General features: G+C 42.9%; 1 protein-coding gene and 3 long non-coding RNA genes across 6 annotated transcripts; 1 reads left to right on the top strand and 3 right to left on the bottom strand.

Moving 5' to 3' along the window:
* Positions 1-2,820: 2,820 nt before the first annotated feature.
* On the bottom strand, positions 2,821-3,842 carry LOC132882399 (uncharacterized). Its single transcript, XR_009654209.1, has 3 exons — positions 3,667-3,842; positions 3,308-3,406; positions 2,821-3,042 (listed from the first exon to the last, which is right to left on the bottom strand). It is a non-coding gene; the product is annotated as an uncharacterized LOC132882399 (long non-coding RNA).
* A 76,268-nt stretch (positions 3,843-80,110) lies between these two features.
* Positions 80,111-243,753, bottom strand: LOC132885959 (B-cell receptor CD22-like). Its single transcript, XM_060920490.1, has 13 exons — positions 243,734-243,753; positions 239,221-239,285; positions 136,462-136,743; positions 112,351-112,623; positions 111,892-112,227; positions 104,177-104,434; positions 98,312-98,560; positions 97,966-98,082; positions 86,088-86,360; positions 85,630-85,965; positions 82,223-82,471; positions 81,883-81,999; positions 80,111-80,145 (listed from the first exon to the last, which is right to left on the bottom strand). Exons 1-13 carry the CDS (start codon positions 243,751-243,753, stop codon positions 80,111-80,113), a joined length of 2,610 nt encoding a protein of 869 aa, XP_060776473.1.
* On the bottom strand, positions 197,586-199,874 carry LOC132882366 (uncharacterized). The gene is made up of 3 exons (XR_009654206.1): positions 199,789-199,874; positions 198,097-198,152; positions 197,586-197,658 (listed from the first exon to the last, which is right to left on the bottom strand). It is a non-coding gene; the product is annotated as an uncharacterized LOC132882366 (long non-coding RNA).
* Positions 243,754-248,287: 4,534 nt separating the features above from the next.
* On the top strand, positions 248,288-259,922 carry LOC132882296 (uncharacterized). 3 transcript variants are annotated; one of them, XR_009654181.1, is made up of 4 exons: positions 248,288-248,355; positions 257,584-257,727; positions 257,975-258,443; positions 258,616-259,922. It is a non-coding gene; the product is annotated as an uncharacterized LOC132882296 (long non-coding RNA). The 3 variants fall into 3 exon arrangements; XR_009654175.1 differs by adding an exon at positions 253,027-253,153 and having other exon boundaries at positions 257,975-259,922; XR_009654169.1 differs by having other exon boundaries at positions 257,975-259,922.
* The last annotated feature ends 19,714 nt before the right edge of the window (positions 259,923-279,636 follow it).

Genomic DNA, 279,636 nt, shown 5'->3' with positions numbered 1-279,636 from the left:
GTGAAAGATATTTATTTCTGTATGTAGTTTCTCAGAAGCCCAATTAATGTGTGTATTATTATTGTTGTTCTGTGTTGGTTTATAAATAGAGTAGTAAATATCAAAACAGTTCAGCTGAAAGAAAAAGTGGAAATAAAGTAAGAGTTTCTGTTTAAGCATAAACATTTAAGACAGATCACTTGTGAGAGGGAGGTAATACATAAACTCACAGAACACTTTACAGACATCCCAACCTGCCAAAATTCATTTCAGGGACACCCCCCGCCCAGAAAATTTTGGATTTGGTTGATGTGATTTCCTGCATTCTGGTGGATTTTGGGGTGGCCTTTTGGAGATGACCAAGACCTGAATTCACTCAATTCACTCAGATTCATAGCTGACACCCTGACTTGGGGACTTACAGTAGCTGCCCCCAACCCATAAACTATGATAATTACAATGTGCCATATATTAAGCTCCTTACTGATGCCCCTTTTCCACCAAATCAGTTCTAGGGCTGGTTCGGGGCCAGTGCTGCTGCTGGTTCACAACTCGTTCAACTTGCGAGCCAGCTGAGAACCAGTTTGCTTTTCCATAGCTCGGGGTGCTAAGGGGAGCCACGTCATTACGTCACTGTATACATCATATACGTCGCTGCGTTTGCATAAACCTTGGCGCGAACATTGAAGCAACAACACCATGGAGAAGAAGAAGCAGCAACAACAACAACAACAATGGATGACTTCGCGTTTGTACAGCTGCTGCTTCTGGCTTTACAGTGCTTCATTGGGATCAGAAAACGGCAGATCCAATATGTTTGTGTTGATCGACAGGTTTTGATTGGACGGTGATTACGTTCTAGGAGACAGGTAATAACCTAATAACGTTTTGACTCTTACTTACACTGAATGTGAGATGGTTATGTTAGCCTTTGTTATGAGCTAACATTAGCCGGTGTTATGTCCCTGCTGGAATCGTCACAAATTCACAAACATATTACTGGCGATTTTTAAGTCGCCGCTCATATCTACCACAGCGGTAGATATGAGGATGCTTAGCTCTGTAATGAACTTAACTGACTGAAGTGAATGTAAACAAACTGCATGGAAATATGAGTGAATGATTTATGTTTAACCTCGTTTCTTTAACCCTTATGCCTCACTAAGGACATTTTTGGCTTGTCAGTTGTTAATTTTCTTTATTATTTTGACTGTGTTCATACATATAGAAATATAATAAGGTCAATAGAATATAAAGTATGGCAAATGTGCTGTACATTAACTCCACAAGTAAATGTAACACTTATGTTTCCAACACTCACACATGCACATTTATTTCTCAATACACATCCCACTCTAATCTAAGGGGAAAAAGAGGCACAAGGGTTAAGTACCATGATGAATATTTGTTTGAGTATTGATGACTCTCCACACAACATGTTTATTTACCTATACATTTTTCTCTTTACAGGTAATCTTGCGACTGATGGCAAGGCGGAGATCACATGTTGTCTGGGCACACCCAAGATCTTGCTACTGGTGGGACACAATTGTTCCTGATTTCACCTCTCACCAGTTCGTGCAGAATTTCCGTGTGTCCCGAGAGTCATTTGAGTATGTCTGCAGTCGGGTGAGGCATGTCTTGGGGAGAAGGAACACAAATTACCATTTGTGTGTCCCAAACCAGAAGCGGGTGGCTATTGCCATCTGGAAGCTGGCCACTGGCGGTGAATACGGGACCATCCTTTTTGTAGTAGGCATGAGCACCGTCTTTAATTGCGTTCAGAATTTCTGTAACACAGTCATCAAGGTGCTGCTCCCTGCCCACATTACATGCTCTGATGCTGAGAGGTTAGTGGAAATGGCTGCTCTCTTTCAGAGTCATTGGAGAGTGCCACAGTGTGTTGGTGCAATAGATGGAAGCCACATTCCCATTATAGCACCAGAACAGTATCCCCAAGACTACTACAACCGGAAGGGATGGCATTCAGTTGTTCTGCAAGCAGTTGTAGATGGCAGAGGTTTTTTCTGGGATGTGTGTGTTGGCTTTCCAGGGAGTGTGCATGATGCAAGAGTCCAAAAACAGTCACATTTGTGGGAAGTCCTAAGTGACGGGGAATTTCTAGGTCAAAGCAAAGTGTGGCTCTGGCTGTGAGGTTGGACATTACCTGATAGGTGATCCAGCCTACCCCATGCAGAACTGGCTGATGAAACCCTTTTCAGACAGTGGCAGATTGGCCCCTGAACAACACACCTATGATTACAGACTCAGCAGTGCACGATCGGTTGTGGAAATGGCATTTGGGAGACTGAAAGGACAGTGGAGGTGCCTACTAAAAGAAATGACTGCAAGCTGGAACTGTGCAAGAAAATGGCGCTGACCTGCTGTGTCCTTCATAACATCTGTGAGGAACATGGCGACAATTTCACTGAGGAGCACCAAGACAGACATGCCAACATCCAGCCTCCTCTTCAGGCATTACCTGAACATGGCAGTCAAGAAGGGGCTGACATTAGAGCCGCTTTAATGGCCTACTTTAACAGAGGGAACGAGTAATTTGTTTGGTTATTTTGCTATTTACTTCATGTCAATGTTGTTTAATTGTTCAGTTCGAGAAGTTCATAGAAATGAGTCATTTATTTGTAAATAAAGTGAGTGAAAAAGGTAGCTTGTTGAGTTCTTTCATTAATTGTTTTCACAAGCTCTAACCAGCTTTACTTGTACTTATTACACAGTTAAAATAATTTTACATCACTAGTGAAAACATATACAAGCAGACATGTCTCTTTAGAAAAAACATTTATTTACATAGTGCATAGAAACACAACATAAAGTGACGTGAACAGTGCAAAGGTGCAAAACAAGAAAAGTGGTGTGATTATTTTCTGGCTTGCGCCTCCATTACAGACACCATGCGCCCCATCATACTGAGGAACGCACTGTTGTCTGCTTCCAGCTTGTGCAGCAAGGCATCGTTCATTTCCTTGCTGTGCTGCAGGAACCTCTCGTCCACCCGCTCAAGGTATTCCAGGAGCTCAGTGTTGCTGTCTCACTTCCTCTTAGCTGTGTACAAGAACAGAATAATGAGTTTAAAAGTTTTTATTCATAAGTAGATTAACACAGGTCCAGCAATACAATATAAGAAAAATGTCAGCTCAGCAATAAGAGCATTAGTTAATTGTTTACGGTTGGTAGGGGATTTTATATGAATGACTGGTCACTTATTACAGCATGTATTTATATTATAAAGTCACACTATTAGGTATATATCCATGTTTGCATAGTATCCAGTGAGACAGACTACTGGATACTCAGCACAACAACTTACCAGGTCTGGTCTGCGGCGATTGTCCTGAGCTGCTGGATGATGCAGGAGAGCTGCAGTGGCGTGGAGACATCAGGTCCTCGTCCCCGATGGTGAACAACTCTATAAACCACATAAAAACAGCCAGTGTTGGGAAAGTTCACTTTCTACATGAACTATTTCAAAGTTCAGTTCACAAATTTTAAAATGAGCTAGTTCAGTTCATAGTTCATAATGAAAAATTTTGAACTAAGTTCACAGTTACAAAAATGAACTAGTGAATGAAAGTATGCGTCAGATTTCATTATAACATTATACAAACAAACATTAACTGAAGTAACTAAAACTTTATGCAAGGCGAAAATGTTTGAAAAGAAACTTACCAGGCTCTGATTGCGGCGCCATCGCCTCCAGCATCGCCGTCGCTGAATTTAAGGCTCCGGTGGCGTTATTTGCCGGTCTATCGCTGAGGACTGAGTCCAGAATATCGAAGGGGTTCTTCCTTGGCCTCCCGTTGCAGCTTCGACCGAGGTCCTTTTTTTGGTTCCTGAAGTCTTTCTTCAGCTTCTTTAATTTGTTGCTGATCTGCTCAAGAGTATGTTCGTACCCCGCCGCAGCCATCTCTTTTTGTCTCATCTCATCTCATCTCATCTCATCTCATCTCATTATCTCTAGCCACTTTATCCTTCTACAGGGTTGCAGGCAAGCTGGAGCCTATCCCAGGTGACTACGGGCGAAAGGTGGGGTACACCCTGGACAAGTCGCCAGGTCATCACAGGGCTGACACATAGACACAGACAACCATTCACACTCACATTCACACCTACGGTCAATTTAGAGTCACCAGTTAACCTAACCTGCATGTCTTTGGACTGTGGGGGAAACTGGAGCACCCGGAGGAAACCCACACGGACACGGGGAGAACATGCAAACTCTGCACAGAAAGGCCCTCGCCGACCACAGGGCTCGAACCTGGACCTTCTTGCTGTGAGGCAACAGCGCTAACCACTACACCACCGCGCCGCCCCCCATCTCTTCTTGTATTTGGTGTAATATGGGCTTGGTCCAGGTAGCACCCTCCAGTTTCGTCTGAACTTCATCTGTGGACCATATTGCTCGGAGACAGGTTGTCTCCTCCACAGACCACTGCTGCTTTACTGCATCCATGATATCTCATTGGTTAAAAATGGCCACCTTTCGTGGTCTTGTTATTGTTGTTGGTCTTAACAACTCCGGCCCGCCGCTGACGTAAGCGGTTCTTTCCTCTGGCCCAGCAAAGAGTTGGTGCTAGCCTGGAACCGGTTTTTCTGGCCCCAGAGCCAGTTCTTTGTCAGTGGAAACAGAAAACCCAGTTCCAAATTAAGCACTGGCCCCGAACCAGCCCTGGAACTGATTTGGTGGAAAAGGGTGAATCTGGACACCCCGCCCTCCATAAATAAGGAAGGATGACCAGGATAGATAGATATTTCACCACAGAACATTCCTTTACTTAGATACCAAAACACAGATGAATATAACAGAGCAATGAATGAATTCCATGAATGCCAATGAATCTAATTGTACATGTAGGCCTAGGCCTAAAGGGCTCTTTCCTTTCCTCTGTTCTATGCCTGTTCCTTTTGCAAGCTTTCATTGTATTTAGAGGCTGCTTGCTTTGCAGATTTGAGCAATTTTCCAGACACCTCCACCTTGTAGCACTCTGTGTCAATAAACTTGTGAATCTGATGTCTTGCAAGATTAATAAGTGTTTGGTGAGACATCTGACCCCTAAATTCTGTCTTGATGTGACGCACCATGCTGAATGCCCTTTCCCCATCACAGTTAGAATTTGGCAGCACCAATAGCAGCTTCATCAGCTGATAGAGCTCCCTGAATCTCAACTGCCCTGAGCTCACAGATGTTACTTTGGACAGCTTCCCCCAGCACTCATCAACTGGTAAATTCTTATAATTTGGTACCAGTGCTTCCAGGTTAGAGGACACATAATCCAGGACTTCTAAATGGAGCTGTTCTCTGGCATCTGCCTTCATTACATTTGGAAATCTTTCTTCCAAAGTCAAAATCTGCTCTGGTTTCATATTATCATAGTTCTTAGGATTGACCACTGACAGATTCATCAAGATCTGATCTCTCACAGGGAATTTTTCCTTTATTTTTTGAAAGATTCTGACAAAGAATGCTCTCGCATCTGTAGAATTGCTTTGTCTTGTGACTGGAGAGTGCTGATTTTCACATCGGAAAATCACATATTTGATGGAAGATGGATATGATGTGTTAACAGTACCTGAAGATACAGTATTAATTGAACAGCGGACATTTTGCTCATGTTGTGAGAGAATCTCTTTCAGAGCCTATAAACACAGAAAAACCTGATGAGTTAGTTGAGAGAGATAACAGGATGTCATGTCCATTCATTTGGACTGTAGATGGCTCTGGGAAAACCAGAGGTGGAGGTTTGTGCATTTATATAAATAGAGCTTGGTGTACAAACTCTGTTGTTGCCGAGAGACACTGCTCACCTAACGCGGAGTTTCTCATGGTTAAATGTAGACCTTTTTATCTCCCAAGAGAACTCACATCAGTTATAGTTACTGCTGTATATACACACCACCAGACGCTAATGCTAAGCTTGCAATGGGAGAATTGCATGCAGCCATTAGCAAACAGCAGGAAATGCAGCCAGGGGCTGCCTTTATTTTTGCAGGTGACTTTAATCACTCCAACTTGAAGTACTTCCCAGACTGCATCAACATGTTACTTGCCACACAAAAGGAAATAAGACACTGGACCATGTTTTTTCAGTGGACAAAAAGGCAACGACAAGATTCAGAAACATACAGGGAAGTTGATAACAGAGTGATAAATTATAAATTAATCTTGTAATGGCTTTTTCCTTCGCGCTAATTCCGTGATTATTGTAGGGACTTTACCTTAAAATTTCAACCAGGTTCAATTCACCTGAAAATCAGCTCCCTGTAAAGGGACACCACAAGATCATAGGTTTTGGAATTTTGAAAAATATATATTTTATGGTTGCAGAGATACGATGATTTTAGTAAAAAATAAATAAATAAATAAATAAATAAATAATGGTAATTTCGCACTGACCCTCAACACACACACACACACACACACACACACACACACACACACACACCTCTACTTAACGTCGTAGCACAAAATAGAAAGGGTGTATATGGTCCTAATTGGTTCTGTTAGAACCAGAAAAGGTTGTAGTTTTATGAGCGACTTAGTTTTGGAGGTGAATCCGAACAAATTCCTGCCTGTTGCGCGACACCTGCTCCTGCCGCTCCAGCACTGTAAAATGAAAGTAATTTATTGCCATTATTTAGCCTTGTGCCTAGCAAGTGCGCTTACAAAGATGACAATTACAAAGAGACACTGCTTTATCATAACTGTGAAAGTTGAACACACAAAAAAAACCCAACAATAGCGATGATTTGTACCATGTATTAATTTCCTGAAGTGGCACGGTGGTGTAGTGGTTAGTGCTGTCGCCTCACAGCAAGAAGGTCCGGGTTCAAGCTCCGTGGCTGGCGAGGGCCTTTCTGTGTGGAGTTTGCATGTTCTCCCTGTGTCCACATGAGTTTCCTCCGGGTGCTCCGGTTTCCCCCACAGTCCAAAGACATGCAGGTTAGGTTAACTGGTGACTCTAAATTGACTGTAGGTGTGAATGTGAGTGTGAATGGTTGTCTGTGTCTGTGTGTCAGCCCTGTGATGACCTGGCGACTTGTCCAGGGTGTACTCCGCCTTTTGCCCGTAGTCAGCTGGGATAGGCTCCAGCTTGCCTGCGACCCTGTAGAACAAGATAAAGCAGCTAGAGATAATGAGATGAGATTAATTTCCTGGGTTCCAGAAAATGGCTGGAGCAGCTGTTACTCTTCTTCATGCTCTATGCACTGACTGACTGGTCGAAAGGTTTGGGATGAAGCTTGCTCGCTTGGTCTAGATTCTGTGGGATTGTATGTAATGTGCGGGCATCAGGGAGCCGCTATCAATATGTGGGAGACTCCTGGAACTTCCGGGAGACTTAGGATGTCTGAGTTTATGAGGAAAACCTGCTTATTCATGCAATTATCCATCATCCAATCAAGTGACAGTAGCACAGTCACTTGTCAATCATGCAGATACAGGTGGGGTCACAGCTAGGAATTCTGGGCTCCTCTGGAACAATAGTGCCGTCAGACTAATGAACAAATATACAGGGAAGTTCAATAGGGGAAAATGTGTTCTTAGAGATTTTAAAGTCATTTCCTCATTAACACTGTGTGCTCTCAGTTCACAGTTCATACTTGAAACTACTAATAGTACCTACTATTATTTGCATAATCATGCCCAGTACATAAGACGAGCCAGCTAACCTCATTGGCTTGCTATTTAAAGCTAGGGTAGGTCATTTTTAAGAAACCAGATTTTGAAAGTATCCAACTGAAAAATCCCACCCCATCCCTTTAGCCCTTCCTCCAAAAACACATGAACGTGCACTGTAATTAGATCAGACTCCAGCTCAGAATGAAACATGGACTGTGGAACACATTTTGAATTGGTCAGGCCCATCAGTTCCCCAACCAATAAAATTAAATATTTTTAGTGAATTTGATTGGTTTATAGAGCAGTCACATGAATTCAAATGTTTCTTTGTTTGTTTCTTTATTTCTAACTACATTTTCCTTTGCAACTTATTTGAAGACATACTGGCGAAATGGTGGATTTCTCAGGTATGTTTATAACTTATAATTTCTCCTTTTCTACCTTTATCATTTGCTTAATGTGTGAAGATTCTTGAAAATAAATACAGATATATAAATACAGATATATTCGCCATTTTGCACGTGATTTTTTTTCGGCGACAACCAACTTGAGTTGAAAAAACGCTCTTTTATGGCCAATGATTCACTTTAACTTACGACAGAAGTTAAAACCACCAACTTTTTCCAAGTACACACAAAAATGCGGAAATAGAAATGGATTGCTTCACATCACCAGTCAAACTATTATGTTTGTCAAGGAATGTCAAGTTAGCTTGCCCACCACAGGCTTGTTGCCATGGGGAAAATTGACAATTCCTGCAAATGGCCTATTGGATCAGACTCCAGCTCAGAATGAAACATGGACTGTGGAACACATTTTGAATTGGTCAGGCCCAACAGTTCCCCAACCAATAAATTTTTTTTTTTTTTTGTGGTCTGGTTTCCATCAAATCATGTGCTCTGATTGGCCCGCGAGCGGTCCAGAATCCTCTGATATGGACCCTGGTTATAGACCTTTGGAGACTCGCTCGTTCACAACAACAAACATAGTAGCAATTTTTGGCAACATTTATTTTCGCATTTCTCAGTATAATCGGATTAATTTTACAGCATGGATTGCGATAACAACAGTGTTCACAGCGAAAGCGAGTTTTACTACCCTGATGAAGACGAAATAAAAGAAAACATTTCAGGAGAAAGCTGAAAACCTGTAGTTGTTGCTAACGCCGAACAAAAACATGGCTGAATCCTGAATGACTCAATTTTGCATAAATAGAGGACTACATAGGCAGCAAAATATATATATATATTTTTTTCCTGCCATGGAAGTGCACTTGTATACCCAGGAGGAAGCCATTTGCATTACAGCCGTGAATGAGGATTCAAAATGTCGGCTCGCCTTGGCTTTGTTTTCCCTTTCGGGCACTCTCATTTTCTGTGAGAATTTGGGAAAGAAAAAAATAAATATATTATTTACCAGCTTAAGGTCGGTCTGTATGGTGAAATACCATGACCTTGGCCTTGAAAATACTGACCTCGGCCCAGAGGGATTCGGTCAGTATTATCAAGACCTCGGTCACGGTATTTCACGATATGTACCTCCCAGCTGGTAAATAATATATATATGGGTCCGTCTCAGAAACTGGTCTCTCATTTGGGACATTATGAAAAATAAATAAATTTTCTAATTTTACACTTTTTTTTGCATTTACCTAACACTCAATGTTTCTTTTATGTTGAATAAGAACAAAGATAGCATATGCTTTATCTGGCCTCCACTATGGAAATTTTTTTTATTACAATTCAAATGCTTTTGTAAAATTGATTTCCATATAAAATAACTACATTATGAAGAATTAAAGCCCCTCCTTCACAGATGAGTGAAAATATTGAATAAATTTTCTCTTTTTGATTGCTTGGGTTAAAAATGCCAAGTTATGATGACGGAATTGATTATTCACTTCAATATGAATAATATGATACATTTTGGGTATTTGATATGGTGAAATAGGACAATAGGACACAATGGAAAAATCAAGAACACACCGGAAAGATGAGAATAACGGCGGTGGTAAAAGAACAGCGACTGGACTGGCTGAAGGTCGCGCGGGTCTCTGGTGCGCCGCACGAGCAACGGGACATCACCACCGCACCGGGTGGAGCGCGAGGCGGGGGCGGGGCAAAATGACTGGCCGTAGATTCTATCAAAAGTTCGATCTAAATTGGCCATGGTTGCAAAATATTGGCCAAAAATACGCAAACACTACGAAATATGAAAGGGAGAAGAAAAAGAAACATTCTATTGCCTTATACTGCAAGAGTAAAACAAAATAAAACTGTCAAAACTCACCTTTTCAGTGATAACGTCTGAACAGATCACTCGCGTAACAGAAAGACTGCAAATGGAAGCACGATCAATTTCTAACTGTTAGAGTGGAAAATTCCATTCTACACATGCAAATTGTTAATGTTTGTCCTTCCCCGCACACAAATAACATGCTACAGTAAAAAATAGACCACAACTCATTTTATAGCTCAGAAATTCGTACAGGGCGGCACGGTGGTGTAGTGGTTAGCGCTGTCGCCTCACAGCAAGAAGGTCCGGGTTCGAGCCCCGTGGCCAGCGAGGGCCTTTCTGTGCAGAGTTTGCATGTTCTCCCTGTGTCCACGTGGGTTTCCTCCGGGTGCTCCGGTTTCCCCCACAGTCCAAAGACATGCAGGTTAGGTTAACTGGTGACACTAAATTGACCGTAGGTGTGAATGTGAGTGTGAATGGTTGTCTGTGTCTATGTGTCAGCCCTGTGATGACCTGGCGACTTGTCCAGGGTGTACCCTGCCTTTCGCCCATAGTCAGCTGGGATAGGCTCCAGCTTGCCTGCGACCCTGTAGAAGGATAAAGCGGCTAGAGATAATGAGATGAGATGAGAAATTCGTACAAGACCAGCTACCATTGTAACATATTCTGTAAGAAACATATTCTATACCTAACTTTCAGCTTTCATTTAAAAAAAACAAAATCACAGATGTATAACTAAATTTTTATATGGCGTAATGATTTTAAGTTACTACTTTCGGTGAGGTAGTGACCTTGACCCTGAGGCTTTCCTATCACGAATTGTATTTAAAGTTGTAACTTTATACACCTAAAGATTGGTGCGCTCACAGAATAATCATAACCATAATAAAACATCATGCAAAATATTTGATCACCGTTGTAACTCCATTTTCCGCATACGCAATACGATCGTGTGTTTTGATCTAAACGGAAGACTTTTCAGTGGACTACAACCTTTTTAAGGGAATGTGATGTAGTCAACCATTTATCATGTCCCAGATCAAGCCGCCATTTTTCCACAAATTTGCAGAATTTTTGCCAAATTCTGAATAGAGTATTCACATCAAAGATTTAGTTTTATCTATATTATTTCTTTCATCATTTTATTTCAAATTAAAACCAACATCACCATTCAAAACTGTATAGTTTATTGACTGAGTATATTTAATGGGGTACCCCCACAGTACCCAGTTTCTGAGACACACCCATATATATATATATATATATATATATATATATATATATATATATATATATATATATATATAAATGAACTTTGATTGGCTTATAGAGCAGTCACATGAATTCAAATGTATGTTTGTTTCTTTATTTCTTTGTTTCAAATCACATTTTCCTTCGCAACTGATTCGAAGACGCATTGCCCATGAGAGGAAAGGACAGTGAGAAGGGAGAGCAGTCGCTATTAAAAATATTCATTCCCCTAAGTCGAGCCCTACCGTTTCCATAGTCCATGATATGAAAAGTCATCTACCACACTATCTATTCAGTAAAAGAACTAACACACACTTATTTCACTGCTTAGATGTTTGTTTGAGAACCAAAACTGTTGCGAAAAGTCCTAAATAAGCAGTAAACTGTTTCTGAGAACATTTAGCTGTGAAAGCACAGGCACACACAAATATCAGGACAAACACCAAACCGATACGACTGCCTGGGCACTTCACAAAGATATTTCCAGCAATGTTCAAATAAAATAACGCTAACCAGTCACCTTTGCCAGAGATGTTCCTCTCAGAAAATCTCTGCCCTAACGTCAGAAACAAGATAAAAGTAGCCCGACTTTAGCAGGTTTGGAAATTGTAATTTGTTTCATCAAAGCTGATGGTCTTGCTGAAACTCTGTTTCAATTAGTGTGATTTACTGAATCATGCACACAACAATTCAGTGATAACAAGGAGCCTGTGAACTACTGGAATGCTGAGGGTCCTGATAATTGTCACCACCATTCACTTCACCAGCAGCAGCCCAGGATACAGGTCAAGATCTTCAGTTAATGTTCACATCAAACATCATAATGAGAGAAACTGATCTCAGTCACTTTGACTGTGATATGGTTGCAGGCAGTGTCTAGACTTTACACAGAAATGGGGGGAGGGAGGGACCCACACAACCCAACAGGTGGAAATGCCTTGTTGATGAGAGAGGTCAGAGAAGAATGGCCTGAAAGTAAAGTTACAGGAATTCTACATTCGACTGACCTCAGAAAAGTTAAATGAGAGATCGGAATGACATCATTTTAACCTCCACTGATTCAAAGTACAAAGGGGGGAAACATGGGTGCCTCCATCTTCATCTTTTGTTAGCCTTCCTTCTCAATACAACAAACTGTATGATCAGTGTTATAGACTTCACTAAAGCAAATCCTTTTTATATACAGCATAACTCACTGAAAAGTAAAGGTGATGATACACGGGGCAACTTTTCAGGCAATGTTGCTGGGCAACTGCACTTCAACACTTTCCCACTGAGATTGGGCAACATAATTTCTATCTGAACAATTTTGATCATTTTGGGCAACTTTTTAAGATCATCCAATCAGAGTGCTAGCAGCGAATCACACAACTACCTGAGAGCTTCTGAAATTTTCAACAAAGATGGCAGCGCCTCAACGGCAGTGGAGCAAAGAAAAAGGGAGACAAGACCTAAGTGTAAACTGGGGTTACCTAAGAACCGCTCCATAGAAACTGAATGGGATGTAGCTAACTAGCAGTGGTTTTTGCGAGGATACTTAGCTGAAAGTTATCGCTAGCTATGTAGGAATAATGTTAGCTCTCTTGCATCAAGGGAAAAGTGGTGGGCAGCTCATTTTTAAAAAAGATTTGAGATAGAGATTGTCTAACTTATTGTTTGATCTAATTCACATACAGAGCACGAATGCTTCTGGAACCTGAGGGTGAAACTTTGGGATGTAAAAAAGAAAGAAAGCCTTTCAGGAGCTCTGTCACCCCTTTTCCTCCTCAGCAGCATCTCCTGGTCCCGGTCCTTTTTTTTTTTGCCGAGATGAGAATTACATGATTTTGTTTTTGCCATTATGTTTTTGTGATGTATGTGTCAGTTATTCATTATAGCATATGTGATTGAGACGAGTAGCATTTTTAAAGAGATTTAAGAAATGTTTGCTTTTAACATAATATTTTGACTTATAAATGTAAAAATAATGACAAATTATCTTTTGACCAGAGTATCTATTCACTTTTGTTCCAGAAATCATACGGACTTGAGTGAAATAAAGGCTGAAGCCGAGACAAAAGCGACAGCTGCAAATGTTTCAGTGTCCATCTTTGCATGTCTGTCTCCCTGGCAACAGATTTGTTCTTATCTGATTGGTTGTTACCAACTGTCTGTTGCCCTAATTAGTTGCCCAGTGTCTCACCTGGTTGCCTGTTGCTGGGAACACTGCCCAGCAACATTGCCCAAAAAGTTGCCCCATGTATCATCACCTGAAGAGATGCTCCTTTGTGTACGGTAAGTCTGATTGCCATGTTGAACTTGGAGGAACTCGTAGTTGAGAGTTCACAAGTAGGAATTTTAAGTTGAGGGGGCGTTTTATGACCTGTAGACAAATGCAGCAGATCTGAAATAGCCACTCTGAACAGAAACACATCTCACAACACACACACACACACACACACACACACACACACACACACACACACACACAAAACAAACAAACAAACAAAAAAAAACGTGAAATCTTTTGGCAGATGGGCCACAACAGCAGAAGATCAGTCCTGTCAGCCAAGAAAAGGAATCTGACCCGAGAGTGGGCACAGGCCCACCCAAACTGGGTGTTTGAAAATTGGACACCTGGTCTAATACACCTTGATTTTTGCTGCATGATGCAGGTGGGAGGTTCAGAATTTGGCCTCAACAACATGAATCTATGCAACATGCAAAATTTTCAGTTTGGACAACCTTTGGCTTTAAAACAACAATAAGTGTCAGTGGGGTTACAATTGAAAAGTTATGTCAGTTATTGCTTTAGCACATCCATCTTCACACCTCCCCCCCTTCTTCACTGCTGAACTGACATCACTGAATTAAAAAAAAGAAAAAGAAGAAGCAAAACCACAACTGCCAACTTGTGTCTGTTTTCTGAAATGGTCACTGCCTTGTGTGTGTGTGTGTGTGTGTGTGTGTGTGTGTGTGTGTGTGTGTGTGTGTGTGTGTGTGTGAGTGAACAAGGCTAATGAGACGTTTATTTCTGCATAACTGCTTTTGTTGTTGTTGTTTTACACGAATAAGTAAAGAATGATTATTATTCCAACACACACACACACACACACACACACACACACACACACACACACACACACACACAACTTGCTGTAGTAAGGTATTTCCCAGCACAGGAACACAAATGGAAATGGAAATTAGGTATTGAGTTATAAGTCATTTTCTCAGTAAGTCCAGTAAATGCAAACATGATTTTGTTAAAGCTTCTCTGTTCACAGTAAAGTCCACCAGTTACAAAGTTAAAAGTTAGTTCTTGCTTTCACACGTCCACTTTCACACCTCCCTCCTTCTTCACTACTGAATTTGCACCTTGATATTAAAATAGAAAATAAACCACATCCTTGAACTGGTCTCTGCTCTCAGGCCTCTCATACGGTCACTGACCTGTGTGTGTATAGGACTAATGAGAAATATGTTTGTTTCTGCTCTTATTTTCTATTATTTTTTTAACAGAAAGGTAAATAATGATTCGTGATTATTGGAAAAAAAAAAGTTCTGTGCATTAGTGTGGTATTAGTGTGTATTATAGTGAACTTCCGGTGGTAAGATGTTTCCCTGCACAGACCATAATAGTAAAAAAAAAAAGGAAACTAGGCATTTAGTTATAAGGCATTTTCTCAGGAAGTCTAGTTAATGCTAACATGGTTTTGTTAAAACCTTTCTGTGGACAAGAAAGACCACCAGAGTCTCACCACAGCAGCTAAAGACATTTCAGTTCATCACAACCATGACTTCCACTGATGAAAGTACAAACACCATCCAGTCATTTTCTTTCCGCAGATCAAATGATCATGAGAGGTTGTCACTGAGCAGCAGATGACAGCAGGACACAGAAGATCAGGAACAAATTCCAACAATACAGACTCATTTACACTCATGAGATTATTTAAACCCTGTGTATTAAACTTGCTCTACTTGTACTCTTACCTGTTGATCTATCATTGTTGATCTGAGAGTCGTTACACATCAAACTAAACCCTTCTCATAACAGATATGGATACACTGATCCATCTGAGCAGTCATGCTCAGATGAAGTCACTCATTGTACACACAATGTCCTAATGACACAATAAACTCATCACTCAGGACATTCACACTGCAGAATAACAACTTTATACCCCACCACTCACTCTAATGAAGACACAAAGAGAACATTTACTCACAGAGCATCACAGGGACTGGACTGAGCTCCTTCCTGTAAGTCTAATGACTTACTGACTGACAGAGCAGCGGTGTGTGTTAAAGCCTTACCACTTCCTGTGACAGAGAGAGGGAGGGTCTATGTATGTCAGTTTTATATTTTAGTTGACACAGACATGGTTACTCCTATCCCATTATTTTTGACATTAAGCCTGTTTTAAGGCTCACACTGTAAAATCCATTGTTTCATTTTGCCAGAATTAAAATAATTTGTACTCAAGAATAACACTCTGAATAGCAGTGCTGTAAATAGGCAAAATATTAAAGGGCTGATGACACGAACATGACTCTATGCAATTTCTTAAATAACCTATACAACATGGCAAACGTTAGATTTCTGTTATAATTACGTGAAAATAAGCTGTTGTTACGCGAATATCCAACTTTTAATTGCACAGCGCAAGAAAACTGGGTCCGTGGCTCGCGGCCATGCTGTGACGTCAGCGGAAGAACACGCTGCGGTTCACTGGCTGTTCTACTCAATGGAAATGGCGCATGACAACGCTGGTGAACTCTCTAGTGCTAGCTCTTCCTCTGAACAAAAGAACAACCAAATGCTGGTACTTTAAGCAGTGATCATGATGGCATGATTTTATCTGATTTTAAATAAATGAGATTGATAATAATGTGAATGTTCACAACTAGTACATACAAACTCTGCAGCTTCTGATTCAGCAGCTGCGTCATACTCCGCAAAAACATCAGCAAGAACCTACAATATAAATGGAAATGCAATACACTAAGCTCAAATGACTTTCGGAAAGTATAATTTCTAAATTTTTTCTACATATTCTTGAAGTCGGTCATCGGGGTACTTGCTACCATTCCCTAACAACGCATGGCAAAGGGTAAAGTGTAGTCTTGCTACAAGTACTTGCTAAAGCCTCCGGTGGAAGATCCTCGATGTGCTGATAAGACATACAGTTCTATATAACACACAAGTGTCACGATAATCACAAAACAGATGCAAATTGTTAAAATACCTAATTTTTAAGCAATCATGTGTTAATCTCTTCCGAATAGAATCTATAATAGCCTACCCTCTTTACCCTTTGCCTCTCGTTGCTAGGCGGCAGTTACATGAAAGCCGCAAGCTTTCACAAGCAAATACATGACTGATATCACGCCAACTTTATGATTACATTCATGATTATCATGAATGTGTACTCTATGATGTGTACTCTATGAGCGCTCTGGAGCGAGTCACTTCCAAGATGGCCACGCAGACCGCAGTGTTACTATTTTTAGCATCATCTCGGAGCACTCTATAGCTCTACGTACCTTTATCTTATGTCGTTTCACAACACATGTTCTGACAGGAGGACTGTCTTTGGAGGAGTCGCCTTGTCCCAGGTGACTGCTGGATCCAGCATAGCTACTAGTAGACCCCCTCCGGAATACTGTAGGCACTGCTGATGGTAGTAACACAAGTTTGTGCTGAACTGCACACCCAAGAGATTCTTTAAAGCTGGGAAGGGTGTCAAAACAATCCAAATCGAAGTGTTCAGAGCACAGGATGGATGTTGGTGAGGGCTCCCACTTGTCACGAGTGCGCCTGACTTGCTTCACCCACTTCGCATGCAGCTCGGGATCTCTGGGAAACTTGAATAAACTTACCCCATCCTTGTAGGTTTTGTAGCAAAAGCCGGCAACACAACGCGAAGGCATAATAACTATATATATATATATATATATATATATATATATATATATATATATATATATACAGTGGCGCTTGAAAGTTTGTGAACCCTTTAGAATTTTCTATATTTCTGCATAAATATGACCTAAAACATCATCAGATTTTCACACAAGTCCTAAAAGTAGATAAAGAGAACCCAGTTAAACAAACGAGATAAAAATATTATACTTGGTCATTTATTTATTGAGAAAAATGATACAATATTACATATCTGTGAGTGGCAAAAGTATGTGAACCTCTCGGATTAGCAGTTAATTTGAAGGTGAAATTCGAGTCAGGTGTTTTCAATCAATGGGATGACAATCAGGTGTGAGTGGGCATCCTTGTTTTATTTAAAGAACAGAGATCTATCAAAGTCTGATCTTCACAACACATGTTTGGGGAAGTGTATCATGGCACGAACAAAAGAGATTTCTGAGGACCTCAGAAAAAGCGTTGTTGCTGCTCATCAGGCTGGAAAAGGTTACAAAACCATCTCTAAAGAGTTTGGACTCCACCAGTCCACAGTCAGACAGATTGTGTACAAATGGAGGAAATTCAAGACCATTGTTACCCTCCCCAGGAGTGGTTGACCAACAAAGATCACTCCAAGAGCAAGGCGTGTAATAGTTGGCAAGGTCACAAAGGACCACACGGTAACTTCTAAGCAACTGAAGGCCTCTCTCACATTGGCTAATGTTAATGTTCATGAGTCCACCATCAGGAAAACACTGAACAACAATGGTGTGCATGGCAGGGTTGCAAGGAGAAATCCAGTGCTCTCCAAAAAGAACATTGCTGCTCATCTGGTTTGCTAAAGATCACATGGACAAGCCAGAAGGCTATTGGAAAAATGTTTTGTGGATGGATGAGACCAAACTAGAACTTTTTGGTTTAAATGAGGAGTGTTATGTTTGGAGAAAGGAAAACACTGCATTCCAGCATAAGAACCTTATCCCATCTGTGAAACATGGTGGTGGGAGTATCATGGTTTGGGCCTGTTTTGCTGCATCTGGGCCAGGGCGGCTTGCCATCATTGATGGAACAATGAATTCTGAATTATACCAGCAAATTCTAAAGGAAAATGTCAGGACATCTGTCCATGAACTGAATCTCAAGAGAAGGTGGGTCATGCAGCAAGACAATGACCCTAAGCACACAAGTCATTCTACCAAAAATGGTTAAAGAAGAATAAAGGTAATGTTTTGGAATGGCCAAGTCAAAGTCCTGACCTTAATCCAATGGAAATGTTGTGGAAAGACCTGAAGCGAGCAGTTCATGTGAGGAAACCCACCAACATCCCAGAGCTGAAGCTGTTCTGTACGGACAAATGGGCTAAAATTCCTCCAAGCCGGTATGCAGGACTGATCAACAGTTACCAGAAATGTGTAGTTGCAATTATTGCTGTACAAGGGGGTCACACCAGATATTGAAAGCAAAGGTTCACATACTTTTGCCACTCACAGATATGTAATATTGGATCATTTTCCTCAATAAATAAATGACCAAGTATAATATTTTTGTCTCATTTGTTTAACTGGGTTCTCTTTATCTACTTTTAGGCCTTGTGTGAAAATCTAATGATGTTTTAGGTCATATTTATGCAGAAATATAGAAAATTCTAAAGGGTTCACAAACTTTCAAGCACCACTGTATATATATAATGTATAATAATAATACTAATAATGATAAACTGAACACCTGTCGCATCAACAACAAACTGGTAAGTTAGGAGGAAGATTCTTTCGCTGACGTCATATAGCCCCTCCTCCTCATTCGGCTCCTGGGTGCTGTAGCCCCATCAAATTTGCCCAAATAGCCGCGTTTTTTATCATAACTTGTAAAATAGGCGCCTTCATGAATTAATATATGGATCATCGGGAATTACTTTTTATGTTATAAAACATCGCCAAAGATGTCAAAAACGTGTCATCAGCCCTTTAAGTGTTCATCATATTCACACTGTCCACTTTATTAGGAACACCTATGCACCTGCTCATTCATGCAGTTATCCAAACAGCCAATCAACAGCAACACAAAGCATTAACTCATGCAGTAACTTGGATTTCAGAATGTCCTTGGATTTTCACACACAGCAGTGTGTATAGATTACACAAAGAAAAAGACAAAAAGAAACACCTTGTTGGTGAGAGAGGTCAGAGGTGAATGACCAGACTGGATCACACTGACAGGAAGGCTACAGTAACTCAGTATGTGGTGGCCAGTGATTGAAAAGTGAAAATAAATTGCCTTTGACTCCCTCAAAGTAGCAATTTTTGGCAACATTTATTTTCACGTTTCTCAGTATATCGCATTAATTTTACAGCATGGATAGCGATAACAACAGTGTTCACAGCGAAAGTGAGTTTTACTACCCTGATGAAGATGAAATAAAAGAAAACATTTCAGGAGAAAGCTGAAAACCTGTAACTGTTGCTAACGCCGAGCAAAAAGATGGCTGAATCCTGAATGACTCAATTTTGTATAAATAGAGGACTACATAGTTTTTTTGTTTTTTTTTCCTGCTATGGAAGTGCACTTGTATACCCAGGAGGAAGCCATTTGCATTACAGCCATGAATGAGGATTCAAAATGCCGGCTTGCCTTGGCTTTGTTTTCCCTTTCGGGTGCTCATATTTTCTGTGAGAATTTGGTAAAGAAAAAAAATATATATATTATTTACCAGGTTAAGGTTGGTCCATATCGTGAAATACCGTGACCTCAGCCTTGAAAATACTGGCCTCTGCCCAGAGGCCTCGGTCAGTATTTTCAAGACCTTGGTCACGGTATTTCATGATATGGACCTCCCAGCTGGTAAATAATATATATTTTATTGAAATTTGACTGGCTAATAGAGCAGTCACATGAATTCAAATGTTTGTTTCTGTATTTCTTTGTTTCAAATCACACTTCACAAAGATATTTTCAGCAATGTTCAAATAAAATAACGCTAACCAGTCACCTTTGCCAGAGATGTTCCTCTCAGAATATCGCTGCCTTAACATTAGAAACAAGTTTGATGTTCATAGTTTCCTATGCAACTGATTCAAAGATGCATTGCCCATGAGAGGAAAGGACAGTGAGAAGGGAGAGAAGTCGCTATAAAAAAATATTCATTTCCCGAAGTAGAGCCCTACCATTTCCATGGTCCGTGATATGAAAAAAGTCATCTACCACACTCTCTATTCAGTAAAAGAACTACCACACACTTATTTCACTGCTTAGATGTTTGTTTGAGCACAGAAACCATTGTGAAAAGTGCTAAGCAGTAAACTGTTTCTGAGAACATTTAGCTGTGAGAGCACAGGCGCACACAAATACTGGATCAGGACAAACACCAAACCGATACGACTGCCTGGGCACTTCACAAAGATATTTTCAGCAATGTTCAAATAAAATAACACTAACCAGTCACCTTTGCCAGAGATGTTCCTCTCAGAATATCGCTGCCTTAACATTAGATACAAGAAAAAGTAGCTCGACTGCAGGTTTGGAAATTGAAATTTGTTTCATCAAGGGTGATGGTCTTGCTTAAATTCTGTTTCAATTAGTGTGATTTACTGAATCATGCACACAACAATTCAGTGATAACAAGGAGCCTGTGAACTACTGCAATGTTGTGGGTCCTTATAATTGTCACCACCATTCACTTTGCCAGCAGCAGCCCAGGATACAGGTCAAGATCTTCAGTTAATGTTCACATCAAACATCATAATGAGAGAAACTGATCTCAGTCACTTTGACTGTGATATGGTTGCAGGCAGTGTATAGACTTTACACAGAAATGGGGAGAGGGGGGATCCACACAACCCAATAGGTCGAAATGCCTTGTTGATGAGAGAGGTCAGAGAAGAATGGCCTGAAAGTAAAGTTACAGGAATTCTACATTTGACTGACCTCAAAAAAGTTAAATTAGAGATCGGAATGACATCATTTTAACCTCCATTGATTCAAAGTACAAAGGGGGAAAACATGGGTGCCTCCATCTTCATCTTTTGTTTGCCTTCCTTCTCAATACAACAAACTGTATGATCAGTGTTATAGACTTCACTAAAGCAAATCCTTTTTATATACAGCATAACTCACTGAAAAGTAAAGGTGATGATACACGGGGCAACTTTTCAGGCAATGTTGCTGGGCAACTGCACTTCAACACTTTCCCACTGAGATTGGGCAACATAATTTCTATCTGAACAATTTTGATCATTTTGGGCAACTTTTTAAGATCATCCAATCAGAGTGCTAGCAGCGAATCACATGACCACCTGAGAGCTTCTGAAATTTTCAACAAAGATGGCACCATCTCAGCGGCAGTGGAGCAAAGAAAAAGGGAGACAAGACCTAAGTGTAAACTGGGGTTACCTAACCACCGCTCCATAGAAACTAAATGGGATTTCGCTAACTAGCGGTGGTTTTTGCAAACATACTTAGCTGAAAGTTATCGCTAGCTATGTAGGAATAATGTTTGCTCTCTTGCATTAAGGTAAAAGTGGTGGGCAGCTCATTTTTTTTTTAAATTTGCGATAGAGATTGTCTAACTTATCATTTGATCTAATTCACATACAGAGCACGAATGCTTCTGGGACCTGAGGGTGAAACTTTGGGATGTAAAAAAGAAAGAAAGCCTTTCAGGAGCTCTGTCACCCCTTTTCCTCCTCAGCAGCATCTCCTGGTCCCAGTCCTTTTTTTTGTTGCCAACATGAGAAATAAATGATTTTGTTTTTGCCATTATGTTTTTGTGATGTATATGTCAGTTATTCGTTATAGCAAATGTGATTGAGGCTAGTAGCATTTTTAAAGAGATTTAAGAAATGTTTGCTATGAACAGAATATTTTTATTTATAAATGCAAAAATAATGACACATTATCTTTTGACCAGAGTGTCTATTCAGTTTTATTCCAGAAGTGATACTGACTTGAGCGAAATAAAGGCTGAAGCCGAGACAAAAGTGACAGCTGCAAATGTTTCAGTGTCCATCTTTGCGGTGTCTGTCTCACTGGCAACAGATTTGCTCTTATCTGATATGTTGTTGTCAATTGTCTCTTGCCCTAATTAGTTGCCCGGTGTCTCACCTGGTTGCCCATTGCTGGGAACACTGCCCAGCATCATTGCCCAAAAAGTTGCCCCATGGATCATCACCTGAAGAGATGCTCCTTGGTGTAACTCTGATGGCCATGTTGAACTTGGAGGAACTCGTAGTTGGGAGTTCACAAGCAGGAATTTCAGGTTGAGGGGGTGTTTTATGACCTGTAGACAAATGCAGCAGATCTGAAATAGCCACTCTGAACAGAAACACATCTCAAAAAAAAAAAAACGTGAAAACTTTTGGCAGATGGGCCACAACAGCAGAAGATCAGTCCTGTCAGCCAAGAAAAGGAATGTGAGACTAGAGTGGGCACAGGCCCACCTAAACTGGGTGTTTGAAAATTGGACACCTGGTCTAATACACCTTGATTTTTGCTGCATGATGCTGGTGGTAGGTTCAGAATTTGGCCTCAACACCATGAATCCATGCAACATGCAAATATTTTCAGTTTGGACAATTTTTGGCTTTAAAACAACACAATAAGTGTCAGTGGGGTTACAGCTGAAGAGTTACAAGTCATTTATTGCTTTAACAAATCCATCTTCACACCTCCCCCCTTCTTCACTGCTGAACTGACATCACTGAATTAAAAAGAAATTCAAAAGAAGCTAAACCACAACTGCCAACATGTCTCTGTTCTCTGAAATGGTCACTGCCTTGTGTGTGTGTGTGTGTGTGTGTGTGTGTGTGTGTGTGTGTGTGTGTGTGTGTGTGTGCAAGGCAAATGAGATGTTTATTTCCGCATAAGTGCTTATTTTTGCACAAATGAGTAAAGAATAACTATTTTAAAACACACACACACACACACACACACACACACACACACACACACATGAGACATTAGTGTGTATTATAGTGAACTTGCTGTAGTAAGGTATTTCCCTGCTCAGTCAAAAAAAATGGAAATTAGGTATTGAGTTATAAGGCATTTTCTCAGTAAGTCCAGTAAATGCAAACATGGTTTTGTTAAAACTTCTCTGTTCACAGTAAAGTCCACCAGTTACAAAGTTAAAAGTTAGTTCTTGCTTTCACATGTCCACTTTCACACCTCCCCCCTTCTTCACAGCTGAATTTGCACCTTGATATTAAAATAGAAAATAAACCACATCCTTGAACTGGTCTCTGCTCTCAGGCCTCTCACACGGTCACTGCCCTGTGTGTGTACAGGACTTATGAGAAATGTTTGTTTCTGCTCTTATTTTCTATTATTTTTAACAGAAAGGTAAATAATGAATAGTGATTATTGAAAAAAAAGTTCTGTGCATTAGTGTGGTATTAGTGTGTATTATAGTGAACTTCCTGTGGTAAGATGTTTCCCTGCACAGACCATAATAGGAACAAAAATGGAAACTAGGCATTTAGTTAATGCTAACATGGTTTTGTTAAAATCTTTCTAACCACAAGAAACTCACCACAGCAGCTAAAGACATTTCAGTTCATCACAACCATGACTTCCACTGGTGTACAAACACCATCCAGTCATTTTCTTTGAGCAGATCAAATGATCATGAGAGGGTGTCACTGAGCAGCAGATGACAGCAGGACACAGAAGTTCAGGAACAGATTCCAACAATACAGACTCATTTACACTCATGAGATTATTTAAACCCTGTGTTTTAAACTTGCTCTACTTGTACTCTTACCTGTTGATCCATCATCGTTACTGAGAGTCGTTACACATCAAACTAAACCCTTCTCATAACAGATATGGATACACTGATCCATCTGAGCAGTCATGCCAAAATACACACAATGTCCTAATGGCACAATAAACTCATCACTCAGGACATTCAGACTGCAGATGAAGAACTTTATACCCCACCACTCACTGTAATGAAGACACAAAGAGAACATTTACTCACAGAGCATCACAGGGAGTGGACTGAGCTACATCCTGTAACTCTAATGACTGACTGACTGACTGACTGACAGAGCAGTGGTGTGTGTTAAAGTCTTACCACTTCCTGTGACAGACAGACAGAGAGAGGGGGAGGATGTATGTACGTCAGTTTTATATTTTAGTTGACACAGTCATGGTCGCTCCTGTCCCTTTATTTTTTACATTAGGCCTGTTTTAAGACTTGCACTGTAAAATCTATAATGTTTCATTTTGCTGTAATGAAAATAATTTGTACTCAAGAATAACACACTGAATAGCAGTGCTGTAAGTAGGCAAAAATATTAAATGTTTATCATATTCAAACTGTCCACTTTATTAGGAACACCTCTGCACCTGCTCATTCATGCAGTTATCCAATCAGCCAACCATGTGGCAGCAGCACAATGCATTAACTCATGCAGTAACTTGTACTTCAGAAATGTCCTTGGATTTTCACACACAACAGTGTGTATTGATTACACAAAGAAAAAGACAAAAAGAAACACCTCGTTGATGAGAGAGGTCAGAGGAGAATGACCAGACTGGATCACACTGACAGGAAGGCTACAGTAACTCAGTATGCCAGTGATTGAAAAGTGAAAATAAATTGCCTTTGACTCCCTCTAGTGGTAACTGTAGTATAATTTTAATCCTGACCTCCTTCAGACTGTCATGGGTTTAACCAGAGGCCAGTAAATGGGACTTCTGCCTGTTTTGGGGGTGCCTGGGTTCAGTATTGAATATATTTGTCATGTCACACTCCACAGTAGTGGTTCTGAGTGGACACTCCGAGCTTTAAGAATCTACAGTGTATCATAAGATTTTTAAAAATTTTATTTATTTATTTATTTATTTATTTTTAGTAAATGGTGATCGTCAAATTTCAGCTCTTTGGGATGCCCAACGTACTTGTCCATCTGAATCTCCAATTTGATGGAGTTATGTTCAAGTCCTAAAATTCTGTGCAAGTTTCTTCAAACACAGGCAAAAACATCTCCAAATGGCACCAAATCTCTTCACCTGAAGGCAGGACCACGAAGGAGAAAGGTGAGTTTCCTCAGAAATGTCCTGAAAAGGAAATCCCTGTAAATATTTTATAAAAGCTGAACCTATCAGGCAATATGTTGTATAAAAGATCTAAATATTTAGAACACTGCAGTTTTAACTTATAGCATCATTTGCTTGCTTGCTTATTCATTTATTGTTGATTGATTGTAATGAATGCTATGTTGGTTAATGTCATTATTTTCCACCTGCACTGTGTTGTAAAATGTTGGGGAGCTGCTTTAACAACAATGCATTGTGGGTAATGTAGTCCTGGAGAAATAAGGGAAAAGGGGAAAAAGTGCTGCAAAGCAGACCTTTGTTTTCAGCTGCATTTGTTTAATGGTAATAAAGCCACTCAAAACAAAGTATTATATTTGGCTACCTGCACACAGATGCTCCCATGTATCTCTTGACCACAGTTGGGGGAAGAACATGGGAAAGGTATCAACTGTGGTGTTAATGGTTCAATATTAGCTTGTGTTAGTGACTTTAGCAGTGTTGCTAATGCAGTGAGCCATGAGGATATAATAGTCACTGATTATCCCATTCAAGTTTAAGTTTTTTTTTTAAATGACATTTAACTTCATAACAAAAGGCCTTTCCCATGATAGAGTCAAAAATGCAGTGTGCTATGTTGCTGATATTTAAGAGTTTTGTTAAACATCACTGGATTTAACACAACTAAAATGACCTTGTGTGATGAGAGATGAAAAATAATATATTCATTCTATTAAATGCTAATGCTCATTTTATTTACATTATTTCCAGTGTAGTAGTCATGAATAAAATATCTCTTTAGTGAACTTCCCCAAATCTGTACTGTATTGTATATAGGTTAAGATGCTGTGGTTTTTGTTTCTGATGGGGCGGTAATTAGTGTAACACCTGAGAACTTCCCCACAGTTTGGGAAGTCTTGGAAGGGGTAAGGTGGTTTTATGATTCCTCCATGAATAAAACTTGTTAATATTGTTTATTTTCTATATTATGTGCGAGTTTTGTTTATTTTCTTATGTGATAATATTCTGTGATACTTAGGTTACGTTCCGATGTCGAATATACAAATTAGCGTAATTAAACCCGTGTAAAAGACGATTGTTTTTCTAGCCACTAAGCGGGTGATAAGTGGGCGCTAACTGGTGCAGGAATACCACTTATGTTGTAGGAATACCACTATTTTGTCCCATCCAAGTGTGTGAATGCCCACCCTGTCATCTGTGTTGCAGGTAACATTATGTTTGCCTGTGCAAAGTTAATAAGATGTGTATTTCTTTTTCACTTATTTCATTTACTGTAATATGAATGCCTTGATACTTTTATTTAACACAGTATAGGCCTACTATACTGGCTAGTTTAGTTCAGGTATTTTGTCACACAGTCTGGGAAGTCTTGGAAGGGGAATACCACCATTTTGTCCCATCCAAGTGTGTGAATGCCCGCCCTGTCATCTGTGTTGCAGAAATAAATGCCATGGATTAAGACCCCAACTCCTCTGCTTAATCTCTACCCTCCACAAAGACTGTTAGTTTTATTATTAATGTAGCTGACCAGTTAAAGGCTGCTACATAAACTGGTGCCGTGACCTTTCAAGGATTCAACCGATCAGCCACAGCCGATTACCAGGGTCCAGCTGCCTGCAGAGTGGAGGTATTGTGTGCACGGTGCAGAGACCAGTGGATCCTCGTCATTGTCACCAACAAAGATTTCAGTTAATTGATGTTTCTTGCATAAGTGCTTACTATTTCATTTAATTTTCACTTATTTTGCTAAAGAGGTGAATGGAGTAATTTCATTTTTTTTTAATGTGTAGTGTATATATTTAGTTATCAAGTTTATCAAGACCACTTATATGGCTAGTGGTATTGAAAAAGACAGTTTTGAAACTCCAGTAGTTGGGAGAGGTAGGGGCAGAGGCTTTTATTTTCTCAAGGGGGATGAAGTTAAAAAGTTATCTTTCACAGACACATTGGGAGTGGGTGGTGCTATGGCTACACACCATGTAGGTTCTACATTTTTCCCACATACACCACATCCACATACTAGCTATGGGGAGGGGGATTTGCCAGTGAGGGTAGAGGTAGCAGTTACACCCACTGGAGGGCCCACATCCTCCACGCCCATTTTAGCTCCCAGTAGCAGTGATCCTACAGCTGAGCTCCATGATTTAATTACTGAATTAGGGAACTGAATTGGAGATTCAATAGCCAGCCGGCTGTTCACCACAACTCAGCCCATCTCGCCGACATGTGACCCAGTCTCCCCAGTAGTAGCAGACAGGCATGATCACCCCAGCAGCATCAGCAGCACTCTTGATCTCACCAAAGTTAATGTGGTAGTGAAGCCAGATGTTCGTGAGCCTGCTGTGTTCAGAGGAGAGGAGTCTGATAAGTGCACGGTGCAAGAATGGATAGAGCTGATGGAAGTGTATTTGTGGAAAAAGAACTGTCCAGCCCCAGATCAAACTGATGAGATCCTGAGTCATTTGATGGGGAGGTCTAAGAAAATAGTGAAGGTGGGGTTAAAGAGTAGCTTGACACCAGACAACGCAGTTCAGCCTGACATGATTTATGATATCCTGAGGTTATATTTCAGTGAGAGTCCTGCATCATGCTTACCGTTGGCGGATTTTTATGCCACCCAACCCAGTGCAGGTGAGAATCCAGTGGATTATTGGGTGTGGTTGAATACAGCGACTGAGCAGGCAGATCGTCATCTGAAAAAGCAGGGCAGGAAATTGGAAAACATGAGTGCTGAAATTTCAATGATGTTCATTAGGAACTGCAATGATCCTGAGTTGTCCAGTGTGTTTAAGAGCAAGCCTATGAGCAGGTGGACTTCAACTGAGGTACAGGAAGCAATTGATGAGTATCAAAGGGAGTGCCTGTCCAAGAAGAAGTCAGGGGGCATTAAACCACTCCAAGTAACAGCAGCTGCTGCCTACTCCATGCCAGATGTTAGGGAGGAAGTGAGTGCTTGCGTGCCTAGTTTGACTAGCCCGTCCAGACCCAGCGAGCCTTCAGGTGTGGAGGGGGGTGCATTTGAGTGTGTCCTGTGTATGCTAGAGAGAGTGCTGGAGAAGACAAACTGGGCTTCTCCACCTGGTGTCTCACAGCCAGGCCAGTGGGTTCGTGTCACTCCCTGTCGCATCTGTAGTGACGCTGCTCACGCCACGAGATCTCACTGCATGAGAGAAAAGAGATGCCTTGCATGCTTTGAAATTGGCCATCAGAGAAGAGAATGCCCAGTGCGCGGCACAAAACCCAACCCCATTGTGCCCCCTCAGGGAAACTAAGCCACCCACATGTGGGAGGGGACAATGTGGGTGCATTTAGTCAGTCCCTCAGTTTAGATGATATGCTATCTGTTTATGAAGAAAGTTGCAAGTGTGCCCCTAGTGGATGTATGATTGTGTACCAGAATGTGCACAAGTTAGCTAAATCTGATAGTCTCTTTTATATTGATGTTGCTGTGAAGAATCAAGTTTCGTTGCATGCACTAATTGACAGCGGGTCCATGGCCTGTACAATGAATGAAGAGGCTGAACAGAAACTACAGAGTGTTGGCTTATGTCCTGAAAGCAGCAATCTGGGCACTGACATTGTACTAGTCGGGTGTGGCGGAGTGCAAGTTAAACCTAAATGCATTTATCAGTTGGAAATGAATGTATATGGACAAGAAGTGAGTGTTCCTATGCTGGTCGTGCTAGGACAATGTGATGAAATGATTCTGGGCTCAAATGTGATAAAGCATCTGATTCACCAGCTGAAACAAAACTCCTGTTACTGGTGCGTGATGGGAAAGCCTGACTCAACGAATGACCCGGGAATTGAACATTTTCTGAATATGTTATCTGGAATTAACAGATGGAAGGGGGATGTGATTCCTGACATCATAGGCACGGCTAAGCTGACACAAGCTGTAACGTTGCTGCCACATCATGAACATCTTGTGTGGGGAAGGCTTCCAGCGAACTCGCCTGTTTCAGTGGGAAGTGCTGTACTCGTAGACGCTCCAAGTTCCTACACACATAAGAATATCATGGTGGGGAGAGCTGTGGCTACAATGTCAGGTGACGGATGGGTGCCAGTCAAAATCATCACTCCAAGTGACAAGCAGGTGACATTGAGGCGGAATGCTAAATTATCCGATGTTTTTTCTTGTGTTGCATTGGAAGATTTGGATGTGAATGTTCCCCATTCCCCTCAAAAAGATCTCTGAGCTCACAGTCAGAGCATGCATGATGCTGGTGGTCTCCTCTCATCGCCTTCCACCACCAACTTTAGTGATGCTTTGAGGCAACTTGGATTGAGTGACATTGATTCATGTGATGTTTCGTGTTATTGGAAAGGTCAGTTATGCAACTTGATTAAAAAGTATGAAGGTCTGTTTTCCAGAAACAAGTTAGACTGTGGTGAAGCCACTGACTTTGTTCATCGAATCCACCTGACTGATTCTCACCCATTCAGACTGCCGTATCGCCGTGTTCCACCTGGGCATTACCAAAAGCTGAGATAGGTGCTGTCTGAGATGGAGGAAAAATAAATTATCCGAAAGTCTTCCAGTGAGTGGGCATCACCCCTGGTATTCGTATGGAAGAAGAACAGTGATTTGAGAGTCTGTGTGGATTATCGATGGCTGAATTCTAGGACTGTCAAAGATGCCCATCCATTGCCACATCAGGCAGACTGCCTGGCTGCTCTTGGAGGAAGTGCGTTCTTCAGCACCATGGACTTAACATCAGGATATTATAACATCCCCATGTGTGAAGAAGACAAGAAGCTGACTGCCTTTACTACGCCCATGGGGCTGCATGAGTTCAGTCGCATGCCCCAGGGCCTATGTAATGGTCCAGCTAGTTTCATGTGCTTCATGACCAACATATTTGGTGACCAGAATTTTTTGACACTGCTGTGCTATTTAGATGACCTCCTGGTCTTTGCACTTGATGAAGGTGAGGCTCTGAAGCAGCTTGATGCAGTGTTTAGCAGACTGAGTGCACACGGATTGAAGCTCACACCTAAAAAGTGCCATTTTCTTCGGTGAAGTTTGAAGTTTCTTGGTCATATTGTTGATGAAAGTGGCGTGTCAACCGATCCGGAAAAGGTAGAAGCAATTGCTGCCATGACTGAAGAAGCGCTAATGCTGGATGATGGTGTCACTCGTTCTCTGAGGATAATAAAGTCGTTTCTAGGCATGGTGATGTATTATCAGTGCTTCATTCAAAACTGTTCGAGCATTGCTAAGCCTCTTTTTGCCCTAACAGCAACACCAAAAAAGAACAGAGGTTAGACTGCCTTTAAGAAGCTCAAGCCTAGTGACTGGACAAGTGACCAATGGAAATCTTTTGAACAACTTAAGTCAGCCTTACTCGAGTCAGTGGTCTTAGCTCATCCAGATTTCAGCCGTCCCTTTATCCTGTCAACAGATGTGTCATTAGATGGGCTGGGTGCAGTCATCTCCTAAGTTCCAGAAGGTGAGAGAAAGGCCCGTCCGATCGCTTTCACAAGCAAGTCTCTGACGCATGCCCAGACAAAGTACCCAGCGCACCAGCTGGAGTTTTTAGCCCTTAAGTGGGCAGTCTGTGATAAATTTAGCCATTGACTAAAGGGTCACCAGTTTGTTGTCTGGACGGATAATAATCCATTAACATACATATTTACCAAGCCAAAGTTGGACGCATGCGAACAGAGATGGGTCGCAAAATAAGCCCCGTACAACTTCAGTATCAAGTACATTCCTGGCAGTAAAAATGTTGTGGTGGATGCCCTCAGCAGACAGCCCTTTGTCCAGAGTTGTGTCAGTAAGAGGCTGGTGTCTAAGCCGTACGGAGCATTACTTGAGGAGGCACAACAGATTAAAGACAACGTTATACAGGAGGTCTTTAGGCTGAGTGCCAATAAACAAGAGGTCAGTTGTTGCACAAACACCACTCGGCTGGAACATCTTTCACATGACTGTGATGAAGTGAAAGCCATGTTTGAGGGTCATGTTGAGTGGGAGATGGGGCCGGATGGGCGAGCCATCTCTTGGCTTGTCCATGATGTGCAGCAACTGGCTCCTACTGGCCAGAGCCCCTTACCTGTGTTTTCTATCCAGGAGCTGCAAGGCAAACAGCAGCAAGACAGTTCTCTTTCCAGAGTCCTCTTTTATGTCATGCGTGGTAGGCGGCCGTCGAGGAGGGAAAGGGCTCATGAATCGGGCAGTGTCTTGAAAATGTTAAAGCAGTGGGACAAGCTCAAGATCCTTGATGGGTTACTTTACAGAGTGAACAAAGACTCATTTACTGGCAAGAAAAGGTACCAGTATGTGGTTGCTGCTTCTTTGGCTAGGCAAGCACTGCAGGGCATCCATGATGACGCAGGCCATCAGGGGCAGCACAGAACATTATAGCTGGCGAGGCAGAGGTTATTCTGGGATGATATGGAACAGGATGTCTGAGAATATGTGCAAACCTGCAAGCGATGTGTGGTCAGCAAGACTTCTGAACCAGAAGCTAGAGCTCCTCTTGAAAGCATTAGGACCACAAGTCCACTGGAACTGGTGTGTATTGATTTTTGGTCCGCGGAGGACTTGAATGGGAAAAGCGTGGACGTGTTAGTGGTCACTGACCATTTTACTAAAATGGCCCATGCCTACACCTGCCGCGACCAGTCTGCAAAACAAGTTGCACGCCAGCTCTGGGACAAATATTTTTGTGTGTATGAGTTCCCTGAAAGAATTCACTTGGACCAGGGTGCCAATTTTGAAAGTGAACTGATCTGAGAATTGTTGCAAGTTGCTGGAGTTAAGAAGTCCAGAACCACGGCGTACCACCCCATGGGAAATGGGAATGTTGAACGGTTCAATAGGACTTTGGGCAGCATGATCAGAACCCTTCCTCCTAGAGCGAAGCAGAAATGGCCACAGATGTTACAGACCTTAGCATTTGCATACAACTGCACTGCACGTGAATCGATGAGTTATGCACCCTTCTATTTAAAGTACGGCAGAGCACCATGTCTACCAGTCGATGTTATGTTTCAAAATGCTGAAAGGGACTGTGATATTGTGGACTATGATCAGTATGTTGCTAGGATGAGGCAAGATCTGAAGGAGGCTCTGTCAGCTGCTCAGGCCAACGCTGTCACAAGCCAAGAACGCCAAGCAGACTTGTACAATAGGAAAATGAAGAGGCACATCATTGCTGAAGGCGACCGGGTCTTGCTGGCGAACAAGGGTGCACGGGGACGCAGGAAGTTAGCAGACAGGTGGGGGTCCACTCCATACATCGTCATCTCCACTGACCCCAGGTGCCATACTTACCGTGTCAGGAACACAAGTAATAGTCAGGAGAGGATTGTTCACTGCAATTTGCTCCTCTTGGCTAATTTTTTGCCAATTGAGATGGACAGTGATGCCCATGAGTCAATCCTGAGTGAGATGTGTGAGTCGGGAGATGAACAGGATGACTTATATTTGGAGGATTCGCTTGCTGCTAGTGTTGCTTTCGTCAACGAAAATTTTGACTAAATATTGTCATCAACGAACCTTTATCATGTGACAAAAACGAGACGAGACTAGACGTAAATGTTGGTCTTGTGACGATAACTATAATTAAATATATAATGCAATATAGATGACGAATAAAAACAAGATGAAATGTGGCTTAAGAAATAAAAACATTGCTAAAATGTCTCTTAGTTTTTGTTGACAAAAATGAAATGAGACGTTATTTCATCTCTTTTAGGCACATTATTATTTTTTGCTGTAGGCGTGCTTGTGTAGTTAGGGACTGCAGACACAGGTTTACTCATCCCCCTCGCGGCATTATTTAAAACTATGCAGAGATGGCCATCCAGCCGGGGATCTTTGGACGAAAGAGAAGAGAAGACATTTGGGCAAACTTTCTGTACAATGAAGTGGAGAACAAGACCGAATGTGTGGTAGACAAAGACGGGCAGAAATGCAGTCACAAAATCGCTGGAAAAAACACTACGAATTTAAAAAGACATCTAAAAGCATTCCACAATGAAATTCAGGTAAGCCACGAACACGTTACTCTCTAAACTATTTAAGAAAGCGTAGCCTATGCTTGTTTGTTTGTATGTTTCACAAGAATCTGTTATTTTCTTCGGGATGAATAATGTCTACCCTAAAGGTTATTGTAAGGTGTTGGCTAAATTTAGACATTAGCTTTACAAGTTAACACACTGCCTGTTTGCTACTTGTCTAAGGTAGGCTGTAGCTTGCTAATGCCTCTATCTACAACTCGATAGTCTCCCCTTTATCCACTATCTTATCAGAATCACATTTCTTAGATGCCTGAGTGTCCATGCGTATTCAATATTATTTCTCCAAAATGAAATATATCTAGCTCCACGACGTAATGTAACTCGGGCAACGTGTTAACTTGTTCGCGTTACGTCGTGGGCTAGAGACGTGGGGCGCTTTGGAGAAATAATATTACTTATGCATGGATACTTAGCGATCTTTGCAAAAATCCTGTCTGATAACATGGCATTGGTGGATAAATGCTCAAACTTTGAAGGTACGAAGCGTTTGGTATGAAGGGCAGTTTAGATGGTTAGCAAACAGAGAACAGGTTGTTTGTAATATTCGTCTAGAGTGATCTTGAATGCATCGCGGTGGTCTATGCTTCCAAGCTTTCATTACAACCGAGCTACTGGTTTTAGGAATGTGTCTGAGGCTCTGCATCTCGTGGCCTTGTATTTTTTAAAAATGTTAATAGCCTACTTAAAAAAAACTCCGTACACGTGTACAAGGATAGGCAGTGTTTTTGTTCTTTTTGCTGTGCTTAATCATGCAAGTCAATAACAAGCCTGAAAATGGAACAGGCAAGAAAAAAACTTGCTCTCGTGTAGCCTATCCTGTTTCACTTCTTTTAAGAGTAAAATTGAAACAGATCTGTACTACTATTTAGGTCAGGGCTTTTCAAAGTGTGGGGCACGCCTCCCCTGGGGGACACCAGAGTTCTTCGGGGGGGGGGGGGCGCAATGTGAGGAAAATAAACCAGAATAAGTTACTATTGCAGACATTTAGTGAACTTCAGCTAGCCTTTACCAGAGACAAAATGGATCGATTTTTAGTACCTAAAGCTACAGTGAGTGAGGAGACAGAGTCTGGGCCAAGCAAAAAAAACAGAGCCTCCAGGATGTTGCGATTTGCAAATTCAACCAATCCCCGCGAATTCAGGGCGGTGTTGCAATTATATCCAATCACCACAACTTTCCCGCAAATTTGACCAATTGTTGGTGTCGTCTTGAGGTGACGTTGACAAACTACCTTCTGCCTTACTTCCGTGTATACGTTCAAGAGAAGCAGCATGCGTGCAGTGTTGCCAGATTGGGCGGTTTCAAGTGCATTTTGGCAGGTTTTGAACATATTTTGGACTGGAAAACGTCAGCAGTATCTGGCAACATTGCATGATGTGCGAGTCAGTGTTTATGTAGGCTTAAATTCTGTTACTGAAAGTGTGTTATGTTTACAGTGAAGGACTGTGTGCACTTTATTTTTTTTTTTTTTAGTTAATACAAGAAATTAATGGATGCCAACATTTTTGCCAAAATGGTATTTTATTTTCCATTGTTTAGGCAGCTTCAGCATCATACTGTGAGATTCTGTTCAAATTGTTTTTTTTTCTTCTATGAAGCCTGAGCCATTTATTTTATTAGTTTATAATTATTGTTTAATTTAGTCTTCAGGAGAGACTGCCTGCACACAGTACTAGCATTAATAGATTTTTTTTTCTTACATGAAAGCTGAGGCATTTATATTATATTTTAAGGTAACTTCATGTTGTGCTGTGAGGTTCTATGCACTTTAAATTTTGAACCAACAGGTGCATTTGGATAAGTAAAGCCTATTTTTCTGCATTTTTGTAGTCCTGGTAATCTTTTATATTGGTAAAGTTGTTTATAGGACCATTTCTCAGTGTCTTTGTTTTTTTAATCAATAGTTTTTCAGTAATAACTTAATATTTAACATATCACTCAATTTTAATCACAAAAAGAGAAAATCGCAACAATTTCTCGCAACTTTCACCTCCTCCCACAATGTAATCGCAACAAAAACCTAAAAAACACCGCAACTTTCATCGCAATTTTTTGGAAACCCCCCCGCAACATCAGACATTTTAGCCCGCAACAATCACAAAAAAGGCCTGTGGAATCCCGGGGGGACTGAAAAAAGAAGGAAGTATGACCACGATTATTTAAATTTTGGATTTTCATGGACTGGATCTGAAGATGCTCCACTGCCACAGTGTGTTGTCTGCCAAGAGGTGCTAGCTAACGATGCTATGAGATGTTTAAAATGTGTAAAACAAGATGTTTTAAAAAGCACAGATGTTTAAAATGTGAAAAAGAAAAAAAGAAAAATGTGTACAACAACCATTTTTTAAAAATACAAATGGAACATTAAGTATAGCAACAACAAAAATTGTAGGGGGGGGGGGCGCTGTTGTTTATTTGCTCTCCGAGGGGGGCTGACTCTCCCACACTTTGAAAACCCCTGATTTAGGTGATCAACCTATGGTCAGTGTGGAGTTAAATTAAATATGCCAAATGCTAGAACTAATTACGTTTTGTGGAAAGGATGTTGGTAAATGATTAAGAGCACTATGCATGTTTTGAATGTCATGCCTTATGGTCTTGTCATGCCTATTTTTTTCTAAAACAATCATAGCTGAAAATAAACATAGCCAAATCACAACCAATAGTTAGTCATTGAGGGGAATGTCAAATAGTAAAGATTTATGCCACTTAGTACAACAGATTTTCCAGGGGCCTGCCTCTGTCCTGACATTGTATCTATTCCTGTGCTAGTTTCCAGAAAGGACATCAATGAAACATGTCCAGCCCAAGAAGATTGACAAACCAACTAGTGCTCAAGATTTCTTTGCCACAAGGAGATACAGCGACAACTCTCCAGAGCAACATACCAAGGAAGAAGGGATAGCGCAGTGGATAGGCTGCACAGGACTCCCAGCACGAATTGTTGAAGATGAGGAGTTTGTCACTATGATGACAAAAATGGACAAAAAGTTCAAAGTGCCAAAAAGACATAAAATTTTAAACTTGATTGAAAAAATGTACAAAGAAGAGAAAGACAAAATCAAACAAAACCTTGCCACAGCACGCAGAATAACTATAGGGTTGGATATTTGGACCAAAAAGGGACTAACTGCATCCTTTCTGGGAGTGAGCGCCTGTTACTTCAACCCTGAGAACAACAAAGCTGAACATAAACTCCTGAACCTGAAGGAGATGGTTCATCCTCACACCACAGAGTCAATTAGTACACTTGTAGAGGAGTCAATGGAAGAGTGGGGGCTACCCAGAGAGAAGGTCCTCACAACAATCACTGACAATGGCAGCAACATGGTGGCTTCATTCCACACACATGCAGAAGTTGCCACAACTTCTGAAGAGGACTCAGATGCAGAGCCCGACAATGCCAGTGATGACGATGAGCAGCAAGAAGGGGAGGATTACAGATCAGAATGTGTATGAAACCATTAATTCATTCAATATTTATGTAACTAGTCATATCTTTATTAATGAATAAAAAGTAATGCTATAGAAAGTTGAAAGATTAAAAATAATGCTTTTCATTAAGTATTTGTGAAACTGGTCACGATTTAATACATATACATAAAAACTAAATAAGTTCATATGACGTTAACTATTAGAACTACTGTATTCAGTTCAATAATGTAAGGGCTAAAATGTTTAAAAAGCTTTTATAAAAAAAAATATCTCCTTCTCACCCCCGGCGGGGGGGGGGGGGGGGGGGGGGTATCCATGTCATCCTGAAGCTCAGGTCCTCTACCAGAGGCCTGGGAGTTTGAGGGTTCTGCGCAGTATCTTCGATGTTCCTAGGACTGCGCTCTTCTGGACTGAGGCTTCAGATGTTGTTTCTGGGATTTGCTGGAGCCACTCTCCCAGTTTGGGGGTTACTGCCCCAAGTGCCCCCACTACCACGGGGACCACGCAACCCTTGACCTTCCACATCCGTTCCAGCTGCTCTTTCAACCCTTGATACTTCTCAAGTTTCTCATGTTCCTTCTTCCTGATGTTGGCGTCAGCTGGGATCGCCACATCTATCACCACCACCCTCTTCTGCTCTTTGTCCACCACCACTATGTCTGGTTGGTTAGCCAGGATCTGTTTGTCAGTCTGGAAGCTGAAGTCCCACAGAACCTTGGCCCTGTTGTTCTCAGCCACCTTCTGTGGTACTGTATGGCCCATTGGGACTTGGGTACTTCTATTCCATACTGGTTGCAGATGTTCCTGTATACTATCCCAGCCACTTGGTTGTGCCTCTCCATGTACGCTGATCCAGCTAGCATCTTACACCCTGCTACTATGTGCTGGACTGTTTCAGGGGCTTCTTTGCACAGTCTGCATCTTGGGTCTGATCTACTCTGGTAGATCCTGGCCTCTATGGCTCTTGTGCTTATGGCCTGTTCTTGTGCTGCCATGATTAGTGCCTCTGTGCTGTCTGTCAGTCCTGCATTATCCAGCCACTGGTAGAATTTCTTGATATCAGCCACTTCCTCTATCTGACGGTGGTACATGCCATGTAGGGGTTTGTCCCTCCAGGTTGTCTGTTCCTCCTCCTCTGCTCTCTCATCAGGGTTCTGCTGCCTGAGACATTCACTTAGCAGTTCATTCTTTGGGGCCATCTTTCTGATGTAATCTCGGATTTTCGATGTTTCATCCTGGACCATGGTCTTGATGCTCACTTGCCCTCGGCCTCCCTCTTTCTGCTTAGTGTATAGTCTCAGGGTGCTGGACTTGGGGTGGAACCCTCCATGCATGGTGAGGAGCTTTCTAGTCTTGGTATCTGTGGCTTCTATCTCCTCCTTTGGCCAGTTTATGATACCAACGGGGTATCTGATGACTGGTAGTGCATACATGTTGATGGCTTGGACCTTGTTCTTACCATTCAGCTGACTTTTCAGGACCTGCCTTACTCTCTGGAGGTATTTGGCTGTGGTTGACTTCCTTGTGGCCTCTTCATGGTTTCCATTAGCCTGTGGGATGCCAAGGTACTTGTAGCTGTCTTGGATATCACCTATGTTGCCCTCTGGTAGGTCAATCCCCTCAGTCCGGATCATCTTGCCTCTCTTTGAGACCATCCGGCCACACTTGTCCAATCCAAATGACATCCCTACGTCATCGCTGTAGATCCGGGTGGTGTGGATCAGCGAGTCTATTTCTCGCTCATTCCTGGCATACAGCTTGATGTCATCCATGTAGAGCAGGTGGCTGATTGTTGCCCCACGACGGAATCGGTACCCGTAGCCGCTCTTCGTGATGATCCGACTGAGGGGGTTCAGGCCTATGCAGAACAGCAGTGGTGATAGCGCATCCCCTTGGTATATGCCGCACTTGATGTTGACTTGGCCAATGGGTTTTGAGTTGGCCTCTAGGGTTGTCTTCCACATTTCCATTGAGTTCTGGATGAAGGTCCTTAGGTTCCTGTTGATCTTATACAGTTCCAGACAATCCAGTATCCATGTGTGTGGCATTGAGTCGTACAGTAGGAGCCTTCTACTTTTTTCCTCTCCATGCGGATTCCTGCCGTCTCCCATGTGGTTTCCATGAACCCCCCTTGTTCTATGCAAAGTCTAAACACGCCCAAACACGCTCATTCATTGCATTACATAGTGTCGCCATTAGAGGGCACTCCTCTCACATGAAAACCAGAGCCGTGTATACACCCATTCAGGACGGGAACAATAACAAAGCCCCTAAGGTCGATTGATCCCAGGCATACTTTCAGTGAAACTTAAACAACAGTCAGCTGTACCCTACATGAGCATTTTTTTTCTGCTGCATGGTCTACATTTCCTTGTTGTTGGTCATGTAGTCATTTACCAATTCTGGCAACATGTGGTTGAAGTAAAATTTACAAAGATGCTGAATTTGTTGGTTTGTGTAATTTGGGTGAAATGGTATGTCCATTTCCAAGTAGGGGGAGAGCCTGGACGAATGAAACACTTTTTACTTAACGGTTATTTTCAAAGATAATGAAGCAGATGAAAATTACTTTGTCATAGATCATACAACCCACATGTGTATTCTATTAGTTGCAGATGTAATTTCACACAGCCGTTAAAGTATCACGCTGATTTTAACTTTGAACGCAACATGTTGTTCGTTTCAACTGTCCCGCACTGTCGGGACAATTGAAACACGTATGCGGGACGAATGAAACATCGTGTTGTAAACAGAAACCATTCACTGTACTCTATTTTTTATGAAACAAACCTCACAGCATACTACTATACTTGTCATGGGTAAAATTGTATGTAATTTCTCAAACTATAAATGGAATACTGCCCATCACTCAGACAATGTATATCACATCTTGGCCGACCCAGCTTTGACCCAATACAAAATGTGTGCATTTCACTGTTGTGCCTTCAGTAGACTGCTGTATTGAACAGACTGTTGAGACCGGCCCTTTTCACACCTAAAAGCACTGCTTGTTAACGTGTTCGCCATCCAAGCTGGACCACTGACACACCCCATCACACCCCCACCCCCCTCCCTGTCAATATAATATGACTGCACTTAGATCCAGTACAACAAAAATATGACGAGCATCAGCAGAGAGAGTTCCCAACAGATTCGTGCAATGAGGCGAGAAGGAAAGTCCACACAAGAAATAAGAAAAAGTTTGGCATGCCGTGGAATTAAGGTTACAATGCAAGCTGTGAGATATCACTACAAAGAGAGGCCACCCCGTCAGTCTGGTCCAAGGAAATTGCATACGTAAGTATCCAACCCGTGAAACGGCTTAAGAAGGCCACTTATAGCCTACCATTAGACTTTCCAACCTAACGTGTTTCATTTTATTTTCACAGCAATGTCCTCTCTGCAATCGACGAGATGACTAAAGCCAACACTGAAATGAATGCCCTGGCTGTTCAACAAAGAATCAAGGCCGATTTTGGTATTGAACTGAGCTTAACAAGCATACGCCGCGCTCGCAGACGAATGGGTTGGAAATTTTCCTCCACCCGTTTCTGTCCAATGCTGAAGGAACGCAACAAAGAGGCAAGGTTGCGACAAGCTTCTGAGTGGAAGGAGTCGGGGGAGTTGTTTGACAATGTGCTATTCACTGACAAAACAACAGTCGCATTGGAACACTTTGCAAGACAAAGTTTCCATAAAAAGGGACACTTCGTCTCAAAGCCACGACCAAAACACCCACTGAAGCTGCATGCATGGGGAATGATTTCCCGATATGGAGCAGGTCCCCTTGTCATTTTTGAGGGAATAATGGACAGAGAATATTTTGAGGAGACCATCATAAAAGAATTTGCAGCACCATACATCAGGGAATATTTTGGGACTGATCACCGCTTTTTCCAGGACAATGACCCAAAGCACACCGCAGCTGCGGCTTACTTAGCATCAGAGGGCATCAACTGGGTTAAAACTCCAGCAGAATCACCAGACTTGAATCCAATCGAACTGGTTTGGCACGCCATGAAGGACTATATCCGCAAAGATGCAAAGCCAGGTACAAAGCAGGAGCTTATCAAAGCCATGCAAGTGTTCTGGAACACAAAAGTGACCGTGGATTTCTGCAACAGACTTATATCAGGTTTATCAAATGTAATCAATCTGGTTATTAGCAACAAAGGAGGGTATAGCGGGAAATGATACCCTGTCTTCAAATAGCGTACTCAGTTGAAATTTGTGATTTAAGATTTGTGATTACATGTGCACCTTTTTAATAAAAAAAAAAGGCACGAACGTCTCTATTCTTGTTTTTAACTGTATGCCTATGTTGTAACATCGTTGTGCAGTCATGGAATAGTGCTGACCGGTGAACGGTCTGCGTTGTTTATTTCACTGTGTATTTTCAACCTAATGCCTCACTGCCGCCATGGTTCCCTACGAAAAAAACAAGACCACTTATGCCGATAGAGTTATTGAGTCTCTTACTTAATCAATTACATAATTACATAAATCTGACTCCAAACTGACACTTATGGCCCTTTTCCACTACCCTTTTTCAGCTCACTTCAGCTCGCTTCAGCTCACTTCAGCCCGACACGGCTCACGTTTCGACTACCTTAGAACAGCCCGACTCAGCTCGCTTCAGCCCTGCTTAGCACCCAAAACTCGCACAGTTTTGGAGTGGGGCTGAAGCGAGCCAAACCGAGCTGAGTGAGGCTGGGGGCGTGAGCAGACACTCCCCTGTGCACTGATTGGTGAGGAGGAGTGTCCTCACATGCCCACACACGCCCCGCGAGCACACTGGGATCTGTAAACACCGCAAACCCGGAAGAAGAAGAATTACGAATTACGAGAATTTCTGAAGCCTTATGCGCCTCGCCTCATCTATACGCTCTTGCCAGTATCTGTTGGCGTTATCGGTGACAACAAGCCACAGCACCAAGACCAGCAACACTAACGACTCCATGTCCTCCATGTTTATTGTTTACTATCCGGGTTGTGAGACTACCGCTTAAAAGATCACTGATGTCACTGTTTGTGCCGCTTAACGACATCACGTGACGTCCACCCACTTTCGCCAACTCCACCCAATGTGTCCACCCACTTCCAGCCAGCACGGTTCAGCGTGGTTGTAGTCGAAATGCAACTTCAATAGCCCCGCTCAGCTCAACTCAGCCCAACTCAGCATGGCACAGCTCAGCCCGACTCAGCCGCGTTTGTAGTGGAAAAGCGGCAAAAGTGACGTGGCAACTGGCCCCCCATGTCCCCCCCCCAATTAGGAGAGGCTTTCAGATGTAAATGTCAGTGCTCTGAGCTAAACAAATGCAAATCTGGGGAACAGTTTTACTAGTCTTTTAGAAATGTGTCGCGTTCAACAATTGTGTTGTGTTGAACGCGACACATTTCTAAAATACAGAACGAACGTGAATTTTTCAAATTATGAGGCATGAGCGACGAACATGAAGATGAATGAAACATGAACGAAACGTTCATGTTGATTCGAGTGAAATTAGTGCCTGAAATTAGTTTCTGACTGATTCAGGGGCGTGTCGTAATGGAAGCCAGGGGAATCCTGGCTTACTCGAAAATTTAAAATTACAATAACAAACAAACATATTCAATGATCAAATACGTCAAGTAGGCCTACGTTATAGAAATATAGAAAATATACGCAACATTGCTTGCATTACGACTGCACATATTCACTTCTCTAAACATTTAATTCATTTCTCATGCCTTTTTCACTGAAAACATGATAAAGTCATGGACTACAATTAATATTTGGCTCTACTACCTTGCATTCCGGGGTAACAAAGACTGTGCAGATCAGGATATCCAGATCCAGATATATTTTTTACTGCTTTGCTTTGATTATGAAGACATACGGTTTTTCACCTTGATGCGGTTTTTCACCTCCACCACCATACGACAACATTTTGAACCCATCCACTCTTGAAAAAAGATAGTTATCCATATTTGTGTAGGTGTTATACTGCCCTTTGGCATAACTACCTGCACTGGTGTTATTTCATCAGCTATGTTCCTAATGTCTTAGACTACAGGCTTTTATTATGAACGACAGTAGAAAGGTGTTTTCATTTGTGCATTTTATTAGCTAGTGCAAACTTGACAACAAAATTGGAATGGGAAAAAGGTATAAAAATGGTTGATGTCACTGGGGGGACATGTGCACAAAAGCACTTTTCGTTTTAACAAGACAAGTACTGTAGCCTAAAAAAACAAGATGTCAGTGGCCAATTCGTTCTGCCTCAGGGTCTACTTTTCGGGGGCTTCGCAGTCTTTCGTTGATCCGGTTTCGGATTTTGACCCAGTTGTCCGGAGACAAATCAGGAAAACTTTCTGTGGTTAATTGATGCACTTTTTTCTTTAGATTGTGCGGCAAGGTGGCCTTGCCTTGTGATCCACTCCAATTAACCATTTTCCCCCACCGCTGATACTCTTCGAATGGCGTCAGAGCCATGAACACATTCGCGGCATAAATGTCTGGCCTGTGCTGGCCTCTTTGTTGGCTCTGCCTGAACAGGTAATCGTCTCGCTCAGCAGAGAGGACCCTGAGCTCAATGTCCGGCAGGGGAGTTCCAGCCGGGACCCTGGGTCCAAGGGTTGGTGGGGTGGCGTTGAAAGATAATTGCCGTCTAGCACTAGCAGTTGCGTGCAGTGCTGGTGGTTGTGCTGGTGTGGCCTGGTGAGCTGTGGGCTGCGCTGCCGTGGCCTGGTGAGCTGTGAGCTGCGCTGCCGCAGGTGGGGGGTTAACCAGCCGCTGCAGAAGTTCCTCCACCTTCTTGAAGCGTTCCTCTGCCTTCGCACGGTCCTCCACTGCCTTGTTAAGACATTCCTCCACAGCCTTTCTAAACTGCTTCTCCACCTCCAATTCTCTCGACACTGTCTTCAAGCAGTTGTCCATGTCATCTAGCCGCTTTTTCATAATCCTAATCTCTTCCTTGTAAAGTCCAGAGCAGTCTGTTCTGCTGCTGGCTGTTGCCACTGTCACAGCCTAAATGAAAATGATAGATGTGAGTCACAATTCATAAACATTAAAAGATAGGCCTATAAATTATATGCACAATGGCTTCATTAGGGTCATTTATTTGGATGGTCTTAACTCAGACAACTTACCAATTTCTTCCTTACAAGGCGCACTTTGGATTTTGCAGGAGTGCCAGCTGGCCTAGCAGACCCCCGTTTTTGGCAGCGTGTTGCAAGGGCTGTGCTGTCTAGAAGAAGCAAAGCAATATTTAGTTTAGAATAGCATAGGCTACTGGAGTCCTGGATGTCCTAAACTGGATGTTTTTTTTTTTTTAACTAGAAACTAGAATTTTTTTGCAGTGCATAGAAAGTTGCGCACATGAACTTACTTTGGATACAAGACGTTTTGGTCTGTCGACAGTCCGTGCCATGTAGAACTCAGCAGTCTCCATTGTCACCAAAGAAATTTGTTGTCCTATACCAAAATGCTGAAATAAATCAAATGGGCAACGTCTTGCTATTTATCACAAATGGACAGGTTTTGTGGGAGGTCCAGCTTGAGGTGAGAATGGTCTGGAATGTGAACATTTAGTGGGGGATTCCAGCCTAACGAGCTGTATGCATTACAAAAGGCGAGCTGAATTCAAGAACACGTCCTCAACAAAGAAAACAAATTTTAAAACGATACATGAAAATGGGATTCCTGATGAGCTTTATGCCTTACAAAAGGTGCTGAATTCAAGAACATGTCTTTTAACAATGAATGTGTAAACAGCTAAATCAATTTTTAGAAAGATACATGAAAATGGGATTCAATACCATGAGTTAATCTGTAGGCAAGTCGAGAATCTTCACAGAGGGGGTATATTGCTTACGCCTATCGGAATCAATGTAACACGCCCAATAATGACAGAATAAAGGTTGTGTATGTATGTTGTATGTAGGTTGTATGTTTCATATATATCAGGAAAAGTAGTTATATGTTTAAATGCCCAGTCAATATGAAACAAATCTTACCTCAAAGTGTTTTTTTCCATGGCGATTTTCCGCTGCATATCAAAGACGTGTACTTCTGGACGTGACAGACTTCCCTGTTGTTTTTTTTTTATCAAGTAGCGAATAGCATGGGAGCAGGCAATGTACCAGCATTTTTTGCTAAATCTAATCCCTCTCTCCTTGGTCTACTTGTTTTTTTTTTTTTGGTCTTTTTTTGGCTCTCCCCATGTAGGCTATAGTTGTGAAAGTGTTCACTCATCTTTATTCAGTTGTTGCTAAATCTAATCCCCCTCTCCTTGGTCTACTTTTTTTTTTGTCTAAACAGTTAGGGATCTATGGCAGCAATTGTAATATTTCCTTTGTGTAGCACACTAGCTCTATACAACAGTCTGCAACCGTCTGGGTACTGAGGAGACAAGTTTCTCAAATTTAGAAATAGGAATGCTGTCCCATTCTTGTCTAATACAATGTGTCTCGCTGGGAAGGGCTGATTTTCGGCTGCATCGCAGGAAACTAACATGCCTGAAAAATCAACTCTTCCAAGTCAAAGAAAAGGAGACGTCCGGTTTTCACCACTGCAGTAGGATTACGCCGTTATATTAGGCCTTCCTGATCGGTCTTCCTTCCTCACCCACCAGTAAAAACACAGGAGATTCGAGATCACGTGCTTTCTGTTTATTTTTTCCTCATTAAAATATGATGTCCATCGTTGAATCACTTCCTGTAGGAGATAAAAACTGTAGCCTAAGCATGTAAATGCAAATAACTATTGGCATGAAAGCGTGTCTATTGCACAGTTTTGCAACTTCATCTCCCGGGAATAGCCCCGGATCTCTCGGCCGTCATTTGAAAAAAAAAAAAGCGAATATTATATTTGCTTGTACACAAGACTTTGAGCAGTGGCTGTGGCCACAACGCTCTGGCCAGGACAGCAATAATGCAACTTCGTAACCAGCGAAGACCGCAGATTCTGGTGTGCTCATGGCCACCTTCTGAATAATTTGTCACAAAATGTTACAAAGTTAAAATCGGTATTCTTGACGCTCAATGCGGAATGGTTTCACATTATATATAGATTTGGAATGACATCAACCAGTGAGCGCGTAATGTTTCGCTCATTCCAGGTTAGTGAAAAGCAGTCGCGTTGCGGACTTTAGTGGTCTTGCTGCTGTCTCGTCAGCCAGCTACAATACGCACTTCACTTTCCCAGGACACCCTGCTGCACCCTGTGCTAAGAAACAGACCAATTGTGCTGTAGATTATTATGATGTTACCAGTAGCAAGCTATGATTTTTGAGATTGTTTGAGATAAAGATTTTTTAAAGATGAAAACAGAAACATAGCCAGTGCAAGCGCTGAGCCCCAGCAGGAGCCAGCTGCAGCTATTTACTGTTACTTATCTTGTTCTTGCATTAATCAGAATATGCACAGCTGCGTCTGTGCAGCTCCCCTCCCCTCTCTCCATTTGCTTATGGAGAAGTGCTTCTAAATTGCCAGCTTAGCTCGGAGCAAACTTCGTGTGACATAATGACAAAATCAATCCGCATTTAATAAAATGAAATAACTGGTGAATATAATGGGAATGCGCAAACAGAAAAGGGAAGTAAGAACACATTATTTTACCGTTGTACTCCACATATGCGCAGCACCAGATGTAGGCAAACAGTCGCCAATAAAATGAGCAACAGCTCAAATAACCCGATGTTGATACATTGCCCAACACAAAGGGAAAGTCATGCCAGTTTTGTAGGAAACCTGGAACATGTTGAAGTGGATGTTTTGAGAAGTGTTTATGTTTGTATTGTTTTCCCCACGCGATGCCTGAATAATCCACGTCAACTGTCTGTCTGTTATAACAAATGAATGACAGACATTACAAGGCCGTACAGCTAACTAATATTGCATAGTTAATCATCGGGACTCAGTGTAAACAAATCAGCATTATTGAACAAACGAATAACAACCCAGATATACCACCAACGTTTAGAGCAATGCGCCGTATTGGCGTAATATCGCCTCAGCTCAAGTCAGGTTTTGGACATGGTAAGTGAGAAAACTGCACTTCTTTCAATGGGACTTAAACTCTGGTTTATTGCCATCCTCTTCAGAAATGTTGATCTGGCTTGTCAATGCAACTTCACAAATCACTGCTCCTCCCCGTGGAAAAAAATGGTATTGCAGCTGTGTTTTTTAAGGGGCGTTGCCAGTCCAGGCTTCATCAACACGTCATGTGTGGGGGATTATGACACAGAAACAGGCAAACAAATGAATGGCTTCTACTGTAGGCTTTCTTGTAGTCAATCCAGGCAGTGCACAGGTTGGTCTGTCTCTTCTTACAGTCTTGGGCAACTGTTCTATCGACCAGTAGCTGGTGCTTGGCTCCTCTGGTGTTACTGCCAATTCCTTTCTGTGCCTCGTTCATGTATTGAGCCACATGCTTACTCATTTTTGCCGCAATGATGCCTGACAGGGCCTTCCATGTTGTGCAGAGACAGGTAATTGGCTGGTAGTTGGATGGGATGGGTCCCTTCTGGGGGTCCTTCATGATTAGGACTGTCCTGCCTTGGGTTAGCCATTCTGGGTGGGTCCCATCCCTCAGCAGCTGGTTCATCTGTGCTGCTAGGCGTTCATGGAGTGCAGTTAGCTATGGATCATATCGGGGCCTGGTGCTGTCCAGCTCTTCATCTTTGACACTCTTTCTTGGACGTCTGCCATTGAGATGGTTACTGGTTCTTGTTCTGGGAGGTTGCTGTGGTCAGCTGTTAGGTTGGGCACATTTGGGCATCGGTGTTGTGTGATGCCTTTCTTTCCCATATGTCTTTCCAGTATTCCACCTCAGCTCTTAGTGGGTCTGACCGGTTGTTGTTCCCCTGCCACTGAGAGTACACCTTGGCTGGTTCAGTGGAGAACAGCTTGTTTATTCTCCTGGCCTCTCCCTCCTTGGTGTATCTCTTCAACCGGGTGGCCAGAGCTGTTAGTCGCTGTTTGGCAGTTTCGAGTGCCTCTGGTATGGAGAGTGAGTTGTACTTCCTGGGTGCCCCTTTATTCACCATGTTCCCTTTCAGCTAGCTGGCTAACTTCTCTCCATGCTGCCTTTATCTTGGCCTTATCTCTTCCATGGTGGATACTGTTTGTTATGTCCCGAGCCCACCTTGTGTCCAAGCATCTCCATGATTACTGTTGCTGTACTGTGTATCAGCTTGTTGGTCTCAGTGATGGTTCTTGTGGAGATTGTCTTCAGAACAGCATTCACATCTACTAGTAGATCTTCTGAAGGTACTTGGCAACTCAGCTTCGGTATTCGTCGGGGGCTCCAGGTTTCCAGTTGGGTCACGATCTTCCTTCTCAGGTCAGCAGCTCTTGTGTTGAGGCTGTTAGGTGTTGGGGCTTGGTACCCAATCTCTGGTTGTGGGGATGATGATGACATCTCCCCACTGACCTGTCTTCCTGGCTCCCCCTTGCCATAGCATCGTTGTTGTATTGCATTAATCTCTAGTTGTGATAGTAGATTTTGATTACGGATGTTGGAACACTGGGCTAATAGCTGTTTCTTTGTTTCGAAGTATCCAATGGTCCCACATTTGCTGCATGTATCCCCTCTCTCTGGGATTGCTTGTATAGTAGCATTCCAGCAAATCTGTATTTTCTGTCCTCGTCCATCGATGTCTTGTTCCAGTAGCCCATTTCTCATCAGTTTGCCCTGGTTCCCTAGCAACTGATGCAGACCTTGTTGACCCGGGTGATGTCTGAGCCGGTATGACTCTATCAGTTATGTCTTCACTCATTCCTGAGGTAGGCTGATATATCATGAGGGGTCTTGCCTAAGGACCCTTACTGGATGATGTTTTGCCCCGACCGGGATTCGAACCCCGATCTCCCGCATCGTAGTCAGTGAGCATTACTGTACTATCCAGCTGATATATATATTTCCATGTAAATATGATTATGGAGCCATAGAGAGGACCCCGTGTGTAGTTCACACGATTCAGCTGGTTGTGAACATGGTCCAGAAGGAACCCCCAATCCAAAGGCAGTTGGAGAAAGTGAGACACTTGCTGAACAAGTTCAGGAAGTCCTCTGTCGCCACAGAGCGACTGCTGCAGAAGTGTGCACTCGTTCTGATAAAAGATTGTCCCACCAGGTGGTCAAGTTGCTTTGCTATGATTTCACGCTGCCTTGAAGTCAAGGAACATGTTTCAGCTGTGGCTGAGTCCATGGGCTGGGACAGCCTGCAGCCCAGTGAGTGGCAGAAGATTGGGATGCTGAGAGACCTCCTTCTTCCATTTGCGGAGCACACCAAGTCACTTGAAAGTGACACTCAATCACTTTCCCTTGTTGTACCAGCACTCATGGATCTCAAAAACCACCTGTCAGAGTTCTTGCTTGATCATGGAAGAACCTACAAAGATGCTGCTACTCTGGCTCATAAGATGCTTTCTAGCATGGACAGGCGCTTTAGTGTGTTTCTTGACATAGCAGCTGACAACTTCTCACCACTTCCTGCTGCAGCTTGCCTTGTGGACCCTTGTGTAGCTGAAACCCTTCTGGAAAATGATGACAATGAAGTACAGAATCTTGTCAGAAAGGCAGAGGACTACATAGCTCATCTTGTGCCACAGAGACTGCAAGTCCAAGAAGAGCAGTTGACCGATGATGAGCAAGATACCAATGAGAGTGCAGAGGCACCAGGGGCAACCCCTGCAAAACGGCGCAGATTTAAGTTCTTCAGTGCCAGTCGTCCATTGAGGCCCAAGACAGCCAAGACAACAAATATTAGACAGGAGATTTTGAAATATAAAGAGGGACTGTCCGAGTTCCACTATGCTGCTGCTACTAGTGCTGAGGGTGAGGAATCTGGCATCGAGTATTGGTTAACTCAGTGTTCTACTTCAGTTCCAACACTGAAACCTCTGGCCTTGGACCTCCTGGCGATGCCAGCCTCTCAGGCATTTACAGAGAGGGTCTTTAGTGTAACTGGTGTAGGGATCATGCGCCATTTTGTGTCTAAGAACTACAACTCCCAGCCAACTTCAGCATTGACTACGTCACGCCTGGGTGGGATCACTCACATCTTCTCCTCCATGACCCATCTTCTTTAAAAAGGAGCTGGAACCCAGCCATCTTGCTCTTTCACGTCGGACTCCAAGCGAGACTGACCAGATAAAGAGAACTCACCATCAGACGTCTAAATAGCGCGTTTTCTTCTTTATCTAACCCTGATCAAGTTAGATTTCGGAAACACGCGATCATCAACTCAAGCGAGTTATTAAACAGGTTTTGCAAGTATTATTTTTCTTTTAAGACGTACGCAACTGCGGAAAAGCAGCCTTATTTGTGCTTAGAAAAGCAGCTGGCCCTCTTTTCTTGAGTCCGTGCACAGCGCTGAAAAGACTCTTTTCCTCATCAGCTACGAAGGTCTTCAGAGAAAAACTCTCTCTCTCTCTACCGAAGCGCAAACTTCCTCTGGGAACTCTACTTCCTACAGAAGACGAGACTTTTTGCAGTAAGAAAAGCATTGGGCAGAAGTTTAAGTCTGAGGGATTAGTTTATATCACTTAATGTGAAGATATATTCAGGAATGTGTGCACACTGAATTTTGGTTCTCTATCATTTATTTGTTGATTTAAAATTGGTTAATCCATAAGTTCTTGCATGCTCTTTCTCTCTCTTCCTTAACATTCTAATTCATTACTCACACATCTGGGCTTCACACATGTTTTAGCTAGCAAGAGAGCTACATTCCTTTGTTCTACAAAGGAAGCACGTGTCCCTCACCCACTAGGTTTAAAACCGAGACTCTTTGTCTCAATCTTAGACAAAATCATAAGTATTGTTTTCAATTCAACCTTTTATAGCAAATTCTCCTGTGCCTACATTTGAAGATATATATATATATATATATATATATATATATATATATATTAATTAGCTGGATAGTACAGTGGTAATGCTCACTGACTACAATGCGGGAAATCGGGGTTCGAATCCCGGTTGGGGAAAAACATCATCCAGTAAGGGTCCTTAGGCAGGACCCCTCATGATATATCAGCCTACCTCAGGAATGAGTGAAGACATAACTGATAGAGTCATACCGGCTCAGACGTCGCCCGGGTCAACAAGGTCTGTGTCAGTTGCTAGGGAACCAGGGCAAACTGATGAGAAATGGGCTACTGGAACAAGACATCGATGGATGACAGAAAATACGGATTTGCTGGAATGCTACTATACAAGCAATCCCAGAGAGAGGGGATACATGTGGGACCATTGGATACTTCGAAACCCACAATCAAGGCTAACAAAGAAACAGCTATTAGCCCAGTGTTCCAACATCTGTAATCGAAATCTACTATCACAACTAGAGATTAATGAAATACAACAACGATGCTACGGCAAGGGGGAGCCAGGAAGACAGGTCAGCGGGGAGATGTCATCATCCCCACAACCAGAGATTGGGTACCAAGCCCCAACACCTAACAGCCTCAACACAAGAGCTGCTGACCTGATAAGGAAGATCGTGACCCAACTGGAAACCTGGAGCCCCTGACGAATACCGAAGCTGAGTTGCCAAGTACCTTCAGAAGATCTACTAGTAGATGTGAATGCTGTTCTGAAGACAATCTCCACAAGAACCATCACTGAGACCAACAAGCTGATACACAGTACAGCAACAGTAATCATGGAGATGCTTGGACACAAGGTGGGCTCGGGACATAACAAACAGTATCCACCATGGAAGAGATGATTAGAGGCCAAGATAAAGGCAGCACAGAGAGAAGTTAGCCAGCTAGCTGAACTACAGAAAGGGAACATGGTGAATAAAGGGGCACCCAGGAAGTACAACTCACTCTCCATACCAGAGGCACTCGAAACTGCCAAACAGTGACTAACAGCTCTGGCCACCCGGTTAAAGAGATACACCAAGGAGGGAGAGGCCAGAAGAATAAACAAGCTGTTCTCCACTGAACCAGCCAAGGTGTACTCTCAGTGGCAGGGGAACAACAACCGGTCAGACCCACCAAGAGCTGAGGTGGAAAAATACTGGAGAGACATATGGGAAAGAAAGGCATCACACAACACCGATGCCCAATGGTTAGTGGACCTAAGAGCTGACCACAGCAACCTCCCAGAACAAGAACCAGTAACCATCTCAATGGCAGACGTCCAAGAAAGAGTGTCAAAGATGAAGAGCTGGACAGCACCAGGCCCCGATATGATCCATACGTACTGGCTGAAGAAGCTAACTGCACTCCATGAACACCTAGCAGCACAGATGAACCAGCTGCTGAGGGATGGAACCCACCCAGAATGGCTAACCCAAGGCAGGACAGTCCTAATCATGAAGGACCCCCAGAAGGGACCCATCCCATCCAACTACCAGCCAATTACCTGTCTCTGCACAACATGGAAGGCCCTTTCAGGCATCATTGCGGCAAAAATGAGTAAGCATGTGGCTCAATACATGAGCGAGGCACAGAAAGGGATTGGCAGTAACACCAGAGGAGCCAAGCACCAGCTACTGGTCGATAGAACAGTTGCCCGAGACTGTAAGAAGAGACAGACCAACCTGTGCACTGCCTGGATTGACGACAAGAAAGCCTACGACTCAATGCCACACACATGGATACTGGAATGTCTGGAACTGTATAAGATCAACAGGAACCTAAGGACCTTCATCCAGAACTCAATGGAAATGTGGAAGACAACCCTAGAGGCCAACTCAAAACCCATTGCCCAAGTCAACATCAAGTGCGGCATATACCAAGGAGATGCGCTATCACCACTGCTGTTCTGCATAGGCCTGAACCCCCTCAGTCGGATCATCACGAAGAGCGGCTACGGGTACCGATTCCGTCGTGGGGCAACAATCAGCCACCTGCTCTACATGGATGACATCAAGCTGTATGCCAAGAATGAGCGAGAAATAGACTCGCTGATCCACACCACCCGGATCTACAGCGATGACATAGGGATGTCATTCGGATTGGACAAGTGTGGCCGGATGGTCTCAAAGAGAGGCAAGATGATCTGGACTGAGGGGATTGACCTACCAGAGGGCAACATAGGTGATATCCAAGACAGCTACAAGTACCTTGGCATCCCACAGGCTAATGGAAACCATGAAGAAGCCACAAGAAAGTCAACCACAGCCAAATACCTCCAGAGAGTAAGGCAGGTCCTGAAAAGTCAGCTGAATGGTAAGAACAAGGTCCAAGCCATCAACATGTATGCACTACCAGTCATCAGATACCCCACTGGTATCATAAATTGGCCAAAGGAGGAGATAGAAGCCACAGATATCAAGACTAGAAAGCTCCTCACCATGCATGGAGGGTTCCACCCCAAGTCCAGCACCCTGAGACTATACACTAAGCGGAAAGAGGGAGGCCGAGGGCTAGTGAGCATCAAGACCATGGTCCAGGATGAAACATCGAAAATCCGAGAATACATCAGAAAGATGGCCCCAAAAGATGAACTGCTAAGTGAATGTCTCAGGCAGCAGAACCCTGATGAGAGTGCAGAGGAGGAGGAGGAGGAACAGACAACCTGGAGAGACAAACCCCTACATGGCATGTACCACCGTCAGATAGAGGAAGTGGCTGATATCAAGAAATCCTACCAGTGGCTGGATAATGCAGGACTGACAGACAGCACAGAGGCACTAATCATGGCAGCATAAGAACAGGCCATAAGCACAAGAGCCATAGAGGCCAGGATCTACCAGAGTAGATCAGACCCAAGATGCAGACTGTGCAAAGAAGCCCCTGAAACAGTCCAGCACATAGTAGCAGGGTGTAAGATGCTAGCTGGATCAGCGTACATGGAGAGGCACAACCAAGTGGCTGGGATAGTATACAGGAACATCTGCAACCAGTATGGAATAGAAGTACCCAAGTCCCAATGGGCCATACAGTACCACAGAAGGTGGCTGAGAACAACAGGGCCAAGGTTCTGTGGGACTTCAGCTTCCAGACTGACAAACAGATCCTGGCTAACCAACCAGACATAGTGGTGGTGGACAAAGAGCAGAAGAGGGTGGTGGTGATAGATGTGGCGATCCCAGCTGACGCCAACATCAGGAAGAAGGAACATGAGAAACTTGAGAAGTATCAAGGGTTGAAAGAGCAGCTGGAACAGATGTGGAAGGTCAAGGGTTGCGTGGTCCCCGTGGTAGTGGGGGCACTTGGGGCAGTAACCCCCAAACTGGGAGAGTGGCTCCAGCAAATCCCAGGAACAACATCTGAAGCCTCAGTCCAGAAGAGTGCAGTCCTAGGAACATCGAAGATACTGCGCAGAACCCTCAAACTCCCAGGCCTCTGGTAGAGGACCCGAGCTTGAGGATGACATGGATACCACCCCCCCACCCCCGCCGGGGGTGAGAAGGAAATTATTATTATATACCACGGATGACCGTTTGAATGTATTTTAATTGTTAACTTTAGCTTTTAACACATGTGGCCTACTAGGCCTGAAGAAGCATATGCTAGCCAGCATCTCTTTGTCTGGTTAGTCACAGAGCTAACCACGTAGCTACACATAGGGCAGCTAGCATTCCTGTATCTGGTTAGCCACAAAGCTAATTCTTTTACACACACACACACACACACACACACACACACACACACTGTTTACAGAAGATTCAATTCTGCTGCTATTAAATTGTTCAATGTTATTTTTTCCTTTTCTTTTTATTAATTTTATTATCTCTGTTATAATAAACTCCATTATTATTGAAATTGTGTGTGGTGTCTATCTACTGTTTCGATACTTTGAAGTTGCCCAATCTCCCAAAGAATTCAAAAAGGTGCAGATGATTTATGTAATATGGTAAATGATCAATAATAATTTGGAAGATACCATTTTAGCTGTTTGGTAATTTATTATTATTAAGTACCAGGAATAATGGTATGATTCATTTGAATGATTCACTTCAAACGATTCAATGAGACTGATTTCATGTAATTATTAAAGATTGATCACTTATCCCATCCTAAATACACAAAATCATTAATTACACCTACATAATTGGTGCCCCGTGTGAGGCGATTGGTTTGTCGACTTCTTGAGTATTGTTGCAGCAGATAAACTACCAGTTGATTCAGCAACTGCTAAGGTATATCCCCAGGTGTGTTAAAACGGTTAACAGGAGTGTGATAACCATATGTGACCCCTCACCAAATCCAGGGACACATGTCGGCCGAAACGAATCCGAGATAATCGCAAAAGAAGCATTTTTTTTTCAAAATTTGTGATTTTTGTTTTTTTCCATCATGTGCAAGTTGAGATCTTGAAGAATGCAATCAGTATTTCAGATAATAGATTGTTTTGTTGGAAAAGCATACATTTTTTGTTGCAAATTGTCTCGTTTTTGTCAGGACTTTAGCCTGCTGGGGGGTGTGGGTAAATTACCATATGGGCCATTCACATGATGATTTAAGTCTTTTTTTTTTTTTTCGCGAATCAGCTGCATGATGCGAGTTGAGCTCGTGGCTACTTAACCTGCATACAGGCATGTAATTTCACTATGGAATGAGCAAGCTAAACAGAGCGCAGAGGAGCTGACACACGGTATTTACATCAGAGATAACCATTTCTAGCAAAAAAAACCACAACCTCATTTTCCAGATTGAATGGAATACTTGAATGATCGGATGATACACGGACCGTTCTAGGATTACATTCCATCGGAGGCATTGGTGTGTGCAAGGCGTCGTTTCTCTTTCTGATGGGGTAAGTTTATTAATCTAAGGCTGTGTGGTTATTTTTGCATGTAACGGAGAGTGTTGTGGTTTGGTTAAGCCTAGGTCACAACCGGACGTATGATTTTTTGGCCGTGCGATCTTTGGCGTTTCCCAAATCGCTGCGTTTTTTTTTTTTCACGGAGAAAGACGCGCATTGGCCATAAGTTTGTCTTGCAACCTGAAAAAAATGCAAGCGCCCGTAGAGTTTGTTTGACATGACAAAGAACCTCTGCGGCCGGTCTGTGGCTCGAAAATCAGCGCATCACACGTGCGCTCTCGTGCGTTTCATGTGCGCTCTCATGCGTTTCTTGCATTGTATGTAGACCAGCCGTAGGAGCACGTACTGTACAGCTGGTTGTTACTGAGGCTTTACATGAAACTAGTGTTGTGTTAGTTGTGTCATCATTGTGCTATCTTTCTTTCTTACGGTGTGAGTAATTTTTCAACCACAAAATGTTAAAGTATACTTTAGGACGTATTTTTGTACTTCATAATTGTGTTGGGCATACTTTGCATGGAAGGAAAATTGACGTGGTGATCTTTGTTTACATGAAAGTAGTATCGTGCTAGCTAGTAGGGGGTAGAGCTTTCCTTAATGTCATGCAAATGAGCACCATTATGTGCCCACCCTACACCCAGAGTAGCTGAGATGGAAAACTTTGAGGGCGATTTTCTCCCTTTTCTGTTTTAAGAAGTATACACTTTCAAAAGGCCACACATTCTTCAAATATTGTCATATCTCCACATGGAAGGCATCATTGGAAAGCTTAGAAACTGTACTTTCTGAATCTGTCAATAACTCAAAATTCCCCTGGGCAGACATGTGTCCCTGGATTCTGTGATCTGACACATATCACAAATTCTAACAACCTATTGATAACTTAGGATAAGAGAACATCTCCAAACAAACAAACCTTGTTAATTAATTAATTACATGGTTAATATTAATTAATAATAATTAATTAATAATTGACTCATTGATTGGTTAATTACCCAATACCCAATCTAAATAAAATGGCATCCCCTCGTGTCTCAGAGACTGAAGACAATGAGCAAGACGTGTCCCTTTTTGAGGTCATCGCAGACCTCATTCACTGCTCTGACTCCAATAGGGCAACCATTAGGGGCATGAGTAGGCATGAGTGCCAAGCTAGCATAATCAACTCAATAACACAAATGAGAGATCCAAAGAGAACAACAATCAGTGTCCAAGATGCACTAGGTAAACTATTCCTGTTACACTTCCAAGATGCTGATCAACAGATCAGATCCCTCCGCAGAGAAGTTGATAGACTGGCCTCCAGCAATGCTGAGCTGACAGCCGAGGTCAATGATTTATCTAGGGAGCGTAGCCTCTTGAAGAACTCCCTTGATGAGTGCGCCGAAAGGCTAGAGAAGGCCGAGAAAGGCGCCAGAAGGGCTGCCAAGGAGCAGAACCCCAAAGAAGGGCGCGAGGGGCACGAGAGACCCCCAACCATGCGTCAAAGTTTAGAGCGGGAAGAGGCGTCCAAACTGGACACAGAGGATTACCTGGTCGAGCATCAGGCGTCCCGCCAACCTCCATCAACTCGCTACATGACTCCGTCGTTGTCTAGCCAGGGTGGAGTCGCCCTGCGCTCATCCTGAGCCCAGGCCCATAGCACACCTAGGTCAGTGCGCTACAGCTTCCCTGATCCGCCTTCGGGTGAATCAGACTACGACTCTCGTGCGGAATGGGAGCAATTCCAGAGTAGCTCAGATAGTGAGCACTCAGGAGAGTGAAGGGGGTCGCGTAAGGACGTGCACCAAGCCCTCCGCATATGGCAAATTGACCTACTTGCCAAAGATATTGAGCGATTCGATCCCGATAATAAAAGAACCAACATAAATGATTATTTACGAGAAACTGACCGATGCCTGATGGACCTACCAAGAGCCACAACGCGAGAGAAGCTTAAACTGGTCTGGAAGACCTTCAGTAGTAGCATCCGTCCCTTTTTAGAGACACTACCCCCAGGTGTTCGCGATAGTTATTCGAAACTTCGCAATTACATATGCGCCGTACATGGATGAAACCTCCGTGACATTGTGTGCAATACAAATCAGGCAGAAACGGTCTGAGGCACCTTGTGAGTATTATAGACGGCTACGTAGCGCCTACTTCCAGGGTAGCAATGCACTAGGTTTAGAAGAAGATAGGGGCTTTAAATCCCTTTTCTTACATAACCTCCACCCAAGCGTGCGGAATCAAGTCACACTGATGTGTCGGCAACATGGCTACTTGATGAAGAACACTAGGCAACTAGCCCAAATGACCTGGGAGACCATCGTTAAACCCGCAAATGGGAATGACGATGATCCCAGAGTCCTTAGTCTCCAGGGTGCAAACGGGCCCCCACTAACCTTAGAAGGAAGGGAAGCTCCAAAAAGGGGACCCAATCGGAGAAATCCCGGTCTGAACCGCCCTTCACTGAACCATCATAAGGGTGAAGGGAAGAAACAGCAAGGTAAGGCTCAGAAGGACAGAGGGCAAGGCCATAGTGACTATGGCAACCGCTCCTCATACGGAAAGAGTCATAAGAAACAAGGCGGTAAGTGGCAAGATTGTAACCCCCGCTCCGGCCAGAAATGGCAGGAGCGTTCCGACCGTAACACTCCATGTAGGGGCAAAGGTAGCCGACACAGTGACTCAGACCAACCTGATGAGTCCCACTCAGAACTGGACTCTTTGAAGGCCTGCTTGGCTGAATTTAGGAAACTGTTACAAAACCAGTCAAATTCCTCAACCAACAAAACAAAAGAGCCCAAGAAGGATGGCGAAGTCTGCCCGTTGGCATGACTAGGCCGAGAACCATGAGTATATCTCGTGAAATGGGGAGAAGATTTCTGTGAAACAGCAGGCGATGGTCCAGATGCAGAGCCCCCCCTGGTGGTGGAGGCACACCCACAAAACGTACCTCTGATGCAGTTCTTAGGTGATCTGGTCAGAAAGGGCAATGCTAAGCGCATTTACACCACCGTGGTGGTCGAGGGTATAACCACCCTCCACGCCCTCCTGGATACTGGATTGGAGATCATGATCATGTGTGCTAAAGTCATCGCCACCATCTCTCAGACACGGCTCTTACAAGGTGACCCAATTCCAACAAAGACCTGCAATATAAACTTAATCAGCTTCACACAGAACAAAGCCCCAATAACACGAATGGCATGGTTGAGACTCACATTCCAAGGTGTGTCAATCATACATCCCACCTATGTCAGCTCTGTGGGTATGGAAAAACTACTGATTGGCCAAGACCTACTTGATAGGTTGGCGCCACTCATTGATTGTCGTCGCAGTCAATTGTGTGCCCAAATCACAACCCACCAGTCGGTGAGTTCCTCAAAACAGGCACGAGCCCGCTGCGACGAGATCCGTGCAGACACCGATCAACCAGGCGCCACGGGAGACCAAATTCCCGACGAACTTCAGTTCATGTCTTTGTACACAGAGTCTGGTGTCGGAACACCAGACATCGTGACTCCTCCTAGTGGCCACAACTCTCTGGAAAACCACACTTCCTTCCTTTGCTCCTTGAGCAACTCAAACTCAGCTATATACTGCCCTATTCTATCGGGTGAAGTGCGAGTCAACGGAACCACGGTCCTTAATGCAGCTATGATGCTTTGGTCTGAGAAATCGGCCATCAGCCAGACTTTGTTGACATTTCTTGAGCGTGGTCCCTCAACTCTCCAATCCACTCTTCATTGGAGCAGACATTCTGGTTAGGCTAGGAATCCAGATAGACATGGTGAACCAGGTAATCTGGACTCAAGCCAACATCAACAAACATCCACTCCTCGCTGACCTCGAGCGCATGCTCTCTGGACAAACCATCCCTCAGGCATGCCAGGTAGCTAGTGAGTTTGCTGTTGTCATTCCTGCTAGGACGGCCGGTTTTCCCCTTAAGTTAGTCATTCTGAAAGGTCAAGAGCTCCCATCATCAGAGGCTTACTTCCAGCCTCTGCCCCCATTCTTGGAACGCAACTTAACAGTTTGTGGTACTCCTCTGTTTAAGCTGAACCATCGTTCCTCTTACATCCTGGTGCAAAACTTGACCAACTCTCCTGTCACCGTGCCTGCGCGCCGTCCCCTAGGTCTGTTGATAGACAGATCATTCCATGACTTTGAACTAACGATTCCAGTCATAGGCGAACTGCCTCTTTCTTTGGTCGGACCAGAAGACGGTAGGACTAGCTTCTTTACTGTCCCCCATAACATGATTCGCATCAAGCTACACAATATGCTGTGCGATGACAGAGTTTTCATGGCTAAAGTTGACACCGAAGAGGGCATGACGATATATGCACTTTCCTCTCAGCCAGATGAAAACACCCCTGCGTCAGATGCTGTAGATCCCTCAATAGGCGAACCGTATCCCGGGTTCGACCTGGAAGTCCAACAACAGCTTACTAAGACTGATAGCCTAACCTCAGACTCTCAGAAACAACAACTCCGCCAGTTGTTTTATGACTTCAAAGACACTTGGTCACGGGACTCTAACGACTGCGGAGTCACCGACCTCCACACCGTACGGATCCCCACAGATCCGGATGCACAACCAATGTTTGTGCGCCAGTACAAAATTCCTCTAGCAGCTTATGACTCTATCCAAGAGCTCATAAACACTTTGCTAGAGAAGCAGATCATTCAAGAATGTAATTCCACATACAATTCTCCCTTGTGGCCTGTGCTGAAACCTAACGGCAAATGGCGCCTCACCATTGACTACAGACAGTTGAATAAGCAAGTCCCTTTGTCAAGATGGCCAATGATCCATCTCGACCAGGAACTCGCCAAGGTGAGAGGCGCTAAGTTTTTCTCCACCGCCGACGTGGCCAGTGGATTCTGAACGATGAAAGTCGATCCTAAAGACCAGTATAAACTGGCGTTCTCTTTTGCAAATCAACAGTTCACCTGGAACCGATGCCCTTTTGGGTACTCCAACTCACCAGCGGAATTTAACATATTCCTACACAAGGCCATGAGCGATGCTGATGCTCGCGGAAACTTGATTTATGTTGACGACATTCTGATCCGATCACAAACGTTCAAAGCTCATTTAATGGAGATTCGACATGTCCTTACTCAACTTGCTAACGCTGGAGCTAAACTCTCCATTACTAAGGGCCAGTGGTGTCGCACAAAAGTTTAATACGTTGGCCTGCTCGTGGGGCCTGATGGCATCGAACCCCAGTCTGGGAGGATCCGAGCCATCCAAAACATTCAAGCCCCCACTAATGTGTCAGAACTTAGGAGCTTTCTAGGCATCTGCAATTACTCCAGGCAGTTCATTGAGGACTACGCAGAAATTGTGAGACCACTTACCGAGCTTCTCTGAAAGGATAAGAAGTTCCAGTGGGACGGTCCTCAAGAACAGGCTTTCAGAGAAATGAAGCAGAAGTTGTGCTCCGCCCCCTGCCTTGCTTATCCAAACAAGGACAAAGCATTTTACCTTGAAGCCAGCTTCTCCACTCACTGCCTAAGTGCTGCCTTATCACAGCAGTATGATAAGGACAGGCAAGTCATCGCATACACTAGCCGTTCACTTAGTAGTGTGGAGCTTAAATTCTCAAACTGCGAGAAAGCCCTCTTAACCACCGTTTGGGCCGTCGAACATTTCCGCAGTTACATTGGTGGTCAGAAAGTGGTGATAGAGACATCTCACCAACCTGTCTCTTTCTTGAACAGTCAAAGACTAAGAGACAGAAGGGTGTCCAATAGCTGCATCACGGCATGGATGATGGCCTTACAGGGCTACGACATTGAGGTGAAGTATGCCCAAAACCATAAGATGGCACTGGGCCAAGGCTTAGCCGACTGCCAACACTGCGATTGCAAAAAGGAGGCAGAACAGAATCCTGTCCTCTTAACAACACCCTCCCTTCCGTCGGATCACCACTATTATGACGATAACTCGTGCAAAGACCTTCCCGTGGTCTACGTGGATGGTTGTTCCTCCCATCATGAGAATAAACTGCGAGCCGGCGTTGGTATTGTTTGGACAACAGGTCCTCTGGAAGGACAATACCAATACCAAATCGGAGCTAGGACAAGCCAATATGCAGAGATAGCGGCAGTGCTCATCACTTTGCAACAAGCCAGCGAAGTAGGCATTGAGCAACTAGTCATCTGCTCTGACTCCAACTATGCCCGTCACAGTTTCATTTCTCACTTCCCCACATGGAAACTAAATGACATGAAAAATGCTAGAGGAAAAGTAGTGAAACACTCTGAACTTTTCCTGGCATGTGACAAACTGGTAGCAGGCAAAGGAATGACTGTGTATTGGAAAAAGGTGAAAGGGCACTCTCAAGTCCCTGGACCCGATAAAATTGGCAACGATGAGGCTGACTGCCTCGCCAAAGCGGGTGCTGTGAACGGCCCCCCCTGGGAGTTCCAGGAGGGATCCCTGAGATCCCTGAGAAATCGTGTCATGTTGTGAACGCTATTACTCGCCGACAAGCTAGAGACAGGCGCGAAGACCTAACACCCCAGTCATTGACCGTCCATTTAGGTTGACAATCAGGTGATGCAGACCTGGTAACTATGCAGGAAAGGGACCCAAATATCAGTCAGATTCGCAACTTTCTTACAGACCCAAAGGCATTCCCCATATCAGAAGTGGCGCTAAAACAGTCAAAAGACCTAAAACACCTTTATAACCTCCAGCACTGCCTGGAGTTTGAAAAAGGGCTCCTGGTGTACGTGCCTCGTGGCCAAGGACCACCCTGCTGGGTCGTCCCAATGGACCACAGGGGGATCGTCTTGCAATATGCTCATGACAGCCCATGTGGAGGCCATAGGAGAGCTAGGGCCACCTATAAGACCCTCCAGACAATAGTCTATTGGCCTCTCATGATCAAAGACATAACAGAGTATGTCAGAGGATGCCTGATCTGTTGTCAATTTCGCCCATCCCAACCGCTAAATAGAGCTCCCCTGCAAAGTCCCGGAATTACCTTTCCCTGGTCCAACCTCCAAATGGACTGGATCGGTCCGGTCCCAAAGTCTTCCCGGGGTAACAAATACCTCCTTACTATCACATGCGCTTTCACAAAATGGATAGAATGTCTACCAGCCCCTAATGATACCGCAGAGACTACTGCTCTCCTTCTCATGAACCATGTGTTCAGTCGCTGGGGCCTTCCTCTATCCATCGACTCAGACAAGGGCACCCATTTCACTGTTGGTGTAATGGCTGCACTGTGGAACATGTTAGCCGTTGAGGTGAAATTCCATATCGCGTACCACCCTCAATTCTCTGGTCAGGTTGAACGAGCCAATCAAACCATTGTGAGAATGCTGAGAAAGTATGTCACCCACCATGGTAAAGATTGGGAGGTGAAACTTCCCTTGGTGCTAATGGCCATCAGGTCCACCCCTCATCGCACCACTGGAGTCACACCTTTTGAGATGATGACTGGGCGAGAAATGGTTCTCCCACTGCATCTTCTATACAGACCAGAGGACATGCGTCGCCACCGCATACACCGCACATCAATATGTCAGCGATCTACAACGCCACCTGCAATCCACCTTTGCATGGGCCCAAAAGAATCTCGAAATGAGCGTGAAGGGACAAAAGGCCTACTACGATCGAAAAGTCTCCCATCACAAAAACCAAATAGGCGACAAAGTCCTCTACTTCAATTTTACCAAGCCGGTAGGCATCTCAAAGAAGTTCCTACCACACTGGTCAGGACCTTTCGAAATTGTGGGAAAACTGTCCCCCGTCACGTACCACATTAGGACATCCAGGCCTAATCAGACGCCCTCCTACCGATGGGTTCATAGCAATCAAATCAAACCTTTTGAACAGCCCTCATTCCAAAAGGGGGTAGATGATAATTAGGCCATCCAGTCCGCCCAGCTTGTATGCATCACTTATCTTTAAGCATATAGTAACACTCCCGATCACATTTACCAACCCAATAAAATTAAAAAAAACCCTTCTGTATGTTACAGAATGGACTCCCTCGGAATCCTGTGCATCCTCCTCACCCTACAACTGAGTCAGTCAAGTGAGGTGGTGGAGCCTGGCCCCCCAGCTGGCATCATCCTGCAGGAGGCTCCTGGGCTCCTTCTTACAAACTGTCACATCCACACTCAACGAGTATACGCCTGGCTAGACCCGTGGGTCGTATACTGCGACCACTTCAAGGCACTGCTACCTTCGACCAATAATAATGGACCAAAGGGCGAGATATCTAACACAGTTGAACACGCTAAACACACCACTACCCACATGCTAGAACAGTTACAAAAATTCATAGTCACCGAGGAAGAACTGAGCGGTAAAACACGTCAGAAAAGGTTCCTCGGGGGTTTAATTATCGGTGCATCTGCCATTGGATCCTTGTTCTCTATTGGTCTCTCTGCAGCCAACACAGTCAGTTTGAATATGCTGAAAAGAGAAGTTAGCATTCTGCAAAAGGAAATGCCAGAGATCCGAGAGAAACTGCTTGCCCAACAAGAAGAGCTGCAGGGCTTAGGCAAATCCCTGCAGGGAACTATATTAACTGTTAACATGCATACTGATCTAATCTATAACACTATGCAGACTGTAGACAAATTGGCCGAAATAATCAAGAACGAGATAAAATACGTCAGAGTAGTAAGGGATTTAATGCAAGACCTGCTTAGAGAAGTTGGTGACTCGATCAGTTCCCTGAGTAGTGGCAAGGTCCCATCGTATCTCACACCCCTTGACATGGTAGAGAATATACTAAAATTCACCACTACTAGAGACGTGTATTCCTCGCAAATACACCTGGCCTATAGTCTTGGCAGTGCTATCCCCATTTTTGTGAGTCCACAAGATTTAGAGATAGGTTTCATACTAAATCTACCCATCATTGAGAGAAACAACATATATAGACTCAAGTCTGTCCTCAATGTGGGTTTCTGGAAAAACAATGTTTGCATACACATAAAGACACCACCCATGGTAGCATACCATGACGACAACCCCTCTGTCTATTTTATTCCCAATGTAGAGATGTGCACCTCCACTAAAGACATCCACTGGGTCTGCCCAAGCAACCCATTTATTAGAGACACTACGGATCGCCTGTGCAGTCTGAGGGCGAAAGCGCCCGAACAAAAGTGTGTAGGTCAAATGTCTGCAAAGGACGAGGATATGGAAACTAGAGTAGAGAGAGCTGGTAGTCGGTGGGTTGTTAACACTCCAAAAACTGAAATCTAGATGTCATACAACCAGCACCACACAGCCACAAGAATGAAAATCCCAAACCAAATGGTGTTCCTTAGTGTACCACAGGGAGCCACCATTCACATAGGTGACATCACCCTACACCATCTTAGTACTGACAGGTACGATTCGGAGATTGAGATGATAGACGCATTCGAAGGTTATGACCTTGAGATTGGTAACACCCTCCAACAGCAATTGCTGGTTGAAGGGACCAAAATGGTGAAATTTAGTGTAGATCAGAATGGAATTTCAACCATAGTCTCCCAAACCCGGGTCAGAGAGTCACTTGACCTAGGATCTGCCCTAAGTCTGATTGTTTTGGGACTTCTTCTCTGTGGCTGGGTCTTTTCTGCTGGTATCACATGCATGCTACACAAACAAATAGCGACTCTATACACCAAGCTGGATAAAGGGGTCTGCGTTCCTGACAGCTTTGGCCATAGTAGCGCACGCTTTCTGGCCAAACCACCTGTTGCCGTTACCTTGCCAGAAGATTAGGTTAACACCCTAAACACTAACACTTCTTGTCTCTACTCCAATTCCTCTCTTTTCTTGTTTTATTATTTTCTTTGAGTAGGAAATGAAGTATATATGTAGTCTTCACTGAAATGAAGTATATGTGGCAGATCACAGAATCCAGGGACACATGTCTGCCTGGGGGCATTTTGAGTTATTGACAGATTCAGAAAGTACAGTTTCTAAGCTTTCCAATGATGCCTTCCATGTGGAGATATGACAATATTTGAAGAATGTGTGGCCTTTTGAAAGTGTATACCTCTTAAAACAGAAAAGGGAGAAAATCGCCCTCAAAGTTTTCCATCTCAGCTACTCTGGGTGTAGGGCGGGCACATAATGGTGCTCATTTGCATGATATTAAGGAAAGCCCTACCCCCTACTAGCTAGCACGATGCCACTTTCATGTAAACAAAGATCACCACGTCAATTTTCCTTCCATGCAAAGTATGCCCAAAACAATTATGAAGTACAAAAATAAGTCCTAAAGTATACTTTAATGTTTTGTGGTTGAAAAATTACTCACACCGTAAGAAAGAAAGATAGCACGATGATGACACAACTAACACAACACTAGTTTCATGTAAAGCCTCGGTCACAACCAGCCGTACAGTACGTGCTCCTACGGCCGGTCTACATGCAAAAAACGCAAGAAACACACGGAGAGCGCACATGAAACGCACGAGAGCGCGCGTGTGATGCGCTGATTTTCGAGCCACAGACCGGCCGCAGAGGTTCTTTGTCATGTCAAACAAACTCTACGGGCGCTTATGTTTTTTTCAGGTTGCAAGACAAACTTACGGCCAACGCGTGTCTTTCTCCATGAACAACAACAACAAAAAAACGCAGCGATTTGGGAAACGCCAAAAATCACATGGCCAAAAAATCGTACGTCCGGTTGTGACCTAGGCTTAACCAAACCACAACACTCTCCGTTACATGCAAAAATAACCACACAGCCTTAGATTAATAAACTTACCCCATCAGAAAGAGAAACGGTGCCTTGCACACACCAATGCCTCTGATGGAATGTAGTCCTAGAATGGTCCATGTATCATCCGATCATTCAAGTATTCCATTCAATCTGGAAAACGACACTTGTTTCATTTACTGTACAACCCCAATTCCAAAAAAGTTGGGACAAAGTACAAATTGTAAATAAAAACGGAATGCAATAATTTACAAATCTCAAAAACTGATATTGTATTCACAATAGAACATAGACAACATATCAAATGTCGAAAGTGAGACATTTTGAAATTTCATGCCAAATATTGGCTCATTTGAAATTTCATGACAGCAACACATCTCAAAAAAGTTGGGACAGGGGCAATAAGAGGCTGGAAAAGTTAAAGGGACAAAAAAAGGAACAGCTGGAGGACCAAATTGCAACTCATTAGGTCAATTGGCAATAGGTCATTAACTTGACTGGGTATAAAAAGAGCATCTTGGAGTGGCAGCGGCTCTCAGAATTAAGATGGGAAGAGGATCACCAATCCCCCTAATTCTGCGCCGACAAATAGTGGAGCAACATCAGAAAGGAGTTCGACAGTGTAAAATTGCAAAGAGTTTGAACATATCATCTACAGTACAGTGCATAATATCATCAAAAGATTCAGAGAATCTGGAAGAATCTCTGTGCCTAAGGGTCAAGACCAGAAAAACATACTGGGTGCCCGTGATCTTCAGGCCCTTAGACGGCACTGCATCACATACAGGCATGCTTCTGTATTGGAAATCACAAAATGGGCTCAGGAATATTTCCAGAGAACATTATCTGTGAACACAATTCACTCTGCCATCCGCCGTTGCCAGCTAAAACTCTATAGTTCAAAGAAGAAGCCGTATCTAAACATGATCCAGAAGTGCAGACGTCTTCGCAGGGCCAAGGCTCATTTAAAATGGACTGTGGCAAAGTGGAAAACTGTTCTGTGGTCAGGCGAATCAAAATTTGAAGTTCTTTATGGAAATCAGGGACGCCGTGTCATTCAGACTAAAGAGGAGAAGAACGACCCAAGTTGTTATCAGCGCTCAGTTCAGAAGCCTGCATCTCTGATGGTATGGGGTTGCATTAGTGCGTGTGGCATGGGCAGCTTACACATCTGGAAAGACACCATCGATGCCGAAAGGTATATCCAGGTTCTAGAGCAACATATGCTCCCATCCAGACGATGTCTCTTTCAAGGAAGACCTTGCATTTTCCAACATGACAATGCCAAACCACATACTGCATCAATTACAACATCATGGCTGCGTAGAAGAAGGGTCTGGGTACTGAACTGGCCAGCCTGCAGTCCAGATCTTTCACCCATAGAAAACATTTGGCGCATCATAAAATGGAAGATATGACAAAAAAGACCTGAGACAGTTGAGCAATTAGAATCCTACATTAGACAAGAATGGGTTAACATTCCTATCCCTAAACTTGAGCAACTTGTCTCCTCAGTCCCAAGACAGTTACAGACTGTTGTAAAGAGAAAAGGGGATGTCTCACAGTGGTAAACATGGCCTTATCCCAACTTTTTTGATATGTGTTGTTGTCATGAAATTTAAAATCACCTAATTTTTCTCTTTAAATGATACATTTTCTCAGTTTAAACATTTGATATGTCATCTATGTTCTATTCTGAATAAAATATGGAATTTTGAAACTTCCACGTCATCGCATTCTGTTTTTATTTACAATTTGTACTTTGTTCCAACTTTTTTGGAATTGGGGTTGTAATACGGATGCTTTGATACTTTTATTTAACACAGTATAGGCCTACTATACTGGCTAGTTTAGTTCAGGTATTTTGTCACACAGTCTGGGAAGTCTTCGAAGGGGAATACCACCATTTTGTCCCATCCAAGTGTGTGAATGCCCATCCTGTCATCTGTGTTGCAGAAATAAATGCCATGGATTAAGACTCCGACTCCTCTGCTTTATCTCTACCCTTCACAAAGACTGTTAGTTTTATTATTAATGTAGCTGACCAGTTAAAGGCTGCTACACCAGGTTGGTACAATAACTTTTCACACATGTTGTCATCTCCAGTAATAAACAGTAGTTTTCCTGATGTCACATTTGTAACCCTGTTGAAATTTGTTCATGAGAATATAAATGAATAAGTTCACAGTTGAATAAATAGTATTTAAGGTTAAAATGTTAAGATTCACTGACCAGCAATGAAGTAATGATGTTGCGCAATGAGAGAAATGCATACTGTATTGGGTAATGTTAATGTTTTAGTGAATACAGCATTTAATATGTTAAATATTTGTTGTGCAATAATATATGTGAAAATGCTTTAAATATGCCTGTCAGAATAGGAAGGAGTTAAACAAATGTTTGTGTTTTTTTTTAACGAAGCGGGTTTTTTTTCAGTTATTTATCTGAGGTGAACTTTTTTTTTCCAACCCCCCCCCCCCCCCCATTTTATAGTGAAAGCGTTTTGTTTGAGTTTTATATTGTGGTTTGTTTTCGTCAGAATTGTGAATTAACGTGTGTTGGAAGCGGCGCGTGAGTGTGTGCTGGGTGTATTTCTCTCCTGAGGGATTTTCGGTTGTCATGACAACAGTTTGCCTGAAGTAGCTGTGAGCTCATGGTTTTGCTGACTGACTTCACAATTCGTTTATTTCCGGAACTTTGGTGAATGAGCCAATCACATTCGAGATCAGAGGAGCCGGAAGTGAGAGAAACGGATGTAGAAGAGCGAGACGGGGAGCGGAGAGAGAGTGACGACCGAGCAAGCTTTGAGAAAGCTAGAGGCAAAGAAAGATTATCCAAATCAAAAGAGTTTTGCATTATTTTGCAAACAATACTTGACTTCTTCATTCTATGGATATCTCCAAATTTATACTGATGGATCAAAAGATGTATTAAGTGGTAAATGTAGCATTGGAATTTATATTCCAGAATTAAAAACAAACAAACAAACATATGGCTATAGACTGAATAATTTCCTATCAGTTTACTCAATTGAAATGGCTGGAATTCTTTCTGCATTAAGATGGATTGAAGAAATTAAACCACTCAAGTCAGTTATATGTACAGATTCAATGTCAGTTTTACAAAGTTTTTTTTATCAGGTAACTCAACAAGGGAAGACTTAGTAATTGAAGTTAAACATCTCTTAGCTCACATAAGGAATATGGGACTTACTATTGAGTTTTGTTGGATACCAGCCCATATAGGAATTAAAGGCAATGAAATAGCAGACCACATAGCCAAAGAATCCATTGATAAAGAACAGATAGACATTCATATTCCACTGGGAAAAGGAGAAGCTAAAGCTTTAATTAAAACAGAGATTATGAAAAGATGGCAAAAAGAGTGGGAAACAGAATCCAAAGGTAGACAATACTTGAATATGCAGAGTCAGGTATGGGGGAAAAGAATAACGTCAATGGGATTTAACAGAAATGAGGAGGTAGTATATACAAGATTAAGACTGGGACACACAGGTCTTAATGCAACATTACAGATATTAGATAAAAGTGATGGTCTTTGTCAAGGATGTAGAGTTAAGGAAGATGTTGAGCATGTTTTATTTCATTGTAGTAAATACAGTTATCAAAGACAGAAATGGCTGGAGCTTGAAGCAGGTTCAGACATTCACAACATACTAAAGGAAGAAGGAATACAGCGAAATAGAATTAAAGCACTAATCATTTATCTTAATGATACAGGTCTAATGAAAAGAATATAATATATATTTTTTGTAGCCTAGTAATCTGACAGAATCTGTCCAGTCCCTTTACACACTCCTGTACAGTAGGTGGCGGTATACACAGATTGTGATAATCTGCCATTAAAAGAGAAGAAGAAGCCGTGAGAAGCGTGTTGTCTGATATGGAGTGAAACACGAAGTTTTAAGCGATTTCTACACCATTTATAGTGGAAGTGTTCAGCCAGGACTCTGAGAGAAGCTTTAATGGTGCTAGTTCTGTCAGTGTGAGTGAAATGCTCATCACAAGAAGACAGAAAGAAGTTTAAGTGAGCTGCTGACTTAGTGGTGAGTATTTTTGCCCGGACTTTGCTAACAAGCAGCGACCTCGACTGGTAAAGCCGGTGTGGAGCGACTGCGGACACAAAGACCCCGACGGAGCCGGCTAGCGCTGCCAAATGGTGGACTTTGCCAAGATGGTCGACTGCGTGAGTCTTCTCTTCAGCACTGTGAATATTCTCTTCATCCACGCGTTTCTTCTCGCCATCTCTCCTCCTGCTCCTGCTGCCTTGGACCCTGCGTGTATAAGGCTACATTCCAGTTGAGTAAAGGTAGCATGTGTGTGTTTTTGCCTGCACGGTGAAGCAGCCATTTTGTTTAAGGTTACACCGCACACGAGCTGCATTCAGGCTGCACCTTTTGAACTGGGGATTCGAAATTAGGCTGCTTTATTGCCGGCTATTTTCTTTTCTTGGGCCCTGTTTTTCCCCCTTTCTTTTTCGATGTGCCTGTGAATGCCAATTGAAGAGAGATTTGAAAAGCCTTTAAATGCTTAAATCTTTCATATGTTGTTCTAAAACAGTTGCACTGACTACTCAGTTGATATTTTAAGTTAAGTAAGACAAGTAGTAATTTTGTTCAAGCTAAAAAGAGTATTTAAAGGGTAAGTGTTAATTAAGAAGGGAAGTAATTACAAATACATTTTAGTTAATGGTAACGTGTTAGAACTGATGCTTAAATGGTGATTTAAGTGAAAGACATTTAAATGCATGGTTTAGATTAATAATTCCTGTAAACACTGGTTAAAAGTGTTTCCTTTAAAAAGAGTAGTCATACATGCATTATGTTGACACTAATGAGTTGATATATATTTTAAAGAACACAGGTTAACCACCTGTCGTGATTAGCGCTGTCGCCTCACAGCAAGAAGGTCCTGGGTTTGAGCCCCGTGGCTGACAAGGCCCTTTCTGTGTGGAGTTTGCATGTTCTCCCTGTGTATGCGTGGGTTTCCTCCGGGTGCTCCGGTTTCCCCCACAGTCCAAAGACATGCAGGTTAGGTTAACTGGTGACTCTAAATTGACCGTAGGTGTGAATGGTCGTCTGTGTCTATTGGCCCTTTTCCACTACCCTTTTTCAGCTCACTTCAGCCCGACACGGCTCGCGTTTCGACTATCTCAGAGCAGCACGACTCCGCTCGCTTCAGCCCTGCTTAGCACCCAAAACTCGCACCGTTTTGGAGTAGGGCTGAAGCGAGCCAAACCGAGCCGAGTGGGGCTAAGGGCGTGAGGAGACACTCCCCTGTGCACTGACTGGTGAGGAGGAGTGTCCTCACACGCCCCGCAAGCACGCTGGGATCTGTAAACACCGTAAACCCGGAAGAATAATAATTACGAATTACGAGAATTTCTGAAGCCTTATGCGCCTCGCCTCATCTATACGCTCTTGCCAGTATCTGTTGGTGTTGTCGGTGACAACAAGCCACAGCACCAAGACCAGCAACACTAACGACTCCATGTCCTCCATGTTTATTGTTTACTATCCGGGTCATGAGACTACCGCTTAAAAGGTCACTGATGTCACTGTTTGCGCCGCCTAACGACATCACGTGACGTCCACCCACTTTTGCTAACTCCACCCAATGTGTCCACCCACTTCCAGCCAGCACGGTTGTAGTCGAAATGCAACTCCAACAGCCCCACTCAGCTCGACTCGGCACGGCTCAGCCCAACTCAGCCGCATTTGTAGTGGAAAAGCGGCATATGTGTCAGCCATGTGATGACCTGGCAACTTGTCCAGGGTGTATCCCGCCTTTCGCCCGTAGTCAGCTGGGATAGGCTACAGCTTGCCTGTGACCCTGTAGAACAGGATAAAGCGGCTAGAGATAATGAGATGAGGTTAGCCACCTCTCACATTAGTCAGTACATGCTAGAGAGGCACTACATTTCCTTTTCTTCCTCTGTCAAAACTCTCTCTTCCCAGTTTTCACTTCATCTTTCTCTCCTTGGTTCACTTGTTCTGATGTCTTTTTAAAGTGTGTATTAAAGTGTATTATATACTTCATCAGTATCTAAGTCAATACTCTAACACTAGCATACATTTGTACACTTTTGTACTGATTAAACAAAATTAATAGCATAGCTACTGTGACAGTAGCATCAAGCTTTACCTCACTCAAATATTACAAAAAATTGGAAGTATACATATCAGATTGCATGTTCCATACAGTATGGTTCTGCTGATATTTGCAGTGCTCACTGGTGAAGGTACCTTTTAGTATTAACAACTAGGGATGCACACCGGTGTCGGCCAAACATTCATATTGGTCAAATTATTATTTTAAATACCGCTATTGATCAAGCATTTCACAATTGATGTATCCCTAATAACACATTTTCCACAGTAAAATGTTAATACTGAGATTTGACATTTTTCTAACATTTACATCCTCAAGATTATAACAATAATAATAATAATAATAGACAACATAGCAATTTAATATCTCTCACATTTTGTACTATTAACTGTAACTATATCAGTAGCATTAATATTACTGCTTCAAACCACCTCAGAAATCAGTAACTTTGGCTCTGGGCCCTGCTTCCAGCGAACTCAGTTACATGCAGGTCGTACAGGGCCACACACACAATTAGCAAAATATTACTACGTAGTTTACTGAAATAGATGGAGAGGGAAAAACAGGACTTTCCAAACTCCAGGTCACCTCGACACGTCAGTGATCTGCTGTTTTGACTAGTCAGCTTGGAAATACTTTTTTTTTTTTTTAACCTTTTACTTTGAACTTTCTCATCACAAGCACATCATCTCTCTGTCTCACACACAGATCTGATCATGCAGATGCCTCATGACCTGTCAATCATGTTCAATTAAGGCAGGACCTGACCAACTATGTGCTCTGAGTGGCTGATCATCTCTCTGTTGGGTCAGATGAGAAAACAGTAAAACTATATGGCTGATCATCTCTCTTACTGTTCGACACAGAAAACAGGAACATTATATTAATACATCATTAACATTTTTAACCCTTTATTGTCACTGGGTTACATGAGCTCCATATTTCACTGTAGGAATAATAAACAGAAAATAACACACAATGTTGTTTTGAAACAAATTTCCTGATATTTTACTTGAGCATATATTATTCAATGATAAACCAAGTGAATTCTCACTAAAAGTATTCCTGAAGTGCTTTAACACATCTGCCAAATAATGCCGCAGTCTTTAAATCCACAGGTTTAGATGCAGGATTAAACTGGCCATTATAATGAGCTACAATCATTATAGAGCCTCACACTTTATAAACTTATTTTCATGCAATAATATAAGCTTTCTGATTTTTGCAGAAAAGAATGAGTCGTCGGAAATGTGATGCTACGAAGCAGACCAACCAATCACAGTTGTTGCGGCCTACATTAACGCACTATTGGCCCTTTTCCACTACCCTTTTTCAGCTCACTTCAGCTCGCTTCAGCTCACTTCAGCCCGACACGGCTCGCGTTTCGACTACCAAAAACCAGCACGACTCAGCTCGTTTCAGCCCTGCTTAGCCCCTAAAACTCGCACCGTTTTGGAGTGGGGCTGAAGCGAGCCAAACCGTGCCGACTGAGGTTGGGGGCGTGAGCAGACACTCCCCTGTGCACTGATTGGTGAGGAGGCGTGTCCTCACATGCCCACACACGCCCCGCGAGCGCGCTGGGATCTGTAAACACCGCAAACCCGGAAGGAGAATAATTATGAATTACGAGAATTTCTGAAGCCTTATGCGCCTCGCCTCATCTATACGCTCTTGCCAGTATCTGTTGGCGTTGTCGGTGACAACAAGCCACAGCACCAAGACCAGCAACACTAACGACTCCATGTCCTCCATGTTTATTGTTTACTATCTGGGTCGTGAGACTACCGCTTAAAAGATCACTGAATCAGTGACATACAGAGCATCGTGGACGAGTTCGCGGAGCGCAAGGCTCGTCGTATGCCCTTCAAATAATGCGCGCAGTATAGGCTATTGATGTTTTATTATGAGCCATGTACAGTATGTCGCCTAATGTTTTTTTGTTTCTGAGTTACATGTTCGTTTGAAGGACTTAATGTACAAAATAACATAGTTGCACCCCGTAGTGTTGAAATTGGTAAACACAGTGCATTCAGTGAGGTTTGCACCGCCCTCCTTTTATTTCTGACTCTTCCTGTCACCGTTGCAACCTCTGAGCGCTCATTCGTATGCCCTTCAAATAATGTGCGCAGTATAGGCTATTGCTGTTTTATTATGAGCCATGTACAGTATCCTAATGTTTTTTGTTTCTGAGTTACATGTTCGTTTGAAGGACTTGATGTACTAAATAACATAGTTGCACCCGGTAGTGTTGAAATTGGTAAACACCGCAGTTGCGGACATTTTGTAGCCTAAAATGATGTTATGATAAGCTTTAATAAAGGGCCCGGTCATTTGCCCCGCCCCCGGCCCGGCTCTGACTTGTTCCGCCACTGTCACTGATGTCACTGTTTGCGCTGCTTAACGACATCACGTGACGTCCACCCACTTTCGCTAACTCCACCCAATGTGTCCACCCACTTCCAGCCAGCACGGTTCAGCGCGGTTGTAGTCGAAATGCAACTCCAACAGCCCCGCTCAGCTCGACTCGGCACGGCACGGCTCAGCCGCGTTTGTAGTGGAAAAGCGGCATATGTTGCTAGATTTCTGGAGAGGTGCGTGCCAAGCTCGGATTTACAGTATAAATTGGTCTTTTTTTCTTTCTGGGCCAAGCATTAATTATTTCTAGTCCCTTCTTTCCTCTGCTTTCTTCCTGCCTTTCCTTTTAGTTCCTTTTCAAATATGTTTTCATTTTTATTTCCATTTTTCATTTTCCCCTTTTAACCTTTCCTTGGGTAAAGACCTGACATACCATACCAGTCACCTCTCTACAAAGGGATGACAGATGGCTGCGAAAGGCTGGCTTTAAGTATCCTGCCTGGCAGGTGCAGGTAATCCAGGATCATCAACCTGGAGAATTTTGGGTAACTGAATTCTCCTGAATGGTCTGTGTGCTGCTGTTGCCCTCTGCTGGCTGCTGGTGGTGTAGCATGACCTCTTCCAGTAATAAAAGGGAATAAATGTTTATTCAGACAGTAAAATATGCATGAAACTATTTTCTTGTTACAATTTTCCCTTGGAAGAAGTGTGTGATGGTCTTCCCTGCAGACACCTTTCAAAAATTCTCCCCAGTTGTGTAGACTGTGTTCGTGCTCATATACAGCATTGCTTTTGATACAAGCTTGATTCACAAACCTCTAATCCTGACTATTTAATTCCTCTGCCAGGACTGGGAAGTTATCTAGCAGGGTTTAACAGTGATATCTTGTAATTCACTTCATGAGTAGCTTTGATTGTCTGAATCACTGCTGCTGCTGTAATGTTAATTTCCTGTGTATAGATATGCAGTCAGAGTAATAACACTTCTCTTTGATTCCTCATTTAGTCCTGAACTTTACTGCACTGAGATCCTCTACTTACACTGAATAATACTGCAGGATCCAGTTCCTGTATCTGCTTTTAAGAGAACACTTTATTAATCCCATGTGGGAAATTCCAGTGTTACAGCAGGAGACAACAGAAATATAAGACAATGAAAAGACACCGATACAGCAGCAGAAGGGGGTTTAAAACATGAAATAAAAGCAATTGAAATAAAGTAAACATTGTCTTGGTGAAAATTTTTATTATTTTGGCTCAGTAAATGTTTTAATGCCAGTACATCACTGTATAAAAATACAAAATAGTAAAAATGCTGATATTGGTAAAGACACGAGAGTTTTCTCAGTGTATTGCTTCATATGATACATGATTGCTAGCAGGTTAATAATTCAGTGCATTGATAATAATGCATTTATTTAATTGATCAAATTTCATCCACAAATCATCTCAAACAACGACAATTAAACTTCACACAGCTGAAAAGTCAAACAAAATATAACAGTATCTAACAGATTGTAAGTCTACTCCTCGTAAGGCCAAAAAAAAAGTGTTTTTCCGGTTACCCGACCGACCCTAATCCGTACCGCCCGACCCTAAACTTTTTTTTTTTGTTTTTTTCCCAGTCGCGACTTTTACATATAACCCAACCGTGTGAACCGGAAGTTTTTGTCACTCACTGGGGAAAATCAGGGCTTTCCACAAGCGCCGGCTGCCTACCATACAGCCGACTACACAATTAAGTCCAGCCGGCTACTTTAATGACTTATTTGTAGCCCACAGTCTCTAAATATTAATTTTCGATTTTAATAAAATTAAATGTTTATCTAACGGACTGACAATAATGTCAAACTGAACCGCACTCATTTAAGTTGTGATTCGCGCTGTTTGTACCGATAATAACCACAAATTCCCCGCTGACTTCGTTGATCAGGGGAGAGTAACTCATCCGCGGCCCCGACATGCGGTGTGTGCGCGCACTCGGCGGAGGCAGTAGTGTGTCAGGGCCGGCGGAGGGAACAGAAGCAGAGAGAACGCTTATTTTGTCTTTCACCTAGAGACATGATTCAAACTTTAAAATGGAGACAAAATTCTCCTGTGTGGATCTGGCATTCAACTTTTTTGCTGGGTTCGATACTTTTTGATCAGTCACAGATCAAACACCATGAGCAAATCTGGAGAAATTCAGACTTTATAATGGGTGTCTATGGCGTTATTTAGAGTGTAGGCAGCTTGGAAAAAAAAAAGCTCTAACTTTCTCATTTAAACTGTTTTCTCAGCCACAATTTTCACTCTACACACACAATTTTCTCGAAAGTTGTAGTCACACATTGTGTGAATCAAGACAAGTGTCTCCCTGCGCGATAGGATTTACAGTTTTTGAATGAGAAGCCTGAAAGTAAGGAGAGGACAGCCGTGCTCTCCCATAGACTCGCGTTATAAACGTGGCAGCGCTTTTACTGCAAAATCAGAAAAGTCACTTGTTTTTAACTCGCTCTAGTGTCCACATTTTTTACACTAGGGACAAAAAAAAATAGAATAATTTGTTCATGGGAGCCTTGTAGCACTCAATGTGAAAGAATTTTGTGAATAGCTCCTTCCGTTTCCGTGTAAATCAGTGTTGTTCGAGGAGAGGGAACTCTGAGAAAAAGCGCTCTTTGCTTGTTATATTGTGTCTTTTCCCTGCACCGTTACCAAGGCGACGAGCTGCACTCAGGGAGCAGAGGGGGCGGGGCTGCTCTCTCTCTCTCATGTTGTATTGAGCTGTTATATTTACAGAAAAATTCATGTTAAAAGGTGTCTCATGCTGCATCAGATTCATCAGAAGGTGGTAACTCAGGTGACCTGCAAAGAAATTCATTATATTTTGTGAAATTATTCCTGTCTAAATATAGGTTATGGCAGCCATCTTGAAAAAAAAAAAATGCCTGCCTACCGACCCTAGTTTTGAAATCTACGTAACCGGAAACACACTTTTTTTTTTTTTTTTTTTTTTTTTGGCCTAATTCATCTAGAGCAGTGTTTCCCAACCTTTTTTGTCTTGAGTACCCCTTGAGCCTTCTTGTCACACCACGAGTACCCCCTCACACATACGCGTTGATGATTCTCCAAAAGTAGAGCATAATACAGTGGTTATTACATTAAAATCATTTTATTTAATCTCCTTAACTTGAACATAAAATTCTCAGGCTTTCTCTCTCTCTCTTTTTTGTTTTTAACCTCAACTTAATTCAACATAAGAATAAAGAATGTTTTCTTGGAATATAAATAATTTACCAAAATAGTATAAATACTAAATCAAAATAACCTTCCTTTTGTTATATCTAACTTTAACAAGTAACATTTCTCTCTTTTTTTTAAAGAGTACATTAATGTTGCATAACTCATGTTACATAACAATGTTACATAACTCATGTAACATTCATCACAAAACTGGAGTGTCCTCCATAAACAGGCATTTTTATTGTTTAATATCTGAAACAAAACCTTTCTCAAAATACTACTGTAGTATAATCTGGTCTTTAGTGAGACACTTGAGCTTGCTTGTCTTTCATCAGCTTTGCTAGACCTGGGGACAGTGTGGAAACAGCTGCTAGCAGGCTGTTCTCCACATCCAGCCTGTTCCTCTTATTTGTTTTTATGTGTGTCAGAGCTGAGAATGTCACCTCACACATATATGTTGATCCAAAAGGTAAAAGTTCAATCAGTGCATGTTTTCCCAATTCAGGATATTCCTTCTCCACATTACACCAAAACTGTCAATGTCTTTTCTCTATGTGCCACTTTCAGGCCCCGGTCAGGAGACACATCCAGCAGCTGCTCCTGCAGCCTTGCAGGAAGCTTGTTGCTGCTCTCAGTTGCAGTGAATGGGTCCCTCACCCAATCCAGGCTTTCTGACTTTTTGTCAATATCCTGAAAGTACTGGTTAAAGTCTGAGTTGAGTTTGGATAGATGTTCTTCCACCTGTTTCACCACTGGAGCCCTGGTGACATCAGTAGTGGCAAGATGTGCATGAAGTAATGGGAAATGGCTCACATCACCCTCCTCACATTTCTTTTGCCACAGATTGAGCTTTTTTGTGAACCCTTCCACTTTCTCGTACATCCTCAGGATGTGTGACTCCTTGCCCTGGAGTGAGAGGTTGAGCTCGTTGAGTTTGGTAAACACATCAGCGAGATATGCCAGGCGTGCCACCCAATTGGCATCCTCAAACACCACAGCAAGAGGGTGCAGCTGCTCCTTCAAAAACGCAAAAACTTCACTGCAAAGTTCATAAAGCCTCAGTAGCGTTTTTCCACGAGACAGCCAGTAGACATCTGTGTGAAGCAGTAGCTGGTCGTGTTGCGCGCCGCTCTCATGGCAAAGAGTTTCGAACAGTCTGTGATTCAGTGGCCGGGACTGGATGAAGTTTATCATCTTCACAGCGTCATCCATAACAGCATTTAGATCAGGGCTCATTCTCTTACTAGCCAGAGCTTCCCGATGAATAATACAGTGCATCCATTTAATGTCGGGGTTTACCTTTTTCACTTGTCCGAACAGTCCCTTCACGCTCCCCGTCATTGCAGCCGCACCATCAGTACAGATGTGGCTGCATTGTTTCCACTGTATATCGTGTTCTTTGAAAAAACTGTCAATAACCTGGAACATTTTTTCCCCGGTTGTCTTTCCTGGCAGTCTTTTGCAAAACAAAATATGCTCGTTTATGTCCGACACATCTTTGTAACGAACGAAGGCCAGGAGCTGCGCTTCTCCACTCACATCCGTCATTTCATCCAGCTGCAAAGCGAACTGACCGGCTTGTTTTATTTTGCCCATGACTTGTCCCACAATATCAAGAGCCATATCATCAATCCGACGGGCCACGGTGTTGTTTGACAGGGGAACTTTCTTGAATGTCTTTGCTGCTTTTTTGTCTATCATAATTCCAGCCATACGAGTTGCTGCAGGGAGAATTAGTTCTTCAACAATTGAGTGAGGATTTTTTTTGTGCCACAAGCAGCGAGATGGCGTAAGATGCCTCCAGGGCTTTGCTCCACACATTTGTGGTTTTCATCATTGTATTCTGAATCTGACCTGACTTAAATTCTGACAGCTTTCCTTTGTAGTACTCTTCAGTTTTCCCTACTTTTGCAGGGTGCTTGGTGCTCTGGTGTCGCTGCAAACGGGCTGGCTTCATTGTGCTGTTAGCCAGAATTTCACCACAGAAGAAACACTGAGGCTGCGGTAGTTCCGAAGACGTAGATGTGGTGAAACCATACAAAATGTAGTTTTCATTGTACTGCCTAGGTTTAGCTTTGGCCTCTTTCTTGCGTTTCTCTGCTGTCTCCTCCGAACCCCCTCCTGGATCCAGAGAAACTGGACATTTTAACCATTTATCCATCTGCAGGTAGCAGCCAGACTTTTTGTAGACATTATCGGTTGCTATGTTTTTGTATTTTGTGTCACAGGTCATTGTCTTCCCAGGGAAATGAGTTGTAGCGCAAACGTACTGTTTTATTGATGAGCTCGACATGACACATTGCTGAGAATATTTATCATCTTGGAAATTTTATGAAATAAATAGCCTATTACTAAATTTCACAGCAGACATTCTGTTGTCCACATATTACAAGTTAGCTGAGTTATTGGGACTACACTTTTGTGTGACGCCTTAAAAAAAAAAAATCTCCCTGTGCGCCGCGTACCCCCTGCAGTACGTTCACGTACCCCCGGTTGGGAAACACAGATCTAGAGCTAATCTCGCACAGAAATAGAGCACAGCAGGACAAATACAGTAGTGTGAGAACTAATACTGGGAACTAGGGCTGAACGATCTATCGTTTTCGACCGAAAATCGCGATCTCAGACAACACGATTTTGGGATCGTCAAAGCCGCGGTTTTTCTCAGTGCTCCTAAACTGACCCATGTTTTGTTTCGTCAATAAATTGTCCTCATTTTTTTTACACTACAGACAAAAATTACATCTATGTGTTCAGGAAAGCCTTGTGGCACTCAGTGTGAAATAATTTTGTGAATATCTCCTTCCGTTTTCGTGTAAATCCCCATTTGGAGGGAGCGCTCTGAGAGAATCCTTTACTTTCTGTGTCTCTAAGCGCAGCGCGCGGGTGGGGGAGGGGATGCTCTCTCTCTCTCACTCACTCACTCACTCTCTCACACACACACACACACACACACACACACACACACGAGGGAGGGGCTGCTCCCTCTCAGAGAGACACAGGCTTGTAGCATAATGGCAAGTCACACATTCACACAGTACAGTGCAGCTCCTGCAATAGCCACTGCATCACTCTCACAATTTCCCACAGGGGAATTGTTGGCTCTAGTTATAATTTATAATGCTTATGTACATTCTTTTACAAAAGTGCAATATCTTGATGCTGCTGAGCCATTGATCAACCTTTTTTTTATGTCTGATATGTTGTAGATGGGAAAAATAAAAGAAGCAAAAGTTTAAGAAAGATGGCTCTCTTTTTATTTTAAGTTATTATAACTTGTTCCTCAGGCACTCAATGTTAATAAACAGGCCTACATTTGAAATCTGTTGACCTCAGTTTTCATTCTTGCATTAGCTTTATGGAATTCATTGTATGAATTAATTTGCACTGAAACTTGATTTAAAGAAAAAAAATCGTGGTTGAAATCGCAATATCTGCCAGAAAAATCGCAATTCAATGTTTTCTTAAAATCGTTCAGCCCTACTGGGAACATAAAACACAATGTTAGTTCCCCACCATGTTTCAGATAAGTCAATTAACTAGTTTTTATTTTGCAGATACACAAAGCTTCACTTATTTTAACTCCAGTATCACTGGGCTTTTCACCAACTGCTCTGACTTTAGCCAGCTATTAAAATTAACATTAAAATGACAAATCAGGATTCTTTTAAAATCCTCAGAAAACCCTGAAGACATTTTACAGTAAATGCATCCTCTTTTTATTGATGAACTTTGCTCACTCCTATGACTTTATTCTGAATTCTCTCTTCAACAGTGTGAGCTGTGAAAGACATTAAAAAATTCATTTAATTCATTTCATAGTTTATTTCAGGTGTTTATGGCAGAAAATTAACAAAACTATTTGATCTCATCTTAAACACAGTTTAAAGGGTGTTTGTTTTAATGTTTATTAATGACAGTGAAGTGAAAAGTGACATCTGCATATGAAACACTCTTCTGCACTATTTTATTTATTCATAATGTACTTTATTAATGAAGTGAATGTAACTCCACTTGAAGTATCTGTCACATGTAAATTCACTCTCAGAAACAGATGTGCTGTGTTTTATATCAAACTTACATTTAAATCTTATTGTTCGAGCATTTTAGAACAAGTGCTTTAACACTCGTGTGGATTTTTGCTTTTAAAATGAAAACAGTGAGTCAAATAATTTTTGTGAAAATGTTGTTCTCGACTACTCAAAGTTAGTCTGATCATGATGGTGTGAAACATACTGAAAGAGTTCTTACCTCGAGCTCTGTAACATTTGACCAGCAGAATGATGGTCGCCAGCAGATACGGAGAGGCTGTCACTACACTACAGATCAGCATGAGCACTGAGAATGGAGCTTCTACACGTGATGGACCTGCCCATAAATAAAATAATGATAATGTTTTATTCTTGAAATGTTTGTATGTTTTATTTCAATCTGAAGTATAAATAAATTAACACCTGTGTGAACAAGTGTAACAGCATATTGTACACAGACTTCGATAAACTAAGCCCGATAAATTACATGATATAAAGATACTGTGTTCAACACATTAGGTCACAGTTGTATTAAAGTGAATATTTAAAAGGTTTCTCACGTCTGACTGAGAGCCAGCTTTTCAGTGACTCTCCTCTCTCTGGGTGTTTACAGTGGTAGAAACCTTCATCTGACTTTGAGACCTTCTGGATGATCATCTCTCCTGTAGTCTGTGTCTGGAGGACTGATCCATCTTTATAGAAATCAGCTCGGAGGTTTGAGGGCTTTGGGTTTCGATATAAACAGCGTAGAGTCAGAGGATGTCCCTCAGTCACAGGATGGACAGGACTCTCCAGGATCACAGCACCATCTACAACACAGAAAACCACATTTACAAAATAAATATTTTCTCTCACTGATCAATATTGAATGTGTAAATCTGTATACAAACAGAAGGTGCCATTAGTTATGGCAGCACAAAGTTATCTGAGAGAGTGAAGAGTGTGTAGAGAAACTGTCACACATGACAGCACTGAGCCATGTACACTTCTTTTCCCCTCGCTCTACTTGAGTGAAGGTGAAATTCACAGCACATTTCTAATCACCAAACTCACTGATATGACTCAGGTTGCCACCTTGCACTCTCTATTACAAACACTGTTTTAATACCATAACATATTAATCAGAAACCAAGCACAATGAGTTCACTGCACACAGCAGCAATCAGCATAAACAGAGAGAAATAAAATGCTTTGTGACATCCCTGATTGATTAATACTCAATAAAATACTCATTTCATTATCAGTGTGGGTATCTGTAAGCATGAACTCGTACTCAGTCTGGAAAGTAACAGCATAAACATATCCATACTCAGAATTACAGAAATTACAGGTGTAGCCCGGTCTTAAAAGATTTCAGTTAAGACAGAGACAAAGAAATGTGTAAATAATTAAATAAGCTTTAATGTTTAAAAAGTCATTCTGATAAAAAACACGTTCAGTAAAACAGTTAAATAATTAAAATCATTATAAGCTGATTGATTCATCTTTGTCATATTGTTTGATGTAATTCAGGTCACTGGAGAAAGTTTGTTTGATTTGCACATAGAAAGCGTGTTAGGTACAACCCAGCCTTGCAGGGAATAAGGTTGACAATCTTGGGTTTATTCAATCACACTGGTTGTTTATTCGTTGATTAGCCAGTAAGAGGTGCATAGAGGCGCGATATAGAGGAAACCCCGTCCTGTGAATAACGGCTCAGTCAGGGGTAAACAGACGAGCTGTAGAAGACAGTGGAAACGTGGTGGCAGTGTGTGGTGTTGATACGTAGATGGATGCAGAGTCTCATTAAGCTGTATCAGACATCATATCGCTTGCCAAAGGTAAAACTAACCTTTGTGTATATTGTGTAATGTTTCGTTTTGATCCATGCTGTCAATAGAGATAATGCTAATTGCCGTTAGCGCATTAGCACGCTAGCACACGTTATTCACTTGGTAGCAAATACTGTTTCCGGGTGTGGTTAATGTGTGTTAGCATGATGACTTGTGTAAAGCTCGGCATGATATGATGAGTTAATAGTTTGTGTTAGGTCTAAGTGACTTAAAGAAATGCTGTTGTACATCTATCAGACTGTGGACCAGGAAGTCATCCTTGGACCCTTTTGGATGGGTAGATGTGCTTCGTGCCAAGCTTGCCTTAGTGAACTGGGTTGCCAGTACCCCCGGTATCATCGTTACCCCCTCTCTCATCATCTAGCCAGTTTCAGCCCTCTTTTTCCCTTTATCCTCTCCAAGACTTGTGAGTAATTAACTATAGATTAGTGCACTGCTATTTTCTTTTGCTTGTGTTGTACAAGTGAAGTGGCCATTTTGTTTTAGGTCTCCACGCTCCCAAGCAACGACTCAGGCCTGCAACGGGTTTTTATTTTTTTTGCTTTTTCAAAGAGAGACATTATTTCATTTTGTTGCAGAGAGTGTGTGTGAGTGGTGGGCCTGTTAGGTAAGACTAAAGGTGTAAAAAGTGGTAAATTAACAAGAACAATAATTTCTGAGAAATTCTAAAGGTAAGCTCATTCAGGTCTATTCAACATTTTTGTACTATCTTTAATTGTTGTTATTGATATTATTTACATTCGTGTTAACTAAATTCACAATTTGGATTTAAAGTGTGTGTGTGTGTCATGTGTATATTTGATGAAGGGGTGTTTGAGTAAAAAGGGTTTGCATGTTCTCCCCGTGTCCGTGTGGGTTTCCTCTGGGTGCTCCGGTTTCCCCCACAGTCCAAAGACATGCATCCGGAGGAAACCCATGCAGACACGGGGAGAACATGCGAACTCCACACAGAAAGGCCCCCCCATCGGCCATGGGGCTCGAACCCAGAACCTTCTTGCTGTGAGGTGACAGTGCTAAACACGACACCACCGTGCCGCCCAAAAACTTGCTCATTTAGAGAACATATCAGATATTAAACTGATAAGAACAAATATGAACACACTATTTGTTTTTTAATACAGCCAAAAGGCCGAGAAGTGAAGGGCTATTTAACTGCCTTATACTTATTAATAAATGTTGAATTAATCTCAACTGACATTCACAACACCATAACGTAGTCTATTTAACGGTGCTGACTGCAAAGTGATCTGAAATGTTCAGGTTTTTTCCATGCATGGCATTTTCCTACATCTCACAAGAACAAGATCATGCTGACAAGATGTGATCATTTTGATGTCCTGAGGGTCGCTTTTCTCTGTTATGGGACCATTTTCCTTCCTCTTGAGGTAAACAATACGGCCCTACAGAAACAGGAAATAGCTAAATGTGGGGAGCTTTAACTAATTAGCATAACTATGGAACTGCGTTATACTGTACCAGGATGATGACGTGCAGAAAACATTGTGACTCTGCATCGACCTCAGAGACTTTTGAGTCACAGGGATGCAACTTGTGGTTGACCTTCACGAATAGATCAGTGAAAAAAAGACAAATATATATTTTCTCTGTTACTGCTTTTGTGTTGTCGTTTCTTTCTCTATAAGATCAAAACATTAGGTGTATAACTTTATACACGCTACAGTGGAGTCGAGCTCATGGATTCTAAGGCTAAGATAGCTAAACGCTAGCTAGAATGATTTAGTTATCTGTCCAGAAAAATGACACGTCATCTAACCTTGCTCTATCTTGCAGTTACACTCACTAGGCAGGCTTTCCTTTTCATTTCCGCTGGCTTTTAGCTGGCAGGAGAGCCGAGGCCACCATGTTTGTCCACACCAACTTGTTTTGGTTAAAAGTAGGTCCAACACGCCCCACGGTGGTCATGTGATATTGTTGCTCACTTGCTTCAGTGATCTCCGGAATTGTAAAATGTGGGACGTATTTTATCTCGGCAAAATATTTACACATAGGGGACACAGTGTGTGCAGCAACAAAGCATCTCAAAATTCCAACAGCAAGAGAAATAGAACATTTTACCCAGAATTCAACTTTGCAGTCAGAAACTTTAACCCAAACCCATTGTTAATGTTCCTCACCAGTGATCCATAGAGGCTGTGGATTGCTGTACTGTGTGTGAAAGGCTGGTTCTCCTCGCTCTCCTCTGCACATATAAACTCCTGTGTGATTCAGAGCAGCAGGACTGAGAGTGTATTTGCCTCCAGATCCTCTGCTGCTGTCTGAGAGGAGCTCCACATACATGTTATAGACACGACTATTTGTTATTTGAGTTAATCCGGATCTGTAGGGAACAGTTGTGTACCAGCTGAATGTCCAGTCTGTAGAGGAGCCTGTAACCTCACAGCTTAGAGTCACTGAGTCTCCTTCAGTCAGCCAGCTCTGTGGAGATACACTCAGTACTGCCTGTGGTCTCTCTGTTACACAGGAAACACAAAACTAGGGTTTATTTTCTGAGATTTATTTAATACACAGTAAGAAGTTTTTCATGTATGTCTAACTGTACATTTTCACAAAAAAAATCACCTTCCACACTCACCGGATACAGTCAGTGTAACAGCATCACTGAAGTGTGATGAGCGTGAGCCTCCTCTCTCTGCTCCTCTACAGGTGTAGTTACCTGTGTGGGTCACTTTAACACCACTGATTGTGTACACCTGTTCACTACTGACACCACTGTGTGAAGGATCTTTATACCAGCTGTACTGCCAGCTCGAGACACTTTCATCCTGTATGTCACATCTCAGAGTGACGGCGTCGCCACTGAACACCTGTTTATCAGGATTCACGGATGCCACTGGTTTTGGTCTCACTGTAGAAAAATGATAAAATATCAAAGCTATCATTATTAATTCATCATCATTCATATATAAAGATTATTTCAGAACAGTGAAAATTATGTTTATCATCCAATTTACAAAGAAATATTTTTGATAAACTAAAAAAAAATCTAAATTTTTCAATGTATTTATGAACAGGTATCATCCGTTTCCAAACTGAACTGGATAATGTCGGCTGTAGTCTTTATGAACCATATACATTATGATTCATTCTTACACACTCGTGTTTCTGTCACTGGTAAAAGGAAGCAGAACAGGGCTGTGAAAAACAGCTATATCAGCAATAAGTGGTGATCGTGATGTGAGCAGTTCCAGTTTGTGTGAATGTGATGAAAGTGATTTGTCAGCAGTTATGGTTTCTTACAGAAACACTTTATTTTACAAAGCCCTGGTTACAGAGTCACAGGGTAACTACAAAAGACCAAATACACAGTCAGGAAATGTTATAAATAATTCATAATTACACCAAGATGTTAGATGAGTGGAACTACACATCTGAGTTTAAGCGATATTTACAACTAAATAAGAATAATTTGGAAGAATTTGCACAAGTTGAAATGAAATATTCTGATTCAGATTACATCTTCAACCAGGTACAGGTGTACTATTTTTATTTAAACACATTAAACCCATGTTTTCATTACAGTGAATTTGTGTTTAACTCTCATCTTTTGTATCATAGTTTATGAAAATTGCTTTATTCAACAAAATAAATATGACTTTACAACACTTGATGGAGTTCAGATGTTTAGTTAGAAACATCATATTATAATGTTAGATACCAACCCCAAATCAAGTTCAGAAATGGAAAATGCAAATAAAAAACAAAGCAGTTATTTCTAAATTTACTTTGACTTGTAATTCATTGCAAACAGAATGAACCCAAGATATTTCATGTTTTGTTGATTAACTTCATTTCATTTGTTAATATACATCCATTCCTGTGTTTCAGGCCTGCAACACATTCCAAAAAAAGTTGGGACGAGGCAATTTAGGGCTAGTAATGAGGTAAAACAATTCAATAATGATGTGATTTGAAACGGGTGATGTCAACAGGTGACTGTAATCATGATTTGGGACAAAATTAGTATCCACGAAACACCTAGTATTTGAGGAGCAAAGATGGGCCGAGGATCTCCAGTTTGTCAAGAAATGTGTGAGAAAATGACTGAAATGTTTCAAAACAATGTTCCTCAAAGAAAGACAGGAAGGGATTTTGATATTTCACCCTCTATGGTGCAGATCATTAAATGAGTCAATGAATCTGGAGGAATTTTGGTGCGTAAAGGGTAAGGGCTCAAGCCTAATCTGAACACCTGCGATCTCCGATCCCTCAGACAGCACTGCATCAAGAACTGCCATTCATCTGTCGCTCATAGAACCACATGGGCTCGGGATTACTTTGGCAAACCTTTCTAACGCTACAATACAGAGTTACATTCACAAATACCAATTCAAATTTCACTGTGCAAAACGGAAGCCTTCGGTTAACTGTGTCCGGAAGAGCTGTCGACTTCTCTGGGCTCGGAGGCGTCTGGGATGGACCATCACACAGTGGAAACGTATTGTGGTCAGATGAATCAGTGTTCCAGGTCTTTTTTGGAAGAAATGGAGACTGTGTGCTCTGGACCATCCAGATTGTTACCAGGAACAAGTCCAAAAGCCAGGGTGTGTCATGGTATGGGGTTGTGTCAGTGCCCTTGGCAAAGGTAACTTACACTTCTGTGATGGAGCATTAATGCTGAAAAGTACATGAAGTTTTTGGAGCAACATCTGCTGCTTTCAAGACAAAATCTTTTCCAGGGAGATTTCAACAAGACAATGCAAAACCACATTCTGCTCACATTACAAAGGCGTGGCTGTGGAAGAAGAGGGCGTGTCCCCTCTGTCCCCAATTGAGAATGTGTGGAGAATTTAGAAATGGAAAATATGCCAGTGACAACCCCGTACTGTTACACACCTTAAGACCTGTTTGCAGGAAGAACGGGACAAAATAACACCTGAAACACTTCATCACTTGGAGTCTTCAGTCCTTAAACATCTTAAGTTTTGAGAGAAAGAATAGCAAAATTACAAAATGGTAAATGCTTTACTGACCCAAATCTTTGGACATGTGTTGCAAGAATCAAAATTGAAAAAAAAAAGTGTTTATTTTGAAAAAGAAATAAGTAAATAAATAAGTTAATGAAGAAATAAAAATTAATGAGTGAAAAACTCAAATAATGTGCTGTTGTTTGGTTTTGAGTGTAATGCAGGTCAAAATTATTTACAAATCATTGTTTTCAGTTTTAATTTCAATTTCAACATGCCGTCCCTACATTTTCTGACCTGGGTTTGTATTAATTACTGTGTATTTACATCTAGAGTATTTATAAGTTATTTATTGTCCAATCTATGTTGTATTTACACTGTAATCAAGTGATGATTTCTTACATTTCTCATATTTGAGACTTCTAGTTTCAGAGACACTATATTATACGGTACATGTACACTTAAGGAATAAATCACACCATGTTGTGTTGTTCCAGAAGAATAATCAGTGACGAGATGGAGTTTGTGTTACTACAGATGATTATTTCCTGATAACATCATGTACCAAAGTGTTTCATTCCTCCGATACTAAAGCAATTTGTCAATGATTACCATTTTTTAATTTTTTATTGAACAACATCGCACTTTTTATCCATTTGTAGTTACCATTTAATGTTGTGGAGCATCAACAAAACTAGAGACAATTCCCCTGTGGGAAATTGTGAGAGTGATGCAGTGCGCGCAGCAGTCGCTATTGCAGGAGCTGAGCTGTACTGTGTGAATGTATGATTTGCCATGAGGCTACAAGCCTGTGTCTCTCTGAGAGGGAGCAGCCCCTCCCTCCTGTGTGTGTGTGAGAGCGAGCAGCCCCTCCCTCCTCTGTGTGTGTGTGTGTGTGTGTGTGTGAGAGCAAGCAGCCCCTCCCTCCTGTGTGTGTGTGAGAGCGAGCAGCCCCTCCCTCCTGTGTGTGTGTGAGAGAGCGAGCAGCCCCTCCCTCCTGTGTGTGTGTGAGACGAGCAGCCCCTCCCTCCTGTGTGTGTGTGAGAGCTAGCAGCCCCTCCCTCCTGTGTGTGTGTGTGTGTGTGTGAGAGCGAGCAGCCCCTCCCTCACCCGTGCGCTGAGAGCAGAGACACCGAGTGGCACACAGAAAGTAAAGGATTTTCTCAGAGCGCTCCCTCCAAACAATGGGGATTTACACAAAAACGGAAGGAGATATTCACAAAATTATTTCACATTGAGTGCCACAAGGCTCTCCTGAACACATTGATGTAATAATTTTGTCTCTAGTGTAAAAAATGTGGACACTAGAGCGAGTTAAAAACAAGTGACTTTTCTGATTTTGCAGTAAAAGCGCTGCCACGTTTATAATGGGAGTCTATGGGGCAGCTCGCCTGTCCTCTCCTTACTTTCACGCTTCTCATTCAAAAACTGTAAGTCCTATCGTACAGGTAGACACATTGTGTGAATCAGGACAAGTGTGACTACAACTTTTGAGAAAATTATGTGTGTAGAGTGAAAATTGTGGCTGAAAACACAGTTTAAATGAGAAAGTTTGAGCCTTTTTTTCAAGCTGCCTACACTCTAAATTCCTGAGCCCCACTGGTGTGTAACGCAATAGAGACCTGTGGCAGTTCGGAGCAGGTGGGTGGAGCACAGAGGACGGCAGGACAGAGATCAAGTTCCAATTTAGTATTTATTGTCTCACTTTTCAGCATAACATTCACTCAGACAGACGCACACACGACGGGTGTTTGTTCAGGGAAGAGCTCCTCTGCTCTCTGCTCTCCCTCCCTATATAGGGCGCGGTCACTGGGAAGACACACAAAGACAGGTTAATTGCTCTCAGGTGTAGTGATTCTGCCACTCACCTTCCCTGACTCCGCCCTCTTGTCACAGACCGGCGCTTGACCACGCCCCTGCTGCCACAACACCCATTATAAAGTCTGAATTTCTCCAGATTTGCTCATGGTGTTTGAGCTGGGACTGATCAAAAATTATAGAACCTAGCAAAAAAAGTTGAATGCCAGATCCACACAGGAGAAGTTTCTCTACGTTTTAAAGTTTGAATCATGTCTCTAGGTGAAAGCATGCCAGAGCAGCGGAGGTTTGAAAAACGTTGAAAATGTGCATTGTTTTTCAATTAATTCCATAGAAATGAATGGGAAATTGTGGACGATTTTTTCGTGACTATGTCGCAAAAAAATTGTATTTAGATGAACAAAGAAATAGCATAGCGAGTCCGATCGAGCCACACATTTTGATGTATTGTTTGTCTGTGTGCGATGTACGGTTATTGGGTTATTAAGAATCAAAATTTGTAGGGAGCCTAGGCTCTGCTTCACTAATAATAATAAGAAACATGCAGAAGAACAATAGTGATGCGTGCCTAGGCACTGCATCACTAATTATTCAAAACCTAAATGTTTTTGGACTGTAGAGGAAACCAGAGCACCCGGAGGAAACCCACACAGACACAGGGAGAACATGCAAACTCCACACAGAAAAGCCCCCATCAGCCATTGGGCTCGAACCCAGAACCTTCTTGCTGTGAGGCGATAGTGCTAACCACTACACCACCATGCCAGGCTATCCAAGTGTGAAAGATATTTATTTCTGTACGTAGTTTCTCAGAAGCTCAATTCATGTGTGTATTATTATTGTTCTTCTGTGTTGGTTTAGAAATAGAGTAGTAAATATCAAAACAGTTCAACTGAAAGAAAAAGTGGAAATAAAGAGTGTCTGTTTAAGCATAAACGTTTAAGACAGATCACTTGTGAGAGGGAGGTAATACATAAACTCACAGAACACTTTACAGACATCCCAACCTGCCAAAATTCATTTCAGGGACACCCCCCACCCAGAAAATTTTGGATTTGGCTGATGTGATTTCCTGCATTCTGGTGGATTTTGGGGTGGCCTTTTGGAGATGAACAATACCCGAATTCACTCAATTCACTCAGATTCATAGCTGACACCCTGACTTGGGGACTTAGCTGCCCCCAACCCATAAACTATGATAATTACAATGTGCCATATATTAAGCTCCTTACTGATGCCCCTTTTCCACCAAATCAGTTCCAGGGCTGGTTCGGGGCCAGTGCTGGTGCTGGTTCACAACTCGTTCAACTTGCGAGCCAGCTGAGAACCAGTTTGCTTTTCCATAGCTCGGGGTGCTAAGGGGAGCCACGTCATTACGTCACTGTATACGTCAGTTACATCGCTGCGTTTGCATAAACCTTGGCGCGAACATCGAAGCAACAACACCACGGAGAAGAAGAAGCAGCAACAACAACAATGGATGACTTCGCGTTTGTACAGCTGCTGCTTCTGGCTTTACGATGCTTCATTGGGATCAGAAAACGGCAGATCCAATATGTTTGTGTTGATCGACAGGTTTTGATTGGACGGTGATTACGTTCTAGGAGACAGGTAATAACCTAATAACGTTTTGACTTTTATACTTACACTGAATGTGAGATGGTTATGTTAGCCTTTGTTATGAGCTAACGTTAGCCGGTGTTATGTCCCTGCTGGAATCGTCACAAATTCACAAACATATTACTGGCGATTTTTAAGTCGCCGCTCATATCTACCACAGCGGTAGATATGAGGATGCTTAGCTCTATAATGAACTTAACTTACTGAAGTGAATGTAAACAAACTGCATGGAAATACAAGTGAATGATTTATGTTTAACCTCGTTTCTTTAACCTTTATGCCTCACTAAGGACATTTTTGGCTTGTCAGTTGTTCATTTTCTTTATTATTTTGACTGTGTTCATACATATAGAAATATAATAAGATCAATAGAATATAAAGTATGGCAAATGTGCTGTACATTAACTCCACAAGTAAATGTAACACTTATGTTTCCAACACTCACACATGCACATTTATTTCTCAATACACATCCCACTCTAATCTAAGGGGAAAAGAGGCACAAGGGTTAAGTACCATGATGAATATTTGTTTGAGTATTGATGACTCTCCACACATGTTTATTTACCTATACATTTTTCTCTTTACAGGTAATCTTGCGACTGATGGCAAGGTGGAGATCACATGTTGTCTGGGCACACGCAAGATCTCGCTACTGGTGGGACACAATTGTTCCTGATTTCACCTCTCACCAGTTCGTGCAGAATTTCCATGTGTCCCGAGAGTCGTTTGAGTATATCTGCAGTCGGGTGAGGCATGTCTTGGGGAGAAGGAACACAAATTACTGTTTGTGTGTCCCAAACCAGAAGCGGGTGGCTATTGCCATCTGGAAGCTGGCCACTGGCGGTGAATACAGGACCATCAGCCATCTTTTTGGAGTAGACGTGAGCACCGTCTTTAATTGCATTCAGAATTTCTGTAACACAGTCATCAAGGTGCTGCTCCCTGCCCACATTACATGCCCTGATGCTGAGAGGTTAGTGGAAATGGCTGCTCTCTTTCAGAGTCGTTGGAGAGTGCCACAGTGTGTTCCAAACTTTGTTGAAACTTTCTGAACACTCTCTGAAACTTTCTTCCCGTGGGCGGTCGCAAGCCAAGGTGGGCGAGGCCATGAATACTAATTTTCGAAGTGACGTAAGTTCGTAGGGTTTTTTCAGATTCTCGTTTTTCTGGCTATTTTCTTTCATAAGCTAATACAGGGAATGGGAGTAGAATTACATTTTCACATGCAGCATAAATATGCAAATCGGAGTGAACTATGGTATTTCAAAAAGAGCCAGTATTAAACATTTTTGGTGGAAGAGCACCTTTAAATACCGGTATTGATCAAGCATTTCACAAATGATGTATCCCTAATAACACATTTTCCACAGTAAAATGTTAATACTGAGATTTGACATTTTTCAAACATTTACATTCTCAAGATTATAACAATAATAGACAACATAGCAATTTAATATCTCCATCACATTTTGTACTATTAACTGTAACTATATCAGTAGCATTAATATTACTGCTTCAAACCACCTCAGAAATCAGTAACTTTGGCTCTGGGCCCTGCTTCCACCGAACTCAGTTACATGCAGGTTGTACAGGGCCACACACACAATTAGCAAAATATTACTAGTTTACTGAAATAGATGGAGAGGGAAAAACAGGACTTTCCAAACTCCAGGTCACCTCGACACATGTCAGTGATCTGCTGTTTTGACTAGTCAGCTTGGAAATACTTTTTTTTTAAAAACCTTTACTTTTAACTTTCTCATCACAAGCACATCATCTCTCTGTCTCACACACAGATCTGATCATGCAGATGCGTCATGACCTGTCAATCATGTTCAATTAAGGCAGGACCTGACCAACTATGCGCTCTGAGTGGCTGATCATCTCTCTGTTGGGTCAGATGAGAAAACAGTAAAACTATATGGCTGATCATCTCTCTCATTGTTCGACACAGAAAACAGGAACATTATATTAATACATCAATAACATTTTTAACCCTTTATTGTCACTGGGTTACATGAGCTCCATATTTCACTGTAGGAATGATAAACAGAAAAAAACAGACACAATGTTGGTTTGAAACAAATTTCCTTGTATTTTACTTCAGCATATATTATTCAATGATAAACTAAGTGAATTCTCACAAAGTATTCCTGAAGTGCTTTAACACATCTGTATTCAGCACTATGAGCAGCTTGAAATGAAACTGTAGCTCATTATAATGGCCAATCACTATAGAGCCTCACACTTCAGTGTTTCCCACACATTGACGAGACTATGGCGCCCCGCCATAGTCTAATTTGGGCTGCCATAGTCTCAGTCTGCGCGCACACACACGGCGACACTGATGCACCCGGCCTGACATTGCGCGTGTTGCCTATCTGAGACAGCGTGAGGAGACAACTCTAAGCTACATCCTGTCTGCATCTACATGTTAAGGTAAGTTTATACAACTTTATGTAGCCTTTGACATGATTGAGAAGGTGACATTTAGGCTACGCTATTGTGCTTTATAGGCGTATGGAGAGCGCATTGATGGATGACGTTAAGTGTATTGTTTCAGTAAAATTACTTTGTCCATTTCGTACTGGCAAACCTACCTTTTCTGTAAGGCAACCGTAGGCTATTTTGAGGCAATATTAGTTAGCCCTACGTTGTTATCTAATTCATCAAATTAACTATCATCCTACCAGGATCAGGTCGTTTCCAAATTCACCGGCGAAGTGCTTCCTGCTTGACATTGTTTGTGCACAGTCTATCCAAGTGATGGAGACGTGAAGTAACAGCAGTGATGAACTAATCTAGGTCTGCATGTAAATGTTAAAAGGGAAAAGTAGTCTATTCTAACAGAGAGTGAACTTCGATGCTACTTTTGAGAATTAGTGCTAGTAGCCTTAACGCGATTTGTTACTGGTGAGACGGAAGACGTTAAATTATTTTTAGCCTTTTCTAATAGGCTACCTTCTAAAGGTGAAGCTATTAGGCCACATAATTAAGGGAATGTAATGTTAGTTACCTATTTAATTAAATTAACTTCTTGACTCGAATTTGATCGTTTTTGATTGTGATGTGAATCTCAATTGATTGTTTTTGATTCACCAGTGATGTGAATTTCAATTTACATTTACCCATTGTTTTAATGCTCAAATCCCACCTAAGGTCAATCTCACTTTCACTTAATTAAATATTTAAGAGTGAGCTCTACAATCACATGACTCATTGTAGTAACAAGTTGTTTGCCATTTTAGGTCAAAACAGACCTTCAGAACAGACTGCAAGGAGAGCACCTGGCCGCCTGCTTGAGGATTTCCATTAATGGGCCACAACCAGAAGATATAAATTATGAAAGGGCACTCAAACTCTCTCAAAGCCAAGAAAAATCAAATGCACAAGTGCAGGGTGTGGTCTTTGTAAATAGGGCAGGCATTTGTCAGGGTCACTTTTGACATACTACAGCAGAGCTAGAAGTCCTTGTTTTGTAGACTTTTTGTAGGAGTTCAGGGTGTGAAGTATTGTAGGATTTTTGGTTTGGCTGCTATCTGTAATATGTTCTTCTTGTAGGACTGCCCTCTGTAGCAACATGCTAAAATAAAATACAAGGTGCATAACCAATACCAACAAATTTGTTCTTAGTTAGTCTAAGTTTAGTAGGCTAAACAACCCCTCACGCACCCCTGCAATTCAACCGGACAAGGCCCCTCCGGGCTGCCCCCATAGTCGCCAAAATTTCTGTGGGAAACACTGCGCTTTATAAATTTATATTCACGCAATAATGTAAAAAGTTTTCAGATTTTTGCAGAAAATAATGAGTCATTGGAAATGTGATGCTACGAAGCAGACTAACCAATCACAGTTGTTGCGGCCTACGTTAACGCACTATGTTACTAGATTTCTGGAGAGGTGTCCATCAAGCTAGGATTTGATGCAGAATTACAAGTTGGTCTTTTTTCTTTCCTGGCCAAGCATTAATTATTTCTAGTTCCTTCTTTCCTCTGCTTTCTTCCTGCCTTTCCTTTCAGTTCTTTTTCAAATGTGTTTTTTTATTTCCATTTTCCCATTATAACCTTTCCTTAGGCAAAGACCTGATATACCATACCAGTCACCTCTCTACAAACGCATGACAGATGGCTGTGTGAAAGGCTGGCTTTAAGTATCCTGCCTGGCAGGTGCAGGCAATCCAGAATAATCAACCTGGAGAATTCTGGGTAACTGAGTTCTCCTGAATGGTCTCTCTCTGTGTGCTGCTGTTGCCTTCTGCTGGCTGCCGGTGGTGTAGCATGACCTCTGAGAGTAACAAAAGGGAATAAATGTTTATTCAGACAGCAAAATATGCATGAAACTATTTTCTTGTTACAATTTTCCCTTGGAAGAAGTGTGTGATGGTCTTCCCTGCAGACACCTTTCAAAAATTCGCCCCAGTTGTGTAGACTGTGTTCGTGCTCATATACAGCATTGCTTTTGATACAAGCTTGATTCACAAACCTCTAATCCTGACTATTTAATTCCTCTGCCAGGACTGGGAAGTTATCTAGCAGGGTTTAACAGTGAAACCTTGTAATTCACTTCATGAGGAGCTTTGATTGTCCGAATCACTGCTGCTGCTGTAATGTTAATTTCCTGTGTTGTGGATATTTTCAGTGTGATGTTAGTCCTGTACATCAGTGGAGCAGTGTGTAGACATGTAGTAAGAGTAATAACACTTCTCTTTGATTCCTCATTTAGTCCTGAACTTTACTGCACTGAGATCCTCTGCTTACACTGAATAATACTGCAGGATCCAGTTCCTGTATCTGCTTTTAAGAGAACACTTTATTAATCCCATGTGGGAAATTCCAGTGTAACAGCAGGAGTCAACAGACAATATAAGACAATGAAAAGACAATGATACAGCAGCAGAAGGGGGTTTAAAACATGAAATAAAAGAAATTGAAATAAAGTAAACATTGTCTTGGTGAAAATTTTATTATTTTGGCTCAGTAAATGTTTTAATGACAGTACATCACTGTATAAAAATACAAAATAGTAAAAATGCTGATATTGGCAAAGGCACAAGAGTTTTCTCAGTGTATTGCTTCATATGATACATGATTGCTAGCAGGTTAATAATTCAGTGCATTGATTTGATGCATTTATTTAATTGATCAAATCATTTCATCCACAAATCCCCTCACACAACTACAATTAAACTTCACACAACTGAAAAGTCAAACAAAATATAACAGTAACTGAGATTGTAAGTCTACTCCTCGTAATTCAGCTAGAGCTAATCTCACACAGAAATAGAACACAGCAGTACAAATACAGTAGTGAGAGAACTAATACCGAGAATACAAAACACAATGTTAGTTCCCCACCATGTTTCAGATAACAGTCAATTAACTTGTTTTTATTTTGCAGACACACAAAGCTTCACTTATTTTAACTCCAGTATCACTGGGCTTTTCACCAACTGCTCAAAATTAACATGAAAATGACAAATCAGGATTCTTTTAAAATCCTCAAAAAACCCTGAAGAAGACATGATGAAATTGTTTTACAGTAAATGCATCCTCTTTTTACTGATAAACTTTGCTCACTCCTCTATGACTGCATTCTCAATTCTCTCTTCAACAGTGTGAGCTGTGAAAGACATTAAAACATTCATTTAATTCATTTCATAGTTTATTTCAGGTGTTTATGGCAGAAAATTAACCAAACTGTATTTGATCTCATCTTAAACACAGTTTAAAGGGTGTTTGTTTGTTTTAATGTTTATTAACGACAGTGAAGTGAAGTGCCATCTGCGTATGAAACAGTCTTCTGCACTATTTATTATTTGTTCATAATGTACTTTATTAATGATGTGAAAATGTAACTCCACCTGAAGTATCTGTCACATGTAAATTCACTCTCAGAAACAGATGTGCTGTGTTTTATATCAAACTTAGATTTAAATCTTATTGTAAGAGCATTTTAGAACAAGTGCTTTAACACTCAAGTGTGGATTTTTGCTTTTAAAATGAAAGTGAGTCAAATGATTTCTACTTTTGTGAAAGTGAAAATGTTGTTCTCGATTACTCAAAGTTAGTCTGATCATGATGTGAAACATACTGAAAGAGTTCTTACCTCGAGCTCTGTAACATTTGACCAGCAGAATGATGGTCGCCAGCAGATACGGAGAGGCCGTCACGACACTGCAGATCGGCATGAGCACTGAGAATGGAGCTTCTACACGTGATGGACCTGACGATGAATAAAATAAAAATGATGTTTTATTTTTTAAATGTTTGGATGTTTTAGTTCAATCTGCAGTAAAAAAATTAATTAATTTACACCTGCGTGAACAAGTGAAACAGCACATTGTACACAGACTTAGATAAACTAAGCCCTATAGATTACACCATCGAAAGATACTGTGTTCAACACATTAAGTCACAGTTGTATTAAAGTGAATATTTAAAAGGTTTCTCACATCTGACTGAGACCCAGCTTTTCAGTGACTCTCCTCTCTCTGGGTGTTTACAGTGGTAGAAACCTTCATCTGACTTTGAGACCTTATGGATGATCATCTCTCCTGTAGTCTGTGTCTGGAGGACTGATCCATCTTTATAGAAATCAGCTCGGGGGTTTGAGGGCTTTGGGTTTCGATATAAACAGCGTACAGTCTGAGGATGTCCCTCAGTCACAGGATGGACAGGACTCTCCAGGATCACAGCACCATCTACAACACAGGTGTGGCAGCGGGGGCGTGGTCAAGCGCCGGTCTGTGACAGGAGGGCGGAGTCAGGGAAGGTAAGTGGCAGAATCACGTCACCTGAGAGCAATTAACCTGTTTGTGTGTCTTCCCAGTGACTGCGCCCTATATCAGGAGGGAGAGCGAGAGCAGAAGGGGCTCAACCCTGAACCAGACGCCGGTTGTGTGTGTCTGTGAACATTATTGTTAGACTGAAAAGTGTGGCAATAAAGCCAATTGATAAAACCTGATCTCTGTCCTGCCGTCCTCTGTGCTCCACCCACACGTAGGGTCTCTTACAGTGGTGCTGAAACCCGGGACAGTGGAGCACCAAACCAGCAGCCCCATTGAATCCTCCCCGTTCGCCGATCTGGTCCACGCCCTCGCCACGGCTCAGCAAAGCCAGCACCAGGCACTCGTCACGCTCCGAAAGGAGCAGGAGCAGCGCTTCGAAGCCCTGGTGCTAGCCCATCAGGAAGATCGCGAGGCGTTCCGGCATCTCCTCGCGTCGGCGGGGTCCACCAGCGCTCCGGCCGCGGGCCCGTCTCCCCTCATTGTCACCAAGATGGGCCCGCAGGACGACCCCGAGGCGTTCATCACGTTGTTTGAACAGGTCGCCGAAGCCTCGGGGTGGCCGATGGAGCAGCGCGCGGCGCGCCTCCTCCCCCTGCTCACGGGAGAGGCACAGCTGGCCGCGCTACAGCTCCCCGCCGACCGCCGGCTGGCCTACGCGGACCTCCGCCGGGCCGTCCTCCAGCGCGTGGGGCGCACACCGGAGCAACAGCGCCAGCGCTTCCGTGCGCTGCGACTGGAGGAAGTCGGCCGGCCGTTCGCGTTCGGCCAGCAGCTCCGGGACGCCTGCTGGCGGTGGCTGAGGGCCAACGATCGCGACGCCGAGGGAATCGTCGACCAGGTGGTACTGGAACAGTTCAACGCCCGCTTACCAGCCGGAACCGCAGAGTGGGTCCAGTGCCACTGCCCGGCGTCGCTGGATCAGGCAGTCGAGCTGGCGGAGGATCATCTGGCGGCTGTCCCGGCGGCAGGACAGCAGATGGCATCTTCTCTTCTCTCCTCTTCTCTCTCTCTCTCTCCCCCTCCTCCTGTGTCCTGTCCTCGCCCCATTCCCCCTCCGCGGAGGCGGGGGCCGGCGCCCCCCCAGCCGGCCCGCCGCACCCGCGGTGCCCTCCCGTTTCTCCCTTCTGTGTCTGTCTCTCCCCCACCTCAGGTGAGTGAGCCCCAGATCACCAGTGCAGAGGGAAAGCCCGGGCCGGTTTGCTGGCGCTGCGGGGAGCCGGGCCACCTTCAACAGCAGTGCACGGCAATGGAAGTGGGCGCGGTGGTTCGGATCCCCGACGCGCCAGAGGCCGCCCTCGATCGGGCCGGAGCGTATCGCATACCGGTGAGTATCCAAGGGGCTACATATCAGGCGTTGGTGGATTCTGGTTGTAATCAGACCTCAATTCGCCAAAGCCTGGTTCAAAACGAGGCATTGGGGGGAGCACAAGGGGTGAAGGTGTTATGTGTGCACGGGGATGTTCACAGCTACCCTTTGGTGTCGGTCCACATTATTTTCAGAGGGGAAAAATTTATAGTAAAGGCGGCGGTTAATCCTCGCCTTACCCACTCTCTAATTTTGGGGACTGATTGGCCGGGATTTCGGGGTTTAATGACACGCCTAGTCGAGAGTGGGTCCTGCCATTTGACAGGGGGAGGTCCCGGTGTCGCTTTGGCGGGAGCAGCTGTCACAGAGCTGTCTACGTCATCTCCGCGTCAGAGTGAGGAGCCGCCGGCTCCTCCTCTCTCTATTGGGGAATCCCTCGCGGATTTCCCATTAGAGCAGTCGCGAGACGAGACTCTGCGGCATGCGTTTGACCAAGTGAGAGTAATCGATGGTCAAACGCTCCAGCCGAACGCCACCCCGTCCTTCCCCTACTTCGCGATTATGAAGGATAGATTATATCGAGTGACGCAGGACACTCAAACTAAAGAGCGCGTCACGCAGCTTTTAATTCCGAAGAGCCGCCGGGAATTGGTATTCCAGGCGGCTCACTTTAATCCCATGGCCGGACACTTGGGGCAGGATAAAACACTAGCCCGAATAATGGCCTGTTTCTATTGGCCGGGGATTCGCGGCGATGTCCGTAGGTGGTGTACGGCATGCCGCGAATGCCAGTTAGTAAACCCAGCGGCCATTCCAAAAGCGCCTTTGCGCCCTCTACCGTTAATCGAGACCCCGTTTGAGAGAATTGGGATGGATCTCGTCGGGCCATTAGATCAGTCAGCACGAGGGTACCGCTTTATATTAGTTCTGGTGGACTATGCAACGCGATACCCGGAAGCGGTGCCTCTGCGCAATATCTCAGCACGCAGTATTGCAGAGGCACTCTTCCGCGTCATCTCCCGAGTTGGAATCCCGAAAGAGATTCTGACTGATCAAGGCACTACGTTTATGTCACGAACACTGCGCGAACTGTATGGGTTATTGGGGATTAAGCCGATCCGCACCAGCGTGTATCACCCACAAACGGATGGTTTAGTGGAACGATTCAACCGCACCCTCAAAAATATTATTAAAAAATTCGTAAATGAGGACGCACGTAACTGGGATAAGTGGCTCGAACCCTTGCTGTTCTCAGTGCGAGAGGTCCCCCAAGCCTCCACAGGGTTCTCCCCGTTTGAATTATTATATGGGCGTAAGCCGCGCGGCATCCTGGACGTGCTGCGGGAAAATTGGGAGGAGGGACCTTCACAAAGTAAGAACGAAATTCAGTACGTTATGGACCTGCGCGCAAAACTCCACACGCTCACCCACCTAACTCAGGAGAATTTGCGGCAGGCCCAGGAACGGCAAGCCCGCCTGTACAACAAGGGTACGCGCCTTAGAGAGTTCACTCCGGGAGATAAGGTACTCGTACTGTTGCCCACGTCGAGCTCCAAATTGATCGCCAAGTGGCAAGGACCCTTTGAGGTCACACGGCGAGTCGGGGACGTCGACTATGAGGTGAGGCGAACGGACAGGGGTGGGGCGCTACAGATTTACCACCTCAACCTGCTTAAACTCTGGAACGAGGAGGTCCCCGTGGCGTTGGTGTCGGTAGTTCCAGAGAAGGCGGAGCTGGGGCCGGAGGTTCAAAAAGGGACATTGGCATCACGTACCTCTCCGGTCCCCTGTGGAGACCACCTCTCCCCGACCCAACTCACGGAGGTCGCCCAGTTGCAGACCGAGTTTTCGGATGTGTTCTCGCCCCTGCCCGGTCGCACTAACCTCATAGAGCACCACATAGAGACGCCCCCGGGGGTGGTAGTGCGTAGCCGCCCTTACAGGCTACCCAAACACAAAAAAAAAAGGTGGTTCGGGAAGAACTTCAGACCATGCTCGAAATGGGCATCGTCGAGGAGTCCTACAGTGACTGGAGCAGCCCGGTGGTCTTGGTACCCAAGGCCGACGGGTCGGTCCGGTTCTGTGTGGACTATAGAAAAGTCAACGCGGTGTCTAAATTCGACGCGTACCCAATGCCTCATATTGATGAGTTGCTCGATCGACTCGGCACTGCTCGCTTTTATTCGACACTGGATTTGACGAAGGGATATTGGCAGATCCCCTTGACTACACTATCCCGAGAAAAAACGGCCTTTTCCACACCGTTTGGTTTACACCAATTCGTCACCCTTCCGTTTGGGCTGTTTGGGGCCCCCGCAACGTTTCAGCGGCTGATGGACAGAGTCCTCCGCCCTCACGCCACATATGCGGCAGCATATTTAGATGACATAATCATCTATAGCAATGACTGGCAGCGGCACCTCGAACATCTGAGGGCCGTCCTTAGGTCGCTGAGGCGAGCGGGGCTCACAGCCAACCCAAAGAAGTGTGCGATTGGGCGGGTGGAAGTACGGTATCTGGGCTTCCACTTGGGCAACGGGCAGGTGCGTCCCCAAATTAATAAGACGGCAGCAATTGCGGCCTGCCCGAGGCCCAAGACCAAAAAGGGGGTGAGACAGTTCCTGGGGCTGGCTGGCTATTATCGCAGGTTTATACCTAATTATTCGGACGTCACCAGCCCGCTGACTGATCTCACTAAAAAGGGGGCACCAGATCCGGTCCAGTGGACGGAGCAGTGCCAGCGGGCTTTCTCAGAGGTAAAGGCTGCACTGTGTGGGGGGCCACTTCTACACTCCCCTGACTTTTCTCTCCCTTTTATGTTGCAGACCGATGCGTCGGACAGAGGGCTGGGGGCGGTTTTGTCCCAGGAGGTGGAGGGGGAGGACCGCCCTGTCCTGTATATCAGCAGGAAGCTGTCGGTGCGTGAGGGGCGCTACAGCACCATAGAGAAAGAGTGTCTGGCCATCAAGTGGGCGGTTCTCGCCCTCCGGTACTACCTGCTGGGGCGCCCTTTCACCCTCTGTTCGGACCACGCGCCCCTCCAGTGGCTCCACCGCATGAAAGATGCCAACGCGCGGACACCCGTTGGTATCTGGCGCTCCAACCCTTTAATTTCAAGGTGGTCCACAGGCCGGGGGCGCAGATGGTCGTGGCGGACTTCCTCTCCCGTCAAGGGGGGGGGGAGTCGGCTGCAGGCCGGACGGCCGCCCGGCCTGAGTCGGGCGGTGGGGGTATGTGGCAGCGGGGGCGTGGTCAAGCGCCGGTCTGTGACAGGAGGGCGGAGTCAGGGAAGGTAAGTGGCAGAATCATGTCACCTGAGAGCAATTAACCTGTTTGTGTGTCTTCCCAGTGACTGCGCCCTATATCAGGAGGGAGAGCGAGAGCAGAAGGGGCTCAACCCTGAACCAGACGCCGGTTGTGTGTGTCTGTGAACATTATTGTTAGACTGAAAAGTGTGGCAATAAAGCCAATTGATAAAACCTGATCTCTGTCCTGCCGTCCTCTGTGCTCCACCCACACGTAGGGTCTCTTACAACAGGAAACCACATTTACAAAATAAATAAATATTTTCTCTCATTGATCGATTTTGAATGTATAAATAATCTGTATACAAACAGAAGAAGCAATTATTTATGGCAGCACAAAGTTATCTGTGAGAGTGAACAGTGAAGAGAGTGTGTAGAGAAACTGTCACACATGACAGCACTGAGCCATGTACACTTCCTTTCCCCTCGCTCCACACCGTCTACACTTTACTTGTGAGTGAAGGTGAAATTCACAGCACATTTCTAATCACCAAACTCACTGATATGACTCAGGTTGCCACCTTGCACTCTCTATTACAAACACTGTTTTAATACCAGAACATATTAATCATAAACCAAGCACAATGAGTTCACTGCGCACAGCAGCAATCAACATAAACAGAGAGAAATAAAATGCTTTGTGACATCCCTGATTCATTAATACTCAATAAAATACTCATTTCATTATCAGTGTGGGTGTCTGTAAGCATGGACTCGTACTCAGTCTGGAAAGTAACAGCATAAACGTATCCATACTCAGAATTACAGAAATTACAGGGAATGTACTGAGAGAAAAAATTCCATGTTTTTTTGTCTTCTTGAACAGTTTTTCCCAGTTGGAAACTCAGAGTTCTGAATATTCTGTAATGAAACATTTCTCTTTTCCTTTAATAATAAACACACTACATGAAGACTCACCCTGCACTGTGATGTTAACAGGATTCCTGTTTTCTCCAGATTCAGAGTGACACCAGTAAACTCCAGTGTAGGATGTGGAGAGGGAGCTGATTTTACATGGAGAACAATCTAACACTCCCTCACTGTGTGTGTATCGTCTCACCGTCCATCCAGTAGAACGACTCTGGTCAATAGAGTTACAGCTCAGTGAGAGAGAGTCAGAAGTAAAGTGTTGAGTTCTGTTGGGATTGATGATCAGAGAGACTGGAGGAGATTCACCTTAAACAGAGAAGAGAGTCATGTAAATAAGAATAAGTGCAATATGCAATAAGGATATACAGTAAGTGCATGTGTGTTCAGAATTCTGTTTATTAATCCAGTAATTAAAGCCACAGTCCATAGCATGGGTCATAACACAGAAAAGTTTAACCCCAGATAATCCATAATCATAAACACTGCAAAAAGGTAAAGGTCAAAACCAAGAGACAAAATTAAAACTGGGATGAGGAGCACAGGAAAGTCTTACAATTGCTGCAAAGGAATAAAACAAATGATCAAAGACACAGGACAGCAGGGCAATGCCTCCTCACCACCAGAGGGCACCATCATCTCAGTATGAGCTGAGCTCGAACACACCACCTCCAGATCACTTCCTCATTGTAGATTACATTCGACCAGCACATACATTTACACAGTGCAAAGTTCAGAGCCATGTTTAGTTTGTGATTGCCATTGCTGTGTTTAGACCCTTTGACTTTTGATTACTCTTTTGGATTTTCCCTCTGGTCTTATATTGTACTTTACTGTGTCGGACTCTTACCTGTTTTACAGCTCTGCTATTTGTATTGTGTTGAATAACAGTCTAACATCATGGCATCATCTGTAACTGTATGGTCCTCTGAATATCCATATCTGTGTTTGTATTAGTGTTTAAACCTGAAGTATTTATGGGTCTGCCTTTCTGAAAAGTTTTCTGAAAGCAAACAAACAAAACAACCCCAGAATCTTGTGCCTTTTGTTAACATCTTTGTATCTGTTAAGAACACATGATCAGGGGTGGGTTTTCCAGTAATGTTGCCCTTTAGAGCTAAAGAGTGAGTTGAGAGACTCTTAAGCAACGAACATTGTCTCTGTACATGGTTTTACTGAGCTCACTCGTAAGAAGGAATCTGAAGAGCATCTTTATAATGTGCGTCCCTGATATAGGCATTAGTATTTGCTTAAGGCAATTGTACTGTCATTTGCTGAAGGCATTAGTAGTTGCTAAATCCAGGCAATAAGGTCACATGCCATTCGCTTTTAACCAAAACCTAATGAAATATAAAGTGTTTAAAATAAGAGAATATATAGTATCATCTGAAAGCATTACAAATATAATGTGGTAATTAATTAATAAAACCATTGTATGTTTTTGGGCAGTATTTTTATTCCAAGCGTGTTTTTAATTAAATGAACAAACGTTCACATGAAAGAATGAGCAAATAATAAGCTAAATAATGAAGTAAATGTGTTCCCCGTGCTCGCTGTTACCCCCCGATCATGTAGTCAGGATTATTTCAACCGTTATCCACAGTGCAGAGTGGGCAATAAGCTCCCTTATAAGTGCCACACAGAGAAAGAGAGTTTTGACCTTTGTACCTAAGGAAGTTGTATTGACCTCATCCATCTATCTATCTATCATGGGCGATTGCTCTAAGACAACGAGGGAGGCTCAGCCTCCTCTAGAAATGATGAACATCGTGTAGGATGAATTGCGCTAGGCTTATGTTATAGCTGACCTTATAATATTGCTATTTCAGATTCAGAATCATAGAAATATATGTGCTCAACCCAACTACAGTGCGAAATCATTCCGTTATAACTTTCCCCAGTTCGCCTAATGTGCGCGTGAGTTTTTCCCCCTTGTGACAACGCGATGCAGCCCAGCCTCAGTGGACTTGAATGAATGAATTTATTTATTTCGAACATGTATAAAAAAAAAAAAATGTAACTATTTGTACATACAAAAGAAAGACAACGAGAAAGTGACAAAAAAATAAATAAAATAACAAAGAGCTAAGACATTACAATACACCACACATTGTTCGAAAAAGGAGTGGGAAGAAGTACAATACTTTAATTTCCCACGCCGTTTTAACTACCCCAAAATCCAAACTACATTAATACACCTATAAAAATATATACCATATATACACACTTCATGAATATCTATATAAATATATAGTTACAAAAATAAATATACTACATACCATATATACACTTCATAAATATCTATATTTATATATATAGTAATTATATATATATTCACACACTATATACCATATATACACTTCATAAATATCTATATAAATATATAATTACAAAAATAAATATCTACTACATGCCTATCCCTGTAACTATGAAGATATAAACTATCCCCATAAATAAATATATACCATATACTAAGTTCTAATATAACAATCAACCCTATTCTATTTATCCCTCATCATCCTCTGTTAACCTACTTCCTCTTCTATATACTTGTTTAAAAATATTTTTTGTACCTTTTTTTAAACAGATTTATATTTGCACTTTGTTTTATTTCTGTCTCCAGTCTGTTCCATAAAGTCACCCCACAGCTCGATACGCACATGCTTTTCATATTTGTTCGAACCTTTGGTTTTTTAAAATGTAGGTCTCCCCTTAGATTATATCCCCCCTCTCTCTCACTAAACATTCCTTGTATATTTTTTGGCATTAGATTATTTCTCGCTTTGTACATTATTTGTGCTGTTCTGAATTTGACCAGATCCATAAATTTCAACATGTGTGATTTTATGAATAGTGGGTTTGTGTGATCTCTGTATCCTGTTTTGTTTATTGTCCTTATTGCTCTTTTCTGTATTGTACATATCGGCTGTAGAGTGGTTTTGTAGGTGTTTCCCCAGACTTCGACACAGTAAGTCAGATATGGCAAAAATAACGAGTAATATAGAGTATGCAAAGATTTACAATCAAGAATGCTTTGTTTTCCACAGTATTGCCGAGCACTTTGCCAGTTTTGCTCGTATGTATCCTACATGAGGTTTCCAGCAGACTTTATGATCCAAAATCACACCAAGAAATTTAATTTCCTGTACCATTTCTATCTTAGTATTGTCTATTATCAGTTCTACATTCCAATCTATTTTGTGTCTCCCAAACAACATGATCTTTGTTTTGCTTAGATTTAATGATAATTTATTTTTGTCAAACCATAGTTTTAGTTTATTTATTTCAGTTGTGATTGTCTCCATAGTCTGCTGCAAATTCTCACCGGAACAAAAAATATTAGTGTCATCTGCAAACAAAACAAATTTCAGTACTTGCGAAATTCTACATATGTCATTGATATATAATATGAATAATTTCGGACCTAATATTGACCCCTGTGGTACCCCGCATGTAATGTTCATGAAATCAGATTTATGGTCACCTATCTGCACAAACTGTTGCCTGTTTCTTAGATAGCTCGACAGCCAGCTCCACCCAACTCCCCTAACACCACACTTTTCTAGTTTACTTAATAATATACTATGATCAATGGTATCAAATGCTTTTTTTTAGGTCCACAAATACTCCAATTGCTATTTTTTTATTGTCTATATATTTTGTGATTTCCTCTATTAGTTCCATTAGTGCCATCGATGTTGATCTGTCCGTTCTGAATCCATATTGACTGTCTGTAAGGAGGTTGTGTTTTTCAACGAATTTGTCCCGTCTATCTGAAAAAAAGTTTTTCGAGTATTTTGAAGAATTGGGGGAGTAAAGAAACAGGCCTGTAGTTTGTGAAATGGTGTCTATCTCCGGTTTTAAACAATGGTATCACTTTTGCAATTTTCATTTTGTCTGGAAATGTACCTGATTGCAGATGTGGGTGAGTGGTTTCACAATTCCCTCAATAACTGGGAACTATGCGCTTTTCAATCTCAAAATGCAAGACAATTATTGGACAAATACTGCGAAAACGCCTGCCCATGGACTCCCGGCCTCACAGTGGGAGGGACATGGCAAAGCTTTCCGCGAGGAGACTGGTGATCGGTGAAAGCGGCCGGATATTTTCTTTGACAGCTCGTTTCAAATATAGACAGGCAGCGGTGAATTTCAGGTCAGTCCCATGCGGATTCGCAAGTGGTGTGCTGTATTGTAAGAGATCAGCTTACATTTCGATTTCATTCATTACATACGGTTTCTACCAGCTTTTTTAGTTTGTATATATTTTCATTGTAAATAAAGTGTAAATATAGTGTTGTCAAGTTTGCTATCTTAGTTCCAGAAATTTCGTTTTTTGAGTGACTGAACTTGAACTTGAGGGGGCTAGTCAGCTAGCAAGAAAGCTGCGCACGGATGCCAAGCATTGCTGATTTAATTTTGGCGAAGCCATTTGCCAGTCTTCCTTTCGAGGAAAAAATTAAAGAGCAGGGTAGACCAACGCCTCAAATTGACTTGGTGAAAAAGGTAGGGAATAATACTCGTTTCTTTCAGCTCTCCTGGTACGAGAAAGTGAATTGGCTAACAGCAAGTGACCTACATCAACAACAGTAAATAGGCTACTTTAGTAATATGTCATGGATGGACCAAAAATATAGAATCTATTTAAAATGTTTATGCTGAGTATATTATATTGGAAGATATATTTCTCTGGATATGAATTAAACACAGCTACAATTTGGAAAACATTTTTAAACAAAAACACAGCCGAGAACATTTCACACTACAGACCTGGATTAAAAGTGAAGGGTTATCAAAATTGTCAAGAAAACATTTCTCAGTCAAAATAAGTAAAATATAGGGAAAGTGTCATTGAATGAAATGTTTGGCTCCCCAAGGTCAGTGCTTGTGCCTATTCCAGAACACTCTGCTGTTACTGCTGAGGTTCCTGACAAAGAGCTGCTTTCAATAATGATCAATTTTTAAACAACATGCCACAATTTTAAAATATAAAATGTTAAAATATACCCCCCCAACACCACCATCATGTATATTGGACAGTAGGCTAATGGGCCAAAAGAACCTGTTATTTCACAGTTTGTGACCCTGCCAACAATCAGCTAGATCAGAGGCAAGAGTATGGGCAAAATTAATGCATTTTTTTCTTTTAAAACATGGAAATATCATAACCGACCAGCCTCCCCTGTTTGAAAGACTACCAGCCGCCACAGATCTCTCTCTCTCTCTCATATATAAAAAAGGTCAATTCAACCTCCTTTGGGACACACTACACACAGGTCAAAACCTCTCTCTCTCTCGCGCGCACACCCACACACACACACACACAATGTTAGATGTGCAGAAATGTGTCTCATTTATGACACTAAATTAGTGAATCACTTGCCTAATGGAGTTAAATTTGATTAAAATGTGGCGATATCAATGTGACATGACAATATCCATATGGGCGGCACGGTGGTGTAGTGATTAGCACTGTCGCCTCACAGCAAGAGGGTCCGGGTTCAATCCCTGTGGCTGGCGAGGGCCTTTCTGTGTGGAGTTTGCATGTTCTCCCCATGTCTGCGTGGGTTTCCTCCGAGTGCTCCGGTTTCCCCCACAGTCCAAAGACATGCAGGTTAGGTTAACTGGTGACTCTAAATTGACCGTAGGTGTGAATGTGAGTGTGAATGGTTGTCTGTGTCTATGTGTCAGCCCTGTGATGACCTGGCGACTTGTCCAGGGTGTACCCCGCCTTTCGCCTATGGTCAGCTGGGATAGGCTCCAGCTTGCCTGCGACCCTGTAGAACAGCATAAAGCGGCTAGAGATAATGAGATGAGATAATTTAACACGGGCAGCAGATTCAACACCAGTTTCCCCCGTTGACTGTGAGCGTCCCTCTACAGTGCATGCGCAGTCTGTATATTCGGCTGTGAGCGAGTCGCTGTTTGTTTTGAACAAGTGGTCTGGGTCTCTCATAAATTTCTAACAACTAAAGGACTACTTAGGCAACGATGTTGTTCAGGAAAACCACATGAGCTTGACGATGGCTCTTACGAAGCAATTTAAGACTCTCTTGGCCTAAAGAGGCTTTCGGGAAACCCACCCCTGTTCATTCTTAATAATATATTCATATTCAGTTACATCTCTAGTGTTGACCTGCTCTGGCTTTCTGGATTTTATAATAAAACCCTCCAGCCCATAGATCCTCAATCATCTCCTTCGTCCTCTTTATATTAAGGAAAATAAACGAATGACAAAATGAGGAGCAGAGATGGAACAAAAAGATAGCACATGGCTTTTGTCACCAAACTCAACCAGCATTCAGAAGAAGAGGAAGAAGCCTTGATTTGCCACGTGCACACTCAAGCACAGTGAAATTCATCCTCTGCATTTAACCCATCTGAAGCAGTGAACACATGCGCACACACCCAGAGCAGTGGGCAGCCATACTACAGCACCCGGGGAGCAGCTAGGGGTTGGGTTAGGTACCTTGCTCAGGGGCACTTCAGCCCAAGGCTGCCCCATGTTAACCTAACTGCATGTCTTTGAACTGTGGGGCAACCGGAGCATCCGGAGGAAACCCATGCAGACACGGGGAGAACATGCAAACTCCACACAGAAAGGCCCCCCCATCGGCCATGGGGCTCGAACCCAGAACCTTCTTGCTGTGAGGTGACAGTGCTAAACACGACACCACCGTGCCGCCCAAAAACTTGCTCATTTAAAGAACATATCAGATATTAAACTGATAAGAACAAATACGAATACAGTATTTGTTTATTAATACAGCCAAAAGGCCGAGAAGTGAAGGGCTCTTTAACTGCCTTATACTTATTAATAAATGTTGAATTAATCTCAACTGACATTCACACCACCATCATGTACTCTATTTAACGGTGCTGACTGCAAAGTGATCTGAAATGTTCAGTTTTTTTCCATGCATAGCATTTTCCTACATCTCACAAGAACAAGATCAGGCTGACAAGATGTGATCATTTTGATGTCCCAAGGGTCACTTTTCTCTGTTATGGGACCATTTTCCTCCCTCTTGAGGTAAACAATACGGCCCTACAGAAACAGGAAACAGCCGAATGTGGGGAGCTTTAACTAATTAGCATAACTATGGAACTGTGTCACACCAGGATGATGATGCGCAGAAACCACTGTGACTCTGCATCGACTTCGGAGAGTTTTGAGTCACAGGAATGCAATTTGTGGTTGACCTTCACGAAAAGATCCGTGAAAAAAAAGACAAATATATATTTTCTCTGTTACTGCTTTTGTGTTATTGTTTCTATCAAAACATTAGGTATATAGCTCCATACACGCTACTGTGGAGTCGAGCTCATGGGTTCTAAGGCTAAGATAGCTAAACGCTAGCTAGAATGATTTAGTTATCTGTCCAGAAAAATGACATCATCTAACCTTGCTCTATCTTGCAGTTACACTCACTAGGCAGGCTTTCCTTTTCATTTACACTGGATTTTAGCTGGCAGGAGAGACAAGTCCGCCATGTTTGCCCACACTGACTTGTTTTGGTTCAAAGTAGGTCCAACACGCCCCACAGTGGTCATGTGATATTGTTGCTCACTTGCTTCAGCGACCTCCGGAATCGTAAAATGCGGGACGCATTTTATCTCGGTAAAATATTTACACATAGGAGACACAGTGTGTGCAGCAACAAAGCATCTCAAAATTCCAACAGCAAGAGAAATAGAACATTTTACCCAGAATTCAACTTTGCAGTCAGAAACTTTAACCCAAACCCATTGTTCATGTTCCTCACCAGTGACCCATAGAGGCTGTGAATTGCTGTACGGTGTGTGAAAGGCTGGTTCTCCTCTCTCTCCTCTGCACATATAAACTCCTGTGTGTTTCAGAGCAGCAGGACTGAGAGTGTATTTGCCTCCAGATCCTCTGCTGCTGTCTGAGAGGAGCTCCACAGACATGTTATAGCCACGACTATTTGTTATTTGAGTTAATCCGGATCTGTAGGGAACAGTTGTGTACCAGCTGAATGTCCAGTCTGTAGAGGAGCCTGTAACCTCACAGCTTAGAGTCACGGAGTCTCCTTCAGTCAGCCAGCTCTGTGGAGATGCACTCAGTACTGGCCGTGGTCTCTCTGTTGCACAGGAAACACAAAACTAGGGTTTATTTTCTGAGATTTATTTAATACACAGTAAGAAGTGTTTCATGTATGTCTAACTGTGCATTTTCAAAAAAAAAAATCACCTTCCACACTCACCGGATACAGTCAGTGCAACAGCATCACTGAAGTGTGATGAGCGTGAGCCTCCTCTCTCTGCTCCTCTACAGGTGTAGTTACCTGTGTGGGCCACTTTAACACCACTGATTGTGTACACCTGTTCACTACTGACACCACTGTGTGAAGGAACTTTATACCAGCTGTACTGCCAGCTAGAGACACTTTCATCCTGTATGTCACATCTAAGAGTGACGGCGTCTCCACTGAACACCTGTTTATCAGGATTCACGGATGCCACTGGTTTAGGTCTCACTGTAGAAAAATGATAAAATATCAAAGCTATCATTATTAATTCATCATCATTCATATATAAAGATTATTTCAGAACAGTGGAAATTATGTTTATCATCCAATTTACAAAGAAATATTTTGGATCAACTAAAAAAAAAAAAATCTAAATTTTTCAATGTATTTATGAACAGGTATCATCTGTTTCCAAACTGAACTGGATAATGTCGGCTGTCGTATTTATGAACCATATAAATTACGATTCATTCTTACACACTCGTGTTTCTGTCACTGGTAAAAGGAAGCAGAACAGGGCTGTGAAAAACAGCTATATCAGCAATAAGTGGTGATTATGATGTGAGCAGTTCCATTTTGTGTGAATGTGATGAAAGTGATTTGTCAGCAGTTATGGTTTCTTACAGAAACACTTTATTTTACAAAGCTCTGGTTACAGAGTCACAGAGTAACTACAAAAGACCAAATACACAGTCAGGAAATGTTATAAATAATTCATAATTACACCAAGATGTTAGATGAGTGAAACTACACATCCAAGTTTAAGTGATATTTACAACTAAATAACAATAATTTGGAAGAATTTGCAAAAGTTGAAATGAAATATTCTGATTCAGATTACATCTTCAACCAGGTACAGGTGTACTATTTTTATTTAAAAACACATTAAACCCATGTTTTCATTTCAGTGAATTTGTGTTTAACTCTCATTATCTTTTCTATCATAGTTTATGAAAATTGCTCTCTCATCTCATTATCTCTAGCCGCTTTATCCTGTTCTACAGGGTCGCAGGCAAGCTGGAGCCTATCCCAGCTGACTACGGGAGAAAGGCGGGGTACACCCTGGACAAGTCGCCAGGTCATCACAGGGCTGACACATAGACACAGACAACCATTCACACTCACATTCACACCTACTGTACGGTCAATTTAGAGTCACCAGTTAACCTAACCTGCATGTCTTTGGACTATGGGGGAAACCGGAGCACCCGGAGGAAACCCACGCAGACACGGGGAGAACATGCAAACTCCACACAGAAAGGCCCTCGCCGGCCACAGGGCTCGAACCCGGACCTTCTTGCTGTGAGGCAACAGCGCTAACCACTACACCACCGTGCCGCCCATCAACTTCATTAAATTTGTTAATATACATCCATTCCTGTGTTTCAGGCCTGCAACACATTCCCAAAAAAGTTGGAATGAGGCAATTTAGGGCGAGTAATGAGGTAAAACATTTCAATAATGATGTGATTTGAAACAGGTGATGTCAACAGGTGATTGTAATCATGATTTGGGACAAACCTAGATTAGGCAGAGTATTTGAGGAGCAAAAATGGGCTGAGGTAGCCTGGGCCCGCCCATCCTAAGTGTGACGCAACACGAGGGCCTGTTGCGAGCTTAGTCTGGCAAGGCAAGCTATCTACAGCTCTTCCAAGCTCCCGAAAAATCGGGAGCCAATCAACTTTGAGCATCTCCAACAGCCCTGGGTAGAGGCGTGTTCAAGGCAGTGGCATAGTAGAACTGCGACCGGAAGCCATAGATTGTTTACAGAATCTATGCTGGAAGCGCTTCATTCACTAGAAATATTATGAACATGGAGCAGCGGCAAGCCTTTGACACAGCGGTAGATGCTGTACTGAAAGCATTCAACGGGAAGTTCTCATTGAAAACAGAGCAAAGAGCAGCCCTGGAGGTATTTATGTTCTTCCTGTTACTCAAGCAGTTTCTGTCGCATCACATACGTCAGAGGAAAGAGTGATGTGATTGGTTTAAGCTTCGTCACAGCCTTTTCTGGCTTCGACCAGTAGCAAACTGAGGCATTTCAGGGAGGCGGGTCAACCACGCCTTTGGGAAACGGTTGGGCTTAATATCTTTGCCAGACCAAATGCTCACAGAGCCTTGAAGTCGCGTTAGCCAGACTAGGGCTGAGGATCTCCAGTTTGTCAAGAAATGCGTGAGAAAATGACTGAAATGTTTCAAAACAATGTTCCTCAAAGAAAGACAGAAAGGGATTTTGATATTTCACCCTCTATGGTGCATAACATCATTAAATGAGTCAATGAATCTGGAGGAATTTTGGTGCGTAAAGGGTAAGAGCTCAAGCCTAATCTGAACACCCGCGATCTCCGATCCCTCAGACAGCATTGCATCAAGAACTGCCATTCATCTGTCGCTGATAGAACCACATGGGCTCAGGATTACTTTGGCAAACCTTTGTAAAGCTACAATACAGAGTTGCAATCACAAATACCAGTTAAAATTTCACTGTGCAAAAAGGAAGCCTTATGTTAACTGTGTCCAGAAGAGCCGTTGACTTCTCTGGGCTCGGAGGTGTCTGGGATGTTTCTGGGATGTTTCATCACACAGTGGAAACATGTATTGTGGTCAGATGAATCAGTGTTCCAGGTCTTTTTTGGAAGAAATGGAGACTGTGTGCTCTGGACCATCCAGATTGTTACCAGGAACAAGTCCAAAAGCCAGGGTGTGTCATGGTATGGGGTTGTGTCCATGCCCTTGGCAAAGGTAACTTACACTTCTGTGATGGAGCATTAATGCTGAAAAGTACACTGAGATTTTGGAGCAACATCTGCTGCTTTCAAGAAAAAATCTTTTCCAGGGAGATTTCAACAAGACAATGCAAAACCACATTCTGCTCACATTACAAAGGCGTGACTGTGGAAGAAGAGGGCGTGTCTCCTCTGTCCCCAGTAGAGAATGTGTGGAGAATTTAGAAATGGAAAATATGCCAGTGACGACCCCATACTGTTAAGACCTGTTTGCAGGAAAAACGGGACAAAATAACACCTGAAACGCTTCATCACTTGGAGTCTTCAGTCCTTAAACATCTTTTAAGTGTTGAGAGAAAGAATGGCAACATTACAAAGTGGTAAATGCTTTACTGTCCCAAATTTTTGGACATGTGTTGCAAGAATCAAAATTGAAATAAGTGTTTACTTTGAAAAATAAATAAATAAATAAATGAAAAATAATATTAATGAGTGAAAAACTCAAATGTGCTGTTGTTTGGTTTTGAGTGTAATGCAGGTCAAAATTATTTACAAATCATTGTTTTCAGTTTTAATTTCAATTTCAACACGCAGTCCCAACGTTTTCTGACCTGGGTTTGTATTAATTACTGTGTATTTACATCTAGAGTATTTATAAGTTATTTATTGTCCAATCTATGTTGTATTTACACTGTAATCAAGTGAAGATGATTTCTTATATTTCTCATATTTGAGACTTCTAGTTTCAGAGACACTGTATTATACTGTACATGTACACTTAAGGAATAAATCACACCATGTTGTGTTGTTCCAGGAAAATAATCAGTGACGAGATGGAGTTTGTTACAACAGATGATTATTTCCTGATAACATCATGTACCGAAGTGTTTCATTCCTCCGATACTAAAGCAATTTGTCAAAGTCAAATGATTACCATTTTTTAATTTTTTATTGAACAACATCGCACTTTTTATCCATTTGTAGTTACCATTTATGTTGTGGAGCATCGACAAAACAAGTGTGTCCCTGTTATCACATGCGTTATATTGTAGCTATAAACAGGCATTTCCTCACCAGCCTTGATTTGTTTCTTTCTTATTTAGTTAATAAGGCAAAAAAGCAGCTTGTCCTCTTACAGATAAACTGCAAAGCATGAACTCCTCTGTCCTTTTCAGAAAACTTAAAGCATATACGCAGAGCCATGTCCTCACTTTCGTTTATAAATGCCTTGAGACCTCAAGAATGGCACAGGAATAGTTTTAAGCGTTAACAATAAATCTCATTCATTCATTCATTATCTCTAGCCGCTTTATCCTTCTACAGGGTCGCAGGCAAGCTGGAGCCTATCCCAGCTGACTACGGGCGAAAGGCGGGGTACACCCTGGACAAGTCGCCAGGTCATCACAGGGCTGACACATAGACACAGACAACCATTCACACTCACATTCACACCTACGGTCAATTTAGAGTCACCAGTTAACCTAACCTGCATGTCTTTGGACTGTGGGGGAAACCGGAGCACCCGGAGGAAACCCACGCGGACACGGGGAGAACATGCAAACTCCACACAGAAAGGCCCTCGCCGGCCCCGGGGCTCGAACCCAGGACCTTCTTGCTGTGAGGCAACAGCGCTAACCACTACACCACCGTGCCACCCTACAATAAATCTAATATAGTAATTTTTATGATTAAAGTGATTCATATAGGTAGCGGTCTAAGTGAATGACCTTGACATCCATAACGTCACAGCAGGAAGTCTATTGGTCTCATCACCACTTCCGCTATACTAAAACACAGAGCTGACTGCAACTCTGATCCTCCATTTTGAGCTAATTTATTGCCATGACATGTAGATGTGTTGCTGCACCTGCCAGCAACACAACAGAAGGTGGATTTACGTTGCATTCATGGTCCAAGAAATGTTCAAAATGCAAAGATTTGGACGTGTTTTGCAAGAAGTTCACGGGCACATTGGGCGCCTATGAAGTTGTCTCTCCTCTGCTCTGCCCATTTTACTGAAGACTCGTACGAAACCTCTGATCTGTTGAGGAGCGTTGGCTATAAGCCCGTATTGAAAGAGGGTGCAGTATCAACAATTAAAGAAAAAGAAAACTACAAGAAAAGGAAAGTATTTATTTTGTTCATTTATTTTTAAAAAAAGCAAAGTTCAGTTGCACCAGTCCTCCCGGAGTGAGCCGAAGGTTGTTGCTAAAACCCAGGATGGAATGGGACGTGACATATCGCTCGGGCAGTGACCTCCCCGCAGTTGTTGCTAAAACCGGTGACATCCTGTTCCATCCCGGGTTTTAGTAATTGCCTGAGCCGAGCAGTAATGGTGGAATACTCCATATGGACAAAATAGAGAATGAGTGGAGCAGCCATCTTATTTCTGTGCTGGATATTGCTGCCATCTCGCCCTTACGTGGAAGAAGTGAATGAACGGAGAACTGAACGAACAACTGAAAGTCAGATTGTTTCAAAACAATCGGCCACAAGATCGGCCTTCAAGAGGCAAGAACACAGACGGGTAAATTCCGACTCTCATTTGGATACAAAACAACAAAAACAACACATTGTTTACCTGCATTTAGATTAATACATGTAACTTGTATTGTGTGTTTCAGTTACCGGTATAAGATTATTTAATTTGCTTCAGAATGTGATTGTCTCAGTTCATCTGATTATTTAATTAGCCTTTTACGTTTTATCAGTGAAAATGCATGCATGTACATGTATGTTGCATAAGTTATAACACCTAATTTCCCTGAGGGAACCTGCCCAAAGAGATCAACAAAGTTTTATCTAATATAATATAAGGGTTGTTTTACAATCAGGGTACAAAGTTTGTGTCACAGGGGTCCAAAATTCAAACTGATTCAAACTCGTTCTTGTACCAGTTTTTAAGTGAAGGACAAGTTAAAGAACAGATAGGCATGTGTAATAGTTTGTATTATAACAAGATTAAGTGTAGCTTTAAGCAGGGCTGGGAGAAACAAATGAAGTGATTCTCAGAGAGGACATTTTTTTTTGACAATTCAGAATCCACTACTTCCATAGTGCTTTTAAATATAAGGCTGTAAGCTTTGTGTTCGTTGTCTCTAATATTTATAACCCAATATCTTGACCACATTTTAGGATGAAAATAATCATTTTAGATATGTTATTTATATTGAAAAATTAGCTGTCTCGGAGAGGACATTTTTTTTGACACAATTACATACTAATTTGATCAAAATAGTCTGAAAACTTACTGGAATTCAACATTAAAACTTAACTATGTTTCCAATGATATGGAACCAAATATTTGTTTTATGGTATAAAGAATGATTTAAGTGCATCCCTTTTGGAGCTACCTGTGGTCAAAAAAGCACTTTTTCTAAATGGCATGAGTAATTTTGCTAAATATGACATATATTGCCATACATTCACCAAAAATAACGTTATCACCAAATTTTTTTTTTGCATGGTAAATAGAGCTATCACAGGGCTACAATAAACAACCAAGTTTATTTAGTCATGCCTTTTGATATTGAAGATAATAAGTGTTAAATGTGATTTTTAGCTTGCGTACCCTGATTGTAAAACAACCCATAAACTAATCTATCCTGTTTTAATGAGAGTCAACCCACAATCAATGAAGTCAAATCAGTCTTAGTTGAGCAAGTCGGTCATGGTATTTCTTACTTTCACCATAAATTTTTATTTATATGACTTTGGTCTATAGCTGTCAAAGGCCTCAGCCTTACAACTGGTTACCACTGTGACGTCACGCACTCAGGGCTGGCTGGCTCAGCAGGGCAGCTCGAATACCAACTTTGTGGTCGATTTTACCTCTCAAAAATATATACATTTTTTATTCCCATTTATGCAGCATACAAGAGTCAAGGATGGAGATACTATCAAATCAAATCAAATCAAGTTTATTTGTACAGTGCTTTTAACAATAAACATTGTCGCAAAGCAGCTTTACAGAATTTGAGCGACTTAAAACATGAGCTAATTTTATCCCTAATCTATCCCCAATGAGCAAGCCTGTGGCGACGGTGGCAAGGAAAAACTCCCTCAGACAACATGAGGAAGAAACCTCGAGAGGAACCAGACTCAAAAGGGAACCCATCCTCATTTGGGCAACAACAGACAGCCTGACTATAATATTAACAGTTTTAACAGGTATAACCCTCAACTGTCCTCATGGGGCCGTCCTTCACAGGAGTGGGGTGATAAAACTCCGACCAGACACGGGGCACCAGGATGGATCAAGCAGGTCCGAGGGGCAGAAGAGGCCAGCATCTCAATCCCAGGATCAACATGTAACTCAGAGGGACAGATGGGGGGGAGAGAGAGAGAGAGAGAGAAAGAAAACACGTTGTTAGGTATGCCCTAAAAATGACAAGTATTAAATCTGTGTGGTAGGCTCGCAGAGACGAGAGTCTTTACATCAGGCATAACACACAATGGCATGTTAATATGGTAAAATATATCATGACCTGCTCTGGCTGGATGCTTGATTGGGTGATGGGAGCACACTCCTCAGCAATGATGAGATGCAGATGGCACCCTTAGGGCTGGCCAAGACAATTCAGTTACATTTCACCGGGTCTGGGACACGCGACAGAATGTCTGACGGCCGATTCCCTGTAGGCTACGATAGCCAGTCGAGGTCTCCACCGTCTCCACCAAAAGATTTCCTGTTGACTCCATGTAACTCAGAGGGACAGATTTGGGGTGGGGGGAGGGAAAGAAAACACAGGTGGTTAGGTATGCCCAATGTCATCTGAATAAGTAGGAACAGTATACATATTGCACCGAGTACAAGCAGGGACTCCAGCAACTAACTATGACAGCATAACTAAAAGGAGAGAGCCAGAAGGTAACACAGGCATGAGGGAGCCCCGGGACATAAAGCAGCCAGCCACTACACCGTCAACAAACTCGAGTGAGCAAGCGAGTGGGGACTGACAGCATCCATACATCCCAGTTTACCAAAACACTCTATGTCTGAGGACCCTCCAGATCTACTCCTTTACCTCATAAACACCATTAACAAAAGGCTTGACTAAACAGATATGTTTTCAGCCTAGACTTAAATGCTGAGACTGTGTCTGATTCCCGAACATTACTTGGAAGGCTGTTCCATAACTGTGGGGCTTTGTAAGAAAAGGCTCTGCCCCCTGATGTAGCCTTCACTATACGAGGTACCAGCAGATAGCCTGCACCTTTAGGCGTGGCGGGTCATAGAGGAGCAGAAGTTCACTCAGGTACTGTGGTGCGAGACCATTTAGTGCTTTAAAGGTCAATAGTAGTATTTTATAATCAATACGAAATTTGATTGGGAGCCAGTGCAGTGTGGATAAGACAGGCGTGATGTGGTCATATTTTCTAGTTCTAGTAAGGACTCTTGCTGCTGCATTTTGAACTAACTGGAGCTTGTTTATGCACTTATTGGAACATCCAGACAGTAAGGCATTACAATAATCCAACCTGGAGGTAACGAAAGCATGGACTAGTTTTTCTGCATCATGCAATGACATTAAATTTCTTATCTTTGCAATATTTCTGAGATGAAAGAAAGCTATCCGGGTGATGTTATCAATGTGAGTTTCTATGTGAGATACTATCCACTCAGAAATGTATTTAAAAATAAAGGCTCTGCGTATCTCCCTTAAAGCTACAGCTTTAGCTCTGCCTGTTACAAAGTGCTGACACCGGAGACTCCTTCCATAAATTAAATTAATTTAAATAAACGTCTTTGAACAGAAAACTTCACCATATCAACAATAATACACTTTTTTGTAGTTTTGCTAAATTGCATGTTTTTAATCTCTTTATCTTTGGGCTTAGATAGGGTGACCAGATTTCCCGAGTCTAAAACCAGGACACTTTGCGCGTGACCGTGATACTCGTGCACGCACACGCGTTTTGATGTAAACATGCGCCAGCTCAGACAGGTGCTTTTATCATTTTGTAGAAGCTCACTTTTATCAACATTTCAGAGAATAATCAAGTATTTTCTTGTTATCTACATGTACTTCCATCACAATTCAGTTAAAGTAAGAAAATCAGACAACAGATGTGTTAGGACTTGGACTGTTTTGGCCTCTAGAGGCCGCTGTTATTTCCTTTTCGTGTCATATTTATTTTGGCCTCTAGAGGCCGCCACTGTTCCTGTGTTTTGTGTTTTTTTTTTTGTTAATTGCCTGTTAGTCCTAATTATCTTCACCTGTGTCCTTAATTAGTTTGTGTATTTATACCCCTGAGTTCAGTCCTCTTGTCACGGAGTCTTTGTGCTGTTATGTTTATCTCCAGTTTCCTTTGTACTGTGTTTTGTGGATCTTCTGAGCTTTTGCATTTTTGCCTTTTTCTTTTTGAATTATACTCTTTGTTTTTGTTTTTTTTGTTTTGCCCTGGATTGTATATAGTGTACATAGTATAAATAAACCTTTTGTTACTTTTTCTACTTCTGCCTCACGCCTCTGCATTTGAGTCATTCCCCTGGTGGCCTAGTGGGGGTTTGCTGGATCATCACACCAACGAACCAGGTTCGAATCCCAGCAAAACCCTAACAGAAAGACTCCGTCATGACCGACTCAGCAGAGGCTGCTTCAACTGTCTACCCGGCCAACCTTCAGGGAATTATGGTAGCTTTGACACGCTTCGGAGCGACCATGGACGCTCATGGATGTACGCTCACCAGCCAACGTGAGGCCCTTGCTCGCCACGAGGAACTGCTTCAGCAAATTGGGAAAACCCTGGCACAGCTGACATCTCTGCCTGCATCTCCTGCTCCTGATCCAGTTCCTGCTCCTGATCCAGCTCCCACTCCTGCTCCAGTGCCTCCTGCCATGCTGCCTTCTTCACCTCGCGAACCCAGCCTTCCTGCACCACAGAGGTATGACGGCAAGCACAGTGAGTGCCGAGAGTTCCTTACCCAGTGTCAACTCACCTTTGAGCTTCAGCCTACCACCTACACTACGGATCGCCGCAAGATTGCCTTTGTGATCACCTTATTAGCTGGTAAGGCGCGAGCCTGGGCTACTGCTATCTGGCAAAGACAGGGACCTGAGTGCTTTGATTTCCAGCTGTTTTCTGAAGAGATGCTTCGGGTCTTCGATCAGGCAGACATCAGTACCGACGCAGCCTGAAAGCTCATGTCCATCCGGCAAGGAGGAAGCGTCGCAGATTACGCCATCTCGTTCCGAACACTCGCAGCAGTAAGTGGATGGAACGAGACTGCCCTGGTGTCAGCCTTCCACCATGGTCTGTCTGAACCCATCAAGGATGGTCTGGCCTCTATTGGATGCCCAAGTGACCTCGAAACACTCATCTCACATGCTATTCGTCTGGACAACAGGATGAGAGAACGCCACCAAGCCTTGAGCCCCCCCAGCCTCCCTACCTCTACCTGGAGACCGTCTACCTCCTTCAGTGACTGTCCAGAACCCATGCAAGTGGGTCCTACTCGCCTCTCCGCATCTGAGAGGGAGCGCAGAAGGAGGGACAAGTGCTGCATCTACTGTGGCAAGCCTGGTCACTTCCGAGCATCATGTCCCGAACTCTTGGGAAAAGGACCGCCCCGTCCAGCTGAGGGAGGGTTGTGACGGGGCCTACCCTCTCTCCCGGACTCCCTGGCCAAGGAATCTACATCCCGGTCTCCATCTCCTGGGGTGAGTCTGTCCACTCTTGTCAAGCTTTGATAGACTCAGGGGCGGCTGGGAACTTTATGGATATTCACTTCGCCCAAAGCATCAATATACCTACTGCACCTCTTGAAGTCCCTCTGTCTGTGTCTGCCCTCGATGGCCAAGCGTTAGGTGATGGAAGAGTCACTCAAGTTACTTCTCCAGTCTTCCTCCAGTCTCAAGGTCACAAGGAAGAAATATCCCTGCACCTGATTCCTTCACCTGAGTTCCCAGTTATTCTAGGCCTTCCTTGGCTTACTCGCCACAACCCTCGCATAGACTGGGTAACAAGCCAGGTTGTGGAATGGGGCCCTGCATGCCATGCCTCTTGTCTGCTCTCTAGCTCTCCTGTGTCTCCTGCCGAGCCCCCTGATCTCACCGAGTTATCTCAAGTTCCCACAGAGTACTGGGATCTCAAGGAGGTATTCAGCAAGAGCAGGGCCGCCGTTCTTCCTCCGCACTGGGCCTACGACTGTGCCATCGACTTGCTCCCTGGGACTACCCCTCCTCGTGGCAGACTGTTTTCCCTCTCTCAGCCGGAACGCAAGACCATGGAGGAATACCTCAAAGATGCTCTGGTCTCTGGGTTCATTCGACCCTCCACCTCACCTGCTGGAGCCGGCTTCTTCTTTGTCGGCAAGAAGGATGGGGGGCTCCGACCATGCATTGACTACAGGGGCCTGAACAAGATCACTGTGCGCAACCGATATCCCCTTCCGCTGATGTCCACTGCTTTCGACCTGCTCCAAGGTGCCACCGTCTTCACCAAGTTGGACCTACGGAACGCATACCACCTCATCCGTATCCGACAGGGAGACGAGTGGAAGACTGCCTTTAACACCCCGTCTGGGCACTACGAATACCAGGTGATGCCCTTCGGACTCACCAACGCACCAGCTGTTTTTCAGGCCCTAATCAACGACGTCTTAAGGGACATGATTAACCTGTACGTCTTTGTCTACCTCGATGACATCCTTATCTTTTCCAAGACCGTGCAGGAGCACCGCCACCATGTCCGCCAGGTTCTCCAGAGGCTGCTACAGAACAATCTGTTCTCCAAGGCCCAGAAATGCGAATTTCATGTTCCCGAGGTCCCCTTTCTGGGATTTATTGTACGGACAGGCCAACTCCAAATGGACCCTGCCAAGACCCTGGCCGTCCGGGACTGGCCTACTCCCAAGTCCGTTAAGGAGGTTCAGCAGTTCTTAGGATTCGCTAACTTCTACCGCAAGTTCATCAGGAACTTCAGTTCTGTGGCAGCACCCATGTCAGACCTCACCAAAGGGACAGGTGGATCTTATGGCTGGTCTCCTCAGGCAGAAAAGGCGTTCAAAGACCTCAAGGCCTGCTTCTGCACGGCACCCATTCTGGTCCTCCTGGACACCTCCCAACCATTCATCGTGGAGGTGGACGCCTCGGACAGTGGTGTCGGCGCGGTACTCTCTCAACGTTCGGAAGGAAAGCTGCACCCCTGCGCTTACTTCTCCCACCGCCTGAGTCCTGCGGAGTCCCGGTACGATGTGGGGGATCGAGAACTGCTAGCGGTCAAACTGGCCCTTGAGGAGTGGAGGCACTGGCTGGAGGGAGCGCAACATCCATTCCTGGTTTGGACTGACCACAAGAACCTGGAGTACCTCCAGCAAGCCAAGAGACTGAACCCTCGACAGGCTAGGTGGGCCCTGTTTTTCAGTCGGTTTGACTTCACCCTCTCGTACCGTCCCGGCTCCAAGAACACTAAACCTGACACACTGTCCAGGCTGTTCTCTGCCACTAACAGGGAGAATGAAGTCGGGCCTATTATCCCGGTGTCCCGGATTGTGGCCCCTGTCCGCTGGGGTATTGAGGAGGCTGTTCGACGAGCCCAACGCCAGGACCCCGGTCCTGGGACGGGGCCACCGGGCCTCTTGTACGTCCCACATCAAGCCCGGGCCAAGGTTCTCCAGTGGGGTCACTCTTCCCCTCTCACCGCCCACCCGGGAGCTCGGAGGACCCTGGACTTCCTGAAAAGACGCTTCTGGTGGCCTAACATGGAGCAGGAAGTAAGGTCATTTGTCCTGTCCTGTGAGGTTTGCACCAGAACCAAGAACCCACGACAGCGTCCCCAGGGTCTCCTGCATCCTCTGACCATTCCGCGGCGTCCCTGGTCCCACGTGGCAGTCGACTTCATCACGGGTCTCCCTGAGTCACAAGGTAACATGGTCATTTTGGTCATTGTTGACAGATTCTCCAAGACCTGCCGCTTCATACCTCTGTGCAAACTCCCCTCTGCTCTTGAAACAGCGAAACTTATATTTAATCATGTCTTCCAAGTCTTTGGTCTTCCACAGGACATCGTCTCAGACCGAGGGCCCCAGTTCTCCTCCCGAGTGTGGCACGGGTTCTGCAAGGTCATCGGAGCCACTGCCAGCCTCTCCTCTGGGTTTCACCCACAGTCCAATGGTCAGACGGAGAGGCTCAACCAGGACCTGGAAACCACCCTGCGAGGCCTGGCTATGGATAACCCGACATCGTGGAGCACCTGGCTGCCATGGGCAGAGTACGCCCACAACACCCTGCAGTCATCAGCCACCAAGCTGTCGCCATTCCAGTGCCAATTCGGGTTCCAGCCACCTCTGTTCCCGGACCAGGAGGAGGACGCGGGGGTGCCCTCGGTCAACCAATATGTGAGACGGTGTCGCAAGACCTGGAGCAAGGTCAGGAAGACCCTCATACAGACCTCCAGAACCAACCAGACTCAGGCCAACCGCCATAGAAGACCTGCACACACTTTCCGCCCTGGGCAGCGGGTTTGGCTGTCCACTAAGGACCTTCCGCTGCGGGTGGAGAACCGCAAGCTTGCTCCTCGCTACATTGGCCCCTTCAAGGTGGTGCGCAGGGTTAACCCTGTCTCCTACCGGCTCCAGTTGCCCCGGACTCTGAGGATCAACCCCACTTTCCATGTTTCCCTGTTGCAGCCTGTACTGACGTCTACGTATGCCCCTGCCCCTAGGAACCCCCCACCCCCCCGCATCTTCCAGGGGCAGACTGTGTTCACTGTGCATCGCCTGCTTGACTCCCGCCGGGTCCGCGGCGGGTTGCAATATCTGGTGGACTGGGAGGGCTATGGTCCTGAGGAGCGCTGCTGGGTTCCTGCTCGGGATGTCCTGGATAAAGAACTGTGTCGGGACTTCCATTCGGCCCATCCGGATCGCCCTGGGAACGTTAGGAGACGCTCCTAGAGGGGGGGGTCCTGTTAGGACTTGGACTGTTTTGGCCTCTAGAGGCCGCTGTTATTTCCTTTTCGTGTCATATTTATTTTGGCCTCTAGAGGCCGCCACTGTTCCTGTGGTTTGTGTTTTTTTTTTTTTGTTAATTGCCTGTTAGTCCTAATTATCTTCACCTGTGTCCTTAATTAGTTTGTGTATTTATACCCCTGAGTTCAGTCCTCTTGTCACGAGTCTTTGTGCTGTTATGTTTATCTCCAGTTTCCTTTGTACTGTGTTTTGTGGATCTTCTGAGCTTTTGCATTTTTGCCTTTTTCTTTTTGAATTATACTCTTTGTTTTTGTTTTTTTTTGTTTTGCCCTGGATTGTATATAGTGTACATAGTATAAATAAACCTTTTGTTACTTTTTCTACTTCTGCCTCACGCCTCTGCATTTGAGTCATTCCCCTGGTGGCCTAGTGGGGGTTTGCTGGATCATCACACCAACGAACCAGGTTCAAATCCCAGCAAAACCCTAACAAGATGTGATGATAGGGAATGGGCCAACAGCCTAAATTTCAACTGATTTATTTCACCTTTGTGAAAACGCCAAGAAAATGCATTGTTTACATATTAACATCAACATTTTATGCGATTAACTTTTTTTTAAACAATAGGCTATGCATTGTAACAGGAACGAGCGCATAAACCTAATCGTTGTCCCCTCCGAACCTTTACCCAAAATGCCTCTTTTTAATCTTAACCAGTGTCGGCTATTAACTATTTTGAAAACGTGAACCCTGAGTTGACAACAGCATCAAACAAGTCAAGACAATCTGTGATACAGATTAAAGACAGATGAAACAGATGAAAGACAACAAAAAATGTTTCAGAAACCCCTGGTGCAAATCCTACACAGGATCCTGTAGGATCCTGTAAGATCCTGTAGGATCCTATAGGATCTTATTTAGGAATGGGATCCTGAATAGGATCTGTCACGGCTTGGCTCAAACCATGACAAAGAGGAGGACACAGGGGTAAAGTTCAAATAATAATTAATTTATTATAATAACAAAATACAAGAAAAATCAACAAAGTAGAATGCGTGAACAATGAGCTCGTGCGTGTTACATACAAAAAAAAGAAAAACAAAAGGAAAGAAAACAAAAGAAGCTCCCACTGGAAATGGGGAAAAAGTGATTTTTAAGGACGTGGCGACACCGGGCCCAGGTGTCACCAATTCCCAGGATGGTCTGCAGCCACACCTACAAGGAACACACACACACACACACACAAAGCAAAACAAACACAGACAAGGCCAGCAGACCGTCACACCCCCTCCCACAAAAGCGGGCTCCCAAAATGGAGTCCTGCCCACCAGTCAGGGCTAACAAATAAACAGCCATCCCAACAAAATTAAACATAATAGAAATTAATTTGAACATTTGGACACATTAGACCAGCTACTATACAATTATCTAACCCTCTTAATAAATTCACAAACCATAACCTGGAGATGTTAACGTCTGTCCCACAGCTCAACACACACAACCTCTCCCCAACTCGGCAACCGGTGCACCTAGGAAGCACATTTAAGAGTACAGGAAGGGGCAAAAGGCAAAGAACTGTGAGAACAGAGAAGTCCACCACGCCTAGGGGGCCCTAGACAACGCGTCTGCCACCACGTTGTCTGTCCCCTTGATGTGGCGGATATCCAGGCAATAAGACTGCAGGAAGAGAGACCATCTGATTAGTCTCTGAGTCGGACAATGTAAAGAACTAAGAAATGTGAGTGGATTATGATCTGTAAAAACCAATACAGGAGTACTACCACCAACATACACATCAAAATGTTTCAAAGCAAGAACCAATGCCAAAGTCTCCTTCTCCACAACAGAATAATTCTGCTGATACGCATTAAACTTTCTTGAGAAGAAGCTAACAGGCTTGTCTATGCCATGCTCATCCTCCTGAACCAGAACAGCCCCTGCACCCACAAGACTAGCATCGACAAAGAGCTTAAAGGGACAATCAAAACGTGGTGCTGCCAAAACTGGTGCATCACAAAGGAGCCTCTTCACCTGTTGGAAAGCCACATGGCAAGCAGGAGACCAGACAAACCTTTCCTTCTCCCTCAAAAGATTAGTAAGAGGGGCCACAACCGTAGAAAAGTTCTTACAAAAACTCCTATAATAGCCCACAAGACCAAGGAACCGCATCAACTCCTTTTTAGTTGCTGGTACAGGAAACTGCTCAACAGCCCGGACTTTTGCATCAACGGGACGAACCTGTCCCTGCCCCACCACCCGGCCAAGGTAGGTCACAGTCGCCCTCGCAAACTCACACTTTGCGAGGTTGACTGTGAGCCTTGCCTCCGCCAAACGAGTGAAAAGTTCCCGCATCCGCTGCATATGAACATCCCAAGTATCTGAAAAACACACTACATCATCTAAATACACCGCACAACCTTCCATATCACCGACAACGTGATTCATAAGACGCTGGAATGTTGCTGGAGCATTTCGAAGCCCAAATGGCATAACTGAATAGGAATACAATCCCTTAGGTGTTATAAAGGAAGCAATCTCCTGAGCACGGTCTGACAAAGGTACTTGCCAGTAACCTTTTAACAAATCAAGTTTACTGACAAACTTCGCAGAGCCCACCTGATCTACACAATCTTCCATTCTCGGAAGAGGAAACAGATCAGGTTTGGTGATGGCATTGACTTTGCGAAAGTCTGTACAAAAGCGTAACGTGCCATCTGCCTTTGAAACCAGCAAACAAGGAGACGCCCAACTAGAGGAACTAGGTTCGGCTATACCATTCTCAAGCATATATGCAATTTCACTGTCTAGACATTTCAGTTTCTCTGCATTTGCCCAATAGAACCTTTGTTTTATTGGCTTAGCATCTCCAACCTCAATGTCATGTTCAATCAGATGTGTACAACCAGGTGTATCAGAGAACAAACAAGGGAAGCTACGTATCAGATCTATTAGCTCAGCAGAACGGGATGTGGGCAAGTATGCCAGCAACTCTTCAAGATTAGCAAGGACCTCAGAGTTTTTCAAACGGCCAAGCAAGAGCGCCTGATCAGGCGCAATAACTTCATCCTCCTGTTGATCACAATAATTGGTGACCCAGTTAGCAGGTCCAGCTACACAAGCTGCTTGCGGAACACTTACTTTGGAACCACAGGATGACGGACGGGCGTAATAAGGTTTTAATAAGTTAACATGGCAGAGCTGTGTGCTCTTCCTACGCTCCGGGGTAGCGATTAAGTAATTCTGCTCCGTGACCTGTTTCACCACAGAGTACGGCCCTGAAAACTGGGCTTGGAATGGAGACTGAAGCAGGGGGAACAAAGCCAACACCTGATCTCCAGGGATAAACACCCTACACTCAGTATTTCGGTCATACCATGACTTCATTTTTTGTTGCGCTGTACCCAACTTCTCTTTCGCCAACATACCCGCTAAATAAAGACGATGCCTAAACCCGTTCACATATGCAATTAAATTAGTTGAAGGAGTCTCCTCCCGCCAGGCATCTGCCAGGACCGCTAATGGACCCCGCACCGAATGAGCGAACACAAGGTCATTTGGGCTAAACCCTAAGCTTTCTTGCGTCACCTCCCTAGCCGCAAGCATTAGCCAAGGTAAGCCCTCCTCCCAGTCTCGACCCAACTCTGTACAATAAGACCGAAGGAGAGACTTAAGTGTTTGGTGAAATCGCTCCAATGCCCCTTGACTTTGAGCATGGTACGCTGAAGCCTTGTTATGCTGAATACGGAGTTGCTTTAAAACCTGAGCAAATACACGAGATAAGAAGTTCGACCCTTGATCAGATTGAATATTTTTGGGAATACCAAAAATTGAAATAAACTGTGACAGAGCACGAACTATTGATCTGGTTGTAATCGATCGCAGTGGGTAAGCTGCCGGATACCGAGTGCTCTGACACACGACTGTTAACAAGTAGTTCGAACCAGACTTAGAGCACGGTAGCGGCCCCACACAATCAATTATTAAATGCTCAAACGGCTGACTAATTGCAGGAATGGAATATAATGGTGCCGGCTTTAGACGCTGATTTGGCTTATCGGTTAGTTGACATATGTGACAAGTCTTAATGTAGGCTGAGACGTCCCTTTTCATGCAAGGCCAAAAGAAATGTCTCAACAATCGATTATAAGTCTTCTTAACGCCAGCATGTCCTGATCCATCATGAGCAACTTTCAACACAGACTGACGCAACTTAGTGGGTAAGACAACTTGAAAAACAGGGTCCCCAACAAACAAATCTGTGTGCCAAGTCCATTTTCTCACCAATAGTGAATCTTGAAGAAAATATCCACAAACACTGTCCCGCATTTCACTTTCAGGTTGGACCAACTCATACAACCCAGCCAGCGAAGAGTCTGCCCGCATCATAGCACGAGTTACCGCACAAGCAGGAAAAGTCTCAGGAAAATTTTGTGCACACTCACCGAGTCCAGCTCTCAGCTGTGGCACAGGATCTACCACCAAAGCAGGAGAAACATCAGACCACAGTTGAGCACCTACCAAGCCATTGCCAAGAATCACAGAGATCTCTTCAATTGGCAATGCAGGGCAAACAGCAAGTGCAGCCTCACCCTGAAACAAGTCACAATCAAGCATTACTTTGTGTAGTGGCACATGCATAACATTTAAACTCATTCCCTGAACTGGCACTAAACTGCCCAGTTCAGAATTTTCAGACAGAGGCAACACGTCAGCTTTAATAAAAGAGTCAAATGCCCCTGTGTCTCTCAAGATTTTAACAGGCACTTTTACATCACTGCCAACCATAGACACAAACCCCGTTCTAATGAATGGCAGATAAGAATCAAGTGCATTGACAGTGTATTAGCTGTGGCTCGCCATCAACCATATGGCTATCAACAGCAACAGGTTTATTAGAACATCCAGGTGCAACCAGGCCTGCACCCTTAGGGCGCGAACCTGGAGGTGGCTTAGTATTACCAGACTTGAGCATGTAACAATCAGCTTTCCAGTGGCCACGTTTATGACAAAAATTACAAATCTTATATGCATTACCAGAACCACTAGGCCCACTAGTAGGCAGAGGAAATCTGTTTGAATGATTAAATAATTCAGCAGGTGTACCACCAGTACTGGCCTGAAAACGACGATCAGATGGAATGTTTTGATGGATTAACACATAATCATCAGCTAAAGCAGCTGCTTCAGCTGCAGTACGAGCCTTGTGTTCACATACATAAGTGGCAACATGATGAGGAACAGAATTTTTAAACTGTTCTAACACAATTAGGTCACATAGACCATCAAAATCGGACACTTCGACAGAAGAACACCAGCGGTTAAAATAAGTTGTTAAATCCCGTGCAAACTCTAAATGGCTCTGTCTTGGCCCCCTTTTCCACAATCTAAATTTTTGCCTATAATGCTCTGGAACACGCTCATACGCTTTTAGTACAGCTAATTTTACCTTATCATAGTCTTGACTATCACCAGGCGACAAGGCTGAAAACGCCTCTTGCGCCTTACCAGTAATCACACACTGAAGCAATAATGCGCGAGCGGAATTAGGCCAGCTTTGCGTATCAGCTAAACGTTCAAACAAAATAAAAAATGTATCAGGATTGCTCTCGGAGAATTTAGGCACTAAACGCAAATTACCCCGCACGTCAAAACCCAGTGTATCAGATTGATCGACGCTAGAATGTAAGCCAGAGTTTAACCGAGGCGCAGGTGTAATTTTGCCCTCCCTGATAACTTGGAGCTTATGTTCTAAATCTAAACGCGTCTGTTCAGTCTCCTGACGCAACTTTTCAGCTGCTAGATCTTTCTGGAACTCCGCCTCAATCTTATACTTCTCATGCTGAATTTGTAACAGTAACAACTCTTTCCACTGATCAAAACTCAAGCCTTCCATTGATATAGCCAACGGAGACGGAATTGAAACTGGTTCCCACTCAATTAGCACACCTGTAGCGACTAAGTTACTCTTCACAATTGCCTGAACCTTATCCTTCGCAAATTGACCATTTACCTCCAGCTGATAATGCTCTGCTAACTTAAGCAGCTGATCCTTCGTACACTGGTCTAATATCTCCTCCGACAGAGAAGCAATAAAATCTTTAACTTCCACCGTCGGCATTATACCGCAGTGCGCAACGTTGAACAAAACAAACAAAATTAAGTGTCTGACTCCATGCACAAGCCCACCAAACTGAAAGCAAAACAAAAACAATGCCTGTCCCGCTACCTACAAAGCCCCACAACCTACTTAAGCTGCGGCCTAGCTCTTCATGTAGCTACTGGCGGTGGGTAATTAAGTGCCAAAGCCCAATAGGGAGAAAAAGCAACCAGAAACTGGCGACTCCTCTCACACTATGGAAACACTCCCAAGACAATTGCTCTAACCGCTTTCACTACAACACTACAAAACCCCCCCCCGACGAAGTCCAAAGGGACAACGCCGCTCCACCTAACAAGGGACATTCATCGCTCATTTAACTCGAACCAGTGCAACAAGTCAAACACTTACCTTATTAAGCGTTGCGCACCGAGGCAGAGCTTCCAAACTTTACCTCAAACAAAACTGCGCCTCCTCAAACAATAGAGACTTCCCGTTTCATTAGCTCTACACCTGTAACCTGAGCTAAACGTAAGGGAATACCCACTACGAAGTGACGTACCTAATGACGACATGCCATTCACAAAATTGACCCGCAACGCTTGCAGACCAAAAAAACTGCATCAAACAATTTAAAAAAACAAAAACAAACGGGTTCTAAATTTGACGAGCCCCCATTTGTCATGGCTTGGCTCAAACCATGACAAAGAGGAGGACACAGGGGTAAAGTTCAAATAATAATTAATTTATTATAATAACAAAATACAAGAAAAATCAACAAAGTAGAATGCGTGAACAATGAGCTCGTGCGTGTTACATACAAAAAAAAGAAAAACAAAAGGAAAGAAAACAAAAGAAGCTCCCATTGGAAACGGGGAAAAAGTGATTTTTAAGGACGTGGCGACACCGGGCCCAGGTGTCACCAATTCCCGGGATGGTCTGCAGCCACGCCTACAAGGAACACACACACACAAAGCAAAACAAACACAGACAAGGCCAGCAGACCGTCACAGATCCTACACAGGAACAGGATCCTATTTAAGATCCTGAATAGGATCCTATGTAGAAATAGGATCCTGCACAGGATTACATTCCTATTTAAGATCCTAAGTAAAAATAGGATCCTATATAAGATCCTGTGCAGAATCCTAAATAGGATCCTAGAAGGAGCCAAAATCTTGGAAGTGATAGGATCTTGAACATGATCCTGTATAAGATCTTGAAAAAGTATCAGGATCCTGTAAAAGATCCTAAGTAGGATCCTGAATAAGATCCTAACTCAAATGCTTCAGGATCCTGAGTATGACCTTGTAGGATCTTAAACAAGATCTTGAGTAGGATCCCGAATGAGATCCTAACTCGAATGATTCAGGATCCTGAGTAGGATCTTGTAGGATCTTAAACAAGATCTTGAACAGGATCCTGAATAAGATCCTAACTCAATTGCAGCAGGATCCTGTGTAGGATCTTGTAGGATCTTAAACAAGATCTTGAACAGGATCCTAACTGGATACCAACAGGATCCTGGGTATGTTCTTGTAGGATCTTAACAAGATCCTAAGTAGGATCTTGAATAAGATCTTAACTGGATACCAACAGGATCCTGAGAAGGATCTTGTAGGATCTTAAACAAGACCTTGACCAGAATCCTGAATAAGATCCTAACTCAATTGCAGCAGGATCCTGTGTAGGATCTTGTAGGATCTTAAACAAGATCTTGAACAGGATCCTAACTGGATACCAACAGGATCCTGGGTATGTTCTTATAGGATCTTAACAAGATCCTAAGTAGGATCCTGAATAAGAGCCTAACTGGATACCAACAGGATCCTGAGTAGGTTCTTGCCGAACAAATTCCCAATACTCTGATTCAGCAAATTCAGGGTAGCATGGAAACAAGGCTTGCTAGCCCTAAATTCTTGAATAGATAGTGCATTTAAAGGTTTTTTGCGAGGTTTTTTTAAACTTAAATAAATATCCTTCTGTACAAGAGCAGAAGAGGGCTCACACATACTATATGTGATTTAGGGTTTAAATATAGCTAAATATGATGACCTTTATTTCAACAAACCATAATAATGTGAATATGGAAGACAATTTTAACTATTCCATGATAATATTTCAGAGTTACAGTTTTCATGAGTTTGCTTGAATAAAGTTATAAAGAGCAGTGTTCCATATTTATTCAACTATGAAACCTAGTACAATCAACAGCATGTTTGGTTGAAAAATAACCTTCATAATAATGTGATTCATCTAAAAGCCCTGGTGCAAATCCTGGCCAGGATCCTACCAGGATCCTAGCAGGATCTTACCAGGATCCTAACCAGGATCTTGTACAGGATCTGAAATATAATCCTAAAGAATCTTGTCCAAGATCCTACAGGATCCTGTACAAGATCATGTAGGATCCTGTAGGATATTGTATGATCCTGTTCAAGAGCCTGTAGGATGTTGTAGGATCCTGTACAGGATCCTGTAGGATATTGTAGGATCCTTCACAAAATCCTGTAGGATCTTACCAGGATCCTATAGGATCCTGTACAAGATCCTGGTTAGGATCCTACAGGATCGTGTACAAGATCCTACAGGATCCTGTTCAAGATCCTGTAGGATCCTATAGGATCCTACAGGATCTTGTACAGGATCTTGTAGGATCTTGGACAAGATCCTTTAGGATTATATTTCAGATCCTGTACAAGATCCTGGTTAGGATCCTGGTAAGATCCTGCTAGGATCCTGGTAGGATCCTGGCCAGGATTTGCACCAGGGAACACAGCCACCCAACCCACCCACCCTAAAGAAGATGCCATTTTATGCATATATTTACATGATGAGTGAATTTGCTTCAGTAGCGCTTTATTGCCCGAGAGCCTGCTGGGAAACTGCAAGTATCGTTGAAATTGGCCCGGGTAATGAGCAAGGCTTCGAGAGTAGGCATGGTCATGCGATTCCTCTCATCAGTCAGATGTTACTCATGAGTGAAAATATTGGCTCAGCTGGAGCATTGGTGCCAGGTAGGCACATGGCAAACTGGCAAAGCTGGCTGACATTGCTGTAAGGAATCTCCCTACTTTTGAAGTGCGCGAACATCACCCGGCGCTCATCCGTTTGGCATTGTTGTGCAGTTGTTGACAACCGCTAGCGAAAAAAAAACGTTATAACGCGGCCTCTATATTGCAAGATGCTACAAATTGATACATTGTAAGGTTGACTGAGCACACACGCACATTGATGCTGAATTGCTAGAAGCTTTATTGACATCTCGTTGGCTATATGTGATCGCTGTAACCGGGACAGTTTGTTAGTGTTTGGTGTAAACTGGGACATTTCAGCGTCCCGACGGACCTTTGTCGGGACTGGGGACACACAACTCAAAATCGGGACCGTCCCGGTCAAACCGGGATGTCTGGTCACGCTAGGCTTAGATTATGTGAAGCATCCACCATACAAGTCCCTCTGAATGAGCTGTTACTATAGAAACAGTACCATATTAGGATGAGCGTGTGGCACACCTAAAATAGGGTGACCACATTTAGGTGGTAAGACTCCTTTAATTAGTATTATAATTATTTTTGTTCATGTATACATTTATGTTTTGAATTAAAAGTCGTATATTGCCTTGAGGTGCTTCGCTTATGTTGGAAATGGGAGGGGTGGAACGTTTGTGTTGTCACTAGTTGCTCCGGGGAACAGTAAGGGAGCGGAACGGATGCTGTTTCCTCAGAAGCAATCTGGGAAGGAAACAAGGTGCATTGTGTCCTCATTCCTCTGCTTTATACAGGTAAATATATTTGTTTTACCTGCTTTATACAGGTATATTTGTTTCCGCGGTCTCCCATCCCTGGGACCCGTAACAAGTGCACTGTCAGAGCTGCTGTTATAGAAAATTAATCAACACCTTTTGACCAATCAGAATCCAGAATTCAACAGTTACATGGAATAATGTTATAGTGAGTATTTCTGCACTTCTCTGTTTCCATACAGGTATAAACACCTTTATAAGAGATTAGGAATGTGTTCATCTTTCTCATCATCACTGAATGGTTTATTATTATAATAATATTTTGTGAAATAAAAGTTTTATCAGCTGTATCTCACATATGAGAGTGAATCTCTCCCTGATAAACACACACTCAACTGTTTTACTGACTTTACTGAGCCTTGTTCGACCTCACTGACCACAAATAACACCTACCTTTTAAAACTTATTTCAAGATTATTTAAAACATTATAGAATAACAAGGAATTGCTATAATTATGCAGTATTTTTATTCACACCCCTCCTAACTTCAAACCTGTTGAAAAAAGGTGAAAAATTTATGCTGTACCTCTTACTGTAATCCTGACTTCATTACTGTAGTCTGTGTAGTAGTAGTTTGTGTTCCGCCTGCGTGCGATACACCGATACCCGGTTTCTCCTGCAGTATCAACTGTCACTCTGAGTGTGTTGGTGTTTGTAGCTCCAGTGTTCACAAACTGCCAATACTGATTATATTTGTCCCAGAGAAACTGCCATCCAGCCCCCTGCTGCAGCTCACAGCTCAGAGTGATGGTGTCTCCAGTGTAGACGGAGCTCTGAGGATTCACTCTCACAGTCGCTTTGGGTTTTTCTGTTGGTATGAAATGATGAAGGTGTCAGAGCTGCTTTTCACTTCACAACAGAAGCAACAGATTCACTGTGTTCATTCAATGCTTTCAGAAATATTTCTAACATAAACATTTATATTTTTTTCGCGGTCCAAATCCTGCGCTCTGATTGGCTGGCGAGCGGGTCTGTATCCTAAATGTTTGCCAGCATTTCTCAGGAGAATAGCATTAATTTTACAGCATGGATAGCGATAACGACAGTGTTCACAGCGAGAGCGAGTTTCACTACCCTGAGGAAGAAGAAATAAAATAAAACATTTCAGCAGAAAGCTAAAAACCTCTAACTTGCTCACAGTTTGATCTCATTAGTTAATGAGGCCCATTTTGGACCATGTTATCCTCATACATAGCATTACGTTCGGTAAAAACTTTAAACCAGTACAATCTCTTCTTCAAAGTTTCACCAAATGGCTTTATGTATGCAATATAAAGGTCATAATACTGGATAACTTTGGTCGAGCAAAAACATGGCTGAATCCTGAATGACTCCTATTTGTATAAATAGGGCACTACATAGGCGGCAGAATGTAATGTTTTTCCTGCCATGGAAGTGCACTTGTATACCGAGGAGGAAGCCATTTGCATTACAGCCGTGAATGAGGATTCAAAATGGCGGCTCGGCTCGGTTTCCCCTTTCGGGCGCTTTCTGTTAGAATTTGGGAAAGAAAAAAATAAATATATTATTAACCAGCTTAAGGTCAGTTCTTATGGTGAAATACCGTGACCGTCAATCAAATTCATTGATCATGAGATAAGATGTTGAAGTCGATCTCAGGGTCCATTTATAAAAATGACAGAACACTGTTGCTGAAAATAATTGGGTTGAGATGTAACTTAAAATGGAAGTTTGACACTTTTCCCATAGAGTAACATAGAAATGGGCGGGGTTACAACTGTACTGCAGCCAGCCACTAGAAGGCCTCAGAGACAATTTTGGCTTTACTTTTGAATCCCTGTTACTATAACAACCCATATATATCACCTGGCTGTGCCTGTTCATACTGGGGCATTCTTAGTTCCAGTATTGATGCATCTCTAAAGTAAAGGGATTTTTATGTCGAATTAAAGAACCACAGTGAAACTCATGTAAAACTATGTATTCACGTCAGAAGTTTTGTTGGTCATTGTTTTCTTATTTTATTACCATTATTTATCTGAAATGAACATAATTCTTGTGAATGATTATTAATCAGCTAGTAACAAATTCTACACAACCTTTATAACCCCATAGAAAGAAGAAATTACACAATATAAAGGATGAAGTGTATACAGTATAAATCACCTTGAACATGGGCCACTGGTATCAGTGAAACCAGCACTAAAAAGGGAACAGAAACAGAAAACATGATGTAAATCTGAAAATTATTCAGTCTGTTCATGGAAACAGCACACTGTAGACACAAATGATTCAGTCTTACTCAGAAAATCTAAACTACCAGCTGTAAGAAATTCAAAAGTGACTATTCTGCTCATTAATGCCTTTATTTAATGAAAATTGCTTTATTTAAAGCAAATATTATGATTAAAAGTGTGATAATCTCAGCACTGGGACATAAACCCATGTCCTAATGACACAAACTCATCACTCAGGACATTCAGACTGCAGATGGAGAACTTTATACCCCACCACTCACTCTAATGAAGACACAAAGAGAACATTTACTCACAGAGCATCACCGGGAGTGGACTGAGCTCCATCCTGTAACTCTAATGACTGACTGAGTGAGGTGTGGTGAGTGTTCAAGTCTCAACACTTCCTGTGGTTTCTCGCTTTCAATCACACTACAAGGAAAGAAAGAGAGGATGAGTGTATCCCAGATCTTTAACTTCTCTTTTAGTGTGTACAGGCACTGTATCTGCTCTTCCTTCCTCTTTCCAGAAAAATCTTCAATACTTTTTGTTTTTCTCAAACTCTCACATACAAATAGAGCACACAGTAGAGACTCCACTGCATTAAATCAAGAGAAGCTGAAAGCTTGACAAGCTACAATTTCTAGGTCGCTCATCTTTCATCCAAGTTCAAGCTCCTTTGAGTTTAGTGTTTAATTTTCGAGACAAACAACAATTCACTCACCTTCACACCTACAGTCAATTTAAAGCCACCTATTATTCAAAACCTGGATGTTTTTGGATGATGGGGGAAACCGGAGCAAACCCACACAAACACAGGGAGAACAAGCAAACTCCACACAGAAAGGCCCCCATCAGCCACTGGCCAGTGGGCTTGAACCCAGAACCTTCTTGCTATGAGGCAATAGTGTTAACCACTACACCACCATGCCAGGCTATGCAGGTGTGAATAATATTTATTTCTGTATGTAGTTTCTCAGAAGCCCAATCCATGTGTGTATTATTATTGGTCTTCTGTACTGGTTTATAGATAGAGTAGTAAATATCAAAACAGTTCACCTGAAAGAAAAAGTGGAAATAAATTAAGAGTGTTTGTTTTAGCATAAATGTTTAAGACAGATCACTTGTGATGTGCAAATCAATTATAATTACTCCAGAGGGAGGTAATACATAAACTCACAGAACACTTTACAGACATCCCAACCTGACAAAATTAATTTCAGGGACACCCCCTGCCAAGAAAATTTTGGATTTGGTTGATGTGATTTCCTGCATTCTGGTGGATTTTGGGGTGGCCTTTTGGAGATGAACAAGACCTGAATTCACTCAATTCACTCAGATTCATAGCCAACACCCTGACTTGGGGACTTAGCTGCCCCCAACCCATACAGTAAACTATGATAATTACAATGTGTCATATATTAAGCTCCTTACTGTTTGAATCTGGACACCCCACCCCCCATAAATAAGGAAGGATGACCAGGATAGATAGATACTGTAGATATTTCACCACAGAACATTCCTTTACTTAGATACCAAAACACAAATGAATATAACAGAACAATGAATGAATTGCATGAATGACAATGAATGCAATTGTACACATAGGCCTAGGCCTAAAGGGCGCTTTCCTTTCCTCTGTTCTATGCCTGTTCCTTTTGCAAGCTTTCATTGTATTTCGAGGCTGCTTGCTTTGCAGATTTGAGCAATTTTCCAGACACCTCCACCTCGTAGCACTCTGTGTCAATAAACTTGTTAATCTTACAAGACATCAGATTCACAAGTGTGTGGTGAGACATCTGACCCCTAAATTCTGTTTTGATGTGACGCACCATGCTGAATGCCCTTTCCCCATCGCAATTAGAATTTGGCAGCACCAATAGCAGCTTCATCAGCTGACAGAGCTCCCTGAATCTCAACTGCCCTGAGCTCACAGATGTGACTTTGGACAGCTTCCCCTAGCACTCATCAACTGGTAAATTCTTATAATTTGGCACCATTGCTTCCAGGTTAGATGGCACATAATCCAGGACTTCTAAATGGAGCTGTTCTCTGGCATCTGCCTTCATTACATTTGGAAATCTTTCTGCCAAAGTCAAAATCTGCTCTGGTTTCACATCATGGTTCTCAGGATTGACCACTGACAGATTCATCAAGATTTTATCTCTCACTGGGAATTTTTCCTTTATTTTTTGAAAGCTTCTGACATAGAATGCTCTCCCCTCTCTGTAGAATTGCTTTGTCTTGTGACTGGAGAGTGCTGATTTTCACATCAGAAAATCACATATTTGATGGAAGATGGATATGATGTGTTAATAGTACCTGAAGATACAGTATTAATTGAACAGTGGATATTTTGCTCATGTTGTGAGAGAATCTCTTTCAGAGCCTATAAACACAGAAAAACCCGATGAGTTAGTTGAGAGAGATAACAGGATGGTGTGTCCATTCATTTGGACTGTAGATGGCTCTGGCAAAACCAGAGGCGGAGGTTTGTGCATTTATAGAAATAGAGCTTGGTGTACAAACTCTGTTGTCGCCGAGAGACACTGCTCACCTAATGTGCAGTTTCTCATGGTTAAATGTAGACCTTTTTATCTCCCAAGAGAACTCACATCAGTGATAGTTACTGCTGTATACACCACCAGATGCTAATGTTAAGCTTGCACTGGGAGAATTGCATTCAGCCATTAGCAAACAGCAGGAAATGCACCCAGAGTCTGCCTTTATTTTTGTGGGTGACTTCAATCACTGCAACTTGAAGACAGTACTTCCCAGACTGCATCAACATGTTACCTGCCACACAAGAGGAAATAAGACATGGGATCATGTTTTTTCAGTGGACAAAAAGGCAACGACAAGATTCAGAAATATACAGGGAAGTTTATCACAGAGTGATAAATAAATTAATTTTGTAATGGCTTTTTCCTTCGCGCCAATTCCGTGATGATTGTAGGGACCTTAAAATTTCAAACAGGTTCAGTTCACCTTAAAATCAGCTCTCTGTAAAGGGACACCGCAAGAATATCATAGGTTTTGGAATTTTGAAAAAAAAATGTATGGTTGCAGAAATACGATGATTTTAGTAAAATAAATTTAAATAAATAAATAAAAATAATGGTAATTGTGTGTTGACCCCCAGTACACACACACACCTCTACTTAACATTGTAGCACAAAATAGAAAGGGTGTATATGGTCCTAATTGGTTCTGTTAGAACCAGAAAAGGTTGTAGTTTTATGAGCAACTTAGTTTTGGAGCTGAATCCGAACAAATTCCTGCCTGTTGTGCGACACCTGCTCCTGCCGCTCCAGCACTGTAAAATGAAAGTAATTTATTGCCATTATTTAGCCTTGTGCCTCGCAAGTGAGCTTACAAAGATGACAATTACAAAGACACTGCTTTATCATAACTGTGAAAGTTGAACACCAAAACAAAAAACGATGATTTGTACCATGTATTCATTTCCTGGGTTCCAGAAAATGGCTGGAGCAGCTGTTACTCTTCTTCATGCTCTATGCACTGACTAACTGGTCGAAAGGTTTGGGATGAAGCTTGCTCACTTGCTCTAGATTCTGTGAGATTGTATGTAATGTGCGGGCATCAGGGAGCCGCTATCAATATGCTTGAGACTCCTGGAACTTCTGGGAGACTTGGGATGTCTGAGTTTATAAGGAAAACCTGCTTATTTATGCAATTATCCATCATCCAATCAAGTGACAGTAGCACAGTGTATTAAATCATGCAGATACAGGTGGGGTCACAGCTAGGAATTCTGGGCTCCTCTGGAAGAATAGTGCAGTCGGACTAATGAACAAATATACAGGGACATTCAATAGGGGAAAATGTGTTCTTAGAAATCTCATCTCATCTCATTATCTCTAGCCGCTTTATCCTGTTCTACAGGGTCACAGGCAAGCTGGAGCCTATCCCAGCTGACTATGGGCAAAAGGCAGGGTACACCCTGGACAAGTCGCCAGGTCATCACAGGGCTGTTCTTAGAAATGTTAAAGTCATTTCTTCATTAACACTGTGTGCTCTCAGTTCACAGTTCACACTTGAAACTACTAATAGTACCTACTATTATTAGCATGAGCATGCCCAGTACATAAGATGAGCCAACCTCGTTGACTTGCTATTGAAAGCTAGGGTAGGTAATTTTTGAGAAACCAGATTTTGAAAGTATCCAACTGAAAAATCCCACCCCCTCCCTTTAGCCCTCCCTCCAAAAACATGTGAAAGTGCACTGTAATTGGATCAGACTCCAGCTCAGAATGAAACATGGACTGTGGAACACATTTTGAATTGGTCAGGCCCAACAGTTCCCCAACCAATAAAATAAAATATTTTTAATGAATTTAATTGGCTTGTAGAGCAGTCACATGAATTCAAATGTTTCTTTGTTTGTTTCTTTATTTCTAATCACATTTTCCTTTGCAACTGATTCGAAGATGCATTGGCGAAATGGTGGATTTCTCAGGTATGTTTATAACTTATAATTTCTCCTTTTCTACCTTTATCATTCACTTCATGTGTGAAGATTTTTGAAAATAAATACAGATATATAAATACAGATACATCCGCCATTTCGCACGTGAATTTCTTTCGGCAGTGACCAACTTGAGTCCAAAAAACTCTTTTATGACCAATGATTCACTTTAACTTACAACAGAAGTTAAAACCACAAACTTTTTCCAAGTACACACGAAAATGCGGGTCAAAAAAGACCGTAGAAAAGGTAAAAACAGCTATTACAGAAATGGATTACTTCGCATCGCCAGTCAAACTCTTATGGTTGTCAAGGAATGTCAAGTTAGCTTGCCCACCACGGGCTTGTTGCTATGGGGAAAACTGACGCGTGACCAATTCCTGCAACTGGTCTATTGGATCAGACTCCAGCTTAGAATGAAACATGGACTGTGGAACACATTTTGAATTGGTCAGGCCCAACAGTTCCCCAACCAATAAAATTAATAATTTTTTTCGTGGTCTGGTTTCCATCAAATCAGGCGCTCTGAGTGGCTCGCAAGCGGTCCAGAATCCTCTGATATGGACCCTGGTTACGGACCTTTGGCGACTCGCTCGTTCACAACAACAAACATAGTAGCAATTTTTGGCAACATTTATTTTTGCGTTTCTCAGTATAATAGCCTTAATTTTTCAGCATGGATAGCGATAACAACAGTGTTCACAGCAAAAGTGAGTTTTACTACCCTGATGAAGATGAAATAAAAGAAAACATTTCAGGAGAAAGCTGAAAACCTGTAACTGTTGCTAACGCCGAGCAAAAAGATGGCTGAATCCTGAATGACTCAATTTTGTATAAATAGAGGACTACATAGGCAGCAAAATGTTTTTTTTTTTCCTGCCATGGAAGTGCACTTGTATACCCAGGAGGAAGCCATTTGCATGACAGCCATGAATGAGGATTCAAAATGCCGGCTCGTCTTGGCTTTGTTTTCCCTTTCGGGTGCTCATATTTTCTGTGTGAATTTGGTAAAGAAAAAAATTAATATATTATTTACCAGGTTAAGGTTGGTCCATATCATGAAATACCGTGTTCTCAGCCTTGAGAATACTGACCTCTGCTCAGAGGTCTCGGTGAGCATTTTCAAGACCTTGGTCACGGTATTTCACGATATGGACCTCCCAGCTGGTAAATAATATACATTTTAGTGAAATTTGACTGACTAATAGAGCAGTCACATGAATTCAAATGTTTGCTTCTTTATTTCAAATCACATTTTCCTATGCAACTGATTCGAAGACGCATTGCCCATGAGAGGAAAGGACAGTGAGAAGGGAGAGAAGTCTCATCTCATCTCATTATCTCTAGCCGCTTTATCCTTCTACAGGGTCGCAGGCAAGCTGGAGCCTATCCCAGCTGACTATGGGCGAAAGGCGGGGTACACCCTGGACAAGTCGCCAGGTCATCACAGGGCTGACACAGAGACACAGACAACCATTCACACTCACATTCACACCTACGGTCAATTTAGAGTCACCAGTTAACCTAACCTGCATGTCTTTGGACTGTGGGGGAAACCGGAGCACCCGGAGGAAACCCACGGGGACACGGGGAGAACATGCAAACTCCACACAGAAAGCCCCTCGTCGGCCGCGGGGCTCAAACCCGGACCTTCTTGCTGTGAGGTGACAGCGCTAACCACTACACCACCGTGCCGCCGGGAGAGAAGCTATAAAAAAAATATTCATTTCCCTAAGTAGAGCCCTACCGTTTCCATGGTCCATGATATGAAAAAAGTCATCTACCACACTCTCCATTCAGTAAAAGAGCTAACACACACTTATTTCACTGTTTAGGCGACCCTGTAGAAGGATAAAGCGGCTAGAGATAATGAGATGAGATGAGATGTTTGTTTGAGCACAGAAACTGTTGTGAAAAGTGCTAAATAAGCAGTAAACTGTTTCTGAGAACAGTTAGCTGTGAGAGCACAGGCGCACACAAATATCAGGACAAACACCAAACCGATACGACTGCCTGGGCACTTCACAAAGATATTTTCAGCAATGTTCAAATAAAATAACGCTAACCAGTCACCTTAGCCAGAGATGTTCCTCTCAGAATATCTCTGCCTTAACATTAGAAACAAGATAAAAGTAGCCCGAATTTAGCAGGTTTGGAAATTGAAATTTGTTTCATCAAAGCTGATGGTCTTGCTTAAATTCTGTTTCAATTAGTGTGATTTACTGAATCATGCACACAGCAATTCAGTGATAACAAAGAGCCTGTGAACTACTGGAATGTTGTGGGTCCTTATCGTCATCACCATTCACTTCACCAGCAGCAGCCCAGGATACAGGTCAAGATCTTCAGTTAATGTTCACATCAAACATCATAATGAGAAAAACTGATCTCAGTCACTTTGACTGTGATATGGTTGCAGGCAGTGTCTAGACTTTACACAGAAATGGGGGGAGGGGGGACCCACACAATCCAACAGGTAGAAATGCCTTGTTGATGAGAGAGGTCAGAGAAGAATGACCTAACAGTAAAGTTACAGGAATTCTACATTCGACTGACCTCAGAAAAGTTAAATTAGAGATCGGAATGACATCATTTTAACCTCCATTGACAAAGGGGGAGAAACATAGGCGCCTCCATCTTCATCTTGTGTTAGCCTTCCTTCTCAATCCAACAAACTGTATAATCAGTGTTATAGACTTCACTAAAGCACATCCTTTTTATATACAGCATAACTCACTGAAAAGTAAAGGTGATGATACACGGGGCAACTTTTTGGGCAATGTTGCTGGGCAACTGCACTTCAACACTTTCCCACTGAGATTGGGCAACATAATTTCTATCTGAACAATTTTGATCATTTCGGGCAACTTTTTAAGATCATCCAATCAGAGTGCTAGCAGCGAATCACACGACCACCTGAGAGCTTCTGAAATTTTCAACAAAGATGGCAGCGTCTCAACAGCACTGGAGCAAACAAAAAGAGAGACAAGAGCTAAGTGTAAACTGCGGTTACCTAAACACCGCTCCATAGAAACTGAATGGGATTTAGCTAACTAGCGGTGGTTTTTGTGAATATACTTTGCTGAAAGTTATCGCTAGCTCTGTAGGAATAATGTTAGCTATCTTGCATCAAGGTAAAAGTGGTGGGCAGCTCTTTTTTTAAATTTGCTATAGAGATTGTCTAACTTATCGTTTGATCTAATTCACATACAGAGCATGACTGCTTCTGGGAACCTGAGGGTGAAACTTTGGGATCTAAAAAAGAAAGAAAGCCTTTCAGGAGCTCTGTCACCACTTTTCCTCCAGAGCAGCATCTCCTGGTCCCGGTCCTTCTCCCCCGAGATGAGAATTAAATGATAATGTTTTTGCCATTATGTTTTTGTGATATATGTGTCAGTTATTCCTTATAGCATATGTGATTGAGGCTAATAGCATTTTTAAAGAGATTTAAGAAATGTTTGCTATTAACAGAATATTTTGACTTATAAATGTAAAAATAATGACAAATTATCTTTTGACCAGAGTGTCTATTCAGTTTTGTTCCAGAAGTCATACAGACTTGAGGGAAATAAAGGCTGAAGCCAAGACAAAAGTGACAGCTGCAAATGTGTAGCCGGGAGAAATACACACAGCACACAAATGCAATTGAATATAAAATGGATTTATTGAAAATCAAAGTTCCCAGTAGGCTAGTTGAAGCCCGGGATAAGAGTTTGTTTATATAATCAAAACAATTTGGTCCCCCTCTGTGAACCAGGTGTCTTATTCTTGAAACAATCTTACCAAACACAAAACACCAGAAAACCTAACCGAGTGCTTACGAAATGTATAAGTAGTACACAAAAAATGCGCGGGGAATAAACCACATCCCATACGTTACAGTGCAAACAATGGATTCGACACGTTACAGTACCAATAAACCCCAAAAATACGGCAGTGGACAGGCTGTGAACGGAACAACCATACAGTTGATTATTCTCTAAATAACATCATTGTTACTGGTAATTAAAAATTAAGCGGTACAGTCTTATAAATCATACTCACTTTCGTTACTAGCAACTATCACCCATGTTTCTCCAGTCTCCAATACACGGTAGACCAATCAAACTCCATCTGCTATGTGCACCAGAACATTCAAACTCAAATTTTTTCAATGACACTTCATTTGTATTTGAACTATTTTAAGTATAAATGTACGAACTTACATTGCTCACTCGAGTGTTATAACAGGGTTTTTAAACCATTAACCCCCCAACCTCGCTTTTCCTGTGAATCTTCCCGGTTCTTCCTATCAGGAAGTCACGCCTCCCTTCAATGGCCTAGTGGGGTTGCCGTAGTCCGTTCGCGTTTTTGATTTCTTAAAGGTACAGCACATAAAGAAGGTAAAATTCCACCTTTCTCCACCAGAGGCCACCCATCACCAGGCTACATTCTCCCCTGCTAAGGAGTCAACGTCCTCGATGACTATCAGTGTCACCTTAACCTCTTTGCACAGGACTGCTATATCAATTTGAATCCTGAGTGGGACAAACTGGACCAGACTCTAACACTGATCTAGGTTGGTGGTACAAGTTTGAATGTTGTCCGGCATTCTGCCTTGTGCTTCTACGGGGGATGCAGACAGGGATACTGGCTGATTCTGAACCGGTATCTTCTTCAGGGTCGGTGCCCTCATCCTCATAAGGGTGAGGCTGGACTATCCCTTCAGCCCCTAGATTTTCTTCATTGGACATTCCGACCCCAATTTCATTTTCCACTCTTGTATTACCAGTCACTTCATCAATGGGAACAAGTTCTCCCCTCATTTCATCATCTGAGCATTCACTGCCCGACTCTGAGTCCTCGCTTCTGACTGACTCTAGAGGCTGTCTGCGCTTGCTCTTTTCAGGGTCTGAGTCAACCAACTCCCCACCCGCACATGGCCTGATGTCCACCCTATTCACCCTCTTAGCCGCCCCCCCCCCAATAGGTTCTAGGGTGTACGTAGTCCCCTTAATACCAACTACCCGGTATGAGGCAGACTGCCAAGCGTCCTGAATTTTGTTACGTCCTTGAGGTCGATTTCTGATGTATACAACCTGCCCAATATCAATCGGTGGACAATAAACCTTTCCTTTCTGTAAGGCCATTCTCTCAGCTGCTTTTTGTTCTGTAAACGCCTTGGCTCGGGCATGGGCCTCCTTCAACCTCTTTTGATGCACAGCTAACCAGTCTTGATTGGTAACCCCAGGGCCCTCCCGTCCCAACAATGCATCTACTGGTAACCGGGGTTCCACTCCAAAGAGTAGGTAATGGGGAGAGTACCCAGTGGTTGAGTGAGGAGTCACATTGTAGGCATACACTAACTTGGGTAAGTGTTCAGGCCAACGACGTTTTTTTTCAGGGGGCACAGTGCGCAACAACTCATGGAGGGTCCAATTGAACCTCTCACATTGAGCATTTCCTGTGGGATGGTGAGGTGTGGTGCGACTCTTCCTGACGCCATACAACTTGCACAGCTCTGCAATTACCTCACTTTCAAAATTGCGGCCCTGATCTGAATGCAACCTTTCCGGTACGCCATATTTCATGAACCACTCTCTGAGAAGAATCCTGGCTGTGGTGTTTGCCTTCTGGTCTCGTGTAGGGTAAGCTTGTGTGAATTTGGTAAAAACGTCTGTTACCACTAGCACATTTTCCCTACCATCTGTTGCAGGCTCCAGCACTGTAAAATCTACAGCCACTACTTCCAGTGGCCTACTGGCTATGAAAGACTTCATTTGCGGGTGAATCTTTGGCTGTGGCATTTTAGTTAAGATGCAACGTTGACACCTCTTTATCCATCGGTCCACATCCTCCCACATCCCAACCCAGAAACATCGTTGCCACAAGAGGTGTAAGGTTCTCTCGATGCCTTGGTGGCCCATGGCATCATGCACATTCTCAAGGACCTGTCTTTTCAGAACCTCAGGGATCAAGAGCTGGAAGCACTCACCGTATCTTACATCATGCACCACCCGATACAGTAGCCCATCACACTCCCTGATGTGGACCCATTGCTTGAGCAAAGATTTTAAAGGCTTCGACAAAACTGCTCTGTCCCCCCCACTTGGTCTATGTTTCTGATCCCAAAGTGTTTTAAATTCACTAAGAACTGGATCCTGACGTTGAAACGTACACAATTCATCTCTCGAATATCCTGGGAGGCTAAGTGTCGATCCCTGAGCCGGGTTTATAGGGGGAGTGACTGCACTAGAGGCTCGTATCTTTCTTGCCTCACATCTTGCCATGCCCATTTCAGCCAATTCAGAATGCAGAGCTGTACCCTTCCTCATCACGTTGCAAATCACAGTACAATTGTCATACTCAATGTCTTCTGGGGCACCCTGAGGCTCCCCTGCTAAGGGCTGCCTAGAGAGGGCATCTGCAGCTGCATTACAACGCCCTGGGCGATACTGTACGTCAAAATCAAATGTCGCCAGCTGTGCCACCCATCTTTGTTCGATGGCTCCTAGCCTTGCTGTGTTGAGGTGACACAGTGGATTATTATCTGTAATGACAGTAAATTTAGCTCCCAGTAAATAACCACAAAATTTTTCCACTATCGCCCACTTTAGGGCTAAGAGCTCTAGCTTCATGCTACCGTAATTTTTGTCATTTTTCTCAGCATTTCGCAATCTCCGACTTGCATAAGAAATCACTCTCATAACGCCATCCTGCCGCTGTGACAGTACAGCTCCTAACCCAAGTCCACTCGCATCGGTTTCAACAATAAACGGAGCAGTAAAATCTGCAAAACCCAGCACAGGTGCGCTTGTAAACTTCTCCTTTAACTCATTGAAGGCCTTCTGGCATTCAGCATTCCATAGGGTGTTTAGCATCTGATTGACCTTGGCAGGGGGCCCCACGTCAAGGCACACATTCACTAAATCATGCAGAGGACCTGCTATCTTTGAAAATCCATGAACAAACCTCCAAAAGTAGCTACAGAACCCCAGGAACAAACGCAATCCTTTTAACGTGGTGGGTACTGGCCACTCCCTTACCGCAGCTATTTTGTGAGGATCTGTTCCTATTCCTTCAGCAGAGATTTGGTGCCCTAAGAATGTCACTCTTTCTTGTAAGAAATGACACTTCTCAATCTTTACCTTTAGACCGGTCTCTTGCAGTCGCCTTAGTACAAGATCCAATCTCTCCAAGTGTTCACTGAAAGTGTTAGAGAACAAACAAATGTCATCTAAGTATACTAACAGAATCTGAAAAACCAAGTCGTTCATGGTTGCTTGCATTAATCTTTGGAAAGTCGTGGGCCCATTACAGACTCCAAACGGCATCCTTAGGTGTTCATAAAGGCCAAACGGAGTTGTAAAGGCCGTCTTATGGCGGTCATGTTCCGCGACTGCTACTTGATGATAGCCGCTGGCTAAGTCAATACTGGAGAAGAATTTTGCACCTCGCAAAGCGTCGAAACTCTCATCGATGCGGGGTAAGGGGAATGCATCACGCATGGTTTTCTGGTTTAATTTCCTATAATCAACACAAAGACGTATGGTGCCATCTGATTTCCTAACCACCACTACCAGTGAGGCATAAGCGCTTGAGCTCTCCTGTATGACTCCCTTTCTCAATAACTGGGAGATAGGCTCTTTTACCTCCTTATACTGAGTGGGCGGGATTCTGCGGTAAGGTAGGTTAACTGGGACATCATCGACCAGTTTAATCTCATGAACTACTCTATCTGTGTATCCCAGATCCTCCTCCCCCACAGCAAACACCTGCGCATATTTGGACAATACCGATCGCAACTGTGCCTACTGTTCTGTTGTGCCACCCACATCCAGATTATCCAAGAGGTTTGTTATGTTAGTGTCTGTGTCCTTCTCACCCATGTCCAAAGATATCTGCTCAGTGTCTGCTGCTATGCGTTGAAACCTGACTTCTCATTGTTGTTCATTATCCATGCACTGTACTGGCATCAGAACACCTAGCCGGGTTCTTGGATGGAGCCATACATCCTCCTCTGACAAATTACAAATTTGAACAGGAACCCAATTACCATGCACATTGACCAAAGTAGGCATGACCACTACCCCTCCAGGTAGCGAAATTCTACTAGGCTCTAGCAACCATGGCCCTTCCGGTTTCAACATTGCAGCCTGTACTCGAGTCTGGACGACGGTGACTGCCCCTGCCGGTACATACAATGACCCTTTACTCGCTGTCCTCACCATCACAGTTTTGTCAGGTCTACACTCCTGTACATTCTGGAATGCAGTCCTCCATTCAGAAAGTAGTTTCCCTCCCAATGTGGTATCAAATTCAGCTTGGGCCAACTGACGACATCGGCTGATGACATTCATGCCAATTATGCCTGGAGCTGAGCCCCGCGAATCGTGTAGGTCTTTCACAACCAAGAACCCGCAGTGAGGGATATTCATCCCCATAGCCTCCACTTCCAACTCGAGATACCCCTTATATGGAATGTCTAATCCGTTAGCTGCTGTCAACTTGAGCCACCCAGTGGTAGACAGGACATCTTTGTCCTGCCCACCCAAATGCTCATAGAAGAATTTTTCATAAATGGTGCTCACTTGACTCCCTGTATCCAGCAAACAAGAAATGGGTACACCCCTCACCTTAATTTCTACCACTGGACAAGTGCCTACTGCTCGTTGCAATAAGACGTCATGAGAGGGTAACATCTTTGAGCCTGTATTTTCTCCCCGAATTGCCTGGCTCACAGCAATTGGAGTGGGTCATTTCCCTGAGCCCCAGAGTTAACCACCCCCCTCACCTTGTATTTCTGTGGACATTCTTTGGCGATATGGCCTTCTTTCTGACACTTCAGACAGATTGGCTTACCATCTTGTGTAAATCTTAAAGGAGCCCGGGGCTGTACCCTGGAGGTGGTTGCTGTCTGAGTTGTTAGGTCTTTTATTGCTTGTGTTAGCTCATTAATTTGCTTCCCTTGCTCTGACACCACCTTCAAAACGTCATTCAAGCTCATGGGATTTTGTCCTGAGGCGCCAACTGCTGCACAGTAGGCCTCATCTCCCTGATCAGATACTCTACTCTTACTCTTGGTGGATTTGGCATGTGCAGAGGGCTCCTCCATTGTCCAGAGACTAGCTTCCTCACGCACTTCTACCATTGTGCTAGCGGGTTTACCTCTCACGTATCTTCTAAGTTCCCGTCTCAGAGTAGGCTCACGAATCCCCTCCACAAACTGGTCCCGCAAGGCCACTTGCACATTGGAAATTGAAGTAGGTGAGCGTTTGACAACCTGTTGCAAGGCCTTCCGCACGGCATGGGAATAGTCAAGTATGTCCTCACCCGCTCTCTGTTTGCAGCTATAGAAATCATGCAGGAGCTGGGGCACACTACGTTTATCAGTGAACGCTTCCCTCAAGTGCTTATACAAGTCTTCCACCGGAATGGGTTTGTCATCTGTGCAAAGTCGTACTTCTTCTAAAGCAGACCCTTTCAGTAATGACATGACAAAATCATACTTATCATGAGCTGACCGATTTGCCATTGTACGGAGAACCCTCTCAATCTCTTCAATGAAGTTATCCACTGATCTCCCATCTTTCTCAAGATCCCCGCTAAAGGGAGCAATGTGACGCTCCCTGGAAATATAGACATAAGATCTATTGTCTTCACCTTGCAAACCTGCAATGGTAGCCATAGCTCTTTCATGCTCCTCTCTAAGTTTAGTCAACTGTGCTTGAATGTCCACCTGTATGGGGTCCTCACTTTCAAGATTAATCGATACGTCCATCCTGAGAGATTCAGTCCTTAAAGCACGCTAATCAAAGGATAACGTCTCTGCAACGGTGTCCCCTGGGAGTGGATGGATGCCGTCCCCTCCAACGACGCACATCTGGCCTTGTCTGCAATCCGCACGCTCCCTTGCACAGTGATCTGACCACACCAGGTTGGCTCCTCCTCACTGGACCCGAGCCGTTCTTCACCACTGCCATATTTTGGATTGTTTGCACTATAACTCACCACCCCTGGGCGCCTATATGTACAAGTAACCCCACTCCTGGTACCAAGATTTGTAGCCGGGAGAAATACACACAGCGCACAAATGCAATTGAATATAAAACAGATTTATTGAAAACCAAAGTTCCCAGTAGGCTAGTTGAAGCCTGGGATAAGAGTTTGTTTATATAATCAAAACAATTTGGTCCCCCTCTGTGAACCAGGTGTCTTATTCTTGAAACAATCTTACCAAACACAAAACACCAGAAAACCTAACTGAGTGCTTACGAAATGTATAAGTAGTACACATAAAATGCGCGGGGAATAAACCACATCCCATACGTTACAGTGCAAACAATGGATTCGACACGTTACAGTACCAATAAACCCCAAAAATACAGCAGTGGACAGGCTGTGAATGGAACAACCATACAGTTGATTATTCTCTAAATAATATCATTGTTACTGGTAATTAAAAATTAAGCGGTACAGTCTTATAAATCATACTCACTTTCGTTACTAGCAACTATCACCCACGTTTCTCCAGTTTCCAATACACGGTAGACCAATCAAACTCCATCTGCTACGTGCACCAGAACATTCAAACTCAAATTTTTTCAATGACACATCATTTGTATTTGAACTATTTTAAGTATAAATGTACGAACTTACATTGCTCACTCGAGTGTTATAACAGGGTTTTTAAACCATTAACCCCCCAACCTCGCTTTTCCTGTGAATCTTCCCGGTTCTTCCTATCAGGAAGTCACGCCTCCCTTCAATGGCCTAGTGGGGTTGCCGTAGTCCGTTCGCGTTTTTGATTTCTTAAAGGTACAGCACATAAAGAAGGTAAAATTCCACCTTTCTCCACCAGAGGCCACCCATCACCAGGCTACAAATGTTTCAGTGTCCATCTTTGCGGTGTTTGTCTCCCGGGCAACAGATTTGCTCTTATCTGATTGGTTGTTGTCAATTGTCTGTTGCCCTAATTAGTTGCCCGGTGTCTCACCTGGTTGCTCGTTGCTGGGAACACTGCCCAGCAACACTGCCCAAAAAGTTGCCCCATGTACCATCACCTGAAGAGATGCTCCTTTGTGTAAGTCTGATGGCCATGTTGAACTTGGAGGAACTCGTAGTTGAGAGTTCACAAGTAGGAATTTCGAGTTGAAGGGGCGTTTTATGACCTGTAGTCAAATGCAGCAGATCGGAAATAGCCACTCTGAACAGAAACACATCTCACAACACACACACACACACACAAAAAAAAAAAAAACACCACCCGTTAAAACTTTTGGCAGATGGGCCACAACAGCAGAAGATCAGTCCTGTCAGCTAAGAAAAGGAATCTGACCCTAGAGTGGGCACAGGCCCACCCAAACTGGGTGTTCAAAAATTGGACACCTGGTCTAATACACCTTGATTTTTGCTGCATGATGCAGGTGGTAGGTTCAGAATTTGGTGTCAACAGCATGAATCCATGCAACATGCAAATATTTTCAGTTTGGACAACTTTTGGCTTTAAAACAAAACAGTAAGTGTCAGTGGGGTTACACCTGAAGAGTTACAAGTCAGTTATTGCTTTAACACAACCATCTTCACACCTCCATCTTCACACCTCTCCCCCCCATGTGTGTGTGTGTGTGTGTGTGTGTGTGTGTGTGTGTGTGTGTGTGTGTGTGTGAATACAAGGCTAATGAGGCATGTTTATTTCTGCATAACTGCTTTTTTTACACAAATAAGTAAAGAATTATTATTATTATTATTATTATTATTATTATTATTTAAAACACACACACAAGACATTAGTGTGTATTACAGTGAACTTGCTGTAGTAAGGTATTTCCCTGTTCAGTAACACAAATGGAAATTAGGTATTGAGTTATAAGGCATTTTCTCAGTAAGTCCAGTTAATGCAAACACTGTTGTCTTCAAGCTTCTCTGTTCACAGTAAAGTCCACCAGTTACAAAGGTAAAAGTTAGTTCTTGCTTTCACACATCCACTTTCACACCTCCCTCCTTCACTACTGAGCTTCCACCTTGATACTGAAATAGAAAATAAACCACATCCTTGAACTGGTCTCTGCTCTCAGGCTTCTCACACGATCACTCCCCTGTGTGTGTACAGGACTAATGAGAAATGTTTGTTTCTGCTCTTATTTTCTATTATTTTAAACAGAAAGGTAAATAATGATTAGTGATTATTGGAAAAAAAAAGTTCTGTGCATTAGTGTGGTATTAGTGTGTATTATAGTGAACTTCCTGTGGGAAGATGTTTCCCTGCACAGACCATTATAGTAACAAAAATGGAAACTAGGCATTTAGTTTGATGGCATTTTCTCAGTAAGTCTAGTTATTGTTAACATGGTTTTGTTAAAACCTTTCTAACCACAAGAAAAGACCACCAGAGTCTCACCACAGCAGCTAAAGACATTTCAGTTCATCACAACCATGACTTCCACTGATGAAAGTACAAACACCATCCAGTCATTTTCTTTTCGCAGATCAAATGATCATGAGAGGTTGTCACTGAGCAGCAGATGACAGCAGGACACAGAAGATCAGGAACAGATTCCATCAATACAGACTCGTTTACACTCATTAGATTATTTAAACCCTGTTTTAAACTTGCTCTACTTGTACTCTTACCTGTTGATCCATCATCATTACTGAGAGTTGTTACACATCAAACTAAACCCTTCTCATAACAGATATGGATACACTGATCCACCTGAGCAGTCATGCTGAAATACACACAATGTCCTAATGACACAATAAACTCATCACTCAGGACATTCACACTGCAGAATAACAACTTTATACCCCACCACTCACTCTAATGAAGACACAAAGAGAACATTTACTCACAGAGCATCACAGGGAGTGGACTGAGCTCCATCTTGTAACTCTAATGACTGACTGACTGACTGACTGACTGACTGACTGACTGACAGAGCAGTGGTGTGTGTTAAAGCCTTACCACATCCTGTGACAGAGAGAGAGAGAGAGAGAGAGGAGGGTCTATGTATGTCAGTTTTATATTTTAGTTGACACAGACATGGTCGCTCCTGTCCCTTTAGTATGGAGAGATTTTTGTTTCTTTATTATCCATTTTTGTTTCTTTATTATCCGTACTCACAGACACCGTGATCCAAGCGAATGATATAATATGCAAACGCAAGTACAAAATTCATGACTTGTAAATTGGGATTTGCACGCATGTATCAGGTTTTGCATGTGCATCTGTACTGAAACTTCATTTGCGACTCCTGTGTTCTTTGTGTGAAGTGATGAATCTGCATTTGCAGATCACCCAACACGCGGATGAATCCTTGCTTCCACTTGCGTAATTTTGAGACATTCATTTCGCACTTTTCCAATCCGATCCGCATATGCAAAGGTCTCAGTCCACACGCCAGAGGCTTGCACCCCCCTCCAGTAGAGGGCAGTGTTTCTATTTTACCGAAGTTCACTCCGGTTCGGCTACCCGCAAACAACTACTGTACTACCAAGGCGGTTGTGGTACTACCAGAGGTCTACCAGAAAATTTTTAATGGAGCGAAATATGGAAGCAATAACATCACGTTAACCTCAAGGATGAAATGGAAACAGAAATGAATGCCTGGGTGAGTCGAATATTTTGACATGATCAAGTAGTCAGAGATTGTTAAGTACTTTAGACTGACTTCGCAAGTAGTCTACTGACTCACTAGTACTTTTGGCAATGTGTATTTGTTTCATTTCCCTTATGAAGAAATGTACAGTAAAAAGTACAGTAGTCTATTACTGAATAGCCTACAATATGTTGACACAAAAACACGAAAACGCAAATGCAAAAAGAGAGTGTATTGCAGTTATTCCATAAGGGTTGTCACACATAGGCTATCACATTGCTAGCAGGCTAGTCGACTACAAACGAAACAACCAAATGAAATGATGTTTATGTAGGCTACAGTGGAAATGTATGGTCTAGGTAGCCAAATGCAGATTGCGTATATGAAAATGGCTTCCAGTCGATCGATGGCGTTATGGATTTCAGACAGATTTAAGCTTTCAGGATTGAGACAAAAACAGTATTATCTAATAAACAGACAGTTCACAGTATGCAGCAAACATTGTAATCATAGATTCATATGCGCCAAAACTATTCACTTTTCTAAAAGCTATCTCTGGAGTACCATTAACGTATGAAAGCTTATTCTCTCTGGATTTAATATAAAAAGAGGGATGTTCCAACTTCCTCTATACTTTATTGCCCACACATGATTATAAATCAAATGCATAAATACAGTAGGTGCATTTACTTAGGGCTTAGGGGGCTGGTACATTTAATAACATAGAGTATTAGGGAGTGAATACTTTTAGGATATGCTTTTGGGGGGTTTATTATTTTCTTTAATTTTAGAGATTATGCATGCCATCTTATGTTTGATTTTTCTTTGTCGGAATTATTGAGACAGCATGTTTTGGACAGACTGTTGACCAGGGTCACACTTGTTCTTCAGCAAACAGACATGGATGAAGACTACCTGCGGTTTGTGTGTACACAAGAAATGGTTTTCCTGGACATCATATCCCCCCATATTCCAGTGTCCCAGGAAATAACTGACTGTTTGAGGGCATTGGTCAATGCTCTGATGCTAAGGGAACATCAGCACCACCCTGTAGCACCAGTGCAATTTGAAAGCCGAAGTACAGCTGGTCGACCTAAAATCTCCATTTGTCCTGATCATTTGAAGCACCGGTTACCATTGAATACCATAGCTGGATTGATGGGGTTGTGTCATGCTACATTGTACAGAAGGATGTCTGAGTACAACATTTCTGTCAGAGAACTGTACAGCACTTGCACAGATGCTGAGCTGGATGAGCGTGTTTCTGCCATAAAGGAGACAATGCCACATGCAGGATACAGGCTGGTCAAGGGGACTCTGGCGGCACAAGGGTACCGAATCCAATGGAGTCGTGTTAAGGCTGCTATGCATCGTGTGGACAGTCTAGGGACACTATGCAGAATGACCCAAATGGGGTGTGTTGTAAGGAGAACTTATTCAGTTCCCTGCCCTATGTACCTTGTGCATATGGACACAAATCATAAGCTCATAAGGTAAGTCAGCTAAGTCAATTGTGAAAGTCAGCTTTATTGTTATACAAAGGAATCAAAATTACGTGTCTCACTGTTTTGTGCATAGACAAAGACAGAACAAACATTAAATTCAGAACATGAAGTAAAGTATGGTATTATGTTCTTAACCATCCTAGGTTTAACAAGTAACATTATTGTAATAACATTTTTACTAGCTACTACAGTATCCTCAAATACATAAAGCTGAACATCTTGTAGTGTGTGTGTGTACATTATTTATTTTGAGCATGTATCTTGGTTTACAAAAATGCGAAGTGTTACTGCATGTCTTTTCATGTTGTTCCCCCAGATACAATATCGTCATCTTTGGCTGCATAGATGGCTTTTCCCGTAAGGTGAGTACAGCACAAAAGTCCAATCATCCATGCCGTTTTATGGTAATCCAAGTGTGGTCACAGAATATTGGCTTTGCCATATATTTACATTAATGCCATGTATTTACATAAATTTGAAAACAAAAAAGGCAATTTGAGATACATTGTGTTTGCTTACCTGCTTGTTTATGTCAAAAGCTATGGATGAATGTTTTTTTTTTCTAAACTTGCGTCCATCTTGTCAACAGATAATGTACCTGAGAGCTGCAGACTTACCTTATGATTGGTCTGAAACAAACCTAGACTTCTTCCAAGAGGCAGTTCAGGAATTCGGCTATCCACTCAGGTGAAATTTCACTTGGGTCCACTATGTCAAGGAACTACTAACCATGGCACAACTATTCAGATAATCGTATTGACCATGTCTACATGCCTTAAAGGAACAGACCGCCGTATTTCTATAAATGTGTTCTTCTCTGAACTGAGACAGGCTGATAGGTAGCTCTCTGAGCTCTGTGCGTGCCCCCAGTCAGTTAGACGCGCCCCCCAAAGTTGTTAGAATGTAGCTAGGCTCAGCAAAGTGGGTGGCATTTTTTCGGGCTAACGTTAGATATGACCAAGCTCTTCCACATTTTCCCTGGACACTTACAATATTGAGCATTCACGCCATTGCATTGGATTGACGGTGTTGCCATGTCATTCAGATGTTTTCCAGGTTTCTTATAGTCCTCCTCTGTGAAATGCTCAGAGCAAACTCGCCAGGTCTTCACAACTTCCAGTGTTGAGGGATCCAGTTGTAACGCAACTAGCTTCTAGCTGCTATCCAAACTTGCCGTTGTTTGTAGTAGGTTGGAATTGTGTGAAACATCACAGGACTGTATACCCTCGACTTGTTGTCTCAACCCAGCAAGATGCATTTAACAACCATTACATGCATTTCATTATAGAAATACGGTGGTCTCTTCCTTTAAATTATTTCATTCATTTCTGAGCCTGATTATTGTCTGATATTAGTTAACATACAGTAAAACAGGCTTGCCCGAAAAGGGGTAGAGGACTATTACAGTATGTGTTCCCTATCACCTTCAATTTCACTACCATTATACAAACACAATTGCTTGACATCTGTGATATTCATTCCCCTCTCATGTAGGACCTGTTTACACGTATATGGATATTTTTGTAAACGTATCCGTTTGGGCCTTTTGTTACACATAAACAGACTTTTAGCTCCCTAAAGTGGATATTTTTAAAGTAGGAGTTTTAAGTGGAGATTTCTGAAACACACCTGTCACAATGGCGTTTTTATTTTTATCCACATGCCGTGTTTTTATGTAAACAGGTAAAAAAAATCAGCATTTAAAAATATCCACATACGTGTAACCAAGTCCCTAATCAGTAGGTCCCATATCCCTTTTCACATTTTCCCTTTCCCACATGTCCACTGCACCAGTCCAATATCACAGTAAAGAAGCTGTCCTTTATTTGCTCTTTGTAAGTTCCTTGTATGCTTGTTAAATGATATTGTTCTTTGCCACACCTTATTTTATGTTTTATTGACAATATTTTGCATAGAGTTCGAGCAGATCAAGGGGGAGAGAATGTTGGAGTGGCTCGCTTGATGTTTACTGTGTGTGGACCAGACAGTGGCAGCTTCATTGCTGGGAAGAGTGTCCATAATCAAAGGTACTGTACAGTTTATTCAACCGAGTATATTTTTAAACAAGACCATAGCACCTTATCATGGTTAAGACAGTATATCAAAGAATTGGCCTGTATCAGGCCTTGCATTCACTCCACTCAAATCACTCCCTAGGCTGCCTTGTACTCTTTAATTATATCTGTGAATGGGTTACTGGTGGATTCGTGACATCGTCAGTTTGTGACTGTAGCTTCGTGACATCATCATCACCGTGCCCATGTGTAACGAGCCAACTGCATGATGTCACGAAACGACGTGTCACGAACTGACGAGGTCACAAATCCACCTGTAACCTGTGAGTGTTAAGATTGTGTGTGTGTGTGTATACAGTATGTACAGGGTGTCCCAAAAGTGTATGCACACATAAAATCATTGTAAAGTAGGAAATAAAATTTCATGTAATTTTCAAGTGTAATAGAATGTCCAGACATTAATTTAGTATATTGTCACCGCTTGTTCTCAAACTGGCATCCATTCTGGTCTGGGCACTGCTGACAATGTGAATCACACAGTCTTGGAATTTTTGTGCATTCACTTTCAGTGACTGTTGCAGGTCTCATAGCGTAGGCTTGAAACATCAGTTTGAGAATAGGTAGTGACAAAACAATAAAATGCTGTCTGTAAATTCTAACACTTCTTCTTTCTTAAACACCTACTTTAGAATGATTTAAAATGTATATTTTTTTTCAGGGCACACCCTGTATAAGCTACCAAATGACTACAAGTTCCCTCTGCTAATTGTGTATTGTCACTAACAGAATTGAGAGACTTTGGCGCGACGTCTGGATGGGGGTGACCAATGTGTTCTATCATGTTTTACACGGGCTAGAGGAAGATGGCCTTCTTGACTTAGGAAATGCAACACATTTCTTCTGCCTGCATTATGTTTTCCTGCCACGACTCCAAGAAAGCCTCAACTTGTTCCGTGATGGCTGGGACAATCACCCCCTCAGAACCGAACAAAACCTAACGCCAAATCAGTTGTTTGAAGTTGGTCAGATGCATCATCCCATTCCTAATCCACAGGTATCACTGAAATGTGTTTTTAACATGTCTTTTTCTATATGTGCCAATTTTTAATGTGATTCTAAGATGGGGTAATTAAGCACTGATTTACTCTACAAATAGCCAAGCCTTTTATGAATGCTTTTTTTTTTTTCAAACCTTTAGGAAATCAACATTCCAGAAATTGACTGGGAAGAGAGTGGCGAAATCCCAGAACCACATCTGCATGTCAATATTCCATTGGTGGATTGCCCACTTACTGCAGAGCAAATGGAGGCATTAATACACCACACTGACTACGTTTACATGCACGTCCAAATCGAGCTGCTGTTGGTAATCGAGCAAAGGGTCCCAGCAGGGGTGCCAGAGAAATCCAATCCTACATGCACAAGTGAAATCGGGCTATTGTGCAAGGTGCATTGTGCACCCGAGCCACACGTGGCGCTACACGCCCCATCGTGTTGGTACACTTCCGGTTGTCGTCATGAAGAAGAGCTATAGTGTTGCCAGATACTGCTGACGTTTTCCAGCCCAAAACATGTTCAAATCCGCTAAAATGCACTTAAAACCCCCAATCTGGCAACACTAGCAGTTCCGTGCTCAAGCTGTTAGGCTTGCTCTAACAGACTATGGCTACAAACTGTCTGGCGCAGACCACTGTTTTGTAAGAAAACTTATTTTGCACAATAATATTTTTCTAAAGTCCATTTTTTGCTTACAAAAAAATATATTTTTTTTTTGCTTACAATTTAACTTATGTCTTAATAAACACACAAAAAGTTCAGTTGTTTTGTTTTTATTGACATTCTTCAGATGTTGGACATATATATACACACACAGACAAATACAGTGACTTGTTTATGTACACAATTCACAGCTATGCAACAGCTGTACAGATGTATTTGGTGATACAGTAAGTCAGCTAAATTTTAACAGTGCAAACAATGCCACAAAAAGAAAAGATTCATGCCGTTGTCATGCCGACCGAGGCTGTTGTGTTTCCCGCTTGTGGTCTCGTCACTCGTCACTTCCGGAAGTAGCTCGACAACTAGCTCGATAGGGTATACATGCACAAAATAGCTCGGTAGAAATCGCATAAACTAGGTCGTGCAGCTCGATTCCGAGAAATCAAGTTCGGTTCAATTTCAGCCGAATTAAGGTGTATACATGGCATTTTGAACTTCGATTTCAGTCGAGCAACGGCAGAAATTCGATTCTCTCTATGTGCATGTAAACGTAGTGATTGACCCACTTCAACCTTCAGACTGCAACGGTGTTGACTTATATACAGACACAGTGGAGTATGTGGAAAGTCTAAGAGCTTGAGTTTATTTTTTGCGTTTTCTCAAAACATTGTAACAGACACTGAATAAATGTTATGAATGTGAATGGAAAAAGTCAATCTCCGTGCTTTTTATGCCAACTTTTGTTTTCAGGCAATTTGGGATGAAATGTGTGGTAATAATCGAAATTTGCACACAGAACGAATTTTGCTACAGAGCCGAGCATTTTGGGTACAGCAGTAGCTCCCCCCCCCACCTTTAAATAGACTCCAATGGTTCACTAATACAATAATTCCTAAAACGGCATTAAGTCTTTAAGTCTGCAAACTATTATGAACATTTCAATTACTAAAACATCTCATCTCATCTCATCTCATCTCATTATCTCTAGCCGCTTTATCCTTCTACAGGGTCGCAGGCAAGCTGGAGCCTATCCCAGCTGACTATGGGCGAAAGGCGGGGTACACCCTGGACAAGTCGCCAGGTCATCACAGGGCTGACACATAGACACAGACAACCATTCACACTCACATTCACACCTACGGTCAATTTAGAGTCACCAGTTAACCTAACCTGCATGTCTTTGGACTGTGGGGGAAACCGGAGCACCCGGAGGAAACCCACGCGGACACGGGGAGAACATGCAAACTCCACACAGAGAGGCCCTCGCCGGCCCCGGGGCTCGAACCCAGGACCTTCTTGCTGTGAGGCGACAGCGCTAACCACTACACCACCGTGCCGCCCTTACTAAAACATACTAGAATTCAATATTAATTACAAAAACAGTCAGGCAAACATTCATGCATTCCTTTTAAGCAAGTCAAAATGCAGGAAACTATACCAAGCCAAAGCCACTGTCGACAGACTCAACACAAACCATCAGATCAGGTTTAAGGCCAGAATAGCTACAGTAATGATCTGGAATCCGTAGACGCTCGTAGCATGTGCTGGCAGTTGGTAGGTGGTTTCGCCCCCTGGACTTCACTATCTCTATGTTAAGCGTGCTCGGTGGTACCTCCCAGCCAGTCCAGAACTTCACAAGCTTGTACAGAATTCCAGAGGTTGCTAAGACAAAGAAAAGTTTATTTTATCCCATGTATGAGGGTCATTACCGCTTTTAGTAGCACAAGTCAGGTGGTGCAATTACAGCTAATGCCACTATTACATGGATTAAATTATTATTTTTGATGGATTGTATTAAATGTATGCATTCCATGTACAGTGGTGCTTGAAAGTTTGTGAACCCTTTAGAATTTTCTATATTTCTGCATAAATATGACCTAAAACATCATCAGATTTTCACACAAGTCCAAAAAGTAGATAAAGAGAACTCAGTTAAACAAATGAGACAAAAATATTATACTTGGTCATTTATTTATTGAGGAAAATGATCCAATATTACATATCTGTGAGTGGCAAAAGTATGTGAACCTTTGCTTTCAGTATCTGGTGTGACCCCCTTGTGCAGCAATAACTGCAACTAAACGTTTCCGGTAACTGTGGATCAGTCCTGCACACCGGCTTGGAGGAATTTTAGCCCATTCCTCCGTACAAATCAAATCAAATCAAATCAAGTTTATTTGTACAGCGCTTTTAACAATAAACATTGTCGCAAAGCAGCTTTACAGAATTTGAACGACTTAAAACATGAGCTAATTTTATCCCTAATCTATCCCCAATGAGCACGCCTGTGGCAACGGTGGCAAGGAAAAACTCCCTCAGACGACATGAGGAAGAAACCTCGAGAGGAACCAGACTCAAAAGGGAACCCATCCTCATTTGGGCAACAACAGACAGCCTGACTATAATATTAACAGTTTTAACAGGTATAACCCTCAACTGTCCTCATGGGGCCGTCCTTCACAGGAGTGGGGCGATAAAACTCCGACCAGACACAGGGCACCAGGATGGACCAAGCAGGTCCGAGGGGCAGAAGAGGCCAGCATCTCAATCCCAGGATCAACATGTAACTCAGAGGGACAGATGGGGGGGGGGAAGAGAGAGAGAGAAAGAAAACACGTTGTTAGGTATGCCCTAAAAATCACAAGTATGTACAAAACAGTACAAAACAGCTTCAACTCTGGGACGTTGGTGGGTTTCCTCACATGAACATCTCGTTTCAGGTCCTTCCACAAAATTTCGATTGGATCAAGGTCAGGACTTTGACTTGGCCATTCCAAAACATTAACTTTATTCTTCTTGAACCATTCTTTGGTAGAATGACTTGTGTGATTAGGGTCGTTGTCTTGCTGCATGACCCACCTTCTCTTGAGATTCAGTTCATGGCCAGATGTCCTGACATTTTCCTTTTAGAATTCGCTGGTATAAGTCAGAATTCATTGTTCCATCAATGATGGCAAGCCGTCCTGGCCCAGATGCAGCAAAACAGGCTCAAACCATGACACTACCACCACCATGTTTCACAGATAGGATAAGGTTCTTATGCTGGAATGCAGTGTTTTCCTTTCTCCAAACATAATGCTTCTCATTTAAACCAAAAAGTTCTATTTTGGTCTCATCTGTCCACAAAACATTTTTCCAATAGCCTTCTGGCTTGTCCACATGATCTTTAGCAAACTACAGACAAGCAGCAAGGTTCTTTTTGGAGAGCAGTGGCTTTCTCCTTCCAACCCTGTCATGTACACCATTGTTGTTCAGTGTTCTCCTGATGGTAGACTCATGAACATTCACATTAGCCAATGTGAGAGAGGCCTTCAGTTGCTTAGAAGTTACCCTGGGGTCCTTTGTGACCTCGCCGACTATTACACGCCTTGCTCTTGGAGTGATCTTTGTTGGTTGACCACTCCTAGAGAGGGTAACAATGGTCTTGAATTTCCTCCATTTGTACACAATCTGTCTGACTGTGGATTGATGGAGTCCAAACTCTTTAGAGATGGTTTTGTAACCTTTTCCAGCCTGATGAGCATCAACAATGCTTTTTCTGAGGTCCTCAGAAATCTCCTTTGTTCGTGTCACGATACATTTCCACAAACATGTGTTGTGAAGATCAGACTTTGATAGATCCCTGTTCTTTAAATAAAACAGGGTGCCCACTCACACCTGATTGTCATCCCATTGATTGAAAACACTTGACTCTAATTTCACCTTCAAATTAACTGCTAATCCTAGAGGTTCACATACTTTTGCCATTCACAGATATGTAATATTGGATCATTTTCCTCAATAAATAAATGACCAAGTATAATATTTTTGTCTCATTTGTTTAACTGGGTTCTCTTTATCTACTTTTAGGACTTGTGTGAAAATCTGATGTTGTTTTAGGTCATATTTATGCAGAAATATAGAAAATTCTAAAGGGTTCACAAACTTTCAAGCACCACTGTAAATGAAACATTTTGTACAATTAATTGATTTACTTCACACAAAATGACATTAACAGTTCAAAAACTAAAACACCAAACACTTTGGTGGTCAGGAGTGCTGCTTCACTATTAAGCAGGTGCTCTTTGGATCAAGGAGAACAGTCATTTAGAAGCTTGGTCAAATTTAACCCCAGTAGGTGCTGTGGTGTAAGTTCGGCTAACGCGTTGCGAACAAGTCTTCTTCAGAGCCAGGCCCACCACAATAAAGCCTTTTTAATCTAGCAGTGTGCCTTTGGAAATCCTTGGCAAGACTTACGCCGCAGCACCTACTGGAGTTAAGTTTGACCAAGCTTCTGAAAGACATTAATGGTTGTTGCGACACCCTGACAAAAATGCCAATGACCTATGTGCATTTGTGTGCAGACATGTTTGTATAGATAGCATACAGTCACTTGGATTGACATCATTGTAGCCACAGAGAAAGATTCTTGTTTTCAAAACCCAAAACTAAATTACTTAGATTATAACTACAGTGGCAACAATAACAATATTGTGAATACTAAACATTTTAAAAAAGATGCATTTTAAAAAGGCCAAAAGACATGCAAAGATATTTAAATATTTTAAAAAATACAATTCTGTGAGTTTCCATGGTAAAGGGGTGCAATCACAAACTTTTGAGCTGCACTGTATGTTGAAATAACTTACTGTTTTCAATGAAGGTACTTGTCAACGCACTTCTGGAGTTAGCTGGACCTCAGCCTCCCGTAGAAAGAAAAGGGGAACAACATCTTGGCGAATGGCTAGAAGTGGCCAAACACCTGTGTCCTTCAATCCCTTTCTTATTTGTTTAATCTGGGCATGTGCTCTGCCAAGCACCTGTAAAAAATGGAGTATAACGTGTATGTCAAAATATAAAGTTGTGGTAGAAATGTGATCAGGTGCCTGGACTGCTTCATTTTACGATTAGATTTATTGCTACATTCTTACAACATAAAAAGGTACAGGAACTTGAGGCTTGGTTGGAAAAACACTCTGCAATGGAACAGTGACCCAAAGCTAAACACATAACTGGTCTAGTCAACTAACGTGTTGGTCAAGTCAAAATGTGGACTTTTTGACTTATCACAATCTTTGAAGAACCACTACATCAATCATCCAGATACAAAACAGGAGCACATTACCACATGAGAAAGAAGCTGCTGAAAGAGCAGCAATCTGTTGGTCTCATTGGTTGGAACTGGGCAGTACCAATTCAGGCAAAGTTCCCTTATTTGTGATGACTCCTCCTCAGTCCATCGTTCTTTCATAACCTAGGGATGAAGGCTCATCAACATAAACAGGTTTTGAACACGAAACGTAAAATTATGGTTTGATGGGCTACAACTTTTTCACTCACCAGACTGATGGTTTCCCGGTGTTCTACATCAGAACAGTCTTCTAGACAGAGTTTTGATGCCGCCATCTCCTTTGTGGAATATATCAAGGCATCCACCACTGCTGGACTAAGTCCTGACAGTGTAGGACCGCCATGTATCACAGAATGACCAATCATCCTTCCAGCCATCACAAGCAAGTCACTTTCAAGGAGGGATGTAGATAAGACGGACATGAGGTGGTCAGTTTGTCCTTCAAGCAATGTAGTCACGGCTGCATTTCCTAGGAAGCACAAATCAACTCAATGTATGGTCAACTCAACGATTTCTGATGTGCCAATGTTCACCAGGGATGTGAGGGACTTGATAAACAGTACATCTATTACAGTGGTAAGACATCCACATACGTGACAACTGGGTTACACTTCAGTGGTACCATCATGTGGCCGATTTACAAAAGTACAAACCTAAGTTCAGCTTAAATCCATGTTTCAGCTTGGAAATGGCTGATGACAGAATGTGTCTTGTGACCCCCACACCAATGGCTGCATCCCCTAGAATGAAACATAATTCACAGTATGGGCATAGATTAATTGAATTTCAGCTGTAAACTTTACTTCTCCTCATTTCCTTTAGTTCCCAAGCAAGTGTGACAATTTCAGACTATTGTGAATATCATTGTGAATATCAATATTCTGTTAAGTTGTTGCCTCTGTCAATGTATACCTATAATACGGCAGTGGAATGGTGCTGCCCATTGGCTTTTGGCACAATCAGTTTTGTAAAAAGAAATGAGGGCGATGTCCCGATCTTCATCATCCTCCGTTGCATTCAGGGTAAGCATCAGAGGTGGCTGATTCACCCCTCCTTGCCTCAGCTCTTCAAGAAACAGCTGCATAGCTTTCTGTGGGGTGTCTGCTGTTTTCCATGACATCAATGAAGCTAAAATGGAATTTGAGCAATTATAATGACAGTGATCATGTAATATACCATGCCAAGCACATTTTCATGTGTGAACTTTTTTGTTACCTCTTTCAACTGGTACTAGTGGAGATCTGTCCACAACATATCCAGATGATGTACCTGGCACATCTATATCTGGTTGCAAAGGCCATGAAGGACCTGGGCCATTCACGTTCTCCTTTACAGGCTCTCTGTATGCCCTTTCATCAACAGAACATTAAAAAACATCTAAGGCATGCTCACAAATAGCTTTCACAATCAAGCAGAGTTGTAATATTTTTAGTTCAGGTAAAGGTAAATGTCATTAAACAGATATAGTTTTTACTTTACACATGGAAATATTTCATAATAAAGTTATATTTACCTTTCTGCACACTCACTGCCATGGTTAGCCAGCACAGATATAGGGAATTCTTTTTGGCAAATTGGATACACCTACACAGAACACAGCATCAGAAGAAAACCCATAAACTTAGAAGTGCACATCAGTAACTAATTTGCCTCAAGTAAAATGGTTCAAATGAGGGTACATTTACCCCTTGTTCCTCTGTATCATCTTCTATGACCACCTCATCATCTTGCACCTGTAGTTTTAATTTAGTAATTGGTTAATTAATATAGCAGTCATACAATCATACTACTTCTATTAATGATTTACAATAGATACTGTATGCTCACTCACATTTACTGTTGGCTGGCAGTTTGCAGCATGGAGTGCCAACATTTGAAGAGGCATGGTGGCATTGCAAGTTAGACAGAGCACTTGTGGCATCCTCTCAAATTCAGCTGAATCATAGGGCAGTGGTTCCATGTCCAACTCTTCTTGCAAGGGAACCAGGAAAAGGTGATTTTTCCCATTGTTGGTTACAGCACGGAGCTGCTGTCCTGAATAACCCTCTGTGTCCATGGGAACAGCTGAGAGCTTCCTTTGGCCACAGCCACCTATGCCATACCATAAAATGAATCCAGGAATATTACAGGTCATTGTGGGATTACCTTTCAACACCCTAAGTTTAATCGACCTAGGAAAGATAGCAAAATGACACACCTGCTGCTTTGAAAAATATCCGTCTTCCTTCAAGAGGGTGGAATTTCTTGAACTCATTTTCTATCTGCGTCACAATCTAGGTATAGCCAAATCAAAATGAAGTTAGTTTCATATACAGTACATACAGGGATTACATTGAGCCTGGGCTGAGCGTTGGCACATAAGCTGCATTATGACATGAAAAACAAAACAGTTTTAAAGAATTAGCAAAGCAATGCATTTTGTGTAGACCACCTGGTTTTCCTGATAGCAAGGCAACTTATTATTAAAACAGTTGCGATCAGAGACCTCCACATAGCAAATTCCATACATAAACTAAAATAACATACATCAGCATGTTTGCAGTCCTCTGTTAATGTCACCAGTCTTCTTCCTAGCCCTGCATGGGCTAACTCCAATTCTTTGGAGGATTTTGGAGTGTGAGTGGTGGGTCCAGGCAGGGCAAAAATCGTCAGGTTAATGGTCTTAGCTGGACTAGACCTTACAGAAGTAGAGAACCTGCCTTTCCCCCTCTTTGGCTCATGTTTTGTCTGGAACATATTTGGAAACTGCCTACAAAGGGGTCAAAAATAAAAGAAAGAAAAGGCCAATATTATAAAAATGGAAAACTAACATAGTTTTCTTTCATCTTATTGATCTATATCTATTGCTGTATTTTTCAATCCATCCTAGTGCAGGCCCCCAAAATATTGGGCTTTATTTAGCCCATATCCAATGCTGGTCTCAGCTCATATTTGCACTGCCTTAACCTCTTTTTACCCTTTACCATACACACAATTATTAATTCTATTATTTAGTTTGTTACTTAGTAATTATCATCTTTAATTCATATCTTTATCTTATATTATACGTAACGTATCTTTTTAAAGCCTGATTCACTGTAGTGACGGAAGGGGTGGAGACTGGCGTGGCAGGTGTGTGAGTAGTGGCAGCGGCATTTGGTCTGGTAGTAACACTGGCAGCCTTTGACAAAGCATCTAGCAATCTTCGTGCCATCATCTCTACTGTTTCCTGCAAAATGTACATTCCCATTAAACCATGTCACCCACTTAGTTCATTAACGTAATAATTACACTTTTGGATAAAAAAAATGCACATAAGAATATGCAAAATAACTCAATTACATTTATGTCCTTTGACTTATTCAAAACGTGTCTTATAATCAAGTCAATACCCACTCTCTTTAAAATGTGCATCACCCCACTTAGTCACCTTGTCAGGTCTCCCCTGTCAGATCCTTATTTCATCTACCAAATACAGTAGCGACAGTGAGAAATTACTAGCTAAGTAGATAACCCCTAAAAGAACGGAGAGGGACACTTGTGAGCTGATATACGGCTCTGAGCTGAGCCAGACAACACTGCCACCTACTGGAGGGGGAAGGGCTGCAAGCCTCTGGCGTCTGGGTTGAGACCTTTGTGTGTGCGGATCGGATTGGAAAAGTGCGAAATGAATGTCTCAAAATTACGCAAGCGGACGCAAGGATTCATCTGCACGTTGGGTGATCTGCAAATGCACATTCAACACTTCACACAAAGAATGTAGGAGTCGCAAACGAAATTTCAGTACAGATGCACATGCAAAACCTGATGCATGTCTACAAAATTGGTATGATTTATTTTACAAGTTTCCAAACATTTGAATAAATCAGTACACTTTTGTGCCAATCCCAATTTACAAGTCACGAATTTTGTACTTGCGTTTGTATATTATATCATTCGCGTGGATCACGGTGTCTGCGAGTACGGATAATAAAGAAACAAAAATCTCTGCATAGGAAGGCTACAGTAACTCAGTATGTGGTGGCCAGTGATTGAAAAGTGAAAATAAATTGCCTTTGACTCCCTCTAGTGGTAACTGTAGTCTAATTTTAATCCTGACCTCCTTCAGACTGTAATGGGTTTAACCAGAGGCCAGTAAATGGGATTTCTGCCTGTTTTGGAGTGCCTGGATTCACTATTGAATATATTTGTCATGTCACACTCCGGCAGCATGGTGGTGTAGTGGTTAACACTGTTGCCTCACAGCAAGAAGGTCCGGGATCTACATCTACAGTTTATTTATTTTTTTAACCTCACCTGGTTGGGACAATATATTCAGTGAAAAGTTCCAAAAAAATTGAGTATTTCACTTTTTTTTTAAGTAAATGGTGATCGTCAAATTTCAGCTCTTTGGGATGCCCAAAGTACTTGTCCATCTGAATCTCAAATTTGATGGAGTTCTGTTCAACTCCTAAAATTCTGTGTAAGTTTCTCCAAACACAGCCAAAAACATCTCCAAATGGCACCAAATCTCTTCACCTGAAGGCAGGACCATGAAGGAGAAAGGTGAGAGTTTCCTTAGAAATTTCCTGAAAAGGAAATCCCTGTAAATATTTTATTAAATCTGCAACCGATGAAGCAATATGTTGCATAATCGATCAAAATATTTAGAGCACTGCAGTTTGAATGAAGAGCATCATTTGTTTGTGTATTCATTCATTCATTTAGAACAAATGCCATGTTGGGTAATGTCATTATCTTCCACCTGCACTGTGTTGTAAAATGTCGGGAAGCTGCTTTAACAACAATGCATTGTGGGTAATGTAGTCCTGGAGAAATAAGGGAAAAGGAAAAAAAAGTGCTGCAAAGCAGACATTTGTTTTCAACTGTATTTGTTTAATGGTAATAAAGCCACTCAAAACAAAGTATTAGCTTTGGCTACCTGCACACAGATGCTCCCATGTATCTCTTGACCACAGTCGGGGGAAGAACATGGGAAAGGTATCAACTGTGGTGTTAATGGTTCGATATTAGCTTGTGTTAGTGACTTTAGCAGTGTTGCTAATGCAGTGAGCCATGAGGATATAATAATCGTTGACTATCCCATTCAAGTTTAATTTTTTTTTAAAATAACATTTAACTTCATAACAAAAGGCCTTTCCCATGATAGAGTCAAAAATGCAGTGTGCTATGTTGATGATATTTAAGAGTTTTGTTCAACATCACTGGATTTAACACAACTAAAATGATCTTGTGTGATGAGAGATGAAAAATAATATATTCTTTCTATTAAATGCTAATGCTTATTTTATTTACATTATTATTTCCAGGTAAGTACAATAACTTTTCACATGTGTCGTCATCTCCAGTAATAAACAGTAGTTTTCTTGATGTCACACTGAACATTGTTTAGGTACAAAAATGCATGAGTGACAGTGAATCTGAACTGGCTTTTAATGGTATATTCCAGATTAAGGTAAGCAGCTAATGGCTCACTACATTTTCCACCTTACGCTTAACTAGTGTGTTTAAGTTGCATTTGCTAATCAGCACAATACTGATAAACTAGTTAGCTAGTGATGGTGACAATCAGGGTATGTTCAGGGTTCAGTGAACATGGTCATTTTATTCAAGTATATCTAAATTATCCCACTTATTTCAAGCAGATACAGCTATGTAGGTCAGATCTGTAACATGAGCAGATTCCATTCTCGGGTAACAGAACCCCTGTTTGTAGTTGCACATGAGCACATTCAGCTGTTAGTGAAGATTAGCACTGCTCTTACACTACTGTCCTGTGTACAATTTTATAAACAGCCACCTCCTCAGATGAAGGCACACAGAGAAATTTTACTCACAGAGCATCACAGAGCCAATAACAATGACTCGGTCAATGTCCAAATATTGATGTACTTGGCCTTGTTTTAAATTGCATATAAATAAATAATGTATGGTAAATTTTCTTTTTATTTATTTATCTGCTGCTCATTTACAGTACATTGTGCATGCCAAATAGTGAACAAGACATAAAAAGGGCCTAGATTACACATTAAAGTGTGACTATAATATTTTAATGTTTCTAGTTATAATCCATGTGTGCAATGCGCACAGCAGAGCAAAAGCACATAAAAAAACACATTGTCTTTTATGCCTGCTATTGCACACAGGGTCTAAAGAAGGGGTCCAAAAGGGACTCGTGATACTTTGTCAGTAAATGCCAGTATGAAGCCCATCCATCCATCGTCTGTAGCCACTTATCCTGTTCTACAGGGTCACAGGCAAGCTGGAGCCTATCCCAGCTGACTATGGGTGAGAGTCAGGGAACACCCTGGACAAGTCGCCAGGTCATTGCAGGGCCAACAAATAGACACAAAGGCCGAATCCCATTTCACCCCTTGGACCAACCCCTTAGCCCTTCCCCTCCATTTTGCGCGTTCATGTGAAGGGGTAGGGGTATCCCAATCCCAGTTAACGCAGAGGGGTAGGGGAAGGGGGAGGGCTTCTGTACCCCTCCAAACGGAGATTTTCCTGGAGCTGACTCCGAACGAAGGGGTTTGAGTGATTTCCCACAATGCCATGCGGATTTCAGTGAGATTTCATGCGGATTTCAGAAAGATGGCGGTTCCCGCGGCGAAAGATTTTCATAAATGTAAGTATTTTCTCCATTATAACCGTTCTACAATTGTGTTAACTAGCCTATTAACGTTAACGTACTATAAACATTAACGTTGTGTGATCGGTTGATGCAATGAAAATTGTGAACAAAGTTGTTATTTAGCAGTTAGCTCAAGTAATTACAAACAACAGAGGATCTGCTTTTTCTGTTGTGTCGTTACGTTAACCAGCTTCCCATCCCTGTGTACTTGCAGGGAATCCAGAGGAAACACGCCGCTTGATTCGTTTTCGAGCTGAGAATGAGCAGCGATTTCTGAAATCTAGAGCTGCTGCTAAAAAGCTTTGGGAGTGAGTATTTCGGTTGCTTGACTGCGTGTTCTCGCTTTTATTGTTTACATGAGTGTTCTGACACCTCATTCTGTCGGATGTGGTGCACGAAGCGCCAAAGATATCCCATTCAGTGTTGTTAGTTAACAAATCACACCCTTCATTAGCTTGCTCTTCACAGTGTTTACATCACTCCTCATATTTATGATACAGGACGCTGATCAAGGAGCTTGGCCTGGAGGGAAAGGTGACCTCCCAGCAAGCATCAAAAAAGTGGGAGAACTTGAAAAAGAAGTATAAGGTATGTGGGCAGCAATGTCGTTCTAGTAGATGGATGAATGTATTATTTAAATGATTTTCAGTTAGCAATGCAAGGATGTTTTCATAAATACAAATTTCTATTTGCTTACTGCAGGAGCTGAAAAATCCACTCTCTGGGAGTGGGACAGATGAGGGCCAAACAACTGCATGCACATGGCAGTTTTTTGAGGACATGCACGAGGTGTTGGGATCCAGGCCATCCATTGACCCTCCAGTGGTAGTGGAATCATTTTGTCCTGATGCTGATCCCACACTTCTGATGGTAAAGATGCTGCCATGGATTATTTTTTTGGTGGTCTTTGTAAAGACTGATAATGTGTATGGTTTAACGTTGTGGAATGCAAACCAGTATGTTATTCTTTTTGTTTTCAAAAACTATATTTCAACTTACTTGAATTGTACACACCAACCAATTCTGGACTAAAATACCTTCACATTTTTTTCTCGCTTTGGAAAAAAGCATCTACTTAAATGTAATATTTTCTTCATTTCAGGAAATCGCCGGGCCCTCCTCAGACACCTTTTTTCCCATGGCAGCCAGCACCTCTGATGCTGACACATGTACTACCTCTAGCCCTGCTCCTATTCCCCCAACCCCGTCCCCAAAGAAGAAGAGGAAGAGGAAGTTAGACTTGATAAATTTCCTTGCACAGGAGAGTGAGAAGGCGCAGAAGCGCCATGAGGAGACCGAGGAGAAGACGGAGCGCTTTTTGGGTCTTTTTGAAAAGTTGGTAGAAAAACTTTGAGTTCATTTTGTCTTCTTGTTAAATCAAGTCAACTTTCTTATATTTGAGACATGTAAAGTTTGTCTTTACCTGACATGTTTGGACTGTGTAGTTTCCGTCTTCCTCGGAGGGTCACACTGGTGTTGGCGTGTGACATGCGCACGTCACACCCCAACACCAGTGTGACCCTCTGAGGAAGACGGAAGCTACACCGTACAAACATGTCAGGTAAAGACAAACTTTACATGTCTCAAATATAAGAAAGTTGACTCGATTTAATACTTTTGTTTCAGTACAGTTCTTCCCATTTTTATTTATTTCTCTTTTTCATTTGAAGTTCTTTTTAATGTGTTCTTAATGTGTTCTATTGTGTGCAATGTTTACATGTTTGACTGACTTTTTGCAATTCAACGCTGACTTATTTGAAGTTCTTAATGTGTTCTATTGTGTGCAATGTTTACATGTTTGACTGACTTTTTGCAATTCAACGCTGACTGATGTGAAGGGATAAGCAGCTGGTTTTTTTTTTACTTTACTAAAATACTTTTCTATTTTTCTTTATATATATATATATATATATATATATATATATATATATATATATATTTATTTATATATATAAATAAATATTTATATTTAAATATTTATATATAAATAAATATATAAATAAATATATAAAAATATATAAATAATAATATATATATATATATATATATATATATATATATATATATATATATATATATATAAAAATCTCCTTCTCACCCCCGGCGGTGGGGTGGTATCCATGTCATCCTCAAGCTCGGGTCCTCTACCAGAGGCCTGGGAGTTTGAGGGTTCTGCGCAGTATCTTCGATGTTCCTAGGACTGCGCTCTTCTGGACTGAGGCTTCAGATGTTGTTCCTGGGATTTGCTGGAGCCACTCTCCCAGTTTGGGGGTTACTGCCCCAAGTGCCCCCACTACCACGGGGACCACGCAACCCTTGACCTTCCACATCCGTTCCAGCTGCTCTTTCAACCCTTGATACTTCTCAAGTTTCTCATGTTCCTTCTTCCTGATGTTGGCGTCAGCTGGGATCGCCACATCTATCACCACCACCTTCTTCTGCTCTTTGTCCACCACCACTATGTCCGGTTGGTTAGCCAGGATCTGTTTGTCAGTCTGGAAGCTGAAGTCCCACAGAATCTTGGCCCTGTTGTTCTCAGCCACCTTCTGTGGTATGGCCCATTGGGACTTGGGTATTTCTATTCCATACTGGTTGCAGATGTTCCTGTATACTATCCCAGCCACTTGGTTGTGCCTCTCCATGTACGCTGATCCAGCTAGCATCTTACACCCTGCTACTATGTGCTGGACTGTTTCAGGGGCTTCTTTGCACAGTCTGCATCTTGGGTCTGATCTACTCTGGTAGATCCTGGCCTCTATGGCTCTTGTGCTTATGGCCTGTTCTTGTGCTGCCATGATTAGTGCCTCTGTGCTGTCTGTCAGTCCTGCATTATCCAGCCACTGGTAGGATTTCTTGATATCAGCCACTTCCTCTATCTGACGGTGGTACATGCCATGTAGGGGTTTGTCTCTCCAGGTTGTCTGTTCCTCCTCCTCCTCTGCACTTTCATCAGGGTTCTGCTGCCTGAGACATTCACTTAGCAGTTCATCCTTTGGGGCCATCTTTCTGATGTATTCTCGGATTTTCGATGTTTCATCCTGGACCGTGGTCTTGACGCTCACTAGCCCTCGGCCTCCCTCTTTCCGCTTAGTGTATAGTCTCAGGGTGCTGGACTTGGGGTGGAACCCTCCATGCATGGTGAGGAGCTTTCTAGTCTTGATATCTGTGGCTTCTATCTCCTCCTTTGGCCAGTTTATGATACCAGTGGGGTATCTGATGACTGGTAGTGCGTACATGTTGATGGCTCGGACCTTGTTTTTACCATTCAGCTGGCTTTTCAGGACCTGCCTTACTCTCTGGAGGTATTTGGCTGTGGTTGACTTCCTTGTGGCCTCTTCATGGTTTCCATTAGCCTGTGGGATGCCAAGGTACTTGTAGCTGTCTTGGATATCACCTATGTTGCCCTCTGGTAGGTCAATCCCTTCAGTCCGGATCATCTTGCCTCTCTTTGAGACCATCCGGCCACACTTGTCCAATCCGAATGACATCCCTATGTCATCGCTGTAGATCCGGGTGGTGTGGATCAGCGAGTCTATTTCTCGCTCATTCCTGGCATACAGCTTGATGTCATCCATGTAGAGTAGGTGGCTGATTGTTGCCCCACTACGGAATCGGTACCCGTAGCCGCTCTTCGTGATGATCTGACTGAGAGGGTTCAGGCCTATGCAGAACAGCAGTGGTGATAGCGCATCTCCTTGGTATATGCCGCACTTGATGTTGACTTGGGCAATGGGTTTTGAGTTGGCCTCTAGGGTTGTCTTCCACATTTCCATTGAGTTCTGTATGAAGGTCCTTAGGTTCCTGTTGATCTTATACAGTTCCAGACATTCCAGTATCCATGTGTGTGGCATTGAGTCGTAGGCTTTCTTGTAGTCAATCCAGGCAGTGCACAGGTTGGTCTGTCTCTTCTTACAGTCTCGGGCGACTGTTCTATCAGCCAGTAGCTGGTGCTTGGCTCCTCTGGTGTTACTGCCAATTCCTTTCTGTGCCTCGCTCATGTATTGAGCCACATGCTTACTCATTTTTGCCGCAATGATGCCTGACAGGGCCTTCCATGTTGTGCAGAGACAGGTAATTGGCCGGTAGTTGGATGGGATGGGTCCCTTCTGGGGGTCCTTCATGATTAGGACTGTCCTGCCTTGGGTTAGCCATTCTGGGTGGGTTCCATCCCTCAGCAGCTGGTTCATCTGTGCTGCTAGGCGTTCATGGAGTGCAGTTAGCTTCTTCAGCCAGTACGTATGGATCATATCGGGGCCTGGTGCTGTCCAGCTCTTCATCTTTGACACTCTTTCTTGGACGTCTGCCATTGAGATGGTTACTGGTTCTTGTTCTGGGAGGTTGCTGTGGTCAGCTCTTAGTTCCACTAACCATTGGGCATCGGTGTTGTGTGATGCCTTTCTTTCCCATATGTCTCTCCAGTATTTTTCCACCTCAGCTCTTGGTGGGTCTGACCGGTTGTTGTTCCCCTGCCATTGAGAGTACACCTTGGCTGGTTCAGTGGAGAACAGCTTGTTTATTCTCCTGGCCTCTCCTTCCTTGGTGTATCTCCTCAACCGGGTGGCCAGAGCTGTTAGTCGCTGTTTGGCAGTTTCGAGTGCCTCTGGTATAGAGAGTGAGTTGTACTTCCTGGGCGCCCCTTTATTCACCATGTTCCCTTTCTGTAGTTCAGCTAGCTGGCTAACTTCTCTCCTTGCTGCCTTTATCTTGGCCTCTAATCATCTCTTCCATGGTGGATACTGTTTGTTATGTCCCGAGCCCACCTTGTGTCCAAGCATCTCCATGATTACTGTTGCTGTACTGTGTATCAGCTTGTTGGTCTCAGTGATGGTTCTTGTGGAGATTGTCTTCAGAGCAGCATTCACATCTACTAGTAGATCTTCTGAAGGTACTTGGCAACTCAGCTTCGGTATTCGTCGGGGGCTCCAGGTTTCCAGTTGGGTCACGATCTTCCTTCTCAGGTCAGCAGCTCTTGTGTTGAGGCTGTTAGCTGTTGGGGCTTGGTACCCAATCTCTGGTTGTGGGGATGATGATGACATCTCCCCGCTGACCTGTCTTCCTGGCTCCCCCTTGCCGTAGCATCGTTGTTGTATTTCATTAATCTCTAGTTGTGATAGATTTCGATTATGGATGTTGGAACACTGGGCTAATAGCTGTTTCTTTGTTAGCCTTGATTGTGGGTTTCGAAGTATCCAATGGTCCCACATTCTCTGCATGTATCCCCTCTCTCTGGGATTGCTTGTATAGTAGCATTCCAGCAAATCCGTATTTTCTGTCCTCGTCCATCGATGTCTTGTTCCAGTAGCCCATTTCTCATCAGTTTGCCCTGGTTCCCTAGCAACTGACGCAGACCTTGTTGACCCGGGCGACGTCTGAGCCGGTATGACTCTATCAGTTATGTCTTCACTCATTCCTGAGGTAGGCTGATATATCATGAGGGGTTTTTGCCTAAGAACCCTTACTGGATGATGTTTTGCCCCGACCGGGATTCGAACCCCGATCTCCTGCGTCGTAGTCAGTGAGCATTACCACTGTACTATCCAGCTGATAAATATATAAATATTTATATATATTTATATATATTTATGTATATATATATAATTTATATATATAAATATATATATATTTATATATTTTTTTTTAATTTTTTTTATTTTTTCATAAATCATGCAACAGGAGTACCGCTAGTACATTTGAATAATGTAGCAGCCTAATAAAGTGCACTATGTTTTTTTTACCAGTTTGAGAGCATGATTACCACACCAACCACACATTAATAACATCTGAAACGGATATTGGCATGAAAAGATGTATTAGGATAAAAAAAATAACAATATACATTCCTGAGGTCAATCAAAAACAAGTGTCAAAAAAGAAGATTTTAAATAAGTTTCAGTATTAAAAAAAAAGTACACTCCACAAGCCTACAAAGTCACAGCTGGGCAGCCAGTCTGTCCCTTGATGCATTTCCAGATGTCTCATTAGCTGCTAGGGGCTCCCGGGGAGGTTGGGGATCTAGCAGGTCCTGTACCACATCGTCATCTGGCTCCAGCAGGTCCCCATTCTCCAGACAGATGTTGTGCAGAAAGGCACAGGATGCAATGACCTGAGGTGCAAAGATCGGTTTAATCTCCAGGGCTTTGAAAAGAGTACACCTCCACCTGCTCTTCATTACGCCAAAAGCCCTTTCGATTATGCTGCGGCCCTTGGCATGGTAATGATTGAAGCGCCCCTGCACTGGTCCAGTAACTGGCTCCTTGTATGGTGTAATGAGGCAGATACGTGTGTCCAAACATGGATAGCCACCATCTCCTAGGAGAATGTAGCCTGGTGGAGGGTACCGTCTTGCTGTATAAAACCTGCTGTTTTTCATGACTCGTGTGTCGTGAACTGACCCCGGGTAGCCAACAAAGATGTCCAAAAACTTTCCACTGGAATCACATATTGCCTGCATGTTAATTGAATAGAATCCTTTGTAATTCAAATAGTCTATTCTGTGCCGTGCTGGTGGCTTAATCCGTATGTGGCTTCCGTCTATTGCACCCACAACATTGCTGAATGCAGGGCTCCCTGAAAGTTGGGCAAATCCTTGGCCGACTGCATGCAGCTCTCCAGTCTTGGGGAAAGAGATGGCACGGTGCAGATTGGTGCAGATCTTATTTGCTACTTTGTGGACAATGCGGTGAACTGTGGATTTGGGTATATTGAAAACTCTGGAGACAACGGTATAAGACAGTCCATGAGCCAGCCAGTAGACATAGACAATGACTTCTAGCTGACTACCCCAGCCATGGTCCTGTTCTGTTTGTAGCAGTCTCTGCACACTGTCCACAGCCCTTCTGCTGAGGCGAAAGTCCCGTTTCAACTCTGACTCTACATTGAACCACAGACGCAGGATGGGCATCTTGTAATTCAGTCTACAGTATGTAGGATGACTCGTCTGAAAAAGAAAAGGAAGGATTTGTTTAGCTAGTGTCTGTGGCCTTCCATTCACCCAACCAACGAATTCACTGTACCTACCATGCATCCATGCTTCACATTTTCATTATTTTCAGTTATCAGATGAACACAGAAAAAATGTATTCATGTGTATCACAAGCGATAGGATGCAAAGTAACCAATACATGCTAACGCTAGCTTGTATGTTGTGTAGCTTGGCTAAACTAACGTGTTTTGTCGTAACGTTACATTATACATACCATCAAATCGTTAATTATTGCTCCCAGGTGTCGTAAACGTCTTCGTCTACTGGCATTTCTCCGTTTAGCTGCAGACAACCGTAAAAAGAGGCCTATAGCCCAGGACACAGTGATCACAACAGCAGCAGACGGCATTTCAGCAGAGATTTCCGGTTCTGCCTCTGGCTCTGACTGTAGCGGCTGGTCGCAGCCAATGATGCATTTGGTCACGTTTTGCTAACGTAAACGCTGACGGAGGTACGCGATGACGTATGCGATCGTTGAAGGGCTATCCCAATACGTAGGGGTTGAATTTCAAGCCCTATCCCTTGTAGCTCAGTTTCAAGGGGAAGGGCCAAGGGGAAGGGGGAGGGGGAGGGGTAGAAATTAGAATTGGGATTGGGCCTTAGAGCCACCAATTAGCCTAACCTGCATGCCTTTGGACTGTGGGGGAAACCGGAGCACCCGGACGAAACCCATGTGGACACGGGGAGAGCATGCAAACTCCACACAGAAAGGCCCTCTTTGGCCGCTGGGTTCGAACCCAGGACCTTCTTGCTGTGAGGCGATAGTGCTAACCACTATACCATCATGCCACCCAATATGAAGCCATGTTCAGACACACCAACACTACCGATTTGTGCAGTAAACTATCGGTTTTTAACTTCTGTCAACGCCTACCGCTTTTGTACATAATGTCAACGTTTTTTAGATTTCTCAGAAAAAAAATCCCACACTAAGTTCTGAACGTGCTTTGCCAGTGGTTCATGCATTATTTTGGCATCACGAATACCGGAAATGCGCAAGACCAACCATTTATTCGTTCGGTGCCATTTGCTCACTTCTCTATTTCCGGTTTCATTGGCAGTGTGCATGTGGTGTGTTTGTGATAAAATTGCTTAGATTCTAGTAAGGATAAAACGTGGAATATGGCTACACCAGAGAAGAAAAAGTCACAAACTAGATATCAGAATAAGTTTAAGACAAAGTGGACAGATAGTCATCCCTTTATAAAAGCATCACGCAAAGGAGAAAACCATGCTTTCTGTGAGCATTGTTGAGTTGATTTCGCAATCTCAAATGGCGGATATAATGACCTAACTCAGCATATTGGAACAGAAAAGCATAAAAGTAACTCCAGAGCAGTGAGTAACACATCAAAATTTATGTTCCTACCAAACAGCAAAACTACAGGCGCAACACACGCTGAAGTGTTATTTACGGGATTTTTAATGGAATTTGCCTTTGACTCTGAGTGATCATTTCACAAAATTATTACTTTTACAAAAATATTATTATTATCTGTGTCCAGATAGCAATATTGCGAAACAGTACTCATGTGGTTGTACAAAAACAACACACATGAGCATGTGTATTGGAGGGGATGCAGTTAAGAAAGTGACGGACTTTGTTGGCAAGAATAAGACTACGTTCAGACTGCACCCTGAAACGACCCATATCTGATTTTTTTGCCCATATGCGACCTGTATCCGATTTGTTATTGACAATCTGAACGACACAGATCCGATTTTTTCACATGCGACCCAGGCCGCTTGGATATGTGGTCCTAATTCCGATGCATATCCGTTATTTTCACATGTGACTGCAGTCTGACCGGACAGGTCGCATTCATGCGACCTACACATCATCAACAAGAGACAAACGTCACTATTCTGCGTTGGCTAATCCCGCCTCTTTGGTGGAAAACAACAACATTTGTACAGTTTTCAGAATTTAAATAGACTTTTATAGAATTGATCAAGCTAATCAGGGCTTAATTTGAGGGGGAGCAAGCCGGAGCACGCTCCGGAACCTCGGACATTGGCTCCGGCAGCTATTTACACTGGATCCAGTGATCCGCCACCTCTCTTGACTATGTAACAAAAAAAACCAAAAACAAATAATTAAATAAATAAATAAATGCAAGCTTATTTAGTGTTAATGTCTGATTTTGATATCTGTCTTGTTGGTGATTTCTCTCATGAAACGACATCCACAAAATATCTGTTTGTATATTACGGAAAAGGAGGGTGCACACTTCCGTGGCCGCGGGAGGAAGACGCGCTGTTCGGGGAAAAAGAAGTGGAAGCGCTCTGCCAGCAGTTTTGCATCAATGACCCACGACATGTCATCAGGGCATTCAGGGAATTCAGGGAAAGTAATGGAGAATTCATCCCAGATGAACTGAAGGGCCTCTTGGCCGCGATCAACACTGTCCCTATCTCAAGTGCAGAGTGTGAGCGGGGTTTTTCGCAGATGAACTTAATTTGCAGTGTTATTACAATACATGCCCAGAAGCGCCCCCCCCCCCCTTCTTTTTTTTCCGCACCAGAGCCAGTCATCCTCTGCGCTCTGGGACCTCCCACTTTACAAATTAAGCACTGAAGCTAATGGTGGATTTGGTAGGGACCTGGATGTTAAACCATCCTGTATTACAAGATTATAAGATTGTTCTGGAAATTTCCAGTAATTTGACACCTTCGGTCTCATTAGTCTGCTGCCCACATTAATCAGATTATTGTGTGAGTTCCGCCGCCGCCACAAAAACCACATCGCCAGGTCTCGCCTCATCTCCATGCTTTACTTGCAAACTTGAAGAGTGCGCTTTTTTTTTTGTTTACGTATTACGTAGATGTGCTTATATTATGTGTCAATTTGCACATGCAGGACACTTTTGGGTCGTTTTCCGTTCATATTGGAGATCGCATACAAGTCTCATATAATTGGTAATGTGAACGGCCTAACAAAAAAATCGGATTTCACAACAAATCGGATATGGGTCGTTTCAGGTTGCAGTCTGAACATAGTGTAAAATGCTCTTTTCACTTGCAACTGATGGCAGTAGTGATGAAGATGACAAATATTTTCCCATTCTCATTACACACGTGGATGAAAACACTGGGTTGATAACAACATCTTTTATTGATATGCCGGTTATTAACTCTGCAACTGGGGAAAATATAGCTGATGCAATAGTGGATTCTCTGACAAAAGTTGGTTTAAATTTGGAGCAGTGTGTTGCATTTTCATCTGATAATGCATCTGTTATGACTGGTAAACAACGTGGTGTACTAGGACACTTGCTAAAGAAGAACTCGGATATTTATCTGATGGGTTGTCCATGTCATCTGAGTGCTCTTGCTGCAAAAAATGGAGGAAAGGCTCTGAATGGGTTTGATGCAAAAGATTTCCTCATAGATCTCTACTATCATTTCCAGAAAAGGTGAGCATTACTGCAATTCAAACATTTATTAAAGTTTCCTTTGACAATTTTTTGCTAATATTATTATGTAATATTTATTGATATTTTGAACTGACATGTTCCTTGATAAAATATGTTGTTTACACTTTACTATTTTTTATTTAATATTTATTGCTATTTTGAACTCTGATATATGATATTTATAAAATAAACACCTGAGGGAATGCAATAGTGTACAATTATTTCCTTTTATATTTTCAGCGCAAAACGGAAGGACCAACTTAAAGAAATGCTCGAGTTTTGTGATGTTACAGTGAAGAAAGTACTGAAGCATGTGAGCACCAGATGGTTGAGCCTGCACAAGTGTCTTGACAGAACACTGGAATTGTGGGATGGACTGAGAAGTTACTTCCTAACGCACTTTGAGGATGATGAGGATGATGCATATGAGAGTCCTGGAGGAAAAGGTCCACACAAGCAAAAGAGAGTATCAATCCAGAAGGGTACAGCATGAGAATGGAGACTTGTTTCAATATTCAAACAGCCTACATGTAAACTGTACATCTTGTTTCTGCATGCAGTTATGCCTCTCTTCGATTCATTTAATTTGTTGCTGCAATCTGAGGTACCAATGATTCACCTGCTCCACACAAGCATGCTCAACTTGTTCCGATCCATAATGAGCTGTCTCATATTGCCAGAGCACATGAATGAAAAGGACATTCTGGCCATTGACTTCAACGACTTCAAAGTGCAGAAAACAGATGACGACCTTTTCATTGGCTATCAGGCAATGGAGGCCATAGAGAAAGATGATATTGAAGGGACATCTGCAGTTAAAAAATTTAGAAGTGAAGTTTGCTCTTTCTATCTAAATTGTCTGAACTACATGGCAAAGAAATTCCCTCTTCATGACCCAGTTGTGAAACATGCTGCTGTTCTTGAGCCCAGGCACAGGGAGAAAGCTTCCATGACTTCTTTGCTTGAACTGATCAAGATTATGCCCTCCTCTCTTACAGGACATTCAAAGGATACACTCTAAAAAATAAAGGTGCTTCAGTGGTTCTTCAAATCTCTGGATGGTTCCATGGAGAGTCAAAACTCTGTAATGAACCATTACATTATGCGAAAGGTTCTTCACATTGGAAATGGTTCTTCAGAGCCTGGCATTCTCTTACCATTTGCTGGTCAATGCACATAGGCTATGTTTACACAAATCTGTCTTCACTGCTCAAACAAATGGTTTAAATGGTTCTTTAAAGAACTGTTGCATGAACGGTTCTTTGAAGCCCTGAAAAAGGTTCTTCTATGGCATCGCCCTGAAGAACCGGTACTGGCCCCATTATTTTTTAGAGTGTACATTGTGCAGGGAGTTTTGCACATTCCATACCATAGTGACTGTGATGTGCCTGCCTTCAAATTAGGAGACAGAGTAGATGCTTATTGGGTAGCTGTTGGGAGAGTAAGAGATAATGTAACTGGCCAGCTCAGGTATCAGACATTGTCCACAGTGGCCATGAATATTCTGTTAATTCCACACAGTAATGCTCATTGTGAATCTCTCTTCAGCATGGTGAAGAAAATTACAACAGACCAAAGAAGTCAGCTGGGGAAAGGGAAAGATGGACATGCAAAAGCCAGTGTATATGAAGACACCCATGGGATTAGGAATACATTGTGTGGTATTCTGGCATCCAAAATTAACATTTTCAAAGACACCACTTGTTTCAGCTGGAGTCCAGATGAAAAACTTGTGACAAATGCTAAATCTGCAATATATAAAGCATTACATTAGATCAGATGATCAAATCTGTGTAATAAAATGTACTTATTTGATTCCTATTTATGTTTAGTTGTGTTTTATGCTTTGTTTAAAGTGAATTAGTAGCAACATCTTTAAAAACAATTGTCCGCCAAAATTTGAAATTGGCAATTTGTGCAACGGTACCGTGCGCGAGTAAAATCTACCTCTTTTTCTTGTGAAAAGGTTGGCATGTATGTATGTTACTGAATTAATTTTTGTGACTACTGAGATTAAATGTAAACACAGAGGAGCAAGAGTTGAGCGGGGTGGAGATTATTGAGCTTTAGCTGAGCCTAGAGCAAGTTTTCCTCACTGAAAATCACTTCAGTTGCTTTCATGACATGTAAGATTATTCTATACCTCAGGATTGCTGTTTAGAGCATCAAAATGTGTTAAGATTTCTGTTCATTTGGCTTCAGTTATCTTATCTTTTGGGACAGGCTCTGTTTTACAGGGGTCAGACTGTGGAATGTTCCTTTGACAGCCAGTTTAGGAAGACGGTACTCTCTCATTTCAATATTTTATGGGCCTCACACACACACACACATACACACACTCCTATGTTAGTTTGCTACAATTATTTTTCTCAGCTAATGGTGAAATTATATTGTACTATTTCACTTGAATTTATAATATTATACTTTGGAGGTATTCTGACACTAAGCTCTATTAAGCTGAGCCAAAGAACAGCGAGTTTAAAATGTTCAGAGGGTCTTGTGTGTGTAACCATCTTGTGTTCTTCACCCCTTATCATTGTGAGGGCATTTCGTGTGACAAACACAGACTTGCCATGAAGTTGTAAAACCCTGAAAATGTCATGGTAAGAAATATGAGCAGGTCGGTTTTATTTTAGATCGTGGAAGGTATGTTTTAGCCAATGAGAAGCCTGTATTGGGCAGCCAATCAGAAGTCTGTGTTCAAACAAAGAAAAGTCATTTTAGCGGAACTCCATACTGAAGAAAATCTGGCAACCCATCGAGTTGATTTTTCATCGACACAAAGGGATCCCAGCCGGCCCCGCCCCTCGCGATTCTGATCGTCTGTTTGATTTTGGCTGGAACGAGAAGCGCGAGCGCGCCTACAGAACTTATTTTTGTCTGCAGATAATTTCATATTTATCGGGTTTTTCCACCGAGAACAACTCAAACAGCGCAACACAATAATCACCACTATACACACTTTAAAAAGATGTCAGAACAAGTGAACCAAAGAGAGAAAAATGAAGTGAAACCCGGGAAGAGAAAGAGAGTTTTGCCAGAGGAAGAAAAGGAAAGAAGCGGTGAAGGAGTGAGAGAAAGGCCAAGAAATCTTTCACAAGAAAAGCCACAAGCTGAAAGAGAAAGAAAACGGGTAAAAAATGAATGAATAGAAATGATGAGTTGTAGGAATTTAATTCTAAATAGTGATGTTGATTTTGAAGTCACTGCGAAATCCTTCGGGATCTGACAAGTTGACCTGAATCCACTCAGTGTTTTCATGAATCGTCTGTCTTTTGTTTTCCAAACATTTTGCTATAAATCCCTAAAGCACACTGTAGTTTATAGTAATAAAAAGAATAATATACATGTGAGTTTGGAGAAATTTATCTTCTTGTGATGAAATTGAGGCCAGGGAGCAGACGAACAGGCTAAACCGACTGTCTGCTAGCTGCACAGAGTCGTCACTCAGGGTCCACGACATTGAGACTGTGTCTGTTCCCCGAGCTCAACAAAAAGGTAGAAATTTTCAGAGAGTTTGTTCCAGTAACCTAATCAATATAAAATTAGATCATACTGACTGTACAGCTGCTGCCAGCACCTTTGATCTAAAGGTGGGGCTATTAAATATTAGATCTCTTACATCTAAAGCGCTAATGGTTAATGAACTCATTACTGATCAGGAGTTTAATGTACTTTGTTTAACTGAAACATGGATTAAGCCAAATGAATATATAGCATTAAATGAAGCTAGTCCTCCTGGATACAGTTATATACACCAGCCTCGTCTAACTGGCAGAGGAGGAGGCGTCGCGGTTATTTATAATGATTATCTAGGTGTAACACAAAAACCTGGTTATAAATTTAATACATTTGAAGTTCTTCATACTCATATAATGTATGTAGCCTCGAAAAATAAGTCTACCCAGTTAATTCCATTACAACCCCTGGCAAAAAATATGGAATCACTACTCTTGGAGGATGTTCATTCAGCTGTTTTACTTTGTAGCAAAAAAAACAAATCACAGACATGACACAAAATTGTTTTATTTAACAGCTGAAACATTCTGGATTTGTAAAATATACCTCAAATTATATGAAATTGTTGTAATTAACGGAACATTTTTTAAAATATCAAATAGAAGAAAAAATTATGGAATCACTCAATGATGAGGAAAAAATTATGGAATCAAGCTATAACTTGCATTTCTAAAACAAATATCCGCACAAGCCTAAATGTGCAAATTAGTCTGCAGTTAAAAGAGACTGCTTGTAGCCCTGAATGAGCTGTTGCACCTGGCTGATTGACAGAAAACATGGCCCCAACAAGAGAGCTGTCAGTTGAAACAATGGAAAGGATTATAAAACTCCTTAAAGAAGGTAATTCAACACGGAGTGTGGTAAAAGATGTTGGTTGTTTCCAGTCAGCTGTGTCTAAAATTTGGAGCAAGTACAAACAAAATGGGAAGGTTGTAAAAGGGAAACATACAGGTAGATCAAAGCGTCAGGACAGGAAACTCAAAGCAAGATGGCTTGAAAATAGACAATGCACAAGAAAAGAAATGAAAAACAAATGGGCAGAAACAGGAGTCAATGTTTGTGACCAAAATGTAAGAAATCGGCGGAAGGAAATGGGATTTACATACAGAAAAGCCAAAAGTTAACCATCATTAACACCTAAACAGAAGAAAACAAGGTTGCAGAGGGGTTAAAGAGAAGGAGTCGTGGACTGTGGGTGATTGGATCTCATCTCATCTCATTATCTCTAGCCGCTTTATCCTTCTACAGGGTCGCAGGCAAGCTGGAGCCTATCCCAGCTGACTACGGGCGAAAGGCGGGGTACACCCTGGACAAGTCGCCAGGTCATCACAGGGCTGACACAGAGACACAGACAACCATTCACACTCACATTCACACCTACGGTCAATTTAGAGTCACCAGTTAACCTAACCTGCATGTCTTTGGACTGTGGGGGAAACCGGAGCACCCGGAGGAAACCCACGTGGACACGGGGAGAACATGCAAACTCCACACAGAGAGGCCCTCGCTGGCCCCGGGGCTCGAACCCAGGACCTTCTTGCTGTGAGGCGACAGCGCTAACCACTACACCACCGTGCCGCCCTGGGTGATTGGATGACAGTTATATTCAGTGATGAATCATGAATCTGCATTGGCCAAGGAGATGATGCTGGAACTTTTGTTTGGTACTGTTCCAATGAAACATATGAAGATGACTGCCTGAAGAAAACAAGCAAATTTCCACAGTCATTGATGATATGGGGTTGGATGTCAGGTAAAGGACCTGGGCAGATGGCAGTCATTACCTCTACAGTAAATGCACAGGTGTACATTGAAATTTTGGACACTTTTCTCATTCCATCAATCAAAAGTACTTTTGGTGGTGAAGAAGTCATTTTTCAGGATGATAATGCATCTTGCTACAGAGCAAAGAGCATTAAAACTTTTCTTCAGGAAAGGCAGATCAACTCAATGGCATGGCCAGCAAACAGTCTGGATCTCAGTCCAATTGAAAATATATGGTGGAAATTGGAAAAAAAAAAAAGTCCATGACAAGGCTCCATCCTGCAAAGCTGATCTGTCAACTGCTATATGAGAAAGTTGGAACCTGACTGATAAAGAATATTCTTTTTCATTAGTGAAGTACACGCCTCAAAGAATTCAAGCTGTCATAAAAGCCAGAGGAGGTGCAGCAAAGTACTAATTGTGATTTTTTTTTATTTATGATTCCATAATTTTTTCCTCATCATTGACTGATTCCATAATTTTTTCTTCTACTTGATCTTGAAAAAAATGTGCCATTAATTACAAAAAATTAATTTAATTTTTTTGAGGTATATTTTACAAAGCCAGAATGTTCAGCTGTTAAATTAAATAATTTTGTGTCATATGTGTGATTTTTTTTTTTTTTTTTTGTGCTACAAAGTAAAACAGCTGAATTAACATCTTCCAGGAGTAGTGATTCCAAATTTTTTGCCAGGGGTTGTACTTATTATTTACAGGCCCCCGGGGCCATATTCTGAGTTTCTTTCTGAATTTGCAGATTTTATCTCAGCTCTGGTTATTTCCTTAGACAAAGCTTTAGTTGTCGGAGATTTTAATATTCACTTTGATAGCCCAGAAGACCCTTTAAAAACAGCATTTGTGTCCATTTTAGATTCAGTAGGGATTAATCAGAATGTCATAGGACCCACCCATAATGGTGGTCACACCCTCGATCTAATATGAACATTCGGGTTAAACATAGACAATATAGTCATACTTCCACAGTCCGAAGTTATCTCAGATCATTGTCTCATCTCATTCAAACTATGTCTGAGTAATAATATATGCACCTCACCATGCTACTGTATTAAACGTACATTCACATCAACTACTGCACAGAGCTTTATAAATTATCTCCCAGAGTTATCAACTTTGATTGGGTCACTGTCAGCCCCTGCAGAACTTGATCAGGCAACTGAATGCTTAGAGTCAACATTCCGCCATATCTTAGATAATGTAGCTCCTCTTAAAAGGAAAATGGTCAGAGACAAAAAATTAGCACCCTGGTATAATGATGACACTCCCACATTAAAACAGACCACTCGAAAATTGGAATGTAAATGGTGTCAAACAAAATTGGTAATGTTCAAATTAGCGTGGAAGGAGAACTTCCTGAAGTATAGAAAAGCTCTTAGTGCTGAGAGATCAACATATCTCTCCTCCCTAATAGAAGATAACAAAAATAATCCTGGATTCCTATTTAATACTGTAGCAAAATTAACCAGTAATAAGTCCAGTATAGACACATGCATACCTGTAGTATGTAGTAGCAACGATTTCATGAATTTTTTTTAATGACAAATTTGAGAATATCCGACAAAAAATTTAAACTACTAATTTAAGGTCAGACAATGTAAGTGACCTTGTAGTGAACTCATAAATTGTTCCTAGGCTTAATGGACCCGAGTGTTAGAAAACCTCCTAAGTAGAATATCATAAATTCATGCATGGTGCTATACACAAGTTGCAAGTGCTCGATGCGAGAGACTAAGTACAACAACATTGATAAAGAGTGCTTGGCCATAAACTGGGTGGTCTTCATGCTCTGGTATGACCTGCTGGGATGCTGTTTCACCCTCTGCTCAGATCATGCCTTATTCCAGTGACTCCACCACGTGAAGGGTGCCAACGTATGGATCACCCATTGGTATTTAGCTCTGCAGCCCTTTAAGTTCAAAGTGGTCCACATGCCAGGAGCACAGATGGTGGTGGTGGACTACCTCTCCCGTCAAGGAGGGTCGGCTACAGGCCAGACAACTCCCTGGCTTGAGTGGGACGGTGGGAGTAAGTAAGTACAGTAAGTAAATTTAATTTATAAAGCACATTTAAAATAGTTTTCACTGACCAAAGTGCTGTACATAGGGTAGCTAAGAAATCAGAGGTAAAATGCACAAACACAGCACAAAAGAAAAGATGCATTAATAGCTGCAACAAAAGTACACATTACAAACACAGAGATTGACAGATAGACAAAGAGGCCAAAATTACACAAACAACAAATGAACAACAACATTGAATAACACCCACAACAAAAAGAACTAGGGAATGGGCAGCTAAGAGGTTGCAAAAGCCAGTGCGTAGAGGTGAGTTTTGAGCCTGGATTTAAAAGAGGAAATAGAGGGGGTGAATCTAATGTCTGGGGGCAAACAGTTCCACAGACTTGGAGTCGCTACTGCAAATGCCCTATCACCTTTTTGTTTGAGGTGAATCCGGGCCACATGGAGGAAACCTTTATCAGCAGATCTGAGGGACCTAGGTGCAGGGGGTGGTTTCAGAAGATCTGAGATGTAAGTGGGGGCTTGACCATGCAGCACCTTGTAGACTATTAGTAGGACTTTAAATTGGATCCTAAAACTAATGGGGAGCCAGTGTAAAGAAGCCAGGACAGGGGTAATGTGCTCTCTCTTCTTGGCACCTGTCAGCAGTCTAGCAGCTGCATTTTGCACCAACTGTAAATGCATTAATTGAGACTGGGGGAGACCAAGATAGAGGGAATTGCAGTAATCTAGCCGGGATGTAATGAAGGCATGGATGACTTTTTTTAGGTTTTCAAAGGATAAAGAAGGTTTGAGACGGGAGATCATTCTCAGCTGGAAGAAGCTATTCTTAATAACAGTACTAATCTGCTTTTTAAAGCAGAGTTCTGAATCAAGAGTGACACCTAGGTTTTTAGCATATGACTTAATGTATGGAGAGAGATGAGCAAGCTTGTCAGCCACTGAGGATCTAGATTTAGGAGGACCAAAAATGATAACCTCAGTTTTGTCATTATTTAGCTGGAGAAAGTTGTTGGTCATCCAGCACTTAATGTCCTCAAGACAATCCAATAATGGCTGTATGGAATCCCTAGATTTAAAGGGGAGATACAGTTGTGTATCGTCTGCATAGAAGTGAAAGGAGATATCATACTTTCTAATAATGTTACCTAGGGGGAGCATACACAAACAGAAGAGTACTGGACCCAAAATAGAGCCCTGCGGGACCCCATAAGAGACTGGGGCTGAGGAAGAGGAGAAATGACCGAGAGATACAGAGAAGGTTCTGTGTTTTAAATAGGATCTGAACCAATGCAGTGCTGTCCCATTAATGCCTACCCACTCCTCAAGACAAGAGAGGAGGATGTCATGGTCCACAGTGTCAAAGGCCGCACTAAGGTCCAATAGGACCAAGATTGCATTCTCGCCTGAGTCTAGAGTGAGCAGTAGATCATTAGTCACTTTGAGCAGAGCCGTTTCAGTACTGTGGAGTGCTCTAAAACCTGACTGGAATGGCTCTAGAATGTTGTGCTCAGACAGGAAGGGAAGCAGCTGGGACAGCACGACTTTCTCCAGCACCTTGGAAATGAAAGGGAGCTTAGAGATAGGGCAGTAATTACTCAAGCATTTACCATCCAGGTTATGCTTTTTAAGCAGGGGTTGGACAACCGCATGCTTAAAACACGCAGGAACAACACCAGATGACAGACACGAATTAATAATTACCTGTATGGAGGGACCAACTATATCAAAAGCTTCTTTAATAATATGAGAGGGGACAGCATCACCAGGAGAGGAGGTTGGTTTCGTGCGTAGGACTAGGTCCTTTAAATCTGCAAGGGGAATATTATGAAATTGACTGAAACTAGGTATAGGGCCAGGGGAGACATAATGGGGGGTTGGTGGTGGAAGGGGGAACTGAGCTCTGATATTCTCAATCTTGTCAATGAAAAATTCCAAGAATTTCTCACACGCATCAGTATTGGTGATAGGAGCTGGTGAGAGTGCTGGGTTTATGATTGAGTTTATAGTGTTAAACAGAATTTTAGGTCTGTTGGAGATTTAGGTCTGTTGCTGATTAATAATATCAGAGAAATACTTAGCTCTGGGAGCTTTGGCAGCTGCCTGAAAGGATTTTAGTGAAGATTTAAAGATTTCAAAGGAGATAGTGAGACCACCTTTCCTCCATTTTCTTTCAGCTTTCCGGCAGGCCTGCCTAAGAGAGCAGGTAGCTTCATCTGATCTGACCTGAGATTTGAAATGTGGTCGTCTATAACTAAGAGGAGCCACTAAATCGAGAATAGATGTGCAGGAGGAATGGAATAAAGCAATCAGTTCATCCGGGCAAGATGAGGCAGATGCAGCTAGACAAAGTAGTAGCAACAGCCTTACTGAGAAAACAGTCTGAGAACTGAGCTGTAGTGAGTGAGTTTATGCGTCTAGAGTAGTGACCAAGAGCTCTGACGGTCTGCAGAGGATTGGGAAGGATTGTGTTGAATAGGATAGGTATGTGGTCAGAGAAAGTAGCCTCCTTAATAGAAACCATATGACAAAATGAGGTCAAGGGTGTGACCCAGTGTATGGGTGGGTTGATCTATGTGTCGAGTGAAGCCAAAAGAGTCCAATACATCACCCTTACCAAGGGTTTGTCTGGGCAGCAAACATGAATATTAAAAATCACCCAATATTAATAACTGGTCATGCACTGACACATAATAAGAAAGAAAGCCTGAGAATTCAGCAATAAAATCTTTATCTGGCTTTGGGGGTCTGAGTATGTGACAGTGGGGGTGTGGTCAAACACCAGTTTGTGAATGGAGATCGAAGCCAGGGAAGGTGAGTGGCAAAATGATCACACCTGTGGTTAATTAATGTGCTATGTGTTTGTTTCTTCCCACTGATGGTGAGCTGATAAAAGGGTGGAGAGGAAAAAAGAGGGTGTCTCAGACCAGTGTTGGCTGTGTTTGTGTGCGCGTGCAAACTAGTGATCATTGTCCTAACAAATACTAAAAAGTGATTTTTCTTTAAGCAATAAAAGCGAAACTGATCCACAAATCCACCTGGCCTTGTGTTTCAGCGTCCTCTGCAATCAGAATTTTTATTGCAAATCACAATGACTGGATTTTTGTCTGTAAAATTTTTGACATGCCTTTGATTGAAGTTGACCCCACACTGACCCAGTAAGTAATACTGGATCATTTTCCAGAAATGACCAAGTCATTTATCATTTCCATAAATGACCAAGTATAATATTTTTATCTCATTTGATTAACTAGGCTCTCTTTACTTTTAGGACTTGTGTGAAAATTTGGTGATGTTTTACATCATATTTATGCTGCTTTTCAACTAGTAACTACACACAGTACAAGGCCTTATCAAAATCCATCAGTGCACCAGCTATGGTTCTCAGTGTACTCATAACAGTGCTTAAAACAGTGCGCAGATGCTTCAATAGCTGCATCTCTGTTTAAGTTGCCTGATTAGGAAGAGAATTTAGCTTGTTAATCTGAGTCTTTAGTTTATCTCAGCTTAATTGGAATAAAATGTTAAAAGTTGTAAGCAATTTGTGCAGATATTTTGGATTCTGGTTGCTGATGATTGTTGATAATTGTAGATAATACTTGCAAATTACATACTTGCTAATCAGGAAAAGGAAGAAAAAAAAACAAAAAAAAGGTTTAAATTAGATTGGTTTTGAAGCTGATGAGAAAATATTCTTCTAAGTACACAGACTGAAGTAGATCTGTGTCTAATGTGTGACAGAACATGATGAGTGATGAATTAAATTATGATTTTATTTAATGTAGACTATAGATTTAAAAATGTTGCAAACTTTAAAACTGACAGATGCACAAAAATATTCACACAAAAATACATTATTAAGTAACCAATTTGATAAGAAAAACCCATCTTTTGTATTATGATCTACAAAATCATTTAGATGTTTGATATTGATGATAAAAGATTAAAAAGGGTGATAATTGTTTACAACTAAACTCACTGCAGTTCATTTTATTATTTGTTCCACAAAAAGCAGTGTTATTTTAACTTTTTCTGAAAATGTGAACTTGGAACCAAAGAATGCTTGCTGCAATTGTAAAAAAAAAAAACTGCAATGACTTAACTATAAATATATACTACTACGACTAATCATGGGGAAGCCTAAAGGTTAGAGAAGCAGCTTTGGGACCAAAAGGTTGCCAGTTCGATTCTCTGGACCAGCAGGAATGGCTGAAGTGCCCTTGAGCAAGACACCAAACCCCCAACTGCTCCTCAGGCTGCTCTAGGTATGTTGTACATCACTATGGATAAGGGCATCTGCGAAATTATTGTAATGTAATTATGAAGTATATTTAACAAGATAAACATGGACAATGAATAGTCAGAGATAAACAAGTACCTTCATCAACAATCTTGATTTAAATACACATATAGAGATTGCAGAGAGATTGCAGAGATTGAAACATTATTCCAGAGTTTGGGAGCAATGCAACACAAACATTTCCACCAACTAAGCGGCCCATGAGATGAACCTACTGGGATGGAGTATACTGCTTTTCAAAGAAGGTATGGCAAAGTGAAACAACTTTGTACTCATTGTAGAATTTAAAATCCTGCCAAAGTAGATTGAGTAAGAATGGAATATTGTGCTCACTTTGTTCTTTTCTCATAAGGACTAGCTGAGGCTTTCTAAAAGAGACAACACCACAGACAGTTATTTATACTGTATGCAATAATTAAGTCTAGAAGTTACGAGAGTCTTTATACAACAAGGTGACATTAGTAGTCCAAGAAAAGGTTCTATTCATCAAAGCTTTGATGTATTTAATTTAGCCTTTCATTTTGCATAGCTGTGCAGTTAAATCCACTCAAACATTCCTTTTTAGTGCTGCTGTACTGAACAGTCATCCCATTACACTATGTTGGGCAAAATGGTCCCCAGTTGTAGGCAGGCTGCCCCGTTCCATGGCCCAACTGGAAGTCCAGATACTGCACAAGCACCCATACAATGACAAACTTAGCATAAAAGATGGGTAATGAATTGCTCAAATAATATCTGTTCAGCCACCTTCTCTGGTTTCCTGGGGTTGGGCCTCAGAAAACAAATAGCAACTGAATGAAGAACCTCTTTGGTCAGTAAAGCTTCTTAGGCAAGTCACACTCTCCTGGGATTTCACCCTGATAAGAGCAAGGAAGCCCATTGATGGGATGCTGGGGCATTAAACTCTTCAGACTGACTTGATCCATGGCCTGAGCTTCTGTTATTTACATATGTCTCCAGTAAGAGCCTAATGTTTTGGCTTCTGCAGGTTCATTAGAGAGTGGTCGATATGAGCAAGTTCTCAAAATTGCTGGCAGGTTTGGCATCATCCAAGCTTAGACCATAACAATAGCAGTTTAAAGTTAACATCTGAGCATTTTAGGAAAAAACAGAAGACAGACACAATCAGTGGTGTAGTCTACGTGATACGCAGGTATACGCCGTATGCCCACTGGAAAAGCTCAGCGATTTCCGTATACTCACTGAAGAGCTCAGTGATTTGCGTATGCGCATACGCCTGCCGAAAAATATATTCGTTATTTGAACTGGCCAAACCAACGTCAACATTGTCAGATGAATGTTCCACAGTTCCATTCCTAGATGCCTGTGTCCACCAAACGCGCTTTAGCGCTACAAGCGCCTATTCAATTCAAATCCTATGGGCTTCATTTATTAGACGCTGACAGAGCCTACTCAGCACTCAAGGCATTGCGAGTTGATCCAAGAGCAGAGAATTGACCCTTCTGGGAGCTCCGCCCCCCTAGCAACTGTTGCTATGTCAGTCAAGCCAGCCGTCTGCACTTGCCGTGTATGTAGCCAGTCAAATGACGTCAGAATAGAGGGGAAAGCATACAGGTCGTACGAAGCTACATAGTTTGATGCCTGTTGCCTTTGACTTGTTGCTAAGCAACAGTGCTTATTCAGTCATGACAGACTACGCGGCATTATCTAGCATTCAATCAAGCTTGCGAAATCATGAAACAAAAACAAACGACACTATTTCAGTGTTTTCAGAAGTGTCCTCAGCCATCACTCTGCAACACAACCAAGGAGGCAATGCAGACCTCAAATGCCAGAATATAAAAACACCTGGAAAGTCCTGTAGACCTTTTTTGCAGAGCTTGTGGACTAACACACTGAAGGGCATTGCATATTTGTTAATTAAATTATTTTTATCTTCTTTGAAGCAAACATTTGTTTTAGCACATCTAGGATGTTTTCTTGTTCATTTAAGCTGATGTGCTGAATAGATAAGAAATAAGAAATGCATTTAATATGTTAAAAACATTGTGTGATATGTGTTTAATTTACATGTCAATGTAAAATTTTCTTGATACATGAAAAATAAAAAAAAAACAATGATGGAAAAGCCCACTTATCTTAAGTTGAACGGTGAATCAAAATTTTATAAATTTTGTACATTTAAACCACATTTGTTTTGCATACAGTAGATCTGTACACAAAACCAGTTTCAAGATGCATATTACTCTGCATTAGGCAGTGATGGTGCTCATGAGGTGTTGCTTTCAGGTTATCGGACAGTTACAAGATGGATGAGTACAAGTAATAGCCACAACACACACGTGTTATATGTGTGTGTGAGTATAAATTTTTTTCCCGGGGGGGGGGGGGGGGCGTTACATGGCAAGCACTGAGTATACCCACTGCAAAAAAGTAGACTACACCACTGGACACAATTAACAGTTTTCCAATGATCTGTTTGATGACTGTCACTTCATCAGCGTGCACAGACTCACGGCTCACTGCAGAGAGAGAAAGGGCTTGCATAAGTATTTTTAGAAATACATTTCTCCTTATATTGCCATCAATGGTGGTACAAACTACTAAACAGTTTGAAGCAATGACGACAGCAACAATTTAGTAAGTTATGAGGCTTGTTCGTAAGTTCATAGTGAACTATGATATGACTGACCAAGCAGAATGAGATGATAGAAAGTTGCCTAGATAGCAACCAAACTAACACGGATGAACTATTCCAGTCACCATAGATTCTAAGAGGCAGGTTTTTGTGTACATGGATATGAGGGTCAAGGAGAAACATTAACATTTTCATATTTTTGTTGTCACCTCATAACTGCTTGTGGCCAAATTCTGCCCAATGAGCACCCACCTTGAAACATATTTTTTACCTCATGGTGTTTGGATTGTCTTTTAGGCATTCTAAATGTCATGAGTTTTACCTTCATGTTCTGTTGAAGCTCTGAGTATACAGTATCATCACCCAGACTGGCTTTCTCTAGTTGGGAACAAGAAACAAATCCTTGATTAATTTCCTGAATAAAACTCCAGCTCATCTAAATTGCTTAAGGGGGAAAAAAAAAGAAGACAAGAAACACCCGACCCAAAAATAGAGATGACCTGAAGGCTGCTGTCAAAGCAATCATGGCTTCGGTAACACCTTAGCAGTGATCGCCTCCATGCCACGCCACATTGATACAGTAATTCATGGTAAAGGAGCCCCCACCAAGTATTGAGTGTAGAAATGAACATACTTTTCAGAAGTTGGACATTTCTGTATTGTAAATCATTTTTGATTGATCTTAGGAAATATTCTAATAATTTGAGATATTGGATTTCTGATTTTCATGAGCTGCAAGCCATAATCATCAAAATTAAAACAAAAAAGGCTTGAAATATTTCACTTTATGTGTAATGAATATAGATATGAAAGTTTACCTTTTTGAATTAAATTATAAAAAAAGAGAACTTTTTCACGATATTCTAATTGTTTGAGCTGGATTAGTATTATGTCAGTAGTAATCATAAAATAATTCAATATTATGTTAACGGGCAGGCGGCACGGTGGTGTAGTGGTTAGCGCTGTCGCCTCACAGCAAGAAGGTCTGGGTTCGAGCCCTGTGGCCGGCGAGGGCCTTTCTGTGTGGAGTTTGCATGGTCTCCCCGTATCCGTGTGTGTTTCCTCCGGGTGCTCCAGTTTCCCCCACAGTCCAAAGACATGCAGGTTAGGTTAACTGGTGACTCTAAATTGACCGTAGGTGTGAATGTGAGTGTGAATGGTTGTCTGTGTCTATGTGTCAGCCCTGTGATGACCTGGTGACTTGTCCAGGGTGTACCCCGCCTTTCGCCCGTAGTCAGCTGGGATAGGCTCCAGCTTGCCTGCGACCCTGTAGAAGGATAAAGCAGCTTGAGATAATGAGAATGAGATGAGATGTTAATGGGCTGGCTGCCTAGCCAAGCCTTTTGGGTTAATCAATTCTCACTGCCTCTGTCAAAGTTGGTGTCATGTTCATGCACATTTGCACTGTAACGGATGTTAGATTAAATTTAGGTTCCAATCCTCTCCTTAGCATCAACTGAAAATGCACCAAAAAGTGCACTGTCTGCTGGTTTATTCTGTTACTTTTCAGTCCACCACATTCAGTCTGCCACTTAGTACTGTATCACTTTCAATATTAAAGTGCACATGAACACCAGACCACTCTTGTGAGATTGCTCCCTTTGAAAATTAAACCCAGAGGTGGGTAAAACCATGCCAGGTTGACATTGGTATGATAGAAAAAACACAGCTACAACGAATAAAATTGAAAATGGGTGTGTTAGATTTATGGTAGATATGCGAATGATCAATCATCAACAACAGTCAATAGTATCAGTGGTGCCGAGGCGGTGGGGGCCCCAAATCAAAATCTGCTTAGGTCCCTTTAAAATCTTGGCCTGGCCCTGGGGGAATAAAACCCTCAGGGATGTGCTATTATAGGAAATGAAAATCCACTACTTCACACTATCCTGATCTTGATGTTTCCCTGGAACAGCACATCACTGACTGTTTTGTTCGTGACATCATGACATAAAACAAGAGTAGTGTGCAAATGATCCATGATACAAAATACATTTTCATCATTTCACTCTACCTTTTACTTTCTTCGATTTTTTTTGTTGGTTTTAGTTCAATCTCAGCATAAGTCACATCACCAACACCTGCACCTTGTTCAGCATCAGCACCTGGAGTAGCAGAGAACAAAACCATCCCAGTGATCTTTAGCCGTGTAATAAATCACTCATAACTCATAAACAGAAACATAAGTCATGATCCATCTCTGGCTAAATCTACACTGAACACGAGCTGCTTTTTTAGAGAGTAAATCTTTAAACTCTGTTAGTTTCCTTTATCATTCAGTTTGTGGCATCTTTTTAAAGGTGCCCTTCCACCAAAAACGTTTAATACTGGCTCTTTTTGAAATACCATAGTTCACTCCGAGTTGCATATGCATGCTGCATGTGAAAATGTAATTCTATCCCCATTCCCTGTATTAGCTTATGAAAGAAAATAGTCGGAAACACGAGTGGATCTGAAAAAGCCATACGATCTTGCGTCACTTCGTAAATTAGTATTCATGGCCTCGCCCACCTTGGCTTGCGACCGCCCACGGGAAGGAAGTTTGGATTTAAGTGCGAGGAGAGATAGCAGAGCCCATCTCGTCAGTAGCTAACGAAGAAGACCTAACAGCAAGTTGAAAACATGGCTGAACAAGTTCGGGCCTGTGTTATTTGTGGCAGTAACACATCAACATTGCATTTCATGCCCAAGATAGAAGAGGTGAAGAAGAAATGGTTGGAATTTATCTTTGGAACACCACCAGCGAAGTGTAATGCAGCGTTAGTTCTGTGTTCTGATCATTTCAACCACAGTGACTTTTCAAACTTCGGTGCCTTCAGTAGTGGTTTTGCTTCGAGGTTGTTTTTAATCCCTGGATCTGTACCGTCAAGACGATCGACCACCAGCTCACAAGCTGTAAGTAAAACATGAACTTTTTGTTCGAAGGTTTTTGTTACAAAATAGCATGTTCATATTCTCCACGTTAGCATGCATGACATGGTCACAAGCTCGGCAGGGATGAGAGTTTTCCACTTTTTCTGAGTAAAAAACGACCTTTTATATTATGCCAAATCCGTTGAGAATTTTTTAAATTAATTTCAGGGGGTTGGGGTATGTTCCTTCATGCTGTTCAAACTTTATTAAGTCCAACAATGTTTACACATTATTTGTAAGTTGCCATCTTTAGTCTCGTTTAAATCTCGTTGAATGTGATGTAAAATTCATGCTATCTACATTGTTATTGGTCAAAACATCGATTTCGAGACCATAATAGCCAATCAAAACAGTTTTTACAAAGACACCCACATTCTTTTTAAGTCACTCATTCATTTTATTCGTTTGTTCGTTCAGTAAAAACCCAAACATTTGCTGAATTTTTATTTCCTCGCGTCGCACATCAATGACGTCAGCGCACGGTATTTTTCCCTTCGCGGTTTGTTCCTTCTCTCTCACCGTAGTAAGACACCCACATCCGCTTGTTCTGACTCACTGGAGGTAGCGTCACAGTGCTGTTAGCCAATCAGAGGTAACACGTTTACATGTCATGAATATTAATGAGTAAGAGCTGAAATCCTGTCGTTCTCCCCCCACCCACTCCTCCAGCAAACTAGAACAGCCTGAAACAGGAGAACCACTAGCCTAGTAAACTAGACCCATCCGCCTAGCGGCCAAAAATATTTTTGCCTAGCGAGTGGGTCTAGCCTCGCACCATATAAACAAAAACACCCCGGGCATCAAATCGTGCCCGCCAATCACAACGCAAGGTTTTTGTTTGGATTCTTTGGGCGGGCTTTTGCAGGAGTGACGACAAAGCTGCGCGACACTGGAGAAAGCACAACAGGAAAGATGGCTATGGCTAGTGAACAGCGCGCGTTTGACTCCGCTTTGGAATCAGTTTTAGAAGAATTAGACTTGGAGTTTTCGTTGAAACATGAGCAGGAAGAGGCTCTCCGCTCATTCCTTTTCAAGAAGGACATTTTCGCTGTTTTGCCGACCGGCTATGGCAAAAGTCTGATCTACCAGCTGCTCCGCTCGTAGCCAAAAGGATGGGGCTAGTTTGTGCAGTACGAAGAATTAATAAACAGCTTTGAAACATTACTTTTTGATTGTTTCTTATTTTCCCATTATTTTAAATTTAAGGGAAATTATTTCACCAAACACCACTAAATAAAAACTCTCAAAAACAGTTTAAGCAAACCCTTGAAAAACACTTGGAAAAAAAATGATTGTATGTGGTACAGACTCCAAACTTGTGGTCATTATCTCCAAACTTCTTAATATCTAGAACCTGTTTATTAATTAATACGCATTTTGAAAAATTATTTATTTCAAGGTCTCCCCCACTGCTTTCTGTCGCTCTGACTACGTCACAGTCACTGATGCGCTGATTGGTCAGAGCGTTGGCCTATACGCACAGAGAGTTTGAAAGACAGCGGTTTGTTCCTCCCACTCCTTCGGAAATGTCTACGGATCGAGGCCAGACTAAATATTCACATTTAGTCTGGCTTGCCAGGCTAGAGAACCACAGCATGTTTTCACCAAAACCGGCTCACAGGGTATTCATTCATACTAGAGACCACCGCACAATTAAGGGTTGTTTTACAATCAGGGTACAAAGTTTGTGTCACACGGGTCCAAAATTCAAATTCATTCAAACAGGTTCTTGTACCAGTTTTTAAGTGAAGGACAAGTTAAAGAACAGATAGGCATGTGTAATAGTTTGTATTATAACAAGATTAAGTGTAGCTTTAAGCAGGGCTGGGAGAAACAAATGAAGTGATTCTCGGAGAGGACATTTTTTTTTGACAATTCAGAATCCACTACTTCCATAGTGCTTTTAAATATAAGGCTGTAAGCTTTGTGTTAGTTGTCTCTCATATTTATGTCCCAATATCTTGACCACATTTTAGGATGAAAATAATCATTTTAGATATGTTATTTTATATTGAAAAATTAGCTGTCTCGGAGAGGACTTTTTTGACACAATTACATACTAATTTGATCAAAATAGTCTGAAAACTTACTGGCATTCAACATTAAAACTTAACTATGTTTCCAATGATATGGAACCAAATATTTGTTTTATGGTATAAAGAATGATTTAAGTGCATCCCTTTTGGAGCTACCTGTGGTCAAAAAAGCACTTTTTCTAAATGACACGAGTAATTTTGCTAAATATGACATATATTGCCATACATTCACCAAAAATAACATTATCACCAATTTTTTTTTTCATGGTAAATAGAGCTATCACAGGGCTACAATAAACAACCAAGTTTATTTAGTCAAGCCTTTTGATATTGAAGATAAGTGTTAAATGTGTTTTTTTTTAAGCTTGCGTATCCTGATTGTAAAACAACCCTTAATGAAAAAAACGATGCAAGGGGACCTTTAATGTGCAATATCTTTATGATTAGTGCTCGGTAGATCACATCACTGCTTTTAATGGAGCCTGTGATGGAACAGATTCTTCTGATCTGGAGGAAAAATGCAGACCCCGGATCCTGATATGTTTATGTATTAAATTATTGAATGTGCTGAAAATTTCAGGTGTTATTTGCTGACTTTGTTTCTCAACAAATGCATGAAATCTCCCAGCATTAAAAACACTGTACCATTGTTCCTGTTTGCCTTCTTTTTCTTTGTGACCTTTGCGTAAGTGGCTTCGCTGCTCTCAGTTGCAGCTTCACCTGAACACAGTGGAGTGTGTTAATCACACGCCCCTTCTGTACTTTACTGTATTGAGTTAATCTACAATTAAGTTACCTAATGTAAGAGGAAATGTCTGATATGAAATAAAGCTACATTGGTGCTTGAAAGTTTGTGAACCCTTTAGAATTTTCTATATTTCTGCATAAGTATGACCTCAAACATAATCAGATTTTTACACAAGTCCTAAAAGTAGATAAAGAGAACCCAGTTAAACAAATGAGATTAAAATATTATACTTTGTCATTTATTTATTGAGGAAAATGATCCAATATTACATATCTGTGAGTGGCAAAAGTATGTGAACCTCTAGGATTAGCAGTTAATTTGAAGGTGAAATTAGAGTCAGTTGTTTTCAATCAATGGGATGACAATCAGGTGTGAGTGGGCACCCTGTTTTATTTAAAGAACAGGGATCTATCAAAGTCTGATCTTCACAACACATGTTTGTGGAAGTGTATCATGGCACAAACAAAGGAGATTTCTGAGGACCTCAGAAAAAGCATTGTTGATGCTCATCAGGCTGGAAAAGGTTACAAAACAATCTCTAAAGAGTTTGGACTCCACCAATCCACAGTCAGACAGATTGTGTACTGTGAGGGAAATTTAATGGACGAACGTTATTATCCTTTGTGTTTCTGTATGTTGAGCTAAAGTGGCTTAGTTACTGAGAAGAGATGTTTTTCCACATGCTGTAATCACTTTTCTGTGGCCTTGGTGATAAGCAGGGTGCCTGAGTTCTCCATAACTACGCATCCGCCTGCACATACCAGTGCACGCTTTAACAAAGCTTCATAGAAAATCTTGAGCCAGTCACGTGAAGATGCAAGCAGTAAGCGAATGCCTTTAGAGTATAATAGATAACAGCCACTAAAACACAACTCAGAGTGCGCGTACTCTCGGCATCATCAGAAGTGGTGTCTTCTTCTATTCTTCTCTTTCCTTTCCTATTTTATATATCTATTATATGATCTACTATAATAAATGACTGAAAAGACAACTGCTAAGCATTCTGAAGTGTTTATTAGAAATTTCCATTACAATTTGGCGTCCCCTGGGTGGGCCCTATGCGTCTGATCCTCGGACGATGGAACACTCCCAAGGCTACAGTGCGGAGCTGAGAACTCGGACGAGAGACCAGGCCATCAGGGCTCACCGAACCAGTAAGTGATAACTTTGCATTCTTGTGTAAAGAAATTAGTGGAAACAGTATTTAAAGAATGATACAAGAAATGGACAGAGATTTGTCCTAGTATTTAAAAAAGGATATAAGAAATGGACAGAGATTGTCCCAGTCAAGGAAGACTGATATAAGAGATGGACAGAAGTTTGTCTGAGCCCAGGAGGACTGCTAAGCTGTGATGCCATCAATATGTTTGCAGAAAATGGATAAAACACAATTTTGAGACAATAAACTGCGAGTAGTTTATTGGGTTGTGTAAGAGAATTATCCGCCCAAGTGACCACTGGGTAACGGCTCACCTACTTGAGCGAAGGAAGTACGGGTGCGTGTCTCGATGGACTCACGTTCAGCGATTCGTAACTGGGAAAGAATTGAATCTTGCTCCCTTTGTTCTGTGTGAACAACTGGCCCATTGGAGGAACGGGATAGAGAGGTTTGATCATGAAGTCACAAAGACACACCGGTGTGCACGCAAAATATTGATGAATTAACAGAGTACTGTCCTCCTCTAAATTCTGAAACGGAGAAACAGATTTTGTACACATGCGTGAGTTGTCTTTGAGGTTGTTGTGCTAAATGATACCTACTTTAGTTTAAGGCAAATGTCAGATAAAGTGCTTACTAATAAGAACACACCTAAAGGATTATTGTGTTGCATTTTTGGACATAGTCCAACTTGCTCTTCTTGTGATCCTGAAAAAAACTCAGCAATTGTTGTCATAACCTATTGATATAACCGTGTACAATGAGGAACAGAAACAGTAAGTTAGGGAAAGAAAAGAAAAAAGCAAGTAAGTGTGAAGCTACATGTGCTATAATAAGAATTGGCTGTTCCTATGACAGCCCAAACATCCAGTTTATGAAAACCTCATATGGCGAGGATTATTTGGCACAGTTTGACATGTGGGTAAAGGACTTAGGACTCCCTGAGAAGGGCAGTTTTAGTTCCAGGCAGATAGGACAGTTAGAAGAAAAGTTGAAACAGAAGGAAAAAGAAGAGTCTGCAGATAATGTTAAGTTCTTAGGGGACTGGAGGGCGTCTTCTGCATGGAAAGAAGAAACACTTAAGAGAGAGTACAAAAGAGAGAAATGACAGGCAGGGCTCTCACCCTCTTCTCAGTGTTTGAAATTTCAGATGGACCCTGACCTGGAGTCTGCCCCACCACCCCAACACACTGCCTTCTCAGCAAGGCGGAGCATCACTCCCACAAGCACTTCACCCACAGAAAGGGGGAGAAGTTGAGACAAAGAAAAAAAAACAAAACAAAACTGAGCCTCTGGAATCTCTCCCAGCCTACCAGCCGCCTCCAGCATCAGCGCCTCTCAGTGCTTCTCCATCACACACGAGATCCGGTCTTGCATATGGTGATGGAAAAGACACTCTCCTGGACCTGACCACGTGCTCACCAGTGGGTCCACAAGGCCATAACCTAAAGTCTGAAGTCCTTCATCTTCCAATGATGGAAGTGGCTGGAGCTGACGGCGTGCTTTTAGTCCACAGACCCTGGACGACAGCTGACATGAAGGAAAGCATGGCTTCTCTTCCCAACGTGAGAGAGGTAGGAGGAAAGAGATTTGGTAATGAGCTGTTGATATTTTGCAGAGAATTCCGACCAACCACCCATGAGCTTCGCCGCCTACTCATGATCAAGATGGGTATAGATTGGAACAAGGTTTCCAAAGAGTGGCCAGAAGCTGACCAGCGGATGGTAATCGTGAGTACAGAAATACCCTCACTGCTCTCTGTGCTCGTCTGGACAGTGCTTTTCCCTTGAACATAGACATTACTAAGATCAGTATGTGTAAGCAAGAAGATGGAGAAGGTGTGTCAGCGTTTCTCATCCGTCTCACCGCTGCGCATGAGAAAAAAAAACACAGTGGCCTGACCAGGCCCATGACCCTGGCTGCAGTGGAGGGCACTCCTGAGCCTCACCAAGATCGAGCAGTACGCTGTGCATGCAGAAAGTCTGATGAAAGGAAAGGAGAAGACAAAGTCAACATAAAGAGACCAAGACCTACACGCTGCCACTCTCACTCTTCTCCAGACTGCTCAGCCTGGACCTAGAGGAAGAGGTCGAAGTAGGGGCCGAGACAGGACAACCTGGAGTCCTGGATAAAAGGTGCAACCTGCTACAACTGTAATCAGAAGGGACACGAAAATTGCTCGAAATTGTCTCCACAGAAGCAGCCAGAAGCCCTGTGAGGAGTACAGCAAAGCAGACTGATGGGCAGACTCCGGGAACAGGCCCCACATAGAGAACAGGGGAGGTAACACACACACACACACACACACACACCTGACGATACACATACACATAGACAGGAGCATTCACATAACGTTAAACACATTAGCAGCAGCACCTGCATGCAACAGCAAAACTACACAGAAACGCCCGATACACCAGTCCAGATAGATACACCTGAAGTTGCATTAAGTTTGTTAAAATACACAACTACTCCCTTCTCTAAACTCCCTTGTATGCCCCTCACTGTATGTGGGCATGTGTTAACCTTTTTAGTAGATTCTGGAGCAGCACACTCAGTGATACAACATAGGGTACTTCCAGTAGACCCACCGCTCAGCTCAAATTTTATTCAGACAATGGGCATCTCAGGATGACCTGTAACTGAAACTCTCAGTCAACCTCCTGTGTAAAAGCGAGGGAGGAATAGTTACGTCCCACTCATTCCTCATCTCACATACATGTCCAATAAATTTGTTAGCACGCGATTTAATGTGCAAATTAGGAGTAAATCTCGCGTCCACTCCAGATGGACTAACTACTGAAGTAAGTGAAATGTGCGGTGTGCAGTATGGGTTTGGAAGCCCTCTGTATGTGTATGTCTGGCAGCTCTGCTCAGATCAACTCGCACAAACTCCCAAACACCTTGTACAGCTTGCACACTTGAACACCTCATCAGTTGACACAGATTATATGAAAGAGGAAGATTTGCATTGTACAGCACATGTTCACCAAGGTCAAGATGTGGAGTTTGAAAAGACTTGGTTTGCAGACCCCCATGTACGTGAAAGATTGACCCTCAAAACTACATATTGGTCTAAACATTATTGCGCTGTGCAGGTCCATTTTACTCGTTGTCCAAACAGCTGCATCAATGTTCATCGCAGTGTTCTCAAACATGTTATACACGGCCTCGTGTCAGAGGACTCTGAGGTCGACTGCTGCCAACATGATTTCTTAGACATCATTAATTCTATATCCCATGTCTCATTAGCAAGGCCACGAGCCACCCATTGGAAAGACGTGGGGAAGTGGGTCAAGAAGTGCGCAGTCGATGGCAATGAATGGTCCCAAACAAAGGACCCTAGTGTGTTGTTTTGCCAAAGCTTGGGGTCTACAAACAAAGTCATGCTGTGTGTGTGCATGTTAAGCGCAGCGTAATATCAGCCACTGATGACCGGGATCCTGGGGACCCCGGCCATAGTGGCCTGTTTGTCTCTGTTTCCACAGGCATAACTCCAGCAGAGGTGCCCCCCAAATTGGTGGGAGTTCCAAATTCCGGTTGGGCGAAGGGTAAACATGATGTAGGCCTAATAAAGAATGCTGAACCAGTGGTGATCACCCCCAAATCAGATTTCAGGCCTAGACAGACCCAGTACCCACTCAAACCAGAAGCAATTGCAGGTATAAAACCGGTCTTTGATTCGTTGCTGAAGGCAGGTGTAGTTGTCCCTTGCCCGGACTCTCCAGTGTGCACTCCTGTTTTTCCAGTTAAGAAGGCAAGAAAACCGTCCCAGCCCGATGAGTGGAGGTTTGTCCAAGATCTGCAAGCAGTCAATGCTGCGGCTGTCCCGCATGCGCCTGACGTCCCTAAAGAGTGCTCTGCAGACCACACCCACTCTGGGACTGCCTGACCCCAATAAACCATTTTTTCAAAGTGTAGATGAAAAGAAGGGTTTTTATGACCTCTGTTCTTTTGCAGAAACATGGGGATAGATTGAGACCTGTAGCCTACTTCTCCAGCAGGCTGGATCCAGTGGCGGCTGGACTTCCTGTTTGCCTGTGTGCAGTTGCCGCAGCTGAAAAGGCGGTAACTGCCTCCAGAAATATTGTGGGGTATTCTAACCTCACCCTTTTGGTCCCACATGCTGTCTCCCTGTTTCTGTTGGAGGAAAAGACGTCACATTCGTCAGCACAGAGATGGTTGAAGTATAACGCGGTCATGCTTGATATGCCTAACATCATTGTGAAATGTTGTACTATTCTGAATCCTGCCTCTCTTCTCCCTACAGAGGACGATGGAGAGCCACATGACTGTGTTGCTCTCACTAATGATTTTTGTTCCCCCAGGGCAGACTTAGAGTGACCCTTTGGAAAATCCAGACATGGTCCTCTATGTGGATGGTTCAGCCTCCAGAGACCCAGAGACGGGAAAGAACAAAGTAGGTTTTACCATAGTCTCAGATCACGAGGTCCTCAAGGCGTCATGTCTGCCCTCAAACCTATCGGCGCAGGCCGCAGAGCTCTCTGCCCTTATCGAGGCATGCAAATTGGCTGCAGAGCAATCTGTCAATATTTTTACGGACAGCAGGTATGCATTTGGCGTTGTGCACAATTTTGGCACCATTTGGAAACACAGAAATTTTCTCACTAGCACAGGATCTCCCATTGCACATCATAAACTTGTCTCTGAGTTGTTGGATGCTATTCTACTCCCTAGAGCCATTGCTGTGTGCAAGTGTGCTGCCCATACTAACAATACTGATCTTGTGTCTCAAGGGAATGCCAGGGTGGACGCGGCAGCTAAGTGTGCAGCCTCAGCTTCCAGTTCACCCTCTAACCTTGTTTTTTCCTCAGGTTTCTACCCCCTGTTTACAGCTAGCGGACCTTCAGAGCACTGCCACTCAGGACGAGAGACGAGTCTGGAAACAGGCAGGCTGTATCTTTGCAAGACAGCTGATCGTATTAGTTCAGTGGATGGAAGACTCTGATTTTATCCACCATACCGCTCCTGGGCTTAGTGATTGTGATGCTATGTTTGCTCCCTGTTTTCTGTCAATGTTGTATGTCTGTGTTTCAGAGGCAGCTGACAAATATCGGTTACCAGATGGTGAAAATAGACTCCGATGACTTGCACGACTGGCCTCCAAACTCACATGAAGACTATAACCCACCATTTGATGACATCAGCACAGTTGACATGAAACTAGTCCTGACTTAAAACACTTTCATTATGATTGTTTCCTGTTCTATTATTCCTGATCTATGTATATGGCTTGCTAGCATTCATTTAAGACATCTATGTCTTACAAAATAGCCTTAGCATTATCCCTGTACACTCAATGACGTGTTAAGTCGAATCTCTGAGAACTCTTATCACTGAAACTGTGTACAGTTCTTTCCTTTTAGCAATTATTATCCTGTAGGATAAAAAGGGGGGAGAATGTGAGGGAAATTTAATGGACGAACATTATTATTCTGTGTTTCTGTATGTTGAGCTAAAGTGGCTTAGTTATTGAGAAGAGATGTTTTTCCACATGCTGTAATCACTTTTCTGTGGCCTTGGTGATAAGCAGGCTGCTTAAGTTCTCCATAACTACGCATACGCCTGCACATACCAGTGCACCCCAGGTGCACGCTTTAACAAAGCTTCATAGAAAATCTTGAGCCAATCACATGAAGATGCAAGCAGTAAGCGAATGCCTTTAGAGTATAATAGATAACAGCCACTAAAACACAACTCGGAGTGCGCGTAATCTCAGCATCATCAGAAGTGGAGGCTTCTTCTATTCTTCTCTTTCCTTTCCTATTTTATATATCTTTTATATGATCTACTAATAAATGACTGAAAAGACAACCGCTAAGCATTCTGAAGTGTTTATTAGAAATTTCCATTACAATTACAAATGGAAGAAATTCAAGACCATTGTTACCCTCCACAAGAGTGGTCGACCAACAAAGATCACTCCAAGAGCAAGGCGTGTAATAGTCGGCAAGGTCACAAAGGACCCCAGGGTAACTTTTAAGCAACTGAAGGCCTCTCTCACATTGGCTAATGTTCATGAGTCCACCATCAGGAGAACACTGAACAATGGTGTGCATGGCAGGGTTGCAAGGAGAAAGCCACTGCTCTCCAAAAAGAACATTGCTGCTCATCTGCAGTTTGGTAAAGATCATGTGCACAAGCCAGAAGGCTATTGGAAAAATGTTTTTTGGACAGATGAGACCAAAATAGAACTTTTTGGTTTAAATGAGAAGTGTTATGTTTGGAGAAAGGAAAATACTGCAATTCAGCATAACAACCTTATCCCATCTGTGAAACATGGTGGTAATATTATGGTTTGGGTCTGTTTTGCTGCATCTGGGCCAGGACGGCTTGCCATCATTGATGGAACAATGAATTCTGAATTTTACCAGCAAATTCTAAAGGAAAGGACATCTGTCCATGAACTGAATCTCAAGAGAAGGTGGGTCATGCAGCAAGACAATGACTCTAAGCACACAAGTCGTTCTACCAAAGAATGGTTAAAGAAGGATAAAGTTAATGTTTTGGAATGACCAGGTCAAAGTCCTGACCTTAATCCAGTCAAAATGTTGTGGAAGGACCTGAAGCGAGCAGTTCATGTGAGGAACCCCACCAACATCCCAGAGCTGAAGCTGTTCTGTACAGAGGAATTGGCTAAAATTCCTCCAAGCCAGTGTGCAGGACTGATCAACAGTTACCGGAAACATATTTAGTTGCAGTTATTGCTGCACAAGAGGGTCACACCAGATACTGAAAGCAAAGGTTCACATACTTTTGCCATTCACAGATTAGTAATATTGGATCATTTTCCTCAATAAATAAATGACCAAGTGAAATAATTTTTGTCTCATTTGTTTAACTGGGTTCTCTTTGTCTACTTTTAGGACTTGTGTGAAAATCTGATGATGTTTTAGCTCATATTTATGCAGAAATATAGAAAATTCAAAAGGGTTCACAAACTTTCAAGCACCACTGTACCTGTTTCACTCGTATCTGCTTGAGCCACAGTGTCATAAATGTGTTCAGTTCCTACAGAAAAAAGAACAAAGATTCAGTGAATTTGTTATAAATGTGACTGTAGATTACAAAACATAACAGATTTCAAACAAAGAAAATGTTTTATGAGATTATAATTTTACAATGGATTTCAAAGAAAGATGTAAGTTTCTGTGAATAAATGTAGAAATAAACAGTCACTGAGACAGTATCTGACCAGCCTGAAGTGATGCGTGTCCTGCCTGAGAGTCTTCAGCTCCTGACCGCCTCTGATTCTGATCTGATGTCTGATTGGTTTTCTGCTGCTTTTCTATAGAGGGAAACAGATTCTACGTCTGAACAGGGTGTAAATAGGAACAGAAACACTTTATTTTATACATCCCTGATTCAGCGTAATGAACAGAGGGAGTATGATATAATTCTAATAACAATATGGAGTTAGAGGAGTGAAACTACATGTATGAACTGCACAACCTGTAGTAAAGTCATATTTACAACTAAACTTAATGATTTAACAAAAATCCAGATTCTGTTATTAAACCAGGTTCAGTGCGACAGATCTCACACCCACAATAATTACTGAGAATTTGCCAAAAACAATCAAACTATTATGTGACACATCATAATTTTCTTTATTCTTGAGAAATTCTGATGATATTCAACATAAAATAGCGAAATCAGTTATCAGACCTTTCTTTCTTTTGTAGGACCACAGCAGGATCATTAAGATCAGTAAAGCAATGAACAAAAATCCCAAACCCACAGCCACTCCTACTGTTCCAACACTGGATCTAAATCCTGGGACTGAGGAGAGAAAGAGAGCAAAATTTAAGCTTTAAACACTGTACAACTAAACCGTGTTATTAAAACTAGAATCAAATAAAAATAAATTCACACAAGGTTTCTCATGTCTGACTGAGACCCAGCTTTTCAGTGACTCTCCTCTCTCTGGGTGTTTACAGTGGTAGAAACCTTCATCTGACTTTGAGATCTTATGGATGATCATCTCTCCTGTAGTCTGTGTCTGGAGGACTGATCCATCTTTATCGAAATCAGCTCGGAGGTTTGAGGGCTTTGGGTTTCGATATAAACAGCATAGAGTCAGAGGATGCCACTCAGTGTAAGGATTTATTCTTGATCTCAGTTTAACCAAGAAGGCATTAACCTTTTGTAACCCTTTGTTCTTATATGCTCTACTGACGTGCAAATATTTTGTGTTAATACCAGCTATCATAAGAACAGGCTGTGCATAAGAAATGTGTCTGAACATTCTGCTTATTATTGCACACCATTGTGATAATGTATACTGCTTTGCTGTAGATAACTCAACCCGCTTAGGGCCAAGGTCCTCTTACTCGCACACAGTCTTCACACACACACACACACACACACACACACACACACACACACACACACACATATAAAGTCTTCTGTTGTCTCTTGTCTTTTGGTGAGTTGTGAATAAAGACTGTGAAACTATTCTTGGTTCCTGTCTGGCTTCACGATTTGCCCCAGAGCTCTGGGTGACACGGAGGGACCGATCTGCGAGAGGGTGATCGCTCCTGTTGGAGCAAGAGGAAGAGATGGTGAATCTCTGACCTAACAGTTTTGGGGGCTCGTCCGGGATACTCCTGATCAGGTAAGAAATATATTTTATTTTAAGGGACTTCCGCCTGGTTGGTAGTATCCGAAAACCCATTTATCCCCATGAGAGTTGCCACGGGTCCGTGTGAGTTACCATGGAATAATTAGTGTGCGCACGTAAAATCTAGTTTTATCTCGAGACGGTCCTTACATGCCACCATGGGGGGAAGTTGTGTTAAGGCACCCAGACCGGACCCCGAGGAAACCCCACGGGATTGGATGAATCACTGTGGTTTAGCATTCTACACCAGTCCATGGTTAGATGATTTGGCCGGCTGGACTGAATCCCAGCCTCAGTTTTTGACTTATCCTCGTGCAGGAACTTTTAAACCAGAGTATCTCGCCTCGGCGCATAGACAAATATACGAGGGATTGGGCGACCCAGAATGGGATTATGATTATATGGCTATTTAGAATGGGTCAGAATGAAATCAGTATGGGACGATTTTCACGGAATTAAAGAAACTAAGGAACAAAGAAGATCAGTACCACGCCCTAAACCTGAAGACAAGGCAAAACCCATTTCGTCTACACCTCCTGTTACTACACCACCTACAGCCTCTGCCCTACCACCGCCGTATGAGGGATCGAATAATGTTCCCACTCCTGCATCCCCACCGGTCCCTCAGGGCCCATCACCGGTCCCAAAACTATATCCAGATTTAAGTAATCATTCATGCCCTGCTGATAGCGCTCCCAGCGCACCTGCATCTCTTGAGACAGATGCTAAACCTGAGAAACCCAAGGCAGGTAAAAAACCCTCTGTAAGCTCAAATATGCCAGTACTAAAAAACGAGACTGACGACTCTGATGAGGATGACGATGATGATGTGGGACCAGATAGAGGTTCCCTTCCACCACCGCCTTCCCCTGTGAATACCGCTTGCGTATGGGTTCAGAAGGGCAGGGGGCTGAAAATCACTCCGCTTTCTGCATCAGACCTGAAAGATATTATTAAAATGTTGCCTCCGTTAGACAAACCATTCAACTTCATAGACATGCTCGTAAAAATGTCACAACACTGCCAGCTGGTAGGAGCAGATTACCGTTTTATCCTTCATGCCATCCTCGGCGACAGTTATGATGAAGCTGCATTGATAGTTGCAGTGCCATGTCTCGATCCCATAAATGATGAATACGAAGTGGTTAAAACTAAGACAGGAGTAGGTGACAGCAAAACCACCACAAGGAATGAGTTTAAGTTCTACTGGAAGGATACCAGTAAAGCTATGAGGGAATTAAAGGAACAATTGAAGCATTATCTGCTCTCATGACAGCAGGCTAACTGCGATCTTTCACAGGTTACTAATTGTAAACAGGAGAGGGCTGAACTCACTTCAAAGTTTCTGACGCGTTTTAGCGAGACGTGGACTTGTCTGGGAAACATGCAATTAGATCAGCAGCAAGCCAACCCACTCTTTACTTCGACATTTTTGAATAATTGTCATCCTGACATACAGAAGGTTCTGAAATATCAGTTAAGTGACCATAGCAATATGACAATAAGAACCCTAGGGGAAAGAATTAGAACTATGGAGGGAGATGGTATTCTGGATAGTAAGCAGGTAGCCTGCCTCTCTGTGGCCGGTGGAAACTCATACTCACAGCCCCATGGAGACATGAATAGACGACAAAAGAATCAGAAACCGAGCATTCGCCCACAAGGCAGGGGACGCTCTGGAGCGTGCCACTATTGTGGCAAAGAAGGACATTGGCAACATGAGTGTAGAAAGAAAAAGGTGGATGAAGCCAATTCACAGCGTATGTTTCCCCTTCCTCCTCCTAATCCTCAGCAGCCGCCACCAGCTGCCCCTACAGCAAATCTTTTTGTGCAGCAATGCCCCACAGGCCCATATCATCCTTAGAGCTGCCTACAGAGCTGTGACCCTGTAATGCTACATTGTTCTTTTGACTCTTACCTAGCCAACGACTTGCCTGTCGTAGAATTAGCTATAGATGGACAGGTGCTTCCTTTTCTAATTGACACTGGTGCTACGATGTCCTCTGTGGGAAAACCCTACGAGGGCCCTCTCTCTAACAAAACCGTTCACTCTGTGGGAATTGATGGGGTCCCCTTCTCCTCCCCTTGCACTCCTCTGTTATTGGTAACCTGTCCCGCCGACACAGCACAGCATTTCGTACGCAAAACCATTCTTTTGTGTTTATGCCACAGTGTCCCTTTAATCTACTGGGGCATGATCTAATGAGTCTGTTACATTTATCCATTTTGTTTCAGGGGTCCAGAATGACTATTTGTACCCCTGACTCTCTGCCTCCCACCTTGGTTCATCTCTCTTCATGTATGGCTGTCCCAAATGTCTCTGCTGTTTGTACTGCTGCTGTAAACCCTGTTGTATTCTCTCCTACAGATCCTTTGAGTGTCCTTCCCTCTTCCCTGGTTGTCCTGGTTCACTGTGTGCCTTATGAGGCTAAGCTTAAACATGTGCATCCTGTTTATGTTAAACAGTACCCTCTCTCTGAAACTAAGGCTCAGGGCATTGATGGCATCCTACAGTCTCTCCTCGAGCAAGGCGTGGTGAGACCATGTACTAGCTCATACAATACACCTGTCAATCCAGTACCTAAACCTGATGGTACCTGGCATTTTACGCAGGATTTACGTAAGATTAATGAACTGATTGTCCCTGTTGCACCCATTATACCTGACGTTTCCTCTGTAATGTCACAGGTTCCTGCTCATCATTGCTGTTTTTCCGTTATTGACCTCTGTTCTGCCTTTTTCAGTGTTCCTGTTGAAGAGCAGACACAGCCTTTGTTTGCCTTCATGCACAGGGGGAGACAGTATACTTGGACACGTTTGCCTCAAGGTTTCATTGACTCTCCTGCTGTTTTCTCAGCCGTAGTTCAGGACACATTCTGTGACCTCTCCCTCCCCCAGGGCTCTGTGGTCCTGCAGTACGCTGACGATCTTCTGGTATCTGCTGAATCACCAGAAATCTGCCAGGATGCCTCCTTACACCTGCTCCAACATCTGGCGTGCAAGGGCTTTAAGGTTTCCAGGACCAAGCTGCAATATTGCATGGACACTGTTAAGTATTTGGGGTTTGAACTTTCACAAGGATGTCGTAAGCTGTCATCTGACTGGGTGCGGGTGATTCTAGACACAAAGCGCCCTGCAACTAAACATGCACTGATGGCTTTCCTGGGTCTTATCAATTACTGTAGACAATGGATCCCTGACTGCTCTTTATATGATAAGATTCTCAGTTCTGCAATCTCTCACCATGATCTACTGCAGCACCCTTTGACCTGGGCTGCTGCTATGATGGATGCTTACCACTCCCTCAAAAGCGCCCTTTGTTCAGCCCCGCCCCTGGGTCTACCCGACTACTCCAAGCCCTTCCACCTCTATGCCTGTGAACATTATGGCACAGCCTCTGCAGTGTTGGCCCAGGAGCATGGGGGGGGATGCGTCCTTGTGTGTTTTTATCTAAAATGTTAGACACTGTTGCCCAAGGCTTACCTGCGTGTCTAAGGGCTGTTGCCGCATGTGCTCTGATGGTTTTAGACATGGAGAAATTGGTTTTGTCTCACCCACTGATCTTGCACTCGTCACATCAAGTTAAACAGGTGTTGCAAAATTTACAGACCCAGCATATGACTGCGCAGCGCCGCTCCAGATACGAAACCATTCTCTGTTCTACTAATAATCTCGAAATTTGTGCCACATCCTCTTTCGATACTGTAGGTCACACTCTCGCATGCCTCCTTAATTCTCAGGATGACACTCTGGATGACATTGATCATGATTGCCTGTCTGAAATCATACATACTACTAGTATCAGGTCCGATCTCTCCTCCAGCCCTCTAGGAATGGGGGAAGTACTTTTTGTTGATGGCTCTTGTTCTAAACCCTCAGATGGTGTTTTCCTCTGTGGTTACTCTGTGTGTTCACTGCCTGATATTGTGCATGAGGCATATGCTCTTCCTTTCTCCTCGGCTCAGGCAGCTGAGTTGTATACTCTCACGCATGCCTGTATTTTGTCTCAGGGCAAGGATGTCACAATCTACACAGACTCTCGTTACGCCTTTGGTGTGGCTCATGATTTTGGGAAGATTTAGCAGTTTCGAGGCTTCCATGCCACAGACGGGAGGCCCATTTCTCACTCTACCTTAGTACAAAATCTCATTGATTCTTGTCATCTCCCTAGGTCACTCACCATAGTTAAAACTAAGGTGCATGCCTCGGGAAACACACCTGAAATAATGGGTAATTCTCTCGCCGATCGCATTGCAAAACTTGCTGCTGCCTCTGGTATCATGTCTCCTGGCCTAGATCCTTCGCCGTGCAATACCTCTTGCCTTGCCAGCACGCTGATTCCTGACTTAGATCTTTTTTCTTTACAGGCTTCAGCCTCTCCAAATGACTCTGCCTTTTGGCAGTTACAAGGCGCTTACGTTGCCCCTGATGGCTTATGGTACAGTCAGGATGGCCACCTTTGTCTTCCATCTCATTGCCTTCCCTTCCTTGTGCGCGAATTTCATGGTGTGACACATCGCACATGAAGGGGGGTGAAGGGAGACATGAACAAACTTTTTTGTATAGCCAATTTAAACAGCTCGGTGGACTCAATTCTCGAGAGATGCCTCATCTGCGCACAAAATAATCCCTCTAAAGCAGGTGCAGAACATGAGTGTTTACCCATACCTACGTCTCTGTTCCTAGAATGGCAAATCGACTTCACACATATGCCTCCCTGAAGGCCATTTAAATATCTCCTGGTGACTGTGGACAAATTCTCCAAATGGGTAGAAGCCTTTCCCTGTTCTCGAGAGAACACAAAGGTAGTTACTCATATTCTGGCAAAAGAAATAATACCTCATTATGGGGTTCCAGACGCCATAGACTCAGACAAAGGTACCCCTTTCACCTCGAAAGTCACACAAAACCTTTGCAAGTATCTTTCACTAAACTGGCGTTTTCACATTCTGTACCACCCTCAATCCTCTGGTATCGTAGAATGTACTAATCGAACATTGAAAGACAAACTAACTAAGGCCATGCAGGCCACAGGTTCGAATAATTGGGTAGACTTATTGCCAGCCACTCTGGCTGAAATTCGTATGACACCAAGACCTAGCCTAGGGGGATATTCCCCCTATGAAATTATTTTTGGAAGACCTTTCCCTCTCCCCTGGAAGAGGGGAACTCCGGCTCTGGGTACCTCTGATTTGAAAACACATATGGAGGAGTATTCTGCAGCCCTTATAGATAAGTTGCATACAATTTGTACCAAGGTCAATAGTACAATATCGTCTCCACCAGCAGCACCCACACACCCCTTTCACGTGGGAGACAAGGTGCTGGTGCAACTTTTTAAACGATTTGGGCAATTGGGAGAACCTAGATATAGTGGGCCTGCAGAAATAGTCGCCATTACTCATACTGCTGTTCTAACTGACCTTTTTCCACAGTGGATCCATGCCACACGATTGAAGAAGGCCCCATAATAAAGCAGTGTTGCAATGACAAGTTTGCTATTAACGTTTTCTCTGTGTCCCTCTCTAGTCTCTCTCCTTTCTAAACTCTGTACAGGGATCCTGCAGGAGTTGAGGACCGTCAAGATCACTTCCTGCTGAAAGCAGCGGATGAAGAGGGGATTCCATAGTAACCCAACAGTAGGAGGGGTCACAGGCAGAGTGACGCAGATACACCGGTGAACCTGCAACACAGAAGGAGTATTTTGGCCAGTAAAATATCCAGCTACTAAGACTAGTTTGAAGAGGTTTTGAGTTTCTCTAAGCTCCGGTGAGGTGGGACGAGGGCTGATAGGGCATGCCCGCCCTCTGAGCACCAATACACATCAAGAAGAGCAAGGATTAACTCAAGCATACATCTAATACAAAATGAAGGGGGTAAATCATTATAAACTAGGTCTAGTCGTGGGCCTGAGCATTTTGATCCTGCTGGGGCTCACGGGTGGATTCGTGTGGTGGTTGATCCAGGGGACCCAGACTGACACAGAATCAAGATGAGGGAGACATCCCATGCATAATTTGTACTGGCAGTATGCTAATTTTACAGCTAAACAAGCTAATAGGTCAAACTGTCTAGTTTGCTCAACCCTGCCACACACCATCACACAACCATTCGTGTTTGAGCTCGCCAACATGACGAATGAAGATACTGCGCAGGCGTGGCGAGCTGTGATGGAAGCTGTCTGTGATAATGGACAAACAAGCTGTAATGCCACATATCGAGACAGGGGAGATGTCCTGAAGGCAGCTATCAGTGTGAATGAACTAAAAGAGGGGGTAAACTATACCTTATGCGCTGCGCGAGCAGGTGATTCGAATTCATCATCCATGGGAGAGGTTGAAACGAGTAAGTGTTCAACCGTTTGCACTGTGCAGGGTTCAGTCCCTAATCCAAATGTGACCTGCATGGGACTAAATGGCACTATGTACAAGCAAGGCAACAAATCGACTACTGGAAATAACCTCGGACCAGGAGGGAATCTAACTCAGCTAGCGGGTCCAACCTTCTATTACCCAGGCTGGCAGTGGAAGTGTGGCCATGATGTGTATAACTTTCTTCCTGTAGACTGGAAAGGCACCTATGCCCTGATCCAACTAGATGCCCACCTAATAATAGCAACCCCTGAGACAAGTGGCAGACGGCGCAGAAGCTTTGACGATGACTTCCCTCCTCCCAAACATCAGCTGCAACCCAAGGTGAAGAAATTCTTCCAGGCACTGTTCCCACAATACGGGATAACACAACTTTGGAATGAGCTTGAGGTGGTACATTATCAGCTGGCGCAGTTTGTGAATTCAACCATGGAGGCCATGGAAGGCATAAGAACTGAACTAACCGCACTCAGATTAATGACAACACAAAATCGCATGGCCCTCGACATTCTCCTGGCAAAGGAGGGTGGAGTGGGTGTCATGATAGGAGAACACTGTTGCGCATACATTCCTGAAAATGAGGGAAATCATGGTAACATCACCGAGGCCCTGAATAAGATGCGCAAGGTTGCTGAACAATTACAAGCAGATGAAAATGGTGACCCCAGGTGGATATGGTTCTCTAACCTGTTTGGAAAATGGACTGCGACTTTATCTATGTGCGTGCCAGTTATTGTGATCTTCCTCCTGCTCTGTTTTTTCGGATCTTGCATTATTAGACGCTTGGAAGAGAGAATGCATAGTATGATAACTGCTTTTACCTATACCCCCTTGCGCAGGGAAAATCCCAATGTATACTATCCTGCTGTTACTCAGAATACTGGGGTGTGATACTAGTTGTAATCTAGTATCAAAGAGGGGAATTGTAAGGATTTATTCTTGATCTCAGTTTAACCAAGAAGGCATTAACCTTTTGTAACCCTGTGCATAAGAAATGTGTCTGAACATTCTGCTTATTATTGCATACCATTGCGATAATGTATCCTGCTTTGCTGTAGATAACTCGACCCGCTTAGGGCCAAGGTCCTCTTACTCGCATGCAGTCTTCACACACACACACACACACACACAAAAAAAAAAAAATAAATAAAAAATAAAGTCTTCTGTTGTCTCTTGTCTTTTGGTGAGTTGTGAATAAAGACTGTGAAACTATTCTTGGTTCCTGTCTGACTTCACGATTCGCCCCAGAGCTCTGGGTGACACAGAGAGACCGATCTGCGAGAGGGTGATTGCTCCTGTTGGAGCAAGAGGAAGAAATGGTGAATCTCTGACCTAACACTCAGTCACAGGATGTACAGGACTCTCCAGGATCACAGCACCATCTACAACACAGAAAACCACATTAACAAAATAAATATTTTCTCTCATTGATCGATATTGAATGTATAAATAACCTGTATACAAACAGACGGGAGAGAAACTGTCACACGACAGCACTGAGCCATGTACACTTCCTTTCCCCTCGCTCGACACCGTCTACACTTTACTTGTGAGTGAAGGTGAAATTCACAGCACATTTCTAATCACCAAACTCACTGATATGACTCAGGTTGCCACCTTGCACTCTCGATTACAAACACTGGTATTAAAACAGAACATATTAATCATAAACCAAGCACAATGAGTTCACTGCACACAGCAGCAATCAGCATAAACAGAGAGAAATACAATGCTTTGTGACATCCCTGATTGATTAATACTCAATAAAATACATTATCAGTGTGGGTATCTGTAAGCATGGACTCGTACTCAGTCTGGAAAGTAACAGCATAAACATATCCATACTCAGAATTACAGAAATTACAGGGAATGTACTGAGAGAAAAAATTCCAGATGTTTTGTCATCTTGAACAGTTTTCCCCAGTTGGAAACTCAGAGTTCTGAATATTCTGTAATGAAACATTTCCCTTTTCCTTTAATAATAAACACACTACATGAAGACTCACCCTGCACTGTGATGTTAACAGGATTCCTGTTTTCTCCAGATTCAGAGTGACACCAGTAAACTCCAGTGTAGGATGTGGAGAGGGAGCTGACTTTACATGTAGAACAATCTAACACTCTGTGGCAGTTCATAAGAGTGGGAGGAGCACAGAAGATGGCAGGACAGAACTAAGTTTCGTAAACCTTTTTATTTTACACACTTTTCAGTGGTCTCTCAGAAAACACATAGACAGACACTCACGTACACACACGTCTGGTTTGGGAGAGAGCCCTCCTCTGCTCTTGCTCTCTCCTTAAATAGGGCGCGGTCACTGGGGAAGACACACAAACACATGTTAATCAACATCAGGTGCAGTGATTCTGCCACTTACCTTCCCTGACTCGGCCCTCCGGTCACAGACCGATGCTTGACCACGCCCCCACTGCCACATACCCCCACCGCCTAACTCAGGCCGGGCGGCCATCCGGCCTGCAGCCGACTCCCCCCCCCTTGACGGAAGAGGAAGTCCGCAACGACCATCTGCGCCCCCGGCCTGTGGATCACCTTGAAGTTAAAGGGTTGAAGTGCCAGATACCAACGGGTGATCCGCACGTTGGCATCCTTCATGCGGTGGAGCCACTGGAGGGGCGCATGGTCTGAACAGAGGGTGAAAGGGCGTCCCAGCAGGTAGTCACGGAGGGCAAGGACCGCCCACTTGATTGCCAGGCACTCCTTCTCAATAGTGCTGTAGCGCCCCTCAAGCACCGACAGCTTCCTACTGATATACAGCACCGGGCGGTCCCTGGGACAAAACAGCCCCCAGCCCTTTGTCCGACGCATCTGTCTGTAACATAAAGGGGAGAGAAAAGTCAGGGGAGTGTAACAGTGGCCCCCCCACACAGTGCAGCCTTCACCTCAGAAAAAGCCCGCTGGCATTGCTCTGTCCACTGGACCGGATCTGGTGCCCCCTTCTTAGTGAGATCATTCAGCTGGCTGGTGACATCCGAATAATTAGGTATAAACCTACGATAGTAGCCAGCCAGCCACAGGAACTGTCTCACCCCCTTTTTGGTCTTGGGCACCGGGCAGGCCGCAATTGCTGCTGTCTTGTCAATTTGGGGATGCACCTGCCCGTTGCCCAAGTGGAAGCCCAGATACTGTACTTCCACCCGCCCAATCGCACACTTCTTCGGGTTGGCTGTGAGACCCACTCGCCTCAGCGACCTAAGGACAGCCCTCAGGTGTTGTAGGTGCCGCGGCCAGTCATTACTATAAATAATGATGTCGTCGAGGTATGCTGCCACATAGGTGGCGTGGGGGCGGAGGACCCTATCCATTAGCCGCTGAAATGTAGCGGGTGCCCCAAACAGCCCAAAAGGAAGTGTGACAAACTGGTGTAAGCCAAACGGTGTGGAAAAGACCGTTTTTTCTCGGGATAATGGAGTCAAGGGGATCTGCCAATAACCCTTTGTCAAATCCAGTGTCGAGTAAAAGCGAGCCGTGCCTAGTTGATCGAGCAACTCATCAATACTGTACGAGGCATTGGGTACACGTCGAATTTAGACATCGTGTTGACTTTTCTATAGTCTACACAGAACCGGACCAACCCGTCGGCCTTGGGTACCAAGACCACCGGTCTGCTCCAGTCACTGTGGGACTCCTTGAAGATGACCATTTCGAGCATGGCCTCGAGTTCTTCCCGAACCACTTTTTTCTTGTGTTCGGGTAGCCTGTAAGGGCGGCTACGCATTACCACCCCCGGGGGTGTCTCAATGTGGTGCTCTATGAGGTCGGTGCGGCCGGGCAGGGGCGAGAACACGTCTGAAAACTTGGTCTGCAACTGGGCAACCTCCGCGAGTTGGGTTGGGGAGAGGTGGTCTCCACAGGGGACCGGAGAGGTATGTGATGCCAATGCTCCCTTTTGAACCTCCGGCCCCAGCTCCGCCTTCTCTGGAACCACCGACACCAACGCCACGGGGACCTCCTCGTTCCAGAGTTTGAGCAGATTGAGGTGGTAAATCTGTAGTGCCCCACCCCTGTCCATTCGCCTCACCTCATAGTCAACGTCCCCGACTCGCCGTGTGACCTCAAAGGGTCCTTGCCACTTGGCGATCAATTTGGAGCTCGATGTGGGCAACAGTACGAGTACTTTATCTCCTGGTGCGAACTCCCTAAGGTGCATACCCCTGTCTTACAGGCAGGTTTGGCATTCTTGGGCCTGCTGCAAATTCTCCTGGGTTAGGTGTGTGAGTGTGTGGAGTTTTGCACACAGGTCAATAACGTATTGAATTTCATTTTTACTTGGTGTAGGTCCCTCCTCCCAATTTTCTCGCAGCACATCTAGAATGTCGCGCGGCTTACGCCCATATAACAATTCAAATGGGGAGAACCCCGTGGAGGCTTGGGGGACCTCTTGCACTGCAAATAACAAGGGTTCAAGCCATTTATCCCAATTATTTGTGTCCTCACTTACGAATTTTTTAATTATATTCTTGAGGGTGTGATTGAACCGTTCAACTAAACCGCCCGTTGGTGGGTGATGCACGCTGGTGCGGATCGGCTTAATACCCAACAACCCATACAGTTCGTTCAGTGTATGTGACCATAAACGAGGTGCCTTGGTCAGTCAGAATCTCTTTTGGGATTCCAACTCGGGAGATGACGCGGAAGAGCGCTTCTGCAATACTGCGTGCTGAGATATTGCGAAGAGGCACTGCTTCCAGGTATCGTGTTGCATAGTCCACCAGAACTAAAATAAAGCGGTACCCTCGTGTTGACCGATCTAATGGCCCAACGAGATCCATCCCAATTCTTTTGAACGGGGTCTCGATTAATGGGAGAGGGTGCAAAGGCGCTTTTGGAATGGCCGCTGGATTTACTAACTAGCATTCGCGGCACACCGTACACCACCTACGGACATCGCCGCAAATCCCTGGCCAATAGAACCGGGCCATTATTTGGGCTAGTGTCTTATCCTGCCCTAAGTGTCCAGCCATGGGATTAAAGTGAGTCGCCTGGAATACCAATTCCTGGCGGCACTTTGGGATCAAAAGCTGCGTGACTTGCTCTTTAGTCTGAGTGTCCTGCATCACTCGGTATAATCTATCCTTCATAATTGCGAAGTAGGGGAAGGACGGGGTGGCGTTTGGCTGGAGTGATTGACCATCGATTACTCTCACTTGGTCAAACGCATGCCGCAGAGTCTTATCTCACGACTGCTCTAATGGAAAATCCAGAAGGGATTCCCCGATAGAAAGAGGAGGAGCTGGTGGCTCCTCACTCTGATGCGGAGATGATGTAGACGGCTCTGTGACAGCTGCTCCCGCCAATGCGACACCGGGACCTCCCCCTGCTAAACTACGGCAGGACCCACTCTTCACTAAATGACTCATTAATTCCCCAAATCCCGGCCAATCAGTCCCCAAAATTATCGAGTGGGTGAGGCGAGGATTAACTGCTGCCTTTACTCTCAATTTTTCCACTCAAAAAAGAATGTGGACCAACACTAAAGGGTAGTTGTGAACATCCCCGTGCACACACAACACCTTCACCAATTGTGCTCCCCCCAATGCCTCGTCTGGAACCAGGCTTTGGTGGATTGAGGTCTGATTACAGCCAGAGTCCACCAACGCCTGATATGTATCCCCTTAGACACTCACCGGTATGCGATACACTTAGGCCCGATTGAGGGCGGCTCCTGGCGCGTCAGAGATCCGAACCACCGCGCCCACCTCCATTACCGAGCACTGCTGTTGGAGGTGGCCCGGCTCCCCGCAGCACCAGCAAACCGGCCCGGGCTTCCTCTCTGCACTAGTGCTCTGGGGCTCACTCATCTGGGGGGGAGAGACAGACACAGAAGGGAGAAACGGGAGGGCACCGCGGGTGCGGCGGGCCGGCTGGGGTGGCGCCGGCCCCCACCTCCGCGGTGGGGGAACGGGGCGAGTATGAGACACAGGAGGAGAGGGAGAGAGAGAGAGGGAGGAAGAGGTTGTCTGCTGTCCTGCCATTGGGACAGCTGCCAAATGGTCCTCCGCCAGCTCGATTGCCTGATCCAGCAACGCCGGGCGGTGGCACTGGACCCACTCTGCGGTTCCTGCTGGTAGGTGAGCGATGAACTGCTCCAGTACCACCTGATCGATGATTGATTGATTGATTTCCCTCTGTGTCGCGGTTGTCGGCCCTCAACCACCACCAGCAGGCGTCCCGGAGTTGCTGGCCAAACGCAAATGGCCGGCCGACTTCCTCCAAGTGCAAAGCTCGGAAGCGCTGTCGCTGTTCCTCAGGGGTGCACCCCACATGCTGGAGGACGGCCCGGCGAAGGTCCGCGTAGGCCAGCCTGCGGTCGGCGGGGAGCTGTAGCGCGGCCAGCTGCACCTCGCCCGTTAGCAAGGGGAGGAGGCGTGCCGTGCGCTGTTCCACTGGCCATCCCGAGGTCTCTGCTACCTGCTCAAAGAGCGTGAGGAAGGCCTTGGGGTCATCCTGCGGGCCCATCTTCATTAGGGTGAGGTGGGAAGGGCCCGTGGCGGTGGAGGTGGTGGACCCCGCCGATGCGAGGAGGTGCCGGAACACCTGTCAATCTTCCTGCTGAGCCAACACCAGGGCCTCGAACCGTTGCTCTTGCTCCTTCCGTTGGGCGACTAGCGCCTGGTGCTGGCTCTGCTGGGCTGTGGCGAGGGCATGGACCAGGTCAGCGAAAGGGGAGGACTCCATGGGGCTGTTCTTCTTCTGCGCTCCACATCCCGGGTTTCAGCACCACTGTGGCAGTTCGTAAGAGTGGGAGGAGCACAGAAGATGGCAGGACAGAACTAAGTTTCGTAAACCTTTTTATTTTACACACTTTTCAGTGGTCTCTCAGAAAACACATAGACAGACACTTGCGCACACACACATCTGGTGTCTGGTTCGGGAGGGAGCCCTCCTCTGCTCTCCCTCTCTCTTTAAATAGGGCACAGTCACTGGGGAAGACACACAAACACATGTTAATCAACATCAGGTGCAGTGATTCTGCCACTTACCTTCCCTGACTCCGTCCTCCGGTCACAGACCGATGCTTGACCACGCCCCCGCTGCCACACACTCCCTCACTGTGTGTGTATCATAACAAACTACAGGGTGGGATTTGGGCTTGGGACACAAGCTCAGGTTTGATCAACCTGTAGCTGGCCACCTTTGAGGAGGGTGTATAGTATCTAAAGGCCGAAACACCCCATGAATCAAGGGCATACTACTGATGATGTGTCCCAAATTCAAATCTTGACTGGCAGCTTCTCATGTTGCGCTCTCTTTCTCTCTTTCTCTCTCTTTCTCTCTCTCTCTTTCTATCTCTCTCTCTCATGCATACCATCTACTGGCACAATGGACTGTTTAACATCTCGTCCCATGTTTTATGATTCACTGTCCATCCAGTAGAACGACTCTGGTCAGTAGAGTTACAGCTCAGTAAGAGAGAGTCAGAAGTAAAGTGTTGAGTTCTGTTGGGATTGATGATCAGAGAGACTGGAGGAGATTCACCTTAAACAGAGAAGACAGTCATGGAAATAAGAATCAATGCAATATGCAATAAGGATATACAGTAAGTCCATGTGTGTTCAGAATTCTGTTTATTAATCCAGTAATTAAAGCCACAGTCCATAGCATGGGTCATAACACAGAAAAGTTTAACCCCAGATAATCATCTCTTTATCATCTCCTTAGTCCTCTTTATTTCAGGGAAAATAAACCAACACTGAAAAAATTGACTTTTTGGTGCAGTAAACTCTATTAGAGTAACTGTCATAATTTCTACCTTGTATTTTTAAGTTTCAGTAAGAACTAGAGTTTCTTAAGTAAAATTAAACATTTTATTAACGTAATACATGAATTATGGGGGAAGAGTGAGTTTTACTTAGGTTTCCTCATACTATTTAAATGTTTAATAGTTGTACGTACATAAACCTAGAAATACTACATAAACTTTACTCTGAAAGTGTAGCATTTTGAAACGCATGCACGATGCATGCGCACAGTACAACAGGACTGGCTCTGCTCCAGACGTTACAGGATCACAGAGCAAGGTGTAGCACATAGAGTAGAGTGGGGTAATACACCCCCGTGGGGTAAAAGGCCCCTGGCCTGTTTTACCTAAAATAACCACCAGATGGCGCAAAGTTACATTTCTATTGTTGCTATGGACTGGCTTGACAACGGGGATATACAAATATCCACTGTGGATCGCATATCAGCAACACAGCGGAGAGAAATCAAATTTCATGGTAAGTGATATAATTTTCAGATATCAGTAAAACTGTATTTAGATAGCTGCTATTTCGTCAGATATCACAGCTGTGTATGTGGTATGAGTAGACAAGTCAGTACGTTAAAAAAATACATTAGGTATAAAAAGTTGAATCACATTTTGAAAGTAAGACCCTTTTTTGTAAAAGTGTAGTCTGTGGAGTAAAACACCCCCTTAATGGCGGGGTAAATGGCCCCCAGGGGGCATCGTTTCCTTTTATCATAATTAGAGTAGAGTGGGGGAAAAAAGCCCCCCTTAAGGAAAATTCAGTTTTTCTCCAAGTTGAAATGAACCATGTGTTTAGTTTTAATCATAGTTTTTGACAACAGTGACATGAACAATAATGCCACCTAAAGTTTGCCTAAAGTTAATACTTAATTTTTTTTTTTTTAGCAAAAACAAACATTGTGCCAAGGGGGCCTTTTACCCCCCCAGCAGTGTTGGGTAAGTTACTTTAAAAATGTAATTCGTTACAGTTACAAGTTACCTTGTTTTAAATGTAATTGTAGTGTAACTTTTTCAATTACTTTTAAAAAGTAATGTAACTAGTTACTTTTGGATTACTTTTTAATTACTTTAAGGTTTTAATGAATATTGACCCATGTTCACCATTTAATTTTTGAAAACCGACAGTGTGAACCTTAAAGCAGTACTAAGCTGAGAGGGAATTGCTGACAAGCAATCACAGGAGGTCCATAAGAGATGCTTGCACCATGCATGTGATTCTCAGACTGCTGTCATAGGGGCCATACTCTTCTGTTCCTCCCCTAGGCTCTACCGTTTTCACAGTTTGCAGACTACACAAGCAGGTTCAGAAACCACTTCTTTCCCACAGCGGTCACCTTATTGAACTCTTCCCAAAGACCAGTCTTTCGTTCCCCTCTATCCACACCTTACCATCCATATAGTGTTCCTCTTCAATTCACATCTGTATAGCCCTATCTACAGTGGTATAGGATTACCTGTATAATGATTCCATCTGTATTCATCACATTTATTTATACCATGCTATTTTTCATTGCCCTGTGCATTGTACTGCCATAACTACATTGTACATACTCTGCGCATACGTACATGCTCTGCACATATAACCATCTTTACTTACACTAGCTGTAAATAACGGCATTTTGTCTCTAAATACTGCATTATGTGCAGTCTGCACGTGTTGCACTTGATTAGATGCCAAACTGCATTTCATTACTTCATACATGTGCAATGACAATGAAGTGTTCTACTTTAATCTAGTAATAAATAACCAAAGTGAGACTTTTACATCACATTTTATTTTTCTTGTTTTTCTCTTTGCTTGTAAAATGAAACATGGCACAATACAGTCCATCAAGAATTAAGATTGACGATGGGTAGTCAGTCATTGAACATTTAAGAGTCAATGGAATGTTGATTACAAAAAAATACAATAAACAATAAACACATTCAAGTGAATGGTAGTAGCCTAGCACGTAGCTAACTAGGGAAACGACATGTGTGCTTAACCGTTGTTGTGATATATGACATTGAATCAATCGTACATCATTATATTATGTTGCCCACTGGGATTAATAACAACGATGGTATGTAGGTGGGTGTCAGTTGTTCTAGAGCTGGTAGTTCAACATATTTCGTCAGCATAGCCTACCTTGCTGTTAATGTGCTTACAACCTCAAAATGAATGCCTTCTGATCGGAAATAAACCAGTGAGTTGCACTTACCTCTAAATGTTTCCTTAGGTTTGACATAGACTGCTTCGATGTGGACAACTTCTTGATGGCCGGCAAACACTGCTTGCATTGGACAGTTAAATTTGAGCCATTTTCAGTGATGTAGATGAAATGCTTCTTAAATTTCCAATGCTTGAAGGTGTCTGACATGACTGCTGCTTGAGCTGAACTGAACCGAACCGCGCGCTTCTTGCTGCTCTAGTGCTCAAGCACAGAAACAGAGTGGCGCTGCTGCTGGCAAACATGATAGGAAAACCCAGGACAGACAAGGAGCCGTGGCGGGAAACGGCAAAATTATGCGCAAAGCAATAAAAATATCCTTGCTCATGTCGCAAAGGTTTTTGTTTTTCAAATGTAACTAAAATTGTAATTCTCAGTATTTCCATAAGTAACTGTAACTGAATTACATATTTTCCTGTTGTAACTGTAACGAATTATAGTTACACTTTTTTTGTAATTAAATTACGTAACGTCGTTACATGTAATTCGTTACTCCCCAACACTGCCCCCCAGTGGGGTAAAAGGCCCCCTGAGGTGGGGCAATAGGCCCCCTCACTCAAAAAAAACAAGAAAATATCCCTGAATTAATGAATAGCTTGTTCTTTGTTAATTCATGTTCAATCCACACAAAATTATATTGAAATTAAAATGTGAAATATAATAAAATAATGCATCTGTTCATTAATTCAGGGATATTTTCTTGTTTCTTTCACATTATAGGCTTAAGTAAACACTTTTGCTATCCAAACAGCTTTTTTTGAGTGAGGGGGCCTATTGCCCCACCTCGGGGGGCCTTTTACCCCACTGGGGGGGTAAAAGGCCCCCTTGGCACAATGTTTGTTTTTGTTAAAAAAAAATTAAGTATTAACTTTAGGCAAACTTTAAGTGGTATTATTGTTCATGTCACTGTTGTCAAAAACTATGATTAAAACAACACATGGTTCATTTCAACTTGGAGAAAAACTGAATTTTCCTTAAGGGGGGCTTTTTCCCCCACTCTACTCTAAGACAGTCATTTTGCAGGTAAGTTATTACCGTTCTATTTTAAATTTGTGATAATATATAAGTCTGCATGTAGTTTGACGCAAGATATGTCATTGTTCATAAGTTAATTTAAAGTTAGCATAACGCCACATTGGTCCGTGCTAGCCTGTAAGTGTGTGTGTGTGTGTGGGGGGGGGGGGGGCTGCAGTTTTTCCCTCTTTTATATACGGTACAGTCTATGGTTTTTCCCGATAAAAATAACTAAAGTTAGGATATTAAAAAAGCACCAACGTAATGGTACTATAACATTTATCAACTGACGTCAACATAGTAGAACATGGTTTTTTTGTCTGTAAAACTTTTGGCGGCGACAGTGAAGTAACGTTCCATTAGTGAATGAATGCTGTGCATTGAGAATGAGAGGGAGAGGCTGATGAATGGGAGAAACGCCCCAGAATAGTTTTTTAAAACACGTTTACTGACAGAAGCGCCAGAGGTCTTTGAGAGCACCAGCTTGAGAATACAAAGAGACATCGCTGGCAGTTTTCTTTCTTTTCTTTTTTTGCCAAGAAGCTAGTTAGCACAGCTAGTAGCATGGCTGTGCTGTGCAGTGTGAAGCCCACAGCAACTTCGTGATGTGCGGACCGATACTTTTGATACCAAATGTGTCCGTTTTAGTATCGATACTCATAACAAATTGTCTATGTTTTCACCAGTCTGCACTAATTTGGGTTAACAACTTTTTTTTCATCACAGTAGACAGTTATTTCACTAGTTATAGGACCTATTTTCCGCAACTGAGGCAACTAAAGTTGTATACTGTAAATGTGCCCATCCATGTGCATGCGTGCGACTGAATTCAAGTGACTGCCACTACTGCACACTGCATGGCATCATTTTCTGTTGACGAATGTTAAAACATCCCAATATATGAGTGTAATGTACTGTTCTTGCAACAGTATTTACAGAACAGAATTTATAATCTTTTTTTAATAACTGTCATGTGATCTGCTACTTATGTCAACTGTACCTTTTTAAAAAGTTTATTCCTCAATCACATGCACACAGCACAGCTCACTGCAGGGTTTTTGTGTGTGTGTGTGTGGGGGGGGGGGTATTATTTTACTCAGGATTCATGTTTTTGTAGTTAAATGAAAGAATCGATTGTTCATTACAAGTTCTACTTGCAAATAAATCTGTCATGTGTTAATTGTTTTATTTAGCTATACAAAACAATGTTCATTTACGCTTGTTCATGATACAGTTTATTTCTTATTAAGTCTTATTAAAATATTTTTCTATCTATCAACAGGAAGCAAATCAGAACAGAATATTATTCTCATCATTCAGGCAAGTAGAAAATAATGTATGCATGATATAAAATTGTTTTGTTATTTTCCCTTATTCATCCATCATAACGTAATATTAAAATTCTGGCTGAATATTTTAGACCATTGTTTTAATACTACAAATTGCATCTCTTCATTTTCAGGGTGCCCTTTGGAGGAGCCAGTGGGCTTTGTGGACAGTTGGAGTATATTGTATATAATAGTGTATATTGGATGCAGTGTATACTATGTAATACTGTCTGCTTGTTCTTTTTATGTCAGTCATGCCAATGTTAAATTTATGGCTGCCCCATAAAGGATTGGGCAATTCAATCCACAATGGTAGTGGACTTACTTTGATGGTTCTTGTTTGTTAAACTGTTTAAAATGAAAAAATAAACAGTTTAATTGCATTGTAATTTAGTTGTGTGATATGTGATAAAGATAAAATGCATAGAGTATTGGTTAAATTATTTGGTAAGATTTATCAAAAGGATAATGACAATGATTGCCTAATTTTAATGAGGAATGTAACGTAATGCAACCAAGTAAATTAAAATGTCAAGCACAAGAAAATAATTAAAATCTACTAAATTACTTCATAACAGCAAATAATACAGATATATAAAATTTACTTAAAATTTTGAGGAAAATGATGTTCCTGCCTATGAAAAACAAGTAGACTTTACTTAATTTGTTTAAATAAATATAACTGACTCCTCCTAGAACTGCCACCTTATTGTGGTGGAGGGGTTTGTGTGCTTGAATGATCCTAGGAGCTATGTTGTCGGGGGCATTATGCCCCTGTTAGGGTCTCCCAAGGCAGACAGGTCCTAGGTGACAGGCCAGACCAAGAGCAGTTCACCAAAACCCTTATGGAGAACAATCGATCAAGGACCATGACATCGCCCGGTATGGCACAGCCGGGGGCCCACCCTGGAGCCAGGCCCGGGGTTGGGGCTCGTATGCGAGCGCTTGGTGGCCGGGCCTTTGCCCACGGGGCCCGGCCGGGCTCAGTCCAAAGCAGTGATGTGGGCCCGACCTCCTGTGGGTTCACCACCCACAGAGGTAGCCGTAGGGGGCCGGTGTAGTGTGGATTGGGCGGCAGTCAAAGGCAGGGACCTCGATGACCTGATCCCCGAACACAGCGGCTAGCTGTTGGGACATGGAATGTCACTTCGCTGGGGGGGAAAGAGCCTGAGCTTGAGCGGGAGGTTGAGAGGTACCGGCTAGAGATAGTCGGGCTAACTTCCACACACAGCTTGGGTTCTGGAACCCAGCTCCTCAAGATGGACTGGACTCTCCACTTCTCTGGAGTCACCCATGGTGAGCGGTGGTGGGCTGGTGTGGGCTTGCTTATAGCTCCCCAGCTCAGCCGCCATGCGTTGGAGTTTACCCCAGTGAACGAGAGGGTCGCCTCTCTGCGCCTTCGGATTGGGGAGAGGGCTCTTGCTGTTGTTTGTGCCTACGGGACGAATAGCAGTATAGAGTATCCGGCCTTCTTGGAGTCCCTGGGAGAGGTACTGAGAGGTGCTCAGACTGGGGACTCCATTGTTCTACTGGGGGACTTCAACGCTCATGTGGGCGATGACAGTGACACCTGGAGGGGCGTGGTTGGGAGGAACGGCCTCCCCGATCTGAACCCGAGTAGTGTTTTGTTATTGGACTTCTGTGCTAGTCGCGGTTTGTCCATAACAAACACCATGTTTGAGCATAGGGGTGTCCATAAGTGCACGTGGCACCAGGACACCTTAGGTCGGAGGTCGATGATCGACTTTGTTGTCATTTCATCTGATCTCCGGCCCTATGTCTTGGACACTCGGGTGAAGCGAGGGGCTGACCTGTCAACTGATCACCACCTGGTGGTGAGTTGGATCCGCTGGCGGAGGAGGAAGCCGGACAGACCTGGCAGGCCCAAAAGTATGATGAGGGTCTGCTGGGAATGTCTGGCCGAGCACTCTGATGATGATGATGATGATGCCTTTTATTGTCACTAGTCACATGTACCAGCGAAATTAGCCATCAACCTGTCCGTACATATACAACATACAATTGACATAGGGTAGACAGGACAGGAAGACAGGGATGAAGATAAAAAGGAAACACAACATGAGGAGAGATAAGGAAAAAAGAACACCCCCCACTATGCTCCTGTCAGGAGTACAGTGTGGGAACATTTAAAAAACCTTTGCACATAAGCACACAACAACACAAGTACACTTTAAACACAGGACTTGAGGGGGGGAATCAGGGGTAGGGGGGAAGGGGGGGAAGGGGGATGGGGGAGGGGAGGAGGTAATCCAGCACAAGCAAGCAGCCGTCCGCTCCTGCAGCCATTAAGGTGCTGGTCACGCACCCACTTGTCACACTGGGGGTAAAAATGGTGACCGCGGAAAGTTAGAGAAGGAATGCGAGAGTGGCTCCCGGCAGTGACCTTCAGGGGGAAATGTTGTCTCAGCAACGGCCTGAACCGAGGCCGGTGCTGTCTCAGGGAGCCGAATGTCGATAAGATATAAATTGTTTGGTCTTTCCAGATGCAGTCTTTGCATGTCCACACTGCTCATCCATATCTGTCCATTCCGTCCATTCTATTCAAATTCAAATTGATCTCCAAAAAACATATTCCTTGCAAAGCTGAAAGCTGCTCCGAGATAACAACCATTTTGTGGTTAAAGTTCTGAATGTCCACAGTCCAAGTGCCAACAGCTTTGCCCACCACTCCAATCATATCAGGCAGCTTTGTGGGGCTTTGAACAGCTGTCACTGTTGTCTGATTTACTCGATATACCAGGGCAATGCCTAATCCAATCAGCAAAAGTCCTGTAATCATGGTTCCGAATAGGTAGATATCTTCAATGTCCTCCACAGAAAGAATCGCCAGGCACATGACTCACCACCGCTCCCATGCATCCATCATGTAACCAGCTGCAAACGTTCCAGCAGGACAGACGGGTTCCCCCGAACCCAGGCTTCTTGTCGAGAAAACTGTGTCAATTTCGTTAGGAGACCAGTTTATCAATTCCATGCTTTTTTTAGTTTAGAAAGTAATGAGGAGGTCTTTAACTCCCACCTCTGGGAGAGCTTCTCCCAGCTTCCGAGGGAGGCGGGGGACATTGAGTCTGAGTGGACCATGTTCTCTACCTCCATTGTAGATGCAGCTATTCGGAGCTGTGGCTGCAAGGTCTCCAGTGCCTGTCGTGGCGGCAATCCCCGAACCCGGTGGTGGACACCGGAAGTAAGGGATGCCGTCAAGCTGAAGAAGGAGTCCTATCAGGCCATGTTGACCTCCGGGATTCCAGAGGCAGCTGACAGGTATCGGCAGGCCAGGCGTGCCGCAGCTCAGGCAGTTGCGGAGGCAAAAACTCAGAACTGGGAGGAGTTCAGGGAGGCCATGGAGAAGGACTATCGGTCGGCCTCGAAGAAATTCTGGCAAACCGTCCGGCGCCTCAGGAGGGGGAAGCAGTACTCTGCCAACACTGTTTACAGTCGGGGTGGGGAGCTGTTGACCTCGACTGGGGACATTGTCGGGCGGTGGAAGGAATACTTTGAGGATCTCCTCAATCCCACCGTCATGTCTTCCATTGAGGAGGTGGAGGCTGATGACCCAGAGGTGGACTCATCCATTACCCAAGCTGAAGTCACTGAGGTGGTTTGCAAGCTCCTTGGTGGCAAGGCACCAGGGGTGGATGAGATCTGCCCTGAGTATCTCATGTCTCTGGATGTTGTGGGGCTGTCTTGGCTGATACGCCTCTGCAACATCTCGTGGCAGTTGGGGACAGTGCCTCTGGAGTGGCAGACTGTGGTGGTAGTCCCTCTTTTTAAGAAAGGGGACCGGAGAGTGTGCTCCAATTATAGGGGAATCACACTTCTCAGCCTCCCAGGGAAGGTTTACTCCAGGGTACTGGAGAGGAGAATTTGGCCAATAGTCAAACCTCGGATCCAGGAGGAACAATGCGGTTTTCGTCCTGGTCGCGGAACACTGGACCAGCTCTATACCCTTCATAGGGTGCTCAAGGGTTCATGGGAGTTTGCCCAACTAGTCCACATGTGCTTTGTGGATCTGGAGAAGGCATTCAACCATGTCCCTCATGGTATTCTGTGGGGGGTGCTTCGGGAGTATGGGGTTCGGGGCACTTTGTTAAGGGCTGTCCAGTCCCTGTACGAATGAAGCAGGAGTCTGGTTCGCATTGCCGGCAGTAAGTCAGACATGTTCCCAGTGCATGTTGGACTCCGGCAGGGCTGCCCTTTGTCACCGGTTCTGTTCATAATTTTTATGGTCAGAATTTCTAGGTGCAGCCAGGGTCCGGAAGGAATCCTGTTTGGGAACCACAGGATTTCATCTCTGCTTTTTGCGGATGATGATGTCCTGTTGGCTTCTTCAATCCAGGACCTTCAGCATGCACTGGGGCAGTTTGCAGCCGAGTGTGAAGCGGCTGGGATGAGAATCAGCACCTCCAAGTCCAAGGCCATGGCTCTCGACTGGAAAAGGGTGGCTTGCCCTCTCCAGGTTGGTGGAGAAGTCCTGCCTCAAGTGAAGGAGTTTAAGTATCTTGGGATCTTGTTCACGAGTGAGGGAAGGATAGAGCGTGAGGTCGACAAGCGGATCGGTGCAGCCTCCGCAGTGATGCGGTCGCTTTACCGGTCCGTCGTGGTGAAGAAGGAGCTGAGCCAAAAGGCGAAGCTCTTGATTTACCGGTCAATCTATGTTCCGACTCTCACCTATGGTCATAAGCTTTGGGTAATGACCGAAAGAATAAGATCGCAGATACAAGCGGCCGAAATGAATTTCCTTCGCAGGGTGGCTAGGTGCTCCCTTAGAGATAGGGTGAGAAACACAGTCACTCGGGAGGAGCTCGGAGTAGAGCCACTGCTCCTCCAGATCGAGAGGAATCAGCTGAGGTGGCTCGGGCATCTCTTTCGGATGCCTCCAGGACGCCTCCCTGGGGAGGTGTTCCAGGCATGTCCCCCTGGGAGGAGGCCCCGGGGAAGACCCAGGACACACTGGAGGGACTATGTCTCTCGGCTGGTCTGGGAACGCCTCAGTGTTCTTCCCGAGGAGCTGGCCAAGGTGTCTGGGGAAAGGGAAGTTTGGGCTTCCATGCTCAGACTGCTGCCTCCGCTACCCAGCCCCGGATAAATGGATGAAGACGAGACAAGACGAGACGATATAACTGAAAACTTAGATGTAATTAAGTAAATGTTACTTAATATCTTCACAACTGTTATGTTTTATGGTAAGTAAAATTTACTTAATACTGGCAAGTGAGTGTTACTTGGTGTTGCAGCATTAAATTTTACTTAAATAATTTGTGTGCAAATACTTACAATATATTTTTTAAGTAAATCTTATGAGTTATTTTTTTCAGTGAATGACAAAATGAGGAGCAGAGATGGCACAAAAAGACAGCACATGGCTTTGGTCACCAAACTCTACCAGTATTCACACTGTAAAAAAAGAATAGTCGAGAATACTTGAAATTTCAAGGCAACAGTCTGCATTAAGAATTTCATGTTTTGCCAACGATGTATGCCCATGATAATCCAAACTATGATAACACTGTTATCTTTATTAAGAATTCTTAATTAAGTCAATTTTCAATTCCTCATTCTGCCAACATAGATTTCTCTTTTTGCTGAACAGTGCCATTCACAGTAGTACAAAAAGGCAATTGAGGTTCTCACAATTTTTGGGGGGGCTTTTTTTACCTTTATTTGGATAGGACAGTGTAGAGACAGGAAATGAGCGGGAGAGAGATCAGGAAATGACCTCAGGTCGGAATCAAACCCGGGTCCCCGGACTTATGGTATGGCGCCTTATCCACCTGAGCCACGACAACATGATCTTCAACCGGAGAGAGAACCACATTGCCCAGTCCTTGCATTTGGGAGAGGAAACCCCGTGTCTTGGTCATTAAGAGCATGTGCTGAATAAACACCTGTGGCAATTATGTATTTTCAATTCAGATTATTCACTATTGCATATTTATACATCATTGAGGTGCACCCTATCAGTTTGATGTGGATTTTTCTGTTCGTTAATAATTATTCATATTTTCTTGTCCATTCAATTGTGAATATGGAATTACTTGAACAAAGCATAAGTCTATTTTTTAGAATTATCCACATCAAGAAAAATCCACATCAAACTGATAGGGTGCACCTCAATGATGTGTAAATATACAATAGTGAATAATCTGAATTGAAAATACATAATTGTCACAGGTGTTTATTCAGCGCATGCTCTGAATGACCAAGACACGTGGTTTCCTCTCCCAAATGCAAGGGCTGGGCAATGTGGTTCTCTCTCCAGTTGAAGTTCATGTTGTCGTGGCTCAGGTGGATAAGGCGCCATACCATAAATCCGGGGGCCTGGGTTAGATTCTGACCTGAGGTCATTTCCTGAGCGCTCTCTTTCCTGCTCATTTCCTGTCTCTACACTGTCCTATCCAAATAAAGGTGAAAAAAGCCCCCCCAAAAATTGTGATAACCTCAATTGCCTTTTTGTACTACTGTGAATGCCACTGTTCAGCAAAAAGAGAAATCTATGTTGGCAGAATGAGGAATTGAAAATTGACTTAATTAAGAATTCTTAATAAAGATAACAGTGTTATCATAGTTTGGATTATCATGGGCACATTGTTGGCAAAACATAAAATTATTAATGCAGACTGTTGCCTTGAAATTTCAAGTATTCTCAACTATTCTTTTTTACAGTGCAGGGCTCTTTAACTGCCTTATACAGATTAATAAATGTTGAATGAATCTCATCTTCCATTCGCACCACCATATCATACTCTATTTAACCCAAACCCATTGTTAATTTTCCTCACCAGTGATCCATAGAGGCTGTGGATTGCTGTACTGTGTGTGAAAGGCTGGTTCTCCTCTCTCTCCTCTGCACATATAAACTCCTGTGTGTTTCAGAGCAGCAGGACTGAGAGTGTATTTGCCTCCAGATCCTCTGCTGCTGTCTGTGGAGCTCCTCTCAGACATGTTATAGCCACGACTATTTGTTATTTGAGTTAATCCGGATCTGTAGGGAACAGTTGTGTACCAGCTGAATTTCCAGTCTGTAGAGGAGCCTGTAACCTCAAAGCTTTGAGTCACTGAGTCTCCTTCAGCCAGCCAGCTCTGTGGAGATACACTCAGTACTGGCGGTGGTCTCTCTGTTAAACAGGAAACATAAAACTAGGGTTTATTTTCTGAGATTTATTTAATACACAGTGAGAAGTTTTTCATGTCTGTCTAATTATAAATTTTTTTTTTGAAATCACCTTCCACACTCACCGGATACAGTCAGTGTAACAGCATCACTGAAATGTGAGGAGCATAAGCCTCCTCTCTCTGCTCCTCTACAGGTGTAGTTACCGTGATGTGACCAGTTCCATTTTGTGTGAATGTGATTAAAGTGATTTGTCAGCAGTTATGGTTTCTTACAGAAACAATTTATTTTACAAAGCCCTGGTTACAGAGTCACAGAGTAACTACAAAAGACCAAATACAAAGCCAGGAAATGCTATCAATAATAAATAATTACACCAAGATGTTAGATGAGTGGAACTATCTATCTGAGGTGAAGTGATATTTAGAACTAAACAATAATTTGGAAGAATTTGCAAAAGTTGAAATGAAATATTCTGATTCAGATTGCATCTTGGGCCAGGTACAGAGGTACTATTTTTATTTAAAACACATTAAACCCATGTTTCCATTCCAGTGAATTTGTGTTTAACTCTCATTATCTTTTGTATCATAGTTTACGAAAATTGCTTTATTCAACAAAATAAATATGACTTTACAGCATTTGATGGAGTTCAGATGTTTAGTTCAAAACATTATATTATAATTTTATATATCCAACCCCAAATCAAGTTCAGAAATGGAAAATGCAAATAAAAAAACAAAATCAGTGATTTCTAAATTTACTTTGACTTGTATTTCATTGCAAACAGAATGAACCCAAGATATTTCATGTTTTGTTGGTCAACTTCATTTAATTTGTTAATATACATCCATTCCTGTGTTTCAGGCCTGCAACACATTCCAAAAAAGTTGGGACAAGGCAATTTAGGGCAAGTAATAAGGTAAAACAATTCAATAATGATGTGATTTGAAAAAAGTGATGTCAACAGGTGACTGTAATCATGATTTGGGACAAAACTAGTATCCAGGAAAGGCCTACTCTTTGAGGAGCAAAGATGGGCTGAGGATCTCCAGTTTGTCAAGAAATGTGTGAGAAAATGACTAAAAAGTTTCAAAACAATGCTCCTCAAAGAAAGACAGGAAGGGATTTTGATATTTCACTCTCTGTGGTGCATATCATCATTAAATGAGTCAATGAATCTGGAGGAATTTTGGTGCGTAAAGCATTTATTATTGTTTTCAGTTTTAATTTCAATTTCAACATACCGTCCCAAAATTTTCTGACTTGGGTTTGTATTAATTACTGTGTATTTACAGCTAGAGCATACATCCATTATCTGTAGCCACTTATCCTGTCCTACAGGGTTGCAGGCAAGCTGGAGCCTATCCCAGCTGACTATGGGTGAGAGGCGGGGTGCACCCTGGACAAGTTGCCAGATCATCGCAGGGCTAACACATAGACACAGACAACCATTCACACTCACGGTCAATTTAGAGCCACCAATTAGCCTAACCTGCATGTCTTTGGACTGTGGGGGAAACCGGAGCACCCGGAGAACACCCACGCGGACACTGGGAGAACATGCAAACTCCACACAAAGACCGTCGCCGGCCACTGGCCTTGAACACAGGACCTTCTTGCTGTGAGGTGACAGTGCGAACCACTACACCACCGTGTCGCCCTACAGCTAGAGTATTTATAAGTTATTTATTGTCCAATCGATGTTGTATTTACACTGTAATCAAGTGAAGATGATTTCTTACATTTCTCATATTTGAGACTTCTAGTTTCAGACACACTGTATTATACTGTACATGTACACTTAAGGAATAAATCACACCAATATGATAAATAATTAGTGATGAGGTGCGTGATGGTGGAGTTACTGTTACTACAGGTAAGGGCTCAAGCCTAATCTGAACACCCGCGATCTCCAATCCCTCAGACAGCACTGCATCAAGAACTGCCATTCATCTATAGCTGATAGAACCACATGGGCTTGGGATTACTTTGGCAAACCTTTGTCAAGCTACAATACAGAGTTACATTCACAAATACCAGTTAAAATTTCACTGCCCAAAAAGGAAGCCTTATGTTAACTGTGTCCAGAAGGGCTGTCGACTTCTCTGGGCTCAAAGGTGTCTGGGATGGACCATCACACAGTGGAAACGTGTATTGTGGTCAGACGAATCAGTCTTCCAGGTCTTTTTTGGAAGAAATGGAGACTGTGTGCTCTGGACCATCCAGATTGTTACCAGGAACAAGTCCAAAAGACAGGGTGTGTCATGGTTGTGTCAGTGCCCTTGGCAAAGGTAACTTACACTTCTGTGATTGAGCATTAATGCTGAAAAGTACACTGAGATTTTGGAGCAACATCTGCTGCCTTCAAGACGACATCTTTTCCAGGGAGATTTCAACAAAACAATGCAAAACCACATTCTGCTCACATTACAAAGGCGTGGCGATGGAAGAAGAGGGTGTGTCCCCTCTGTCCCCAATAGAGAATGTGTGGAGAATTTAGAAGTGGAAAGTATGACAGTGACAACCCTGTACTGTTGCACACCTTAAGACCTGTTTGCAGGAAGAATGGAACAAAATAACACCTGAAACACTTCATTACTTGGTGTCTTCCATCCATAAACAACTTGTAAGTGATGAGAGAATGAATGGCAACATTACAAAGTGGTAAATGCTTTACTGTCCCAAATTTTTGGACATGTGTTCCATGAATCAAAATTTAAATAAGTGTTTATTTTGAGGAAAAACAAACAATAATAATAAATGTGCTTTTGTTATGTTTCAAGTGCAATGCAGGTCAAAATTATTTACAAATTATTGTTTTCAGTTTTAATTTCAATTTCAACATACCGTCCCAAAATTTTCTGACTTGGGTTTGTATTAATTTCTGTGTATTTACAGCTAGAGCATACATCCATTATCTGTAGCCACTTATCCTGTCCTACAGGGTTGCAGGCAAGCTGGAGCCTATCCCAGCTGACTATGGGCGAGAGGCGGGGTGCACCCTGGACAAGTCACCAGATCATTGCAGGGCTAACACATAGACACAGACAACCATTCACACTCACGGTCAATTTAGAGCCACCAATTAGCCTAACCTGCATGTCTTTGGACTGTGGGGGAAACCGGAGCACCCGGAAAACACCCACGCGGACACTGGGAGAACATGCAAACTCCACACAAAGGCCGTCGCCGGCCGCTGGGCTCGAACACAGGACCTTCTTGCTGTGAGGCGACAGTGCGAACCACTACACCACCGTGCCGCCCTACAGCTAGAGTATTTATAAGTTATTTATTGTCCAATCGATGTTGTATTTACACTGTAATCAAGTGAAGATAATTTCTTACATTTCTCATATTTAAGACTTCTAGTTTCAGACACAGTGTATTATACTGTACATGTACACTTAAGGAATAAATCACACCAATATGATAAATAATTAATGATGAGGTGGCGTGATGGTGGAGTTACTGTTAATACAGGTGATTATTTCCTGATAACATCATGTACCGAAGTGTTTCATTCTTCCGATACTTAAGCAATTTGCCAGTGATGATCATTTCTAATTTTTTATTGAACAACATCACACTTTTTATCCATTTGTAGTTACCATTTAATGTTGTGGAGCATCGACAAAACAAGTGTGGTGTCCCTGTTATCACATGCGTTATATTGCAGCTATAAACAGGCATTTCCTCACCAGCCTTGATTTCTCCCTCTCTCTTATTTAGGTAATAAGGCTAGGGTTGCCACCATTCAGAAATAAAAATAAGGGACGCCCACCACGGCTCCTTGGGGCCATGACCACCACGGGCACGACTCCCATGGGGTGGGGTGCCCGCAGCAGTGGTATGTTTTATTTTGTAGGTGTTTTTAGTAAAGGGATGATCAAGAAAGCAATTACTCATACTTAAAGCTTGAAATGCTTTATTGCCAATGCTGTAAAAATTTATAATGTACAAGTTGGCAACAATGAACTTTTAAAATATAATCTAAATATATTGAGAACTTAATATCACTGTAAATGTAAGTGCATAACTGTTCTTGGTGTAGGGACTCTCTTTGTGAACCTTGGGGACATTTTTACTTAGAGAGGAAAAAAGAGAACAAAAAACAACTAAAACACAACAAACATGTATTGCAAGGCTGACACTTGCACGACTTTTGGCCACGATTTTGTCGTGGCAAGTCGTGCCATTTTGGGGCACGAACTGGGAGGCTCCCACACTGTTCACAACTAGTTCACGCATAGTTCACGACGAGTTCACGAATGCGTGCCGGTCCACATTCACGAACTGGCACGACGAGTTCATGCATAGTTTGCGCATAGTTTACGCACTTCCCGCATTGGCACGACGAGTTTGCGCAATTCGGACGGCGTCGTGCCAACTTGGGCACCCCATATAAAAAGGGGGCCTCCCCAACCCCTGGTCATTTTTGAATTGGCTGTGGAAGAGACAACATGCTGAATACCAGAGACACAATCATTGCAGAGAAGAGAAGATGCCTATACCTGGCAGCTGCTCTAGCCATTGTTGAAGAGCAGCAGAAAAGGCTGGAAGAGGCAGAAGAGCAAGAAAAAGCAACCCCACTTCGAAGAAAGACACAAAGGAAAGTGTGCGCGCACTTCCACGCACTGGCACGCATCCTCCCGCATCGTCCCAACGAGTTCACAACAAGATCACGAACAGTTTGCGCATAGTTCACGACCCGGTCGCGAAATTTTGTCGTGACCAAAATTTTGAACATTTCAAAATTTTCGTCCCGACATGGCACGCAGTCACGACAGGTTTACGCACACTTCACGCCAGTTTACGACTAGTTTGCGCACTGGCACGACTCGAGTCGTGCCAATGCGTGCCACGGAATCGTGCAAGTGTCAGCCTTGCATTAGTCTGCTTATTCAAGAATGCAGAAAATAAGAAAGTGCAAAACATTACTCCTTCCCTCAACAGTCCTGAGTTCATCAGGAACTGTTGTGTTTCTCTTGTCTGTGGAGTAGACCAGATTTAAACAGTCAACAGATTTCCCTCACTTCTTTTTCCAAGTGTACTTCTTGTTACTCCTTGCTGCACTGAGTAACTCTTTGTCTTTCAAAGCGCTGTTGTAAAACTCTGAACAGGACTGCTCAAAGTTTAGAGTGATCAGGAGCTCACTCCTTATGAGTGCAGCAGACATTTTCAAAAGGCCCGGGTTTTTTGAGCAGCGCCGGTGTGTGTTGTCTGTCTCTAGGCAACCGTGACAGCACCACACGCAGTGACGCAGGCAGCCAGGCACAGACGCACAGAGCGTGACACAGAGAGGAGGGGTTTGTGTCCTGGGTGGATCCCGCAACGGAGTATTTCCTGTTTTATTTTGTTCATTATTGTTAGATTTAGTGTTGATATGTGTGAGACAGACATGTGTATTGGACAGAGGTGGGACAAAGTCACTAATGTGCAAGTCACAAGTAAGTCTCAAGTCCTACCACTCAAGTCCGAGTCAAGTCACAAGTCAAGGCACTTTTGACCAAGTCAAGTCCAAGACCTACCCAAGCCAAGTCGAGTCCAAGTCCAAGTCTCATTTTTTTCCAAGTCCCTAACAAGTCACCATTTATTCTACAGGCAATCAACACATTTTTGATCACAAATGTATTACCTCTCCACACTGCAGTGTATGTCCTCCTTTGCCAGTCACCTTGGATAAAAATGTCTGCTAAATGTAATGTAATGTCAGTGATTCATAGAGTCAGCACAAGTAACTACAGTACATCCATTCTTTTCCATTTTAAAATGTTTTAGAGCTTGTGCCCCAAGACAATCAAAGAATCTCAGAGGAGACAATGATTAGTTAGTCAACGTTAGTAAAGCATCCTAAATTTTCAGTGAGTTTAGTTTGAGTGAGTCAGTGTACATCTGAGGCTAAGGGTGTGAGAATGAGTGAAAGTATGACCATTTCCTTAAATTTTTTTATTGGAAAATTAGTGAGAAATTAAAACAAAATTCTAAACAAAACTAGTACTGGTACAGTGTAACAAAAATCATTTTCTTTTCATTTCATTCATGTCATTTTTCACATAAAAATGCTTTTCATGTGCATTTTAAGACATGAAACTCAAAGTCCAAGCTAACAGATGATCTGTGTACTTTTAGAATCAAAGAATGGTTTTCCTTCTGAAGTTAGGCACTGTCCCAACATACAACATGACATGCCTTTAAAACAATACAACGTGACTTGAGTACGTTTGTGTGTGTGAGAGAGACCAACTAACTGACAAAAAATTCCGGAAATATCTGTTCTCCACTACTGAGAGAGGGATGTTGCATCCAATGACCAAATCTGTTAGTATTGAATTTGTGATGGCTTTTTGTTGTGGGTGGGTAGCATTGTACTGTGTATCTTTTGCAGTAAGGAATCCAGAAATGGACGGCTGCTCTGTCTCACTTGGGATGATCTTGTTCTTCAGATATTCTGCAAATCTAAACAAGAAAAAAAAAGTAAAATTAGTAGGCCTACTTGTTTTCTGTTTTTAATCATGTAGACATTAACATGTTTTTATCATTTTCAATATCAAAGTCTGAGTTAATTTAATCTGAACATATTTGTTTATATACAGTATAATGTTTAATACAAGCCAGCCAGGATGTTCCCTTAAGCAGTTTAGCTAGACCACAATGCATTCACTAAACACTCGCTAAAATACCGGTAGCCTCAGTAAACACAGAACGTTGTGACGATGTAGCCAGAATCAGAGTCCTCTAGGGCTCTGGCCAGAATGTGAGAATGAAGCCCTGGCAACATTCTAGAGAGCCATATAATAAAGTAGAATAAACAATTGTTGTGAATTTCAGAATGTTCAGCGGAATCCTCCAGATCCAAGTTGCGTGCTTTTGGCGAATTTGGTTTCTCGCCAGAGACTAATAAATGCACTGGTAAAGCCACGCTATGTAGAGGCATTGTGTGCCCTGTCGTTTGGGTAAGACTGTGGGATAATGCTTCGCGTCGGAGTAGGCTACACTCCAATCTGTCGGGATGTACTGCGCTATAAAACGTCAGCTGAGCTTACATTTTACATAGCCCAAATGGCCCATTATTCACATTGCCTACATGACACCAGAGAGAGGAAGAGAATAGAATTGAATGTCTCTGATGACACGTAATCCCAGCACTAATAACACACATCGCACAGCGTCCACGACTTGGTGCAGTACATAGCAAACAGTTAAACGCCTGGTTTAACTTGCATTACTAGTCATCTCGTCTCAGTGGTTTAAATGCCTTTCATGACAAGCACTGACTTTCCCATTGCAAAGAGCGAACTTCTGTTTTACATACTTAGTTTGCAGCCTGGGTAACTGTTTATTTGATTCACGTTTTATCCTTTGCTGTCCGGTTCTTATCATAAGTCTGTGTCGTTCTGACCAGAGCCTTTATAACAATCTTGTAAACGTTCTCTGCTCTGACCAAATCACCACCTTCTGGCTATGCCTTCCCAATGTGTGTTAACTGGTAGCCTAGCCCACATAATCTAACACTAGACTGAACACAAAAGCAATCCAATAAAAAATCTACTTCACTATTTTATATTCAGCAAAGCAAAACAAATCCTTGACAGCGTTAATATATTAACACATTCCACTTCTAGCCACCAACTAGCCTGTACAGATTCTTGCTAGCTGTAGCCTAGCTTTGTTACTTACTTGTCCTTATGCAGCCTCAGGTGACGAATGAAGTTTGATGTGGTTGACTGGCTGTCCGAAATTGTGGCTCCACATGTTCTGCACGTTGCAATGCGTTTGCCATCTGTATTGGAGTATTCTTTAAATCCAAAGGAAATTACGCGGGGAATCATGTTTTTATCCATCCGTTCATCATTCAGCGTCATCAATGTTCAGCGTCCTCATTGCCCATCACCGTTTGGTTTTTCATTTGAGCCAGTTGAAGTGCTTGAGTGACACCTAGTGCTAGTGGATTGAGCTGCCGTAGCCTAGGACAAGGAGCTACACCGCATTCAAATAATGAGTGTACTTGGATTCAAAATTGAGGGGGGGTAAAAAAAGAATATTTATACCTGATACGCCAAGTCATTGCAAGCTAAAACTGTATAGTCCAAGTCAAGTCTCGAGTCAACAGCGTGCAAGTCCGAGTCGAGTTGCAAGTCATTCCTCATCTAGGGATTTCAAGTCTCAAGTCATCAAAATGGTGACTCGAGTCTGACTCGAGTCCAAGTCACATGACTTGAGTCCACATGTCTGGTGTTTATATAGGCTTAAATTCTGTTACTGAAAGTGCGTTATGTTTACAGTGAAGGACTGTGTGCACTTTACATTATTTTTTTTTTACTTAATACAAGAAATTAATGGATGCCAACATTTTTGCCAAAATGGTATTTTATTTTCCATTGTTTAGGCAGCTTCAGCATCATACTGTGAGATTCTGTTCAAATTGTTTTTCTTCTTCTATGAAGCCTGAGCCAATTATTTTATTAGTTTATAATGTTTCATTTAGTCTTCAGGAGAGACTGCCTGCACACAGTACTAGTATTAATAGTTTTTTTTTCTTACATGAGAGCTGAGGCATTTATATTATATTTTAAGGTAACTTCATGTTGTGCTGTGAAATAAAGGACGATTCCGTATTTTACGGAATTTAGGGTGGCAACCCTAAATAAGGCAAAAAAAAAAAAAAGCAGCTTGTCCTATTACAGATAAACTGCAAAGCATGAACTCCTCTGTCCTTTTCAGAAAACTTAAAGCTACAGCTTTAGCTCTGACTGTAACAAAGTGCTGACACTGGAGACTCCTTCCATAAATTAAAGTGAAATAAACATCTTCTTACAGAAAACATCACCATATCAACAATCATACACATTTTTTGTAGTTTTGATAAATTACATGTTTTTAATCTCTTTATCTTTGGGCTTAGATTATGTGGAGCATCCACCATACAAGTCCCTCTGAATGAGCTGTTACTATAGAAACAGTACCATATTAGGATGAGTGTGTGGCACACCTAAAATAGGGTGACCACATTTAGGTGGTAAGACTCTTTAACTAGTATTATAATTATTTTTGTTCATGTATACATTTATGTTTTGAATTAGAAGTCGTATATTGCCTTGAGGCGCTTCGCTTATGTTGGAAATGGGAGGGGCGGAACGCTTGTGTTGTCACTAGTTGCTCCGGGGAACAGTAAGGGAGCGGAACTGACGCTGTTTCCTCAGAAGCAATCTGGGAAGGAAACAAGGCGCACTGTGTCCTCATTCCTCTGCTTTATACAGGTCAGTAAACGGTTAATGCACCATGAAATGTTATGTTATTCTAACAGACCATATTAGCGTGAGTGTGCATGTAGAGTCTGTGACATGCTTTAATGAGTTATTTCTGTTTAAACGACATTAATAAGTGGGAAAGTTTGCCCGCGCGGACGCCATTTTGTGCCGAGCGCGACTGCAGTTGCACTAGTTAAAGTGGGAATAAGTGACATTAGAGCTCCTGTACCAGGGCTTTACATGAAGTTTTTTGCTCACCGGCCACTGTGGCTAGTGGTTTTCCCGAGTCCCTAGCCATTCAGCCTTTTCACTAGCCACAATTTTGTTGCCAGGAAATCGCAGTTTTTTCTTCACAATGATACGTTAAAGTTCGGAAGTAGGGATGTCCCGATTTGCCCTCCGATCCGATACCGATCATTTGATTTTGAGTATCTGCCGATACCGAGTCCCGATCCGATACTTCTTATAATCCATAAAAAAATAAAGACGAGGAAAGAAACGGATCCAGGATGTTCCTCATTTTTTATTTGACACCTTATTTTAACGGGCGGCACGGTGGTGTAGTGGTTAGCGCTGTCGCCTCACAGCAAGAAGGTCCTGGGTTCGAGCCCCGGGGCCGGCAAGGGCCCTTCTGTGCGGAGTTTGCATGTTCTTCCCGTGTCTGCGTGGGTTTCCTCCGGGTGTTCCGGTTTCCCCCACAGTCCAAAGACATGCAGGTTAGATTAACTGGTGACTCTAAATTGACCGTAGGTGTGAATGTGAGTGTGAATGGTGTCAGCCCTGTGATGACCTGGCGACTTGTCCAGGGTGTACCCCACCTTTCGCCCGTAGTCAGCTGGGATAGGCTCCAGCTTGCCTGCGACCCTGTAGAAGGATAAAGCGGCTAGAGATAATGAGATGAGATGAGACCTTATTTTAACATCCAACAACTCCGTTAGCAAACAGAGCACTTACGTGAGGCAGTTTGAACAATAAATAACAAATTAAAAAAAATAACCTTAAAATACCTGGCAGGAATGTAAACAAATAAAAAAAAAAAAGTGCCACAGTGCCGGTAATTTGCTTTTAAGAACGCATCTCACAGTGGTGTACAGTAATTTCAATTAAGGAAATGAACGTTTTTCTTGATGAAAACAAGCATTTCTACCCTTTCGGGTTTGAGCCCGTTTCTTTTGTCATCCAACGAAAAAAAAAAAAGATCTCATGCTTTGCTTTCCGCTTCGAACTGCTTCCGTGTTAAACTTTGCCGGCAACAGGCAGCCAATAACCAATAGCGTCTCCGCTACAAAGTGATGTCATGCCGCACGCGTTGATGTTGCTGTGTTGAGACAAGAGGTCTGGTCTCACTCTGTGCCAACGCATAGCTATTGATGTGTTAAAAATGAGAATATATTATATAGATATATATCCGATCCCTGATCGGGAGGCAATGCCCGATTCCGATCGAGTCTGAAACCATGTGATCGGGCCCGATTTCCGATCACGTGATCGGATCGGGACATCCCTATTCGGAAGATCTAGATTTAATTATGAATGGCAGCGTATAATGTATCTCTACAGTAGCACTCAAGTATTCAGTGCTGTTAAGGTAGCTCCCTATGGAGCACTTGCATGTGACGTCACAGCCGATCCAGATTGTGACAGACGCCATCTTGTAGGTCAAACGCCATATTCCGCCTTCTACTTCTGGTTCTACTTCTACCTTTTCTTCTGGAAAACCCTACTATATACAATTCTACTACAACGGCTGCGGCTACAAGCTCTCCCTACCTGTGCACGTTTTTTATGTTTTTTGTGTGTATTTTTGCGTGTTGTTCGTCTGTACCGGACTTCAATATCCACTACAACCGTATGGACTTACTGGACATGGGTTTCCAGCAGAAAATGACGGTTTGTAGCGATTTCCATCGCATGCACAACATTCTGGACGAGATAGCGAGACCAGCGGGGTCTCCGTGGATTGTTATCGGAAGCAAAGCGAAGGAGGCGGTGGCGCCGGGAGCGGAAGCGAGGCTGCAGAGCCGGCCTGTTGACTAAGCTCAGAAAACAGCCACTCAAACCTCCACTGCCAAGCCTCTATCTCTCCAACGCCAGATCCATGTAAACAAGACGGTCGATTTGGAATTACAGCTGGAATTACCTTATTCTATTCTATAATCGGCTGGTCAGTGCTATACTCAATACTTAAGTGACTTACCCATCCAATGACGATTCTTGTTTACAAGATGCCACATCTGAGTCGCTGACATCCTGAATTTCTGTAAAGATAACTGTCCAGAGATTTATAGGCACGCAGTGCTTCACCACTGAACAGCGAGGGGAAGTTAATGAGGTAATTATACACGTCCGGGTATTCCGCTGGCAGTTCAAAATCCGGTCGTGAAAACTCCATCCGGTAAGCCATAAGGGTCACTAATCTGTAGATCGTTTATTTTAGACATGTATCTAGTTATCTGTTCATTAGAAAAATGAGCCGTGTAGTCCGTCGGTTGAAATTGATCCATTCTGTACACGAGTGCAGCAGTATTCAGCGGTGTTTTTGACCGACAAGATGGCGGTTGTGTACTTTCCGGTCACGTGACTGCAAGATCTCTATATGAAAACATGCAACCAATTCAGACAAAAATATAAACAGAGTATTCTATTTATTGAACTCAAATTCAAGCCCCTTACAATATGAAATATCGTATAATATGAAAAATAACATTCAGTACAACTGAACTGATTCTAATATTAAAAGTCCAATTCAAAGCATTTATCATTGAAAAACATTTGATGTTTTGATATGCAAGTATTGTGTATTATGTATTATCTATTAAGTGTGTGTGTGAACATGTAGAGAGAGACATTAAATGTCCTCATTACATTCATCATCAGATGAGTCTGAATGGTCCATGAAAAATGGTCTTCGTGACCTGAGGCTTCCAGCAGGCCATAAGTTGATAGCTGGGGCGAGATCAACTTCTTTCCAATCGCGTGAACGTTTCTAAACAGCAGCTGCATCCTCTCCAGCTCAGCCGACTTCATGACAGCCAGGGACTTGAAAGCAATGCTGTCCTGTAGTACCGATGTGTGCATTTGACTTTTTGTGGTCCTTTTATAGTTTCGAGTTTAAAATTGCTGGTGCCTGTCTTTGCCAGACTTTCTACAGTTCATGGTATTTTTGGTTTTGCTATGAACTAGCCAATCTCGCCCGAACTTCCATTTGCCATTGAACTGTCTTATCTTCCTATTAGCATCTTGTTCAACTCCATGGCCGTAGCCAGCTATGAGGCCCCTGCGGTCCGGACCTCAGTCATTTTTAAGAGCTGAAAATACATTTGTAGGCTAAATATTTAACTGGATAAAAAAATAAAGAATAACATTAAAACGTCTCCATAAAAAGTGCATTGTTAATTATGTTAAACGTTGATTCTGTGTCTGTTTCGTGCGGCTCTGAGACCAAGAACACAAAAGCGAATGAGTGCGCGACTCGGGGGAGGGCCGCAGTGCAGGAGACACGGGTTTTTCATGGTCACCATCAGCGCGCTTTCATCAAGTTGTTAAATTGACATTTTCGAAGCAGTGCAGTTGTAGACTGCCTTGTTTGTGATTTTAAAAATAAATCATTTGATAAGCCAAAGCAATAGAGTGGAAAGTTTCAACTTATGTTTGCCTTGGATAACTTTGCCTAAAACAGTGTATCCTGATTTTTTTATTTTTCCCAGAATTTTTTTTTTGTGTAGGTGTAGCGGATGCCAGATTGTTAATGTATCTTAGTTACATAGGCTACATGGTTAGGGTATCTTTTGTCCTCATTGCTTGGGCCAGATCAAACCGTTAAACAAGCTTAAACTATTCTTAGTATTGCCACATACATGATTTTTTTTTTTTTTCAAAACTGATGATATTCAGTTCAAACACCTTTAAAAGTAATTTCAGGAATAGATCTCTTGTGTGGCGTGTAATTCACCCCTCTCATTTAAATATGTCAAATTTTTCTTGTTAGTTTTTTCTTTTTTATCAGACATGTAATTTTTTTAGGTTTGTTTACCTGACATGTTTCGACGTACGACTGTCGTCTTCCTCAGAGTGTCACCGGATGTTATTGGTGACGCATCTTTTATCAGCAAAAAGATGCGTCACCAATAACATCCGGTGACAATCTGAGGAAGATGACAGTCGTACGTCGAAACATGTCAGGTAAACAAACCTAAAAAATTAGATGTCTGATAAAAAAGGAAAAAACTAACAATATTCAATATAAGACATAATGAACGTAATCGAAAAATGTCAAATTTTTCGGTGCGTGCTTTGTGCATCACGGACCTCGGTGATTTTAAAATGCTGCTCCAGCCCTGCTCATCTCTGCCCCTTTTTCCCTGAGCAGCAGAGCTTGAAACTCCAGCTATATGCCGCCACATAGTGCGCTTGTCAGGCGTCAGCAACTTTGTTGCTTCGTTCATTAACAGGGCTTTCCACAAGCGCCAGCTGCTGGCCATACAGCCGACTACACAATTAAGTCCAGCCGGCTACTTTAATGACTATTATTTTTGTAGCCTACAGGCTCTAAATATTAATTTTCGATTTTAATAAAATTAAATGTTTATCTAACGGACTGACAATAACGTCAAACTGAACCGCACTCATTTAAGTTGTGATTCGCGCTAAGTGCCGATAATAACCACAAATTCCCCGCAGACTTCGTTGATCAAGGGAGAGTAACTCATCCACGGCCCCGACATGCGGTGTGCGCGCGCGCGCACTCGGCGGAGGCAGTAGTGTGTCGGGGCCGACAGAGGCGACATCAGAGGGAACAAAAGCAGAGGTAACGCTTATTTTGTCTTTTACCTAGAGACATGATTCAAACTTTAAAACGGAGACAAAATTCTCCTATGTGGATCTGGCATTCAACTTTTTTGCTAGGTTCTATACTCTTTGATCAGTCGCAGATCAAACACCATGAGCAAATCTGGAGAAATTCAGACTTTATAATGGGTGTCTATTGCGTTACACACCAGTGGAGCTCAGGAGTTTAGAGTGTAGGCAGCTTGAAAAAAAAAAAAGCTCTAACTTTCTCATTTAAACTGTGTTTTCAGCCACAATTTTCACTCTACACACACAATTTTCTCAAAAGTTGTAGTCACACTTGTCTTGATTCACACAATGTGTCTACCTGAGCGATAGGATTTACAGTTTTTGAATGAGAAGCCTGAAAGTAAGGAGAGGACAGGCGAGCTGCCTCATAGACTCCCATTATAAACGTGGGAGCGCTTTGACTGCAAAATCAGAAAAGTCACTTGTTTTTAACTCGCTCTAGTGGCCACATTTTTTACACTAGGGACAAAAACATTACATCAATGTGTTCATGGGAGCCTTGTAGCACTCAATGTGAAAGAATTTTGTGAATAGCTCCTTTCGTTTCCGTGTAAATCAGCGTTGTTCGAGGAGCGGAAACTCTGAGAGAGAAAAAGCGCTCTTTGCTTGTCATTGTGTCTCTTCCTTGCACGTTAACTCAGGGAGCAGAGAGGGGAGGGGCTGCTCCCCCCCCCCGGCTGGCTACTTATTTGTCATGGCTGGCTAGTATGAGCCTTAGTGGAAAGCCCTGATTAACCGTAGGTTACCGTATCATTCAGTCCCCCCAGGATTTCGCGGGCCTTTTTTGTGATTGTTGCGGGCTAAAATGTCTGTTGCGGGGGGGTTTCCAAAAAATTGCGATGAAAGTTGCGGTGTTTTTTAGGTTTTTGTTGCGATTACATTGCGGGAGGAAGTGAAAGTTGCGAGAAATTGTTGTGATTTTCTCTTTTTGTGATTAAAATTGAGTGACGTGTTAAATATTAAGTTATTACTGAAAAACTATTGATTAAAAAAACAAATGGTCCTATCAACAACTTTACGAATATAAAAGATTACCAGGACTACAAAAATGCAGAAAAATAGGCTTTACTTATCCAAATGCACCTGTTGGTTCAAAAGTTAAAGTGCATAGAACCTCACAGCACAACATGAAGTTACCTTAAAATATAATATAAATGCCTCAGCTCTCATGTAAGAAAAAAAAACCCTATTAATACTAGTACTGTGTGCAGGCAGTCTCTCCTGAAGACTAAATTAAACAATAATTATAAACTAATAAAATAAATGGCTCAGGCTTCATAGAAGAAGAAAAACAATTTGAACAGAATCTCACAGTATGATGCTGAAGCTGCCTAAACAATGGAAAATAAAATACCATTTTGCCAAAAATGTTGGCATCCATTAATTTCTTGTATAAGAGCAATTCCAGCGTTATGGACGTGACACTTGAACTCAAAATGGCAACAAATGACCCAGTGCATGTTTTATTGTCTCCCAGTATTTAAACAGGTGTTGCATATTTTAAGGCTGTACCATACTGGAGAAGTGATAGAACAAGAACAATTCCCATAGTACATCTAGGGCATGCCAGAAAACGCCAATAAAAGATGCGTTATGGATGTGACAGAAAAAGTATCACTTTTCTTGGGTGACTGTACATTTTTATCAAACTCTGTGAAATCGTAAACCTAATGTCGAAATGGAGATATCCATTTGATAGAGGGGTCCAAGGTGAATATTAAAAAATCTTTGTTTAAAATATTTTGTATTTCATGCAGAGTTTCGGAAAGAAAAGTCAGCGTTATGGATGTGACGAAATTCCGTTATGGATGTGACGCGTCTGAAATAGACATGGCATATGTTTAGAAAATCAGCAATTTAACCACCATAACCTTTTGAAAAACTCTCTAAATATCAGCTAAAACTATCAAAGTTCTTAAATAATATTTAGGATGGCTATTGTTTTGCTGTTTTGTGGATTTTAGCATACATTTCTGTGGCTTGTGGCAATAATATAATATAGAATTGTACATGATCAAAGTTGATTTTAGCTTGGGTTTTACATTATAAGAAAGAAAGACTGACAGTGACATATTAGGTTGGTTACAAATTGGTTCAACTTATTCACATCTGTAAAATACAGGCCGAGGTGATATCTCTGGGAGTGGTTTTGATGTATTACATGTTGCTTTATTTTTGCATGGTGAGGTTGACATTTACATGGAATTGCCCATTAAGTAAAAAAAAAAATGTAAAGTGCACACAGTCCTTCACTGTAAACATAACGCACTTTCAGTAACAGAATTTAAGCCTATATAAACACTGACTCGCGCATGCTGCTTCTCTTGAGCGTATGCACGGAAGTAAGGCGGAAGGTAGTTTGTCGACGTCACCTCAAGATGACGCCAACGATTGGTCAGATTTGCGGGAAAGTTGCGGTGATTGGATATAACTGCAACACCGCCCTGAATTCGCGGGGATTGGTTGAATTTGCGTTGACGTTGCAACATTACGAAATCCTGGAGGGTCTGATCATTTGATTTTATCTGAGCCGTTCTAAACAATTCTAATATGTTGTCAGAATGTTTATGCAAGTGCTCATGGGAGTTGTAGGCACGTAATATTTTACATTGCAATGCGTTTATGATATCAGATGCCTTCAGAGAAAACTACAATTAAAATGTTGTCGTACCACAGAATAAACCACCCGCCAAAGTGGCTAGTGGGACTAAAGTCATTACCCGCCAAAGTCGAATTTTACCCGCATTTGGCGGGTGGGCGGGTGCTAATGTAAAGCCCTGGTACACACCTATATGTTCGTGAAGCTAAAACAGTCATCATGCACTTAACTTAAAAGAGAGACCCAAGAGAGATTCATTAATGTTTGTTTAATTAACATTGTATTTTCATTTACAAAGGTATTTTGTGTAATATAATTTTATTAGCATATGTTGTAATTAAATTGTTTTCAGATGTACAACATACTTTTTATCATTTTAGATAATTTAATATTTTATAGTGAGCATTTCTGCACATCTAATAGTATTTCCACAACAGGTAAATAATAAACTGAGTTCTACTCCTTCCTTTTTCCTCTCCTCTGATTTTACAGTCCTGAAATTAGATCTTCAATGGCTGCAGATATGACATTTCGCCTTTAGAGGGCACTCAGTGCTTTAAAACTATGTTGTGGGTAAAAGCATTGAAATGTACAACTGCTTGCAAATACAGTATGTGTTTTTACATGCTTTCACTGGGTTGTTGGTAAGAATTGTTTTTAAACCCTTTGTCACTCTTAAATAGATCATATAATCTTGTATAAAGGACCCACTTTTCCTGAACCACTACTCAGAGCACTGTTAAACAAATTAAAATGTCCTGGGCCACCAAAACGCAGTGCACTCTAAAAAGAAGGTGACTTTGATTTCTAAAATAGAAGCATTTGTCTCTAGCAATGACTTCTTAAAAGTATCCTTTGACAGTATATTGCATAAAACCCCTGATTTTCTTGTACGAGTCAATGTTCAGAGTCCTGTTTAAGGTAGTAAACCTTCACTGTTAACAGTATTAGCAGTGCATTAAAACAGAGTGGGTGCACTGAGCTACATCCTGTAGCTAAAAAAAGTTGTTGAAAAAAGTTCAAACTGAAACTGGCATCACTCAAGCTGATTCTTAGTAAAACCACAAATGAGGAAGGTCAAAAAGGGACTTTTGCACTGCTCTCTTGGTGACAATGGCATATGTTGTATAAACTGTATGATCACTGTCATGTGAGGAATTATGAATTATTTTTTAAAGACCTTGCAATGAATGGTAGGAAATTTTCATACACACTGAAGGTCTGGAAATGGGTGATGAATGTATGCGAATGCATGCAAATATATATACCACACTTTTGGGCTGAGTTTATGAAACATGCACAATACTGGCAGACAGCCAACAAAGTTAACACACACCTTTGGGCTGAGTTTAAAGAATGGCATGCTGAAAAGGATGTAGAATTATGCTTTTGGGCTGTATCTAAGGGGCATGCATAAAAGTGGCACACTTCCAGAAGGCATTGGCTATTTACATATAGGGTGGTGCTGTGACAGAGTGGAAAAGTACATCATGTCTATGTAAAAGTGAAAAAAATTGGCTTCTCTGCAGACAAACATGGCTGTTTATCATCACATAATAAAAAGCCTGAAACTGCAACTCTGTGTCTGAGTTTTTGTTGAAGAGTTGGGCTCAGTTTTGACACATACAGTGTGATGATAATAGTGCAAGTATCTCACATGGTCATCAGTATTTAAAGAGGTGGATTTTGTCCTGTTTATAGTGTGAAATTGCATCAACTTCAGCTTCACCCAAACATATTCTAAATTAACAGCATTACTGTTCTGTATATTTTGAATATAGGGTGATGTATCACAGAAACGCACCTCCTCCTCCTCCCTCAACTCGACTAGAACAGAAGCCAAAATATCAGATTCAGTGTGATCACTGTAACAGCGAAGGCATGGTCAAGCACTGGTTTGTGAATGGAGAGTGAAGCCAGGGAAGGTGAGTGGCAAAATGATCACACCTTTGGTTAATTAATGTGCTGTGCGTGTGTGTGTTCCCAGTGATGGTGAGCTGATAAAAGGGTGAAGAGGAGAAAAGAGGGAATCTCCAACCAGAGTGTTGGCTGTGTGTGTGTGTGTGTGTACGCGCAGACTAGTGAAAATTGTTTTGTCAAATGCTGAAAAGTGATTTTTCTTGACGCAATAAAAGAGACTAATCCACAAACCCACCTGCCCTTGTGTTTCAGCATTTTTATTACACTGGTGCTGAAACCTGGGATGCTGAAGTAAACTGCCACCATGGAGTCCTCACCATTTAAAGAACTCGTCCATGCCCTTGCTGCCACCCAACAGAACCAGCACCAGGCACGGGTCACTATGTGACCCGCGAGCAGGAGCGGTGCTTTGAGGCCCTGCTGCAGGCCAAACAGGAGGACCGCCAGGCCCTCCTGCATCTCATTGTACCCGCAGGGGACCCAGCCACAGAGTCAGCGGGCTTCCCCCATGTCACCCTGATAAAAACGGGGCTGCCCGATGATGCTGGTGGTGGTTTGGGGCAGATGATCACACTGTCGAGGGGGTCATCATCGCAGTCGCACTGGAGCACTTCATAGCTCTGCTACCAAGAGTGCCACCATGTCCAGTGCCACTGCAAAGTGTCACCGGATCACACAATTGAGCTGGCTGAGGATCATATGGCAGTGGTTCCAGTGGCAGGTAGACATCCTGCCTCTTCTCTCTCTCGTCCTGCCCCTCCTCCTGTTTTGCCCTTTCCTCCCTTCCCCTCCATATACCACAGAAGTGGGGGCTGACTCTCCTATAGCCAGCTCCCCAAGCCCATGGTTTCTCTCCACCCTCCTCCACTTATGTTTCTGTTTCTTCCCCCCAGGTGAATGATCCTCATGGCACCAGTGCAGAGGTGAGGCCTGGGCTGGTGTGCTGGCATTGACCAGTGCCTTGCAGTGGAGGTGGGGGCAGTGGTCCAGATCCTTGACACACCAGAGACCGCCCCCAAACAAGCTGGAACATACCACATACCCATGAGTATCCAAGGGGGTACATATCATGTTTTGGTGGATTCAGACTGTAATAATACATCAATCCACCAAAGGTTGGCTAAATATGAGGCATTGGATACAGCACGTTTTGTGAAGGTTCGGTGTGTGCATGGGGATATTCACAAGTGCCCGCAGATACTGGTAAAAAATCCAAATTTAGGGAATAAATTAGTGTTGAGGTGGCAGTTAGCCCACGCCTCACCCACCCATGAATTCTGGGGACAGATTTGCCAGGGTTTAGGAGCTTAAAAGAAGGAGTGGTGGGGGGTAGGTCCTGCAGTAGCACGTTCTGAGGGGATTGCAATGTGACTGCGTGGCGAAGCCGTCCCAGAGCCGTCTATGTCAGCCATGCATCATAGCAACATGGAGAAGAGGGAGCTCACCGCCACTTCTCTTTCTCTCTGGGATTCCCAAGCAGATTTTCCTCTGGAGCAGGCGCAAGATGTGACTCTGTGGCATGCATTTGACCAAGTGAAAGTTGCCAGTGGTCAGAATCTTCCAAACATTGCACTCTCCCACCTGTACTTTTCCCTTATTAGGGACAGGCTGTATCAAGTGACTTAGGACACTCAGACTGGAGAGCAGATAATGCACTTGTGAATACAAAAAAGCTGCAGGGAACCTGTAGTCCACATGGCTCATTATAATCCAATGGCTGGACATTTAGGGAAAGACAAAACACTAACCTAATTTTTTTACTGGCCGAGGATTCATGGGGGATGTCTGCAGGTGGTGTGCAGCATGTCACGAGTGCCAACTTGTAAATCCAATGGCTTCTCCTAAAGCACTATTGTGCCTGCTTCCCCTAATTGAGACCCCCTTTGAAAGAATTGGGATGGGTCTTGTTGGGCCACTAGTTCAGATTGCACAAGGGCATCACTTTATTTTAGTCCTTGTGGACTATGCAATTCAGTACCCTGAAGCAGTGCTGTGGCATAACGTTTCTGCATGCAGTATTGCAGAGGCTACCTCAAAAGTAGCCAGACATATTTATACAAATTAATTTACCTGTAAAAGTCCCTTTCTGGGCGGCACGGTGGTGTAGTGGTTAGCGCTGTCGCCTCACAGCAAGAAGGTCCTGGGTTCGAGCCCCGGGGCCGGCGAGGGCCTTTCTGTGCGGAGTTTGCATGTTCTCCCCGTGTCCGCGTGGGTTTCCTCCGGGTGCTCCGGTTTCCCCCACAGTCCAAAGACATGCAGGTTAGGTTAACTGGTGACTCTAAATTGACCGTAGGTGTGAATGTGAGTGTGAATGGTTGTCTGTGTCTATGTGTCAGCCCTGTGATGACCTGGCGACTTGTCCAGGGTGTGCCCCGCCTTTCGCCCGTAGTCAGCTGGGATGGGCTCCAGCTTGCCTGCGACCCTGTAGAAGGATAAAGCGGCTAGAGATAATGAGATGAGATGAAGTCCCTTTCTTACATAAAATCAATTTCAACACTGTGTTTGGACTGCACTGAATTCTTAAACTTCCACCATTAATTGTTATACTCTGTCCCATTACAAGGGACCAACCCTAGAACCACCCCAAAACAAAATGGCGGCTCTTCTTAAAAATCATTGTACAATGACTTTCTTTGTTTGAACACAGACTTCTCATTGGCTTCCCAATGCAAGCTTCTCATTGGCTAAAGCATATCTTCCACTGTCTTTAAAATAAAACAGACCTGCTCATATTTTCCACCATATGACAAGGTTTGAATGACACAATGGCGATTTTGTGTTTACCACTGTAGAAATAGGTGGAGCACAGAAGCACAGCAGGCCAGAACTGAGTTTGCAAAAACCCTTTTTATTTTAGCTTTTCAGCTTTTAATTATTCTCACACACACACACACACAAGTGTTCTCGTTCGGGGAGAGCCCCCTTCCTCTGCTCTCCCTCTCCTCTTATAGGGCATGGTCACTGGGGAAGACACACAAACACAGGTTAATTCCCGTCAGGTGCAGTGATTCTGCCACTTATCTTCCCTGACTCCGCCCTCCATTCACAGACCGACGCTTGACCACGCCCCCACTGCCACATACCCCCACCGCCCGACTAAGGCCAGGGAGCTGTCCGGCCTGCAGCGAACTCCCCCCCCCCCCCCCCCCCCGACGGGAGAGGAAATCCGCCGCGACCATCTGCACCCCCGACTTGTGGACCACCTGAACTTAAACGGCTGGAGTGCCAGATACCAACAGGTGATCCGTGCATTGGCATCCTTCATGCGGTGGAGCCACTGCAGGGGTGCATGGTCCGACCAGAGGGTGAAAGGGCACCCCAGCAGGTAGTAGCGGAGGGTGAGGACCGCCCACTTGATGGCAAGGCATTCCTTCTCTATGGTGCTGTACCTGCCCTCGCGCACTGACAGCTTGCGGCTGATGTACAGCACTGGACGGTCCTCCACCTCCTGGGACAGAACAGCCCCCAGCCCTCTGTCCGATGCGTCCGTCTGCAAAACAAAAGGGAGAGAAAAGTCAGGGGAGTGTAACAGTGGCCCCCACACAGTGCAGCCTTTACATTAGAGAAAGCCCACTGGCATTGCTCCGTCCACTGGACCGGATCTGGTGCCCCCTTTTTAGTGAGATCAGTCAGCGGGCTGGTGATGTCCGAATAATTAGGTATAAATCTACGATAGTAGCCAGCCAGTCCCAGTAACTGTCTCACCCCCTTTTTTGGTATTGGGCCTTGGGTAGGCCGCAATCGCTGCTGTCTTATTGATTTGGGGACGCACCTGCCCATTGCCCAAGTGGAAGCCCAGATACCGTACTTCCACCCACCCAATCGCGCACTTCTTCGGGTTGGCTGCGAGACCCGCTCACCTCAGCAACCTAAGGACGGCCCTTAGGTGTTCTAGGTGCCGCGGCCAGTCATTACTATAAATAATAATGTCGTCCAGGTATGCAGCCGCATAGGTGGTGTGGGGGTGGAGGACCCTATCCATAAGCCGCTGGAACGTAGCAGGCGCCCCAAACAGCCCAAAAGGAAGTGTGACGAACTGGTGTAAGCCAAACGGTGTGGAAAAGGTCGTTTTCTCTCGGGATAGCGGAGTCAAGGGGATCTGCCAATATCCCTTTGTGAAATCCAGTGTCGAATAAAAACGAGCCGTGCCTAGTCAATCGAGCAACTCATCAATACGAGGGATTGGGTACGCATCAAATTTAGACACCACGTTGACTTTTCTATAGTCCACACAGAACTGGACCGACCCGTTGGCCTTGGGAACCAAGACCACCGGGCTGCTCCAGTCACTGTGGGACTCCTCGACGATGCCCATGTCGAGCATGGCCTCGAGTTCTTCCCAAACCACCTTTTTCTTGTGTTTGGGCAGTCTGTAAGGGTGGCTGCGCACTACTACCCCCGGGGGCGTCTCAATGTGGTGTTCTATGAGGTGGGTGCGGCCGGGCAGGGGCGAGAACACGTCAAAAAATTCTGTTTGCAACTGGGCTATCTCCGTGAGCTGGGTCGGGGAGAGGTGGTCTCCACAGGGGACCGGAGCAGTGGGCAATGTCAATTTTCCCTTTTGAACCTCCAGCTCTGCCTTCTCTGGAACCACGGACACCAATGCCACAGGGACCTCCTCGTTCCAAAGTTTTAACAGATTAAGGTGGTAAATCTGTAACGCCCCACCCCTGTCCATTCGCCTCACCTCGTAATCGACGTCCCCGACTCACCATGTGACCTCAAAGGGTCCTTGCCACCTGGTGATCAATTTGGAGCTTGACGTGGGCAACAACACGAGTACTTTATCTCCCGGTGTGAATTCCCTAAGGCACGTGCCCCTGTCGTACAGACTTGACGTTCTTGGGCCTGCCACAAATTCTCCTGGGTTAGGTGCGCGAGGGTGTGGAGTTTGGCGCGCAGGTCGATAACGGATTGAATTTCATTTTTGCTTGTTGAAGGTCCCTCCTCCCAATTGTCACGCAGCACATCTAAAATGCTGCGCGGCTTACGCCCGTATAATAATTTGAACGGGGAGAACCCTGTGGAGGCTTGTGGGACCTCCCGCACTGCGAATAACAGGGGCTCGAGCCATTTATCCCAGCTGCGTGCGTCCTCGCTTACAAATTTTCAAATTATGTTCTTGAGGGTGCGGTTGAACCGTTCAACTAAGCCATCTGTTTGTGGCTGATAAATGCTGGTGTGGATAGGCTTAATTCCCAGTAACCCGTACAGTTCGCGCAGTGTGTGTGACATAAACGTAGTGCCTTGATCAGTCAGAATCTCTTTGGGGATTCCGACTAGGGAGATGACGTGGAAGAGTGCTTCCGTAATACTGTGTGCTGAGATATTGTGAAGAGGCACTGCTTCCCGATATCATGTTGCATAGTCCACCAGAACTAAAATAAAGCGATATCCTCGTGTTGACCGATCTAATGGCCCGACGAGATCCATCCCAATTCTTTCGAACGGGGTCTCGATTAATGGCAGAGGGCGCAAAGGTGCTTTTGGAATGGCCCCTGGATGCACGCCGTACACCACCTACGGACATCGCCGCGAATCCCTGGCCAATAGAACCGGGCCATTATTCAGGCTAGTGTCTTATCCTGCCCCAAGTGTCCGGCCATGGGATTAAAGTGAGCCGCCTGGAATATAAATTCCCGGTGGCTCTTTGGGATCAAAAGCTGTGTTATCAGTTCCTTAGTCTGAGTGTTCTGCGTCATTTGGTATAATCTATCCTTAATAATGGAGAAATAGGGGAAGGATGGGGTGGTGTTTGGCTGGAACGTTTGACCATCGATTACTCTCACTTGGTCAAATGCATGCCGCAGAGTCTCGTCTCGCAACTGCTCTAACGGGAAATCCGCGAGGGATTACCTGAGAGAGGGAGGAGGAGCCTGCTGCCCCTCGCTCTGACGCGGTGATGACGTAGACGGCTCTGTGACAGCTGCTCCCGCCAAAGCCACACCGGGACCTCCCCCCACTAAACTATGGCAGGCCCCACTCTTCACTAAATGTGTCATTAATTCCCCGAATCCCGGCCAATCAGTCCCCAAAATTATCGAGTGGGTAAGGTGAGGATTAACCACCGCCTTTACACTAAATTTCTCCGTTCGAAATAAAACGTGGACCAACACTAAAGGGTAGTTGCGAACATCCCCGTGCACACACAACACCTTCACCAATTGTGCTCTACCCAATGTCTTGTCTGATTACAGCCGGAGTCCACCAAAGCCTGATACGTATCCCCTTGGATACTCACCAGTATGTGATATGCTCCGGCCCGATCAAGGGCAGTCCCTGGCGCGTTGGGGATCCAGACCACCACGCCCACCTCCATTGCCGAGCACTGATGCTGGAGGTGCCCCGGCTCCCCGCAGCGCCAGCATACTGGCCCAGGCTTTCCCTCTGCACCGGTGTTCCGGAGCTCACTCACCTGAGGGGGGGAGACACGGAAGTAGGAAACGGTAGGGCACCGCGGGTGCGGCGGGCCGGCTGGGGTGGAGCCGGCCCCTGCCTCCGCGGTGGGGGAACGGGACGAGGAACAGAAAGGGAGAGAGAGAAAAGAGGGGAGAAGAGGAGACATGCTGTCCTGCTGTCGGAACAGCCGCCATATGGTCCTCCGCCAGCTCGATGGCCTGATCCAGCGATGCCGGGCGATGGCACTGGACCCACTCCGCTGTTCCTTCCGGAAGTCGGGTGATGAATTGTTCCAGCGCCACCAGGTCGATGATTCCCTCGGCATCGCGGTTGTCGGCCCTCAGCCACTGCTGGCAATTGGCAGTTGCTGGCCAAACATGAACGGCCGGCCGACCTACTCTAGGCGCAGCGCGTGGAATCGCTGGCGCTGCTGCTCCGGGGTGTGCCCCACACGTTGGAGGACGGCCCCACAGAGGTCGGCGTAGATCAGCAGGCTGTTCTCTTCTGCACTCCGTCCCGGGTTTCAGCACCACTCTAGAAATAGTTAAGGTGGGTGGAGCACAGAAGCACAGCAGGCCAGAACTGAGTTTGCAAAAACCCTTTATATATTAGCTTTTCAGCTTTTAATTATCCCCCCACCACCACCACACACACACGCGCGTGCGTGTGTGTTCTCTTTCGGGGAGAGCCCCCTTCCTCTGCTCTCCCTCTCCTCTTATAGGGTGCGGTCACTAGGGAAACCACACACAAACAGGTTAATTCAAAATCTTTTGAGAACGGGTTCCAGAGTGAAAAAATCTGGCAACAGCGCCGTTGCGAAGTCGTCTGGATGAGTAGAACGGATTTGTTTACGATGACGTCACAACCACCACTCTCGTGCGCATCATTCGTAACAGAAATTGAAATTGTTCACACATTAACCTGGTTGACCTGCCAGACAGACAATTTACACCTGCTTTGATGAACAGAAAGTACAGCCTTCCACACAAAGCAACAGTTACCTGACTATAATGGAGGCAGAGGGGAAAAGGGTCAGAAGACCCTTCAACAGACTGTTTTGTATGAACCACTGCATTGCATTCACTTTTGTATCCAGCTTTTCTTTTAAATAAACAAGTAACTGAACCATTTCTTGAATTTCTTTTTTTTATTGGATAAGACTGCTTTTCCAATAAAAGCAGTCTTGCACACTAACCATGCACACTAATAAAACTAATTTGTACATACAGAAGGCACGATTTCCTCACGTAGTCACCGCCATCTTCTTGTGTGTTTGTTCCTGTGAGTGCTTCACACCAGGTAGAAGAAGGGGTTTATGCGTGTAACAGACGTTGCGTTGTGGTGTTCAGTCTTTTTATTCTGAAGAAATGAGACACAAATACACTGCTGAGGACAGGCTGCAAACGTCCAGTGGCATTGGCGCTTACATTTCCAAAACGAACTGAAAGAGGCCAGCACCTCGTTCCCATAATTACCTGTGCTCTTAAAGGGCCAGCGCAGAATTTCCCCAGGTGTGGCATGGGTATTGCATCGTTTTCAGCAAGCGTTGCGTTGCCATATGAACCTGATATTTTACTGATCCGTTGCCCATGTGGATGCGATATTTTTAAAAAAAAATTCTCGTTGTCGTGTGGATGTAGCCTCAGTGTACTCATAACATTGCTTAGAAAATGCACATATGCTTCAATAGCTGCATCTCTGTTTAAGTTGCCTGATTAGGAAGAGAATTTAGCTTGTTAATCTGAGTCTTTAGTTTATCTCAGCTTAATGGGAATAAAATGTTAAAAGTTGTAAGCAATTTGTGCTTCTTGTGATTTTGGATTCTGGTTGTTGATAATTGTAGATAATACTTGCAAATTACATACTTGCTAATCAGGAAAAAAAAAAACTAAAAAAAAAAAAAGATTTAAATTAGATTGGTTTTGAAGCTGATGAGAAAATATTCTTCCAAGTACACAGACTGAAGTAGATCTGTGTCTAATGTGTGACGGAACATGACAAGTGATGAATTAAATGATTTTATTTAATGTAAGCTATAGATTTAAAAATGTTACAAACTTTAAAACTGACAGCTGCACAAAAATATTCACACAAATACATTATTAAGTAACCAATTTGATAAAAACCCATCTTTTGTATTATGATCTACAAAATCGTATAGATGTTTGATATTGATGATAAAAGATTAAAAAGGGTGATAGTTGTTTAAAACTAAAGTCACTGCACTTCATTTTATTATTTGTTCCACATAAAGCAGTGTTATTCTAACTTTTTTTAAAAAATGTGAACTTGGAACCAAAGAATGCTTGTTGCAATTGTAAAAAAAAAACTGCAATGACTTAACTATAAATAGATACAGTGGGTACGGAAAGTATTCAGACCCCTTTACATTTTTCACTCTTTCATTGCAGCCATTTGCTAAAATCAAAAAAGTTCATTTTAGTTCTCATTAATGTACACTCAGCACCCCATCTTAACAGAAAAAAACAATGTAGAAATTTTTGCAAATTTATTAAAAAAGAAAAACTGATATCACATGGTCATAAGTATTCAGACTCTTTGCTCAGTATTGCGTAGAAGCACCCTTTTGAGCTAGTACAGCCATGAGTCTTCTTGGGAATGATGCAACAAGTTTTTCACACCTGGATTTGGGGATCCTCTGCCATTCTTCCTTGCAGATCCCCTCCAGTTCCGTCAGGTTGGATGTTGAACGTTGGTGGACAGCCATTTTCAGGTCTCTCCAGAGATGCTCAATTGGGTTTAGGTCAGGGCTCTGGCTGGGCCAGTCAAGAATGGTCACAGAGTTGTTCCGAAGCCACTCCTTTTGTTATCTTAGCTGTGTGCTTAGGATCATTGTCTTGTTGGAAGGTGAACCTTCGGCCCAGTCTGAGGTCCTGAGCACTCTGGAAGAGGTTTTCTTCCAGGATATCTCTGCACTTGGCTGCATTCATCTTTCCTTCAATTGCAACCAGTCGTCCTGTCCCTGCAGCTGAAAAACACCCCCATAGCATGATGCTGCCGCCAACATGTTTCAGTGTTGGGATTGTATTGGGCAGGTGATGAGCAGTGCCTGGTTTTCTCCACACATACCGCTTAGAATTAAAGCCAAAAAGTTCAATCTTTGCCTCATCAGACCAGAGAATCTTATTTCTCATAGTCTGGGAGTCCTTCATGTGTTTTTTGGCAAACTCTATGCGGGCTTTCACATGTCTTGCACTGAGGAGAGGCTTCCGTCGGGCCACTCTGCCATAAAGCCCTGACTGGTGGAGGGCTGCAGTGATAGTTGACACTGTGGAACTTTCTCCCATCTCCCTACTGCATCTCTGGAGCTCGGCCACAGTGATCTTTGGGTTCTTCTTTACCTCTCTCACCAAGGCTCTTCTCACACAGTTGCTCAGTTTGGCTGGATGGTCAGGTCTAGGAAGAGTTCTGGTCGTCCCAAACTTCTTCCATTTAAGGATTATGGAGGCCACTGTGCTCTTAGGAACCTTGAGTGCTGCAGAAATTCTTTTGTAACCTTGGCCAGATCTGTGCCTTGCCACAATTCTGTCTCTGAGCTCCTTGGGCAGTTCCTGTGACCTCATGATTCTCATTTGCTCTGACATGCACTGTGAGCTGTAAGGTCTTATATAGACAGGTGTGTGCCTTTCCTAATCAAGTCCAATCAGTTTAATTAAAACACAGCTGGACTCCAATGAAGGAGTAGAACCATCTCAAGGAGGATCAGAAGAAATGGACAGCATGTGAGTTAAATATGAGTGTCTCAGCAAAGGGTCTGAATACTTTTGACCATGTGATATTTCAGTTTTTCTTTTTTAATAAATTTGCAAAAATTTCTGCATTTCTGTTTTTTTTCTGTCAAGATGGGGTGCGGAGTGTACATTAATGAGAAATAAAATGAACTTTTTTTGATTTTAGTAAATGGCTGCAATGAAACAAGGAGTGGAAAATTTAAAGGGGTCTGAATACTTTCCGTACCCGCTATACTACTACTAATCATGGGGAAGCCTAAAGGTTAGAGAAGCAGATTTGGGACCAAAAGGTTGCCAGTTCGATTCTCTGGACCAGCAGTAATGGCTGAAGTGCCCTTGAGCAAGACACCAAACCCCTAACTGCTCCTCAGGCTGCTCTAGGTATGTTGTACATCACTATGGATAAGAGTGTCTGCGAAATTATTGTAATGTAATTATGAAGTATATTTAACAAGATAAACATGGACAATGAATAGTCAGAGATAAACAAGTACCTTCATCAACAATCTTGATTTAAATACACACAGAGATTGCAGAGAGATTGCAGAGATTGAAACATTATTCCAGAGTTTGGGAGCGATCCAACACACATTTCCACCAACTAAGCGGCCCTTGAGATTAACCTGCTGGGATGGAGTATACTGCTTTTAAAAGAAGGTATGCCAAAGTGAAACAACTTTGTAGTCATTGTAGAATATAAAATCCTACGAAACTAGATTAAGAATGGAATAATATGTTCACTTTCTTTTCTCATAAGGACTAGTTGAGGCTTTCTAAAAGAGACAACACCACAGCCAGTTATTTATACTGTATGCAATAGTTAAGTCTAGAAGTTACAAGAGTCTTTATACAACAAGGTGACATTAGTAGTCCAAGAAAAGGTTCTATTCATTGAAGCTCTGATGTATTTAATTTAGCCTTTCATTTTGCATAGCTGTGCAGTTAAACATTCCTTTTTAGTGCTGCTGTACTGAACAGTCATCCCATTACACCATGTTGGGCAAAATGATCCCCAGTTGTAGGCAGGCTGCCCCGTTCCATGGCCCAACTGGAAGTCCAGATACTGCACAAGCACCCATACAATGACAAACTTAGCATAAAAGATGGGTAATGAATTGCTCAAATAATATCTGTTCAACCACCACCTCTGGTTTCCTGGGGTTGGGCCTCAGAAAACAAATAGCAACTGAATGAAGAACCTCTTTGGTCAGTAAAGTTTCTTAGGCAAGTCACACTCTCCTGGGATTTCACCCTGATAAGAGCAAGGAAGCCCATTGATGGGATGCTGGGGCATTAAACTCTTCAGACTGACTTGATCCATGGCCTGAACTTCTGTTATTTATACGTCTCCAGTAACAGCCTGATGTTTTGGCTTCTGCAGGTTCATTAGAGAGTGGTTGATATGAGCAAGTTCTCAAAATTGCTGGCACGTTTGGCATCATCCAAGCTTAGACCATAGCAATAGCAGTTTAAAGTTAACAGCTGAGCGTTTTAGGAAAAAACAGAAGACAGACACAATTAACAGTTTTCCAATGATCTGTTTGATGACTGTCACTTCATCAGTGTGCACAGACTCACGGCTCACTGCAGAGAGAGAAAGGGCTTGCATAAGTATTTTTAGAAATACATTTCTCCTGATATTGTCATCAATGGTGGTACAAACTATTAAACAGTTTGAAGCAATGACCACAGCAACAATTTAGTAAGTTATGAGGCTTGTTCATAAGTTCATGGTGAACTACAACCCCAATTCCAAAAAAGTACAAATTGGAAATAAAAATGGAATGCAATAATTTACAAATCTTAAAAACTGATATTGTATTCACAATAGAACATAGACAACATATCAAATGTCGAAAGTGAGACATTTTGAAATTTCATGCCAAATATTGGCTCATTTGAAATTTCATGACAGCAACACATCTCAAAAAAGTTGGCACAGGGGCAATAAGAGGCTGGAAAAGTTAAAGGTACAAAAAAGGAGCAGCTGGAGGACCAAATTGCAATTCATTAGGTCAATTGGCAATAGGAATATTTCCAGAGAACATTATCTGTGAACACAATTCACCGTGCCATCCACGGTTGCCAACTAAATCTCTATAGTTCAAAGAAGAAGCTGTATCTAAACATGATCCAGAAGCGCAGACGTCTTCTCTGGGCCAAGGCTCATTTAAAATGAACTGTGGCAAAGTGGAAAACTGTTCTGTGGTCAGACGAATCAAAATTTGAAGTTCTTTATGGAAATCAGGGACGCCGTGTCATTCGGACTAAAGAGGAGGAGGACAACCCAAGTTATCATCAGCGCTCAGTTCAGAAGCCTGCATCTCTGATGGTATGGGGTTGCATTAGTGCGTATGGCATGGGCAGCTTACACATCTGGAAAGACACCATCAATGCTGAAAGGTATATCCAGGTTCTAGAACGACATATGCTCCCATCCAGACGACGTCTCTTTCAGGGAAGACCTTGCATTTTCCAACATGACAATGCCAAACCACATACTGCATCAATTACAGCATCATGGCTGCGTAGAAGAAGGGTCCGGGTACTGAACTGGCCAGCCTGCAGTCCAGATCTTTCACCCATAGAAAACATTTGGCGCATCATAAAACGGAAGATACGACAAAAAAGACCTAAGCCAGTTGAGCAACTAGAATCCTACATTAGACAAGAATGGGTTAACATTCCTATCCCTAAACTTGAGCAACTTGTCTCCTCAGTCCCCAGACGTTTACAGACTGTTGTAAAGAGAAAAGGGGATGTCTCACAGTGGTAAACATGGCCTTGTCCCAACTTTTTTGAGATGTGTTGTTGTCATGAAATTTAAAATCACCTAATTTTTCTCTTTAAATGATAGATTTTCTCAGTTTAAACATTTGATATGTCATCTATGTTCTATTCTGAATAAAATATGGAATTTTGAAACTTCCACATCATTGCATTCCGTTTTTATTTACAATTTGTACTTTGTCCCAACTTTTTTGGAATCGGGGTTGTATGATATGACTGACCAAGCAGAATGAGATGATGGAAAGTTGCCTCGATAGCAACCAAACGAACATGGATGAACTCTTCCAGTCACCATAGATTCTGAGAGGCAGGTTTTTGTGTACATGGATATGAGGGTCAAGGAGAAACATGAACATTTTCATATTTTTGTCGTCACCTCATAACTGCTTGTGGCCAAATTCTGCCCAATGAGCACCCACCTTTAAACATATTTTTACCTCATGGTGTTTGGATTGTCTTTTAGGCATTATAAAAGTCATGAGTTTTACCTTCATGTTCTGTTGAAGCTCTGAGTATACAGTATCATCACCCAGACTGGCTTTCTCTAGTTGGGAACAAGAAACAAATCCTTGATTAATTTCCTGAATAAAACTCCAGCTCATCTAAATTGCTTAAGGGGGAAAAAAAAAAGAAGACAAGAAACACCCAACCCAAAAATAGAGATGACCTGAAGGCTACTGTCAAAGCAACCATGGCTTCGGTAACACCTTAGCAGTGATCGCCTCCATGCCATGCCACATTGATACAGTAATTCATGGTAAAGGAGCCCCCACCAAGTATTGAGTGTAGAAATGAACATACTTTTCAGAAGTTGGATATTTCTGTATTGTAAATCATTTTTGATTGATCTTAGGAAATATTCTAATAATTTGAGATACTGGATTTCTGATTTTCATGAGCTGCAAGCCATACTCATCAAAATTAAAACAAAAAAAGGCTTGAAATATTTCACTTTATATGTAATGAATATAGATATGAAAGTTTACCTTTTTTAATTCAATTATAAAAAATGAAGTTTTTCACGATATTCTAATTGTTTGAGCTGCATTAGTATTATGTCAATAGTAATCATAAAATAATTAAATATGTTAACGGGCTGCCTAGCCAAGCTTTTGGGTTAATCAATTCTCACTGCCTCGGTCAAAGTTTGTCTCATGTTCATGCACATGTGCACTGTAACGGATGTCAGATTAAATTTAGGTTCCAATCCTCTCCTCAGCATCGACTGAAAATGCAGCAAAAAGTGCACTGTCTGCTGGTTTATTCTGTTACTTTTCAGTCCACCACATTCAGTCTGCCACTTGGTACTGTATCACTTTCAATATTAAAGTGCACATGAACACCAGACCACTCTTGTGAGATTGGTACCTTTGAAAATTCAACCCAGAGGTAGGTAAAACCATGCCAGGTTGACATTGGTAGGATAGAAAAAAAACAGCTACAACTAATAAAATTGAAAATGGGCGTGTTAGATTTATGGTAGATATGCAAATGATCAATCATCAACAATAGTCAATAGTATCAGCGGTGCTGAGGTGGTGGGGGCCCCAAATCAAAATCCGCTTAGGGGCCCCATAAAATCTTGGCCTGGCCCTGGGGGAATAAAACCCTCAGGGATGTGCTATTATAGGAAATGAAAATCCACTACTTCACACTATCCTGTTCTTGACGTTTCCCTGTAATAGCACTTCACTGACTGTTTTGTTCGTGACATCATGACATAAAGCAAGAGTAGTGGGCAAATGATTCATGATACAAAATACGTTTTCATCATTTCACTCTACCTTTTACTTTCTTCGATTTTTTTGTTGGTTTTAGTTCAATCTCAGCATAAGTCACATCACCAACACCTGCACCTTGTTCAGCATCAGCACCTGGAGTAGCAGAGAACAAAACCATCCCAGTGATCTTTAGCCATGTAAAACATTACTCATAACTCATAAACAGAAACATAAGTCATGATCCATCTCTGGCTAAATCTACACTGAACACGAGCTGCTTTTTTAGAGAGTAAATCTTTAAATTCTTTTAGTTTCCTTTATCATTCAGTTTGTGGCATCTTTTTAATGTGCAATATATTTATGATTAGTGCTCGGTGATCTGGAGGAAAAATGCAGACCCCGGATCCTGATATGTTTATGTATTAAATTATTGAATGTGCTGAAATTTTCAGGTGTTATTTGCTGACTTTGTTTCTCAACAAATGCATGAAATGTCCCAGCATTAAAAACACTGTACCATTGTTCCTGTTTGCCTTCTTTTTCTTCATGACCTTTGCGTAAGTGGCTTTGCTGCTCTCAGTTGCAGCTTCACCTGAACACAGTGCAGTGTGTTAATCACAAGCCCCTTCTGTACTTTACTGTATCGAGTTAATCTACAGTTAAGTCACCTAATGTAAGAGGAAATATCTGATATGAAATAAAGCTACATTGGTGCTTGAAAGTTTGTGAACCCTTTAGAATTTTCTGCATAAATATGACCTCAAACATAATCAGATTTTTACACAAGTCGTAAAAGTAGATAAAGAGAACCCAGTTAAACAAATTAGATTAAAATAGTATACTTTGTCATTTATTTATTGAGGAAAATGATCCAATATTACATATCTGCGAGTGGCAAAAGTACGTGAACCTCGAGGATTAGCAGTTAATTTGAAGGTGAAATTAGAGTCAGGTGTTTTCAATCAATGGGATGACAATCAGGTGTGAGTGGGCACCCTGTTTTATTTAAAGAACAGGGATCTATCAAAGTCTGATCTTCACAACACATGTTTGTGGAAGTGTATCATGGCACAAACAAAGGAGATTTCTGAGGACCTCAGAAAAAAGCGTTGTTGATGCTCATCAGGCTGGAAAAGGTTACAAAACCATCTCTAAAGAGTTTGGACTCCACCAATCCACAGTCAGACAGATTGTGTACAAATGGAGGAAATTCAAGACCATTGTTACCCTCCCCAGGAGTGGTCGACCAACAAAGATCACTCCAAGAGCAAGGCGTGTAATAGTCGGCGAGGTCACAAAGGACCCCAGGGTAACTTCTAAGCAACTGAAGGCCTCTCTCACATTGGCTAATGTTAATGTTCATGAGTCCACCATCAGGAAAACACTGAACAACAATGGTGTGCATGGCAGGGTTGCCACTGCTCTCCAAAAAGAACATTGCTGCTCGTCTGCAGTTTGTTAAAGATCATGTGGACAAGCCAGAAGGCTATTGGAAAAATGTTTTGTGGACAGATGAGACCAAAATAGAACTTTTTGGTTTAAATGAGAAGTGTTATGTTTGGAGAAAGGAAAACACTGCATTCCAGCATAAGAACCTTATCCCATCTGTGAAACATGGTGGTGGTAGTATCATGGTTTGGGCCTGTTTTACTGCATCTGGGCCAGGACGGCTTCCCATCATTGATGGAACAATGAATTCTGAATTATACCAGCGAATTCTAAAGGAAAATGTCAGGACATCTGTCCATTAACTGAATCTCAAGAGAAGGTGGTTCATGCAGCAAGACAATGACCCTAAGCACACAAGTTGTTCTACCAAAGAATGGTTAAAGAAGAATAAAGTGAAAGTTTTGGAATGGCCAAGTCAAAGTCCTGATATTAATCCAATCGAAATGTTGTGGAAGGACCTGAAGCGAGCGGTTCATGTGAGGAAACCCACCAACATCCCAGAGTTGAAGCTGTTCTGTACGGAGGAATGGGCTAAAATTCCTCCAAGCCGGTGTGCAGGACTGATCAACAGGTACCGCAAACATTTAGTTGCAGTTATTGCTGCACAAGGGGGTCACACCAGATACTCAAAGCAAAGGTTCACATACTTTTGCCACTCACAGATATGTAATATTGGATCATTTTCCTCAATAAATAAATGAGCAAGTGAAATATTTTTGTCTCATTTGTTTAACTGGGTTATCTTTATCTACTTTTAGGACTTGTGTGAAAATCTGATGATGTTTTAGCTCATATTTATGCAGAAATATAGAAAATTCTAAAGGGTTCACAAACTTTCAAGCACCACTGTACCTGTTCCACTCGTATCTGCCTGAGCCACAGTGTCATAAATGTGTTCAGTTCCTACAGAAAAAAGAACAAAGATTAAGTGAATTTGTTATGTGACTGTAGATTACAAAACATAACATTTCAAACAAATAAAATGTTTTATTATGAGATTATAATTTTACAATGGATTTCAAAGAAAGATGTGAGTTTCTGTGAATAAATGTAGAAAAAAAAGAGTCACTGAGACAGTGTCTGACCAGCCTGAAGTGGTGTATATCCTGCCTGAGTCTCTTCAGCTCCTGACCGCCTCGGATTCTGATCTGATGTCTGATTGGTTTTCTGCTGCTTTTCTATAGAGAGACAGATTCTACATCTGAACAGGGTGTAAATAGGAACAGAAACACTATTTTACACAGCCCTGATTACAGTGTAATGAACAGGGAGAGTATGATATAATTCTAATAATAATATGGAGGGCGGCACGGTGGTGTAGTGGTTAGCGCTGTCGCCTCACAGCAAGAAGGTCCTGGGTTCGAGCCCCGGGGCTGGCGAGGGCCTTTCTGTGTGGAGTTTGCATGTTCTCCCCGTGTCCGCGTGGGTTTCCTCCGGGTGCTCCGGTTTCCCCCACAGTCCAAAGACATGCAGGTTAGGTTAACTGGTGACTCTAAATTGACCGTAGGTGTGAATGTGAGTGTGAATGGTTGTCTGTGTCTATGTGTCAGTCCTGTGATGACCTGGCGACTTGTCCAGGGTGTACCCCGCCTTTCGCCCGTAGTCAGCTGGGATAGGCTCCAGCTTGCCTGCGACCCTGTAGAAGGATAAAGCGGCTAGAGATGATGAGATGAGATAATATGGAGTTAGAGGAGTGAAACTACATGTATGAACTGCACAACCTGTAGTAAAGTCATATTTACAACTGAACTTAATGATTTAACAAAAACCCAGATTCTGTTATTAAACTGGGTTCAGTATGACAGATCTCACACCCACATTAATTACTGAGAATTTACAAAAAAACAATCAAACTATTATGTGACACATCATAATTTTCTTTTTTCTTGAGAAATTCTGACTATATTCAACATAAAATCGCTAAATCAGTTATCAGACCTTTCTTTCTTTTGTAGGACCACAGCAGGATCATTAAGATCAGTAACGCAATGAAGAAAAATCCCAAACCCACAGCCACTCCTGCTGTTCCAACACTGGATCTAAATCCTGGGACTGAGGAGAGAAAGAGAGCAGAATTTAAGCTTTAAACACACTACAACTAAACCGTGTTATTAAAACTAGAATCAAATAAAAATAAATTCACACAAGGTTTCTCACGTCTGACTGAGACCCAGCTTTTCAGTGACTCTCCTCTCTCTGGGTGTTTACAGTGGTAGAAACCTTCATCTGACTTTGAGACCTTATGGATGATCATCTCTTCTGTAGTCTGTGTCTGGAGGACTGATCCATCTTTATAGAAATCAGCTCGGAGGTTTGAGGGCTTTGGGTTTCGATATAAACAGCGTAGAGTCAGAGGATGTCCCTCAGTCACAGGATGGACAGGACTCTCCAGGATCACAGCACCATCTACAACACAGAAAACCACATTTACAAAATAAATAAATATTTTCTCTCATTGATTGATATTGAATGTATAAATAACCTGTATACAAACAGACGGGAGAGAAACTGTCACACATGACAGCACTGAGCCATGTACACTTCCTTTCCCCTCGCTCCACACCGTCTACACTTTACTTGTGAGTGAAGGTGAAATTCACAGCACATTTCTAATCACTAAACTCACTGATATGACTCAGGTTGCCACCTTGCACTCTCGATTACGAACACTGTTTTAATACCAGAACATATTAATCAGAAACCAAGCACAATGAGTTCACTGCACACAGCAGCAATCAACATAAACAGAGAGAAATAAAATGCTTTGTGACATCCCTGATTGATTAATACTCAATAAAATACTCATTTCATTATCAGTGTGGGTATCTGTAAGCATGGACTCGTACTCAGTCTGGAAAGTAACAGCATAAACATATCCATACTCAGAATTACAGAAATTACAGGGAATGTACTGAGAGAAAAAATTCCAGATGTTTTTGTCTTCTTGAACAGTTTTTCCCAGTTGGAAACTCAGAGTTCTGAATATTCTGTAATGAAACATTTCCCTTTTCCTTTAATAATAAACACACTGCATGAAGACTCACCCTGCACTGTGATGTTAACAGGATTCCTGTTTTCTCCAGATTCAGAGTGACACCAGTAAACTCCAGTGTAGGATGTGGAGAGGGAGCTGATTTTACATGGAGAACAATCTAACACTCCCTCACTGTGTGTGTATCGTCTCACTGTCCATCCAGTAGAACGACTCTGGTCAGTAGAGTTACAGCTCAGTGAGAGAGAGTCAGAAGTAAAGTGTTGAGTTCTGTTGGGATTGATGATCAGAGAGACTGGAGGAGATTCACCTTAAACAGAGAAGAGAGTCATGTAAACAAGAATCAGTGCAATATGCAATAAGGATATACAGTAAGTGCATGTGTTCAGAATTCTGTTTATTAATCCAGTAATTAAAGACACAGTCCATAGCATGGGTCATAACACAGAAAAGTTTAACCCCAGATAATCCTTCCTCATTGTAGATTACATTCGACCAGCACATACATTTACACAGTGCAAAGTTCAGAGCCATGTTTAGTTTGTGATTGCCATTGCTGTGTTTAGACCCTTTGCTTTTGATGACTCTTTTGGATTTTCCCTATTTGTATTGTGTTTAATAACAGTCTAACATCATGGCATCATCTGTATCTGTAACTGTGTGGTCCTCTGAATATCCATATCTGTGTTTGTATTAGTGTTTAAACCTGAAGTATTTATGGGCCTGTCTTTCTGAAAAGTTTCCTGAAAGCAAACAAACAAAACAACCCCAGAATCTTGTGCCTCCTGTTAACATCTTTGTATCTGTTAAGAACACATGATCAGGGGTGGGTTTTCCAGTAATGTTGCCCTTTAGAGCTAAAGAGTGAGTTGAGAGACTGAACTCACTCGTAAGAAGGAATCTGAAGAGCATCTTTGTAATGCGTGTCCTCGATATAAGCATTAGTAGTTGCAAAAGGCAATTGTACTGTCGTTGCTGAAGGCATTAGTAGTTGCTAAATCCAGTCAATAAGGTCACATAGCATTCATTTTTTTAACCAAAATATAATGAAATATAAAGTGTTTAAAATAAGAGAATATATAGCATCATTGGCGGCACGGTGGTGTAGTGGTTAGCGCTGTCGCCTCACAGCAAGAAGGTCCTGGGTTTGAGCCCCGGGGCCGGCGAGGGCCTTTCTGTGCGGAGTTTGCATGTTCTCCCCGTGTCCGCGTGGGTTTCCTCCGGGTGCTCCGGTTTCCCCCACAGTCCAAAGACATGCAGGTTAGGTTAACTGGTGACTCTAAATTGACCGTAGGTGTGAATGTGAGTGTGAATGGTTGTCTGTGTCTATGTGTCGGCCCTGTGATGACCTGGCGACTTGTCCAGGGTGTACCCCGCCTTTCGCCCGTAGTCAGCTGCGATAGGCTCCAGCTTGCCTGCGACCCTGTAGAACAGGATAAAGCGGCTAGAGATAATGAGATGAGATGAGATAGTATCATCTGGAAGCATTACAAATATAATCTCATCTCATTATCTCTAGCCGCTTTATCCTGTTCTACAGGGTCGCAGGCAAGCTGGAGCCTATCGCAGCTGACTACGGGCGAAAGGCGGGGTACACCCTGGACAAGTCGCCAGGTCATCACAGGGCCGACACATAGACACAGACAACCATTCACACTCACATTCACACCTACGGTCAATTTAGAGTCACCAGTTAACCTAACCTACATGTCTTTGGACTGTGGGGGAAACCGGAGCACCCGGAGGAAACCCACGCGGACACGGGGAGAACATGCAAACTCCACACAGAAAGGCCCTCGCCGGCCCCGGGGCTCGAACCCAGGACCTTCTTGCTGTGAGGCGACAGCGCTAACCACTACACCACCGTGCCGCCATCGTCCTCTTTATATCAGGGAAAATAAACAATGACAAAATGAGGAGCAGAGACGGAACAAAAAGACAGCACATGGCTTTTGTCACCAAACTCAACCAGCATTCAGAAGAAGAAGCCTATATTTTGCCACATGCATGTTCAAGCACAGTGAAATTCATCCTCTGCATTTAACCCATTTGAAGCAGTGAACACATGCACACACACCCAGAGCAGTGGGCAGCCATATTACAGCACCCGGGGAGCAGCCAGGGGTTGGGTTAGGTACCTTGCTCAAGGGCACTTCAGCCCTAGGCTGCCCCATGTTAACCTTACTTCATGTCTTTGAACTGTGGGGCAACCAGAGCACCCGGAGGAAACCCATGCAGACACAGGGAGAACATGCAAACTCCACACAGAAAGGCCCTCCATCGGCCACGGGGCTCGAACCCAGAACGTTCTTGCTGTGAGGCGACAGTGCTAAACACGACACCACCGTGCCGCCCAAAAACTTGCTCATTTAGAGAACATATCAGATATTAAACTGATAAGAACAAATACGAATACAGTATTTGTTTATTAATACAGCCAAAAGGCCGAGAAGTGAAGGGCTCTTTAACTGCCTCATACTTATTAATAAATGTTGAATTAATCTCAACTGACATTCACACCACCATCATGTACTCTATTTAACGGTGCTGACTGCAAAGTGATCTGAAATGTTCAGGTTTTTTCCATGCATAGCATTTTCCTACATCTCACAAGAACAAGATCAGTCTGATAAGATGTGATCATTTTGATGTCCCAAGGGTCACTTTTCTCTGTTATGGGACCATTTTCCTCCCTCTTGAGGTAAACAATACGGCCCTACAGAAACAGGAAACAGCAGAATGTGGGGAGCTTTAACTAATTAGCATAACTATGGAACTGCGTCACACCAGGATGGTGATGCACAGAAAACA

This window comes from Neoarius graeffei, chromosome 1 (assembly GCF_027579695.1).
Source record: "Neoarius graeffei isolate fNeoGra1 chromosome 1, fNeoGra1.pri, whole genome shotgun sequence".
Taxonomy (NCBI): Eukaryota; Metazoa; Chordata; class Actinopteri; order Siluriformes; family Ariidae; genus Neoarius; species Neoarius graeffei.
This window is presented reverse-complemented; position numbering and strand designations above follow the sequence as displayed.

Excerpts from the sequence above, each read along its gene's own strand:
- LOC132885959 (XM_060920490.1), bottom strand. The coding sequence starts at position 243,753 with ATGCGGGAGGATGCGTGCCA. Across the intron at positions 104,435-111,891 it reads ACAGCCTCTATGGGTCACTG|GTGAATCTCCTCCAGTCTCT; the intron begins GTGAGGAACATG and ends TCTCTGTTTAAG. Across the intron at positions 85,966-86,087 it reads TGTTACACTGACTGTATCCG|AGAGACCACAGGCAGTACTG; the intron begins GTGAGTGTGGAA and ends CCTGTGTAACAG.